The sequence below is a fragment of the Zootoca vivipara genome, chromosome 8, assembly GCF_965207765.1.
Source record: "Zootoca vivipara chromosome 8, rZooViv2.hap1.1, whole genome shotgun sequence".
In the NCBI taxonomy this organism is placed as follows: domain Eukaryota; kingdom Metazoa; phylum Chordata; class Lepidosauria; order Squamata; family Lacertidae; genus Zootoca; species Zootoca vivipara.
The window spans coordinates 77,994,430-78,234,926 of NC_142591.1; the positions used below are offsets into that span (position 1 = coordinate 77,994,430).

A 240,497-nucleotide genomic window follows, 5' to 3' on the forward strand; every position below is an offset into this window, starting at 1 on the left:
ACTGGGTTGCCCCAGCCACTCTGGACGGCTTCCTACATATATAAAAACATAATAAAACATTAAACATTTTTTTAAAAAAACCCTTCCCTACAGGATTGCCTTCAGATGGCTTGAGGGTCAGATAACTCCATACCCTCCAACATTTCTCCAATGAAAATAGGAACATCCTAAGGAAAAGTGGGACTTTCTGGGATCAAATTAGTAACCGGGACAGCTTCTCAAGATAAGGGACATCCCTGGAAAAAAGGGAGACTTGGAGGGTCTGGGAGAGTTGGGATTTTGAGCAAGGAGGTTTGGAGGGAGTGATTGTGGTGTCTGCAGGCTTTTTCAATGGTGTCCCAAATATGTGGGATTTCACTCGAAACGTAAATGGGGAGTTGCCTGTATACTTGAGCTTTTGCACAGTGCAAAAGCCACCTCCGAAACTGTAGTGGAACATAATGGGATTATAGTGAAGCATAGCACAATTTAGCACTCATTTCCATATTATATACTATCTGGGAGCAAATAATATGGAAATGAGCACTAACCTTGCACTATCAATTCGTTACAGTTCCAGAAGTAGCTTTCACATTGCGTGAAAGCTCAAATACAATGCGGAGCTTAACAGTTAGGGAAAAGTTCTGAAAATGGAATAAAGTAATTTATATGTGACAACAGCAGCCAGAATGTTATATGCACAAAAATGGAAAGGAGAGACATTTCCAGTGAAGGAGGAATGGCTTTTAAAAGTAATGGACTATTTGAGGTAATGGCAAAGCTGACGGCAATATTAAGGGTTCAAAACGATGAATTTTTTTGTAGAAAAATTGAGGTCTTTTGGGGGATCATTTGGAAAAAACACTGCAGTCAAATGAAATCTTAGGCAGGATTTGAGATTGGAGCAGTGGAATAAAAATGATGAAGCAATTGTATTAGAGGGATTTCTGTAGTAGATAAGGGTTTGATATATAATGCAGCGGGAAAAGGTTTGGATAAATACATTTTGGAGGTGTGGGTGGGAAGTCCATACATGAACAATCTGAAGTCAATTAGCAAAAAGTTGGAAATTTAATTAATATATATATATTAATTTTTAAAAAAGAAAATGGAAAAGAAATTTTTTTAAAAAGAATAAAGTGCCATGTGAATGCTCACCTAAAAATCCTGTTTACATTAATGGACTTTAAGGAGTCAGAAACCCACCAAGTTTAGTGAGATGGATGCTCTCAAGGTGACAGGAAGGCTGCCACAACCCACAGAGTGCTAGGGCACATGTAATTCTCATTGAAAAGTGTGTCTACTCTCCATGATTTCATATATATATGTATAACTTCCATTACCAGAAGGGACATGAAGAATGTTTATCAAAAGGGGCAGTAATAGCTGTTCCACAGCAGAATGGACTTCCTCAGAAGTTGGTGCGATCTCCTTCATTTGAGGTTTTTAAACAAAGGTTGGGAACACATCCATCAGGTATTCTTTAGCTGTGATTCCTGTATGGCACAGGGTTGGACTAAAAGACCCTCAGGGTTCCTTTTATAAAAAAAAGGATATAGCAAAGGAAATTTGGATGAACAGAATGAATTACAGTGATGCCGGCAAACTGGAAAACTGACATTCAGAAAGACAGGATGGGAGGGTGGAATATTCCACAGACATATACACACATATATATATTGAAAAGGGCATTGCTCTGTAACCTAGTGTTTGGTTTTGCTCAGCTTACAAAAATGTAGCATGTGCCACTGTTAGGATATCTTTTTGTGCCCAGAGTTGACCCGACCCTCGGTATACCGAAGAACATCCATTTTTGCTATGGTTTTTTTGTTTTGTTTTGTTTTTTCAAAATCACAGAAATTATCTGTACCATTTATAGTGTAAAGTCATGCACAACCATTGCTCAAAACTAAACCGCTTAGTTTTGGCAGCATGAAGAAAACCTCATTAAGCCAACCGTATGAAATGGTGCAGAATGACTACCACTAATACCAGCATGCAGTGCAGCCATTGGTGAATTTGTGTGTGTGTGTGTTTATGAGCTAGGAAGCTTTGGGTGTGTATAGTGAGATATACAAAGTTGATGTTTACATTACGAGAAGAAGCCAGCCAGTGACTCCAACCCCACCCCCACCCCCACTGGATAATTTTTAAACTGGCTTGCTCGGAGTCCATACTGAATCAGAGAAGCCCTCCCCTGTGGAAGAAAGGGGCATGGAACCACTTGGGGTAAAAGGGTCAGTATCCGTGTCCGTTTCGCCCTCTGCCAAGTAGCGCTTCTCTTTCATCCAGCTTGAGCCCCCGTTCGACCCGAAAAGGAAGTCGTCCTTGTCTTGGGAGATGCTGAATCCACTTGGCGATCGTTCCAGTTCCTCGTGGTTGACAGAGAGGAGGGATAAGGGAGTGTCGCTGTCTCTCGTCAGGCTATGTTTCTGCCTGGAAGAGATTCTGTCTGAGTGGGGGCTCTGGAGGTCTCCTGGTGGGGAACGGTAGGAAACGTGGGGGTCAATGAATGTGAGTATAGGCAAAACCGTCGGCCTTTCAGCGTACGAAGTGGAGAACGGCATAGCCTGCCACCTACCGGAGTTCTGACCACCCAACGGTAATGAGAGAGGGCCAACGTCGCAGCCCTGAGTTGAGAAGCCAAAAGGGGGGACTTTGTTCACCGGTACATGGTGGAAACTCGGAGGCATTTCATGAATAGAAGGCTCGGAATATTTGTAAATGATGGACTTCAGTTCAGAATATCTGTTATCCTCTGCTGGGGACACAGTTTCTTTTGAAGGGCACACTTGGACTTGGAGGTGCTCCATATGCTGCATGTGCATGTCGACCAAAAAATCCAATTTCTTCCCCATGTCATGGACCTGAAAGAGAAGAGCCCATCAGACTGGAGGACAATGAGCAATTGGCCGTCCAATACACGGTGGGGAACCATGGTTCTTTCTAGCTCATCGTGGTCTCCACCAAGGACAGCGGGCAAGGAAACCTGTGACCCTAGAGATTTTGCTGGAACTCCAATTCTCATCAGCCTCAGTCAGCATGGCCAACAGTCAAGGATGTTGGGAGTTTTAGTACAGCAACTTCTAGACCAGGGGTAGGGAACCACTGGCCCCCCAAATCCTGCTCAACTACAACTCCCATCAGCACCAGAAAGCATGGCCACGGATGATGGGAGTTGTAATTCAGCAACATCTGGAGTGCCAAAAGTTCCCCACTGTGATCTACAGGGCCAGACTAGCCATAGTCTACACTGACTTGAAGCTGCTCTCTCTGATTTTGAACAGGACGATTTCACAGCATCAGCTAAAACATTTAGTCCACCACAGAAGATAAGCCCTTCGCCCAGGGCTTTCATATTAGGCTGTGATGGAGGGAGGAGCTTTCACCTATAGTTTCTACATCTTCTCTTGGAGCACGTTTGTACCAAGAGCTGGTGTACATGTCCCCTTATCAATAGCCCACTTTAGCCATTTGGAATCTGTAATCATGTTCAATCATGAGGATGGTATTTCATGTATGGCAGAGGGAAGCAATTTTTGCTTTCGAGTCCTGGACCAACAGTGCAAAGCAGCGCATCACTGAGGCCAGATGCAAACTCAACACAAACTTCAATGAAGTCTAGAGTCTCCACCTAAGCCTTTCCACATCTTCTGCAGCCAACTGTAGCAAAAAAAGATCACCAGTACAAAATATATATACAAAATCTCATCATTATAGGCATGAAATACATATATAATGTTATACGTGTGTTATATGTTATAAATGCATGTTATAGGGAAAACTTGGGAAGAGCTGAGAATTCCTTACCTGTCTTTCAACTCTGACGAATTTGCCCATCATGCTTTGGTCTTCAGGATCTACTGTCGATGCTTTGACTACATACGGATCATTCCTAAAGGCAAAGAAGGCTCTAGTTTAGGCAAAACCTTTGCTGTTGTTTTCACTCATATTTCCACTTCTTCTGGGCCCAAGGAATTAAGTGCCTCCCATACAACCTCACCAGTCTTATGTGGCATGGTGGAAGGCCATTGGATGAAGAAGTGGCCTTCTCCAGGCCAGGGGATTGGCCCTTTAAGCACCTGCAACTCTCCAACAAAGGAGGCAGAACATAGGAGAGAAGGGAGTCAGAGGCTCCAAGACCCCATCAGAGCATGCTGCTCAGCAGGAGCTGTCCGTGGTGTTATGACAACTGTTCTGCTTGACAGTGCATTCTGTAGGTGCCTCCTTGGCACCAGAGCAAGAGCAGCACAGAAACTTGAATGAGTTGCATGTGGTTTTTGGACTGAGTGGTGCTGAGGCTGCTGAGATGTTGTGTGCATCCCTCATGCCCAACTAATGCTTACCATGTCCTCCTTTGAAGAAGCACAGGATGGCCAGCTCAGTGATTCCCAAATTGTGTGGCAGGAGGCACCATGATAGAATTATGAAGGTGCTACAAGATCTTACATAATGAAGTGCTCCTGTGAACCAAAAGGCCCATCCGCAAATGAGGCTAATCCATGCACCTCTGTACGACTTACTGTTCTAGCCTTGCCTGCCCCCTTTCAATCAGCCTCTGTTAATAGTTCGTAAGTCTGTTGTGTCTTTCTAAGGATGTGCAAACATTCTTTGGCTTGCCTCGGAAATGGTCAGGTTTTGCAAGGGTTCACTTAAGAGTTTTGGTGGTTGTGGTTTTTGTAAAATCTAGAGCAGGGATGGGCAACACTGGCTCTTTAGGTGTTGTTGGAGAGTTGTCTATTCTCAACAAGCTGTGCACAGAGGAATTTCACCTTGGAGACTGCTGCGAAGGGTAAGGGAAGGCTCCTCCCTTCTGGGATTTCTTATGCTTGGGAGTGGACGGAGGTCCAGGTGCAAAAATCATATCTATTCTGAAAGAAGACAATAAGAGGACATAATGAAACTGATGTGATTCGTTTATTGTTGGCCCGTGGCCCCAGTTACATTCTAGGATCAAAAGGTGTGCTATAAATCTTCCAGATACATCAAAAGCTTCAGCTCCCATTTGTTGTTGTTTTTGTTTGTTTGTTTTGTTTTGTTTTTAACCTTTATTGAAGTTCATTGGTATCACACACGTGTGAATTTAACACAATGTTAAATTCACACGTACAAGTGCAAAGAAAGAAAAATAATCTTAAATAAATTTAATGTTAAAGATTAATTTAGACTTACATGTTCTCTTTCCACATACATTCTAACTAAACTAAAATAGAATATGATAACATGGAATAACATAACATAAAGTAAAGTAAATTTCCCGATGTAATTGACATTTATAATAGTGAATGTACTTATGATTATTACTTTACTCTCAATATATTTTCTAATACTTTCTTACAACCTATCATACCTATTTTCCTTATTTCTCAATGTTTTATATTCACAAGGGTCATTCAAATAGTGCCATAGATAGTATATCACTGTGGTGGTTTTTTTTGTAGATATCTCTTGAACATATCCCATTTTTGAATAAATGATTGTTTTGTGTTACCTCTTAGCCTATTTGTTAATTGAGCCATTTCCACAAATTCTAGTAGCTCCCATTTGACCCGGATAAAAATCCCTTGTCGCTCTTGTTCCCCATCAGCATCTATCACTGTTCATTTCTCCACAATAATGAAAACTTGTGTACTGCAGCAGGAAAGTAACATAATGTTGCAGGGGGGATAAACCCTGATTCCAATCACATTTCCCCATTGATCTCATTTGGTGGCCTTGTAGGGTGCAGATAGGTGTGATGTTTTAAGTGAGATGGAAAAGGCTTACACATGTGCTCACCACATTCTGGGGCATTTGCACATGTGTGCGCGAAACATTTCCACATGTGGAATGCCTATGGGGTTCTCATAAACACTGTTTGAGATCATGCATGCTGATGTGTCAATTAAGTCTCCTGAAAGCATAATCTGGCCTCAGGTAAGTTCTGAATGTTGATTGTGGGCAGGTGGGTCTTTTGGTTGCACAATCAGAAGCTTTTTCAGGCTTTTAAACCAGGAGCAGGGAACCATTCTCTGCCCAAGGGCCACATTCCCTCCTCAGCCATCTTCTGGGGGCCACATGCCGGGGGTGTGTGGGACCAGAGGCATGAGTGTATGAATCAACCCCCAAGCTTTGAAAAATCAGCTACATTCCAGCCATACAAAAGTCTGAGGCATCTACACCCACCCACAAGTCTCTCCACCTTCCATTCAAGGGAGCGAGGGGCATTACCACAGACCAAAGACATATTCCAGCCAGGCTAAACCACTCATGGAGATTGCAGAGCAGGGCCAGTAAAGGTGTTCACTGGAGCGGCCTGGATCAAGGAGTCTAGAGGGATGTGTGTGGCTCTCGGATCCCTTGTTCCTTGCTCTTGCTTTAAACACTTGCATTTACCATCACGTAAAGGGTTGCCCACCCATTAGCTCCACCCTGCTCTGTCATGTCCCCAACAGCTCAGCTTTGCAATCTTCCATATGTTGGAGGTGAATCTCTGCAGCAGGCTCTCACAGACACACCTCTAGAATAATGGGCAGCCAGCGTAGCTCCTCGGTTAGTTTTAATCCTAAATACTATAATGCACCTTTAGAGGTCAGTGCCAAATTATTTAGGCGGCTGCACCATCGGGGCGTTAAATCGCACACTGGGGGACTAGTAGTAAGTTTCCTGCTGCAGAAAAACGCCCTGCAATGCAAGGTGACATGATGTATGTGGGAATTGATGTGCGTAGACCTCTGCCTTCCTCCCTTGCCAGCCAGAGGATGTGGGAGTTTAAGCACCTTCCAAAATGTGGGCAGGGTTTTCTGTACAAAGTGGTAACTTCTGAATATCTCCTACAGCCGTCACTGGTGCATGGGTTGGCAACCCCAAAGAGTCATCTAATCCATGAAATTCTGGGTCAGTCCCTGCCAGCTGAACATCTTTACACCTTTAGCGCACTGCTGGCAGCCGAGCCGCTTACCTCGCTTGAAGGTACTTGATCCTGGTAAGCATGTCAAGGTGTCCTGCTGAATATTGCTCTATCACATCCTTTACATCATAAGGCCTCAAGGTCTCCTTGAATCGCTTCTTATACAGGCGGAACTGTAGTATTCTGGTACAAGGAGAGAATGTTTATCGCTCGGGTTTCCCTTGGCTAGTTCCCTCCATTCTCATAGAGGGAGGGATCGCATATGTATCTGTGTTTACATATCAGCCTTGCTGAAATAGTTCAGCCTTTGCCACCCTGGCTCACCTCCAACGCCCATTAGCCCCAGTCAATGGGACCAATTGGCATACATAACAGGAGGTAGAGCCAATAACATCTGGAAGGTACTGGGCTGCTCTAACTAGCTATAATTGGAAATAAAACTGCCAATATCATAATGCCATTATTAAAAATAATGCTGTCATTCTTTAAAAAAAAAAAACCTAAGGTGCAGCAGCACTTCCTGAAACAACTTGCAAACCAAAACACAGCCACTCTCTGAATTTTGCAATGCTTTTCGCCAGCTCTAAATGCATCTTTAGACTGGGAAAACATTTCCCTATCCACCCTGGCTTATGCAAATAACTAACAAGATCAAACAAATTGGCCTAAATCCTGAAGATCTTTTAATGGAACTCTGAACAAGGCAAAAATAATTATTACTCAGAGACTTTACAATGTCGAATTACAACAAGAAGATGCCTTACTCCCGGAAAATTATAGATGTCTAAAATCGTGGCCTAATTTTACAGCTGCCCCTTACTTTTCTAACATCACTAACGAAGCTTATAGATGGGCCTTCTCTAGAGCCCGCTTTGAGGCAATGCCCTCAGCGGTGCTGTACGGCAAACTTATGCGGGTACCAATTCATGAGCGCCTTTATCCCTTGCATGTCTAACAAGGTAGAATCTGTCACTCACATTCTTTTATTTTGTGAATTTTATAGTGAAGAACGAGCTCGACTTATTTTACCCCTCTGATCAAAATTTACACCCTTACAATAGTATTTGGAATTTCCCCCCGAACTCTTACGAAAATTCCTTCTGGAAGATTCCTCAAGCCAAGTGTCATATGACGTGGCCAAATTCTGCACTTTAGCTATTAAGAAACGTAAATCCCTTCTATTGATTGACAGATTGCAAATTCCTTTTGTGCAATTGTTCTATTCCTGGTGATGTTATTGCTGATTTTCTTTCGTTTGGAATTATGATATTCTGTATTGCTGGCTTTTGCTGTAATAAATTGAACTGGGAAAATGAAAAACCAAGTCCCCCCCTAGTTGCAGTCATCGCAAAGGTTGGGTTTACAGGGGCCGATATTTTTAACTGCTTGAAACAAAATGAGGCAAAAAGTGGACAACAAGCACAGACTTTACCTGACAGCTCGGATAACCACTTTCAGGGTGGGGATCATGTCTTCAATGAGGATTTCATTGCTGTACCCTCTGTCGTCTGCCAGAGGATCCCCTGTTCCAGCATCTAAAAGGTGAGTGAAGAATCCACATGAAGGAAGGGCAGATGCAGAAGAGTTCAGAGCAAAGTGGAGTTGCTCCGACAGTACCAGCTAAATTCTCGTATTATTGGGTTGTATCCATTGAAAAGGTCCCAGTAGCACAAGACTTCTGCACGCACAATGGAACTTCCATTATTCTCTACCCGTGGTTCCCCCCCTCCAAAAAATATGCTTCAGAGGACTGGTGGAACCCCCAGACCAGACCAGATCTGGGGTGCCCACAGGAGGGGAGGAAGATGACATTCCTTTGCACAAGTGGAAGTATTTGCCCAAACCTATGGTTAAGTAAAAGGTAAAGGGACCCCTGACCAATTAGGTCCAGTCGTGACCGACTCTGGGGTTGCACGCTCATCTCGCATGATTGGCCGAGGGAGCCGGCGTATAGCTTCCAGGTCATGTGGCCTGCATGACAAAGCCGCTTCTGGCAAACCAGAGCAGCACATGGAAATGCTGTTTACCTTCCCGCTGTAGCGGTTCCTATCTATCTACTTGCACTTTGACATGCTTTCGAACTGCTAGGTTGGCAGGAGCTGGGACCAAGCAACGGGAGCTCACCCCGTCACAGGGATTCGAACCGCCGACCTTCTGATCAGCAAGCCCTAGGCTCAGTGGTTTAACCACAGCACCACCTGGGTCCCTACCACTCATCAAAACCATGGCTCCCAAATGTTATCCAGGTCAACAATGTAGAAGTCAGGAACTAGTTCTCTTGAATTCAACAGTTCATCATGCATTCTTCTTTAGTTAAAACAAAACAAAACAAAACGCTACTCTTTCGACACTTGTTAATTAGCTGTGTTGCCTGAATAAAATCATGCTTAAAGTATTAGTCCCTATTAAGTTGTTGTTGTTGTTGTTGTTGTTGTTGTTGTTGTTGTTGTTGTTGTTGTTTATTGGATTTCTATACCACCCTGTATAGACCCAGGTGGTGCTGTGGGTTAAACCACAGAGTCTAGGGCTTGCTGATCAGAAGGTCGGCGGTTCGAATCCCTGCAATGGGGTGAGCTCCCGTTGCTCGGTCCCAGCTCCTGCCAACCTAGCAGTTTAAAAGCACATCAAAGTGCAAGTAGATAAATAGGGACCACTCCGGCGGGAAGGTAAACGGCGTTTCCGTGCGCTGCTCTGGTTCACCAGAAGCAGCTTTGTCATGCTGGCCACATGACCCGGAAGCTGTCTGTGGACAAACGCTGGCTCCCTTGGCCTATAGAGCGAGATGAGCGCCGCAACCCCAGAGTCGGACACGACTGGACCTGATGGTCAGGGGCCCCTTTACCTTTTATGAGAACCTAAAAGTTTAAAATTTGAGATAACATACCATACTACTCCAAAATACAGGGGGCGGGTTGACCTGAATGTGCACATTACTTCTCGTTTCTTTTTCTCTGTCTTCAGGGCAAAATATAGAAGAAGAAGAAGAAGAAGAAGAAGAAGAAGAAGAAGAAGAAGAAGAAGAAGAAGAAGAAGAAGAAGAAGAAGAAGAAGAAGAAGAAGAAGAAGAAGAAGAAGAAGAAAGGGGGGAGGAGGAGGAGGAGGAGGAGGAGGAGGAGGAGGAGGAGGAGGAGTTTGGATTTGATATCCTGCTTTATCACTACCCGAAGGAGTCTCAAAGCGACTAACATTCTCCTTTCCCTTCCTCCCCCACAACAAACACTCTGTGAGGTGAGTGGGGCTGAGAGACTTCAGAGAAGTGTGACTAGCCCAAGGTCACCCAGCAGCTGCATGTGGAGGAGCGGAGACGCGAACCCAATTCCCCAGATTAGGAGTCTACCGCTCTTAACCACTACACCACACTGGCTCTCTGGAACAGTGTCGTGTATGCCTTTCCTGACACTCTTGGAAATGTGTGTGTGAATTGAGCTATGGGTTGCCTGGAAAATGCATAAGTTCATCAATGAACACACCACCTTTCACTGCAATATCTTAAGAGTCAAGGAAGGTACTGTTTTGTGAGGTGCTTTTTCTCATAGTTCACCCCCCCTTTTTTAAATGGTTATGTGGGTCGAACTAGTTTTTAAAACTTGAAATGCAGAATTGTGTCCCGAATATGTGCACCAAATTTCATTCTGAGATCTAAATATTCAACAAAGTGATAATAAGCAAACAAATAGGGCTCATGGTTGAACTTTGTTCGGACAACAAGAAGTAAGATTTTGCTATTTTGAAAATGTCCTCCTAATTGAAAATTCAATTAGGTGGGTGGGAGAGGGAGGGGAGAGGGGGGGGACTCAACCGAAAATTCAGAGCTTTGCCAGATTATACATTTGTGCAACATTCAATTTCAACCCCAGCCAAAGAAAATGGAGAGGGTGATCGGTGAAATAGCCCAGGAAAATTAAAACAGAAATCAATGTGAACCTTTTACCTTCGGAGCTTTGCCAGAATGCATAAGCTTTCATTCGGAATGCAGTGCGAAAACGCTCCCTATTATTCAAGGCAACAGTCTTAGGTTCTTTAGAAGGACTTTCTTCAATTGCATCTACATTCAGAGGGGTAAATAGCTTTCCTTTAGTATTGGTACCACGAACCCGATCCAAGAGACCCAGCTTTTGGCTAAAAAAATAAGGAAAAGGGATCATTTTCCCCCTCACTCTCACACAGGCCTACATTTCAAGGTGTTCCTAATGCATTATATCCCAAGCAAACATATGCATGAAGGATGCTACTAAGGACCACATGGCAGCCGACTGTATAAACCCACAGGTCAATGTTTTTATAGGTCTTCAAATAAAATGCCACCAATGGACCACGCAACATCACACTCACCCTACTGAAGAATGAATCACACATATTTATTGGCCGAACGTGCACCGCTAGTATTTTCTTTGAACAAAGGAATCATGGTGTGTTTCAGCAAGGATTCCTGCAAACAATGATACTTGATTTGCTAAGCAATCCCACTAGGTTAGCCTACCAGGGTTAAATGAATCAACCGGTTGGAGGTTTTGATGCATAATGTGATTCCAGTCCACCAACATTAACAAATTCAGTCACTCAGCACCCCTGTGTGGCAGTGGGAAGACACTTCCAGAAGAATGCTGTGGGAAGGACAAAATCCCAGATTGTCAATCGAAACACGAGAGCAGTGGGGATGCTGTCGAATGCTGAGCCAACTGTAATTTGCAGTGGAATGTGTAACTTCTGGACAAAGCAGCAATTGTTCTCAAAACTCAGGGATTCTGGGATGGAACTGAAAACTGCATGAGCTGAAACTGACTTAGCTGACTAGTCCAAAAGTCTGGGAGCCTCCTTTGGATGCAGAAGAGAGAGAAGAGGGGTGTTTCCCTGTGATGGGTTGGCAGCTTGAAGCTTCTGGATTGGCTAGGAGGCCTGGTATAAATACTAGGAGCCTGGCCAACAGAGCAGAATATTCTGTCCATTCTGGAAGGTACTTGAGACATCCCCGGTAATGGACAACAGACAACCTAGGCTGGAAAATGGCTGCCTCAGTTATAGATAGGGCCAGCCCTGCCATTAGGCCAAGTGAGGAGACAGCCTGAGGTGGCAGGTGTTGAGAAGCTGCAGTAGCCCCCTGGCTGTCTCTCCTAAGCCCCATTCCCCTCTGTGGGAGGACTGAGTTGTGTCCTACAAGCAGCGGCGGAGGAAGCCACTTGGGTGCCTGGGGCGGCACACCCAGGGGCAGGGTGAGCCACCCATGGGGTAGGGCCCACTGTGGGACCTCCGGAGTCTGCCTGCCTCCTCCTACTCAGCCGCCCTACAGCTTGGGGGCAGGAGAGGCAGTGGGTGGACTGTTTGGGCGGCGTAGAGCCTGTACGCGCCCAAGCCACCACGTCTCTCCCAGGAGAGACGCATGGCTTGGGCACGCTGCAGGCTCTGTGGTGAGTGCCGCCCGGCATTTTGTCACCCCCCTCAGTGGTGACACACGGAGTGGACCGCACCCACCACACACCCCTTCGTCTGCCCCTGTTTACAAGGCCCCTAAACCGGCCTGCTGCCTCTGTAGATGACATTGCTCCATCACCAGTATTCAATGGAGCAGGTCACACCCACATTTAAAGCATTCCTGAGGTCCAGTGCCGAGGGCCTTCTGGCAGGTCCCTCACTACGAGAAGCCAAGCTACAGGGAACCAGGCAAAGGGCCTTCTCGGTAGTGGCACCCGCCCTGTGGAACGCCCTTCCACCAGATGTCAAAGAGAAAAACAACTACCAGACTTTTAGGAGACATCTGAAGGCAGCCCTGTTTAGGGAAGCTTTTAATGTTTAATAGATTATTGCATTTTAATGTTCTGTTCTGTTGGAAGCCGCCCAGAGTGGCTGGGGAAACCCAGCTGGATGAGCGGGGTATAAATAATAAATTATTATTATTATTATTATTATTATTATTATTATTATTATTCCTATACCACTTTGTCATGGCTTCCCCCAAAGAATCCTGGGAACTGTAGCTTACCCCTCAATGGAGCTGCAATTCCCAGCACCCAGCAAGCTAGTTCCCAGGGTTCCTTGGGGTGAAGCATGACTAAGTGGTATACAGCTGCTTCAGGTGCATGGCAAGAATTTGACCCCAGTCCAGTCATTTTGGGGCAGCAAAAGGTCTTGGGCTGGTCCTGGGTCTAGATTTGTGTATGTGCTTGGCTCCGTGGGGCTTCAATAAGTCCAATAAGTCCAAATGTGCCATATTAGGTCTCTGCACACATGCAGCCAATGCTTCCAGTGTGTGGCATTCTCCACAATTGTTTGCAGTGGGGTGCATTGCAAACGTGTATGGAGCATTTGAGTGGCCTAAGGGACATTTCCAGTCGGTACTTGCCCATTGCAAGGTCTGGTAATAATCTGCATGGGATTCTAGAAGGCAACTTGGAAGGTCTACTGAAATTGGTTCAGTGGGATGGCTCAGCTTCCGCAGACCCTGTGGTTCCACCATAACACACAAGCTATGATTCAGAGCATTCATCCTGTTTTAGGCTCATACAAGCACTGGGGTTTGGGGTTGTTAATTAGGGCGTCAAGCCAATAATTTTGGCTCTTGAGGATTGTGTGGTCCTCTCTTGTGATCACTGTGCAAATGGATGCTGTACATGGAGTCCTGCGGCATGGAGAATTCCAAATTGGCCCGTCACATTACGGACTCTAATTCCACCATGTTTTTCTGCAAACAAGTTTTTCCGGGCAAATGTGTGATGACACTGGAGTCAATCATGTGTCTTAGACATGTTCAAAGCAACTCAGTTCACCACAGACCAGGTAGTAATTGGAAAAAAAGTAATATGTGCAACAGTCTGCCCCCAAAAGGTAGAAAACATAATGTACGAACAAAATAGGGTTTTGAACAATATGCCATCATGTCAGAAAGCCAATGGAAGAAAATCAGCAATATATGAATGGTGCAGAGCAAATGCAGAGAAGAGACATCGATTCACACAACTCCATTCAAATAAACAGTGGGGGTGTGCCAGTTCTGAGATGTTTCAGTCCTAGATGCCCCAAATCCTAAATAGGCAGATAATCAATTGTAGGCACGCATTAAGCATGGTCTGCATTAACAATTTCAGATATTTCAATAATAATGGCAACAATACTTGGCAATGATATTGCATTTGGAATATCCCCAGTGCTGGTGACCAGGTTATTTTGTGGCCCAGGCAAAGCTATTTTGCACCCGAGGTAAGGTTAAATACTTGCACCTCCCCCCAATATATATATATGCTAAATTCAATTTTCAAAAACAGATGTCTTGTGTGTGTGTATGTGTGTGTATATATATATGTGTGTATATATATGTATATGTGTATATGTGTGCTCCTCAAAGGTCAGGACTGCACCCCTTTGAGGTCTGTGCCCTAGATGGCTGCCTAGTTGCCATCAAAACCCAACACAAAGGTCATTTCTGTATTTTCATGGATTTCTGTATTTTAATGTTTGATGGATTTCTGTATTTTAGAATTTCTGTTTTGTTGGAAGCCGCCCAGAGTGGCTGGGGGAACCCAGCCAGATGGGCGGGGTATAAATAATAAATTATTATTATTATTATTATTATTATTATTATTATTATTATTATTATTATTATTATTTCCAGTGGTCTGTAGAGCAATGCTGTAAGGCAGGAAAACATCATTATTCCTAATAATGCTAGTAGTATCCCTGGAGAGCAGAGGCTAAGGTGAGAGAAAAGTGGGTTCACCAGTTAGTGTGCACAAAAATGATGCAGGGCAGGGGACAGCGAAATGAAGAGCACAGTGTCACCAGGCCATGGGCATGTTTTGCCACGCAGTACTAAAGATGAGCTCAATTTTTTAGCATTGACCCTGTGCTCACCGCAATGTCTGTGCTGCTCTTAGCTATTATATGAGATTAGGAGTAGCCATCATGGTGCCCTGCAGAGGTTGTTGGACTCCATCTCCCATCAGCCCTAGCCAACATGGCCGATGGTCAGGGCTGATGGGAGTTGTAGTCCTGCGGCATCGAGAGGGCAACACATTGACTACCCCTCCACTCAATCATCTCTTATACAGCAGCCAGAATCAGATGTAAAGACAAACACTCATTTGTGATTACATGAATGGCCATGTCATGTAACACCCTTGTCCTTAGTGCACAGGAGGAAACTGGGTTTCCACTTTCAGTTTTGAACTTACCACAGTTCCCTGTTACACATGTACACATGGAACTGTGGTTTGTTTTAACTGTGGTTACTTAACTATGTTCTGACCTCAACCCACATTGGGCTGGGTGTTCCTCCAGCCAGATAAGCTTATATCCATGCCACACTTTTGTGTAAACCACCCTTGAACTTGAACACAACTTGAACAGCAAATGCAAATGCAGGTGATAAAAATACTTAGCTGTAGAATTATTGGTTGATGGTTAAATCTGAATGAGATAGAGACTCTATGGATAAGATGAAAAGACAATACTAGACTAGGACCTCCAGGCCAACTCAAAGAGGAAGACAATAGAGCCAGAGTTGGGGGGGTTTATTCTGAGAAGAACTGGCCTAAACAGGATTAGTTATCCTATATAGGTAGGAACAACCAGTCAATGCTGTTGGGAGATTCATTCATCCAGGAAATAGGGAACATGCCAGTCGGGCATGTGTCTCCACCAGAGGTCTCCTTGTGAGTAGGCCCTTTTCCTGACAAATGCATGCTAACAGATATTCAGGCTTGATAAATTGTGAACAGATTAACCCAGTGAAAATTAAAACAGTTGTAAATACAGGGACCAGGGGGAAATAGAACAAATAGCACAAGGTCCAAATGGGGCAGAACAAGTTATCAAACTATAATTTGATATGTGGGATGTAAAGGTGCAGTCAAGTGCAACATTCTGACAGAGGACTAACAGCCTCCATGTTCTAACCAGTTGCTGTGACAACCAGTTTGTCGGATGCTGGTAGTTTTTGAAAGATAACTGCTCAGTTGCAGTCACCTCAGGGCCAACATCCCTCTGGTATAGTTTATTTGCTTGTTACCGTATGTAACCTAAGCCTGCCTTCAGGTACAGTTCTGTAAACCTGAAGGAATCTGAGAGTAAAATAGTTTTATATTAACATGAATCAGATTTGTGTGTGTATTCTTTAAGAGGGATTCAAAGGGATTTTTACCCAGGAAGGCGTCTTTATTAGTAGAACTCAGACAAGTCAGCAACAAGCTGATCGCTGCATAAACCTATAAAGGGGATTGTTTAACTCTGCTAAAGTAAACCTTCCCACATGATATCCTCGTTTGTTTAAACTAATCACAATTAAAACATACCACAGTTTCCCGAGTTTGGACATGAAATATACTCGGAGTTGAGAGTGAATTTCATGCTCTTTATTCAGCTCATAGTCATCAAGGAGAAGAAGAGAAGAATGGCTCTTTCCCCAAAACCATCTGCTTATATACATTATTTATTACACAATGGGCCTTGCGTGATTGGCTACTTCAGGGCTACACCTGTGGGCCAATCAGGTTGTGGATTGACTTCTGCCTGCAGCCTGATTGGCTGCTCCTACAGGCCAACCAGGTTGCAGATTCACTTCTGCCAGCCGCCTGATTGGCTGCTCCTGCAGGCCAATCAGGTTGCGGATTCACTTCCACCTGGAGTTGGATTGGATAGCTCCTGCTGATTCTGAATCCTATTGTTCTAGGATTCAGCTCAGTACATAACAGGACACAACAAGGAACTGTGGCAGATTCAAACTGAAAGCAGAATCTTGTGTGCACAAAGGAGGGCGAACATTTTAGCCGAAGGGTTGTGCAGACTTCCTCTCATAATGACAAGCCATGATCCAGCCTTTACTTAATACAGTTCTTTAGAATAAACATTGCAAGGTCTTCAATGGAAGCTTCTCCATAAAGCATTTGAATATTATTGAATATCTGAAAGTTAATGGGAAGGATAGTGGAGGTCAAACATTTGCCTCCAATCTGTAAGCAGAACGGAACTTGAATAAGCCTTTGGAACCACTCATGCAACAGCTGAATGCAAATCCTTCTCAGCATGCAAACCAGACACTCCCCTATTCATTGTCTGATTCTGCAGTTCATAACGAAATAATTAAATAACAAATGGCAGAGCAAAGCATGCCTCTTCCTCCATTTATCAGCCTTTTTTTGCAGGAGGAGGGGGGAAAAGACCAATAAAAACTGAACAAAAATATAGCAGTTATATTCTTAGATTTTGCAGCCTTAACACTGGAAACACAAGACAACCATGCTCGCTCTGATTTTTACTACATTAGAAAGATGTATGTATCAACATGGCTGAACACAGCTCCACCAAGCTGCATATTATTTGGTAGTGATATCAAAAACACGCAAGACAGACTTACACAATGCTCTGGAAGCCCAGGACAACCTCTAAGGCAAGTGTGGGGAACTTGTGGCCCCCTGATGCTTTTTAACCCCGGGTCCCACCAACCTCAGATGGCATGGCCAATGGTTGAAGCATGATGGGAGTTGTAGTCCAACAGCATCTGCATCCCTGACTCCAAAGAAACCATGCCTCAAAGTAACACAACTCAACATCTGAAGGTCTGTTTGCCTGCTCTTTCTGAACTGCTTTGCTGGAAAGGGTGGAAAAGGTGACAATGGAAAACGGAGAGGCAGAAGACAATGGACTGAATTTGGCAGATCTGTAACACTACCCAGGAAAGAAATCAAGGAGAAGCCGAGGCCACTTAAAATTTGCAAATTGGGATTTGCACCCACGAAGCTTTCTCATGGTGTAGAATGAAATGCCTATGTTACATCAGCTTCTAGAGGACTCCAAAAATTACCTCCAGTGTATTAAGACTTGTATCTAAAGGGAGAAAGGGGAATCCAGGGAGGCTATGAAAGGGAAAACCAGCTAGAGGCTAAGAAAAGAGATGGAGGCAGCAGAGGAAAGGGTAAATAAAGGAACCTGAGAAGCAGAGGCAGACCATTGGTCCCTCTACATCTGTATTATCTGCAGCAAGGATGGAGAACCTATGGCCCTCACAATGCCGTGGAAAGACAACTCAAGACCATTAGGACATTCTGGTTGGGGCTGATGTGTGTGAAGTCCAACAACATCTGGAGGGCTGCAGGTTCCCATCCCTGTTCTATGACGACCACCAGCAGCTGGTCCAGAATTCCAGACATTGGCTGCTCTCAGCCCTACCTGGGGATGTCAAAGACAGAACCTGGGGCCTTCTGCATGCAAGGCAAGTGCTCTGCCATTGAGCCACAGCCCTTTCTGCTAAGGTGGGTCAAAGTCAGCAGGAGACAGGGAGAAGAGGATACATCGAAACTTGTACATTTCAATATCTGCTAAACTAGACTCTAATCTTCCTCAAGTGAGCAAGAGGAAGGATAATTAATAAATAATATATCCTATCCTTCCTTCCAAACCCACCCCATCATGGGCTAGACTGCTGGCCTTCAAAATTTCCCAGTTCCTCAATGGCAGTTAATGTTCTACAGCAGAATCCAGTTTTCTTCCAGGGTTGCTCACCTCAAGTCGCACCATGATTTTGAACGTAAGGAGAGGGAGCATTGTCCTGCAGTTTATAATACAATCTGGGTTGGGCAAGAGAGAGAGAGAGAGAGATGAAACCGGCCACTTCATCACCTCCTTCTCTGTGCGAGGAGTTGCAGGCTGGAGGAGAAGGAAACTCAGGGGATTCCTTCTCTCCCAGAGAATCCTGTGCCTTCACGTGCAACACAGCAAGGGAAATCTCTTACTTGTGAGCTGTCCTAGCAGTAGGGAGTGGAGCTAGATTCCCTGTGTGTGTTGCGCTACACCTTGCTTCTCCTGTGGGTGCAATAATCTGGGGGTGGGAACACCTTCTGGGCTTCACATCACCCCTCCCCATTTTATGAATTAATTAATTGATATCCCACCTCTCCTCCAAGGAGCTCAAGGTGGTGTAGATATAGTTCTCCTTTTCCCCATTTATCCTCACAACAACCCTGTAAGGTAGGTTAGCCTAAGAGTGAATGACTGGCTTCATGGATGAGTGGGGATTTGAACCCTGGTCTCCCCATGGTTCGAATGCATGGCTCATAGCTACCAGGAACTGTGTGTCTGGTATTGTTGGCCCAATTTTATGGAACTCCCTTCCACCTGAGATCGGACAGTTCCCCTCCCTGTTGATCTTCCGGCATCTGCTGAATTTATTATTATTATTATTATTATTATTATTATTATTATTATTATTCCAGAAAATATTTTTAATTGAAGTCTGGTTTTTCCAGTTCTAACTTTTCCTCTTCTGTATTCCATTTCTTGCACACTGGTTAGAGACGGCTGTAGTTCAGCGGTGTGCACAAATTGTTTTAAAAAATGAAGCAAAGAAAGGTACTGTGGCAAAGGTAACACTCCATTGCTCCACCCACTTTCTACCCATGGCTCTGCCCACCACAGCATGTGGCCCTCAGGCATTTGTCCAAAATGAAATGTGGCCCCCAAGCGGTAAAAAAAGCTTCCTCATCCCTGCTTTATAGTATATATTAATGCTGAAAATGGAATTTGTATGTTCCATGCTAGACAACTCCCTCCCACTTCCATCCCTTCTCCACTTTTTGGTTTGATAAACTACTGTAGTAAAAATGGTTATTGAAAAATTAAAATAAAGGAGGAGGTAGATATCGCAGGCAAGAACAGCATGCAGTATATAAAAAAGATTTGGTTGTTACTCGGATGCATGTACCTAAGTTTTCTGGTGACGCTTGATCCAAAGAAAGCCTCCCTACTAAACATGACATTACTGCAAAGTGAAAAAGATGTCATTGTGAGTGGTTAATGTTCACTTATGAGAATCTACGTGGAATTAATTAAATGAGTATGGAAACAGGATTACTGGAGTGTCTGGTCCTTCAGCCCTGACCCAGTTTCTCTTCTCAGCAAGGAAGGTTAAAAATAATATCATTTTTACACTTACACCGTTGCTTGCTATGTTGCTATCCTCCTTTTGCAACCCACACCTCATTGAACAAAGGAACACAGATGGCATACACAAAACATTGGGAAGAGATGCAACGTTAAGAATAAGAGGCGTTGTGACATTGAGTTGTGTTCAGCAGAGGCCTCCCATTACCTCAAAGACTTCTGTTTGCATGAGGAACCTCCCCTACTTCTCCTTTCCCCATGTGCCCCAGCACTGCCCTGGGGGTCAACACAACCCTTTGGAGCAATTTTGGGGAGCAAGAGAAGAGCAGGCTGAAGGGAGGGTTCACTGCCCAAGCAGAAGTCCATTGCACACAGACCTTAATCATACATTTAAAAAGGTTTTGTCATGGTGTGCTTTTGGAGCAACTAGCTACCTCCTGAGATATTTAAAATAGCAATGGTTCCATAGCAATGGTTCCGAACCATGATCTCTCTCTTTCATCATTAGCACAGAAACCTCGTAACACAGCACAGAAAGACAAGGTGAGCCTGCAGAATAGCCCTGAGCTGGATCATACGATCTTTCTAGAATATGATCTCATTGAATCATAGAATTGTAGAGTTGGAAGGAACCATGACATTCATCCAGTCCAACTCCCTGCAATGCAGGAATATGCAGCTGTCCCATTATGGCGATGGCAGCTTCGTTGGTTAGAGCATGGTGCTGATAATTCCAGTGTTTGATTCCCCATACTGACTCCCTTCGAACTCTACAATTCTATGATTTGAGATACCTTCCCAGCTGAGAACTGGCTATGTGACTCCGCCAAGAGGTATCCCAGTCACAGATCATCATGTTCTCATTCAAAACACTTTCTCATGCCATGACATAGCTAGTTGCTGCTTGGAGACTTGGGTTGGGCCCAAAGAATTTCTTGCTCCTGTGGAAAGAATCTTTCTACAACCGATGGACTCTTTCTATTGCTGCAAGGACACCTTTGGATTTAACCAGATGCTGTTGATGCAGTAAATGGCTTGTTCGGCTTGTTTTCCAAGTATAAAGAGTCTATTATTTAACATTCTGCCAATACATCTTACATGAACTAAAGCAGATCATTGCAAATTGTCTCAGGTCCCATTTAAAAACAGGTTCATGTCAGACACCAAAAAAACATGAATGGAAAACAGCACACTAGGGGCTTGCTTTTGTACCCAATGTGGGAATGGATGGAAATGCAGTCATGGTGCCATAAAATTTAGGGCTGCTTACCATATAGGTCACCCTCACCTTGACCAGAAATGTGCACAGGTGACATGAAAATTCCACATCCCATACGGGCTAGTCCATTTGGTAAGCGCTTTCATGCATTACAGCTGCTATGCTGTATCATGATCTAAGAATCAGTCCTTGATGCTGCTTACAAAAGTGGCCATAGAGTTAAATACATCTGGAAAGAAATTCAGCAGGTCTAGCCCTGAGGTGCTAGTTTTCTATGTCTGGGGAGAATTTAAACGAGCGATTCCACCTAGAATCTGAAATAGTATTGCCCAGGGAGGTTGGGAGACAAATGTGATACTATTGATATTGATACAAAGAAATGGGAGCTGTAACAGAATATTGCTTCTGTTCAGGGTTCACCATTCTGTCCCCCGCTCTGTGGTGGTTTGCTATTACTCCACCCCAACAATACATCTGGCCACTAAGCTTGCTCCATCCTGAGTGGGCAGATTTTCGGAGGGTCCTCACCTCACTATCCTGCTGAGGCTTCTCACCACCCCCCTCAATATTCATATTTACTTTACTCAAGGTTCTCCAAGCATGTTGATGCATCGTTCTCATGCACGAATGGTGCCGTTTTGCCAGCACTCGGAGAACTGAGATTGCAATTGGCGGCTTTGATTTGTTCTCTTTTGCTTATTAATTTTTCTCACTATGAACACAACAAACAACGATAAATCAATTACGCTGTTGCTCTTTTTGAGAATTATTAGTACGAGCCAATTCGTTAAAGCCTGCGCATGTAGCAAATTAAGACCATTCTGATATCAGATCAAAGGTACTGATGTCCCTTTTGCTTAAAATAATTACTGCAACAACAGGTCAAATGCTAATCCGTGATTATGCTACCCAGACAGTCCGTTTTCTGTCATCTGGACAAACAAACAGACTTAGACTACTCAAAACTACTTAGCCCATTACAAACCAGTTAAAAGTCACAATAGCAGGATTTGCGTTCCTCCATTTGAACATACAACAAATGAATGCATGGCCATAGGAAGCTGAAGATATTGATTACATACCTGGTCCCATCCACTGGCTCTTTCCTTTTGGAGAATTGAAAGCAATGGGAGAAAAGCAAGGAGAAAGGGGGTAGGTGTTAAATTTAGCAGGAAATGCCAAGCATTAGCTTCAAGCCATGCAAAGGCATTTCTAAGTGTTTTCCGACCTGTCACCTTACCCATAAGAAGCCTACATTTGCTTCTCAGGGGACATATTGGTAAGCGATACGTTTCTTTATCACGGGGATGTGGAACCTCGTTCCTCTCCAGGTGATGTTGGACTCCAGCTCCCATCAGCCCGAGCCAACATGGCCGATTATGGGAGTTGTAGTTCAACCAAAGTCAGAGGTTTCCACACATGTGCCCACACACCACATATTTCTCCACCCTCCTTCCTGGCGAACACAGTCATTTCCAGTCATGGTCGCAGATCACAGGTCAAGGAGGCATTGCAGTCAGGCAAAAGCAGTCTGTGAGGGTGTGGCCTGGGAAGGGACATAGCCTGGGAAGATTCCCAAGGGCCAGATAGGCCTGGAGGGGCCAGGAAGTTCCCTGCCCCTGGTATGCATACATTACAGGGTACACAATCTTCTCTGCCTGCTCTCAGCAAAACTGCCCCTTTCATAACGCTCTCGTCTCCTGTCCATAACCATGAAACAGGCCATGCTGATTGAACTGGGAGGATGTCTCAAAGCAGAAGACTTGCCTGAAATATGGGAATGACACAATTGATTCATAAAACCTCCAAGTGGCAACGAGGTCCATCCTATTGGGATTAGTAGCATAGTACCTCCAGGCAGCCTAAAGGGACACAAGAGGAGCAACACGGTCAGGAGGAGAAGGGAAATGACAGGGACGCATGTTGTGCCTACAAGCAAATGCAACAGGTGAACGAATGCTTTTGCGCCTAGGAGCTGGGCGACGAGGCAAGATGTAAGAGGTGATTTGGGTGCAGGAAAAGGATAGGGAAGATGTGAACGGTTCCTCGCCCTGCATCCTAAGGCTTGTCAGAACGGCCCTGACCCCGACCCAGCCAAGCAGTCCAAGGTCTTAGGGCTGTTTGGGGTCACGTAGGACAGAGGCTCAGGGATCTGTCCAACTCTGTAGATCACAACGTATTATCCTTCCATGACATTCTGGTAAGAACATGGGGATATAGGGAGCTCTCCCTTGACCCATTTAGCTCACACTGATTGGCAGAGACTCTCTAGGGTTTCAGGCAAGGAACATGCAAGACCCCAAACAGCCTTAAGACCTTGGACTGCTTGGCTGGGTTGGGGTCAGGGCTGTTCTGACAAGCCTTAGGATGCAGGGCAAGAAACCCGAGAACTTGTGCATGCTAAGAAGATGTTCAACCACTGCAATGCTGCCCTTCCCACACAAAAAAACCCAACCCATGACCACTAGGTTCCAAGGGGGCACTGGTGAGTTTTGTCCCTTCCCCCACCACCCCAAAAAATGCAAAATAAAGAAGGCAACTCCTACCCCGCTTTTGCCCTGCAAATACCCCCTTCCCCAAATTTGCCCAAAAGTTCCCATTGGAGAACTTTCAGTCCAGCCAGCAATCTTTTCTTCTTGTTAAAGCTGGAAGGGTTTCGTAAAGAAATACGTGAAAGGCCAACCCCTCCTCTGTGGCTTCTCTGCCACGGGACCTAGAAGCGGGCAGCTTTCAAAGAGCTGCAAACTGTGTGTGTTTCAAAGCGGGCACGGTGAATCCAAACCTGTATGAGTTCTGCTGCAGGCTTTCTTCTTTTCTCAAAATGTTTCTGGCGGTGTTGCTCCTGCACTTTCAGAGCGAGTCCTGAACCCAAAATGCCCTGAAAGCAAAGTTGGGCAAATCATCATCATCATCGTCATCATCCTGTTGAAAATGGAAATGTCAGACCGAGGGCAAAATGGGGGGCAGCTTCTCCCTGGGGTTCAAAAATGGTGGGAAAGTTGGAACCAATTGCTGGAGGTGTAAAGAGTCTGAAGGGACTTTTCATCATATGTGGTGGGGTTGTAAAAGTGCCAAGGCACACTGGGAAATGAATTATAATGAATTTTAAAAAAAATGTTTAAAATAACATTTGTCATACAACCAGAAGCCTTCCTGTTGGGTATTTTAGGGCAAGGCCTGCCAAAAGAGAAAAGGACACTATTTATGTATGTGGCAGCGACGGCAAGAATACTACTAGCACAGAATTGGAAGCTGGGAGAAATTTCAACCAAGGAACAATGGCAAGAAAAACCGATGAGCTATGCGGAGTTGGCGAAGCTGACACCCAGACTTCAGGGAAAGGAAAACAGGGATTTTGAAAAAAAGAGTGGGAACCTTTTATATTATATTTGCAGAAACAAAGAAATTGATCTGATGGTGGGATTTGCGTTAAATAAGCATTCACAACTTTATGAATAGGGAATAGGTAATGTAATAAAAGGGAAAATATGATATTTGTAGAAAATAGCAGAATATCTAATGAGGTTAATAAATCAGAAATGGAAGCCGAGGGAAGTGCAAAAGGGGGGGAGGAAGAGATGTTTATGTAAGCTGTATGTTATAAGTATATAATGAGAGAAAAGAAAATTAATAAAAAAGGAAAGTTGGAACCAAGATTGTCCTGGGCAGTGAGAGGTGCCAGAGTTAAGGGCGGTGTCTCAAAGCTTTAGCCTCTGTTGAGGTGCTCCTCCCCATGGTGTGTGGGGCGGAAGGCAGAGGAGCCCCCATTGGTGGAACTAGAGCCTATTCTGAGGAAGGGATGAGGTGGATATCTGCACTGGGTGGGTTTTTTCTGTGGGATGGGGGCTTTGATTGGAACACTTAAAATACCTAGCGCCCTTTAAGGGTCACCAGGAGCGACGTCACCCGCCCCATTTCCAACCTCCTCCAACCCCACGCCTTCTCTCACGAGGCCATCGGCAGAACTTACAGCTGGAAGAGCAAAGAACGAAACTCCGACGAGAGAGAACGTTGCTGCTATGAGGCGCCCCTCCCATGTTTTGGGCGTCTTGTCGCCATAGCCGATGGTTGCTAGCGTAATCTGTGGGGAGAAGGTTTGGGACAGTCTGTAAGAAAGACAAATGGGCAAGGAGAATGATTTCTTGCACTTTCCACTTCCACTCCTCAACCCTGCACACACCCTGTGTTTAAGGCAGTATCATGCCATTTAAACAGGCATGGCTCTCTTTCCCCGCCCCCCTGGCAAAGAATCCTGGGAACTGTAGTTTGTTAAGGTGCCGAGAGTTGTTCCGAGACCCCTGTTTCCCCTCAGAGAGCTACAGCTCTCAGAGTTCCCTGCGAAGAAAGATTGAATGTTAAACCACTCTAGGAATTGTAACTCTGGAAGGGGTCTCCTAACAAACCTCAGAACCCTTAACTACAGTTCCCAGAATCCTTTGGGAGAATCTGCAAGTATTTAAAGCAGTATGATGCTGCTTTAAATGTCGTGCGGATGGGGACCCCATTGCTGCATCTTTTCAAGTTGGACTTCGCTTTACTGGACGGCCTCCACCATTTCCCCCATGCATGTGCAATAACATTTTCAATTAACTTGGAAGGTGTTGCAGGAAACACTTTTTGGTTCTTTTAAGGTACAAGTGGGCAACCTGTGGCCACAAGTAGCCCCTAGCTCAGGCATCCCCAAACTGCGGCCCTCCAGGTGTTTTGGCCTACAACTCCCATGATCCCTAGCTAACAGGACCAGTGGTCAAGGATGATGGGGATTGTAGTCCAAAACATCTGGAGGGCCAAAGTTTGGGGATGCCTGCCCTAGCTAGCCTCCAGCCTCATTTTATGTATCTCCCCATCTCAGGTTTTTATTCCTCCCAATGCCAGCATGCGGCCCCCGACAGGTTACTCCGAGGGGATCTGGCCCTCAGCAGGTTAAAGAATTCCCAGTCCTGTTGGAAGAGACTGGAATTGGATGCAGCAAGCTTCCATCCTCCTCCCTTCCTTTTCCTTCCCTTTTCATAATGCAACCCAAGCTGAATAACAGCTAGCATTAAAATGCTAAAGGAACCCAGAACACCCCAAAGCAACCTCAGTCAGCACAACCCCTGTGGATACTGACCAGGCCCCACCAAAGAGCATCGGCATAGGTTTCAAACTCCCTTTTTTCCTTCCCTTCCTCGTTTTTTTCAGGCACATCTTTCTCCACCAGGTAAACCAGGAATGAGGAGAGGATAAGGGTCAGGAACCCGATGTACCAGGCAGTGATGAGTTCCTAAGAGGGAAAGGCACTGCTGTGAGACAGAAAGCAAAGTTCCTGACTGGGCCAGGACTCAGACCATGACGTTCCTAGTTCAGGAGACCCAATAGTTATTGCTCAACAGGGCAAGATGCTTTGAGCATATAATAGGGTTGCCATACGGCCGGAATTTCCCAGACATATCCACATAGCTGCCAAGTCTCCTGTTTTTCGTGGGAAACCCCCGTATTTTAAACCGTTTCCCGCTGGCAGCCCGTATTGGGAAAAAATCCCATAAATCCCCTGGATTTCCTACCTGCCAGGGAGGCTCCATTTTGGGTCCTGGCGCCGCCTGATTTCCGGTGCCCAGACATGGGTAGCGCGGCACCGGAAGTCACTTCTACGCATGTCCAGACATGCGTAGAAGCGACTTCTGGTGCTATGCCGCTGCTGATCCTGCATTTTTCAGCGGGAGACTTGGCAGCTATGCATATCCAGAATACTGCAGCCACAAGCAGTGTCCAGGCGGAAATCGGCAAAATTTCAGGAAAAATATGGACGAATGGCAGCCCATGTAGGGAGTGTTGTTTTTTGCCAATTTTCCTCAGAAATAGCTCCAAAAAATGTCAATATTTGCAGGGAAAAAACAATTTTTCTGTCCAGATTTTCACTTTTGGAAATATGGCAGCCCTAGCTTATAACATCAATTCTGGCCCAGCTGCCAATTAGTTTCAAAGCTCTGGTTTTCACCAAAACAGCCTTCAATGCCTCAGGACAGCAATACTTCAAAGACCACCTTCGCCCATATAAACTGGCCCAGACCTTGCATTCAGAATCTGAGGCCCTTCTTGCTCCAGCCCCACAGTCCTTTCTTACTTTGCTGTGTGCACAAATGGCAGAGCCCAGGAGCTTCCAGGTGCCTCCTCTCCTGTCCATCCGCAACATTCGCAGGATCTGAAGAAAGCGGAGGCTTCTCAGAGACGTGGCCAGGACATTGCCCTGGTTGCCAACAGCCACTACCGGCACAGAGGCGATCAGTACAAAGATATCTGTGGAGCAAAAAAAAGTAAAATTAAACTAAGATCTTGCTCAGATAAGGAAGAAAACCTGACTCTTGTCTCCTAAAAAACAGAGATGGCAAGGCTTGAGCTCAGCACGATCTTCTTAGCATTTTACAAGAACCTCAAGAACAAAGTAGAGACAGGTACAAGAATTAGTAGATATTGAAAGCCTTGGGAGTGAGGAATTGTCTTTTGTGGTTTGCTTGACCCAGTCCCCAAGCCTGATGGACCCTTCAAAGCAATAGGAAACCACAAAGGAAAGGGAACATGCAATGGAAAGGCTTGTGGTAAAAGAAGGTAAAGGACCCTTGGATGGTGAAGTCTAGTCAAAGGCGACTATGGGGTTGTGGCGCTCATCTTGCTTTCAAGCAGAGGGAGCTTGTGTTGTCCACAGACAGCTTTCCAGGTCATGTGGCCAGCATGACTAAACCACTACCGGCACAACAGAATAACATGATGGAAACCAGAGCACACAGAAATGCCATTTACCTTCCCACCGCAGCAATACCTATTTATCTACTTGCACTAGTGTGCTTTCGAAGTGCTAGGTTGGCAGGAGCTGCGACAGAACAACAGGAGCTCACCCCTTTGTGGGGATTCGAACAGCCGACCTTCTGATCGGCATGCCCAAGAGGCTCAGTGGTTTAGATCACACTGCCACCAGCGTCCCCTGGAAAGGCTTGTACTTACCCAACATACACAAAGGTTTCCGGGCGAACTTCAACCTCCCTCGCCATCCTTTGTACCGACAGCAGCAGCCGGCAGCCCAGATCCTTAAGGCAAACTCTGCTCCAAAGATGAAAATGGCAAAGGTTTCCTATGCAGAATGGGAAACAATTAACAAAACAATGTATATTACCAAATACACACATCGCAGGGTTGCAAAAAGTCATAGCTTCTGAAAGAAATCATTGGAAGGAGAAATTTGCTGAGAGCAAGAAAGGTCAGGTAGGTATGGGGGAACCTTGGGCTGGGGGGGGCGGCAAAGGTGTCCCTCTATCCGGCCCGTAGGACTTTCTCCAGGCCATACAACATCCCAAGTCACAACACTCATGACCCCTGCTTTGCACCCTCTAGAATGATGGTTCTTAAACTTTTATTCTCTGGCCCACACTTTCAGAATAAAAATATGTTCGCGCCACACTGATGTGTGGTTCGCGGTGCTTGATTTATAACATAGAACATGGCTACTTTATAATATGGTTGTGGGACATCCAGAAAGTATAAAACAATGCAGCTACATAAGAACATTAATCATTCCCAAAATATAATTATAAATGAGCCTCTTACATCTCTTACATGTGTACCTTAAGTATGTATACAGACTCCTTGAGAGGTGTGAGTTCACTTTTTCCATGTAATCTCATTTTTATTAGGTCAATTTTGGGAGAAACTCTCAGCTCCTCATCAACACAAAGAAACCTTTATCTTTTCTGATCTTTCATGATTGTCGGAGTTGAAAATCCCTGTTCCCAACAATATGTCATGGAGAACTGCAGAGGAATGGCCAATGCTCTTGAAGAGAGGTGTGAACAGTGCTTTTGGTTGAAGATTGATTGATTGATTGATTGATATGCATACATAGATACTAGGCTACACTACACTGAAATGATTAAATGTTTCTATTATTGCCCTTGAATCTTCCTGCCACTCTTGCCATCCTCTCCTTCCTTGGTGGTTTTTAAGCAGTGGTTGGATGGCCATCTGTCATGGAAGCTTTAGCTGAGTTTCCTGCATTGCAGGGGGTTGGACTAGATGACCCTTGAGGTCCCTTCCAACTTTACAATTCTATGATTTTCCTGCCTCACCTGTGTGGTGAGCTACACCTTTGAGAACCCATGAAACCTGTTTATTTTGGCTATGTCATTTTATTCATTCATTCATTCATTCCCCACCTATTTCGCTGATGGGACTCAAGGTGGCTGACTTGTTAACCTATAAGGTGCCACCCAAGAGAGGCTTGCAGAGCCAGGAGACGTTGTCCTCTTAGCTTTCCAACAGGGATGTTGCTGCCTGTAACTGAGAGGAGGAAAGGCACACAGCAGAAAGGTTGGCATGATGTGGGCGCAGTGTTGGAACCATCAGATTGGCTTCAATACTGGAATGACACTGTGCTTCCCACTGCCTTGTGCCTCCTGCTCTATCTCTCTGTTCCTGACAGCCACACCAACATTGGGAAGCCAGGTGAGCAACGATGGCCCACCCTCCAGTGGCTGCTGTAGAATAAGCCAGTATCCTCTTCCTTTCCACCACCTCAGGTAAGCACCTGAACTTACCAACAGCAGAAGCCAGTTTCCTGAAACGGTTTCGTATTCCTTGAATGTTGTCAGAACAGCTAAAATCAAGCAACCCAGGACTATCAGAAACCTAGAACAAGAGATATATATATATAAGGAAAATGTTAGGAGATGTTAATTCAGTGTGTAGTCCTCTAGAAGGCTCTATGTAGGGTGCCTTTGATTTGGGATGAGGAGGCAATTAAAGGGATTGGTCTGCAGAATAAGTGGGCATTTGCTGCCCAAGAGATTCCCACAAGCCAGGCACTCAATTCTTTCCTCAAGGAAATGGAACACTTCACAGAGGGCAGTAGCCACTAGGAAAAGTCTTGCCTGTTGATCTTAACACCCAGGCAGATCAATGTGAAAGTTCGCACTCCTTCGGCTATAGATCTGAAAATTTGATCTGGCACCAAAAAATTGTGCCAATAAAGAACACCAAGGGCATTTCAAAACATCCCTCATTGTGCCATACTTTCTTCATTTATGGGCTCTAGTGGTCAGTAATAGCAGTTTGAGTTTTCACTCATAGATTTGTATATCTATGGGGGAAAAGAAAGATGCTTGTAGGGTAAGAGAGAGATGGGGGGGAGGGAGAGAGAGATTAGTGAATCCTTAGATTTCCTCCTTCTCCGGTCCACACAAGTTAAAGAGGGAGTGCTGTGCTTTGCCCACAGGGAGGCAGCAAATGTCTGTGCAGATAAGGAACAAAGTGATTTTCCAGCTCTGTCTGCCTTGGCCAAGAAAAGAAATATAAGACAAGTTGGGGGGGGGAGTATCAAATCCAAGGAATTACAAATAATGTTTTTAAAAAGTAACTTTCAGCTAAGCCTGCTGATCTCCCATTTCTGCTGGTCAACATTTTAAATCAAGAACCATAATTGCTTTGACCTCCTGCTATGACTGTTCATTGTGGAACCAAGATCACCCCACCTTAATGTGGCTGATGCATGGGGGGGTTGTTGGAAATTTGGGGGGGGCGGCACATGAGCACATTGCCCACTCTGAAGCTCCTTGTGGTTGCTGTTGGATGAGCACAATTTTCCCATCAGGAACTACTTCCAAAATGGCATTACATCATCATTACTTCTCAGGGCTGTTGTTGTTTTGCTCGTATGGCACCCTTCTTCTTCAGCAGAGGGAGTTCTGACCTCAAGAAGGAACTTCAGAGGCAATTAATCTCCCCCACCCCAATCCCTGTATTTTGCTGTGGGTATTGGCCAGGCATAGGCAACCTCGGCCCTCCAGATGTTTTGTAACTACAACTCCCATGATCCCTGACCACTGGCCCTGTTACATAGCTGCCAAGTTTTCCCTTTTCTCGTGAGGAAGCCTATTCAGCATAATGGAAAATCCCTGAAAAAAAGGGATAACTTGGCAGCTATGCTGTTAGCTAGGGATCATGGAAGTTGTAGTTCCAAAACATCTGGAGAGCCAAGGTTGCCTATGCCTGGTACTGGCCCTCCCATCAAAAATTCAAGCCAAAATCTTTTGTCTCAGGATGAAAGAACCTCTGTACATCAGTCGTAACATATATAGTCGGCCATTATATGGATTGCCACTATTGCCTGGTGAGTTTCCAAAAGTGCTGCTAACTGATCAGGCCAAACAATAGAATCCAACTCTGGCCCTGCTTTTCCTTGTAGTCACCTGTGGGCCAATTTCCCATTTTTTTCTGTCTGGGTAAAACCCAGGAATTTGACCATGTGGGCAGACATTGAGGATGCAAAAAGTCAGTAGCACCATATTGCACTTTATGGGTGTCATGGCCCCAACTGCCAGCAGCTCATACACAGAGGGTGAGGGATCAGTGGAGAAGGCTGAGGAGACATTCCCTGAGTCTTCAATAACCCATGGTTGCAGTAGTCCTCACACTGGAGGACTGACATTTTCACTCAACAGACCCACACCTCACAGATCCCATTTGCCGAACCAGGAAAATATGGTGGATGAGAAAATACTGTATGAAGAAGCCGCTGAATGCTGGGCTGCCCCTTTAAGGGTTTGCAGTCCTCAACAAGTGGGTGGAGCTAGAATCAGGTCCAGGAAGTATGAAAGGGTTCAGTTGGGACTGAGATTTCATTAGAACAATGTCTTTACCGGTACTTGCTGAGCCCTGTCCATGGTTCTGAAAAGCCTGCCTCAAACTGCTTCTGTTTAAGGTAAGGTCTGAACTCGGATGCAGGTGGCGCTGTGGTCTAAATCACTGAGCCTCTTGGGCTTGCCAATCAGAAGGTCGGCGGTTCAAATCCCCACAACGGAGTAAGCTCCCGTTGCTTGGTCCCGGCTCCTGCCAACCCAGCAGTTTGAAAGCACGCCAAAAGTGCAAGTAGATAAATGGGTACCGCTTCGGCGGGAAGGTAAACAGCGTCTCTGTGCGCTGCTCTGGTTTCGGTGTTCCGTAGCACCAGAAGCAGCTTAGTCATGCTGACCACATGACCCAGAAAAACTGTCTGCAACAAACTCTGGCTCCATCGGCCTGTAAAGCAAGATGAGCGCCACAACCCCAGAGTGGTTTGCAACTGGACTTAACTCTCAGGGGTCCTTTACCTTTACCTTTTTAAGGTCTGAACTCAAACAGCACCTGTTGCCTTTAGCTGTGATTCCTGCACTGGATGCCTTCCAACCCTACAATTCTATGTGTCAAAGACAGCAGCTGCACTTGGGTTGTGATCTCTTTCCTGCAATCTCAACACAGGGAACTCAGTGCTCAGCCCAATCACCATTTCTCATCTGGCTTCCAGCTGATGACTTCCAACATCCTTGTCTCTATTTGCTACACTTTTCAAATGAGCCCAGGCACACTGTTTCAGATTTCACAGCAAGATTACAAGGTCCATTTGTCTGATATCTTCAATATTAAATGGCAAAAAAGCAGCACAAATGCATTTTTCATGGTCCTTTTCTTCTTTTTATCCATACCTCGCAAATATGATAGCAATGCAATCAACACAGGCTATTGCACAGAAACAAATCTCTCTCTCTCTCTCTCTCTCTCTCTCTCTCTCTCTCTCTTAAAAAAGCAACAGGATTTGTGCATTTGGCATGTGCACCTAGACCCATTTGACAATGTCACTCGGGGTGTAAAACCAGTTGCTCAAAAAGAGGGAGCTATCCCTCTTTCCCACCACCTTAAATAAGTGGCCTTCCAGGTGGTGTTGAACCTTCAGTGCCTGCCAGCATGAGTTTTCTATACTGTACCTTCTGTGTAAGTTCTGGACCCGCCAGCCCTCTTCAAGTATTCATCAAGGAACAAAGACTGTCAATGCCCATTCTCCACACTTAGGATTCCCCCAGCAACCATCATTCAGAAGTTTACTGCCTCCAACGTAGGAGGTAGCACTGAAAAAGTTTCACTTTGTTTGTTTTGTTATAAGAATTTCTAAGGTCTCAAATATGAAGTAAATGTTCATAAATGTACAAGGCAAACACATACATAAGTACATAAACCATGTGTCTGAAATAGTACAGGAGAGCAATCCTGAAGCCATTTTGACTCTCCCAATGACCTCAAATATACCTCAAAGCTGCATTTGTGTATGACTAGGGTGAGCCTGTGACCTGAATTCAGGTACTAAAGTATTAACCATCACAAAAGAATGCCCAGGCTGCCCAGGTAATGCAATCAGTGACCATTCCTGGCAAACAGGATTTCTGCTGTAGACTGCCTCCTTCTGTGATGTATGTATGATGTTTCCGGGGGGCCTTGGGCTACAGGGTGGGCAATTTCATAAGGGCTTGCGCACCATTGTTCCCCTCCCTCCTGTGTGTGGTGAGCGGGGACCCTGTTGCAACAGTTTAATAAAGATCAGGCTTACTAGCTGTTTTGCTTCTCAATATACTCTGGTTCCCCCTTCATGGATCAATGCCTTGTCGTGGCGAAGGGGCTTGAATAACTCAGAGAAGCTATGAGCTATGCCATGCAGGGCCACCCAAGATGGACAGGTCATAGTGGAGAGTTTTGACTAAACGTGATCCACCTGGAGAAGGAACTGGCAAGCCACTCCAGTATCCCTGCCAAGAAAACTCCATGGAGAAAGACAACAGGCATATAAAAGTTATGACGCTGGAAGATGAGCCCCTCAGGTCGGAAGGCGTCCAACATGCTACTGAGGAAGAGCGGAGGACAAGTACAAGTAGATTCAGAGCTGATGAAGTGGCTGGGCCAAAGCCGAAAGGACGCTCAGTTGCGGATATGCCTGGAAGCGAAAGGAAAGTCCGATGCTGTAAAGAAAAATATTGCATAGGAACCTGGAATGTAAGAACCATGAATAGAGGTAAGCTGGATGTGGTCAAAAATGAGATGACAAGAATAAATATCGACATGCTGGGCATCAGTGAACTAAAATGGAAGGGAATGGGTGAATTCAGTTCGGGTGACTATCATATCTACTACTGTGGGCAAGAATCCTGTGGAAGAAATGGAGTGGCCCTCATAGTCAACAAAAGAGTGGCAAAAGCTGTGATGGGATGCAATCTCAAAAATGACAGAATGATCTCGATACGAATCCAAGGCAGACCTTTTAACATCACAGTAATCCAAGTTTATGCACCAACTACCGGTGCTGAAGAAAGTGAAATTGACCAATTCTATGAAGACCTACAACACCTTCTAGAAATGACACCAAAGAAGGATGTTCTTCTCATTACAGGGGATTGGAATGCTAAAGTAGGGAATCAAGAGATAAAAGGAACAACTGGCAAGTTTGGCCTTGGAGTTCAAAATGAAGCAGGGCAAAGGCTAATAGAGTTCTGTCAAGAGAACAAGCTGGTCATCACAAACACTCTCTTCCAACAACACAAGAGACGACTCTACACATGGATATCACCAAATGGGCAGCATCGAAATCAGATTGATTATATTCTCTGCAGCCAAAGATGGAGAAGCTCTATACAGTCAGCAAAAACAAGACCTGGAGCTGACTGTAACTCAGATCATCAGCTTCTTATAGCAAAATTCCAGCTTAAACTGAAGAAAGTAGGAAAAACCACTGGGCCAGTAAGATACAATCTGAATCAAATCCCTTATGAATACACAGTGGAAGTGAGGAACAGGTTTAAGGATTTAGATTTGGTGGACAGAGTGCCTGAAGAACTATGGATGGAGGCTCGTAACATTATACAGGAGGCAGCAACGAAAACCATCCCAAGGAAAAGGAAATGCAAGAAAGCAAAATGGCTGTCCAACGAGGCCTTACAAATAGCGGAGGAGAGGAGGCAAGCAAAATGCAAGGGAGATAGGGAAAGATACAGGAAACTGAATGCAGATTTCCAAAAAACAGCAAGGAGAGACAAGAGGGTCTTCTTAAATGAGCAATGCAAAGAAATAGAGGAAAACAATAGAATGGGGAAAACCAGAGATCTGTTCAAGAAAATTGGAGATATGAAAGGAACATTTCGTACAAAGATTACCATAATCAAGGACAAAAGTGGTAAGGACCTAACAGAAGCAGAAGACATCAAGAAGAGGTGGCAAGAATACACAGAGGAATTATACCAGAAAGATATGGAGGTCTCGTACACCCCAGGTAGTGTGGTTGCTGACCTTGAGCCAGACATCTTGGAGAGTGAAGTCAAATGGGCCTTAGAAAGCACTGCTAATAACAAGGCCAGTGGAAGTGATGATATTCCAGCTGAACTATTTAAAATTTTAAAAGATGATGCTGTTAAGGTGCTACACCCAATATGCCAGCAAGTTTGGAAAACTCAGCAATGGCCAGAGGATTGGAGAAGATCAGTCTACATCCCAATTCCAAAGAAGGGCAGTGCCAAAGAATGCTCCAACTACCGCACAATTGCCCTCATTTCACACGCTAGCAAGGTTATGCTTAAAATTCTACAAGGCAGGCTTAGGCAGTATGTGGACCGAGAACTCCCAGAAGTGCAAGCTGGATTTCAAAAGGGCAGAGGAACCAGAGACCAAATAGCAAACATGCGCTGGATTATGGAGAAAGCTAGAGAGTTCCAGAAAAACGTCTACTTCTGCTTCATTGACTATGCAAAAGCCTTTGACTGTGTCGACCACAGCAAACTATGGCAAGTTCTTAAAGAAATGGGAGTGCCTGATCACCTCATCTGTCTCCTGAGAAATCTCTATGTGGGACAAGAAGCTACAGTTAGAACTGGATATGGAACAACGGATTGGTTCAAAATTGGGAAAGGAGTACGACAAGGTTGTATATTGTCTCCCTGCTTATTTAACTTATATGCAGAATTCATCATGCGAAAGGCTGGACTAGATGAATCCCAAGCAGGAATTAAGATTGCCGGAAGAAATATCAACAACCTCAGATATGCAGATGACACAACCTTGATGGCAGAAAGTGAGGAGGAATTAAAGAACCTTTTAATGAGGGTGAAAGAGGAGAGCGCAAAATATGGTCTGAAGCTCAACATCAAAAAAACCAAGATCATGGCCACTGGTCCCATCACCTCCTGGCAAATAGAAGGGGAAGAAATGGAGGCAGTGAGAGATTTTACTTTCTTGGGCTCCTTGATCACTGCAGATGGTGACAGCAGTCACGAAATTAAAAGACGCCTGCTTCTTGGGAGAAAAGCAATGACAAACCTAGACAGCATCTTAAAAAGCAGAGACATCACCTTGCCGACAAAGGTCCGTATAGTTAAAGCTATGGTTTTCCCAGTAGTGATGTATGGAAGTGAGAGCTGGACCATAAAGAAGGCTGATCGCCGAAGAATTGATGCTTTTGAATTATGGTGCTGGAGGAGACTCTTGAGAGTCCCATGGACTGCTAGAAGATCAAACCTATCCATTCTTAAGGAAATCAGCCCTGAGTGCTCCCTGGAAGGACAGATCGTGAAGCTGAGGCTCCAATACTTTGGCCACCTCATGAGAAGAGAAGAATCCTTGGAAAAGACCCTGATGTTGGGAAAGATTGAGGGCACTAGGAGAAGGGGACGACAGAGGACAAGATGGTTGGACAGTGTTCTCGAAGCTACGAACATGAGTTTGACCAAACTACGGGAGGCAGTGGAAGACAGGAGTGCCTGGCGTGCTCTGGTCCATGGGGTCACGAAGAGTCGGACACGACTAAACGACTAAACAACAACAACAATACTCTGGTTGGCCTCTGTTATTTTCTCCTACCGATAGGGGGCCCACTTAAGGACTCTATATGGGCTCTTGGGTACCCCATAAGGGAAATGGAGCAGTGGTTTGTTTGTTTTTTCTTATAACAGTCTTTCCAGCAGTGGTGGATCAGTTTTATCCTCCCTCTGCTGCATTGTGGGCATGAGCAGAGCTTGCAGAAGGCCAACTGGGGAACGATGGAGGTGAGATTTGCACCAAGGACTTGCATCTGATTTGTAGCTCTGCGCCACACATTCGGCAATTATTCATTTTTCTGAATGTGAATTGCGAGCGATGGATGTGCAGCTGATGATTCATGCCCTTCCTGAAGGTGAACATTGGATTAGCCACGCACCGCTTTTCACGTCATCGGGACTCTGATTTACAATTCGGCAACATAAACCCGTGTATTGCACCTGTGTAAAAATGTCTCCCATCCTATATTTCCGTAAGTAATTAATCAGCATCAGAGAAGCTGGAACAAGCATCTGTAAACAAGCAATATTTCAGAAGAAGTCTGAAGCTGAAATCTTTGGAAGAGGCTATCAGCATCCTCCAGAGCTGCTTTGATTATATTCCTGAAACATTTTGCTGGGGTGGGCAACAATGATTCCCAGCAGAATATACAACACTTCTATTCACTCTGCTGACATGTTAATATTTCAAAAGGCATTCTTCCTCTTTAATGTGACATTTGCAAATGCGGACAGTTTTTATCAAACTTCCAACAGAGAGTATTATTGCCAGGCTGCTTTATTAATTTTGTAGTCTAAATTCCCACTAAATCTTGTCTGTCGCCCTCAACGGGGGACATGGGATTTGGAATGTTAAAAGCTAAGGCAAAGAATGAATGTGGATGGCCACTTACCAGGTGGATGTAATCATTTGGTAAGTGAATCATCCTCCACATCCAGCTATGAATGAAATGAAGTTTTCTCTAAGGATAGGAAAAAGAACCTCTTGGTTTCACTACAGAAAGTTTGGACAGATTGAGGAACGGATCCATTCCTCTCCAGCCAAACTCTTCTGGGTTCCACAATCAGTTCCAAGCATGCACAGAGAGGAGCAGCGTGACTCTTCTACAAACCTTTTAATTTTCAATAAAGCAAGAACAGGCAACGAGATAATTAAGCGTATGTTGGGGGAAGAGAAATTTGATTCAGTTTGCATTTACAGGTGAGCCTTCCTAATTTACACTTTCCTAAACAGTGTGTGAAGCAGAACACAGCCAAGCTTAGAATTTCGCACTTCCCTGAATTTTGCTCTGCAGTTTTCCAACCAAGTAATATATATAGATATTGAGAATACTATGCCCCCTGAGGTTTGGACTTTACTAGGGACCGAGCCTTTAGCACGGCAGGCCCTGACCTGTAGATCTCCCTGCCAGTAGAGGTTTGGCAGGAATCCTCCCTGCCTTCTTTTAGCTGTCTTCGAAAATCAGTGTTCTTCAGGCAGTGTAGACTTTTAACGGACCAGTATTTATTGATTCTTTTCTGGATGTTTTTGTTGGAGTTTTCATTCCTCTTATTGTAAGATATTGCTTGTTTTTCTTCATAGCTTTTGGAGAAGGAGGATTATCACCGAAACTGAGCAAATTAAACACTTTATAGTCATACCTCCGTTTAGACCACTATTGGTTCCAGGGCATAGCTGCCAAGTTATCCCTTTTTTAAAGGGATTTTCCCTTATGCTGAATAGGCTTCCTCGTGAGAAAAGGGAAAACTTGGCAGCTATGTTCCAGGGAGCCGGTCGCTCCCCGAGTTCATCGCTCCCCAAGGCATGCTTCTGCGCATGCACGAAGCGCCAATAGAACGCTTCTGCGCATGCACACGCTGCGCAGATCACATCTGTGCATCTGAGCGCCGCGGAACCAGGATATAAACACTTCCGGGTCCGCGGCATAGCTGCCAAGTACCCCGTATTCCCCGGGAAACCCCCGTTTTTCCTTAGCATTTCTCGGCGGCCTCCCGTTTGAGCTCCTCTCTCATAAATCTCCCTTAAATCTGCTCCTGCTGGCAGCCATTTTTCTGGTGCCGGTTTGCCCATCTATGGGCACCAGAAAATGGCCGCCGCTGGCGCCGGAAATAGCTTCTATGCATGCCCGGCAGCCATCTTAGGGGTGGCCACATGGCCATGCGGCCACCCCCAAGATGGCCACCGGACAACTTCCGGTGCAACTTCCGGTGCCGCTGCTGCTGCTAATCCCGTATTTTTCTGCGGGAGACTTGGCAGGTATGGTCCGCGGTGGTCGGAAACCGAAGCAATCGCAAATGGAGGCGGTCGCAAACCGAGGTTTGACTGTATTAGAAGAAGTATCAGAGGTTGTCTCTTTTCTGGTATAGATATTAGCCTTGCACCAACTCAGACCATTAACCCATTTTGTCCACCCTCACAACTCTGGCTGGCAGCAGTTCTTCAGGGTGCAAAAATACCAGCCCTGTTGCCTATGAGCCTTTTAACTGTCATGGATCCTTTGGCTGTGATCCCCACATTGCAGAGGTTTGGACTTTGATGACTATTCCAACTCTACAATTCCGTGATTCCATTATTCCAACCAGCAACATCAAGGATTGAATCTGAGTACGTATGCATGCAAAGTGTGTGATCTGCGACTGAGTTATAAAGATCACAAGTAATTAAGTGATGCCATACACCAGAGCATGAGTTATCGCTGCAGCTAGGGAATAAATATTAAGACTCTCCCCTTGCCGCAGCCATGTTCTCTGCCCTTGGTTTTTAAAACATCATGTCGGAGGGCTACCAAAGCACACAGAGCTCTTCCATGCTGAAACATACAGTCGTGCTATGCATTCTGAATCGCTGCATCAGAAGGTAATGGCTTCTACTCTGCCTACCTGTCGTTGTGTGTAAAGGGGTGAGAGGGGCTCTGTTTTGGCCAGAAGGCAATGGCTTTGCCCCATCCTCCAGCCCTAGGAAACTTCAGAAGGGAGTTGTTTTGAGAGAAAGAACTGAGAGGGGAGAGACACTCACCATTCCTGAACATTGGCCTTCCTGAATGAGGTTGATTGCCACTGGAAGCCAACATCTGCTCCCGTAGTTTAAGGCCAAAATCCCCTCAGCTTCCCAAATGTCTGCATTCATAGGGGATATTTGGCCCAGCCCATCTCTTGTGTCCTTCTGTGGTGTGCTGAGTTTCCTTGGCAGGCAAATTTGCATGCATAGGATTCCCTGGAGGCAAAAAGTCTGAAAACTGGATGTGATACAAAAACAGGGGCTTGATTTATAGAGTGTGAAAACCAGTTGTTAAGTAAAATATAAACCAGTGATTTTTTTGAACACTTTAGATGTATTTTCCTAGCTCGAAATAAATACCGCCTTGGAAAAATCATTATGTGTGAAGTAGCCCTTAAGTGCATCCCAGGAATTCCAGCTCCGACACCCAGAAGGAGTTGATGGGTTGGTAGCTTCTGCCCTGTGAATATCAGCTAGAGGTGATCTGTTTGGAAGAAGCTGACAGCAGATCTTAAAGGAGCACATAGTGTGCTGAATCGGAGACATGACAGTGGGTGTTTTTCTGCTGCTCAGTTAAGCCCAATCTGTCAGGATTTTCCCCTCCCTTTCCCTTTTTTTGCTCAAGTGGGATATGTCACACATTCCACAAAGCACTCTCGCCTCTAAAGGAGGAAAGACGAAGTTCTCCTTTTTTTAGTCACTCACCTAGAAGAATATTTGAATACATACACGAGCACGCACAGAGAGAGAGAGCTGAAAGGGACATGCAAATATAGAGAAAAGGGAATGGGCAGTGTCAGGATGAGACTCCTGATAATTTGGCCCCAACATCCTCACAGATCCTCCCAACACTTATCTGGTCCCCACAGTTGTGGATATTCACTACCCTGAAGTTCCAGAGAATGTATACAGGACCAGCCCTTCAGAAGAGCAAAAATGAATTTATTTACTTTATTTAAATTATGTCTATATTGCTTTATATTTTCCTGATAATAAAAGTCTTAAACCAGCTCCATCTGGAATGCAGGCTGAGACCCTACCTGGCTCACCAGAGTGGTGCATGCTCTAGTTATCTCTTGCTTGGACTACTGCAATGCTTTCTACATTTGGGTCTACCTTTGAAGGTGACCCGGAAACTACAACTAATCCAGAATGCGGCAGCTAGACTGGTGACTGGGAGTGGCCGCCAAGACCATATAACACTGATCCTGAAAGATCTACATTGGCTCCCAGTACATTTCCGAGCTTAATTCAAAGTGTTGGTACTGATCTTTAAAGCCCTAAACGACCTCGGTCCTGTATACCTGAAGGAGCGTCTCCACCCCCATCGTTCAGCCCGGACGCTGAGGTCCAGCTCCAAGGACCTTCTGGCGGTTCCCTCATTGCGAGGAGTGAGGTTACAGGGAACCAGGCAGAGGGCCTTCTCGGTAGTGGCCCCTGCCCTGTGGAATGCCCTCCCATCAGATGTCAAAGAGATAAACTACCTGTCATTTAGAAAACATCTGAAGGCAGCCCTGTTTAGGGAAGTTTTTTATGTGTGACATTTTAATGTATTTTAATCTTTGTTGGAAGCCGCCCAGAGTGGCTGGGGAAACCCAGCTGGATGGGCGGCATACAAATAATAAATTATTATTATTATTATTATTATTATTATTATTATTAAACCATCAAACAGAACATTCCAAAAGGAGGTCAAGTATACACATTGCCTGCTCCTCTCTAGACTTGTAAGAACATTTCAATTAGTGGGGGAAATTCTACTCATAGCACCACACCCTGCAGAATATTGTAGGGCAGTGACTCAGAAATTGGGCATTTCCCATTATTGCCACTCTACTATGGAATGCCCTTCCCATGTCATACGTTAAAGCAGATACATCCATTGCTCCATTCACTTTCACCTTTCATCTCATGCTGGTATATGGCCCCCAGAAGGCTGTTCGTGTGACCCTTATTTTTTTAAAAAAAAAAAAAACAGCTGCCAACCATTGCCTGAAAGTTCTTCTCCGCTTGTACTAGAAAAGGAACTCCCGCGCATGAGCACAGCATATTTCTAAAGGGAAATCTATTCCACCTCCAAGCCCATGTCCAACCAGTCTGCCATTGGCCAGCCCTCAACAGCCTGCCTCCACATTTACACCCAAGTCCAGGTAGTGTACCTGGCCGTCAGGTTCCTCCTCCTCAGCCTCAGTGGGGACTGAGAACTCGGCAAGGAGGAGAACAAAGAGAAAGCTAGAATGAGTTGGCTTGGCTCACCATCAACATTGTGGCTCCACCTATTCTAGGCCACCAGCCCTACCAGTTCCAATGGACGCCATCCACCACTGCTTTGGGCGTAAAGAAGCTGTGAAACTCTGGTTAAAGATTGTATCCAGGCCCTTCAAAACTCAACTAGCCCATAGCACATGCCTTGGCTTTTATTACAGGCTTTGACAGCTCTCCTGTGATTTCATGACCTCTTCAACTTAAGACGAGACAAAACAATGTCTTCCCAACATATGCTTTGGTGTTTAGTGCAAATGCTATTACTTGCCCAAATCAAGGGGGGGATTCAATTTTGCATGGCACTGCAGTGTCCCTGAGTTCTGCACTTTGTAGGCAGAGGGTGACCTTGCCAACTCAGAGTTCACCCTTCTGCTTGTCCACCCTTCCATTTAGACTAGTGGTTCACAAGGGGGGCAGTATCTCCCATGGGGCACTAAGAGGCAGGGGGTAGCAGGGGGCACTGGAGGTCCAAATGACTGTCAGACTTTGAGAAATATTATTGATCAGATTAAGAGACCTATCTACAATTAGAGGTATTAAGGTAGGTGCAAAGCAATTTAAAGTGAAAGCCTTCGCAGACGATTTAGTTTTAACATTGGAAAATCCAAAGGAAAGTGTTGCAGAAGCTATAGAAGTAATGGAGAAATTTGGCCAATTGGCAGGATTCAAATTAAATAGACAAAAAACCAAGGTTATGGCAATGAATATGACGAAAGAAGAAAAACAGGAATTACAGTTAAAACATGGACTCGACGTGGCTAAAAAGGTAAAATATCTGGGAATATGGATGACAGCAAAGAATATTAATCTTTATAGTGACAACTACGAACAAGTATGGAAGGAAATAAAGAAAGACCTGGAAAGATGGACTAATATGAAAATGTCATTCTTAGGAAGAATCGCAACAATAAAGATGAATGTATTACCTAAGATGTTATTCCTATTTCAAACTATACCTGTGGTTAAAGGTACGAGGCAATTCCAAGAGTGGCAAAAGATTTTATCAAGATTTGTCTGGCAGGGGAAAAAACCTAGAATAAAACATAAAATTTTGGTAGATAAGAAAGAAAGAGGTGGATTCGCCCTGCCAGACTTGAGACTTTATTATGAAGCGTCTTGTATCTGTTGGATAAAAGAATGGATAACTCTAGAGAATACGGACTTGTTAGATTTGGAAGGTTTTAACAATAGATTTGGATGGCATGCATATTTATGTTATGACAAAAAGAAATCACATACCGGGTTTACGAATCATGTGATAAGAAGATCTCTATACGAGGTGTGGGAAAGAAATAAAAGGCTGTTAGAGACTAAAACACCCTGGTGGGTCTCACCAGCAGAGGTATTAACAGTTAAGAAAGTAAATATGGAGAAGAGGCGGGCCACGTATGAGGAAATCTTGACGAAAACTGAAAAAGGATGGAGCTTAAAACCTTTTGAGGACATTAAAGGAGTGTTAACAGGATGGATAGAATACCATCAAATAAATGATGTGCTTAAAGAAGATAGAAAAATAGGTTTTGAGGATAAAAGATCCAAATTTCAAATAGAAGTGCTAGAAGGCAAAACAAAGCTTTTGGCAAAGATGTATGATTTGTTGTTGGAGTGGTATACAAAAGATGAGTTGACAAAAGAAGTGATGATTAAATGGGCAAAAGATTTGGGGCATAATATTGAATATGATGCGTGGTTGAAATTATGGAATCAAACTTTAAGATTTACAGCATGTACTGCCTTGAAAGAAAATGTATATAAGATGATGTACAGATGGTATTTAACTCCAGTTAAATTAGCTAAAATGTATAGAATGAGTGACAAAAGTTGCTGGAAATGTAAAGAGAAAGATGGTGAATTTTATCATATGTGGTGGACATGCGAAAAAGTTAAAAGATTTTGGGAAAGTTTATATAACGAATTGAAAAAGATGTTTAGATATACTTTTCCAAAAAAAACCAGAAGCATTTTTGTTAGGAATAATGGGAGGAGAGATTAGAAAAGAAGATCAAACACTGATTTTTCATGAGTGTGCAATGAATTGTTATTGTTCTGAATTTGATTGTGTTACTATCCATTTAATGTTTGGTTTTTATTATGCTTTTATATTCATTGGAGCAACCCTGTCAGATGGGTGGGGTATAAATAATAAAACTGTTGTTATTGTTATCCTCCTTAGTGGGTTATGCAAACAACTATTCTGAATAATGCTTTTTATAGGATAGGGTAGAAGGCACTGGGGATGACTTTATAGAACCAAAGGAGGGGGGGTGGCGTGGAAAAATTTGAGAAGGCAAATGAAGAGCTTTCCTGGTGGATCGCAAGGAGTCAGCCCTCTAAAAGCGTCACTTTAAGCACATCCAGAAATGTTCGTAGGACAAATAAACAACGCCATCCATCTTTTTGGCGACGGCTTCAGCCATCATTCCTAAAACAGCTACACTTTCTTTTCCCAGAGGCCCGGCAAGAAACGAAATCCAAGCCTGTGATTCATGCCAATTACTCATCCAGGTTTCTCTAGGCGGTGGGCCATGTTGTGATGTCGCCCCCTTGGAGGGCAGGCAAATGAAATCAGCTTTTTCTTTGGGCTGGCATGACATGATGGATGGTAATCTTGTAAGCACCCACCGAGACGCGGCAATCTGATTTGCACTTCATGGGCTCCTGCCCAGTTTGCAGAGTTATGGTTCTGCGCAAATTAGGTCCGTTAAGCAAGTTAGCAAGCTATAACGCTTCTCCAGCTCTTTTCCTACAGTTCAACCACTTGAGAAAAGAGATATTGTCAGGCTAAGAAATGGATGCTGATACCGTTTAACTTAATCATTGCAGCAATGTGTTTTTTGTTTGTTTGTTTTAAATGCATTTCCTAAAGGAGGAGGGGGAATTAAGAGTCCGTGTCTCTCTGTCTAAAATCTCCCCTCCAGTCTAAACATCATTATGAGATTCCCTGTTTGAGCACTCAGTGAACATCTTGCCTCTATCAGCAGACAGAGCAACTAGAGATTAGCAAGGCCCTGTGAACACATTATTCTCAGCCCAGCACAGGAGATGTGACTCTGCAAACACAGATATTTTTTTATTCATATCCCTTACAACCCCTGTTTTAAACAGTTGTGCTGGTTGCCAGTTCATTTCTGGGCCCAGTTCATGGTGCTCATGGTGCTTTTATTTCAAGCCTTTAATGACTCAGGGCCCCCAAACCTGCAAAACTGCTTCCTACAGAGCTTATTAGGTTATTCAGATCAGCAGAGGGGGCTCAGAAGCTTGGGGGGGTGACAGCCTCTATTGCAGATATTAATATTGTGAAGTGACTGGATGCATGAAAACTGACTCCTTTTTTGAAATAAAAACCTTTTCAAGGCCCATAAGTTTAAATAAAACTTTACTTGCAGAACTTTCTTCAAAACAAAACCCAAACGTCAAAGATACATCCAGATAGTTCCACAAGACATATGCAAGTCTAAGGCATAGGTTCAGCATCTTACAAAATATGATATAATTCCTACAGACCTAGAAACAGAGGTCTGCCCACCCCCCACCCCCCGCCTGCATTCCTGCCTGAGCTGAGCCAGCTCAGCCCACAGCAGCCTTGCTCCTGAACAGGGATTGGATCGGGCATAACTTTATGCCTGCTTAACTTAACGCAGTATAAATTACACTGGCCTCCCACAAGCTTGGACTGCTTCCCCAAACCATGATAAACAGTGGTAAAAGGTTGCACTTGGCCCCTTGACTCAGATTTTACAAGTGCATATGCAGCATCTGTTCCTTGGAGCAACGCCTACGTTGGACTGTCATTTGGCATTTCCATCTTCCGCCAGGCCTCCAGCCGCCATTTATGGGTCAGTCTTTTCAGATTTTGTAGCTGTGGGCTTTGCCAGGGAATGAACGTGCAGAAAACAAGACGCGTATTCATTGGACTCACAACTTATCTGACAGTTCCAAATGCCCCCCACTGCAATAAACATGCAACTGGTGCCCAGGATTCATTTTGTGTTTTCTTTTAAGAAATAGGTCCAGCAAGGAAAGTTCCCGATTCGCAAAAGGGCACTCATCCGGCGTCTCTCCTGAGGAAGGATCTCCAAATTCACCATCAGCATTTGGCTTTCGGAGAAATGTTCTCCCTCTCCTGGTCCTTTGGTAGCAATTTCTTTCCCTTTTCTGCGAATCAATCCTACTCAAGTCATCTCAGCCAATCTGAGTGACAGATGATATTATATCAAAACACTATAAAGAAAATCAAATTTAGCTATGCATTGCTGTTACCGAGGGTAACTGAAACCCACTAGAATGAGAGGAAATTTAATTATTTAACAGAATTTTCAAATCACTTGATTGCAAAAAAAAAAAACCCACCTCTAAGCTGTTTGCAACATAGACAAAACATTAAAATTATTGATAAAAACAGTTAAGAACAGGTCTTAGAAATTATGTTTGCTCAAGGACTCACATGGGAAATCCTAGACAATCCAATGTAGCTATGCACCAAAGTCACCAAGGACAGCTCAGTCAGTAGAGCATTAGGCTCTTATTTTCAGGGTCGTGGGTTCAAGCCTCACTTTGGACAAAATAATTCTGCATTACAGAGGGTTGGACTAGATGACCCTTTGGGTCCCTTCCAACTCTACAATCCTATGATTCTAAAATGAAGCCTATTTGAATGAAGGTTATTGTTTCCTCATGTGAGCAATCTAGTGAATCAAGGATCCCTCTAATAGTTTCCTGGAACATTTGAAATGCTCCATGCCAGGGGGTCTCTCCCAAATGGGATAGTGTTCACCTTTCAGTTCTCATGAATTGAAACTGCCCTTCCTTCCTCTAGTTTGGGCTCAGCACCAATATCATATGATCCACCGCCAGAAAGAAAGAAAAAAATATTGTGTTGTGAAGCAATATGAAACATCTATCTGACCTTTCATGGCTTTTATATAGCACTTGCAAGTCTGTTTGAAATTAAATTCCTTTCTTCCACGAGCAGACTGAATGCTAAACAGCTTCCCAAGCACACAAAAAGTGTGTGTGTGGGTGTGCACGCACGAACACGCGCGCACTATTTTAAATCGGCACCTATACAAAGTAAAACCAATAACATGTAGGGCAAAGTTCTTGCTCACCAAAAGTTTCCAAGTGGGTCAGTTTCATTTTGATCCCAACAGAGTGATGCATATTTCAGAACATTGGGCGAGATTGTGAAATTGAAGCCATGAAAACTGCTGTCACTTCTTTTTCTGATCTGTCCTGGACATTATTATTTTTAATGCACCGCTCTGTCTGAATATTCAATTTCCAGTTAAGGCCAACAGTGTAGAATTAATCAAGACCCAATGCATGAATTAATAATTGCTATCCACTGCAATACAGGAATCGTGATCTTTTCTGCAAGTGCTTTCTAAGTTACCACTCTCCCTATCCGAAGTTTCATCTTACATTATTTACATCTTCTCAGAAAGACAATTGCAGCCAGAGAAAGTGTAAAATAATTCCCAGTGTTAAAAAATAAAACTTGTTTCCTCGGAAACTAAAGCAAGAAGGATCTTAAGCAAGGGAGGGGTGTGTGTTGTGGAACCACCTTGAAACCATGAAAATAATCTCACCAGAAGTGTTATATTAGGGCTAGGCAAAAATGCCTCCCTTGATTGCCGCTCTTTTCACAGACTATGAAATAAAGGAGGGTGGTCTTGTCTACTTTGGGAGTGGGAAGATCTGGTGAAGGGCAAAAATTTAGCAGAGCTCCCTCACACTTCCGATTGGCTGGTAAACTCAATTGCTGCTGATAATGCCAAGGCTGCAGGTTCAATTCCAATATGGGGCAGCTGCACATTCCTGCATTGCAGAGAGTTTGGACTAGATCAGGCTTCCTTAACCTCGGCCCTCCAGATGTTTTGAGACTACAATTCCCATCATCCCTGACCACTGGTCCTGGTAGCTAGGGATGATGGGAATTGTAGGCCAAAAACATCTGGAGGGCCAAGGTTGAGGAAGCCTGGACTAGATGATCCTCAGGTTCCCTTCCAGCACTATGATTCTATGATTTTATTTATCATTAAACAATTCATTTGAATAATTTGTTATTATTTAAATTGGATTTTTCCATATATTTCTATACAGTGGTACCTCGGTTTAAGAACAGCCCTGTTTACGAACTATTCAGTTTACGAACTCCGCAAAACCGGAAGTAGTGTCCCGGTTTGCGAACTTTACCTCTGTCTAAGAATGGAATCTGAACGGTGGAAGGGCACCGGTGCTGGGAGGCCTCATTAGGGCAAGTGCCCATCAGTTTAAGAATGGTTTTGGTTTAAGAACGGACTTCCAGAATGGATTAAGTTTGTAAACCGAGATACCACTGTACTGTTGAATATTTAAAGACGGTCTTTTAAGCAGTTTACAAAATAACAAATGCTACAGAGGCAGATAGACAGATTTATACAGTATTGATGAAACTGATGAACATCCTGAACAAGTTTGCAGACGACACCAAATTGGGAGGGGTGGCTAATACCTCAGAGGACAGGATCACACTTCAAAATGGCCTTAACAGATTAGACAACTGGGCCAAAGCAAACAAGATGAATTTTAACAAGGAGAAATGTAAAGTACTACACTTGGGCAAAAAAAAATGAAAGGCACAAATACAGGATGGGAGACACCTGGCTTGAAAGCAGTACATGTGAAAAGGATCTAGGAGTCTTGGTAGACCACAAACTTGACATGAGTCAGCAGTGTGATGCAGCAGCTAAAAAGGCCAATGCCATTCTGGGCTGCATCAATAGGAGTATAGCATCTAGATCAAGGGAAGTAATAGTACCACTGTATTCTGCTCTGGTCAGACCTCACCTGGAGTACTGTGTCCAGTTCTGGGCACCACAGTTCAAGAAGGATACTGACAAGCTGGAACGTGTCCAGAAGAGGGCAACCAAAATGGTCAAAGGTCTGGAAATGATGCCTTATGAGGAACGGCTTAGGGAGCTGGGTATGTTTAGCCTGGAGAAGAGAAGGTTAAGGGGTGATATGATAGCCATGTTCAAATATATTAAAAAGGATGTCATATAGAGGAGGGAGAAAGGTCGTTTTCTGCTGCTCCAGAGAAGCGGACACGGAGCAATGGATTCAAACTACAAGAAAGAAGATTCCACCTAAACATTAGGAAGAACTTCCTGACAATAAGAGCTGATTGGCAGTGGAATTTGCTACCAAGGAGTGTGGTGGAGTCTCCTTCTTTGGAGGTCTTTAAGCAGAGGCTTGACAGGCATATGTCAAATAAAAAAATTCCTTCAGTAGCACCTTAAAGACCAACTAAGTTTTTATTTTGGTATGAGCTTTCGTGTGCATGCACACTTCTTCAGATAACAGGTATCTGAAGAAGTGTGCATGCACACGAAAGCTCATACCAAAATAAAAACTTAGTTGGTCTTTAAGGTGCTACTGAAGGAATTTTTTTATTTTACTTCGATCCAGACCAACACGGCTACCTACCTGTAACCAGGCATATGTCAAGAATGCTTTGGCGGTGTTTCCTGCTTGGCAGGGCCCTTGTGGTCTCTTCCAACTGAGTCTATGATTCTATGATAATGCAGTGTAATGGAATACTGAGCAAAACTACAACACAATGCAAAAAAGCAATAGAATCCACCCCAAACAAGCAACAGGGCAGAACATTTTTCAGCATCTTTGGTGCCAAAGCTTCCCTCCCTCTTCTGCCCTCCTCTTGCCAAGGCATGCATTGACTCATAAAAAACAACACTCATCCCACGAGCACATACGCATCATGTCCAAATCTGTCTTAGATCTACACGATTCATTCCGTACCTACTCCTCATTCAATATCATTCAGCCCATTCAGCCCTCACATCCAACACACAGCAGACAAACACACCATCCACCGAATCAGTCCAATATCGCCCACTCAACCACTCCTTCCGCTCAGTAGAAAAATAGGTACCACAAAAGCACCGAGGAGACAATGAAACTATCCACTGATAACACAACAGTACAAATTGCTACCAATCCGTCACAGAGATGTACTCTTCCCCATAGCGATCTGGCCTCTCACCCAGGTTGCTATCTCCCACCCAAGATTCTCACCCGAGGATGGTAGGACCTGAACCCTCCATCCCTGGTACTAGGGGGTTGGACTGGATGGCACTTGTGGTCTCTTCCAACTCTACGATTCTATGATTCTATGATTCTTCCTCTCACCAAGGAATGTCCTCAGACCATTCAACCCACACAAGAAGCACCACCCCCCCCAAAAAAAATGAAGGAGGGCACCCCCCTCATAATCCTAGAGTTGGAAGGGAACCCGAGGGTCATCTAGCCCAACCCCCTGCGATGCAAGAATGTTTTGCCCAACGTGGGGCTCAAACCCACAACCATGAGATTACAAGTCTCATGCTTTACTGGCAGAGCTGTGAAGTGTGATGTTATGCATTATTATTTTTTGCATTTCTTTTATATTGTAAACTGCCCTGGCATCCTTGGATGAAGGGCAGTAGAGAAATGTAATTGATTGGTTGGTTGGTTGGTTGGTTGGTTGATTAATAGTGATGCTGAGCAACATGGACCAATGGTCTGTGCCCCTTTTGCTTCATTAATGCTGGTTTTGTAGTTCCCTGAATGACTTTCTCTGTAGTTTTGGCAGTGCTACCAGTGAGCAAGTGGGGTCTGGTGTCCTTATCTCTCTCCTCCATCCTTTAATGCACGTGTAATGGATCAGTTTTAAAACCCCAGGCTTCTAGCCCATATGATTGTGAGGCCATGTAGAGCTACTGCCAGTCAAGAGTACTTCCAGGGTAGGGAACCAGTTGCCCTCCAGATTTTGCTAGACTACAAAACCTATGATCCATAAAGGTTGGCCATGTTGGCTGGGGCTGATGGGAGTTGGAGTCCACCAACATCAGTAGGACCACAGGATCTCACCCCTAGGATAGACAAAACTATGGCTAGACCTGAGCTGACCCAGCACCATCAGTCTGTTCTGGCTCCAGACATTCTGATTTGCCTCTCCTAATTGCTTCCAATTTGGCGTTTCACTGCCAACTGGCTTATTAGTTCCCAACACTTGATAAAGCACTCGCGAGATGCTTCTCCAAAATAGGGGGACCATGACATATGGCTTACATTTCCTGCGTGGTGCTCTATGTGCTTCGGGGTCCCAGGTTGCATTTAAGCCTCACTCTTTCCTGCCCCCCTGCTAAAGACGAAACATTTAGTGAGCTCGCCTGGGTACGGAGGGGCTTTCTTAATTAACGGGTGGCAACTGCTCAGAGAGACCTAAGCCAAGAGGTGCTGTTAGTGAATTATTACTGTGCAAGACAAAGGCCTCAGACACCTCCCATGCGGCACACACACAGCCACATGCCTGAGTTAATTGTCTCTGTTAATTACAGGCAGAGTGTTTATGATGACGCTCATTCATTCTTCTTTTTAGGAACCCTCCTTGTTGCCAAACGGTCCCACCTCTCAGCGCCAATCACCTCACAGACATTGGGCCTTGTCAAGAATCTTCCCCTCGGTGCTCATCAATTCACGACTGCTGGATCCTTCAGAGGTACTGCAAATTATCCCGTTAACTCAAACCCAGCCGTATAAACAATCCCTGGCAGTCTGTCACTGTTGCAGATATTAAATTTGCTCAGTTTGGAGTGACTGGAAGCATAGGAACTGACGCCTTTTGGAAATAAAGCATTGCAGAAGCCCCTAGGAAGACTGTTCAGATTTTACTGGAAATATACTTCAAAACAGAATTAAAGTATCAAATGGACCCATGCAAATACCCACACAATATCTGGAGCTGTCCAAGCACAGGTTCAGCATCTTAGAAAATATGAAAAAAATTCAAAGCAAAGGTATCTCTCTCTCTTCACAGCCTTCATTGTCCTTTGGCTGTTTACTTTTCTGTTGGAAGCTGCCCAGAGTGGCTGCGGAAACCCAGCCAGATGGGTGGGGTACAAATAATATATTATTATTATTATTATTATTATTATTATTATTATTATTATCCCTTCATTTCACATCCTCATTCCATTGAGTTTGGGAGACAACGACTCAAAGGCAACTCCCTTCAAAATGGAGATTTTGCAACCCAACACCTTCATCACATGATCTAAGGTTACAACAAGTTAGAGCTCTAACAGAGTACAGTTCGCTACATTGCAGCTGCAGAAAAAACACTGCACATCTGTCTCCATCTTCCATCCAAGCAGATAGCTACAAACGCACCCCAGAATGAAGAATGACACTGGAAAGGAGAATGGAGAATAGGCACCAGTCCAGGAATATGGACATAGAACTTCCAAAGTCCATTGCATTTTTATTTACTCTGCCCAATCTCTGTGTAACAGAGCCTGTGTTGAACACGGGGCGTCATTTTGTTTTACAGTGAGGAAGGTCTGAGTCAGATTCCAAACCACCAAATGTTTGTCAGTGAAACCAGATGACCATTCAGCTGGCTATGGTTGCAAGCTGTGGCAAGGGGGAAGGAGATGTCAGCAACAATAAGGTTTTCCTCTTTTTTCCTAGTGAGGCTGAAAGAAAACCCAGATGAATGCTTCTGAACATAACACATTAGAACATTAGAACCCTTCCGAGTTCTAACCTGAGGCCGCAACTGCCAAGTCTTTGTCCCACTTTTCATTTCAAAGCCACTTCTTTGTACCAGAAATCTGTGCTATTTATCTTCACACTCCCCCCCCCCGCGCTTATCTAGGCAGCCGTCCTTTAATAACAAGGGGTGGCAAATGAGAGGCAAAGCATGAGAGAGGGTGGAGTGGGGTCTAATGGACTGCAGAAAGGAGGAAAAACAACTCTGCAGATGACACATGGCTCCCATTACAATTTGGACAGCCTAATTACATTTACTAATTGCCCTATTGGGCTGCATGTAATTAGCTAGGTAAGAAAGGAGGGATTCATAAAAAGATACACTTTTTAAAATAAAAAAAATCCCACAAACCACGACTATAATGAATGTTGGATACATCATGTTCTGGTAGGTCTGTTCCCCCCAACTGCATGCTTTTACAAAAGGATGAACACATGGAAACAAATAATGGATTCAAGAACTATCAATGAATAACAAATTCAGTTCTCGCTCTGTAGGAAAGGATGATGGTCTCGAATCCACTTTGGCATTGTCCAGGAAAACCTATGAAATGGCAATCAATAGTGCTCGTCTATAAAAAATTCAAAATCGAAACAGATGGTGCTAAATCTGAATCACAAGGCTGCAGAGCAGAACTACAGGAAAATGGGCTCCTTGTTGCTTTGAGCTATGTAGTTTCTCTTTTTAATCTTTGTGTACCAGATTCCTCCGGGAAACCCACAACCAGGGCACAAGAGGGACAGGCCAATCCTGTGCATGCTTTCCTTCAAAGTAAGACCTTCCAAAGTTCAACTGCAGCCATGAATGCAACTATACATTGACCTAGGGACACAGGTGGCGCTGTGGTGTAAACCACTGAGCCTCTTGGGCTTGCCAAGCAGAAGGTTGGTGCTTTGAATCCCCGTGACAGGATGAGCTCCCATTGCTCTGCCCCAGCTTCTGCCAACCTAGCAATTCGAAAGCATGCCAGTGCAAGTAAATAAATAGGTACCACTATGGCGGGAAGGAAAATAGCGTTTCCATGCACTCTGGTTTCCATCATAGTGCTCCATTGCGCCAGAAGGGGTTTAGTCATGCTGGCCACATGATGACCTGGAAAGCTGTCCGTGGACAAATGCTGGCTCCATTGGCCTGAAAGCAAGATGACTGGACTTAACCATCCAGGGGTCCTTTTCCTTTACCTTTTTATAAAAAGGTAAAGGTAAAGAGGCCCCTGACCATCAGGTCCAGTCGTGTCCGACTCTGAGGTTGTGGCGCTCATCTCGCTCTATAGGCCGAGGGAGCCAGCATTTGTCCGCAGCTTCCGGGTCATGTGGCCAGCATGACAAAGCTGCTTCTGGCGAACCTTTTCCTTTACCTTTTTATACCTTGACCTAAAAAAACAACAACCTCACAATTGCTTACACAACAGTCCAAAGGCCATTATCTACTGATTTGCACTTGATCCACTGAAGTTTATTGTTAAATCACTCCTGGAGGATGCAGTTGGAAAACGCTACATGGGGAGTGTAAGACGTAAAAACCAGGGCAAGAGGAATAGGTTAGGATCTGCTAAGTGATATCTGAATGGGGTGAGGAATGTTTTAGAGAAGAACATGAGAAGAACCCTATTGGACCCAGCCAAAGGCTCATCTACTTCTAGCTGTCTGTTCTCACCTTGGAATAGATCGCTTTAATTTTGATTATTACTCTTCTGTAATAATTCTTTGATTATGAACTTTCTTGGCTACTAAATCACCTAGCTACTAAATCTCCCTGGTATAACTTTACATCTCACCCCATCATATGCCATTATATCACATGCCTATTATATCTCCAGCAATATGCTGTCTTAGAAAGTCCTTTTCTATATAAACATAATGGAATCCAGTTAATTCTAAATATTATTTTCTGTTTGTAGAGGTCATAATTTAAGATCCATAGATGCCTTTGTTACAGAAGCTTTCCCACTGTCTACTTAACAAAGGAACCTCCAATTCTTTGTTCCACTTATTTCTTAAAATCTGTGTATTGAATTGATTCGTTGATACCAAATACGCACCCCAGAATGAAGAATGACACTGGAAAGGAGAATGGAGAATAGGCACCAGTCCAGGAATATGGACATAGAACTTCCAAAGTCCATTGCATTTTTATTTACTCTGCCCAATCTCTGTGTAACAGAGCCTGTGTTGAACACGGGGCGTCATTTTGTTTTACAGTGAGGAAGGTCTGAGTCAGATTCCAAACCACCAAATGTTTGTCAGTGAAACCAGATGACCATTCAGCTGGCTATGGTTGCAAGCTGTGGCAAGGGGGAAGGAGATGTCAGCAACAATAAGGTTTTCCTCTTTTTTCCTAGTGAGGCTGAAAGAAAACCCAGATGAATGCTTCTGAACATAACACATTAGAACATTAGAACCCTTCCGAGTTCTAACCTGAGGCCGCAACTGCCAAGTCTTTGTCCCACTTTTCATTTCAAAGCCACTTCTTTGTACCAGAAATCTGTGCTATTTATCTTCACACTCCCCCCCCCCGCGCTTATCTAGGCAGCCGTCCTTTAATAACAAGGGGTGGCAAATGAGAGGCAAAGCATGAGAGAGGGTGGAGTGGGGTCTAATGGACTGCAGAAAGGAGGAAAAACAACTCTGCAGATGACACATGGCTCCCATTACAATTTGGACAGCCTAATTACATTTACTAATTGCCCTATTGGGCTGCATGTAATTAGCTAGGTAAGAAAGGAGGGATTCATAAAAAGATACACTTTTTAAAATAAAAAAAATCCCACAAACCACGACTATAATGAATGTTGGATACATCATGTTCTGGTAGGTCTGTTCCCCCCAACTGCATGCTTTTACAAAAGGATGAACACATGGAAACAAATAATGGATTCAAGAACTATCAATGAATAACAAATTCAGTTCTCGCTCTGTAGGAAAGGATGATGGTCTCGAATCCACTTTGGCATTGTCCAGGAAAACCTATGAAATGGCAATCAATAGTGCTCGTCTATAAAAAATTCAAAATCGAAACAGATGGTGCTAAATCTGAATCACAAGGCTGCAGAGCAGAACTACAGGAAAATGGGCTCCTTGTTGCTTTGAGCTATGTAGTTTCTCTTTTTAATCTTTGTGTACCAGATTCCTCCGGGAAACCCACAACCAGGGCACAAGAGGGACAGGCCAATCCTGTGCATGCTTTCCTTCAAAGTAAGACCTTCCAAAGTTCAACTGCAGCCATGAATGCAACTATACATTGACCTAGGGACACAGGTGGCGCTGTGGTGTAAACCACTGAGCCTCTTGGGCTTGCCAAGCAGAAGGTTGGTGCTTTGAATCCCCGTGACAGGATGAGCTCCCATTGCTCTGCCCCAGCTTCTGCCAACCTAGCAATTCGAAAGCATGCCAGTGCAAGTAAATAAATAGGTACCACTATGGCGGGAAGGAAAATAGCGTTTCCATGCACTCTGGTTTCCATCATAGTGCTCCATTGCGCCAGAAGGGGTTTAGTCATGCTGGCCACATGATGACCTGGAAAGCTGTCCGTGGACAAATGCTGGCTCCATTGGCCTGAAAGCAAGATGACTGGACTTAACCATCCAGGGGTCCTTTTCCTTTACCTTTTTATAAAAAGGTAAAGGTAAAGAGGCCCCTGACCATCAGGTCCAGTCGTGTCCGACTCTGAGGTTGTGGCGCTCATCTCGCTCTATAGGCCGAGGGAGCCAGCATTTGTCCGCAGCTTCCGGGTCATGTGGCCAGCATGACAAAGCTGCTTCTGGCGAACCTTTTCCTTTACCTTTTTATACCTTGACCTAAAAAAACAACAACCTCACAATTGCTTACACAACAGTCCAAAGGCCATTATCTACTGATTTGCACTTGATCCACTGAAGTTTATTGTTAAATCACTCCTGGAGGATGCAGTTGGAAAACGCTACATGGGGAGTGTAAGACGTAAAAACCAGGGCAAGAGGAATAGGTTAGGATCTGCTAAGTGATATCTGAATGGGGTGAGGAATGTTTTAGAGAAGAACATGAGAAGAACCCTATTGGACCCAGCCAAAGGCTCATCTACTTCTAGCTGTCTGTTCTCACCTTGGAATAGATCGCTTTAATTTTGATTATTACTCTTCTGTAATAATTCTTTGATTATGAACTTTCTTGGCTACTAAATCACCTAGCTACTAAATCTCCCTGGTATAACTTTACATCTCACCCCATCATATGCCATTATATCACATGCCTATTATATCTCCAGCAATATGCTGTCTTAGAAAGTCCTTTTCTATATAAACATAATGGAATCCAGTTAATTCTAAATATTATTTTCTGTTTGTAGAGGTCATAATTTAAGATCCATAGATGCCTTTGTTACAGAAGCTTTCCCACTGTCTACTTAACAAAGGAACCTCCAATTCTTTGTTCCACTTATTTCTTAAAATCTGTGTATTGAATTGATTCGTTGATACCAAATATCTATAGCAAGTAACCACGGGTTTTTTTTAGTTTCAAAAGATTTGACCAATTGTTCCAATATCTCTGATATCTCAGAAGCTGTAAAAGCTTCGAGTCCAAAAAAGGAAATGTTGCAACTGCAAATTGGGCTGCATTCGATAGATGATATTTATCTCTTAAGGCAATGTACAATCGTACCTTGGAAGTTGGATAGAATCCATTCCAGAAGTCCGTTCTACTTCCAAAACATTCAGAAACCAAGGCGTGGCTTCGGCTTGGCTGCAGGAAGCTCCTGCAACCAATCAGAAGCCTCGGAAGCAGTGATGGACGTTTGGGTTCCAAAGAACGTTCGCAAACCAGAACACTCACTTCTGGGTTTGCGGTGTTTGGGAGCCAAAATGCAAAGCGTTCGGGATCCAAGGTACGACTGTACATGTAAAATTCATCTACCTCACCTATCAGTTGGTTCAAAGTCAGTATACCTGCTTCCATCCAGTTTTTCCATAGTACCATCTTCTTTTGTAAAAATAAAATAAAATTGAGTTTCTCCACAAAGTGAATTTAGCAACTAAGTGAACTTGACTTTTATGAAGATGCATTCCCACTGTCCTGTATTTGTCCATCCTTTCTCTCATCTCCTTCCACCATTGGATTGTTCCTGAGGCTGCTTTCCAAGTTGGAAGGCAGTCAAAGTAGCAATTAACATGTCATAGGGTTTCATTTTTTCCTGAGGAGAATTCCTTTCTCACATATTGTTCTTGGCTGGAGACGTTCAGAACATTTTTCTCTTTTGCACATTACTGCCCTTTTCTTTTCTCCTGTACATTTCTCCAGTAAATTGCACACATATGGCCCAAATCATAGCTGCCAAGTCTCCCGTATTCCCCGGGAAATCCCCATTTTTCCAGCTATTCTTAGCTGAAAAAATGGAATTTTTTTTGTTTCCCCCCGGTTTATTCTGGCGCGGCGGCCATTTTGGAACTGGGCAAAGCAGCATCAAAAGTCACTTCTGAGCATGCTCTGCCCAGTTCCAAAATGGCGGCAGCGCTACTTCCGGCCTGCTACTTCCGCCCGGTCCCTTATTTCTCCGACAGCAACTTGGCAGGTATGGCCCAAATACATGTCCCATACATTAGTAACTCCCACTGATGTCACTGGGTCTAATTTCTGAGCAGGCATGTATAAGATTGTACTGTGGTTCATGAATCAGAAATTAAAATAAGGCAGCCATGCTAAGCAGGCTTACTACAGGCAAGTTATTCTCGGGATGGCTCTCTACAATCCCAATAAGGCTTCTCTAGAGTAAGTACACTAACAGTTCCAATTAGCCAAGCTGGTGGCATGACTTGAGCTGGTGGCATGCCAGCCTTTAATCTCATGTGGTGTTTTTTTTTGCACGAGGAAAAGCAGATGTTCTTTGACAAAAATGATAAAATAATGGTTTCTGTGGGACTTGACAGTACAAATCTCCCTTAAGTCATGCAGAAAGCTACAGCTGATCCATTCATATCTGCCGAAAACACTGGGTCTCCAAGGCCCCCAGAATGAAAAGGCAGTTTATAAATACAGCCTTACTATCGCTTAGCCAAATTCTCGTACAAATGTCAGAGCTAGCTTGAACCTGATACATTGCAAAACATCTTCCTGGTGTGCCAAGCATTGCAGGAAAAGTCAGTTGTCAGTGAATTCGGTATAGTTCAGCTTCAAAGCTAGTCCTTTGGGGCAACATTCTGGACATGCATGTCTACTCTGGAGGAAGTACTATTGAGTTTGAAAGGACTTACTCCCAGGTATTTGGGAGGCTGATCAGAACCTTCCTTTTAAAGAAATTTCTTGATGGGTAGTTCTGTTAGCCTTTTGCAACAAAGAAAAACAACAGCAGAACCTTGTGGTGTTTTAAAGATGACCACATTTATTGTGCCAGTCCAGTTTATCAGTGTTAGTGTTATGCTGAGTTACAGGTGCACATGTTTTTTTGCTTTTTTTGTGGCGGTAAAAGGGGGGTTGTAAACTGCGAGGTCAGAGGGAAATGGAATGCAGAGAAATGCAGGCAAAGATAATTACCGTATTTTCCCCTGTATAAGACGAAGCTTTTTGCTTTTTTAAGGCAAAAAAATGGGCACTGTGGGTTAAACCACAGAGCCTAGGGCTTGCTGATCAGAAGGTCGGCAGTTCGAATCCCTGCGACGGGGTGAGCTGGCCACATGACCCGGAAGCTGTATGCCGGCTCCCTCGGCCAATAACGCGAGATGAGCGCCGCAACCCCAGAGTTGGTCACGACTGGACCTAATGGCCAGGGGTCCCTTTACCTTTAAGACGATGCTTTTTGCTTTATAAATGCAAAAAATGGGTGTTGTCTTATACACGGATAGTGAATGCGGGGGGGGGGGAGGTGCAATTAATGGCAGCAGCAGGCAGGAGATTGGCAGTGGCGAATGGGCAGGTGATTGGTGGCTGTGGCCAGCCAGGCAGGTGATTGGTGGCTGCAGCAAGTGGGCGGGTGGGCTCTTGGTGGCGGTGAGCAGGCAGACAACTGGCAGCTGCGGCGAGGTGTGTGATCGGCAGTGGCTGTGGCAAGTGATCGGCATTGGTGGGCAGGCAACTGAGCAATTGGTCAAAGTGACCTCCCCCACCCCCACCCCAAAGCTAAACAACTTAATTTCTTAATTTAGGGTTTAAAAGAATAGGGGTCGTCTTATACATGGGGGCGTCTTATGCATGAAAAAAAACGGTACATAATTAACAGTTGACGTTAATAAAACAGCTGATGGTAACACTGATGCCCTGGCAGGGGTAAACTGATTGACATATGTAATGTGATAAAAAAACCATTGCCTCAGTGCAGCCCACAATTTATAACATTGGAACCCTTGCTGTATAGTAACATTTGGGCTGTCTCACATTCGCAGGCTCCCTTTGAGGTTCCTCAGCTCCAGAAAGGCAACTCTGAGGTCATTTACTGAGTGTCCTAGGGGGCTGTAATGCCCTCTCCCTGGCTTTGAAATAGTGCCGTTTCTTCCTAAGGAAAAAAATTTTATGACCACTTTTACTACAACTGACTGTTTTCATGCTTTGTGCTGTTGTTTTATCTCGTTGTTCGCCTCTGGTTTTATTATTCTGCTTTATTATTTTGCATTTTATCTTGTTTTGTTGCCAGCACTTCATAGGCGCCACCCCCTCAATTGTTTTAACGTCCGCACAATGATAATTGCATTAATACATTTTTTCTCCCACACTGGTGTACTTTTAGTGTGTGTCCTTGTCCAAAAATACCAGGCAAATGCACACATATAAACAGAGCGCAAAATATGGTCTGAAGGTCAGCATCAAAAAAAAACTAAGATCATGGCCACTGGTCCCATCACCTCCTGGCAAATAGAAGGGGAAGAAATGGAGGCAGTGAGAGATTTTACTTTCTTGGGCTCCTTGATCACTGCAGATGGTGACAGCAGTCACGAAATTTAAAGACGGCTGCTTCTTGGGAGAAAAGCAATGACAAACCTAGACAGCATCTTAAAAAGCAGAGACATCACCTTGCCTACAAAGGTCCGTATAGTTAAAGCTATGGTTTTTCCAGTTGTGATGTATGGAAGTGAGAGCTGGACCATAAAGAAGGCTGATCGCCGAAGAATTGATGCTTTTGAATTATGGTGCTGGAGGAGACTCTTGAGAGTCCCATGGACTGCAAGAAGATCAAACCTATCCATTCTGAAGGAAATCAGCCCTGAGTGCTCACTGGAAGGACAGATCCTGAAGCTGAGGCTCCAATACTTTGGCCACCTCATGAGAAGAGAAGACTCCCTGGAAAAGACCCTGATGTTGGGAAAGATGGAGGGCACAAGGAGAAGGGGATGACAGAGGATGAGATGGTTGGACAGTGTTCTCGAAGCTACGAACATGAGTTTGACCAAACTGCGGGAGGCAGTGGAAGACAGGAGTGCCTGGCGTGCTCTGGTCCATGGGGTCACGAAGAGTCGGACACGACTAAACGACTAAACAACAACAACAACATAATAGGGATAATGCTTCTTTGAAAGTTCTTTGAAATACATGTTTTTGCAATGTCCTTCACTCACTAAGTTTTGGGAGAAAGTATTGGATTCTGCAAACACAACTGTGCAGAAAAAGTTAAACATTTCAAAGGAAAATATTCTTTTGAATTACATACATACTAAATGGAATCTGACAACGGGTTAACGTAAATGGAACTTTCATGCCTTTACTATGGTCAAAAGACTGATATTGATGCACTAGAAAGATAAATTGGTGGTCCTCTTCAGTCAATGGACTGAGGTTATGACATACTGTACTTGCAACTTATGAATGGATTGCTTATAGTTGTAGACTTTGTACAGACAAGTAAAGCGATACTTGGAATGCGTTTATAAAAAATATAGTAGGTTATAAATAATCATATATCTATTTTGATAACAATAACATTTTATATACCTATATTCTAGACAAGCACATATGGAATTTTGCATATATAGTGATATAATATATTTTTTTACTTCATTATATTTTATTGTTTATTCACTTTTTATTTCCATTTTATTTTGATCAATTGAAATGTTCTCTCTCTCTCTTTCTTTCTCTCTCTCTCTCTCTATATATATATACAGCGGTACCTCTGGTTACGAACTTAATTCGTTCCGGAGGTCCGTTCTTAACCTGAAACCGTTCTTAACCTGAGGTACCACTTTAACTAATGGGGCCTCCTGATGCCGCTACGCCTCTGCCACACGATTTCTCTTCTCATCCTGAGGTAAAGTTCTTAACCCGAGGTACTGCTTCTGGGTTAGCGGAGTCTTTAACCCAAAGTGTTTGTAACCCGAGGTGTTTGTAACCCGAGGTACCACTGTACATAATTCACTTAGATATTGAGGACTGAGGGATCAATATCCCTAGACCAGGGCTGGGAAATCTGTGGTCCTCTCTGGCCATGCTGTCTGCAATATGGCATTTAGCAGGAGTGTCATCTTGGCCTCACGACCATGAGCGACCGAGGCCATGGGTACCATGCAAAATTTGTGGGTGCCCGGCCCCTTCATGGGGAATTTTTTGGTTGCTCGGGGCCCCAGGGCCCCAGGTAGTTGGCACCTATGGCATCTAGCCACAATGACGGTCTTCTACCCACGCTTATTCTCAAGCAGTGTGTACCTCTGAATGCCAGTTGCTGGAAATCACAAATGGGTGTAAGCAGGACTAGGACTGAACAGCACCTAATTATTATCCCCCTCCCCAATGCATTGTGGGTGGGCAAGGAGGCACAATGTCACCTTCCTTGCATGCGCTAGAACTCCAACCGAACCGCTAAATGAGCAAAAAGAACTGTGATGTTGCAGCCCTCAAGATGCAAGTATGAATCAGCCTAGAGAACCTCCCCTCCCCTCGTTCTGACAAAAGAAAAACAGTCTCCCTAAAGTATTGTCTGGATGCAAATACAGCATCAGATCATTTTCTTGGATCTGATTGCTGGAGATAACAGCAGGAGCTAGAAAATAATAAGTACAGTCACACAGGCAAGGAAAAGACAACCAGTTCGTCTTTGGGGCTGTTGTTGTTGTTTTAATTAAGGAAGCCCAACTCTGTAGAATAATCACATTAACCCCCTGCTGATATCCTCAGAAGAGACGGAAGACAAACAAAAATTCAGAGCATAAGAAATGAAAGTCGGAAGATGCAACAGAGGCGAGACAATAGGCTTTTAAGGGCTTGGAGCGTGCAATATCTGTATGGAATATCGTGGAGCTCATTCGTCCACTGAAGACTTCTGCCAAACTCAAAGCTTGTGCATGCTGTAAAAGAGTCAACTATGGAACTCACTTCTGCAGGAAGACACCAACTTGGAAGACTTAAAAAGAGGGTTGGAAAAATTAATGTAGGATAAAGATAACAATGGCTACTAGTGAGCATGGCTCTGCACAGTCGGAGACAGCAATGCTTCTGAATACCAGTTGCTGGAAACCACGCAGAAGGGGAGAGTGTTTCTGTGTTCAAGTCCTGCTTGTGGGTTTTCCACAGACATATGGCCACTGTGAGGAAAGGAGGCTGGAGTAGATGGGCCATGGGCCTGATCCTGAAGGCTCCCCATACACATCCCCTGTAAGAGATGCCCTATTACTAACTTTGTATTTTAAGTGAGGTTTTTCCTTGATACTATGGTTAATGGGATGTGGGTGGCGCTGTGGTCTAAACCACAGAGCCTAGGGCTTGCCGATCAGAAGGTTGGTGGTTTGAATCCCCGCAACTGGGTGAGCTTCCGTTGCTCGGTCCCTGCTCCTGCCAACCTAGCAGTTCAAAAGCATGTCAAAGTCCAAGTAGATAAATAGGTACCACTCCGGCAGGAAGGTAAACGGTGTTTCCGTGTGCTGCTCTGGTTTGCCAGAAGTGGCTTTGTCATGCTGGCCACATGAACTAGAAGCTGTCTGCAGACAAACACTGGCTCCCTCGGCCAGTAAAGCGAGATGAGCACCACAACCCCAGAGTTGTCCGCGACTGGACCTAACAGTCAGGGGTCCCTTTACCTTTTTACTGTGGCTAATCTTAACTGATTTCACGATGTATGTTGTATCCCTATTGTACACAGCTTAGAAACTACATCATTAAGCAATATATAAACTCAAAGAAATGAAAACACACCCAATCAGGTTGAGAAGAGAAAGTGGATTGCTCCACTTCTGATACGGGCGTCAGATACCATTTTTGAATTCTCCCTGGGTTGTTGTTTTTTAAAATAAACCCCCCAAACTCCCTACAGGCATAAAGGTAGCACATCAGTGGGGAAACAGAGCTGAACTTGCTCCCTCCTCGTCTACTTGCCAGGAGCTACTGTTCATCTGTTTTTTTGGGGGGGGAAGTTTTCAAATCAGAGGAGCATTCAAAAACATGATTCCCCCACCTGCAGCCTGAAGTGGAACTGCCCGTTCTACTGTTTGTTTATTTACCACCGTTTTCACCCCAATTTAGAGGGGAAATTGGGGGACAGAGTGAAGAGTTCTATGTTGGCAAATGCCGTAGGCTACTAAGACTCCAGCACTGAAGTTGGTTGAATAATAAAGTATTTGTTAAATTTGAAAGGGCAGTTCAGGGATCTCTGGGGAGACTGATATGGGCCCTGGGCAATATTACTTGACAGCTCTGGCTTATAACTTTCCTTGTGAAAGCAGCCCAGGAAACTGAAGTGCTCACTGCACTGGAAAACCTCTTATTGCTTTTTTCCAGCTGTGTGAAGTTCCCTAATTGAAGGCCCTCTTTGCCAGGCCAATGCCCGGAAATCCATTTTCAATGCTAGATGCAGCATTCTATAGAGCAAGGCTTCTGACAATGGCAGGATACTGGAGTGTGAAAAGGCTGTGGCTCTTATAACAATGCAAGATGGCTGCTGATCTGTTGTAACTCAGAACTGCTTTTGAAATATGTGATGCAATTTTTATTTTATTTTTAAGGACCCCTGGACGGTTAATTCCAGTCAAAGGCAACTATGAGGTTGCTGTGCTTATCTCGCTTTTCAGGCCGAGGAAGCCGGCGTTTGTCCACAGATAGCTTTCCGGGTCATGTGGCCAGCATGACTAAACCGCTTCTGGCACAACGGGACACCGTGATGAGTACCAGAGCGCACAAAAACACCATTTACCTTCCCGCTGCAGTGGTACCTATTTATCTACTTGCACTGGTGTGCTATTGAAGTGCTGGGTTGGCAGGAGCTGGAATGGAGCCACAGGAGCTTACTCCATCGTGTATCAATAAATAATAATAATTGTGTGTGTTGTTTAGTTATTTAGTTGTGTCCGACTCTTCGTGACCCCATGGACCAGAGCACGCCAGGCACTCCTGTTTTCCACTGCCTCCCGCAGTTTGGTCGAACTCATGTTGGTAGCTTTGAGAACACGGTCCATATATATATGGATATATCTATCTTCCAATCTTCCAATCAGCAGGCCCAAGAGGCTCACTGACTTAGACCACAGCGCCCATTGATGTGAGGCAATATAACCCATTTCAGACAACCATTTAGGACAAATTATTATTATTAACAAAATATAAACTTTTTTGTTTTACTCAAAGGCCTCCAGAGCAAGGAACAGGATTATTAAAACAAAACATGCAACAGAGTAAACGGAAATGCCAGCAGTCAATCATAAAGCAAAGCAATATAAAACAGGAAACTCGTTTGTTTATTTTGTTGCATTTATATCCCACCTCACGGATTACATCCACAACCTGAGGTTCCACTGTATATGATTCTCCCCTTCTTCATTTAATCCCCACAACACCCCTGTGAGGTAGGTTAAGCAGAGAGGCAGTGACTGGCCCAAAGTTACCTGATGAGCTTTGTGGCCAAGGGGGGGATTTGAACCTTGGTCTTCCAGGTCCTAGTTCGACACTCTAACCACTACACCACACTGGCTCTCATAGGAGGAAGAGGCCATTGGGAATACAAGGGCTGAGCCCCATCCCCTTAATGCTGTGGTGTGTGTCAGCCAATGTGTAATTGGTGTTGATCTGGAGGGTCTGCCTTACTCGTACACAGCTTCCAACATGGGGACGGGGAATACTAGTTAATCAGGTTTCCTGTCCGTCTCTTGAGAATCATACACAGTTCACGCATCAGCTGGGGAATGTGTTTGGCAGGCACAGCACCACTGAGGCAGTGGGGCTCACCCCTGAGATTTTCACTTGCCCGCTTTGTGCATTCAGATGGGAGATTTGAAGAAGAACATGGGAAGCTGCCTACTGACTCAAACCATTTGGTTATTCTAGCTTCACCATCCGCACCAGGGCTTCCCAAACATGGGTCTCTAGGTGTTGTTGGACTGCAACTCCCATCATCCCTAGCTAGCAGGACCAGTGGTCAGGGATGCTGGGACTTGTAGTCCCAAAACAGCTGGATACCCAAGTTTGGGTAACCCTGGTCTACACTGACTGGTAGTGGTTATCTAGGGGGCTGCCAGAGATTGAACTTGATATCTTCTGCATGCAAAGCAGATGTTCTAACACTGAGCTACAACCCTTCTCCAGGCTTACGATCCCCAGGCAGATGTGCAGGCTGAAAAACCTGGAACTGTAAATGCATGCCCACAGCTGAACCGGGCGTAGCTATTGTAAAGCTAACCATTTTGTTAAAGCGCATAATGCTGGATGTTTCCATTTATCGAGAAATGCCCAGCAACATTGCAAAACTCTTGCTGCAGCACAGAAAAGTTTGGAACAAAAAAATAAAAAATAATCCTGCTCTGGTCAGACCTCACTTGGAGTACTGTGTCCAGTTCTGGGCACCACAGTTCAAGAAGGATACTGACAAGCTGGAACGTGTCCAGAGGAGGGCAACCAAAACGGTCAAAGGCCTGGAAACGATGCCTTATGAGGAACGGCTTAGGGAGCTGGGTATGTTTAGCCTGGAGAAGAGAAGGTTAAGGGGTGATATGATAGCCATGTTCAAATATATTAAAAAGGATGCTATATAGAGGAGGGTGAAAGGTTGTTTTCTGCTGCTCCAGAGAAGCGGACACGGAGCAATGGATTCAAACTGCAAGAAAGAAGATTCCACCTAAACATTAGGAAGAACTTCCTGACAGTAAGAGCTGTTCGGCAGTGGAATTTGCTGCCAAGGAGTGTGGTGGAGTCTCCTTCTTTGGAGGTATTTAAGCAGAGGCTTGACAGCCATATGTCAAGAATGCTTTGATGGTGTTTCCTGCTTGGCAGGGGGTTGGACTGGATGGCCCTTGTGGTCTCTTCCAACTCTATGATTCTATTATTCTAATCCAGAGGTCTAAGCAAGTGGGAAATTATTTGACTGGCTGGGGCACTGGAGCTTGCTGAGTCCTTGACTGAAAGATCAGTAAATCCAAGCTAGCTCAGCTTTGGTGGCAGTAATGCTGCTGCGACAGATCAGGCACATCAGGGAATCTCTCCAACAGCGTGCCGTGCCACAAAGGGCTTCCTCAAACCAACAGTAGCAGAGGGACGGGGCAAGCCAGCTGATTGGCCAGCAGCACAGCCAGCAGGCAGGAGCTCAAACAATGTGTCAATGCCAATAATAATTTGGCTTTCCAGATACTTTGATGCTCTTAGATTTCAGCCAATGGATCATCTTCTAAGAACATAAGATAAGAAGAGCTTAGCTGGGCCACCCCCAAAGGTCCTCCTGGTATATACTGTTTCCAAGAGTGGCTAGGTGAGATGTCACTGAGGAACCCACTTTTTGATTAGCCATGGAAGCTGCATTTGCTGGAGGAGACTCAAAACAAACCTGAAATGGCTATGCAATTATTGCAGGGCCGGCTCTACGGCCAGGCTGGGTGGCGCAGTGCGCCATGGCACCGGCCCGCCGGGGGGGCGCCACACAGCCACGCCTGCCCGCCCACCCACCGCTCCGCGCTGAGCCCGACCCACCATAGGGCGCCATGCAGCCGCACCTGCCCGCCCGCCGGCCACTCCATCGCGCAGCAAGCCCGACCGCCCGCCTGTCGCGCAGCAGCGCCCTCGGCGACCGCACTGCACGCTGAACCCGGCCGGCCGCCCGCCCGCCTGTCACACTGGAAAATGGGGGGGGCGGAGGGATCCGTCGCACCACGGCGCCAGGGCGCCAAAGGTGCTTAAGACAGCCCTGATTTATTGCAATAGATAACCCCAGGTGCCCACCATTTATTTATTGCAATAGATAACCCCAGGTGCCCACCATTCCAGGATCAAATCAGAAACTGTGACAGCTTCTGTAACTATGGGACTGTCCCTGGAAAACAGGGACACTCTGAGAGAGTCCTCCGGGTAGGTCTGGAGCACCACATTTTAAGAAGGATATTGACAAGCTGGAATGTGTTCAGAGGAGGGCGACCAAGATGATCAAGGGTCTGGAAACCAAGCCTTATGAGGAAAAGTTGAGGGAGTTGGGTATGTTTAGCCTGGAGAAGAGGAGGCTGAGAGGTGATATGATAGCCATCTTCAAATGTCTAAAGAGCTGCCACATGGAAGAGGGAGCAAGCTTGTTTTCTGCTGCTGCAGAGGGTAGAACCTGAACCAATGGATGCAAATGACATAAAAAGGAGATTCTGACAACATTAGGAGGAACGTTCTGACGGTAGGAGCTGTTCAATGGTGGATCCGACTCCCTCAAAAGGTTGTGGCCTCTCTTTCATTGGAGCTTTTTAAGCAGAGGTTGGATGGCCACCTGCCATGGATGCTCTAGCTGAGATTACTCCGTTGCAGGGGGTTGGACTAGATGACCCTTGGACTCCCTTCCAACTCTATGATTCCATAGTACTGCTAATTATAAATGATATAAATAAATGATATAAATAGAATATCATGATTAAAAGGGTTAAGAGTATTACAACTCTACAATTCTATTATTCTGTGAATTTGTTGGACACAAGAAACCACCCATGCGCATTGCCTCCAACTTGCCAGGATTCAAGCTCAGATCATGTCGTCCCCCCCATCCAGAGCCCACATGGCCCCTCCTGATTCAGCTGTTATGGAGAAATGGAACTGAGTTTCACCAGCATATTGGAGTCTGACTTTCACACAACAATGGCACACGGTCCTGGAAAGATGGCTGAAGGGGGGGGCAGGTTGCAAAGAATGTGTTTCCTGGTCAAGAAGGAGGGGGGAAAGAACCCGTTAAATATAATTGTGTCGCTGGTTATAGCAACTGGCCTCCACAGAAGCAAGGAGAAGAAAATTAAAACCAGGAAATTACAGGCTGCGCATCACGAACCAGATAGGTCATGGATGGTCTCTATCATTAGAAAGTTTTTTTTAAAAAAAAAAAAAGTTAGACTAAGACTTTCAGAGGGAAGAACAGGAAGGAACCATCAAGCCTAGATAACAAGATGTAATTAAGAGTGCATTGCTGTCTTTCTCCCCAGTTCCTGCAGTGACGTCATCCCTCTCCTTGAATCACCCTTCTCCAACCTGGTGCCCTCAAGATGTTTTGAACCACAACGCCCATTTACTGCTAGCCGATACAGCTGTGCAGCCACCAGAACATCTGGAAGGCATCAGGTTCATAAACTCATAAAAGAGTCAGTTCCTGTATTGCCTGCACATTGTGGATGCTGCTGATAATTGGCCCTATGTCCCTCTAGTAATGTTCACAATAGGAAACATGGACAGCCTGCAACTGAGAAGGGTCCAACATGCAGACAGGGACACAGGCATGCACATTGGGACCTGTGTGGGAATCCTGGGCAATCAGGGATCCTGACTGGGCAGAGCAGTGGTTCACAGGGTCCCTTTCTTCTCAATGTTGAACATGCACCACTGAGAGGTGTGATCAGTGAGCATATCGTAAGAGCATAAGAAGAGCTGGCTGATCAAGCCAGTGACCCGTCCAGCCCAGTACCTTGTTCCCACAGTGGTCAACCAGATGGGAAGCCTGAAAGCACAAGGGCACTATCCTCTCCTGTGGCTTCTAGAAGCTGGTCTTCAGAAGCATTACTGGATCTCTCACTGTGCAGGCAGAGCTGTCCATACCTGCCAAGTTGCTGTCGGAGAAATAAGGGACTGAACTACAGGGCTCCAGGCAGCTGCAACAAAATGTTGCAAGTTTTTATACCCCGAAAACTCCAGTGACAGCACAGCACTTGGCTATCGTATGCCTGCCTGCCAAGTCCCCAGGAGCAGATTAGGTAATCGCCCTCCTCAATATTTCATTAGCTGTAAATTTCTACTATTCCCTCTTGGTGTATTGAAATGTGCTGGGAATTGCAGTTTCGATATTATACCAGGGAAGAAAAAAAGGTTGACCCGTTAAGTAAGCCATTTAGAGTATTTTATTACAAATCCCATAAAATGGGCTGGCGGAGGGGGGGGGGGAGGGAGAGAGAGAGAGAGAGAGAGAGAGAGAGAGAGAGAGAGAGAGAGAGAGAGAGAGAGAGAGAAATGTCCACACAGGAAAGACTCTCAGGGATCTTAAATCTATGACATGGAGCCATCTTTTAAATGCACCCCTTTAGGAGACAAAGAGATAAAACAAGAGTTTTAATCAGATGCTAATATGTATCTGCAGGTTCAAAATGCAGCAATGTAGTGGCCACAAGGAATCATTGGAGAACATTATTCTGTTATGAGGCAATAAGCAATTATTTTACTTTTAGAAGACAACTTCCTTTTTAATGTTTGATGCTGTACTGTTTTTAATATTCAGTTGGAAGCCGCCCAGAGTAGCTGGGGAAACCCAGCCAGATGGGCAGGGTATAAATATATTATTATTATTATTATTATGAAAGAAAAAAAAATTACACAAAAAGAAAATAGAAAAGAAAAAAGTAGAAAAGAAAAGAAAAATAGGAAAAATATAAAATTAAACAAAAAATCTTATCAAAGACAGTTTTTTTAAGAAATACGAACCATTATCAACATTATTATAAACATATATTTACAGTAAGAAGTCCTTTTACCTTCACCTTATTGATTTCTCCTCACTACTCTTAATTTCTTAATTATGCCTAATCTCTGGTTCTATTCCCTGATTTATTTAATGACTTCCTTCTACCTCTTTGTGGTTCCTAATTTCTCATATCTTAAAATTTCTGCATCCAGAATGCAGACATTTGGATTGCATTCCAAGTTACCAGCACATGTGTGCAGAACTAAAACTCACTCTTCAAAGTTCAAGCATCACGGCAAGGCTGAGTGTGCCTGTCCTTATCTGGAGTTGCCAGCTGGCAACTATGACTAGAACTGGATCCAGGCCATCATTTTTTTTCCTGTGCTTGACATTGTGCCAAGAGTCTGATATCCAAAGGTCAGCAAGAAGCATCTGTTCCTACAGAGCTACCAATCTCTTCTTCGCCCCCCAAAAGTGTACGTTGCAGAAGCCACTAGAAATATATTCCCCAGACAGGAACATTCCTCCTCCTTCTCTTCTTCTTTGCTTGTTCCTGAGCCAAGGCATTCTGTCTGTGTGACGTCGTGTCTAGCACCTGGGACAGCCAGAGAGTGCTTGCCTGTGTTGCTGAATTAATTTGCCACCTGAACGGCAAAGTACCCTTGCGAGCACAAAGGAAGCTTGCCAAAAAACCTCCCATCTGCCAGGGCACCGGTTAGAAATAAAATGTTCTGCTTGTTCCAGCTTCACCTGGACCAATAGGATTGTGTTGGCATCACTTATACATCTTTGGGTTTTCCCCAGGGCTGTTTATATCTCATGCAGCTTTTGGGGTCACATTGTGTAAGTATAATGGAAAATATCAGCTTTGTTGTTTAGTCGTTTAGTCGTGTCCGACTCTTCGTGACCCCATGGACCATAGCAGGCCAGGCACTCCTGTCTTGCACTGCCTCCCGCAGTTTGGTCAAACTCATGTTGGTAGCTTCGAGAACACTGTCCAACCATCTCGTCCTCTGTCGTCCCCTTCTCCTAGTGCCCTCCATCTTTCCCAACATCAGGGTCTTTTCCAGGGAGTCTTCTCTTCTCATGAGGTGGCCAAAGTATTGGAGCCTCAGCTTCACGACCTATCCTTCCAGTGAGCACTCAGGGCTGATTTCCTTAAGAATGGATAGGTTTGATCTTCTTGCAGTCCATGGGACTCTCAAGAGTCTCCTCCAGCACCATAATTCAAAAGCATCAATTCTTCGGCGATCAGCCTTCTTTATGGTCCATACATCACTACTGGGAAAACCATAGCTTTAACTATACAGACCTTTGTCAGCAAGGTGATGTCTTTGCTTTTTAAGATGCTGTCTAGGTTTGTCATTGCTTTTCTCCCAAGAAGCAGGCGTCTTTTAATTTCATGACTGCTGTCACCATCTGCAGTGATCAAGGAGCCCAAGAAAGTAAAATCTCTCACTGCCTCCATTTCCAGCTTTAATTTAGAGCAAAAACAAAACCCAGAAAACAAGGGTGGAATGTAACCAAAGCAAGGGGTTGCCATATTTCAAAAAGTGAAAATCTGGACACAAAAGTTGCTGGGCTTTTTCTGTGTGCAAAATCTCAAAGAGAATATTAGTTTTTGAGCCATTTTTTTATGAAGTCTGCCAAAATCTACATTCCCCCTGGACATTCCAGCAATTTTCCCCTGGTCACTGCTTAAGAGGGCCAAATACTGGCTATGCCCGGGAAGTTCCGGACGTATATCAACCCTAATTAAGTCTCTTGCTCCATCACTGTCTGCAAGCATTTCCCCTTCTGCATCCTGGATGCAGATCCTTTCACTGATGGGACATGGTAGTTGAATACCACCTTCACCTTCCAAACCCTTATCGGCAGCATGCCTCTGTAAATTAAGCTGGCATAAAGCCACACCAGATCCAAAACCTATTGAGTAGTGGGGTGGCTGCTCTGCCTAAGCCCCACTGCTGGGTTGTTTGGGTCTTGCAGCAGCCTCAGTTCAGCCAGCTGAGCCCCAGCTGTACAAACTACCTGGGCATATATTCAACTATGCCAGGGTTGGAGAGCCACAGCATCCTAAACTGCCAACAACTGTTGCCATAGGATTGCCCATTTAGGCAGCTGTTCTCATGTATGATGAATACGGCTAGATCCTTTTGCTGTTTGCCTCCAGAACGATGCACTGGGCTTCTACAGACGAGTTTGTTTTCCCAGATCAAACTTGCAGTTTACCCGAGAAAAACAGAAACTGGGCTTCTGGTTGTATATTTGCACACATACACCTTTGCTGATCCTTCCATTTTTTTTAAAAAAGAGTTTCCTTTCAAGCCAGCCAAAGCTTCATAAGGCTCCATCAGGTCACTGTGTGAGCCAGTCTGGGCAGAAGCATCCAAGAACATCTGCTCCCCAAGAGAGAGAGAGAGATGATTCACTGCTCTATAATGACTTGGCGCTTTGTGCCTCTCAGATTTATGTGGTCGATAGATCTAAAAAGTGTTAGCCGCGTTCCCATAAAATCCTTGACTTATTTCTTACAAGGCTCCCCACCGCCACCCCAACGCCATTCCACAGGTCAGCATATTGCTTTGGTGCCCTGGTTCTGGCCCTAAAAACTGATTTGTAGGTGGCAAACTTGGGGTTTATCTCTTTTATAGAGTGGGTGGATGTTTCTCAAAGTTAGACAAAGGCAGGCACTTATCAGTTGGCAAACACAACTTTTTAAGTTGAAAAATGAATCCTCTTCTCCCCTCTCATTTTTTGTGCCCACTGTGATTGTACGAGAGCACAGAATATGGGACATTGTGCTCAACTTTGCTTCCTCCCTGACAATCTAAACCTTCTTTTTTTAAAAGTAGGAGAGAGAGCAGGTTTCTAGTCCTTATGGATACAAAGCTATGATTAAAGTTTCCAAAGTAAGAATCAGTATAGCTCGGTTTGCAAAATTCAGAATTTGGTTGTTTTTGGCAGAGAATTTCAATTTTGAGAGGGGGGCGAGCACATTCTATTCAATTACACTCTCCACTAAAATGAAGATGGATTATCCCAAGAACTCAGATAAGGCAGTGGCTGAGTGAGACAGGCAGGACCCCACCCCACCCCCGACTGTCACTATTTTGCAGGAAAGATCCAAGCATGTACTGGGAATTTCGGCAGATGACAGTTTTCTGCCTCCCTAGAGCAACAAATCCATTTTTTTTAAAAAAATAAAAATGAACTTTTTGCAGTTAGAAAACTGATGGGAAAATGCACAGAAAAGTGTGTGATTAATGGATAATAGAATTATAGGGTTGGAAGGGACCCTGAGGGTCATCTAGTCCAACCCCCTGCGATGCAGGAATCTCAACTAAAGCATCCCTGCCAGAAACCCATCGAACCTCTGCTGAAAAGCCTCCAAGAAAGGAGAGTCCACAACCTTTTGGAGGAGCCCACTGTCAAACAGCTCATACTGTCAGAAATTTCTTCCTGGAGTTTAGCTGGAATCTCCATTGGTTCAAGTCCTACTGCCCCAACCTGAAGAACAGGGGGGGGGGGACAACCTTGATCCATCTTCCATGTGACAGCCCTTGAGATATTTGATGACTGCTTCCATAGCTCCTCTCAGTCTCTTCTCTTCTAGGCTAAACATTCTCAGCTCCCTCCATCATTCCTCGTAAGGCTTGGTTTCCAGACCCTTGATCACCTTGGTCCTGAATCATTAACAGGAAGACATGTACACACCCCTCAAGCAAATCAGGATGAATGCTCATTGTCATATATAACAAATCAGAATAGATGCTTAGTAAAGAGCAAGCAAATCAGGACAAATGCTCAACAAAAGGTCATCTGGAGGGAGCGATGTCGAAAGGAAGCAATTTCCATTCTGACCTCCATTAATCACAATCAGCATTGTTTCTGCTCTGCTGCAGTGTGGTTTCCACCTTATACTAAGTCCACTAATTAAAATAAGTTACACCATTTACATAACTTGTGCTCATTTCAATATAAAACAAATGTCAAAACAGTACAAAACAGCCTGTCATTAATTACATATCATTTGCAGAACAGCAATGAGGCAAATGAATATTCATCGTGTTCATTTGACCAATTTCCATTTCCGACCACACAAACTGCAGCAATTCCTGGAGATGTTTGTTTATAGTGGCCTTAGGAAAATTACTAATCTCTTGTCCTCGGATTTCCATCACATACCCTTCTGAAATATGGGCATAATAAATACCAGCATACCTTTCAGGGCTGGTGTGGATGTGGATGTGTTTTAACATTTGAAGTCCTATTAATGTTTGTTATTATTACAGGGAGGAGAGTCTTCCCAGATTATATCCATTAGCTTCTGATGGGGTACCCTAGATGCTAAATATTGGATTCAAACTGTGATTCTTTGTGAATTTACACAAAAGTAAGCATGTATTGGCTCACATCTTTGCTGTGCAATTTACTGGAACCAAAGAAATGCAAAAGGTAGGCCATAAACAATAAACTGAAAAAAGGATACCCTGTTAACAGCCTGTTAATCAACTTTGCCTGATAAAAATCAGCGAGGAAAGATTTTCAGCCTACGCCGGACAGGAATTGACTTTGAATGCCTTTCGGAAAAACCGTTTACCAGGTTAGTATGTAGGTTAACAGTCACACGAGAGGTTCCGTTTTCACAAGCGCAGCAAAAGGCATAATTACGGACAGATCTGACCTATTTCAGTCAATAATCCATTAATGTACAAGCGAAACCGCAATGAATGTATGGCTCTTTATCAGATTTTGTGTTTCCCCCTCTCCCCGTTCGGTGCTATGGGATTATTAAATTTCCTGAGAAGTCAAACGAAACCCGCTGAAGAAAGTAGTTACCACCAGCCAGGACACCCGAAAGGTCATGAGCGTCTCAGCGAAATACAACTTAGGTGCCAGGAAAGAACTTGGTTAAGCTCCACAGGGGGGAGAAAACAAGGCCAGCTGCTCTGGTGATGGCTTGGAACCCAGGCCATTTCCCAGCAAAACATTTCACTCCCTTCTGCAGTGGCTGAACTCGGGGATGGCCAGAGGTTTTTAGACATGCACGGTCAAGAACACTATACACATGCACACCTCTCCACTATCCATGCAAGCAAGGAAGAGACATTATCACAGTCCAAAGAGGCCTGAAAACCATGTGAGGAGGGCATGGAGCAAGGCTAAGCTGCAAGAATTCTAAGGTGTCCTAAATAAAAAGCACATTACACAAGTGCACGAGGCAAACACCTATACCTAAGTGCATAAACCACGTGTCTGAAATAGTACAGAGAGCGGTACAGTAGCCATTGTTTAGCCCCTAGTCAACCTCCGAGGCACCCTCAAATCATGTAGCAGGAAAATCCTGATAGGTCCCTCACACTCTGCAAACCAGATCTGTTGAATGCCCATGGTGAGCTGTGAAAAGAGCAGGTATCTGTGTATGAATGAAACAAGTTATTGACAATGGATTCTAGAGTCAAGGCATTCACCATTTCAGAAGGATGCTTCCGACAAGCCAGGAAGGACAATTAGCAAGTATTATCAGGCATCTTGATTGACAGATTTGTAAATATCAGGTGGGTTCGGGCATCTCTCAGGTGGGTACCACTGCCATTCTAAGAGAAAGAGGGAGGTAAGTTTCAGAACCTCTTTTTCTAGAAAAAAATAGCACTGATTAACACCTAGTCCCTTCCTGGCTCTTTCTGGCCTTCTGGCGGTTCCCTCACTGCGAGAAGTGAGGTTAAGGGAACCAGGCAGAGGGCCTTCTTGGTTGTGGCACCCGCCCTGTGAAATGCCCTCCCATCAGATGTCAAGGAAATAAACAACTATCTGACTTTTAGAAGACATCTGAAGGTGACCCTGTTTAGGGAAGTTTTTAATGTTTGATGTTTTATCGTGTTTTTAATATTCTGTTGGTAGCCACCCAGAGTGGCTGGGGAAACCCAGCCAAATGGGCAGGGTATAAATAATAATAAATTGTTGTTGTTGTTGTTGTTGTTGTTGTTGTTGTTTTGTTTTGTTTTGTTTTGTTTTGTTTTGTTTTGTTTTGTTGTTGTCCTCTGGCCTTCCTGTAAAGAGTAGATGCTTTCACTCCCCTTTTACAATTAACCATGGTTTGTCGTGCTTTTAAAATACATCAAACTGTGGTTAGCCTTAACTATGACTTAACAAACCATAGTCAAGATTGCCAGAGTTTAAGGGATAGAAGCAATGCTAAACTGAAATTGGAAGTGAAGCTTTCAGACTCCGTACAACCACACTGGAGGCAGGGAGGGGAGGAGGAAGTTTGTGAGTCTGGGTACAGGCTAGGTTCATCTCCTTATAATAAACCACAGCTTATCATGGCACCCAAATGCAACCCGTAACATGATCTGAAAAAGCCAACATTCCCCACTCGTTTCTTTGTCCCTCTTGCCTTTCCAATCAAAAGGTTCTCATGTGTTTCTGAAGTTCCATGGGGAGAAAACTCAACAAATGTTGTCAGCAGAAATGATGGTGAGATAAGCATTCACAACACACTGTATGCCAGCAATGCTTCCCCCCCACACTGCCTTCAATTTTGAGAAAATACACAGCCTATTGTCCACCCCCAGGCTTTGAACCGCAGCCAAGCACAGCAAAGGTCCTTTCCTTCCAATATAACTTTGAAATGCATGCCTACCTCTGGTATTTTGCAGCAAAGAGACAGAACACTTTAGAGTGGAAGGATGCATTTCACGAAAGTGAAGGGCAATGCTTACCATCAAACAATGCTTAATTTATTGCATGGATCTATCTTGAACTATAATGTAGCGGGGGGGTGGGGTAGGAAAAAAAGAAATGCCTGAAGTTTCACCATTTATCTCTCATTCTGTAAATGTCGACTACTAAATTGGCAAATGACACGTCCTCTTTTTAAAAATGCTGTCCTCCTTTTTGCTCTTCAAAATATGGCAACCCTACCCATACCCAGGTGGCACTGTGGGTTAAACCACTGAGCCTAGGGATTGCTGATCAGAAGGTCGGCGGTTTGAATCCCTGTGATGGGGTGAGCTCCCGTTGCTCGGTCCCAGCTCCTGCCAACCTAGCAGTTTGAAAGCACATCAAAATGCAAGTAGGTAAATAGGAACCGCTACAGCGGGAAGGTAAACGGCGTTTCCGTGTGCTACTCTGGTTCGCCAGAAGTGGCTTTGTCATGCTGGCCACATGAGCTGGAAGCTATACGCCGGCTCCCTCGGCCAATAATGCGAGATGAGCGTGCAACCCCAGAGTCGGTCACGACTGGACCTAATGGTCAGGGGTCCCTTTACCTTTACCTTTACCCATACCTTGCTACTGCAGGCTGAATAAATCCTCTCTTTTCCCACCCTGGTGTGATTATTGACTTGTCACCCCAGCACTGGACTTTTGCCCTCTCAATGTGCCAGTGCCTGCCTTTTGGACCTCCTTCTCATTATATATCAGACAAGCACCTATCTTAAAGACCTTCCTTTTCCAACAAGGCTTTTAAGTGGAGACATTTGTCTCAGTCAACAATAGTCCCCATTTTGGATTTCAACAGAATTGTGGTGTTGCTGTTTTTTGTTGAATCGCTTCAGGATGTTTCGTGGAGAGCCATTCATACATAAATGAAATGAAATGTGTAAAATCATTTGCTTGGGTTTGCAAAACCTGGATTGATTAATAAAAAATAATAACAATAGTGATAATAATAGTAATAGCAGGAATCGAATAATGGGACTTCATTCAATAAAGGTACAGCGCATGGTCATCCAATCGCGGAGCAAGCCGGAGTGTTGAAATCTTCAGATAATTACTTTAAAGTGTTAGTCTAATCTGCTTAATAGAGACCAGTCAAATAACTATTCTCCAGGCATCCAGATGACAAGGGAGAGAAAGCAGGGAAGGCAATTGGCTGGCTGTCCTTCTTGTGCTGCTATTTCCACCATTGCACAGACTGGCATTACAAGAATAGGAGACTTTCCCTGAAAAAGCAGATATGTAATTTTTTGCCAAAGAGAGCCAGACCAAAGTGGCAAATGCATGCAAGTTTATCTGCAATCACATATAATGTGTCCTCATCCAGAAGCAGTATAGATATGGATCCCTGCTGAACATCACACAGGCACCATTGGCTTCACCGCGCATCATGCGCCCCATTGAAAAAGAGCGACCTAAATCCGAATCACTTTTGAGCATTCTACTCATGTAAAAACACCAGGCAGGCCCCACAAATAACCCAGAGATGCATTTTAAATAAAAGGACATATTCTACTCATGTAAAAACAAGCTGATTCCTGGACTGTCTGTGGGCTGGATTTAGAAGGCGATTGGGCCGGATCCGCCCCCCGGGCCTTAGTTTGCCTACCCATGGTTTAAAGGGAGAGAATTCCAAAGGAAACGGGTTGAATTATACAGGAAGCTGCCTTATGCTGGTCTTGCTCACACATAACACCAAGTGCAGGCAAAAAACACCTCTGCACCACTACCAGTGTTCGTGGGAACGACTGTGCTCTTGTTGATTTGCACAGTTCTTCTGCTGTGTACACAGATTTTACACTTGTTAAATGTGGCGTGTGAACACCCCTATTGAGTGGTCCATTTTCTTTCTCTCTCTCTCTCTCTCTCTCTCTCACACACACACACACATACACACTCCCACAAATATAATTTTTTATTTATTTCCCATTTAATAATATACATTCCCATCCTTACACTCCACTTTACATCCCTGGCTCTTTAGAGCTTGCCCACTTCCTTCCCTCCCGCCTCGTGGCTTTCAGAATTAACCTTTATATCATTGCATCTTGTACATTTTCCGATTCTAATTACACACATTGCAAAATAACTGAAAATTTAAATAAATATAGAAAGGTCGAAAGTTTCTCATTACAAGTCTTCGAACAACCCTGCTGCTGCTGCTGCTGCTGTTGTTGTTTAGTCGTTTAGTCGTGTCCGACTCTTTGTGACCCCCATGGACCATAGCACGCCAGGCACTCCTGTCTTGCACTGCCTCCCGCAGTTTGGTCAAACTCATGTTCGTAGCTTCGAGAACACTGTCCACCACATTTGGTAAACGATACCTTCCTTTTCTTTACATTTCCAGCACTCATTAGTTCTTGTCCTTATACAAGAACTCATTAGTTCTTGTCCTATTGAGTGGTCAATTGAGCTTTGTCCTGTCTCCACTGACTAACAACAGTGGAGTTTTCGGCCGTGACCCTGGCCTGGTGGAACGCTCTCTCACAAGAGACCAGGGCCCTGCAGGATTTGACATCTTTCCACAGGGCCTGCAAGACGGAGCTGTTCCACCAGGCCTTTGGCCGGGGTTCAGTCTGATTCTTTTCTTTCTGTATAAGAACAAGCGTTACAGAGGCTCCTAGCCCGCTCACAGGTCCTTTATAAGACCAGTGGTAAGAATATTAACCACTCTCAATTTTACCCACGGACTGCCATCTGTCCATATTTTAATTTGCTCGGAACTAATTTTAAGATGTATTTTGATTAATTGATTGCCTGTTTTTTATGTTTTTATGTTCTTTGTATACTGTGTTAGTTTTATGATGTTAGCCGCCCTGGGCCCGGCTCCGACCGGGGAGGGCGGGGTACAAATAAAATTTTATTATTTTATTTATTTACTAATTTATTTCCAGAGACGAATTTCCCCAGCTCTACCTGGAGATGCCAGGAATCGAACTTCATGTTCTGTACCACAAAGCAACTTCCCCCTACCCAGAAATGCCATCAGGGGTATTTTCCTTCTCCCTGATGGGGCTCAAAACCCCACTGGAGGCTGCAGCAATAGCAGAGTCGGAACAGAATTCAAAGCAGGTCTTATTAATAGCATGTTAGGGATGTTGCTCATAGGATTGGCTCGCCATCTATGCAGCTTCATTTCTTAGTGTCAGTTTGCGTTCGGATGCTTTTCAGAGGCAGAACCCCCAAACACAGGAGACCTTCATTTGCATGATGCAAAACCCTATGTGTGTCTGTGCGTCTATAGGTATTCACAACCGAGCCGCGTGGCGTGTCTTCGCACTGAATAGTTCTCGCATTTCTAATCAAAATATGCAAATGTTTCTGACGAAGCAGTCTGTGGCTTATAAATCTGTTAGTCCCGAAGGTGCAATGGGACACTTCGCACATTTGCTGTTTCTCATTTAGCAGATTAGCAACACAGAAACATCACGCTGAAGGTATCTCATAGGCTGGCACTGATAGTCATTTCCGGGGCGGGGCGGGGGGGTGCATCTGGAAGACTTTGCATGTCACGTCCCTCCCTGTTGCGTCCATTTTTCTTCTAAAAGGTCCTATGGAAATTCATTCACACTTTATCTAGTACTAGCTAGCCATGCCACGCGTTGCTGTGGCTAATCCCTGTGACTACCACCACCCTGTGTCAATCCATGATGTATCCCGCTCCCTCCTCCCCCACACCTGGCTTTTCCCTGTGATTCCCCCCAACCTGTCCCGTCCCATGATGTATCATGCCCCCTCTTCCCCCCACCCCCTGGGTCATCCCTGTGCCTGGTCCCATCATGTCCTGACCTATCCCGTCCCCTCCTCCTGTAACCCCCACCCAGGTGAGTCAGTACCTCCATTCGGCCTAGTCTGTAAAGGCTTTGGTCTAGTTCTAGTATGTAAACAGCAGCCGAGGTGCTGTTGAGAGGGAAGGTTCTATAGGTGCAGTACCATTGTAGCCGCCACTAGAGGGCACTGGTTTACAACCTGGTTCTTTTCCCAGCATGCACTTTTGGCTGAGTGGTGCATTCTGGAACAGGATTTGGGGGGGGGGGTTTCACCTGGCGGAGGTGTGGCATCTGTCTTCGAAAACTTTATAAGATCCTTCGGACATTCGCTTTGAACGTTGTGTTCAAATTTGAATGGAATCGGTGAAGCAGTTTCGGAGAAAAGTGGATAGTAACCCACATGCCCAGTTTACATTTTTATATATATAGATATGCATTCTGAACGCATTACTTGTCTGGACAACTACTTTGCAAAATTCAGAGAAGTGCAAATTGAGGAGAATGGCTGCATTTTTGTTTGTGCATTGCGGGGGGGAGGGGAACCTGTGGGTTGTGAGGCTGTTTTGAGGAAGAATCACCCTACGCCTGACATCAGGTGTGCAGCAAATATGGGCTTCCTAGTCCTCTTCTGGTGGAGCAAAATGTTCTCCCAACAGCAAATCAGCTGGTGGGCTGCAGGAATGTGCCTTGCTCAAAGAGGGGGAAGCAGTTTTCATTCAGTTGAAACGACTTCTCTCTCCCAGCACTGCTCTGTGAAGCAGTCCCAATGCAAACTGCTTTCTGCTGCTCCCTGTAACCTCCGGAATGGAAGGTTGAAGGGAGAAGATCGGGATGGCTTGCAAAGGGGTTTGTGCTGTTTCTTTGAAACTGGAGGTTGAAAGGAGCAGCATGAACTAGCTTGCAAAGAATAGGCCTGGCAATGCCCCTTGCACTGTGTTTCACAATTTCGGAAAACCCATGAGAAAGGATTTTGACAGGTAGGCGGGAAACACCACCTGACAATCCTGTGATGCCATAATGACATCATGAGGGCAACGGGTGGGTTCCCCCACCTAACTATCAGAGTTGGCCTGTGGAGTGGGACAAATAAAGATCTGAGCGGAAAAGGCTCATCGTCCTTGCTGTGTTGTTTCAGGAAGTGCAAATTAGGTAATTTGCCTTACAATGCAAACAGAATCGGATTTCTCCCCCATCTCGAGTTCCCTGGAAACAAAGGCACATGAATACAGGTGATGATGGAATGAGAGCCTTCAGCTGCATACACACCAGATGTTTAAAGAACACACACACACACACACACACACACACACACACACACACACACACACACACACACCAAGAATCCAGGTAGCAGTAATTTCTTAATTGGAAATTACAGCTCTGTGATAGGTATACTACAGTTCGCAGGATTCTTGCAGGGTGTGTACTTTAAATACATGGTGTTTACCCAGCCTTCATCAAGGGACAGGATTTTCCCCCTCTGCCAAGAGAGCTCATAAACATGGCTAAAAGAACCCTTGAAAAGTTACATAGAAGAAATCCCACCAATTCAAATTAACTTGGGACAGATGTGGAACTAGATGCAAAATCAGTGATCTCAGTGCTGCCAGAAATGTGTGGTTTTTAAGCTGAGAATTGGGGAGGGAAGATGCTTGATCCTTCTCCACCCACCATTTCTCTCATCTGAATAGACTTCCTGGGTGTAGGGCGGGGTCAATTCAAACGCACGTATGGAACTCTGCAAAGGGGGAAAGCAGTTGGATGGGCTTGGATTGCAGAAGCAGAAGCAGGAAAGGTTATGCACCTCCCCTTAGCACTTTTCAGCTTTACATCACTGCATCCCCAAAGCTGCTTTTCCTCTTTTTAAAAAATAAAAATAGGGGAGGCTTCCAATGTTTGTTTGTAATGTCTCATTTGGCACCAAACTGAGGGAGGCGTGGTGCGGAGGGTGCCCTCCCAGGTGTGGGATAGCTGCTCAGATACCCGGAGTGGCGCGTGTGCCCTGCAGACAGGGGCGGAGCAACCTCCCATGGGGGCAGAACGAGCCGCCCATGGTGGACATTCGGCGCGGCACCTGCTCGTGACTCCCAAGCCTCCCCCAAGCTGTCAAAACGAAGGGGGAAGGGGGGAATGCTGCCGGCAAAGCGGTGCAGCTCCCCACTTACCCCAATGGCTCAGGGTAGGCTTGGCGCGCCGAATATCAACACCCCCCGGTGGTCCACCACACCGCCCCCCCTTCCTACGCCCCTGGTCCAACCCCCTGGAATGCAGGAGAAGGCAGCTGTCCTGTATGGAGACTGAACCTGCCACCTCGATGTTATCAGCACAGCAGTCTAACCAGCTGAGTTATCCAGTGGTAACTAAGCTCTCCTTCTGTAGTTCCACATTCATTTTTTTAATAATAATTTTTATTTATTTTATAAGAACAAACAAACAAAAAAGAAGAACAAAACAAAAATAACACAGAAATAATTCTTACAATTCCATAACTTTTTCTAAACATCGTTGAGTTACTTCCCCTGGTTCCCCCCCCCCAATCTGAATTCCAATTCTATCATCTTTGGCTGTTTCCAAGATTACAAATGCAACCAATTTATATCCTAAAACATTCTACATCTTCGCCTAAATCCTACATTAACAGCCATCTGTCAGGAATGCTTTGATGGTGTTTCCTGCTTGGCAGGGGGTTGGACTGGATGGCCCTTGTGGTCTCTTCCAACTCTATGATTCTATGAAAGGCTATATCAACTTCCCTAAGTAATATACTATATTATATATTACAATATTTTTTAAAATATAAATTAAATTTCTTCCAATCTTCTTCAGTGCCCTCCACATTCAGACTGGAATAAGCAATCAAAGGCTAAATCCATTTGGGAGTATGCTGAACCAAGTCAGCCTGCCTTCCAAGCAAAATCCCCTCTCTCACTGCAAGGAGACATGTCTCATGCAGATGCATAAGTGGCTGTTCACAAAGAGTAAGTAGCCCAATAACCCACTTGGGTCCATTGTCCTTCATCAAGGACCAGGCCATGCCAAAGTTGGGGCAACTGCATCTCTCCCCTTTGTCCAATGCAACGGCATGGCCCCCAATGCCATAAAGCAGAGTTTATGTCAAGGTGAATTATTGTACTTGTGTGCACACTACATTAAAGGCAATTTGCCCCTTCATCCATGGACGACAACTTGGGAAGGACTTGGAGGGAAGATCTGTCCCTCCGTGATTCATGGGCTTGAACGTCTCTCAATCCATCTCCCCAAGATGCTTATTCAATAGCTACACAGCTGCAATTCATCTTGTCAGATTTAACGACTAAAAATTGAATTAAAAACATTTTGCAACAGAACTTGGATTCTCCTGTGTTTTCTCAAACCTAATCATGTCCTGTTACAGCGGAAAGGCTGTGTGGGGGGTGTACAGTTGCAATCAAAATTATTCAACCCCTACTGCAATGGGGTTCTCCTAAAAGCTCTCAGTACCCATAACAAATGACAGCCCCCAGAATTCTTTGTGGGGAGCCATGACAGTTACTTTGTCACCATAGGGTTTTAACAGCATGGTGTGGGTGTTGTTCACCTTGGCCAGGGGACTCCAGGTCATCCCCTGAAGAGGATTCCAACAGTGGGGGCACGACAACTCTCAGACAATATAATAACAGTGGTTGCTTGTGCAATATGTTGCAGAAGCACAAGCTACCCACTGGATTTGGCTATTGCACAGCACTAAGAACCACGCTTCCACTAGCAGGATGGCTATTTCACAACCAGCCATAACTGCATATCAGCCCTAAACGGCTTTATACTTGACTTTGTTGTGGTTAGACCACTGAGCCTAGGGCTTGCTGATCAGAAGGTCGGCGGTTCGAATCCCTGTGACGGGGTGAGCTCCCGTTGCTTGGTCCCAGCTCCTGCCAACCTAGCCGTTCGAAAGCACATAGAAAAATGCAAGTAGATAAATAGGAACCGCTACAGCGGGAAGGTAAACGGCGTTTCCGTGTGCTGCTCTGGTTTGCCAGAAGCGGCTTTGTCATGCTGGCCACATGACCTGGAAGCTATACACCGGCTCCCTCAGCCAATAATGCGAGATGAGCGCGCAACCCCATAGTTGGTCACGACTGGACCTAATGGTCAGGGGTCCCTTTACCTTACACCATTTACATAACTTGCACTCATTTCAATGTAAAACAAATGTCAAAACAGTGCAAAACAGCCTGTCATTAATTACATATCATTTGCAGAACAGCAATGAAGCAAATGAATACTCATCGTGTTCATTTGACCAGTTTCCATTTCCGACCACACAAACTGCAGCAATTTCTGGAGATGTTTGTTTATAGTGGCCTTAGGAAAACTACTAATCTCTTGTCCTCGGATTTCCATCGCATACCCTTCTGAAATATGGGCATAATAAATATCAGCATACCTTTCAGGGCTGGTGTGGATGTGGATGTGTTTTAACCTTTGAAGTCCTATTAATGTTTGTTATTATTACAGGGAGGAGAGTTTTCCCAGATTATATCCATTAGCTTCTGATGGGGTACCCTAGATGCTAAAAAAATGGATTAAAACTGTGATTCTTTGTGAATTTACACAAAAGTAAACATGTATTGGCTCACATCTTTGCTGTGCAATTTACTGGAACCAAAGAAATGCAAAAGGTAGGCCATAAACAATAAACTGAAAAAAAGTGCCCATTCCTCAGGAACGCTGCTGGAAGCAGCTGTCTGGCTATGCATCTCATTTGCAGCAGGTCATAGCAGCAGAAGGCTGTTCTACTAAGTACGAAAGATGCTTGTCATAAGGGGTTGAATAATAGTGAAACTGGAGAAGCCAGTTGCATTTCCAGATGAATTTGGGGGAACCGCATGGAGCACCCGTTGTGTTGAGCTACTTGAATTGCTGAATGATTTCAAATGCAACAGTATACTCTTCTGATTTCTCATCAAAGTAGGTCTATGCCAGAAGTGGGGAGAAAGAAAAGCTTGGGGAAGAATGCTCCTCCCATTTTCCCAGTTCTGCTGTCTCCCCATGTGAAAGGTGACATATCACAATCTTATTCAGTAGGGTGTTTGGCTGGTTATGGAATGCAGAGATTGCTATAGCCATTTCCTTCGATTATGGTTTGCCTCTCCTCTTCATCCTGTTCCTTAATCCTTGGATTCTAGATTGTCCAGTAGCATCTTATAGACCAACTACAGTAAGTTTGTTCTGGTATAAGCTTTTGGGTATCTGAGGAAGTGTGCATGCACACGAAAGCTTATGCCAGAACAAACTTAGTTGGTCTATAAGGTGCTACTGGACAATTTTATTATTATTATTAATCCTTGGAGTATGATCCATAGCTGCCAAGTTTTCCCTTTTCTCGCGAGGAAGGCTATTCAGCATAAGGGAAAATCCCTTTTAAAAAGGGATAACTTGGCAGCTATGGTATGATCACATGGCTCTGCTTGGGGGGGATCTCAGGATTGTAGTGAAAAAACAAAGAGCATTCCCAATTCTAGTCCAGAGGAAAACTCTATTCTCCAGGCAGTGATTCAAGAACCTTAACCCTTGTTAACTACTGGTATGAAAAACCTTTAATAAAAACTGAAAAATTACAAGCAAATGTGTATTGTTTAGGAGAAAGTTACCCTAAGAACTTGGTGGGGAAATCTGAACTCATATTCATTGTGAACTTTATACAACCGTCAACCCATTTCCAGCTACGTCCCGCTAACTCAGCAATTACAGGATTTCCCCCCTTTAAACTCTGAATATTCACTCACAGCCGAGAAATAGTCTCTGACATTCTGTTAGATCAAAGCTAATGTTCAGGCTTCTGGGATCTGGTCCTTGCTTTTTCAGGCTTCACGATTAGAGCCACGTGATGTTTGTTGACACAACCTAATATTGACTTTGATGTTAATCATAATTTTAAAAAAAACACTGAACGATTCGCTGAGCTTCCTTGGGAAAGAGTAGAAATGACATAATTTGTGTGGACACTGCAAAGCATTAAACGGTGTAAGAATATCACCCATGGAGAGTCACATTTGTATGTGATAGCCATGACGATATTTCTAAATCTATTGCTTCAGATCAGAGGTTTACAAACTTTCTACTGTCAAGGAAGCTTTTCTACAATGATTCCACTTTAGTAGAACTCTGTATTGCAGGCAATTCTGGAGAGTGCATTCACATGAACAATGAGGAACTATCCAGGACTCTTGGATCACACCAGCACATACCATGTGAGCTGAGAGCCACTAGAGGTGATGAGGGCTGTCCGGTATAGTGGTTACAGTGCCCAACCAGGACCAGGGAGGTCCAGGTTCAAATCCCCACTCAGCTATGGAACCAGAGTTCCCTGTGAAGAGGTTATTAAACCATTTTGAGCGTTGTAGCTCTATGAAGTGGGGAAAGAAGGGCATACTCTCAAAGTGTCCCAATTTTCCCAGGACAGTCCTGGAATTACAGAAGTCATCCCAGCTTCTGATTTGATCCAGGAATATCCTGATTTCCCCTGCTAGCGGCGCCAGTGCCAAGCTCTGGGAGGAGGGTGAGCAGGCGTTTGTCCTGAGTAACAACAATGAAGGCACTTGCGAATGCAAGGGAGCTTCTTGTTGCCTCTCCATGGCCACTGCCAACCTCCTCTCTTGGGCAGCTGCAGGAGAGCAGGCCCTTCCTCTCCCTCTCTCTCCTCTTCAAGATGTTGTACATGATCTCTTCCCTCATACATTTTTTCCTTTACAACAATCCTGCGAGGTAGGTTGAGAGGCTGTAATTGGCTCAAGGTGACAGATCAGAATCTTCCTGCTGTAGAATCGAATGTCCCTATTTTCATCTGAGAAATGTTGTCAGGTGTCTTAACAACTCCAAGAACTCTAAACAAACTACAGCTCCCACAATTTGGTGGTGGGGTTCGGGAAATTCACCATGAACACTTGTTCTCTTATAATGGCAATGGCGCCCACCTAAGACATGCCGGAACTGTGTTCTGGTAAGCTCAAGAAAAGCCCTGGAAGCTTCCAACGTATATAAAAACATAGTTAAGCATTAAGCATTAAACAACTTCCCTGTACAGGGCTACCTTCAGATGTCTTCTAAAGGTTGTATCATCTCCTTGCCTCGGAGGCCACATAACTCCATACCCTCCAACATTTCTCCAGTGAAAATAAGTATGTCCTAAGGAAAAGCGGGACATTCTGGGATCAAAACAGAGACGGCTTCTGTAAATCTGGGACTGTCCCTGGAAAATAGGGACACTTGGAGGGTCTGGGCCTTTGTCTTCTGCACAGCTGGACTCTAGCTCAGTGATGGCGAACCTATGACACACGTGTCAGATGTGACACGCAGAGCCCTCACTGCTGGCACGCGCCCCATCGGCCCATTCGCGCTGTTGTCCCCCCCCCCTTTGTTCTTCTGCTCCTCCTCACGCTACAGCTTGTCTCCAATCCTTTTTTGTTTTTGTTGTTGTTGCTGGTAGCCAGAGATTGGTTTTTAACCCTTTCTGTGCTGCTTTCCTGGCTCTTTGGCAGACGATGATTGGGTGTAACAGCGTTCATTTTTTAACCCGTTCTGTGCTGGGGTTTTTTGGCGCTTTGGCAGACTATGTCAGTGTTGCATGTTAGTTCCAGCGAAGGTATTATTTGTCATTTATTTCTGTTCTCTTTCCCCCCCAAAAAGCGCAGCAGCTTTGGGCATGCCCCCCCCCAAAGCAAAGCAACTTTTGCACTCCCCCCAAAAACCTCCCAAACTTTGGTCCCCCAAAAAGCTCAAGAACTCTGGGCGCTTTGTGATAAATAAGGGGTTTTTGGTTTGGTTTGGTTAAATAATTAGTTTTTGGTTTATTAAATACAGTTCAATATTACAATTATACATTTTTGTTATTTAAACTATAAATATCACGAAAATATAGTTTTTCCCTCGAAGTGATACACCACCCGAGTTATGCTCAGTTTGTGAGCGAATTTTGACACACCAAGCTCAAAAGGTTGTACTGCTGTAGCTGGTACATCATAGAAAAATGCAAGTTAAAAAAGCATGAAGCCTTCCCTCTCCTGCCTTGTGAGAATCACACTATGAAAATGGAGGTATGATCAGCAGCGATACCTGTCATTTGCTCCAAGCCCTGTTTGTGAAATGTTGCACTTGTATATTAGGCTCCCTGAAGGTAAAAAATGGCTCCTTGTGAAACACACCCATGATAATAGCATCATGGGGTGCTTTGTTTTTTTACTGATCAAGGAGTAAAAAAAGTATTGCAATCTGGCATACTCTGGCCAACAGAGACACGAGGGTGTCTGTTCAGTTTCACCGCTCAGCACTGCTGCAATGAGGCCACATGCCCCAGAGGCCTGGCTGAGTATTTCGCTCCGGTACGAGAATTCCCCCTACCAAATCGTCAGCTCCATTTATGCGCAGAGCCAGGTGGGAATGATCCCTGTGGGCCTCTGTACCAAAAATTGCCTCGGCCTAGCCCCAGAGAGCTGTGATAATGTTACAGTGCAAGAAACGAATACCTCTTGGTTCTGCATGCCCTAATTCAGAAGTTCCAAGTTAGACATAAGCAGCAAGTCATTTACTTAGCTGACTTGGTAACTTTGGACTGAAGCACGCTGTACAGGAAAGCTGTAGGCAAATTACTATTACTAGCAATGCCTGGAGACAGTCAGGTTGTGCATCTACAGCACTGACCAGAAGAGGAATGAGCGCTGGGAGGAGCTCAGAGAGAAGAAAGGCCCTATGGTGCATCTGCAGCAGCACAACCGGGCGCCTTCATCTGCCCCAGTTGCAACAAAACATGTCTCTCCCACATCAGTATACCTGAAGGAGCGTCTCCACCCCCATCGTTCTGCCCGGACACTGAGGTGCAGTGCCGAGGGCCTTCTGGCGGTTCCCTCACTGCGAGAAGCAAAGCTACAGGGAACCAGGCAGAGGGCCTTCTCGGTAGTGGCACCCGCCCTGTGGAACGCCCTTCCATCAGAGGTCAGAGAGATAAACAACTACCTGCCATTTAGAAAATGTCAGCCCTGTTTAGGGAAATTATTAATCTGTGATATTTGATGTATTTTAATGTTTGTTGGGAGACGCCCAGAATGGCAGGGGAAGCCCAGCCAGATGGGCAGGGTATAAATAATTTATTATTATTATTATTATTATTATTATTATTATTATTATTATTATTCTCTGCACACAACCTCCCAACAGTTTGACTTCACACTCCCCTAAATCTGCCTCTGCCCAGATCCATGTCTCTGCTAGTTGCTGGAAGGAGCATCTAGAATGATACAATGGCATTCAACTAAGTTTTACTCAGAGTAGACTCACTGAAATGAATGGACCTAACTTAGGGCTTACTCACACTTACATTTTGCCTTGCTCTTTCCAGGCACAGTCCACACTTTAAACTTCTGTGTCCGAGCAACCTCCCCCCCCCCTTTTTTTGGTTCTGGATCTTCCCCCGCAAAAATTCGCTCTTTCAAGCTGAATCGGGGCAAACGGCCATTCGCCTTTCCCTTTGTGTTTACAAGCAAATAGGCTCTGTCGGATTTTAGTAATAGGCCAGATGTTATCTCTGCTACGTGCAGTCAGCTGGCTAGCAACTTGTCAGATAAGCTGCCTTACACAAGCAGCCAATCAGAAAATGAAATAGCAAGGGACGAGACTTTTTCAAGGGAACTCTAGCCAAGTGCAAAAATTCATTTTCAAAGAAGGACAGGCTTGCAAGAATCTAAAATACCATGCAGGTGGTGCGGGGAGCAGTGAAGCGAGAGTGGAATAACATTGCTAGGAATGGGGGGGGGGGACACAAGGACACAGGAAGGTGCCTTTTACTGAGCCAGACCCATGCATCCATTTAGGTCTGTACTCTCTACACCATGGGTCGGAAAACTAAGACCCACGGGCCGGATCAGGCCCAATAGCCTTCTGGATCCGGCCCGCGGACGGTCCGGGAATCGCCGTGTGGATCGCCAGCAGGTGCGTTCTTTCCCTCTCCCTCACACGGCGGCAATGCCTCCTCCCTCCCTCCTCCTGGCTTCTCCCTGCCCTGCCTAGAGGAGGAAGGGGGCTGGACTTTGTTGGTGCCAGCAGCAGCAGTGCTCGAGTGGCTGCCATTTTAAGCAGCCCCTCTCCGGAGCCCTTTCGCGCACCGCTCATCGTACCACCACCGCTGCAGCCACCAGTCCCTGCTGCTCACAAGACACAGGTAAGCAGCCACCAGGGCTCGTGGTACTCTTGCATCATTTCCACCCCCCAAAAATATAGTCCAGGTCTAAGGGACAGTGGGCCGGCCCCTTGCTGAAAAAGCTTGCTGACCCCTGCTCTACACTGACTGGCAGCAGATCTCCCAGGTTTTGCGTTAGGAGAAATGCGTGCTAAAATGCTGGTGAATTTTTGTGGAGGAATATCGCAATGTTGCATGGAATTGGGTGGAAGAGTGTCTTTAAGTCTTTTAACTGCTTTTAATGGTAATTGGTTTTTGGAACATTTCAACCTGTTTCAGAAGGTTTTTGCTTCGGTCTTAAATTGTCTATCTCTTTGCCACCCTGGGATCCTTGGGAGAAAGGGGCGAGATATGAATTCAAAAATCGATAGTAAGAATAGTTCAAGGATAAACAGATACCTGGCCCTTTGCATAAGGAAACTCAACGGGGTGAGAGTGTTTTGGGGTGGGAACACAAGCCCAGAGGGGCACAAATCCTGCTGCTTATTTACTCAAATGACTGCGCACATGATTAGCACAGCTAGAGTATAGTACGCACAGCATCATCAGAGTATTCCTCCACCAGTGGAGGAATAAATGCCAAGAATGTGTGATTTCTGCCAAATTAACTCATTGCATTCAAGCGGCAGACGGAAAGACAGAAAAAAACACCTTTCGTAGAAAATGGCAACCTTTCAGAAACTATTGGGAGAGGAGGCACCTGTCATTCAGAAGCAAGCTTCGTGCTTGACCTACTGCCGTTCTAAGTCATCTCACTTGTTTTCCTCCTTTTCTGCATCTACTTTTGCAACTTAAAAATAATAATTAACTACAGTCTTTATAAGATCTGCAGCTGGTACACATCACCTTAAAGAGGCACTACCCCCCCATTTAACTCTCACACAGGAATGTGGATTTTCTCAAATGCTTCCCGCTATGACACACGTCTGTGTGGGAGGGGTTGTTTTCCATCTGGTTTGCAACTTTGTGGAAATTTATTCAATTAATGTCTCAGTTCATTGACTAACACCCAGGTGATCCGCTGGCACTGAGCAGCGCACTCCTATATGGCGATACTCCAAAGCAAATGCTGATGAACCCAATGGGGCTTACTTCTGAGTAGGCATGTAAAGGACAAGCTAATTGAAACCAGGTGGCTGCCTCCTCTTCTCTCTTTTCCTTTTCCTTATGAGTGAAACCATAGACAACCTTGTTCCCACGCTGTGATTAAAATTTGGCAGATAAATGATTCCGTGAACACAGCCAGTCATCCCCAGATTAAGAAATAAGGGGATGGAGACACAGGCAGTTGTTAATGTCTTTATAGTTTTTTCTCGGCCACACGGTGACTTCTGGAAGGCCAGGGCTTGGTCTGTGGGTGTTCAGTAGCCGCATTCTTGCTATATTTTCTACCTCCTTGAAAACCACCTAGAGAAGAGGATCTGTTCTGCAAGTCAGCAGTTACTCCCCCGAGCCTTAATTGAGTTTCCCCGCCTTTCTCGATGCACTAAATATAGCCTTATTTACAGCCAGATGTCAAAGATTAATTGCCTTTTGCAGGAGAGCAGGGAACCTGCAAACAATTTCAAAGGCCAGATGGAAGAAAGGGAACTTCAGAGTTTCCCTCCTGTACATGTCATCGCTCAAGACAGTCATTTGCAATTCCCCAGAGCGGCACCAATTACAGGGAGATTTTTTAAAAGAAAGAAAGAAAGAAAGAAAAAGTAAACAAAGCGTGATAGGTTCAGCAGTATAGCTGAAGGAAATTCTCCCTCCGTGAGCTGGAACAAAGATGACGCAAGAGACTGCGACTGGATCTCCCCAGTATTATTATTACTCTTCACTTAAGCAGAGGTAAGAAAAGCAGGGGCCACATTCCCTGCTAGACATTCTCCTGGGGGCTGCATGCCAGCAGCAAACACAGCCTGAAGCAAAAAGGGAGTGGAACAATTGGTGCACACTAGGGTGATGACATTTTTACAACCTCATTTCCCTGTATCATAATTTGATGATCTTTCATTAAAGATTAGATAAAATCTTACTTTCAAAGGGATTTGATAAAAAAAAAACCTCACGCACAAAATGATTTAAAAAAATTTATTTATCAGTTTTTTCACCATTTTTGAAGTCACTGTAAGCAGATATAAAATTGAACCCAAGCTTTAGAGTCACAAATATACAACATTATATAGGGTCATCAAACACACAAGGAAGCTTTTTTTAGCTGCAGTAACAGTATAGACGCCGCTTAGAGGACAATGTTTTGCTACCTCCCCTGTAGGTTCTTTCCCCAGCATGCCCGGCAGGGTCTGCTGGCTGAGTTTTGAGGTCCCAAAAAGGGGCTTTTACCTTGCACAGGTGTGACATTTGTATACCCTATGTTGTTAAGAACACTCCCCATTGTGGAATGTGGTGTTGTGCCCAAATTTGATACGAAATACAGGTATATATAGAATTGTTAATACAATTTTATGAAATGGTAAAACGGCATACAAAAAAATTTAAAACAGTTTGTGCGTAACCTTTTTAAATATTTCAATGGAATATACCTCATTTTAGTCATTAATAGGCAAAAGTTCATCCATTTGTGCTACAGGAAATAATGTTTGAGAAAAAAAATGAAAAAGTCATCACCCTATTATGCACATATTGGCTTTGTACAGCAAGCTAGTTTCTCCACCTGATCCAGGCAAGCAAGAGTCATTGTCAGAGTCCAAGGGCATATTTCATCCAGGCAGAAACACACCAAGAGGGTACAAATGAGATCCGGTGATGGGGGTGGTCTGGGGAGAGGGGGGTGGCTGGGGAGAGTCCCAAGGGCCAGATAGAGAGGCCTTAAGGGCCACATTCAGCTCCCAGACCTCAGGTTCCCCACGCCTGATTTAAAGCATAGGAACATCCTTTGAAGCATCAGAAGCTGCCTTCTGCTGAGTATGATTGCTAGTCCATCTCTCTCAGCATTTCCAACACTGACCGGCAGCATTTCTCATGGGTTTCATACAATGGCCTCTTCCGGCCCTACTGTCATGGACTAGTTGAATGCAGAGGAACAGTGGGATGGACCAGCAGGGGAACCGCCAAGGGAAGAAGGCCCAGAGCCCTCATGCCTCCTTCCCAAAGATGGGCAAGTGCTAACTAGGCTTCAGGAAGGGGGAAGGGGGACTCTAGGACCCTGTCAGAGCCCTCATGCCTCCTTCCCAAAGGCCAGCACTTACTAGACTTTGGGAAGGAGGTAGAAAAGGTTGAGCCCTGTGCAGCCAAACCGGCCATGGTGCTCTAAAATCTGCCTCTAAAGTACATTTATATTCCACCAAGGATCTTTATTATTTATCATCATCACATTCTGTAGACCACTCAGAGACATACCTGCCAAGTTGCTGTCGGAGAAATAAGGGACCGGGCGGAAGTAGCAGACCGGAAGTAGCACTGCTGCCATTTTGGAACTGGGCGGAGCATGCTCAGAAGTGACTTTTGATGCTGCTTTGCCCAGTTCCAAAATGGCTGCCGCACCAGAAGTCGCACTGCAGCCATTTTGGAACTGGGTAGAGCAGCATCAAAAGTCGCTTCTGAGCATGCTCCGCCCAGTTCCAAAATGGCCACCGCGCCAGAATAAACCAGGAAAAAACAAAAAAATCCGTTTTTTCAGCTAGGAACAGCTGGAAAACGGGGATTTCCCGGGGAATATGGGAGACTTGGCAGCTATGCTCAGAGACTGAAGCAAGCTGAAATTGATCGTGGTATTTTTTTTGGGGGGGGGGGTATTTCTGTAGGCTTTGGAGAATTGTTTGATGTAGAGTCAGGATAAGGAGCTTGTGGCCCTCCTGAGTTGTGGGACTACAACTCCCATCTTCCCTGACCATTGACCATGATGGCTGCAGCTGATGGGAGCTGGAGTTCCCAATAACACCTGGACACCTCTTTTCCTGTTCCTGATTTAAAAAAACAGCAGAGGTTGAGAAATATTAGGATACATTGCAATTTGGCTTCACTTATTTTGTGCTTCAGTTGTTGATTATTTCATTAAGAATAATAATAAAAACCCCAGGCTAAAGATGTGAGAAAGTGCACTTCCTTAATTTGGGTTTTTGTTCCAGCAGTGACGTCAGAATGACAATTGAATTAAGAGCAGGCTGGTTTGGATGAAACACTGAATGGCTGTGATGCAAAATCTGTGCCTGCAGTAACATAAGAACGGCTACAGAGAGATCAAAAAGCTGGGTTGCCTGTTTCCGAGGCTGATTTATATCCTTGCCAGACATTTCCCTCCCCCCCACCCAAGTTCCTCCATTCTGAGGTTTTCTTCTGTTTACTCTTTGCACATTACTGCAGGCATGAGCTATATATAGCTCCGTACGGCGGGGATACCCTCGCCATCACTCCCAGATTTATGATCAGCCATGAAAAGTTAATTCATCTCCAACTCTGCTTATGGAGCTGGAAAGGCAACCTCTGAATAATTCATCTTTATACACTCCCTCTGAGCCTTTCTGGAGGCTGAGCAGACCGGGAACAACACCATGCCATTAGCAGCAGGAGGTCCTGCTCAATACGTAAGGCCACTTCAAGGTTAAAGGACGCATATGCTTCACGATGCCTTCTAGGGCTGCCAACCTGGCAGACTTTCATAATCGAAAGAAAAAGGAAGGCAGCTCTCAGAATGAATAGGAAAGAGGATTGTTGTTATTTATTAAACTTATATGGTGCACTTCATCCAATGATCACAGGGTGGTTCACGGTATAGGAACACAAAACTACATAACACAGAAATGCACAAAATAATAATAATAATAATAGTTTATTATTTATTCCCCAGCCACTCTGAGCGGCTTCCAACTGAATATTAAAAACAGTACAGCATCAAACATTAAAAACTTCCCTAAACAGGGCTGCCTTCAGTTGTCTTCTAAAAGTAAAATACCAGTAGTTGCTTATTGCCTTGACATCTGATGGGAGGATGTTCCACAGGGCGGGTGCCACTACCGAGAAGGCCCTCTGTCTGGTTCCCTGTAACCTCACTTCTCGCAATGAGGAAACCGCCAGAAGGCCCTCGGCACTGGATCTCAGTGTCCGGGCTGTACGGTGGGGGTGGAGACGCTCCTTCAGGTATACAGGACCGAGGCCGTTTAGGGCTTTAAAGGTCAGTACCAACACTTTGAATTGTGCTCGGAAACGTACTGGGAGCCAGTGTAGATCTCTCAGGACCAGTGTTATGAGGCCCCAGTGGCCACTCCCAGTCACAAGTCTAGCTGCCGCATTCTGGATTAATTGCAGTTTCCGGGTCACCTTCAAAGGTAGCCCCACGTAGAGCGCATTGCAGTAGTCCAAACAATAACACCCCCTCCCAACACAGTTTGAAAGGCCATAGATGGTTTAATTAGCCAAAGGCATGGGAGAAGAGGAACGTTTTTGCCTGGTGCCTAAAAATGTGTAATGTAGGCACCAGGTGAGTCTCCCTGGAGAGAGGATTTTCACACATGGGAAGCCACTGCGGAAAAGGCTTCTCCTGTTGCCATCCTCTGGACCTCTTGGGAGGGTACACACAATGAAGGACCTCAAATGATGATTGCAAGGACCAGGTTGGTTGGTATTGCAGGTATTGCAGTCCTGTGGCATTTGAGGGCCCAGAAACTAATTGGCAGCTGATTTATCAGTAGCACATGTGAAAAGGTTCTAGGGGTCTTAGTGGATCACAAGCTTAACATGAGTCAGCCGTGTGGTGCAGCAGCAAAGGAAAAAAAGCTAATGCTATTCTAGACTGCATCAATGGAAGTATAGTGTCCAAATCAAGGGAAGTAATAGTACCACTCTATTCTGCCTTGCTCAGACCACACCTGAAATATTGTGTACAGTTCTGGGCACCGCAATTTAAGAAGTAGATTGACAAGCTGGAACGTGTGCAGAGGTGGGTGACCAAGATGATCAAGGGTCTGGAAACCAAGACTTATGAGGAAAGGTTGAAGGAGCTGGGTGTGTTTAGCTTGGAAAAGAGGAGGCTGAGAGGAGATACGATAGCCATCTTCAGATATCCTAAGGGCTGTCATGTGGAAGAGAGAACAAGCTTGTTTTCTCCTGCTCTGCAGGGTAGGACCCAAAACAATGGCTTCGAGTTACAAGAAAGAAGAATCCGACAAAACATCAGGAATAACTTTCTGACAGTATGAGCTGTTTGCCAGTGGAGCCGACTCTCTCGGTGTTTTAAAAAACAAACCTCCTGAACTTGTGCGTTGCCAAGGAAAAAATGCACGGCATAGAAATGATCAGTCCCTTGCTTTATTTACTATGAATTTTGAAATGTTTCTGCATATGTGATTAATGGTTTTAATGAACTGGGCTGCAGTTCTTAGCATTAACTCTATTCTGCCTTCCTTGGCACGGGCAGCTGCCCACAAACAAGGCAAATTTGCCAAACTGCGCTGGGCACTTGTCACCTATAAAAATTCTCTATCTGGCGCCAGCTTTGAGGCTTGCCTTGTGAAAATCCACTATGTCGCAAAGACACTGTTAGAACCTGATGAGCTTTTGTCAGATTATCTCGCGTGTTTCCACGCCTCCAGCGTCTCGGCCCCCCTCCCATCCCTTGCCATTTCAAAAACACCTTGTTATTTGGAGAGAGCAAGAGTAGCCGAGAGGGAGAGCAAGGAAGAAGGGAATCCCAACTCGTTCGATACATTGGAATCAATATTCTGCTTGGCAGGCTGCTGTGCGGGGGTGGAACTGGAGCCAAAATCAAAGGGCAGGCGAGACAGCGCGAGACTGCACGCTTGTTAGCAGGCATCTGGACTGACACACAGCAAGCGCAGAGATAAGCAGGCAGGGAGAGGGAGCAACGATCACAATCCAGAGAAACTGGGGCACATTTTTTCCCCAAGCCTCAGCATCTGCTGAAGAAGCTAAAACGAGAGCTTAAAATGGCCAAATATGTATCCGGTGTTGTCTATTTATAAATGCATACTGGTATTTATTATTTATTCATTTGGTACATTTATATCTCCCCTTCCTCCAAGGAGCACAAAGTGGTTCATGTGGTTCTCTTCTTCCACCTTTACCACCAACCCTGTGAGGTAGGTTAGGCCAAGAGGCAGCAAGCGGACCAAGCAATGGCTGAGCAGGGATTCAAACCCTCGCCTCCCAGTCTCCTGCCCCTAGCTTTAACCTCTACACTACACTGAGGTTTATTTGTTTACTGCATCCCACCCTTTTCTGCAAGGAACTCAAGGTGGCTTACATGGTTTTCACCCCAACTCACCCCACAACGACCCTGCAAGGTAGGTTTGACTGAGAGTCAGTGACTGGGCCCAAGGGCACCCAGCGAGTTTCATGGTTAAGTGGGGATTCGAACTCCAGCCTCCCAGGTCCTCGTCCATCACTCTTAAGCACTACACCACACTGAGGTTTCTCTCCCTCCCTCACAAGGCTAGAAACATAATTTTCCACATAGAAAACCCATTGCTCTGTATTGTCTACTCTGTCTGGCAGCAGGATTTCCAGCAGGGCTGGTTTCACAGCCAAGCTCTGTGCGGGGAATGGGGTTCTCCTAACACAGGCACCCCCAAACTTCGGCCCTCCAGATGTTTTGGCCTACAAATCCCATGATCCCTAGCTAACAGGACCAGTGGTCGGGGAAGATGGGAATTGTAGTCCAAAACATCTGGAGGGCCGAAGTTTGGGGGTGCCTGTCCTAACAGCTCTCAGTACCCATAACAAATGACAGTTCCCAGAATTCTTTGTGGGGAGCCATGACAGTTACTTTGTCGCCATAGGGTTTTAACAGCATGGTGTGGGTGTTGTTCACCTTGGCTAGGGGATTCCAGGTCATCCTCTGAAGAGGATTCCAACAGTGGGGGCACGACAACTCTCAGACAATATAATAACAGTGGTTGCTTGTGCAATATGTTGCAGAAGCACAAGGTACCCACTGGATTTGGCTATTGCACAGCACTAAGAACCACGCTTCCACTAGCAGGATGGCTTTTTCACAACCAGGCAGCCACAACTGGATATCAGCCCTAAACGACTTTATACTTGACTTTGTTGTTCATTTTACTGTTCTATAAGGTTTACACTTGCTGACAATGTTTTACTCAGATATTTAAATATATATTAGATACACCACGCTGTGAACCTGCTTTAGAAGGCAATTGGATAAATACTGTAAATATGCCTCACAGGGCGAGGATTAAAATACGGTCTGTTAGCAACTAGAACCTTAATCGCGCCAGGAGGAGGAGGAGGAGGAGGAGGAGGAGGAGGAGGAGGAGGAGGAGGAGGAGGAGGAGGAGGAGGAGGAGGAGGAGGAGGAATAATCTACAGTTTGACAACAGGAAAAATAAATATAGGCAGCACACAGCAGCTTGAAATTGGTGTGTATTCAGGGCCGCCCCTAAGGCAAGGCTGGGTGGCGCAATACGCCAGGGCGCCAGGAGGCGTCGCGCTGGAGCGCCCGCAGCAGCCGCTTTGGCCGAGGAGGCGGACCACAGCTGGTGGCGCCCCCAGAGGCGTCTTAGCCATAGAGCCTAGTGGCGTGGGGAACCATGGGAGGAGGGGGGGAGAGAGAAAGAGAAGAGAGCCCAAGGAAATGGAGGTGATGATGGAGGAGGAGGAGGAGGAGGAGGAGGAGGAGGAGGAGGAGTGGGGCGGCGAGAAAAAGAAAAGAGGCACGAGGTTGTGCCGGAGTTATCTGTTTTCACTGGAGAGGAGCGGGGAGGCTGGTGGTGGGAGTGAAACGGAAATCACGGGGGAGGGGGAGATCGCGACTGTATTCCAACAACCCAAGAAGAAAGTGTGGTGTGTGTGTGTGCGCACGCTGTTTTTTGTGGTGATGGCGGGGGAAAGACATTCCCCAGGCAGCTTGGATTGGGGCCGGTGGCGGAGGCGATAGTAGTAGCAGCAACAACAACATAAAGGTAAAGGTAAAGGGACCCCTGACCATTAGGTCCAGTCGTGACCGACTCTGGGGTTGCGCGCTCATCTCGCATTATTGACCGAGGGAGCCGGCGTATAGCTTCCAGGTCATGTGGCCAGCATGACAAAGCCGCTTCTGGCAAACCAGAGCAGCACATGGAAATGCCGTTTACCTTCCCGCTGTAGCGGTTCCTATTTATCTACTTGCATTTTGATGTGCTTTCAAACTGCTAGGTTGACAGGAGCTGGGACCAAGCAACGGGAGCTCACCCCATCACAGGGATTCGAACCGCCGACCTTCTGATCAGCAAGCCCTAGGCTCAGTGGTTTAACCACAGTGCCACCTGGGTCCCCCAACAACATACAGTACCGTAATAGGAGACTTAACCCCGCAGACCAAGTCTGCTTCCCTCTCTCTCTCTCTCTCTCTCTCTCTCTCTCTCTCTCTCTCTCTCTCTCTCTCTGTGTGTGTGTGTGTGTGTGTGTGTGTGTGTGTCTTCTCCCCCGCCGGGCGATCTCTTCCTTTCGCCTGCGCGCTTCCCCATCTCTGTCTTTTCCCCTGTTCAGAGTGGGTCGCTGAGAAGGTCTCCCTGGTGGCTGTAGTTTCCATCCCTCCCTTCCCGAAACCAAGACGATTTTGAGGGTAAGCGGAAAAGGTGGTTTGAGGTGGATCCCAGCCAAGGCTCGCCGTTTTCTGGTTTCACCTCCCTTTTTGGGTGTGTGCGGGATTTTGTCCGCTGCGCCTTACGAGAAGGCTGTTTACCAACAGGAAAAGGGGGGAGCTGCACCTGATGAGCTGCTGCCTGCAATTACAGCAGATAAAGATGCAGGCGCTCGGTGCAGGGTCCAAGAGTGAAAATGGAAGTCCCAAGCTGGCAGGGGGGGGGCGCTGGAGGGATCCTTGAACCACGGCGCCAGATAGGCTTAAGACGGCCCTGTGTGTATTGTTCCATTACAGACAATGAGAAATCAAATGGATGGAAATAATGCAGGCAGTCAAAAATAACCCGCCATATTACTGGGAAAGAACAGTCAGTCAGAACCTGGTATTCCGAAGCAATACTGCCTCCAACTGTGGATGCAGAGCAGAACCGTTGTGGCTAGCAGCCATTAATGACCCTCTGGTTGCCGTCCAAAACATCTGGGAGGGAGGCACCTGGCTGGTGAAGGCTGCCTTCAAGCATCTTAGCTCCCTTCTCAGCCAGCTGCATTTCGTTCCAGCAAAGGCTGTTGTAACAGGAACCTCTCCTTTGCCCCGCGGCTCAGAATGTTGCCAGCTAAGCAGCTTACATAATTGTACTAGAAGACTGTGGATTTCATTTGGCCCAGCCAGAAACTAAGAGCCTCTTGTTGTTCTGAACTTTGCAGAGCCTGGTCGATAGATGGAACGCTGGCAGGTCACACACACACACACACACACACACACACACACACAACCCTGTCTAGTGCTGGAAAAGGTTCGAAAGGGGAGACAAAGAAAGTTCTCACAGTTCAGCAAGCTCAGCAACAAAGTACTTTCTAGGCCAAATCGTTTCCTTTTTTTTCTCTTTAGGCAGTTTGTGATGTTGAGGCAGAATGTGAACACTTTCCCAAAGTTTTCCGAGTTTTTATTCCTGATATAGTAACACACACACACACACACATATGGATTTTGGCAGAAGCAGGTGGGTCAGTGGAGGAGCCTCTGGGGAGCCAAACAAATAAAATGAAAACAGCTTTGTTGCACCAACTCTTACATTTACTGGAGACAACCATGAACTCAAGTACATTTGCAGCCAGATAAATCTCTTCCCAAACTCTTGTAGTCTTGTATCCAGACAATTAATAGCAGCCACACAGTGAGCTGTCCATGGTGCTGAACACCTATGATTGCCTGACTTCTTCCTTCGTATACAGCAGTGGGTCCCAATTTTTTGTTCCCCAGCGACCCCTCACCCTATAAAAAGCACTATTCAGAATAGTGGTTTGCACAGCCCACTGTGGAAGATAACAACACAACACAACTCAAAACAGTAGCAAATAATTGCACATTTGTTCAGAATCCAATTAAAACTCTTTGGTTTAATCAATTCAACAAAACTGATGAACTTGATCCAGTCAGACAAGATTTTTAGAGTCTGCTAGCCATCTACACAGGCCCCTTGCCTCTTAGCACACACACCCCAGTAACCCCCCAGGGGTCAGTACCACCCACTTTGGAACCACTGACACACAGCTATTGGGTTGTACGGAATTTTCACCAGTAGCCTAGTAGGGCAGAGCCATCCTCCCAGCCCCAGTGTTTCTGCATCTTACCAGGAAGGCAGTGGCAAGGTTGGGGCTGCCCTGGTGCCCTGGCAAGCGTCCCTGATGGTTATCCTTGCAGAGATCTTTGTATTCAGACAGGTCTTTGGAAACGGAGGCACAGGCAATACTGATCACTGGACCGCTGTCAGGGCAAACTGGGTTTTAATTGTTGGCTCTCAATGTAGTCTGATGTATTTTCGTTATTGCTTTCAACTATATCCTTTTGTATCTTATAATGATTTTAAATCTCATGCTGTTTTTAAAAATTGTAAGCTGCCTTGAATCCCAGTGTGGGAGAAAGGCAGGAAGTAAATATATTAAATAATAAATTATCATCATCATCATCATTTCTCCACCCCCCCCCAACATCCAGCCTTATTATCCAAGGTGATAGCTGGACTCATGTGTGCGGTGACTCAATGCAGAGTTCCACAACTGAAGGCTTAACTTTCTAACTGATCTCTGTTTCTATTTGCCCTAAGTCCTCAGACCTGCGCAGGGGAGCTCGGTAAGAGGCAGAGGCTTATTGCTATAGAAGGCAACTCCTAGGGGCCAAGGTCCTTTCAGCCCCCCCCCTAAAATATTTGAGGTGGCCAGGGCCCCCCAAAGTTCATGGGTATTGCCATTCAAATGGTGTGGGTGTGCCGTGTCATGTCATGTGATTATGTAGGGTGGAACTTACCTGGCCCTCTCCCCCCAATATTTTATTCAAGTTGGCTCCCCTGCTTCCTGCAGTTGCACTGGCCAATGGGGAAAGGACGTGTGTCTGCTCTTTCTTCTGTTCCCAAGCAGATTAGTGTGTCGGGGCAATGTTTTGCATGCTACCTGCTACTCTCCTTGCCTACCAGCCAAGACAATCGCACTTGAGGACAGGATCTCTGAACTCCAGGTTAGAGAAGTATACCAGGCCTCTCATCAAGTACAGTTGTCAGCAGACAGTGGTCTGTGCGCACCTGTATTGGCTGTGCTGAGAGACATCAAGACCAGGGCCATAGCTCAGTGGTAGACCACATGTTTTGTATGTTGACGGTCCTTGGATCAGTCCCCTGGACTCTCCAGGTAGTGCTGGGAGTGTTCTCTGTCTGAAACCCTGAGGAGCTACTGCCAGTCAATGCAAACAAATGCTGAGCAAGTTCAAGCAAAGGTCTGACTCAGCATAAGGCAGGTTCATAGGAGTTCTGTAATGATCTCCCACATAGGCGCTTCTCAATGGAGTATGTGTGCAAATGTTCCCAGATGTCAGCAATAAATCACACAGTCCCATTGAAGTTAACTTTTTATTCAAGGAAACAAGGTTGGCTCAGGAAGCCAGGCCTAGTGAGCACAGCAACACATCCCAGTAGATCTGGCCCCTATGAGGCAGACTTGGGGACTTAAGGTGCCCACCTTCCCACAGCTCCCTAAGTCTCCTCCTCCCCCTAGGTTCTTCCCAATAAATCTGAAACTATGTCACCATGCCTGTCTCTGCTCCTCTCTCTTCAAACCTCTTCTGGTTCTGGGAGACCAGGAGGGAGGAGTGCTGGTCCCAGCAGGAGAGGGAAACACCCTGGCTTCTTCACCAGCCTGCCTCATCTGTGTCTCCTGGCCTCCTTCCTCCCCTGCTTCAGCTTCTGCCTCTGATTCTGGACTGCTCTCTGACCCAGCCTCTTCCTGCTCACTAAACTCTGTTGCCTCTTCAGCTTCTAACATCTCCCCCCTCCCAATCTGCTCCTTCTTCTCCTTCTGACCATACATTGTCTTCCCACCACCAATTCCCAGCCTTTGAGCCTTCTTCCCTTGGGGGTTCCCCAGCTGCTGCCTCCCACTATGCCTCTGCATCCAGCCAATCCCTGACACCAGAGATGTGTGACTGGATTGTGCCCCTATATTGTACTGTACTCAAAGGAGTAGCCCACAAAGAAAGCAGCATGCCCATGGACTGTGTTTTGTTGTCAGCTCACATCTGATCTTGAAGGGCAGGCCTTTGGTTAGGCTGAAACAGAGAGAAGAGTATGCTGGCTAGAGTGATTATTGCTGTTAATGGGAAACTAAGGAAGCCACATCATTTACTCTCCTGGGTGTTATGTAAATAGTTATCTCACGATCAGCTAAATACAGGATGCAATCAAGAATATTTATAAGCACATGATCTCCTCAGCTGAATTCAGATCTAGGCATGGCTGCTATTTACCAAAGGCAGAAGCAATTCCATGCAGCCAGTATGTTCTTCGGAGCTGCAGATCTAATTAATCACAAGGCGAAATTAAGGAGTTGCGTTCACATTCCGCATACACAAATCCTCCAGCATCTGCTGTGCCAATCTCTTCCAAACACTTGTCATGCCCTTGGCAGATGCAAATTGTTTCAGCCAAACTTGAGAGATGGTTGGATGAGAGATGGTGGGGCGATGGGGTGTCAGAAGATGGTTGGCCAGAGGATGAAATAGTCAAGATGAGGTGTTTTTATTCCTATATAGTCTGTTCTTATGGATGTGCTTTCACAGGCTTCCTGGACTGAATAAAGTCTGAGCCTCAATATTGAGCCCCCAAAGGGAATTCCCCCCACACGAACAGACATTCCCTGATGGTTTGTTTCTCTTTCTGAGATCATTTGGGTGTCCCAGTCAACCTCCTTCTCTTACAAGACTTCCAAGCTCAGCATTTTGGCTTGGTGTCTGTGGAGAAAGCGTCATCGATTCCCCACCCCAGCCTTGATGGCCCACACACCAGACACAGAAAGGTGTCAGCTGACAAATCATTCTCTAAATCAATGTTTACCTGGACTGTTGTTAATCATGCACGGTGTAATTGACTCTCCCCGAAGCAGGCAGCAGGAACTGTCCCTGTTCTCCTTCTCAAGTACTTGCAGGTGGCTGCAATTTAGTGCTGTGTTTCCACTTGAGGGGGGGGGAGAAAACAAAGCACCCCCAACACTGAAACATATAATGAACTGCTCAGGTAATTGGAAGAGAAGTCCTGGGAGGCAGGAAATGCCACCGTAGGCAGGCTGAGAACTCAGGGATGCCAGCTGCTTGAAAAATTGCCTCGAATCCTTAGCACGAGCCACGCAGGGCCTGATTTTGGTGAGTGGCAGAACTGACAGCTAAATTAAGACCCTGCAGCTAGACAAGATAGATGGCGTCCTTTGTGCAAGGGATGGAGCGAAGGGCAGTGGTGATTCGGCTCCTGCAGAGTGGAATAAGGGAGTCGCTGTGCTTCCTTCCAGTTCAGCGAGTCAATCATGAGAGTATTAAGGCAGTAGGAGCAACTACGCTAAAAGTGAGGGATGGATAAAAGTTGTGGCTGGGTGCCAAAGCTCAGCCACACTGCGTGAGCTGTCCCACATTATAAGAAGAGACTAAGAGGTCACTGGATCAGGCCAGGGGCCCATCTAGTCCGTCAGCCCATACACACAGCAAGCCACCCAGATGCCTGCTGGAAACCTTCCGAAATGTGATACTATTAAAAAAAGAAAAGAAAATTGGCCACACTCACTGTTACACTTCAGTTGTGCCCACTTAGACATTCCAGTACAGATGTCCTAAGCATTCTTTACTCTCTCCACCCCTGAAAATCAGCTAACTTCTTAATGGTTTTGGAAATGGAGAGAGGCTCAAATTGTGCCATGGCTCCAACCGACTAAAAGATGTTCTCCGAAAATAAAGTTTAATGGAAGCATCTGAAAAAGTGAGTAGCTCAGGGTCCACTTCTACAGAGACGGGAGTCTGGCAGGCTCACTTGAAGAGCCGAGCTCCGCATAATCTTTCACGGCTGTTTGTATGCATATAGCCCTACAGAGGATATTGGATGGCCTCATTTTAATTGCCCATCTACCTTTTGGCCAGCTTCGTATATGCCAGCCGTCCAACTGCCACATCAGAGAACTGTGCAATCGCTCAACATGTGATTCTGTGCCTATTCGGCATGACGGCCCGAGATGTGATTCATGCTCTAGCCAGCTCACTCACTCGCTTGCACATTGTGTCGCGAAAGCCCCACAGACTGCAATGGTGATGATTCAACAGAACTCAAGGCGTCCAAGAAGGCTTGATGATGCCTGACCTGCGACTGGGAGCTGGGAGGGGAGCTGGGAACAGGAGGAGAGCAACAGCCCAAGCAAAAGAGTGGGCGGTGCATGAGGTCATAGCTCAGGGTGCTAATACCCTGTCACCTGTCATGCCCTCTCCCCATCACCCACACACAAATGTGGAGAAGGCACGAGGAAATAAATGCTCTTGAACTCCAGACTTCCATGAGGACTTAACAGATTTCATCCTCCCTCCTCACAATATTCTGGGAACAGAGAGTGTGAGAAAGAAGGGGGTTGGTGAAGCCCTTTGACACTCAGAAGCTGTTGATCCTGCAGGTCTTAAGAGAGTTTTGGTTTGATTGTGTCCTAGTTCAGGAGCCAGGAACCTTTTTCAGCTCGAAGGCTGCCCCATTCCCTTCTGGGCAACCCTTTGAGGCTCATAGAACTATAGAGTTGGAAGGGACCATGAGGGTCATCTGGTCCAGTGTTTCCCAACCTTGGGTTTCCAGCTGTTTTTGGACTGCAACTCCCATCATCCCTAGCTAGCTAGTGTTTAGGAATGATGGGAACTGTAGTCCAAAAAACAACAACTGGAGACCCAAGGTTGGGAATCACTGATCTAGTCCAACCCCCTGCAATATGCAAGGGGTGGGCAGAACCTGAGACAAAGTGGGTGAAGCAACAAATGTCAACTGCATCTTTGTACAGTAGGCCAGTAGCTACAGGGCTGTCTCCCTATCCTCCTGCCAAACAAACAAGAGGCAGGACCAGAGTTTAAGGACACAGCCAGGCAAAAACACTTGGGATATAAACAGGGAGAAGTGAGGGATTTAGGTCAGACAGAGAGGCTTGGGGAAAGCATTTAGCTCAGGCATCCCCAAACTGCGGCCCTCCAGATGTTTTGGCCTACAACTCCCATGATCCCCAGCTAACAGGACCAGTGGTAGGGGAAGATGGGAATTGTAGTCCAAAACATCTGGAGGGCCGAAGTTTGGGGATGCGTGATTTAGCTCCTGGGCCTGATATTCCCCACACCTGGCCAAATTAGTATTATTAATAATATTGATTAAATTTGTATACAACCCTTCATCCGAAGATCACAGGACAGTTCACAACATAAAAATACAAAACAAGAACACAAAATACATAATAAAGCATATACGGAAACCAATAACACCCCACCCACAAAGGCATTAAAAAGGCCAGAGAACAGGCATCCCTAAACTGCGGCCCTCCAGATGTTTTGGCCTACAACTCCCATGATCCCCAGCTAACAGGACCAGTGGTAGGGGAAGATGGGAATTGTAGTCCAAAACATCTGGAGGGCCGAAGTTTGGGGATGCCTGCCATAGAATGTTAATCCAACCATGAAAGCAAAGCACAGCTGACATGACTAGAAGCGATTCATGAATTTATCTTCTATGATTTGTCTAAACCTCTATGAATTTGTCTAATCCGCTTGTGGGAGTGAGTTTCATAGAACGATGATAGGTTAATGAGAAAGGACTTGTCCTTGCAGAAGCCATGCTGGCTGTGCTTCAGCAGCACTTGTTCTATATGTGTGGTTGCTTTATCTTTAACTAGACTTTCAACCAGCTTTCCCAGGATGGATGTTACACTCACTGTAATTTCCAGCATCTCCCCTGGATCCCCTTTTGAAAACTGGCATCACAACAGCTACTTTCTGGTCCTCAGGTACGGAGGCTGATCTGAGAGGCAAGTTACATGTTTTTGTTAGAAGATAAGCATTTTCACATGTGAGTTATGTGAGAACTCTCAGGTGGAGGCCATTAGGACCTGGTAATTTCTCCGTTTTTCTTGTGCCTATTAGGATTACTGTGATGTTAAAAGGCAGACCTTTTAACATCACAGTAATCCAAGTTTATGCACCAACTACCGGTGCTGAAGAAAGTGAAATTGACCAATTCTATGAAGACCTACAACACCTTCTAGAAATGACACCAAAGAAGGATGTTCTTCTCATTACAGGGGATTGGAATGCTAAAGTAGGGAATCAAGAGATAAAAGGAACAACTGGCAAGTTTGGCCTTGGAGTTCAAAATGAAGCAGGGCAAAGGCTAATAGAGTTCTGTCAAGAGAACAAGCTGGTCATCACAAACACTCTCTTCCAACAACACAAGAGACGACTCTACACATGGATATCACCAAATGGGCAGCATCGAAATCAGATTGATTATATTCTCTGCAGCCAAAGATGGAGAAGCTCTATACAGTCAGCAAAAACAAGACCTGGAGCTGACTGTAACTCAGATCATCAGCTTCTTATAGCAAAATTCCAGCTTAAACTGAAGAAAGTAGGAAAAACCACTGGGCCAGTAAGATACAATCTGAATCAAATCCCTTATGAATACACAGTGGAAGTGAGGAACAGGTTTAAGGATTTAGATTTGGTGGACAGAGTGCCTGAAGAACTATGGATGGAAGCTCGTAACATTATACAGGAGGCAGCAACGAAAACCATCCCAAGGAAAAGGAAATGCAAGAAAGCAAAATGGCTGTCCAATGAGGCCTTACAAATAGCGGAGGAGAGGAGGCAAGCAAAATGCAAGGGAGATAGGGAAAGATACAGGAAACTGAATGCAGATTTCCAAAAAACAGCAAGGAGAGACAAGAGGGTCTTCTTAAATGAGCAATGCAAAGAAATAGAGGAAAACAATAGAATGGGGAAAACCAGAGATCTGTTCAAGAAAATTGGAGATATGAAAGGAACATTTCGTACAAAGATTACCATAATCAAGGACAAAAGTGGTAAGGACCTAACAGAAGCAGAAGACATCAAGAAGAGGTGGCAAGAATACACAGAGGAATTATACCAGAAAGATATGGAGGTCTCGTACACCCCAGGTAGTGTGGTTGCTGACCTTGAGCCAGACATCTTGGAGAGTGAAGTCAAATGGGCCTTAGAAAGCACTGCTAATAACAAGGCCAGTGGAAGTGATGATATTCCAGCTGAACTATTTAAAATTTTAAAAGATGATGCTGTTAAGGTGCTACACCCAATATGCCAGCAAGTTTGGAAAACTCAGCAATGGCCAGAGGATTGGAGAAGATCAGTCTACATCCCAATTCCAAAGAAGGGCAGTGCCAAAGAATGCTCCAACTACCGCACAATTGCCCTCATTTCACACGCTAGCAAGGTTATGCTTAAAATTCTACAAGGCAGGCTTAGGCAGTATGTGGACCGAGAACTCCCAGAAGTGCAAGCTGGATTTCAAAAGGGCAGAGGAACCAGAGACCAAATAGCAAACATGCGCTGGATTATGGAGAAAGCTAGAGAGTTCCAGAAAAACGTCTACTTCTGCTTCATTGACTATGCAAAAGCCTTTGACTGTGTCGACCACAGCAAACTATGGCAAGTTCTTAAAGAAATGGGAGTGCCTGATCACCTCATCTGTCTCCTGAGAAATCTCTGTGTGGGACAAGAAGCTACAGTTAGAACTGGATATGGAACAACTGATTGGTTCAAAATTGGGAAAGGAGTACGACAAGGTTGTATATTGTCTCCCTGCTTATTTAACTTATATGCAGAATTCATCATGCGAAAGGCTGGACTAGATGAATCCCAAGCAGGAATTAAGATTGCCGGAAGAAATATCAACAACCTCAGATATGCAGATGACACAACCTTGATGGCAGAAAGTGAGGAGGAATTAAAGAACCTTTTAATGAGGGTGAAAGAGGAGAGCGCAAAATATGGTCTGAAGCTCAACATCAAAAAAACCAAGATCATGGCCACTGGTCCCATCACCTCCTGGCAAATAGAAGGGGAAGAAATGGAGGCAGTGAGAGATTTTACTTTCTTGGGCTCCTTGATCACTGCAGATGGTGACAGCAGTCACGAAATTAAAAGACGCCTGCTTCTTGGGAGAAAAGCAATGACAAACCTAGACAGCATCTTAAAAAGCAGAGATATCACCTTGCCGACAAAGGTCCGTATAGTTAAAGCTATGGTTTTCCCAGTAGTGATGTATGGAAGTGAGAGCTGGACCATAAAGAAGGCTGATCGCCGAAGAATTGATGCTTTTGAATTATGGTGCTGGAGGAGACTCTTGAGAGTCCCATGGACTGCTAGAAGATCAAACCTATCCATTCTTAAGGAAATCAGCCCTGAGTGCTCCCTGGAAGGACAGATCGTGAAGCTGAGGCTCCAATACTTTGGCCACCTCATGAGAAGAGAAGAATCCTTGGAAAAGACCCTGATGTTGGGAAAGATTGAGGGCACTAGGAGAAGGGGACGACAGAGGACAAGATGGTTGGACAGTGTTCTCGAAGCTACGAACATGAGTTTGACCAAACTACGGGAGGCAGTGGAAGACAGGAGTGCCTGGCGTGCTATGGTCCATGGGGTCACGAAGAGTCGGACACGACTAAACGACTAAACAACAACAACATTAGGCCTAGAACAGGCATAGGCAAATTCAGCCCTCCAGATATTTTGGGACTACAACTCCCATAATCCCTGACCGCTGTTGGCTAGGGATGATGGGAGTTGTAGTCCCAAAACATCTGGAGGGCCGAGGTGGCCTAGAACTTCATCTTTTGTCACTACTATCTGCCTCAGTTCCTAATGATGCCCTTTTGAAAATGGGATGCCCAGAATGGCAAGCAGTCACATTTCTGTCCCAGAGATTTCTACAGAAAGCCTTGCAAAAACAGCCTGTCTTATTTTCAATCAAGGTCAAGGGGAGGGGCTCCAGTGCCCTGCAGCACTTTGTTCTTCAGCCACGACCAACAAAGTAATCCTATTCACACTTACTGGTGGCATGGGCCATTGCACTTAATGAGACACAGCTCAAAGTAAACATGCATAGGGTTGGCCAGCATATTATGCCAAATAAGCACGCCTCTGCTGATCGGATTAATTTGCGGCAAATACAATTAGCTGCATCGTTTATACAGATTACATAAATCAGCTGCCCTTGGAACAGAAACTGGCTTTTCCTTTTGCTGGGTTTGGATCTCTCTCTCTCTCTCTCTCTCTCTCTCTCTCTCTCTCTCTGTGTGTGTGTGTGTGTGTGTGTGTGTGTGTGTGTGTGTGAGAGAGAGAGAGAGAGAGAGAGAGAGAGAGAGAGAGAGAGAGAGAGAGATACACGGTTCTAGCAGAAACAGGGCCAGCCCTACCATTCGGCGGAATGAGGCAACTGCCTCAGGTGGCAAATACTGATGAGCAGGAACGGCAGCCCCCAAAGTTGAAGGAAGATTAAACTGCCAGTCCTTCATTTCAGGTAGGAAATTGTCTTGGGCTGGCCCCGAGCAGCCATATTGTAAGACTCCCTGAAGAGGGCGCGAGAAAAAAAGTTACCAGTGAGTGGCAAGGTGAGATGCGCACACACACAAACCCTGCAAAGATGCACTTCAGAAGCAATGGGATGTTCGTAAAAGCATCGCAGGAGATCTTGGCATGATTGGATTAGTGAGGCATGCTGGTGGTGAGGAAATAACAGGGTGAGAGAATAGGATGCTGTCTGTTAGAGTGTTTTGCACTTGGAAAAGCACTACCAACTTGAACAACAACATTGCAGTCCCAGCTAAGGGTACCGCTTAGCAGCTCCATGTCAGTAGTACCTTGAAGAAGCTGTAGGAGGAAAATGCACACCGTCGTACCATAAGGAGCTTAAATAAAACATCACCAAAGACTCACAACATAGCAGTTTGTGTAGAGGGGTGCTGAAATGGCAAAGAGCATCACCAGATAGATAGAATGACTGAGCAGTCACCGGCTCAACTGAATATTCAGTTGGGTTGATCTATGCTTTGAGAGGGTAAACAAAAAACAAAAACATCCCCACATTCCCCCAAGCTTCCCTGTCTTCTCTGCTCTCTCCCTTTTCCAGAGATATCCTTTTCATGGAGAAAGGTTTGCCAGGTATTGGAGGGTCTGTAAAAGCTTTAGGAACTCCCGTTAGCAGGCAATGATCCACGGCACACATTATTTCCTGTAGAGCAGGAGGGGGAAACCCTTTTCAACCTGAGGGCCACGTTCCCTTCTGGGAAACCTTAGAAAGGCCGCATGCTCTCATAATAGGAGAAGCCCCATCAGTACTGGCATTCTGCCAGTTCTTGAAAATACACCTGTCTAGCCAAACGTTCGGCTGAATTGGACTTGTGGTTTTATTGTGTTAACTGGTTCTTAAACGTTTTAAGCATTATGTATTTGACCTGTTTGCTTCATTGTATCTTTTAATTGGGGGTATTTTAATGTCACTGCGTATTTTAATTGAGAACTGATTTTTGAGCTGGAAACCTGCACAGGGCCAGAGGCAAAAGTGAGTGGAACGATTAATGTAATTTTTGCATTTCTTTGAAAATCAGGCTAGTCTCTACAGCAGGCATCCCCAAACTTTGGCCCTCCATATGTTTTGGACTACAATTCCCATCATCCCTGACCACTGGTCCTGTTAGCTGGGGATCATGGGAGTTGTAGACCAAAACATCTGGAGGGCTGCAGTTTGGGGATGCCTGCTCTACAGTCTCTCACACACCAATAGCTCTACCCTCCTTCCGGGTAAGCAAGAGGCAGTGTCACAGTTCAAGCCATGCAATCAATGGGGATGCAAAGCAAGGGGAGTGGGGTGGTGGTGGTTGGGGAGGATCCCAAGGGCCAGATAGGGAGAATCAGAGGGCCGCATTTGGACTCTGGGTCCAAGGTTTTCCCCTCCTTCTTTGAAAGATTATTTGCTGGGTAAATACGTATCTACCTAACAACTATCCCTGCATGCTCATTCCTGTACTCCTGGCTGTCTTAAAACTGTTGAAATAATCTCTGTCTTGGTTTTAAAGGGGATGGGGAGATAAGGAGGAGGAAAGCTGTATCGCTATCGAGCCAAATTGCCTTTTATGTAACTGGATGTGCTCTGGAAATTTTAGGGGCATTTTCACACACGATGCTTAAATTGCCTCCAAGCCTCTCCGGTGCAACCCATGCAAATGCGAGTCACTGCTGTGAAAGCAAAACAGGAAGCGCAAGAGAGGCATTTGCAATCCAAATATATCTATAGGTTTTACAATCATATTATAAGCCAATTTGAAAGAGAGTGTGCTTAAAGCCCCATGTGTGAACAGGGCTTCAGGGAATATCAACTCTGCAGAGTTAAACTGGCTTAAAAATAATTGCATCTCCGCAGGGAACCCTGAGAGTTGTAGTTCTTGGAGCTACACAAAAGTGACTTTGGCAAAGAATTATCAGTTCCTTCAAAGAACTACAATTCCCTGGAGTCTCTGTGGAGAAACCATGCTAGTTCTGTCATAGAATTGTAGAGTTGGAAGGGACCCTGAGGATCATATAGTTCAACCCCCTGTGATGCAGGAATATGTGGCTGTCCCATATGGGGATCGAACCTGCAACCTTGGCATTATCACTACCCACGCTCAAACCAACTGAGCTATCCAGGCTGTAGGGATCACAAGTAGATAATGCTCGTGAAACCCTTTGAACCCTTAAAAGTGCTGTTTAATCGTTTAGTCGTGTCCAACTCTTCGTGACCCCATGGACCAGAGCACGCCAGGCACTCCTGTCTTCCACTGCCTCCTGCAGTTTGGTCAAACTCATGTTAGTAGCTTCGAGAACACTGTCCAACCATCTCCAACACTCTAACCACTGTGCCACACTGCCTCTCTAAGAACATGGAAAATATTGGATACCAATACACGGAGCCACACACAAGCACATGCTTACTGCATAAATACACACTGATTTATCCTGTCTGGGAAACTCCAGAAATTCCATGGGGCTAGTGGGAGGGATTTTTTTAAAAAAAAAGTTTTTATTAAATATTTTCTTGTGCAACGTACAAATAAACAGGGGTTGGTGAGAGTTGTAGTCCAAAACACCAGGAAGGGACCATATTGGGAAAGTCAACATAAAATGTCTTTGTACATTGCAGTGAGTTTCAAGGCTCTTTCATGAAGAGCAACACAAGTCCGCCTGTACAAAAGTACCGATAAACGTTTCCAGGCTCAATTGAAATGTAATTTATTTTGACCTAGTGCCAAAAAATTAAAAATAAAGTTGCATCTGAAAATGAATGGGCCAATAGAAGCACCATCAGTCGTCCAATTCAGTGGTTAACAAGGGTCCTGCCTCTGGGTTTCAGCACCCTGAAAGCCAAATCCATATTTACCGTTTAAAAGCAACAGCGAAGGGAGAAAAATAATTAATAAACTCTGCCTTACTTTTTTAAAAAGAAAGAAAAATGCCTAAATCTGTTCTCAGTTAAGAGCTCTTTAATTGCTGCAAACATTCCCTTGAAAATCCCCCACAGGCCAATTCTGACCAGCTCTTTCCCAGGGCTGCCCGACTATGAATTACTTGGTTTTAGCGAGGAAAATATTTATTCTTCGGACACAATGGCCCTGAAACTGAGACTCGTGAGAACTCCATGAGCATGCTGGGGTGGGGTGGGGAAAGAACTGCAGCCGCGGATTTCAAAGTGCTTTCCAAGGAATTCTTATCAGGCAATATTGGAGAGACGGATAATAGGGAGTGAGTTTCTGTAAAAGAGAGCTTGGTCTTTCGACATTCCCTGCCCTCGGAATGTAGATAAGGAGGACAGTCCCCTTTCATGGAAGAGAAGAGCACGAGTGGCTTCTACCCAAGATGGCTAAGCTGCACCTCCCCTGTTGGAGGCAGTATGCTGGGGAATCACAAGTGAGGAGTAGGTTGCTGGGCTCAGTTTTTGCTTAAGAGCTTCCCAAAGGCATTGGTTGGCCACGGTGAGAAGAGAATGCTGGACTGGGTGGGTCTTTGGCCTGATCCAGACAGGCTCTTCTTATGCGACATGTTGGGAGTGGTCCTGCCATGCATCCATGTTTGTACGGCATAATGGCAGAGCCCAGTAGCTCGCTGCAGGCAACTCCTCCCTTCTGTGGGGCTTACGTTCCACCACCCCCCCCCATGCGCACAAGTGAAATCGTATAAAGTGGGGAGTACGCTTTCAAAGCCCTCTCTTCTGCTCCCTCTTCAACCCATACCCAAAATACTGTATCTAAAAATATCCACAACTAGAATGGAAGCTCTGGGGCTGGCTGGAGGCTTTGCGGGAGAGCGGCTGCCACTGCTGCGCTACCTCGCACGCCAGCTGTTAGGCAGGGAGGCTGAGCAGCCTAAACAAAGCCACACTGTGCCTCCACTCTCTTTGAAGCTTCCCCTGCCCTCACTGATGTCCTATTGGGGCTCCGGGAAGGGCCCTCCCACGAGCCACAAGGACTCGCCAGCTCTCTCCCGCCATTTCTAGGTTTGAAATCAAGTATTTAATTATTTCCTGCGCCATGCCTATGCATAGGTCGGGCAAGAGAGAGCTGAGAGTTTCTTTGGACCCTGGGTGAGAACCCAGAGGCTGAGAGGGAGGGCGCGTCAGAAGGAAAATGAACTATTAATGAATTACGTATACAGTATATTTGTCATTGCGAGAAGTGAGGTTACAGGGAACCAGGCTGAGGGCCTTCTCGGTAGCAGCACCCACCCTGTGGAATGCCCTTCCATCAGATGTCAAGGAAATAAGCAGCTATCCTAATTTTAAAAGACATCTGAAGGCAGTTCATACATACATACATACATACATACATACATACATACATACATACAGTCGTACCTTGGAAGCCAAATGGAATTCGTTCCATAAGTCCGTTTGACTTCCAAAATGTTTGGTAACCAAGGTGCGGGTTCTGGTTGGCTGCAGGAAGCTCCTGCAGCCAATCAGAAGCCGAGGAAGCCACTCCGGACATTCGGTTTCCAAAGAACCTTCGCAAACTGGAACACTCACTTCTGGGTTTGTGGCATTCGGGAGCCCAAACCTACGAGTGCCAAGGCATTCAGCTCCCAAGGTATGACTGTATATATTATAGCCAGTATAAACAGAGGTGTAAACTCAGGGCCGGCCCTATCATTATGCAGAATAAGCTGATGGCCTCAGGAGGCACATAAGAAATGCCCTACTGGACCCAACTAAAGGCCTATCTAGTCCAGCACCCTGTTCTCACAGTGGCTACCCGGGTCATAGAATAGAAGAGTTGGAACAGACCACAAGAATCATCTAATCCAACTCCCTGCGATGCAGGAATCTTTTGCCCAGTGTGGGGCTTGAACTCATGATCCTGAGATTAAGAATCTCCTGCTATACCAGCTAAGCTATCGGGGAAAGGGGAATGCCTGTGGGAAGCGCACTAGCAGGACCTGAGCACAAGAGTAGGGGGACACTTGGAGGGTCTGCCATATGTGATATTTAGATATTTCTAAAACTCTGCATTTCATTAGAGCAGGGATGAGGAAAACTCTTGCCTGAGACCCTGGAGAGTCAACACCAGCCAAATTAGGGGCTCCCCTTTTTTCCACATGGGCTGGAGCTGTTCATCGCCATCTCATGGTTAACGGAATCTTGGCCTGATTTTCCCAGCTCTTGTTTTAGGTAGTCAGCTAGTTGCTTTCTGGGAGAGCCAGAGACCAAGAGAGCCAAAAAGGACTTGTGGGAAAATGCCAAGCATATCAATTATTTGGGGAGGGTGGGTGGGAATCATCTCCCTAGACCAGGGGTGTCAAACTCAAATTCATTGGGGGCCGCATCAGCAGTTTGGTCACCCTCAAAGGGCCGGTTGTATCTGTAGGACTATGTGTCCACTCTTTATTATCATAAATTATTGTCACTGCATTCAATTATTACTGTTTTTTGTAATAATGTAAGTAATAGCTAACATAGTCAGAATAATGGCAAGTAGATATTCAAATGTACAATTATTGTACAATTTATTGAAAAATGATTTTGGTAACTGGTGGTGGAGGCTCACTAGGGTTTCATGCAGGAGCTTTGCAGAGCTACTGGTACCTGGAGATGCTGGGGTCCTTCTGCATGCAGGACAGATGTTCTGCCAGTGAGCCACCACCCTTCACCAAAGGGACTGGCTGAGGTTGACTCACTGGAGCTGTTCTCCTGGTTCCAGGGTTTAAGAGCCAGAAGTATAAAGCAGCATCCTATGTTTCTGAGGAGAGGGAGAGGGAGGGGAGGGGGGGAGGGAGGAAGGAAGAAAAGAGGGAATGGGAGGGAGGGAGGAAGGAAAGAGGTGAGAGAAAGAAGAGTAGGAAATAAGGAAGGGAATAAAGAAGGAAAGAAAAAGAAAGAGGGAGAGAAGACAGAGATAAAGAAGGAAGGAAGGAGAGGGAAAGAAAGAATAAGAATGAGGGAGAGGAAGAAAGATGGGAAGGACGGAATGACGGAAGGAAGGAAGGAAGGAAGGAAGGAAGGAAGGAAGGAAGGAGGGAGCAGGAGGGAGAGAGGAAGGAAAGAGGGGAGAGAAAGAAGAGTATGAAAGAAGGAAGGGAATAAAGAAGGAAAGAAAAAGAAAGAGGGAGAGAAGACAGAGATAAAGAAGGAAGGAAGGAGAGGGAAAGAAAGAGTAAGAACGAGAGAGAGGAAGAAAGAAAGGGAAGGGGGGGTCGCCGCCTTGATTCAGCGCCAGAAAAGAGCGCGAAGGGACCCAGGGGCAAAAAGCATTTCCTGTGCAGCGTGAGGCAGCGGGTGTCCGTTTTAGGAGACGTGTGTAAAGCCTCAGAGTTGCACGTTCGTGAGGCTGAGCCACTGCTGAGCTCATGTTCATGAGGCTGAGCCACAGCAGGAGGAGGAGGAGGTGAGGCAAGAGGAGGAGAAGGCGGTGACTTGCCGGGTCGGTGCCCGGCAGCACCGTACGGAGAGTCCCGAGCCTCTGGGACGCAGCAGTGCTCTGTAGCACTTTGAATCCTCCTCCTCCTCCACACGGCGCTGTGGGTGCTTTGTCTGTGCTTCAGCAGCAGCAGCAGCCGTTTCCAGGCGCCGAGCCGTGGCAGGAGGAGGAGGATTCAAAGTGCTACAGAGCACTGCTGCGTCGCAGAGGCTCGGGACTCTCCGTGCGGCGCTGCTGGGCGCTGACCTGGCAAGCTGCCTCCTCCTTCTCCTGCTGTGGCTCGGGGTGCTCCACGCAGCGCTGCTCCAGCTGCCTTTCTACCCCCCCCCAGGCCCCAGCTGTTTGTCGGCGCTTTGTCGGTGCGGCGCTTCAGCAGCAAGGTCCCGCTGCTGGGTCCCGCTGGCTGGGGTGCTCGGCGGGCCACATGACGAGGTCTGGCGGGCCGGATTTGGCCCCCGGGCCTTGTGTTTGACACCCGTGCCCTAGACAGAGCTGACAGCTTTTACTCCGGCAACTACACTGTAATCACTTTTAAAGTAACCCAGAATTATAGGTTAGATGCTGGCAGAGGGAGGCGGATAGAAACTTAGCCAGAGAGTCTGCAAGAGTCTCAAAGCCAGGAGTGAGAAAGGCTCTTCACCTCTAACTCGGAAACTTTTCCAGGCCAAGGGCCGCATTTCCTTCTAAGCAATCTTCCCAGGGCCACATGCAAGTGGTGGATGGGGACAGAGGCAAAAGTGGGTGGAGCAATGGATGCAAATTTTTAGCAAGGTGGACAACAGTGTGTCTGTATGTTTGTTGACGTCCATATTGATTTCTAATTGTATTTTTACAACTCCTTTCATTTCTTACATTGCAGTTCGCTACATTGCCATTTGAATTCTATGGAATTATAACTGTAATATAATTAGAACATGTTCAGAAGTGGGCAACCAAGTTGATCAAGGGTCTGGAAAACAAGCTTTAAGATGAACGGTTGAAGGAGCTGGGTATGGTTAGCCTGGAAAAGAGGGACTGAGAGGAGCTATGATAGCTGTCTTCAAAGATCTCAAGGGCTGTCACATGGAAGAGGAAGCAAGCTTGTTTTCTCCTGCTCTGGAGGGTAGGACTCGAACCAAGGGCTTCAAGTTACAAGAAAGGAGATTTTGACTAAACATTAGGAAGAATTTTCTGACAGTAAGAGCTGTTCGACAGTGAAATAGTCTCCCTTGGAGGTTGTGGGCTCTCCCTGGAGGTTTTGAAGCATAGGCTGGATGGCCATCTGTCATGGATCCCTCGGCTGAGATTCCTGCATTGCAGGGGGTTGGACTAGATGACCCTCGGGGTCCCTTCCAACTCTACAATTCTATGAATAAAATTCAATCAGTCAGAAATAAAAGAATCCATAAAATACAATTAGCAAGCATGCAGCATATTAAATGGTGCGTTGCAATGGATACAACATGCAGAAAAACCATCCAGTGGTTTTCCAAGACCCTCCATAATTTGTAAGTGATCCATGGGGGTTGGGGTGGAATTTGGGAACCAGAGAGTTACCCTTTCTACTCACAAGCCTCTCGGGCCTCCATCCAGGCGAGCAATTGGCCTCATAGGAGTCCAAGGCCACTTTCCAGCCAAACACTCAAAGACGGTGTGAAATGAGGCTGGTGGCAGATCTGGCCTTGGAGAGTCCCATGGGCCAAACAGAGATGCTTGAAAAGACGTACTTGATCTTCAGGCTTGAGGTTGCCCACTCTTGCCCCCTGCTCTGCCCTTGTGCCAAAGAGCATGGCCCCACTCACTGGCCCCACCCCTTCTGCCATCCATGTCCCCATAACCTGCCCTTGTCAGGAGTGATAAACCAGCACTTCGGTTCATGAACTGGACCAGTGGCTCATGAGGGCACTGTTACTCCCTCCCCGATCCTCTCCCTCTGCAGCTCACCGAGAATTCAAGCCGTCTTGCCAACAGATGCAAAGAGGTAGCAATTGATCAGAACCATTCTGGTAGCCATTTAACGAAAGGTCCTCCTTATCTCCGAAGGAAAAGTTGCTCCTGCCAAATACAGATACCACTGAGGTGCAAATTAAGCTTGGAATCTCAAGCGGAAGGACAAAAAAAATGGCTTTCCTCACGTTTTAAACAAACTGGAACCATGCCAACGTGCCTGTCTGTAAACAGGATAGCATCTCAGGTGCCCGTCTTGCAAAGGAATTTGAATTTTCCAAAGGTGACGGGAGATCCTCCTACCCTTGTTCATTTGCCCTCACAACAGCATATCTGCCCCCCCCCCCGCGCTTTTAAATACATACACACATATGAGAATCAAAAGCAGACTTAAAGCGTAGCTTTCAGCCTTGCTTTGCGCTTCAGACGTCATCTCATTTTCACACCCACTCATGCAGCATCTTTTGGCGATGAACATCACAGCACAATGTGTCAGAGCGAGAGGCCGGATGTAAAAAAATAAGAGTTCTTCTGCCTAGTTTCCTTGGTTGAGAGTCTAAACTCAAAGCAACCGCGCTGGGCAGAGCTTGTGACTCCCAAGAGGAAGGAGTCTTGGTCTGGAAATCTTACCCAAACCTCTGGTATTGATCTCAACACCGACATGTTCAGAGAAGATCGCTGCAGTTGCCAGAGAACTCACTCCTGAGCCACGATAGGTAAACTCTGCATTCCCCCCCCCCCATTTTCTCTATCTCATATCAAACTGCTATGCTTTCTTTAGAGTCTAGGTGCTCTTATTTCGTTAGATTAGGCGTATTAACGTGTTATTATGTTAGCAGCGAGGAGATCAAGGAGTGAACCAGGAAAGATAAAAAAATAATCTGTGCAAACAAGTTCAACATCACAATTTTGAGGAGAGGAAAAATGCATCTTTGGGCCACAGTTTCAGCACTAAAAGCAGGCATCCCCAAACTTCAGCCCTCCAGATGTTTGGGACTACAATTCCCATCATCCCTGACCACTGGTCCTGTTAGCTAGGGATCATGGGAGTTGTAGGCCAAAACATCTGGAGGGCCGAAGTTTGGGGATGCCTGACTAAAAGGATCAAGAGGACTAGGGGAGTTTTGCTCCAAGACATCTATCTGCCTTCTGACATTACTTCACAAGCACAGGAGCCACTCCAAAAGAATTTCGATCGCACGGGGCCAATTTCTTAGGATCTTCTCCTATCCCATATGAACCAATTCAGACCCTGCAATCATCATAGACTGGAAGTGTCCGCCGAGACCACATAACACTGGTCCTGAAAGACCTACATTGGCTCCCAGTAAATTTCCGAGCACAATTCAAAGTGTTGGTGCTGACCTTTAAAGCCCTAAACGGCCTTGGCCCAGTATACCTGAAGGAGCATCTCCACCCCCGTTGTTCTGCCTGGACACTGAGGTCCAGCACCGAGGGCCTTCTGGCGGTTCCCTCGTTGTGAGAAGCGAGGTTACAGGGAACCAGGCAGAGGGCCTTCTTGGTAGTGGCGCCCGCCCTGTGGAATGCCCTCCCATCAGATGTCAAGGAAATAAACAACTATCTAACTTTTAGAAGACATCTGAAGGCAGCCCTGTTTAGGGAAGTTTTTCATATTTGATGTTTTATTGTGCTTTTGGCGTTCTGTTGGGAGCCGCCCAGAGTGGCTGGGGAAACGCAGTCAGGTGGGTGGGGTATAAATAAATAAATATTATTATTATAGACTCACAGAATCATAGAGCTGGAAGGGACCCTGAGGGTCATCTAGTCCAACCCCCTGCAATGCAGGAATCTCAGCTAAAGCATCCATGAGAGATGGCCATCCAACCTCTCTTAAAAACCTCCAAGGTACAAGAGTCCACAACCTCCCAAGGGAGTCCTTTCCACTGTCCAACAATTCTTACTGTCAGAAAGCTCTTACAGTAAAATATATATTGTAATATATATATTATATAGAGCCAGTGTGGTGTAGTGGTTAAGAGCGGTAGACTAGTAATCTGGGGAACCGGCTTCGCGTCTCCTCTCCTCCACATGCAGCTGCTGGGTGACCTTGGGCTAGTCACACTTCTCTGAAGTCTCTCAGCCTCACTCACCTCACAGAGTGTTTGTTGTGGAGGAGGAAGGGAAAGGAGATTGTTAGCCTCTTTGAGACTCCTTAGGGTAGTGATAAAGCGGGGTATCAAATCCAAACTCCTCTTCTTCTTCTAATAAATAATCTGAGGCCCTTCTTCGTGTGCCTCCTCCGTGAGAGGGTGGCAACACAACAGCAGGCCTTTTCTCTGGTGGCTCCCTGAATGTGAGGCTCGTCTGGCACCTTCATTATATGATGCCATGCCAAAAATAATTCCTTTGGCTGATTAAAAAAATCTACAGCCTTTTAAATGTGTTTTTGGAGGGGTGTTTCTGGGTGGGTTTTGTTGTTGTTATGCTACTATTTTGTTTTTCGTTTTGTATTTTTATGCTGGAAATTGCCCTGTCACAGGAAGGGCATTATTTAAATCTAATAAATAATAATGAATAGGCATTGCCTAATGAGGGGGAGAAATGAAAAGTTAATGGGACGGTCAAACACAATTGGCTTCCTTCCTCTTTGCCTCTGAAAGGATTCTAAGGGGAGGTGGGGACCAAACTCGGAGGTCACACTTCATCAAAGCCCCATTCTCCCTCCCTCTGCAAATTTTCAACCCCACTGAAACTGTGGGCCTTTTCAGCTGGGCAATGACTGGATGAGAGCAACCCAAATGAGGAGTCAGCGAGCAGGGACTGCTACATTTTGGGTTCCTGTTTACTAGCTCTGCTTCAGAGAAAGTGGTGATGTAACAACCAATATCTGTTTCCATGGGAATTGGGAATAAAGCCCAAAGTTGATACTGATCAAGTTTAGCAGTGCTTAATTCCACAAGTCTAATTAATGTCTCTGAGAAATGATGGTGCAATCCCTAACCTATCGCCAGTGGATCTACAGGTGAAACTCGGAAAATTAGAATATCTTTGCAAAGTGCATTTATTTCAGTAATGCAACTTGTTATTTTTTTATTTTAATTTTTACAAATGCTTTCTTTTGGAAATTCCACAGAAATAAAACAAATAGTTACAACAAAACAAAAATAAACATCGCTATTACATTTCATTAATGACATTCCATTTATAATTGACCCGCCTAACGACAAATAATTACAATTACAACAAATAAAGGCTTCACATATCATGCTTCTATCGCATATATTGGTTTCACCTTTTAAGTTGCATTACTTGAAATAAATGCACTTTTCAAAGATATTCTAATTTTCTGAGTTTCACCTGTATCTCTTATTTTGTTTTGATGGTAATAAAAATAGCAACTTTTAATGGCGTGTTGATTGATATGCAAGTTCCATCAGCATCCTATTCTGCGGCAATACGCCTCTGTGCATCGGAACACACCTGAAGACTCTGAGTGGATCAGAGTGATCAGTCGAAAGATCGCCAATCCCCTGTCACTCTCATTGCAACACAGAGCCTGAAAACCAGAAGACTTTGGACTGTCAACCTCACACACTGATTGCTAGATCTAGCCCTCACAGAGTTTCCACTGGGGGATGCAAAATGTCCCCATGCTGTACCGTTTGAGAAAGGATAACCTTGAAAACAGCAACACTAAGCAGGGGGAGACAGCGCCACAAAAAAAAGAGAGCAAATATCATTATTCAGCAAAAACTGCAGCAGTTCATAATGCAATATGACAGCAAAACAGGGAACTGGGGATTTAATAAGCAAAGGTGTTCTATTACATGCTGGAGTTCTGGAAGCATACAGCACTGTGTTTGTTCCGGATGCCTCTATCAGAAGATTGCTTGAAGAAGGAGTGACTCAAACATTACAGATTTGCCTGTGTGTTATGAGGAAAAGCCCTCCCAGTGGTGGTGCAGTGAACTGCAGGGGGAGCCTTCTCGGTGGTGGCTCCCGCACCTATGGAACTCCATCCCCGCTGAGCAAAATCTGACTTCGACAAGCTTTCAGCACCACCTGAAAAAAGCGCTCATTCTATTGTGAGTTCCTGCTTTACTGGTTGACGAGTGTGGGAAATGTATGTTTGCAATCTGTTTTTGGTGTTGTGTTTTATAATTGCCATGTATCCCACTAGGTGGAAGAGTGGGTAGCAAAAGAAATAAAATAAATTACTATTACTATTAATTAAGAGTCTTGTGCTCTACTGACTTGAGCTATTGTCCTAGGTTTTATTTATTCTCCTTCTTGCCAGTGTCATACATCTGTGTCCCTGGTGGGGTGAGGACAAAGATAGGATTGCTAACTCCTATCCACTAGTAAACAATAAGTCAAAAGGGGAAGGGGAGGAGAGAAATTTTAAAACACGCCAGCCCAGTCAGTCTGACTTCCAGACCAAGGTACTCAAATAGATTTTAAAGCAGGTAGGTAGCCGTGTTGGTCTGAGTCGAAACAAAATAAAAAAATTCCTTCAGTAGCACCTTAAAGACCAACTAAGTTTTTATTTTGGTATGAGCTTTCGTGTGCATGCACACTTCATCAGATACACTGAATGAAGATTTTAAAGCAGTCAGTCTGCAAACATATTGATAGCAAAACTGGGATAAAGTAGAAGTCAGCACAGATTCGGCAAGAATAAATCCTGCCAGACTACTCTTATCTCTTTCTTTGATCAAGTTACTCACTTTGTGGATTGTAAGAATGCTGCAGGGTGGAATTTATTTTGATTTCAGCAAAGCTTTTAACAAAATCCCCTGTGATATTTTAGCGAAGTTGCTAAAGGCAGGCTAGGTGATAAAACTGTAAGGTGGATTGCAGCTAGGGGGAAGTGTTGTAGGTTCAAGAGAGCACCTGCTCTGCATGCAAAAAAGTCCCCAGATTCAATCCTCAACATCTCCTGGTAGGGCCGGGAATGATGCTTTTCATCAGTACAGACAAAAATGGACTGAAGTTATACAGCAGATTCCTGTATTACTAATTCACAGCTGTTTGGAGCCCACACTCAGAGTGTTTTTCAATGGGCCTTTGTAATGTAAGGGTTAATGGTTTTAAAATATAACCGTGTGTGTGTGTGTGTGTGTGTGTGTGTGTGTCCAGGCAGAGCAGCGTGCACTCCACTGAGGTAGCACATCTCTGATTGGCTGTTCAGTTCTGAGGGAGTTTTCTTCTGTATATTTGGTTGAATGTCTCTGTGTAATGTACAAGGCCCACAAAGAAAAAACAAAATCTCCCTGTTTATTTCTCTTCAAAGTACACACTGCTTTATTTAGTTTCCTCAGTTAAGTGTTATCAAGATTTCTCTCTCTGGGATGCAGCTGCATTAGTTAAGTGACTTTGCTAACGCTTCTGAACTGAAGAGGATCATAATATAAGGATTGCAGCCTTGCCTGGGAGTAAGTCCTTGGGGCTAAATGGATCTTACTTTTGAGCATGCATGCACAGGAGTCTGCTGTAGGTAGCTAACTGTGCAATCTTATAATATTCATTTACACTCAAAAGTTAAGTCCCCCTGACTTAAATGAAGCTTAGCCCCAGGTATAAGTAGGAATAGGGTTGTAGCCATCAATGGTTTGGGGAACAGAAGAGGCTGAATTAAATTTAATATGTTGCTTTATAGGCAAAACTCTTCTTCTTTTAAGTGCAGCTGATCCCTGAAGTCAGTGCTGTGCAGTCTTATTCCAAAGTTCTTGGGCGTCTTTATCTTTTTTCCAGGCACGAGCAGATCAGTCTCGCACAGATAGCTCCAAAATGAAATTGGAGGTGACACATATTTAATGGTTCTCCGACCATTTTCTTTTCAAAGTTATTAATAGTTTAGGTTCTCCCTTTTAATTTTCTTCCACGCCAGAAGCAATTTTGAGGCAAGCAATGCCCGTGGCTCTGTTAAAAATGTGCAGTATCAAAGTACAATGGCAATAATAATAAAAATGTACGAATTGCCTTTCTGGGGTCACATCTAAAGGTCCCTATAAACCCAGCCCTCTGTTCCAAAGGGGGTGAAGTCAGATGCCTGCTAGGCATCACCTTCCTTTTACTCAGCACTGAATACTTCATTTCATCAATATCAAAGCAACACCACAATGAGAGACTTATTGCCCATGAATTTTCCTAATCCAACTTTCTAACAATGTCATCAGAAGTTGCTAGGACATAATTTGACGCCCTACCGCCACATGCCTATATTTCTAGTTATTAATTTATAAATTTAAAATATTTAGAGCCCAGCTTTTCCATTTAAAAAAAGAAAAGGGTCAGGTCAGGGCAGCTTTCAAATAAATAAATAAATCACACAGTCCCACCCTTAGAATGTCTCTTTTGGGGGTCTTATGCCAGCCTCAGCTCAGGCAGTTGGACCCTGGCTGAGCCAGGATAGGCAAGTTCTGCTGTCTTATTTTCAACTGAGCCAGGTTTGGAGAGTTAACCCTGGCTGAGTCATTCTTCAGGGTGCAGTTCCTTCCCAGGTTGTCCAGAAGATCAGACTCCGAGGAAGGGATGGGTGTGTGCAGGGCCGGTGTATCCATTTAGGTGAACTAGGCAGTTGTCTAGGGCGCCAAAATGGAGGGGGCGCTGGCCAGCCTGCCGGGGGGAGGAAACCTGCTCTTGCGAGAGGCGGCGGCAGGATGAGTGCCCCGAAAGGAGCGCTTTCGGGGCGCTGATCCTGTCGCCACCTCTTGCAGGGGCGGGCGGCCGCGTCTCCCTTCTCCCTGGCTCACTGTAGGGTGGGGGGAGGGAAAGCAGCCCAGACGGAGCCCTCCCTCGCGGCTTCCTCCCCCCTCTTTTTCTCTCCCCCTTCTTTCTCTTTCTCTTTCTCTCTCTCTTACCCCTCCCTCCCTCCCTCCCTTCCTTCTCTCTGTCTTCCCTCCCTCCCTCCCTCTCGCTATTTCCCTCTCACCCCCTCCTCCCTCCCTCCCTCCCGCCCTTACTCTCTCTCTCTCTCTTTCTCTCTCTCTCCTCCTCTCACCCCCTGGGGGGTGCCAGAAGGTGATCTCGCCTAGGGCGCAAAAAACCCTAGCACCGGCCCTGGGTGTGTGCATTTTACGTTCAAATTAAGGCGATGTGCAGTGCGCAGCTTGACATGTTGCACACTGCAGATGCAGAAGCTCGTTCCAAACTGCGATAGTGCACTAGTAAAAACTTTATGTTTTCCAAACGTATCTTTAAGAAAGAGGAAACAATGCCCCTCTTGGCTTTTAAATCGACCAGAAGACAGGCGGTTGCAGGGTAAATTAATGTGGCAGACAAGAGACACAGTAGCAGGAAAACAAAAACCTTCCATGCGCTCTGGACGTAGCCACACCTCCATTTGGTTTAGCACTGAATCAGGAGAAACAGCCATTGACTTTTCCACGGATCGCTGTTAGTTCCAACTGAGTGCCTAAGAGGGGGCTTTCCGGTGGCAAATGGCAGGACAAAGGCAGAACTGCTCAGACCCATGCCTAGAAACGTGGGACAAACAGAAAATCACTTGGATCCAAGTATCTAGGCCCAGGACAAGCAGAAATGTGGATGAGCTCAGAGTCAGGCCATGGACCCATTTAACTCCATATTGTCAACACTGACCAGCAGCAACTCTCTAAAGTTTCACACAGCGGACATTCCCAGTCCTTCTTGAAGATGCCAAGTATTGAACCTGGGACTTTCTCCTTCCAAAGCTCCACCACTGACCTACAGCCCTCGCCCAAATTACTTTAAAATAATAAGGTAGGGCAGCCTTTGATATGAGAACAGGAGTACTGCAAGGTTTCCCCCTATTTTCATTTGCAAAATGTTGGGCAGCATGTAAATATACCGTATTTTTCGTTCCATAAGACATACTTTTTTCCTCCTAAAAAGTAAGAGGGTATTCTGTGCGTCTTATGGAGCGAATGTGTGGTCCCTGGAGCCGAATTGCCCAGGGGCTAAAGGCAGATGTGCTTTTTTTTAAAAAAAAGAAAGAGCTAAAGGCTAACAAGAGGGAATGAGCCTGTTGAAAGGAACCCGCTGAGCAACTGATTGCAAGAGATCGGGGAGGGAGATAAGAGAGCTAGCTCACTTCCCAGCCCCTTGCCTAGGCCTCAATTGTTGTCTGCAGAGGGAGACATGTGACTGGCTGATTAGATGATCTGTCTGGAAACTGTAGAAATGGGTCCCTTTCCTAGAGAAGCTGCAGAACTGTGAGTTGATAAAAACAGGATTTTTTCCCCTTTGCAAGGAAACTCAGCAATTGAGCTGATCCTTAAAAATGGAGCTTTCCCCCTTTGCAAAAAAGATGCACAACTCTGAGCTGGACCCCCCCCCCCAAAAAAACCGGGGCTTTTCCCATTTGCAAAAAAAGCTGCACAACTTTGAGCTGATCCTTTAAAAAATTGAGCTTTCCCCCTTTGCAAAAGAAGCTTCTTCAAATATTTAATGGGGCAAAGGCACCTAGGCCTCTAGGAGTTGGCTGCTATGCCTAGGACAATTCAAGAAAGCATTTTTTTTCTTGTTTTCCTCCTCTAAAAACTAGGTGCATCCTATGGTCAGGTGCGTCCTATGGAGCGACTGTATTTCCAGCAGAAAACAGTAAGGCCTTGGCAACCCACACAGTTTCCATAGCTGCCAAGTTTTCCCTTTTCTCGCGAGGAAGCCTATTCAGCATAAGGGAAAATCCCTTTAAAAAAGGGATAACTTGGCAGCTATGGTTTATACACAAGCACACATTGGGGTCCTAGATTGTGTTATCCCTGCAGATGTCACATTAAGCTCTCTGAGTGCATGGTTTCTTTCTCTCTCACACACACACATAAACAACTACACACAGAGAGAGGGGGGCACTCTGGCAATTCCTCCAACTTGCAGCAAAGATTTAATAGCAGAAAGTGTGTGGTTGAGATCCCAAATTGCTGAGGCTTCATTACTTTTACACAGCACGCTGCCGAATATTTATTAGTGCAACATGAAGTATTAGCATCAATAATTAAAACCAAACTAAATCAACCAAGGAGAAAGGGCCTTTGCTAATGCAGCAACAATGCGCCGGGCAAAGCGACGACCAGGCTGGAAGCATGGGCAAAGTTCCACCAGGGTTGCAGCAAGGCACTCCTTCAAACCCCACCGGGGAAGCAGGTTAGCACAGAAGCCCACAGGGAATCGACCTCAGCAGAATCTCTCTTAGATTTCACCAGGCAGTCTCCATATGCTTTCAAACTCATCTTCAGAGACCTTGATGACTAGGAACTTGCCTTTTTGAAAACAACGACAACCTGGAAACAGATTTTTTTCAGGGTGGCAAATCTTGTGTCATGTTCTGCACTTGTGACGGGACTGCAGAAAAGATAGAGAAGAGCCTTCCCTTACATTTGCTTTTTCCAACGGCGTCAGGGCAGGCTGGGAAGATGAGAAATGGAGAAAAAACCACGTCTCTTAATTGTCTGTTGCACGGATGAGTCACCTTTGCCGTTCAAAACCGGCTCTCATTTTTATTCATTCCGCTCTGGCTTCTACACGCCGGTTCCTTTTCCTTCTCCCATCCGAGTGCCTGATCTTTTTGACCTCACGCAGCAGAGATCCTGCTTTCCTCCTTTTAGAGGCCAGATCAAGCGGAACAGCCAGTTGCAACACACCCCTGGTTAACCCACCGCTGGCTTGTTATGACAAGATGCCAAAGTGATGTGTTATCTCCGAGTGTAAAAGAGAAGAGCGAAAAGGAGGCAAGCCTCCAGAAGTCACTGTGGAATAGGAACATCATTTCAGATGGGGAGAGCTGGCAATAACCCTGTACCAATAAATATTGCGCCCTCCTGTGCACAGGAATGGCTTGTGGGCAGATGCAGCCCCCATCAGGACCAGTGTTAGAAATTAGCCAGGCGCCAGGCGCAATTTGCAGCTGGCTTGGGTCCACGTGGAGATCTCTGGATGCCAGGTTGCCAACTGAGGAATGTGAAACATCACTTAGAAATATTTCCCTTGATGTTTGGATTTGTTTTATACTGGATTGTTATATTTGGAGTTTTATGCAAACCGCTTTGAGATTTGTTCTATAAAGCGGCACAGAAATGAAATGAACAACAAAAAACTGCAATGCCTCAAGGACCGCCTCTTTCCATACGAACCTGCCCGGACCCTGAGATCATCTTCCGAGGCCCTCATTCATGTGCTTCCTCCTTGAGAGCTCCAGAGGGGTGGTAACATGAAAACGGGGCCTTCTCTGCAGTGACTCCCCATCTGTGGGATGCTCTCTCCAGGGAAGTTCGCCTGGCGCCTTCATTATACACCTTTAGGTGCCAGGCAAAAACGTTCCTTTTTAACCAGGTCTTGGTTGAGCTGATTTACATCCTATGGCCTTTTAAAATGTGGAGGGTTTTTTTGGGGGGGGGGCTATTAGGTTGTTTTTATTTTAATTAGGTATTTTCTGGTTTTATATCTTGATTTTATTCTGTGAACCACCCTGAGACCCCCGGGTATAGGGCGGTATATAAATTCAATAAATAAATAAATTTGGCGATTAGATTACCTACCTGAGTTTCTAACACTGCTCAGGGCTCTCCCTGCACTACACCATTTCCAAGCCACACACCCCTCACTAGTCCTGCATCGTAGAAGCCAACTCCTAGGGGCCGAGGTCCCTTTGTCCCTTGAATGAAATATTTGGGGGGGGAGGCAAAGTTGATGGGCACTGCCATTCACATGGTGTGTACGAGCCACATCATGTGATCAATTATGCAGGGTGGGGCTTACCTAGCCCCTCCCCTCCCAATATTTTCTTCAAGTTGGCTCCCCTGCCCTTCAGCATAGTCTCCTTGGGTGTTCCTGTTTCGCTGGTATGTATCCTTGAACTCTTACCTCTGGGGTGGAGAGCAGGGAGATGGGCGTGCAGAACTGGGCCGCCCTGTGCAAAGCTAATTGCTCCGCCCGCTTTCACCTCTGCGTTTTGTGCTGCGTTTGTGTGTGGGTGCCTTCTGCTGTACGACCTGCGGAACTCACTGCCACAAGAGCAGTGGTGACCTAGATGGCTTCAGAAGAGGATTAGACAAACTCATGGAGGAGAGGGCTGTCGGCAGCTGCTAACCATGCTCTGCCCCCACAATTGGAGGCGACAACACTTCTGAATACCAGTTGCTGGAAACCACAGGAGGGGGAAAGTATTCGAATCCTGCTTCGGGGGGTTTACCACAGGCATCTGGTTGGCCCTGGTGAGAACAGGATGCTGCACCAGACTGCCTGATTCAGCAATTCAGACTGCCAATCACACCTCCATATTTCTGTAGCCAGGAATGTCCCCATCTCTCCATCTTTTTAGGAAGCTCTTCCTCACGCTTCCAGGATCTGTTCCTCTCCATGTGGCTTCCTCTTTTTGTGCGTCACCAGAGCAGGGCAAGATGCAGGCATCTGTACACCTTTGCTACCTGAGTAACAGATAAGTCAGGCTTAAGCCAAGGCTGGTTGTCCCCATACATACGCTGTGCCATAATTAAACTTGCCTCTAGCCAGGAACATTATTAAGACGATGTCCCTATTAGTGATGCTGCTGTGTGGGAGAGTCCTGGCCTGCTTCCTTCCTCGCCCTCCGAGCAAAGCATTTCTTGATCAGCCATAATCTTCCATCTTCTCTCATGTTTCAGCAGGGTGCAAGGAAAACGCTTAACTCAACGATCACCCGAACGGCAGCAACAGAAGTGTGAAGCGGTCAAGGGAGCAAGCAGATAACAGAGAAAGGAAAAGATGCTTAAATAAAAAACAGAGTACTCAGTTATTGTCTGGTTGCAGACGGGCCATTTGAAATCTCTAACGTTTGCAGAAATGGAAGGAAGAAGAAGTTCCCACCAAAGAAGAAGGGATAAATAAGGTAATGGACGGTGCGAAACTGTCGAAAATTAACAGCAAAATTGAGAGAATCTAATGATGAGTGTTTTGTGGAAGAATAGATGCCCTTTTCAGACTATTTAAAGGAATATTACAGTATGATGAACTTGCGAGCAGGATTTCAGCTATGAGCAAAAGAAGCAATTGGGTTATAATATTGTGGTTGAGATTTGATAGATAGAAGATAGGCTGCAGCAGAAGGGGAAGAAACAACAATTCCATGGGAAAGAGGGTGTGAAGTCAACAAAAATAAGAGGGGAGGGGGATGAAGATGTGTTTTGACTGTACATATTTAAAATGTTGAAACTTAAGAAAATATAATTGGGGGAAAATTGAAATCTCTAACTATTTTGAGCAAGATGCTTTTTATGTTTCCCCACCGCCTTCCAGAAGAGGAAGAGGAAGAGGAAGAGGAAGAGGAAGAGGAAGAGGAAGAGGAAGAGGAAGAGGAAGAAGAAGAAGAAGAAGAAGAAGAAGAAGAAGAAGAAGAAGAAGAAGAAGAAGAAGAAGAAGAAGAAGAAGAAGAAGAAGAATTTTCCAGGAGAGCAACATCAGAACCCTTAATTCTACAGAGCTGCTACCATTAATAATACATTGACCCTGGCGTGTCATTAAAAGGTTTTCTGAGCAAGTCGGGGAATCTCAGCAGAATGGAAAGAGCTCGGTCACATGCTTGGGGCACAGCAAATTTTCCTGTGCGGAGACCACTGGCGTTCCATATAAGCTGCTCTGAGGTTTCCAGGAAAGCAAGAGATATTAAGGTAATGAAGAGCAGGTCCCAAATCTGCTGACTTTCCTAGAAACATAGGAAGCTGCCTTATAGCGAGTCAGATCCACTAGTCCAACTAGCTTGCCAGGGTTTCAGATAAGGGATGTTCCCAGCCCTACTTGAACCCGAGACCTTCTGCATGCAAATCAGATGCTCCCCCCCCCCTTTGGAGTGCAAGACAGAAACGTCTTCCTGCATGCACTGCAATGTTTGGAATTCATGGTCGCAAGATTTGGTGATGGTCACCCAGGGGCCACCCAGGCTTTTAAAGGGGATTAGACCAAATTCAAGGAAGATGCACCTGCTGATGGCAATTAATGATCTGCAATGTTTGCACAGTGCTTTTAAGCATTCAAAGGGTTTCACATACATTATCTACTCGTGATCCCTACAGCCTGGATAGCTCAGCTGGTTAGAGCGTGGTGCTGGTAATGCCAAGGTTGCAGGTTCAATCCCCGTATGGGACAGCTGCATATTCCTGCATTGTAGGGGGTTGGACTAGATGATCCTCGGTGTCCCTTCCAACTCAATGAATCTATGATATTAGAACAAACCTATAAGGCAAGTCAGTCTTACTGTTCCTTCACATAGTGCAGATGGGGAGACTGGGGCAGAAGGCGAGCACCTTGCCTAAAGCTACATAGTGAGTTCGTGGCAGAGGCAGGATTTGAACTGGGAGCTCCCTGACTCGCAGTTCAGTCTCTTAGTCAACAAGCTATACCTGCTCTCCACTGAGAGCTGCTAGTTAAACAGGACAACCCATGTTCAGAGGCAACGTAACTCTGAATAGGAGGATGCTGCTTTATTCAGAGTCAGGTCATTGTAGATGCCAGAAATTGAACCTCGGATCTTTCGAATGCAAATCGGGTGTTCTACCACTGAACCACGCAGTGTCTGATGTCTAACAGGTATGGGGGGGCTGTTGATTTCATGCCCTGCATCTGGCTCTTAGAAACACCAAGACTCTGTTGCACCAGAGGGCAAGGCTAGAGAAGCAATGGATGGAAACTGCAAGTAATGAGGTCTTGGCTAAACATTAGCAGAACCCTCCTGAGAACGGCTGGACAGAGGCACAGAAACAGCCTCAGAAAGTGGCAGGGCTCTACTGCTGGAGGTATTTAAGCAGAGCATCTTGCATTGCAGATTCTGCATTAAGCATGGGGTTGGTCTAGATGACTTCTTGGGGTCTCTTAGAACTCCATACATTATACAGTCCGATGGCTAGATGGACTGATCCAGCAACAACAACAACAACAACAACAACAATAATAATAATTTATTTGTACCCCACCCATCCGGCTGGGCCTCCCCAGCCACTCTGGGCAATGCAGTTCTTAACATTTTCTTCTACTCGTTTTAATATTTAAAATTACTCTTTTCCACCACCCGGCACTACTGTCCACAAGCGTGCAATATAAAACATAAAAGGAAAACTATCTATCTATCTATCTATCTATCTATCTAAAAGTAAGTCCTACTGAGAGCAGATCTGCTAAAATCAACAAAACTAAGTCATGCCCATTAATTCCAATGGGTCTACTCTGAGCAGGTCTAGTGTTGGCTACAGCCCACAGAACGTGTTAAAGATTAAAAAGCATTTACATAAAATGGGTTTTAAAAGATTCCATTAAACATAAAATTTGCGTATCCCCAGCCATGAAGTGTTGCCAAAATAAGAAAGTGCATCATTGTCCCCCAGTAATAAATATTCCAGCTGAGACATAGACAAATGGCAAGAGAATTTTAGCCGTGGTGAGTATGAAGCATGACACTTTAAGTGTTAGCGAAATATAACACACTAAGTATTCCCGGGGGGGAGCACAGTGGGTCCTACATGCAAGACAGAACTGCAAGGGATTTCTTTCTTCCAAGGCTACTAATCGGTTGCATGAATATTTTTTTAAACTTTCCATCAACTAACTAAAGATGCTGATTAATCAGGCAGCCAAACTTTCTGTAGACTGTAAGAAGTAAAAAACTGCAGGTGATAAGCACCACCCTATGAGTTTTTCAAAAGCACGTCAAAGTGCAAGTAGATAAATAGGTACCGCTCTGGCGGGAAGGTAAACGCTGTTTCCGTGCGCTGCTCTGGTTTCGCCAGAACTCACTGCAGACAAACACCGGCTCCCTCGGCCTATAGAGCGAGATGAGCATGCAATCCCAGAGTTGTTCGCGGCTGGACTTAAATGTCAGGGGTCCTTTACCTTTTTTATTAGTTTTTATAACTTTTTTTATCCCAAATGAATGGTGGCAAAGAACAAAACTACTGCAAAACAAAAACAAAAAACGAGACCATTTAACAACAGTCACATATCCTCACGGCTAATAATTTCAAGATTACCAGGAACAGCCTCTTTCAGCCACCAAAAGCCTGGGGGAAGAGAAATGGGTTGTTGTTTTTAGATCCCTCCCGAATGTTAATAATGAGGGAGACTGACACACCTCAACAGGGACGGTGTTTCACAAACAGGTAAACACCACTGAGGAGGCCCTGCTATGGGTCAATGCCCAACCAAGCAGCCCCAGAAACAGGACTGCCCTTCCGATCATATGACCCAAGATGGTTGATACTGGTGGAGTCACCTTTGTGGGTACTGGAGTCTTGGCACACTAGTACGACCACCTTGAATTGTAGACCACCTTTGAATCACAGAATTGAAGAGCTGGGAGGGACCCCAAGGGTCATCTGTTACAACCCCCTGGAAATCAAGGAATCACAGCTAAGGAATTCCTGACAGATGACCACCCAATCTCTGGCTAAAGACCTCCAACAATGGAGAGTCCACCATCTTCCACTGTTGAACAGCTCTTACCATCAGAAAGTTTCAGTGGGAATCTCCTTTCTTGTAATTTGAATCCATTGATTCAGGTCCTACACTCCAGAGCAGCAGCAGAAAACAAGCTCGCTCCATCTTCCATGGGACAGCCCTTGCTTTCAAGTCTTCTCTTCTCCAGAATAAACACACCCAACTCCCTCAACTGCTCCTCCTAAGGTTTGGTTTCCAGACTCTTGATCCTCTTAAAAGAGTCAATCTCCCTTCTCCCTCAAGCAGCAAGGAGGATCCCATAGGATCCCAGAATTCTAGAGTTGGAAGGTCAAGTCCAACCTCCTGCTCAAGACAGGACCTCTTCTTAGACATGCTGGCTACGACATTTGCAGCACCATCGAAAAACAAAATAGGCCTTTTGTTTCAAAACTATTTGTTTTGCTCACATACACAGGCAAGCAAATTCAGCCAGCCAGCCAACCAATATTTAAATAATTGACTGATTGATTTTAATTGCGTGCCAGCCCTAATTTATATATCCTGATCTTCCTTGGGGGGTCAGTTTTATGCAGTCTCTGCCACAAGAGCTTGGAGCAGAATCAGAGAACTGTAGAGTTGGAAGAGACCATGAAGATCATGGAGTCCAGGTCTTCCCAAACTTGGGTCTCCAGTTGTTTTTGCACTACAATTCCCATTCTCCCTGAGCACTGGTCCTGCTAGCTAGGGATGATGGGAGTTGTAGTCCAAAAACAGCTGGAGACCTAGGTTTGGGAAAGTCCTTCCCCCCTGCAATGCAGGAATCTTTAGCCCAAGGTGGAGCTCAAACCCACGGCGCTGAGATTAAGAGTCTCGTGCTCTACCGACCAAGCTGCCCCTCAGAGTGCTGTATGCACGATCCCCAGGCAATCTCACATCACCTCACAGCACCCTGGAGCCCTCTTAAGTTTAATTCATGGGATTGTTCTATGCCCCTCTGCAACATTTTCTAGGTCAGGCAAGAGAACCTGCAGCCCTGCAGACACTGGTGGATTCCCATCAGCTCCAACCTTCACAGTCAATGGTCAGGGATGATGGGAGTAGCATCTGCAGGGCCACACATTCCCCACCACTGCTCTAGACCAATTGGAAAGCCCACACTACAAACACTGCTATTTCTTGTTGTTGACGGTCTTAAGATACAACGGAGTGCACCTCTGGGGGTGAAGCCGAAAGCTGGAGAATCGCAGCGCCTGCTGTGGCTGCTGAGACCTCATAACTGCTGCCTCCCACATTATTTTTGCATGGAAGTGACCTCTCTGGGGCACAAGCCTGGGCAGGGTGTATGGAGGTCCTGGTCTGCCTAGACGACAAGACCTCCCCCGCTGATGGGGTCCAAAGGAAAGCAGAACAAGACATTGCAACACCAGCTTGGCTGCAGGAGTTGCCGGAAGGAGGTATGTATACAAGATGCCATCCAACTGTCTTAAGGACTTCACTTTGGATTTGTGTAGGGTTTTACTCTTTAGCCGTTTCTTCTCCCAGAGATGTTCCACATGACAGCTATAAACCGCTTTTATGGTGTGGCTGTTAATATCATCATCATCATTCCACCATGCCTCCAAGGACCCAAGGGTGGGTCTCCTTCCCTTTGTATCCTCACAACAACCCTGTGAGGCAGACTTGGCTGAGAGATATCAACTGGTCTAAGATCGACAAGGGTTCTTGGTTACCCACCTGGGATTCGAACCCACACCTTCTCAGCTTTAAGTCCAACACTGCAACCACTGCACTGGCCTGACATCTGTAAAAATATGTGTGGCTTCTCTGCACAGGCCCTGCACTGTTCCATAGCTACCATTCATTTTACTGGTTTTACACTGGAAAGCCATACTAAATGTACCCATACTAAAAATGAGACATAGTCATCAGCCTTCCATTTGCCCTTTTTGCATTTTTGGTTTGTTTATTTCATGATAGCCCATGGCACAATAAGCCACGCCATACATTTAAAGAACATCCTTCCCCAAGAATCCTGGGAGCTGTAGTTTGCCTCCTCCCAGAGCTATGATTTCCAGCACCCATACCAAACTACAGTTCCCAGGGTTCTTTGGGAAATCCATGGTGTGGGTGTGGCCCCAGTCACTAAAGATGCCATTCTGCTGCTAGGGTATATTCCAGCTTTTATATTGTGGAATACAGTTGGTGTGTGACCCTTCCATTTCACCCATGCCCTTGGTATAAGTCTGTTTCTTGCAAAGTTCTCCACACTGCAAAATGTGAGTTGTTAGTAATGCACAGAAACCTTAAATTCTTGATCACTGTCAATTAATTCGATATTTAAATATAACTATGGTGGGTTATCAATTTGCCACGATTCATAATAGAGAACCTCAATGTCCAGGGGAAGTATACCTGCAAACAGCAGGTACAGACAGTGCCACCTTCACACCCAATTTGTGGATGTGGTGCAGCTGACCAGCGCTGAAAAGAAAATCCAGTATTAAGTGGACTCTTTGTCCGATCCACTAAAGCACTGTTGTGTCCTTGTTGTTTTAATTTCTCACTGATCTTGCTTTTCCTTAAAAACGGGGGGGGAGGCTTATTCATCTCCATATTTAATTGCAGAGCTGCGTTTCAGTGGCATCTCATTTTTTAAAAACGAATAAGCCTTTTTCGGAACTCTTCTGGAGAAGCATCTTTGAAAGCAGTGTTTTCAATCTACGTGCCTTTTTACAAACTCCCCAGAGAACATCACCTCCCCCCCCCAAAAAAAATAAAGAGCACAAGTGTTGCTCCCGGAGAAACACACACAGAGACCCAAACAACCGTCTGCAATTCTTTTTGTTGACAACAAGTTTCCATGAGGCTGTTGCCTAGACTAGAATGATAAAGCACCACAGCCAGATCATCAAACATTCCTGTTTCTATGGCAAATTCCCCACAACACCTTGAGCGCTTTAGACTTTCAGGAAAACATGTTCTCTTCCATGTGACCAAGATAACATTACGTTATCACAGCCCTCACATCTTCAGGCGTTGCATCTCTCAAGGGCTCAGCCCCCCCCCTTTTCTTTTTTCTTTTTTACAGGAAGAAAATAAAGCCATGCTTTCTATCTTTGCAACGAGCTTCCATCCAACATCGCTTTACCTTGCAGGAAAAGAACCCAGCCGATCACCTAGTGCCACAATTTAACTCCGTTATCGAAACGCACCCTAGCTATTGATAGCGATCAGTCCACCCCAGAAAGCAAATTCTTATCACGCGTTTTCCCCAACAACCAATAATTCATATGCTTTCCTGTGCCTATAACCCACAACCCGCCATCACCAATCCAGATTTATTTACCAGGGTGTTTTTCTGCCCTTACAAACCACCACGGTTTCTTGCAAAGAGCCCTTTGGGTAAAAGAGGCACGTGAATGAGAAACATCTCTGAGCGTTACATGCTGCCTTCCCAAAGGCTGATTCACACATTACATTCAGCACAAAAAGCAAAACACCACCGAGGTGGATTTGCAGACACGTGCATCTTACAGGGAGCCCGGGATCAAGTGCAACTCCCGGCCGGGTTGGCTGCACATCCCTTTGCTGCAGCAAACCCGTGTGTGCAGCTCCATAACGTGAGAAACGGCCCTAAAGCTACGCTCTCCGTTCCAGGATCTGGGTCTGCAGCTTGCTAGAACCCAACCAGAAACATGTTGTGGTTGGCATCGTGGCATCGGCCCACCAAATGACACCCCCTCCTAATATCCATCCCATTGAGGAATGCCAACCCATATGGACATGATTCCGCACCCCTGGTCCCATCCAACCCACCCACCCCCCGAACATTTTGCCCATCGAGCAAGCAATCCATCAACCGCGCGCCCAGGTGTCATGGGGTGCCAGCAGCGACTCACACGAAGGCGTGATAGAGCAGCGCCCAGCCCCTCGGCCTCTCCAGGGCGTCGTAGATCAAAGTTTGCATCCGCCTGTATTTCACGTTGTTTCTCTTGACGGGTCGGCTCAGCGGAGTCTTGGCCAGCAGCCCAATCCCTTGCGCGGACCTCTTGCCACCGTCTTCCTTGCCCGCCCCTTCCAACAGGAGGGTCCCATCTTTGTCTGCCCCGGCGCCCAGAGCCAGCGCGCCCTGCTCCAAGTCCCCAGCGGCCAGCCCCACTTTCTTCTCCTCCCCGACGTGTCCGCCGCCGCCACCACCACCATCAGCCCCTGGAGGTGGTAGCGGCGGCGATGCTCCTGCTGCCGCCGCTGCCTTCCTGGATTTTAGTCCCATCTTCCTCTCCTCCTCCTTCTTCTTCTGCCCTGGTCCTCAGAGGTGAGCAAGGGGTGCGCAGGAACAGCAGCCGCGGGGAGCCAAAGGCCATGGTCTGCGCCCACCCTCCGATTTTTTGGGGGGGAGGGGAGGGTTCCCCCCTCCCCAGCAGCGCAGGGCAAGGGAGGAGAGAGGGTGGGGAGAGCTAGAGAAGGAAGGAAAGGCAGGGCAAGGGAATCACATCCTCCGTCAGGTCATCGCCGCCCCAGGGGAGATGGGCATCAGCTCCGCGGGCACCGAGGAGGCATCAGCGGCGAGGATGCTCCGGAGGAATAGGAGGAGGAGGAAGAGGAGGAGGAGAGAGGGAGCTGGCAGCGGCAACAACACCTGGTCCAGCCGGGAAGGGGCGAGCAGCTCATCGCAGGGTTTATTTCCCAGCCCGACGCAGGAGAGCCCCGGCGCAGCCCCCCGACCCTCCTCGCGCGCTCCAGCTTCCGATGCAAGCCAGGGAACGAGTTTTCTCTCCTTCTCTCCCTCTCTCTCCGCCCAGCCCTGCCCAGCCTCACCGTAGGGCGTGGTCCATTGTAGAGATGGGGAGCCAGCAAATCGCAGCAGCGCCTCGACCGGCTCCTCCTTCTCCTCCTCCTCTTCCTCCTGCCCAGTTTGGCGAGGCTTGGCGAGCGCCGGGCGCGTAATTGCGCACAGAGCGGCGGCGAGAAAGGAACCTGCTGCGCGCTCTTCACCCGCCCGTTTTATGATTGCGATTGCCGATGGGTGCAAAAATATAAAATAAAGGCGTGTGTGTGTGTGTGTGTAAATCCCCCAGAACCAGGCGCGAGGGATTGCCCCTCTCCGGTAGAGGCAGCAGCGGCAATCGTGCCGCCAAGCTGGCTGTTTTCGTGGCTCTCTCTTTCCGTTCCAGGCTTGGCTCTGGTAAGAGATGGGAGGAGGAGGAGGCCCGGGCTAGGGGTTGCCGGGACTCCCCGCGGCTTTCGGGCTGGGAGGAGGTGCGGGGAGGCTGTCGGGAGAAAAGGGAGGCTGCGAGGGGGAGGAGACCGGGGAGGGGTGCTGCGTGATGACACAGAGACACACACCTGCACGATCACCTTCCCCTGCCTCGGTCCCAAGGCTCCCCACAGCTGCAGCTTCTGGATCCAGAAAGGAGCTGCGTTCATCGGTACGATTTTCAGAATGGTCTGTGATGCCGCCTGTTTTTCCAGGGCTCGGTCATAGGAGGAGGATTTGCGAGAAAGTGTGCCTAAAACACATGTAGGGGTCCTCTTCTGAATTTGCAAAGAGTGCCCCAAAGCACATGCATAGCGCCCCCTTCTGAATTTGCAAAGGGTATCCCAAAGGACATGCAGAGTGCCCCCCCCGCCCCCATTTTTTTGAGATGCCAGGATGTGAACCTGTAATCAGAACTGTAGAGTTGGAAGGGACCCCGAGGATCATCTAGTCCAACCCCTGCAATGCAGGAATGTGCAGCTGTCAGTAGGAGAATCGAACCTGTGACCAAGGTGTTACCAGCACCACGCTCTAACCAGTTGAGCTAGAATGTAATCATACACAAAAGACCAAAAACATGTTCTTAGACTGAGGTGTGTAATCCATCGACTGCCCTTTGTGGTCTAATCACAGCATGATGCAACCCTATGCACATTTACCTGGGGGGAAATTCCAATTGAGCCCACTGGAAGAAAAAACCTGATTCAGACGAACGACCCTTCTGGGCCAGCATTATTATTATTTTCCTGGGGAAGCCAATGTGCCCTGCAGATGTTGCTGAACTACAAGTCCCATCAGCCCTGACCAGCATGCCCAATGGTCAGGGATAATGGACATTGTAATCCAGGCACATCTAGTGGGCACCACATTGGCAACCTCTGGGCTTTATATGGACTGGCAGTGATCTGACCCTTCTACTTGAGGTCCTTCAGCTGACTGGATAGCTCAGTTGCTTAGAGTGTGGTGCAGATAATGACAAGGTTGCAGGTTCGATCCAGGTATGAGGCAATTGCATATTCCTTCAGCAACAACTAGACCCCTGACAGCCTTCGAAAACCTCCTCCTAATGACAAAAGGACATGGCAAAGGAATGGCATCTGCAATATACAAAATACTACTCCAAAATCCCACAAACCCCTTAGATACAATAAAAAGGCAATGGGAGGACATAGGATATGAAATCAACCCTACCCAATGGACCAGAATGTGGTCTAAACCCGCCTTTAAATCCATATCAATGAAAAGAAAAGAACTCACCCTAAAACTCACCTACAGGTGGTACCTAACACCAAGAAAGCTAGCACTAATACGTCCAGGCACCTCACCAAAATGCTGGAGAGGGTGCACTTCCACAGGTACATACCTCCACATGTGGTGGGAATGCCTCAAAATACAATTATTCTGGGCAACAACCATACTTGAAATAGCTAAAGTAACCGAACAAGTAATAGAAATTACCCCAGAATTGGCCCTACTAAACATCTTCCAAGATAATAATGCCCATATAGACCACAAAGACCTCATAACCCACCTACTTTCAGCAACCAGAAACATCATAAGCAGACATTGGGGAGACCTGTCAGGAGTAAGCGTGGACCAATGGTACCAGGTAATATGGGAAACAGCCTTATTGGAAAAACTAACCAACAAGCTGAAACTGACACGGGGACAAATAGAAGAGGATGCCTTCACCCTGGTATGGTTCCCCTTTATCACACATACAGCCCAACAAGATAATGACAAAAAATTACTGTCAGCATACAAATCAATATGGCTAACCTGACCCAAAACACCCACCCACCCCACTCACACTTGAAAACAAAGACCATCATAGCCAATCACAAATGAACAACACACCCTTGGCCAACCCCAATCTCTCTCACCATCAAAAGAACACAAGCGAATAAAGGAGTACCAACACAAACAAAGCTGACATCAAGCCCTACATATATTAAGCAAAACAGAAACATCGTCACTTACTCCCACCCCCATCCACCCTCCCACCCCCTATCTACCTCGTTTTCCCTCGTTCTTCTTAGTGTCTTAACAAATGAAACTGATTTGCAAAAATGATGCATGTAAAAATATGAGAGACACTGCACACACCTTTGTAATTCAAGAAATCTTTAATAAAAATACTTTCAAACTAAAATTGCAGGGGGACTAGAAACTAGATGATCATCAGGGTCCCATCCAACTCTGCAGTTCTATAATTCTATGGAGGAGCTGGGATTTGGCCACAGAATCTTTTCCATGCAAGCGATGCCTATGCTCTTCCTCCTTGAGTTCTTGCTTCTGAGTAAACATGCATGGGAGCAAATCAGGCAATTGGGTAATAAACCAGAATTCCCGGGGCTCTCCTATTGCACTCATGTATATAACCAATATCAGTGTCAAATAAATGCATTTTATGGCCCAAAGAATGGATTGGAAATGGGAAAGGAAAGCTATCAAGAACCGTGTCTCCCAAACTAGATGGATGGCCCATACATTGCCAGCAACATCTCATGGCTGCCAGATGGCGGGCAGAGCATCAGAGCACAATGTAGGCTTTTCTGCATGTAGCCAGCCAATAATTAATTTTTCCTTATCTCTCCCCCCCCCCCCCAGCCGTATCCAAATAACAAATGGCAGCATCGATGCCAAAACGATGATCTTATTACCGTATCAGTTTGGGGGATAAAAGAACACAAGGTAACATTTCTTCAGCAAGATGCAAACATAATCCCGGCTGACTAATGCTCCACCAACCACACGCACCTCAGCCTTTCCTAATATTGAATCAGAAGCAGTATGGGAAGGTTTGAAGAGGCTGTCACACCCAAGCGCTGACCACAGAACAGGGCATCCCAGCAACCAGTTGTAGACTGCAGACAGATAAATCTACGCACATCCTTGTGGTTGTTTCCAATTTACTTTTATTGGAGAAAAATGGTAGTCTACAGCAGACTGCAAAGATATTTTTTCACTGTGCATAAAGAAACAAATTCTCAAAGCTAATCTGAAAATTATAGCCACTCAGGTTGCATGCTATTTTTAGTTAGCAATTGTATTTATTTATTTTATTATTGCTATCTACACAAGCAGACAGCAGAGGTGCTGCCTTTGGGAAAACCCAGCCAGATGGGTGGGGTATAAATAATACTAAATTATTATTATTATTATTATTATTATTATTATTATTATTATTATTATTATTAATACCCCACCCATCTGGCTGAGTCTCCCCAGCCACTCTGGGCGGCTTCCAACAGAACAGAACATTAAAATGCAATAATCTATTAAACATTAAAAGCTTCCCTAAACAGGGCTGCTTTCAGATGTCTTCTAAGTCTGGTAGTTTTTTTTATCTTTGACATCTGGTGGGAGGGCGTTCCACAGGGCGGGTGCCACTACCGAGAAGGCCCTCTGCCATGTTCCCTGTAACTTGGCTTCTCGTAGTGAGGGAACCGCCAGAAGGCCCTCAGCACTGGACCTCAGTGTCTGGGCAGAACAACGGGGGTGGAGACGCTCCTTCAGGTATACTGGACCGAGACCGTTTAGGGCTTTAAAGGTCAGCACCAACACTTTTGAATTGTGCTCGGAAACGTACTGGGTGCCAATGTAGGTCTTTCAAGACCGGTGTTATGTGGTCTCAGCGGCCGTTCACAGTCACCAGTCTAGCTGGTTATTATTATTATTTGGACCCACCCATCTATATCAATGCCTGTGATCTTAATTCCTTGAGTTCCACCACCTTCCACTGTCCAAACCTATCCTTCCTTTCTCCCTTGCTGCCTCGTATGCTTGGAACTGCATCCCAGGACACTGGTCTAAACATAATTCGGATCCCTCCTCAATTCCACCTTTTCCATGATGTCTTCTGTTGTGTGCTACCCCAGACTCTGAGCAGTTGGAGACTCCAGGGGTGCCTGCACTTTACCCATTCGTTGGAATGAATGTTAGCAGAGACTGTGGTGTCTTTCAAATATATGGCTTTATTTATACATGTGTATGTACAACCTGCGCAGGGGTTAAACCACAGAGCCTAGGGCTTGCCGATCAGAAGGGCGGCAGTTCGGATCTCTGCGACGGGGTGAGCTCCCATTGTTCAGTCCCAGCTCCTGCCCACCTAGCAGTTCGGAAGCACGTCAAAGTGCAAGTAGATAAATAGGTACCGCTCCAGCGGGAAGGTAAACGGCGTTTCCGTGTGCTGCTCTGGTTTGCCAGAAGTGGCTTAGTCATGCTGGCCACATGACCCGGAAGCTGTACACCGGCTCCCTCGGCCAATAAAGTGAGATGATTGCCGCAACCCCAGAGTTGTCCGCGACTGGACCTAACGGTCAGGGGTATCTTTACCTTTACCTTATGTACAACCTGAGCATAGGATGGAGCAGCATTAACACCCCAACAAATCTTGCTTCTCCGTTAGGTTTACAGAGAAGCCCCCAAGCCACAACTTGGGATCCAGCACAGAGCAGACATAACTCTGTGTCTAACTTCCAGCATCAGCCCAGCTACCCCCTCCAACTCTCTCCTTTAGCCGATTGCTTTTCATCCCAGGAAGAACCCCCCCCCCATTTCCCAGAGAGCATCATCACTTATTGTTGGCATCCATCTGTCTCGAGAGACAATGGAGTGCGCCTCCAGGGGTGAAGTCAAACTCCTTCATTAGTAGCACCAAAGTGACCTCTCCAGGTCGCAGGCCTGGGCAGTGTGTATGGAGGTCCTGGGCTGCCCAGGTGACAAAACTCTCCCTTGGCCTCGCTGATGTGGTCCAAAGGAAAGGAGAGTAATACGTTCCACAGCAGCTCAGCTGCACTTTGACGTGCTTCCGAACTGCTAGGTGGGCAGGAGCATGGCACCATCTTAGGAACTCCAGATTGGTTTGGGGTTTTACTCCTTAGACATTTCTACTAAAGATGTCCTGCTAAGCTGCTATACACTGCTTTCATGGTGTGAATATGAATATCATCATCATCCCACCAGGGATGAAGAAAAACAGGCCAGGAAGGGACCCAATGATATCATCCCGGCTGGTTCTCTCAAGTTCATAACAATTTTCATGCCCTACCTCAGACTCTAACTATACCTAAGCACGTGCGACTGACCCATCACTTCTCTGTTTACGCCATCCTTCCCTTTCTTGCTTCCCGTGTCAAATATTAGATGGTAAACTACTCAAGGGCAGGGACCTGCCCCTTGTACCCAGTTAGCACTATATAAATTATAATTAACTAGAGCTGCATCAAATTCTTAAATTAGGGGGACGTTTCCATATCCACCCCACTCCCTGTTTCTATTTTGGATAAGCCCCAAGCCATCTGGGAACTCATGTTCCCTGGAGTCCTTCGCTTGTGACTCACGCGTCAATTTTGTCCAGCTTCGCAGAGGGAAAGAGGACGTCACACAGCACAGACTTCTGCCCTGGAATTTGCTACAGCAAGATGTTGTGATGCCCACCCAACTGGGTGGCTTTAAAGAGGGATTAGACAAACTATTGAAATACGTGGCTGTCGGCTGCTACTCTGTCTCCATGATGGCTCTGGCCCACCTCCAAAACCAGAGGTAATATGCCTAGGAATGCCAGTTGCTGGGAAGCAGGAGGAGGGAGAGTGTGTTGCTCTCATGTTTTGCTCCTTCTGGGCTTCTGGTTGGCCAGTTTAGGAACAGGATGCTGAACTAAATGGGTCTTTAATCCAACAGGGCTCTTAAGGTGAAGGTGGGAGGTGCCAAGGAGGACTATACCAGTGTTGCAACTAGGGTTGCCAGACTCAAAAGAGGACAGGACTTCTGTGCCTTTAATTGCCCTAAGTAAAATAAAAAAAATTCCTTCAGTAGCACCTTAAAGACCAGCTAAGTTTTTATTTTGGTATGAGCTTTCGTGTGCATGCACACTTCTTCAGATACGAGGTTGATGGACTTCCATTTCATGCAGTTCAATGTGGTACCTTCCATAGTTCTGGTTACAGGTAGGTAGCCGTGTGGGTCTGGGTCGAAGTAAAATAAAAAAATTCCTTCAGTAGCACCTTAAAGACCAACTAAGTTTTTATTTTGGTATGAGCTTTCGTGTGCATGCACACTTCTTCAGATACCTTGCCCTGCTCTCTTTTGAGTCTGGAAACCTTAAAGAGAAACAAGCAGACCCTTTGTTTAATTTCCAAGGAAAGGGTCTGCTGGTTTCTCTTTAAGGTTTCCAGACTCAAAAGAGAGCAGGGCAATTAAAGGCACAGAAGTCCTGTCCTCTATTGAGTCTGGCAACCCTAGTTGCAACTGAGTCCCTTGGATTCTGACATATGTCATATCTTTTGGAACCAGTCAAAAGTATCCCTCTTCTCCCAGGCCTCTGGCTAATTAAACAATCTCTAGGATTATCTGAGAAAATATTATAGTCAAATGAAACCGCAGGCAGGGCTGGAAATATAAGCAAAGGATTGAGAACGATAAAGGAATGTAATGTAGGACATATGTTATAGAAACAAGTATTACATTTAAGGCAGCAGATAAAAGGATTTGAACGGAAGCGTCCTGGAAGTAAGGATGAGGATGCTAAGGGAATATTGTATGGAAACTGAGTTGAATTTGTTAAATTGTATGAAAATCTAAAATAAAGTAAAATGTGACAACAACAAACCCCCCCCCCCAGTCTCTGACCTTTTAAACTGTATGTGTGGGAGGGAGTTTGTTACCATGTTATGTGTTTTAGTGTTTTAATATTGTATAGGTAAAGGTAAAGGGACCCCTGACCATTAGGTCCAGTCGTGACCGACTCTGGGGTTGCGCGCTCATCTCGCATTATTGGCTGAGGGAGCCGGTGTATGGCTTCCAGGTCATGTGGCCAGCATGACAAAGCCACTTCTGGCAAACCAGAGCAGCACATGGAAACGCTGTTTACCTTCCCGCTGTAGCGGTTCCTATTTATCTACTTGCATTTTGACGTGCTTTCGAACTGCTAGGTTGGCAGGAGCTGGGACCAAGCAACGGGAGCTCACCCCGTCACAGGGATTCGAACCGCCGACCTTCTGATCAGCAAGCCCTAGGCTCAGTGGTTTAACCCACAGCGCCAACTGGGTTATATATTGTATTATATTATAATATTACAATATTATAATATTGTATACCGCCCTATAATCCTCAGATGAAGAGTGGTATAGAAATGTAATTAACAACAATAACAACAGGCCTCTCCTGCTTCATGCCCAGTTCAGAGACTGGATCACTGGATTAATACTGGAGGAGATCTGAGTGGGTCTGCCTATCACTTTTTCAAAGAACTGGTCTAGCACTGACGTTGTCTGGGCTGTGCTTCCGTCATCTTCGGTTATGTGGTGTAGGATTTAACTTCTGCACCTTCTCGCCAGCTTTTGTATGTAAACACGATGATTTCATTGGACGATAATCTCACAAAGGCAACCAACATCAATGGAGGCTCTGCTCAGAAGATCAGATGAACGTGTGGCGCTCAGGGGTGAGGTCAGCCAGCACAACTCCCTCCTCCCTTCATGTATTGATTGTGCCTGGATGTTGGTCATCTGCTGGTACCAATGAGAAGGGATGTAGTTCAATGGTAGGACATGTGCTTGGAGTGCATAAGGTCCCGGGTTCAATTCCCCAATATCTCCAGGTAGGACTGGGAGATAACTCTGTCCCAAACCCTGGAGATCTGCTGCCAGTCAGTGCAGACTATATTGAGCTAAGTGGATCAGCTAGGTGGATCAATACAAGCCAGCTTCCTATGGATCAGAACACACTGTGATAACCTGTTCAGAGCACACTTCTTGCTTTCCGTGTTTTACCAAGGTCCCAGGTAAGTCTTTCTTAATATTCCTACCTGGAGTCCTTGAGGTTAGAGATGCTGCGGATTGAATTTTTGGACCTCCTGCATACAAAGCATGAGGCTGTATCTTTAATATCAGAGTCTGCTCCCTGAACTTTATGGAGGGGGAGGGAAAATGTGTTGCAGCTATCAGAGTTAAGGTTGTTATCATCCATCAAGTTGGAGAGGCAATCAAATTACTGGAAGCCAGATGCAATGGTATTCAGTGGGGTAAAAAGTATTAGGCATTGAAGAAGAATGGGAGAACTGGAATCTAGCAAAAGAAGGGGGTGCACATCTGCCTGTTTCTTCCTCACCAGATGGCTCCGTTGTAGTGGCTGGAATTTGTTTCTTTCGCTGCTGATCAAGCCATCTTCAGCAGCTGCTTTTAAAGACATAGGCAAGCAGCTGCCCGGAAAGATTGTTGCTGTGTGCTTGCTGACGTGACTAAAAACAAGCCTGGATAAATACACAGAGCTGGATAGCTCAGTCGGTAGAGCACAAGACTCTTAATCACAGGGCCGTGGGTTTGAGCCCTATGTTGGGCTAAAAAGATTCCAGCATTGCAGGGGGTTGGACTAGATGACCCTTGTGGTCCCAACCAACTCTACAATTCTGTGATTGAGAGCCAGGGTGGCGTAATGGTTAGTGTGTTAGACTAGGACCTGGGAGAGCAGGGTTTGAATCCCCACCCAGCCGTGAAGCTCACTGGGTGACCTTGGGCCAGACATCATCTCTTAGCCTAACTGATTTCACGGGGTTGTTTTGAGGATGGAATGGGGAGGAGGAGTACCATGTAAGTCACCTTGAGATTTTCAGAAGATAAAGGTGGTATACAAATGTAATTAATAATAATAAATGAAGAAAACTATTTGAACACTGTTCTGGATATGTCTGTGCTCAGGAGTCTTGCGGGGAGGGGGGAGAGAGACGCCCTAAATCAATGGGAAGAGCACACCAGGTTTGCATGCAGAACGTCCCAGGTTCAATCCTAAAAGCACATCTCCCTCCTGGTAAACAGCGGTGACGCCACTGCCAGGAGGCTATTTCTGTGCTCTGCCCCCAACAGGTGAACTTCTCCTGCATTGCAGCAGGTTGGGTGGGAGTGAATCCTCAGCAGATGTTCAACTATGCAGATTCTTGCCATGGGCCCTGCATGGATGGGATCCTTCGTAAACCCATCCATAAATATGCCAGACAGTACAGTTTTACGTGATGAGTTATAAATTATGGTCAAGGACCGTGCTGAGGGGGGCTGCACTGAGGAGGAATGGTGGGAGCCTCCCCCTTCCCCCTGTTCCTGCTCAGAATCCTGAGTCTTCCCACAGTACAGTTTTCGAACAATGGTTTGCAGAGGGGCATAGTTCAGAAGGCAGAAGCTGGGAAATACTGGATGGGCAACAGCTAGGAGAAGAAACACTGGAAGAGAGAGGATTAACAGATTCACAGTCTCTGGGCAGCATTCACCCCCCCTTCTCCAAAGTCACAGAGAGCTCAGAAAGTGGCAGAACAGAAAGCACAGAGGGTACAAACTCAGATTACGAAACGTAGGAGTGACGTAGATTAATAGGGGCGGAGGGGGGAGTAAGCCTTAATTGGAAACACCGCCATTTCTAGGAGAGGTATTCTTTGTTCTCTTGGTATATGCAGAGATGGCAAAATTGATGCCGCTGATAGAAGATGTAAATTTAGAATTCTTTAAAGAGAACTGGAAACCTTTTCTAGTCTTTTTAAAAAGTTATTTCCCATATGCAAAGACCACAGCGGGGTTTGAAGTGTAAGGAAACAGCAGAATATATTAAGAAATGTTAGAGTGGATGGAATTAGGTAAGACGGAACCTTAAAATGCAATTGTATGTAATTTGAGTTATAAACATCAATGGTGGGTGAGCAGGAAGACACTAGCTTTGCTGAATTGGAATATAATTGTTGAATAACAACTGTAACTTTCTATATGAAAAAAAATTGTCACTACACACACACACACACATTTCTGGAAATTTCACATTTTCACCTACATCAACCTTAAAGCCAAGATGCAAATTAATTTCTGAGTAAGATTTGCAATGCAATTACATATCCCAGTCTGAGGAGGGTTAACTATGCAGAGCCAAATGCAAGAAGTTCTTATCACTGCCCCTCGGGACACGAGATTGTTTAAGACTTTTGCCCTGTGGGTCTGCTCTTAGCAATTTCCAGTTTCAGCAAGTATTGATCCTTCATGGCTATTTTATATATCAAGGCATTTATTGGTTTCATTCCTTTGCAATATCTCAGCACCTGGAACTCATATTCCTCTCACAATTGATTCATTATTATTTTTGGCCTCGTGATTGCTGCTAGGAAAATAAAACAGCAATTTTAGATGACATAAAGGGGAAATTATCTTTAAATTCAATTAAGAGAATGGATGGATGGCTTTCCGCTCTGGCACCCTACTCTGGAAAGCTGGTGACTTCTTCTTTTCTTACCTCATGAATACAACTGAGGCCTTCACAAGGGCAGCCATCTTGGTTTGTTGTTGTTGTTTAGTCGTTTAGTCATGTCCGACTCTTCGTGACCCCATGGACCAGAGCACGCCAGGCACTCCTGCCTTCCACTGCCTCCCACAGTTTGGTCAGACTCATGTTTGTAGCTTCGAGAACACTGTCCAACCATCCCGTCCTCTGTCGTCCCCTTCTCCTTGTGCCCCAACATCAGGGTATTTTCCAGGGAGTCTTCTCTTCTTATGATGTGCCCAAAGTATTGGAGCCTCAGCTTCAGGATCTGTCCTTCCAGGGCTGATTTCCTTAAGAATGGATAGGTTTGATCTTCTTGCAGTCCATGGGACTCTCAAGAGTCTCCTCAAGCACCATTCTCCTCCAGCATTCCCCTTCTATTTGCCAGGAGGTGATGGGACCAGTGGCCATTATCTTGGTTTGTGGCTCTTTTTTATATATATAAAAAAAACTAACCAGCAGCTCTGCAAAGTCTTTGCTGGCACAAAATTGCCCAGTACTAGCTGCCCTCTGGTTTTAGGACTTCAAGAATAATATATTATGGTTCGGGGCGTAGCGTGGGTTGCTGGTGCTCGGGGCGGGACAAATGTCATGCCCCCCTGGTGAACTGGACAATGGTTAATCCCTTTGCCAGCCAGCGTCTAAGCAAGGTAATCTCTCCTTGCAAACTACCCCCAACCTGGGAGCAGAGATAAGGCAGAGAAACATGGAGGCAGAGAAAATTCTCGCCTGACAGTGCTGTGACAGGTGGGAGGCAGAACAGGCATGGCCCTAAGGAGTCTTCTGAGGGGATGCATTGAGAGGCCTGAGACTCTGACCCCTGCCATATCATTGCCTCCTTTCATATTGATGCTTGCCACTTGCTCCTGTATGTGGCATCATCCAAGACCTCTGTAGAACCAGGAGAAAAAGGAATAAATAAATCTCAGTTCAGGTGGTTGGACAAGTCAGGCAGTTGCCAGGGTACCTTATGAGGCCCACAAACCAAAAGCCAGCCAGGCCTAGCCCTATCATCAAACAGAGTGAGGCGGCTGCCTCGGACGGCAGATCCCAAGGGACTGGTGGAGGACAGGGTTGTATGTTTCTTGCACCCCCTAAGCTAACCCATTGCCATTGCCGAAATTAAGAAATTACGCTTCATCTGTCAATCCGGCTGGCTTTTGTACATGAACGGGCACATTTGGTTCTTTGCCTCAGGCAGCAAAATGCCTCGGGTTGGCCCCGAACAATCAGAGAAGTCTCCAACCTGCCCTGAGAACAGAACTACAAAAGAACTACAAATCATAGGGGGAGGAAGGGGGAAATGTTGTATTAGGCCCAAAGCATTTTGAAGAGAGTTCTTCCTCGGGGTAACTCTTCCGTTACAATTTTCAGCTTGTGATCAAACCCATGCAACAAGGGGTTCACCAGGTTGAAACTTGCCATTCCAGAAGGTCCCCGAGGAAGAACCTGGTTCAAAATGCATCAAGAGGAATAAAAAAAGATTTTTTCCCCTCATACACCTGGAGGTTTCTTCCCTTTCTTTCTCAGAGACCAGAGCTTTATCATTATCATTAGCAGCAGTATTATTCTGCCCTTCCCCTGTAGCTCTCAGGGCGGTTCACAACATAAAATGCATGATAAAAACAAGAAGATAAAAACACAAACCAATAAACATGCAAAACTGGAGGATGCTAGGGGAAATTCCATGCAAAAAATGTGTGTTAGGGGGAATGTGTGCTAAAATGCTCCTGAATTTTCAGGAGGACTTTCTTCAACATATATATATATATATATATATATATATATATATATATATATATATATCTCACACACTAACTGATGTGGAAAACTGAGCTTAAGATGGAAACCAAAATGGACTGGTTTCTCCACCCCAATGGATTCAAGTTCCTAGAAAGGAGATTCTGACTAAACATCAGGAAGAACTCTTTGACAGTAAGAGCTGCTCGACCGTGGAACGGACTCCCTCAGGAAGTGGCGGACTCTCCTTCCTCTAAGGTTTATAAGCAGAGGTTGGCTGGCCACCTGTCATGGATGCTTTAGTTGAGATTCCTGCATTGCAGGGGGTTGAACTAGATGAACCTCGAAGTCCCTTCCAGCTCTACAAAGCCTATGATCCTAACTCCTGCAATGACTTTCTACATGGATCTACTATGCATCACTTTTCACAAGTCACCTTGTTGTCTCTGATACTGAAGTTCTTGCAACTGGTACAGATTGCATCTTTGCAGCCACGCAGAACAGCACAAGCTCCTGGCACAAAGGTTTCAATATCTGGAGCACGGTAAGATGCATTTTGGCCTTTTGGACAGGCACGAGTCTATTGATTTCCGCCGTCACTAGAGAAACTCAAGCAATATAAGTACATTAGTAAAAGAACACTTTCCCGTTCAAAAGGAATCAACAAACAAGGGATGAAGGGCACACAGCGTAACTCTAGCATCAAAAGCTAGAAGTCGCAGAGCAGAAACCCGACTCTTGACATGCTCCTTGCACATCTTCCAGAGCTGTTGTCTGTAGGTTTTGCCTACCTGCTGCCTTTTCGTTTTTGTGGTTTTATGACAGATTCCCAAAAGCCACCTCTTCTGGTGTAGTGGTCAGAGTCCTGGGATAGAACCTGCAAGCCCAGGGTTCAAATCCCCATAAAGCTCAGTGGGTGAACCTGAGTCAGTGCAACCTGTCTCTCAGTGCAACCTACCTCACAGGGTTGTTGTGGGGATTCAGTGGGGAGAGGAGAACCATGTATGCCATCTTGAACTCCTTGGAGAGAAGGCGGGACGTGAATGTAATAGTAAATGAATAATACTTTGCTTTTTATTGGAATTCATGAATCACATATCTCCTTGAGGTCTGATTGGATGAAGGGCGGTTCACAATTAACATGGTGGAGACATAGGGATATAATCGGAGAAGGGCTTGCAGAGGCCTTATGGATATTATGTGGGATGTGTAAAATGCAGTCAAAACCAAACAATTCATTTCCCCCCCTAGATAGGCACATGACAGGAGCTGGAGCTCACAGAGTTTTCCTGTAAGTTTGCTAGAGAGAACTCTGTTAGAGACATTCCCACTGTGCCCTGATGGGGGAGGGCGTAGCCATTTTTATTCCCTTATCTACCTGGAAACATCCTCTTTTGTCATCACTTCCCATCAATCCAGAAATGTGAAGAACGTCTGCTGTGTCCGAGCTCCAATGCTCAGATACCATTTTGAATTTGACTGAAGGATGTCTTTGTAACTGAGTTGCCATTTTAAGTCTGTCTGAACAAAGCTTCTGTATCTGTTACTCTTTAACAAGTATTCTGAGTGAGTAAACGTTGTTTCTTGTGTGTGGTTGTTGTTTTAAGGGGGAGAAGAGGGTGGCATACTAGGAGAACCCAGTATGCCTTAAAGCATCCTGGATTACTTAAACCAAACGGCTAAAATTAGCCTATCTAAGCTTCCCTTTAAAGCTGCAAAGGGGCGCACTCTGCAGAACTCACAAATGTGAAGAAGGAAGTATGGACAGAGGCCCAGGTGGGTGCAAAAATCATGCCTGTTCACTCTGGCCTGGATTGGCTAGGGACCTGTCTGCATGCTCCCTGGGCAACTCCTTTACTGTTCTGGATCAGGGGTTGGCAACCTAAGGTCCATGGGCCACAAGCAGCCCATGGGGGTTGTTAAACTGGCCCATGAGCCGGCCCTGAACTGAGCCGCTCGCTCAGCGAGTCCCTGCGCGCTGCACTAAACCGGCATGGTGTGGTGTGGGGACTCGCTTCCACGGCACCGGAAATTGCGTCTGTGCATGCTCAGATGCCAAAGACCACATCTGTGCAGACACAGATGCAGGAAATTGTGTCTGTGCAGATGCCGGAAATCACGGGCATGCAATCTGGCCCAAGGAGGGATCTCCACTGGAGTGAACCGGCCCAGGCGAGGAAAGCTTTGGTGACCCCTGCTCTGGACAGCTGGATGGGGCACACAGGTTCCTCCGGGTGCCTCAATGGAAGAAGGAAGGAAGGAAGGAAGGAAGGAAGGAAGGAAGGAAGGAAGGAAGGAAGGAAGGAAGGAAGGAAGGAAGGAAGGAAGGAGAGAGAGGGTGGACGAGGGTTGCAGGAGGAGCAGAAAGGGAGGAACAAGGCAGAAGGGAAAGAGGAGGGGGACGAGAGAGAGCAGAGCAGACCCCAATAGCTGTGGAGGAAGCCACTGGCGGAGCGTGAAAGGGGACAAAAACTTTGGTCCATGATCTCTCCTGGTTTTGGAGGCACCAATACATCTCCTTGACAAGGGTGCAAGGGATGGGGGCACCAATATAGGGCCATGCCAAGGGAGCAAAGGATGCATGTTGATACAGCTTCTTGCCATGGGCACAAGGGAACCTAGGTATGACTCTGCTTGGTGGCACAGCTGGGGAGAAGCCTGGGCTTCAAAGCATCCCACTGATTGGGTTCTGGCTGCACCGATCCAGAACCAGAGAGGCTGCAGAAGCCTTGGCAAGCTGGAACTGGAGGGTAAAGATGGACCCTTTTGCACCATGCGATCCTTCCCTCTTGGCAGACAGAGAAGGGATTAATTGAACACAATGTGCCCACTGCCTTCCAGGGATGTACCAAACGAGTGACTGGATGCTTAAAACTGGAGGCGCGTGTAGCGCTATGTGACAGGCTGGCAAGGAGGGTGCGTTCTGGAGGGCGTTCTCCACGGATCCAGTCACCTTCTGCTGCACAGCGCTGAGAATGGCAAGAGGGAAAACAGAGTGGGAGGCCAACTCTGGTGCTTCAGGCAGGAAGAAACTTCCCAGATCTCCCAGAAAGGCTTCGAAAGAACCCTTCTGCATTTCCTTCCTAACGGAGTGCCAAAAAAAATTCCTCTGAAAAATTCCTCTCAAAACAGAGGAAGGAAGTCAATATGTGTATATGTACATAAAGATTATTATGATGGCATGGTTTTCTTTGTAGGTGTGGGTGTTTATTTGTTTTTTGTTTTGCTTTTTTGCTTTTTGGATTTCATGTTTGCAATTTTTGTTGTAATTTTGCATTGAAAAGAATTTTTTTTAAAAAAAATCCAGCAATTACTGGTCCAAACAGCATTATTTGGTAACTAGGGATCTAGCTATATGAGGTTCTGCATGAGCGTGGAACAGCGCAAGGCATGCCATCCTTTGGCCATCCGGAAATTGTAGGACTCCCAACTCCCATCAACACAAGCCAGCATAGTCAGTGGTCAGAGATGATGGGGTTTGTAGTCCCACAGCTTCTGGAGGGTTACAGCTAGAAGCAGACAGCAGAGTCGCAGTGGTGTGCAGTGGAATGGTTTGTTGGGGAAGTTAGGTCCAGAGGCGTTCGCTTGTGAGGGTGGTTGCGATGTCCTGACATCACGAGTGTAAGCACTGTGCCTCCCTCCCTAAGCCAAGGAGAAGCTTCCCAGGCTTTGGGAGGGAGACAATGACACAATGCTGGTGACCTGCTGCTTCCTTCAAAAAGCTGGGCAGGCTTTGGGAAGGTGACAGGAGAGCATCATGCCTCCCTCCCTAAGCCAGGCAGAAGCTTCCTAGGCTTTGGAGAGGCGCCAGTTTTTAAGACTTTAATAGTCTAATTTACCAGGAACATTTAGGGGACTAGCCTAGTCTCCCTAGTCCACTGACCCCACACCACTGTTGGGCAGGGCAGCATTGCTCAGTTGATGTTCTTCCTGCTGAGTTGCTGCTGCATACCTAGATGGAGAAGGGGAGGGATGATGCCGCGATGGCAAAGTTTCCATGGTGCAAACACTCTAGTAGGAGTGACGGATGGGCTCCGCCGTTGCACTTGCTCTGCACTGACCTCACCATTGCCTCACTCTTTGCCGTCTCATTCCAGTACGCTGCAGTGATTCGTCCCAATGAGCACCACGTGACCCATCATGCCCCCCACTGCTTTGGCTCCCACTCCCAGACACAGCACTCAGACTCTGGGCTTGGTTATTCCCCAAAGGTTTCGTTCGGCAAGTCAGCGCACGGCTTAAACGTAGATCAGGATCCAGGCTATCCAGTTCAGTCGCTCAGAAGCAGAGCTCCCCTGTACATAACTAGGCACGAACTAAGACATCATCTCAACAACTCCTCTCCTTCAACTGGCCTGTTGGGGCAGCCATTCCATCTGGGAGAGATGGGGTGCTGGAATCACCCTATTGGCTTTGTCAAAAAACTAGCTGCACTGGGAACCTCTTCCACTGAACTTTGCCAGCAAGTCATTATAAGAACAGCTGTTTAAAAACTGGTGCCTGAGTTTGATTCCCCCCCCGTCTCCTTTCCCTTGTTCACTGTAGGTTTCTTAGATTACAGGTAGGTAGCCGTGTTGGTCTGGGTCAAAGTAAAATAAAAAAATTCCTTCAGTAGCACCTTAAAGACCAACTAAGTTTTTATTTTGGTATGAGCTTTCGTTTGCATCCACACGAAAGCTCATACCAAAATAAAAACTTAGTTGGTCTTTAAGGTGCTACTGAAGGAATTTTATTTTACGGTTTCTTAGATTGTAAGCCTGCAAGTAGGGACTGTCTTGTTTTATCTGGTCAGGGATAGCCTAACTACGGCTGTCTATCCTCTTGTAACCTCTAGGTTAGATTGCTGCAACATGTTATATGTAAGGCTGCCTCTGAAGACAGTTCGGAAACTTCAGCTGGTGCAGAATTTGGTGGCCAGGTTGCTCACGGCTCACATAATTAAACATTAAACGTTTTTTTTAGAAAAACTTCCCAACACAGGTGAAAGCTTTCTGGGAGATGATATTTAAAGAGTTGGGACAGGGGGGGGGGAGAGAGATTGAAAATAACCAGAAGCTTTTCTTTTAGGAATTTTAGGTGTGGAGATTCCGAAGGACCAGAAGAAACTGTTTATGTATGTGACCACAGCTGCCCGGACTTTGCTAGCCCAGACATGGAAAGAAGATATAGTCCCGACAAAGGAAGAGTGGCAGATAAAATCAATGAACTATGCTGAAATGGCAAAACTCAGAGGAAAAACCAGGAACCAGGAAAAATCAAACTTTAATAAAGAATGGGGAAAGTATATAATGTGTTTGAAAAATTATTGTAAACAACTACAATCATTAGTAGGATTGACAGAAAACTTGCATTAAATTTTGAATTATGGATTGATTAAGGATTTATAATAATTGGAGTTATTGAGGAGATGCAGATGAAAAATAATAACATAAGGATCCACAAAGGGGGGGTGTCATAGGGAATATTTTGTTTGTAATATGTTTGATTTTTTTGTTATTGTTTGTAAAATCGAAAATGCAAAAATAAATAAAAATAAAAAAACCTTCCCTACAAAGGGCTGCCTTCAGATGTCTTCTAAAGATAGTATAGGAGATATCCTTGGTTCAAGGGGTCACAAAACTCCATAACCACCAACATTTCTCTGATGAAAATAGGGACGTCCAAAGGAAAAATGGGACATTCTGGGATCAAATCAGAAACTGGGGTGGCTTCTGTAAATCTGGGATTGTCCCTAGAAAACAGGGACACTTGGAGGGTCTGTACTTTTCACTGGATTTGTTTCCCAGCCTGTTTCTCGCAGTGGCCAACCAGATGCCGTCAGGAAGCCAGAAAAGCAGGACGTAAGGGCAGTAGCCTCCTGCTGCTGCCCCCCCCAAGTTTCTCAATAGCATACACCCCGAGAACCTTTATAGTCATCACAAAACCACTTCCGCGCCTGCGTTGGAGGTGGAGTTGTGGGCATCATGACCCGACCAAGCACACAGGGGCTGAGATCTCAGCCCCTGAGTGATTGGGGGTTCCTGCCCACATCATTCGCGGGCCGACCAATCCTGTTGACCGGGGGGGCGTGTCCTGCTTCCTTTAAGCAGGTGAAGGGCGGGAACCTGCCCTCTTTCACCCCACTCACCAGCTGCATCGGTTCACCCACCCACCCACCCACCCTTTAAGCTAGCTTTGACCTTGCTATGGACTTCGGTTGGTCGCCTTGGTTGGCCAAGGGGCCTGGTAGGACTTTTTCCACTTGGGCTAGCCAAGGGGGATTTTTCGCCTACCTTGTAGCAATTCGTCACAACTTTTGGTTTTGGCGGTTAGGCATTGGAAATTGCATTAGAGCTGAGGAGGGCAGGTAGCGCCATCACCGGCCCTGCAAATGGAGGAGTATTCCGTTAAAGGATTCCAGGGGCGTGGTCTGGTCTGAAGCCTAGGGAGGTTAGGGCCATAAGGCATGCCCCTAACGGTGATCACAGGAGGAGTTCCGGTTGATGTACATCATTGGGGCTCCTTACTGGTGGTTAACTCTTCCCGGACGTCCAACACACAGGTTGGCATAGTTCTAGTTACAGGTAGGTAGCCGTGTTGGTCTGAGTTGAAGCAAAATAAAAAAATTCCTTCAGTAGCACCTTAAAGACCAACTAAGTTTATATTTTGGTATGAGCTTTCGTGTGCATGCACACTTCTTCAGATACACACAGGTTGGCATAGGATATAGACGGTTAGGGTCCGATGCCTAAGCCAATACCGCTCAACATCCGTAAACAATAAAGTTGTGGCCTTTTTGCCCATTTAAATCTATCTGATGTGTTGTGTGTCTTTATTCTCACAGGGAGGGAGGGACATTGCCACACAACTAGTAGCCAGTGACAGACTGATCCCCTGCAATGTTAAATCGCACCAGCAAAGCCTTTCCAAGGAACCCGTAGAAGCTTTTTCACAGGACAAAGCAGGAACAGTGATTTAGGAAATGGAGATTGCCCCAGATAAGCAAGGACCGTTAAAGCATCTGCACCCTCGCAGATCCTTGGAGCCAACGTGTTTCTTTTCAGTTGTTTCTCATCTTTCATTTCCTCACCATTAGCAGTTGTGCCAAGGCTGCCGTATGCTGAGCTATATGCCTATTAATTTTTAGAGATGGCATTTAGACGCTTGGCAAAGAACACGGGCACAATTTCACAGAACGGCTTCTCTGCTGCTTTCTTTAGACATCATGGATTAAACCGTCTCTTTCTCTGACCCTGCCCAGGCCAGATTCATTCCGAGCCCCCTTCCAGATTAAAAAGATTCATGAAAGGCTACAGTTCAGCGTTGTGGCTCTTGCTTTGCTGGGAATAGGTCCCAGGATCAATCCTCAACATCTCCTGGCAGAGCTGGGGAAAATGTTGTTGGCATCAGTCTGTCTCGGGAGACAATGGAGGAGTGAAGTCAAACTGTTGGAAGGTTGCAGCTCCTGCTGTGGCTGTTGAGACCGACACAGGAGAGGCATGTTTTGTTACAGCTGGGGCAGATGAAGGTGCCTGGCTATGATTATTATTTGTTAGAGTTATATACCAACCTTCATCAAAAGATCTCAGGGCGGCTCACAAGATGAAAATACAAGATAAAAGCACAAATAGTTAAAACAGAAACAACAAAACAATAATGCCACCCCCCACCTTGCTCGCTCACCGGAGCAAGATGGTTTGAGAATATTACACAGATCCTGGCCCAACTGCACTGGCTACCAATTAGTTTCCGGGACCAATTCAAAGTGCTGGTTTTGACCTATAAAATCTTAAACAGCCCAGGACCACAATACCTCAAGGAACACCTCTTTCCATATAAACCTACCCGGACCCTGAGATCATCTTCTGAGGCCCTTCTTCATGTGCTTCCTCCTTGAGAGGTCCGGAGGGTGGCAATACAAGAACGGGCCTTCTCTGCAGAGGAAGTTCGCCCGGTGCCTTCATTATACACCTTTAGGCGCCAGGCAAAAGCATTTCTTTTTAACCAGGCCTTTGGCTGACCTGATTGACATCCTATACCCTTTTAAAATGTGGGTCTTTTTTGGGGGGGGGGTGGATGGGATGGGGTTTTTTTTGTTTATTTTAATTTTATATATTGTGAAGTTTTCTGTGAACCGCCCTGAGACCTCCGGGTATAGGGTGATATATAAATTCAATAAATAAATATTTAAAAGGCTGTAGAATATTAACCAGCCAAAGGCCCAGTTGAAGAGGAATGCTTTCGCCTGGCGCCTAAAGATATATATAATGGAGGTGCTGGACAAAACTCCTTAGGGAGAGCATTCCACAAATGGGGAGCCACTGCAGAAAAGGCCCGTTCTCATGTTGCCACCCTCTGGACCTCTCAAATAGGAGGTTCCAGGTCATTTCGTCTCTCCTCGCTCCTCCCAATGGTCATTCCTCCTCTAGTCACTGCTGTGGAGACTCAACATCACTGTATATCTCCAGGCACTGTGGTTATCTGGAAGGGATTCCCACATGGAGGGAGTGGTGTTGCCAGCCTTTAGGTCCCGTTTGCAGAAATCTTTGTAATGCAGAGATGGTCTGCCAACTCTGGGGCCTGGGGCCTGGGGCCAGCTCCCCATGGAGCACGTCTTAACACATTGGCAAGGCAGCTAGGGCTGGGAAGAGACCCTTATCTATAATGCTGGACAACTGCTGCCAATCAGTGTGCTAGATGGACTCAGCCGATCTTCCTTCTTTCTATTAAACAGGGCTACTCTTCATCCCAGAATTGCATGGGCTACATAGCAGTATATCAGTCGAGAAATTATATGGCTGGCTGGACTGAGCAGGTGTCCTAAGAATTCTGCATGCAAGCCTGACTGAAGAATAAAGGAGAGGGGGCACACATCATGAGGGTTTTCAAATATTTAAAAGGATAAAAAAAATACTTGCAGAATCAGAGGTGGGTGTTGAACGATGTCCCAACCCCAGGGAGCTCTGGCATCTGAAGGTATAGGGCAGGGGTAAGCAACCTAAGGCTCGGGGGCTGGATGCAGCCCAATCGCCTTCTCAATCTGGCCTGTGGACGGTCCGGGAATCAGCGTGTTTTTACGTCAGTAGAATGTGTCCTTTTATTTAAAATGCATCTCTGGGTTATTTGTGGGGCATAGGAATTCATTCATCCCTCCCCCCCCCCCGCCCAATATAGTCCGGTCCACCACATGGTCTGAGGGATGGTGGACCAGCCCATGGCGGATAAAGGTTGATGACCCCTGGTATAGGGACACATAGTGCTTTTTTCTGGGGGGGGGACGGAGGGGTATGCATACCCCTAGACATTTTGTGAATCTAATGGGAGAAGAAACGAGATAATTTTAATTTTTTAGTTTCTTCTCCAGCACGGTGAATCATCATTCCATTGCTACCACCAATGAAGGCCTCATTTCCTGTCACAGTGTTTCCTAAGTCTCAGACGGAAGTGAGCATTTAATGTGTGAAGTAGGAATTGGAATCTAGCATGGTGATGGGTCAGTTCCGTTGTTACCACTTCCGATGGCAGCTTCATTTCCTTTCCCAGTGATTGTCTTGAGTCAAAGTGAGAGTATACCTAAACAAATTTTTTAGATAAAAAAGCACTGGGGACACCCGTCTCCAGCATTTTAGCTGGAGGCCCAGAAGAACCAGGAAACTTGGAAGTGGGGACCCCCTAGGAAGCAATAATCTTTGGACTAACCAGTTCCAGTTGGGTTTGAGGAAACACCTGCATTTAAAGCACAGTCAATTCAGATTTAAAGCACACGTTCTTCTTCCACTGAATCCTGGGAACTTAGTGTTGAAGTCCTTTCTTTTATCCCCCCTGAATCTTCCAACAACCAGCTTCATTGGCCGCCCATGAGTTCTAGTGAGAGGGAGAGAAACTCCATCCACTCTCTCCATGCGCCATGCACAACTTCTATGTCACCAAAGCACAGAGATCCATCTATAGTTCCACATCCTGTATCCCACAGTGCAGGGTTGGCTCGAGACATTTTGTTGCCAGGGATGAAGAACAAGATGGTGCCCACACGCCATTCTGTGTCACTCGCAGAAGGCAGCTGGGCGGGCAGTTGAGTCTTGCTTCCACTTTCGTGGTGGAGCAATGCCGTCCGCTGCGCTTGAGGAAAACTGACTAGCCGTACGGTCCCAACACCTTGACATCGCTTCCAGCGTCTGCCACCTGCAGAGGTCCCTACTCACTTTGCCTCAAGATAGGGCTGGCATTGCCACTGTGGTCAACCACATATTTCTGGGAAGCTTCTGAACAGGGCATGAAGGCAGTAGGTCTCCAGAAACTGTTACTCACTGCAGCAGCCTCTGAACCTCTTGCCTGTTCCTCCTTAGGGTTGCTCCTTAGCAGTGTGAAATATACTCGGAGTCAAGAGTGAATTTCATGCTCTTTATTCAGCTCATAGTCATCAAGGAGGAGAAGAGAAGACGAATGGCTCTTTTCCCAAAACCATCTGCTTATATACATTATTTACACAATGGGCCTTGCGTGATTGGCTACTTCAGGGCTACACCTGTGGGCCAATTATATTGTGGATTGACTTTTGCCTGCAGCCTGATTGGCTGCTCCTACAGGCCAATCAGGTAGCAGATTCACTTCTGCCAGCCGCCTGATTGGCTGCTCCAGCAGGCCAATCAGGTTGCGGATTCACTTCCACCTGGAGTTGGATTGGGTAGCTCCCGCTGAATCTGAATCCTATTGTTCTAGGATTCAGCTCAGTACATAACACCCCTCCCCTCTAAGTTCCAGTCCTGCCCGGGAAGTTGCATTCGTAGTCCCCAAGGTCTGCTGGCCGCCTCCGTGTGCGTTGTGGCCTGGGGTGTTCCTTGGTCAGGGGTTCTGGTTCTGGCTCGTGTTCCGAGGCTGCTGGCTGTGCCGGGGCTGTCTGGTCTGGCGCCACTGAACCACTAGGTTGTAGCTCTGGTTCCGGTGTCCTTCCAGCCTCGGGGCGCCCCTCTGTGCCTACTGCTTCTGCTTCCTCTGCCCACCCCTCTCGCTCTACAGGCCTCACTGCCCTGCTGTCCCCTTGGGACCCCTCTGTCCCGCTCTCCTCCCGGGTTCCTCCTGGGAATCGTCGCCGTAGCTGGTCGCAGTGGCGGCGCCAACATTGCCCCCCTTCCGTTAGTACCTCGTACGACACGGGACCGGTCACCTTGGTGACTGTGGCGGGTACCCATGCTGGGCCTGCCCCAAAATTCTTTGCATACACTGGGTCCTGGGCCACAAATGTCCGGGGGTTCCTGCCTTTCCCCACCACTACCTCATCCTGAGCTCTGTCGGGGTGAAGTCGGTCCAGTCTAGTTGCAAGGCGCCGGCCCATTAGTAATTCAGCTGGGCTCCGGCCCGTCGTTGTGCTTGGGGTGCTGTGCTGTGCTAGAAGAAATGCGGCAAGGCGGTATTCCCAGTCCCCTTGTGTCATGCGGCGGAGGCTGTCCTTGGTGGTCCGCACCATGCGCTCCGCTTGGCCATTGGTGGCAGGGTGGAATGGTGCTGAGCGGATGTGGCGGATGGCGTTCTGCGCTGTGAAGGTCTGGAACTCCTCTGACGTGAATGCGGTTCCATTGTCCGAGACGAGGGTGTCAGGGAGCCCGTGGGTCGCAAACAGCTTACGTAGTACCCGGATGGCTGCCGCCGTAGAAGTGGATGGTACCAGTGCGACCTCCAGCCATTTGGTGTAGGAATCCACCACTATGAAGAATGTTTTTCCCTGGAAGGGGCCAGCGAAGTCCACGTGCAAGCGTGACCATGGATGTCGGGCGGACTCCCAGGGCTGGACTGGGGCCCTTGGGGGATCCGGGCGGGATTCTTGGCAGGTCTGGCAGTGTTGGACCCAGGCCTCTATCTCTCTGTCAATCCCCGGCCACCACACATAACTCCTGGCAAGGGCCTTCATCCTCACTACCCCTGGGTGTGTCTCGTGTAGGGCTGTGAGGACCCTTTTGCGGAGGGGCTGGGGAACAACAACCCTGCTTCCCCATAACAGGCACCCCTTGTGGGCCGACAGTTCATGTTTGCGGTTTGTGTAGCCAGCGAATTCTGGCCCGGGGCTGCTGCTGGGCCATCCTCGCCACACCCAGTCCAGGACCCGGGAGATGACCCTATCTTTTGTGGAATGGTGCGCAACTTCTTGTGCCTGAATGGGTCGGTCGGGAAGCAGCTCCAGGGTCATAACCTCTTGCGCAGGCGCTGGGTCGGGGCCTGTTTCTGGTAGTGGTAGCCTGCTGAGGGCGTCTGCGTGGCCCATCGCCTTCCCAGGGCGGTGGATTAGTGCATACTGGTAGCCGGCAAGGAAAATTGACCACCTGAGGACACGTGGAGACAACACTTGGGGGGTCTGCTTCTCAGGGGCAAACAGGCCAAGCAACGGCTTGTGGTCAGTCACTATGGTAAAGGGCCGCCCGTACAAGAAATCATGGAATTTTTTTTCGCCCTTCACGATTGCCAGACCCTCCTTGTCAATCTGTGAGTAGTTTCGTTCGGCTGCAGCAAGCGTCTGGGAGAAGTATGCCACCGGCACCTCTCTTCCATCCGGGAGTTGGTGTCCCAGGACAGCGCCGATGCCATAGGGAGAGGCGTCGCATGCCAGCACCACTGGCAGCCTCTCGTCGAAGTGTGCCAAGACCGAGTTCGAGACGAGCAAGTCCTTGACTGCCTGGAATGCGGCCCTTTGTCGCTGGCCCCACACCCAAGGGGCCCTTTTATCTAGGAGTCTGTGTAGGGGCTCCGCTACCGCTGCCTTATGGGGAAGGAAGGCATGGTAAAAGTTCAATAGTCCCAAGAATGACTGAAGTTCGGGCTTGCTCTTGGGCGCTGGGGCCTCACAAATGGCCCGTACCTTGTCACCGGTTGGATGGACCCCTTCTGCGTCCACCTTAAATCCCAGAAAGTCCACCTGCGGCACTCCCAGTAAACACTTTTCCCGCTTCACCTTGAGGCCCGCCGTCTGGAAACGGTGCAGGACGGAGCGGAGGCGGTCCTCAAATTCCTCTGGTGTGGGCCCGGCGATCAGTACATCATCGAAGAAGGGGGTGACACCAGGAATCCCTTTAAGGAGAGAGTCCATTAGATTCTGGAATATGCCTGGTGCCACGCTAACGCCAAATTGCAGCCGCTTTACTCTGAATGCCCCTCTGTGCGTCACAATCGTCTGAGCCTCTGCTGTGGCTTCGTCCACAGGCAACTGTTGATACGCTTGGGCCAAGTCCAGTTTGCCAAAGATTTTTGACCCAGCCAGGGTGGCGAGGACATGGCTGACCACTGGCACTGGGTATGCATGGGCCGTGAGAGCCTTGTTTATGGTGCATTTGTAGTCTGCACAGATGCGGACCGAACCGTTAGGCTTGACGGGTGTGACAATTGGAGTTTCCCAGGGGGCGTTGGGCACCGGCTCCAGCACTCCTTGCTCCACGAGCCGGTCCAATTCCTCGTCTATGCGGGGTTTCAGGGCAAACGGGACCCGGCGGGCCTTGTGCCTGATGGGTCGTACAGCGGGGTCTAGCTGTAGGGCAATGGGGGGTCCTGTATATTGTCCCAATGCCCCATCGAAAACCCCTGGAAACTCTTTGCATATGGCGTCCACGTCCACTTGTAAGCTAGTGCGGTTCACCCCGGTAACGGCTAGCCCCAGAGGTCCAAACCATGCCAGTCCCAGTAAGCTAACGTAGGGGCCCTTAACTACCAGCAAGTCCAATTGTTGCTTTCGCCCTCGATATTGCACCCTGAAGGTCCCCACCCCCATAGTAGGGACCTTACGTTTCTGGAAGTCCCGGAGGGTGAATGGGGCCGGCCTTAGTTTGGGACCCCCATTAGGGCACAGTTCCCTTAATGTTCGGGCCGAGATTATGGATAGAGTTGAACCCGTGTCCAGCTCCATGCGGCATGGGGCTCCCTCTATCTGTACCTCTATATAAATTTTCTCTGTGCTGGGATGGGGCAACTGGAATACCTGGTAGTCCGTGATCTCCGTCGAGTTGCCTTGGTGCATGGTGCCGTGTGACCTGGGGCTCCTGGGTCGGTCATCTGATGCTTGTCGACGGGTGAGTCGAGCCCGACACACCCGGGCGATGTGTCCCAATTTTCTGCACTGCCTGCACTCTGCGTTGCGGAAACGACAGGTCCTCCTCTCGTGGTTCTCCCCGCAGCTTGCACAGTTCCCTCCTTCTCGTCGAGGCTGCTGTGGTGTGTGTGCTGCTTGAGTGCGCCGCTGTACTCGGTGTACTTCCTCCCTGTCAGATTCGGATTCGTCGGTGAGGTCTTCGTGGTAGACCCTCGGTTGGGATGGCGGGGCCGGTCGTGCCTCTTGCGTTGACCTCTCGGCGGCTTCGGTTGCCAGGGCTTCCTCCAGAGCAATCTGGAACGTGAGGTCTTTTTTGGTGTAGAGGCGTCGTTGCAACATCTCGTCCCTCAGGCCACCGACGAGGCGGTCACGAAGCATGTTCTCCAATTCTGAGAAGTTGCATAACCGGGCGGCTTGGCGGAGGGAGGTCACAAACCCAGTTATGGTTTCCCCCGGGGCTTGCCGCTTTGCGTAGAAGGCATTTCGGCAAGCTACCACCGAGGGCTGTGGTGAGAAGTGCTCCTTCAGCCGTTCCATTATTGTTTTGTAAGAGACGGTAGCGACATCTCTAGGTGCAAGGAGAGCCCGGGCGATTTCAAACGTCTCCTCTCCACAGACGCTGAAGAATGTCGCCCTCTTCATGGCATCGTTGGTGACTTCTTTCGCTTGCAGGAGGAAGTTGAAACGGGCGGCGTACCCTTCCCAGTCTCCTGATGCTGGTTTGAATGGCGAGAAGCTGCTGTCGGTTGCCATTCTGGGTTCCTTGGGTCCTGGAGCTGAAGCCTGGATGCACGGTGCGATGCAGCGGTGCAGCAGGTGGCGGTGCTGCGGTGCAGTGCGTGGTGGCGGTCAGCTCAGCAGGATCCCACCTTCATCGCCAGTGAAATATACTCGGAGTCAAGAGTGAATTTCATGCTCTTTATTCAGCTCATAGTCATCAAGGAGGAGAAGAGAAGACGAATGGCTCTTTTCCCAAAACCATCTGCTTATATACATTATTTACACAATGGGCCTTGCGTGATTGGCTACTTCAGGGCTACACCTGTGGGCCAATTATATTGTGGATTGACTTTTGCCTGCAGCCTGATTGGCTGCTCCTACAGGCCAATCAGGTAGCAGATTCACTTCTGCCAGCCGCCTGATTGGCTGCTCCAGCAGGCCAATCAGGTTGCGGATTCACTTCCACCTGGAGTTGGATTGGGTAGCTCCCGCTGAATCTGAATCCTATTGTTCTAGGATTCAGCTCAGTACATAACACAGTGAGACCCTATCTTATACCATTCCAAGGGTGTCACCACCAGAAAAGGACCAGGAGGCATCAAGGGAGGCTCATCGTGTCGTGCCTGTAGACCAGGCAGATCTGCACTTGAGAATGTAGGTCTTTTTAATTAACTACAAAGCAACAGCACCCACTTCTCCCTCACAGACAGGAGTCAGAAATAGCACCAGGGACCCGAGCTGAATACATTGGAGGTGTTAGCGAGACTGAACTGCTGTCACCAGGCAGTGAGATACATTTGGAGCAAGAGCTGTCGAATTAGTATTTGAGAGCAGCACAAGAGCTCCCTTTTATCCAGCTCCAACTCTGCATGCAGAGCTATTAAAAATATATCTCTTGCACGTCACAGCCGAGAGAACCAGACACATAGCTAAACCCACTGCGATGTTTTAAGAGACGCATCTCATGTTCTTCGTAATCCAGCAGGATCCATTTCAAAGATTTCATATATATATTTCATATCGCAGAAACTGAAGGCATCCGATAAGGAGATTAATGGGTGACAAGGTTTCTACTGGAAGTTTAAACAAAGCCATTTTGCTCACCAAAATTGAGCAAAAAAATGGGCCTTTCAGAGAATTAGGCCAGTTTTAACATTCTCTGCTCTCTCTTTGCAAATGCTTTCTTTTTTCTTCCCCCTCAAAGCTTCAGCAACTACCCATGCAGCCCAAGCCTTAGCAGACTTACTCATGAGTAGGGATAGATGAAACCATCTGTTTTGGTTGTCTGCATTTCTGATTTTCCAGGTACAAAAACTCTCTTTTCCACATTTCTGCAACGATTTGGATTTTTTTTAAAAAAAAATACTCAGGAATATCCATTATTAATGGAAATTTCTCCTAATAAACATGTTTATATATTGTTATAACTACAATACACATTTTTTGCAAGCAATTTCCCCTAATATCTTTCATGTTGGTGCTACCGTATATTCCATAATATGTGCACTTTACACACATTTCTTTCCAGTATAGTGCTATCTCTGTACATACTCTGGTTGGAGAACTGCACTGCAAAATTCAGTGAAATACAAATTTCAAAGGACCAATCTCTTGAAATATTACAGTGGTACCTCCGGTTGCGAATGGGATCCATTCCAGAGCACATTCACATCCTGAGGAATTCACAACCGGAGGTGCCACTTCTGCGCATGGTGCCGTTTAGTGCTCCCGCGCATGTGCGTGGTGCACAGAGCACTTCTGCGCATGCACGCGGCGCGTAAAGAGCTTCTGCACATGTGGGGCGAAACCTGAAAAAATACTTCCGGGTTTGCCGTGTATGTATCCCGAAGGATACGTAACCAGAGGTGAACGCAAGTAGAGGTACCACTGTATTAGGCGGTCAGCTTTGTCCTACATACGGACCATGGGATTCCTTATGCTCCCCCTCAATCACTAAGATCTTCTGATGGGACCCTTTGGGTAGTCCCCAGTGCCCCTGTAGTTCAGTCGGTCTTCACCAAGGACTGAGCCTGTAATGTGTCAGGTCCTGCCCTGTGGTACTTCTGGCCAGTAAAAGGTGGCAAGAGTCTTACCCGTTTTCTTTTAGATGTCTTTTAAAAACTGCATTGTTCAGACAGATTAATGCAATTATAGTTTTATGTCTCGTCCTACTCTGCTGTCCTTCTTTACTGAAGTGTGGTTTACAAACCATGAACAACTATGCTCCAAGGGACAAAATCTCTAGCAAGAGCCTGACAGCCATGCCCTGCAGCAGTCGTAATCCCCAAATATCCTTGAAAGGATCGTTCTAGGCAGTTCTGATTTTCTAATTGTAAAGACGACCCAGTTCACGCTCAAGACCACCCCCACCTCCAGCGCTTGCCTTCAGAGGGTATCTACTGCTCATTTGTCGTCCTCATCTTCATTAATCAAACCTTGCAGCTCCAACACAGGAGCTATTTTTAGAAAGTGAAGTCATCTTGGGATTACAATATCCTTTCACATAGAAATCACGCAAGTTTCCTTGAGTAAAAGAGCGCTTTTTAAAAATGACATGCCATCTTTTTGCATTACCCTTTCAAGGGCAAGCTGAAGAGGCTTGAGTCACCTCACAGACTGGCGGCAATAAATCTGGTGGGAGACCAGGGACCATTGAAAAAACACAATCAATCATTCCTCATTGACCTTTATTCATGCTCGCTAGAGAAGACACATCACAGAAAGATATATGCCGCTATCTGAATTTTGTTCAGATTTATAGGATGCTTTATTTGTTTACATTTATTTTTATCGCTTTTCTGCAAGATGCAGAGCCTCAATGCTGATGTAATTTATTTTAATGTAAAAGTCTTCCCTTTGTGGGATATGGCAGAACCAATGCTCTGTCTTGTTCTGTTTATGTACTGGAGACCAACCACTTGTAGCAACTTATGTTTTCATGTCGGGGTTTAACCAAGGCGATGCAAACCCTCAAAGCAATAGCCCTCACACATTATTGTGGCAACCTGGGAGGTGATTCGCTGTAATTTCATCCCTTAGTACCATGGTAACATTTGGAAACTGGAACTACACAGCTTGACCCAAATGCATGGGTCCTTCCGCTTGATAATGACCCAGCCAGGAGGGAGGGCAACTGCATTCTGGGAAAGTACAATTGGCCCAGGACATATATTTCCTGTTTCCACATGTTACATGACCTTGAGAAAAAGGTATGGAGAAGCAACTTCTGCAGTAATGTATGAAATGGACTGACTGAGTAGTAGCAATCTCTGTATTTCTTGGGGCCAAAGAGGTGAGCCCCAGGCTATTGTGTTTTTCCAGGGGAAAGGGAAGGTGCCCTCTGGGAAGAATAACATCAAATGTCTCCTGTGACTCAGCAAAGCCCAAAGGCTTTAGGTAAAGGGTAAAGGGACCCCTGACCATTAGGTCCAGTTGTGACCAACTCTGAGGTTGCGGCGCTCATCTCGCGTTATTGGCCGAGGGAGCCGGCGTACAGCTTCCAGGTCATGTGGCCAGCATGACAAAGCTGCTTCTGGCAAACCAGAGCAGCACACAGAAATGCCATTTACCTTCCCGCTGTAGCAGTACCTATTTATCTACTTGCACTTTGACGTGCTTTCAAACTGCTAGGTTGGCAGGAGCTGGGACAGAGCAACAGGAGCTCACTCCATCGCGGGGATTCAAACCGCTGACCTTCTGATCGGCAAGCCCTAGGTTCTGTGGTTTACACAGTGCCACCCGTGTCCCAAAGACTTTAGAGACCCCTAAAAACACAAGCTTCATGGATCAGACTGAACCCAGTCACTGTCTTGCACTAAGCCAGACCACCAGCTTAGTTCTGCTGATGCTAGCTGGCAACAGCTCTCCAGGGTTTCAGACAGGAATTTTCCCCCCAGCCCAACCTGGAGATGATGGGGATTGAACCACAGACCTTCTGCACACAATGCACATGCTCAGGGAAAACTAAGGTCTAAGTTAGCCTCCTTCTTCTCACAGTGGCTAAGCCAATGCCTCCAGGAAGCCAACAAGTAGAGCCTGAAGGAAATACCTTTCTCCTGTGTTTCTTCCCAGCGGCTGGGGTTCACTGGCATAAACATGGAGATTCCATATAGCCATCATGACTAACACCCACTGATAGACCTACTGACAGTATGGGGCAGAGCATTTTGGCATCACTCTACACTGCTCAAGCAGATCATGCCTGCTTCTGAGTTGTTCCCAACTGCAATGAACATGCAGTCCAAGATCCCTTGAACCAGCAGGGTCTCGGCAATTACCTGACCTTGCTAACTATTTGAGAATGAAGGGCAAGCGGGCTTCCGGTTGACCGCGCCATCTTGCTCAGACGGGGGTCCGCTCAGCGGAGCGGACCTCGGCGCTTCAGAGGTGGAGGGAATCGCTCCAGCGAAGCGAAACCTCCTTAAAAGCCCCAAATCGAGCTTTTTGGGGACGGATTTTGCCTGGCGGCGCCAAAAGCGGGCTCTCTCCTCCCCGGATCGGCTTTGTTTAAGCCCCCGAGAGCGAGGAGGTGAACCGCGGCGGACAGGCTGACACTGCTGCTCTGAGAGCGCGAAGCTGCGTGTCTGGGAAGTGGAGGCGGCCAATTCTTCCAAGAATATTCAGCAAATGAATAGACTGTGAGTAATTTGGATTGTTTGGAATTTAAATTAAGGCAATAATTTGGACCTGGGAGAGAGGGGGAAAAGAGGAAGCCACCCCCCCCCCACGGTAACATAAGAGACAGTAAACAGAAACCCGAAGCCGTAAACAGAAGATCTTAACTTAAAAGGATCCCTCAAAGGCATCAAAGAGAATCTCCCCTAAATGCAGCGTAAAAGGGGAGAGAGACTGTGGTTGTGAATGCCCTGCAGAAAGAGGTTAAGACTAAGAAAGACCTTTCTTTTCCTCGGGAGCCGGCAGCCCAGACAACCCAGTGAGCTGATCAGGATTTATAGTCAAATTCTATTTCTATCTTTATTTCTGGACTTTTTGGAAACTCCTTTTTGGTTTATATGCTTTTGAAATGTGAGTTCGAACTTTATTTTTAAAAAGACTTGAAGAATGCAGCCAGCTTGTTAAAATGGAGTCAAGAAAATAAACTGCGATCATATTCCACCCCATGTGACAAGTTTTGACCTTGACAGGATTGAACTATGTCAACAAAAAGGTACTCGCCTGAGTTTCAGCGGACTGTTTTGACCTTAATGTGGGAAGTAAGAATAGAACTATGTCAAGAGGAGACACAACAGCGAGAGTTACAGCAACAATTCCGGATGGTGATGGCAGAATATGATTTCATAGAGGATGAAGCTATTGAAACTGAAGAAGATGAGAGAGAGAATGACAATGATGGAGACTGTGATTTGGAAGGAAAAGAGGAGGATGAGGACTGTGATAATATAACACAAAATGAAGCCCACCAGGAAAAAAATGATGTTTTTATTCTACAAAAAGTCGGATGGAGTGCCTCCCCTTCGAGGGGGGCACGATTGGATTTACTGGAACTCCAGAATGACCACAGGGAAGAAGGAAAAATTAAGCAGAGAAGAGAAGAAGCTCAGGGGTCTGATATGGAGGCCTGGATGGCAAAAGACTGTAAACAGGGGGTGGGGTGAAGGGAAAGTGAAGTTGTGATTGTAAGGATGGGTTAATAGGATTATAACTGGACTGCTGACCATGGAACTTGCTGGATTGGTGGGGTGGAGCCGGTACTCGGGGGTGTAAGGTTAGATTGGGAATAGTTATAGGTTTAAAAAGTGAATTGATTCTGGAAAAAGGTGAAAATATGGAGACCTATAGAGGGGGTAAAAATTAGGCACGGGAAGAAAAAATGGGAGTTTGATTTTTCAGTGATTGGACATCAGGTGAAAATGATAATAGTTAGTTTAAAAGTGGTATAAGCTATAAAGGTGTATGTTATAAAATATAAAACTATGAAACTGTTGAAGATGATAAATAAGGGAGGAAAACCGGGGAAGGGGGGAGGGTGGGGAAGCCCACAAAGTATGGTTTAACAATTATGAATTTAACAATTATGATGAATTTTTTTTGTCTTTTTTCTTTTTTGTCATTTTGTTCTTCTCTTTTTTCTCTTTTTCTCTTTTTGTATTCTCTTTTTTTTGGTATGACAATAGATGGTTGGATGGATGACCTCCTGCGTACTGCCCTGGTTCACTGGAGCTTCCTGGTGGCAGGGGGGGGGGCTTCGGGGGCAGGGGAGGGGGAGGAGGACAGAAATCCAATCATAAAATGGACCACTTCTGACTGTTCACCTGCGTGGGATACTTCTGTGGCAGGGGAGGACCCATGGGGGGGGGGGAAGAAGGTGGAAAAGGTGTTCATGTATGTACCATTCTTTGTAATTTGTAAAAACAATAAAAATTATGTTTAAAAAATAAAAAAAAGAGAATGAAGGGCAAGCAGGTCCCTTGCACGTGCACTGAAAGGCTCCAGGGGGGTGTCTGCTCCCAGTCTTCCAGGGTCCTTCCCAATGTAGAACATCTTGTGCCAAATACTATTCTCTGAAGTGATAAAAAGAAGTTCAAAGTAGACCTGAGTACAGAAGTGAAATCTCAGTTCTGGTTCTTGCCTTGCTTTGACATCTAACAGCTGGCCTTCAGCAGGTGTTCTGACAGAAAGCGATGCCTTCAGGCAAAACCTTAAAATTCATTAACCAATAAGGAGCTGATGAGTTCCTCCTGGGAGTGTGCACCCTCATCCAGTACAAACAGCAGGAACCATTCCTCCTAACATCACAGGTGGCTTTAATGAAAATGCAAAACATTTTGAGTAGGAAATTGATTGGACATCAACAAAAAGTTAAAGATGTTTCAAAGTAGATGACTTCCTAAATCCCAGAAGACTAAGAAGCTTTAAATAAATGATAGCACTGCAATACTTTATTTATTGTGGCATGAGCAGGCAACAGTCCACTGCAGTGGGTGCATGGATTTCCATGTGTTATTACATTTATATCCCACCTTTCTTCTGTGGATGTGTTGCACAAACTGATCACTTACATCTCCTAGTTGCACAAAACAATAAAAAGTGGAGTGTCAGGAAGAAGGATAGGCTAGAATACTTCTCCCAGACAAGGAAGAGTGATGTTTGCCCTCTTCAGATGCTGCAGTGCTGACACAGGTAGACCACTTCAGAGAGAATCAGGCCAAGTCTTGCAGGAAATTATAACTGCCGCAAACTGAGTTAGCATATTGGCCTATTTATTCCAATACCTCAGTTCAGATTGATAATGGTAAAGGTAAAGGGGCCCCTGACCATTAGGTCCAGTTGTGACTGACTCTGGGGTTGCAGCGCTCATCTCACTCTATTGGCCGAGGGAGCCGGCGTACAGCTTCCAGGTCACGTGACCAGCATGACAAAGCCACTTCTGGCGAACCAGGGCAGCGCACGGAAACGCCGTTTACCTTTCTGCTGTAGATAAAAACCTACTGTATTTATCTACTTGCACTTTGACGTGCTTTCGAACTGCTAGGTTGGCAGGAGCTGGGACTGAGCAACGGGAGCTCACCCCGTCGTGGGGATTCGAACCGCCAACCTTCTGATTGGCAAGCCCTAGGCTCTGTGGTTTAACCCACAGCGCCACCCATGTCCCCATTGATAATGGTAGTATGTCCAAAACCGTGAGTGGAACGAGGACACAAGGCAAAGTGGCAATGCTTTCCCCCTACCTTTAGGAGACATTGTGAGATCTGCAGAAGTTAATCCAATGCTCCCCATCATCTTAATCCTATTAGCATGCCTAGCAACCAACTAAGGCAGGGGACTGGCAATGGGTTCCCCCATGAGCAGAACCTTAGCCACAGGGTGATATTGAGCAAAAAAGGGGTAAGGTTATGGTTTGTATCCAATGCAACATTAAGTAAGCCTCCCACCAGTGCAAAGATTTCTACTTGTGCAACTAGAGACTTTCCTCCATTTCCTCTCCACACACATCCTAAACTCTTCTGGGGTTTTCCCCAACCCTCTGGAGCAGATTTGGGGCGGGTGTGGGGTAAGTGCAGCAGGGGAAGGAGAGGGGAGAAAGCCCCATTGCATAAGCAACCATTATTGTGCCAACAGGATGGGCAAGTTTGATGCTGTCCACTGCCCCTATCCCCTCCCACCTCCAGGGATGCTGCCATCGTCGTTTGAAGGCCAGCAGCAGCAGCAGGAGCTGCACAACTTTACAGTTCCACTCATTTCAACTGGTCTAGTAAAGGTAATCTAGAAAGGTATGAGAAAGTGAAATGGGGGTGGAAATCACAAGTGTGGTTGCTAGGCAACCACACAAGTGTTCATTTTGGTATCTAGGTTAGCAGGAAGCATAGAAGATGTTTGTGTGGTTGCTAAGCAGCCATACAGATGATTTCACCCCCCTGGGCTTAATCTTTACTCATCCCATTGATATGAAAACATTGGGCATGTGGTAAGATTCCCAGTGAATCTGAAGTGGTAGAGGGCAATGGAAAGGAAGGGAAAGGAAGGGAAGGGAAGGGAAGGATTATGACCAACCACTTCCTTTTGTCTGTGAGTTGTCTGATGAGCTGCCTAGGATTGGGGATGCATGAAGAAGGGAGAAAAGATTAGGAATGTATGCTGTGGCCAGGCTGCCCCCCCCCCCCCACTAGGTGTTTTGCACTGGGTTAGTTCACTGGCCTATCTAGTTGCTAACTGCTGCAGCATGCAAAGCGACAAGACTTCCTTCAGCTCACTTAACAGTTCAGGAATTGGTGTACTTTTGTAGAAGTAAATAACAATCTTCATAGTGATTTTCCAGTGGAGTGGCAAAGCTAACTAAGCAGGCTAATTCACCCATCCCAAGCTAACTCACCCATCCCAACCATTTACAACCCATATTTGCAGCCATCTTTCCATACCCATTTCCAGTATTTGGTCAGAATCCCACTAGCTCAAAAAAAATTATCGACCTGGGTGCTTTGGCTAGGACTCTGATGAGTGCTCCACATCTAGAAACTGTTCACCACTGTCCCCTTGACTCTGAACTTTGGAACTACAATCAAATTTTTCTTTCCCTTCTAAACCATTGCAGGAAAAGATAGAACATGGATTTGCTCTGCCTCCTGTCCCCCTCCCCACCTCAGCTGCTTAGAACAAGTCTGGCCTTGAGTCTTGAAGCAATTTCAGTACATGCAAGAGAGGGAGATTTGCCTCAGACCCCGAAAACAATTCACACCATCTCCAAGGTTGATGTAAGAAGGCTGGCAAAGCACGATATGTGAAAAAGGCCTGTGCAATTTGGAAGTGATGTGCTGTTTAGTAAAGCAGGACTCCATTCTGAAAGGGATTTCAATTACCACCAGAGACAGCTGAAGTAGATGGGTTTATAGAGAAGCACATCCATTTGTTTGTACAACAGAATAAGGGAATCAGCTAAAAGGCAAGGCACTTATCTTTAGACAGGTCTATGCTGTTCTAAAGTCAAAAGAAACTCCATATCAATCTTTCAAATTAAAGGAGGAACATCTGGGTCATCATCAAAGCTCATGTTATTACCGGTAGCATCTACAGTTTTCTGCCGCTGAAGCCTTATAGGCCCTTGTCCAATCCGATCCTTTTCCTGGACAATGTTTGATACATCAGGGAATGAATACTTGCTAGGGTCCACTTCCAGCTTCTCTGTATACTCATTTCTGTAATAATAATAATAATAATAATAATAATAATAATAATCAGTTATATGCATTATTTCATCTTAATATAAAATTGCCTGGAAGACATTTCACTTGAAAAATACTTCGAAGATTTATCCACATTAGCAGAATTTGGACAATTTTATCCAAGACAGACAGATGCTCATCCTGTAGCTTCTTCAAATCTCCAGAGACAACAATTTCACAATCAAGAATGTTAAATCAAGAATGGTTCTAAAACCAGGACAAATCAAAGTGTGTGTGTGTGTGTGTGTGTGTGTGTGTGTGTGTTTTCATAGGTTTACTCACAAAAGTAAACTACATACGTACGATTTAATACATAGAAGGTCTACAAACAATGGTTATTATATTTTTCAAACTCATTTTAATCCAGATACTTACTTTGCACCAAGAATATGCATCAAGGTATAATTTGCCAGCTTCTGAAAAAGCACCTATTTTAAATGCATTATTTTCATTGCAGATGTATCTCACTTGCTTCATTCCAGCAATTTATCCTTCTCAACATCCCAATTACACAAAAATGCTGGAAAGCGGTGATAAAAACCAAACCTTTTGTTGACAACAAACAAAATATTAGTTGCTATTTAAATTGAATGGTATGTTTATATCAGTTTGTGCTTATTTTAGTTGGCTGCTTTTCTATGTCCTTTTGTTAAGTAATGAGATTCAAAACCATACAGTAAAAAATAGTAGTACATAAACTCGTCTCCTGCTAAGAGTTCCACTTTCACCCCTGAACAAAATTAAAACAGCATTCAACAGATTAGCACTCACTGTTCTCATCTGTCAGGGCCAATGCAGCAAGCAAAGTATGTACATGGAGTGCTCGGTGCATAGAATATGAACTCAAAGTTGCTGTGAAACAGACTAGACATATACGGAAGCATGTCCCAGTCCAGTCCACTCCAGTACAGTTCCATTGCTGTGCAACTGGGAAGAATGGAGCTGGCCCAGTTAACTGGCCCTTCTTCCACCTGCCCTATCAAGACACTCTTGCTGTTATAACCATACGCTACCTACTGCTGAAAGAACACTAAAAAGGGGGTGATCAGAAATGGTGCTCACACAAACTACGTCACACATTTCAGGATGGTCTTCCTGCATAAGGTAAAAGTAAAGGACCCCTGGACGGTTACGTCCAGTCAGAGGCAACAATGGGGTTGCGGCATTCATCTCACTTTTAGGCCGAAGGAGCCGGCATTTGTCCACATGGCCAGCATGACTAAACCGCTTCTGGAGCACAGGATACTGTGCCGAGTACCAGAGCACACGGAAACGTTGTTTACCTTCCCACTGCAGCAGTACCTATTCCTCTACTTGCACTGACATGCTTTTGAACTGCTAGGGAGCAGTGGGAGCAATGGGAGCTCACCCCGTCACGGGATTCGAACCGCTGACCTTCTGATCAGCAAACCCAAGAGGCTCAGTGGTTTAGACCACAGAGCCATCATGCAGCATCCTGAGCCAGATAGGGGAGCTGTCCAGCAGTGTCAGCAACAGCAACCAATGAGAAAAGACCAAATGGCAATGCAAAGCAGTCAAGAAAATTCATAAATGCACAAATTCAAAGGCCAACAAGACATGTAAATAGTTACATGCTTACTAGGTGCATAAAAAATTAGTTATATAGATGCCAGGAACAAGCAAACAGAACTTAATTTTACGGTATTCAAAAAGCAACTATGCATTCTTTTTCCTTGGATGACACTGATACTTCACTTTTATCTAGCAGTGCCGACTGTTCATCTGTGGCATCTCCCCAGCCAAAGAGCCCACAGTGAAATGCAACAACAAATGAAGTCTTCCACTGGATGCAGTATGTATTTATTCTCAGAGTCACTGTTCAGGGGAGCTTCACAACTGCTTGTTCTCTCTATCTAGAAAGAACAAACAATCATGAAGTTCCACTGAAGGATTGTGAAAGGTCATTCACTAGCCGAAATGACAACACAAAAGACATTGAAAGGAGAAAGCTAGGTGCTTTTCAAACATTGTTATGATCTAAACATGAATACTTTAAAAAGTATTTGCATTTCAAGGGAAACTCCCACTGATTCTCCTAGGCAAGCAAATAAGAGCTATGGAGAAGTTATTTTTGTTGGTACCCACAGCAAGGAGAGAAAAAGCTAAATTTCCTTCGGTACGCTCTACCCTCTTGCCCAGTCTGGAGGCTACTCAGCAGCGACTTGCAGAATGCATAACAAAAAAATAAAACATAACAGAAACTTGCAAGTTAATTGCATTCATGTAATTAACATCACGTTTAGTTTCACCCTTAGTGAGAAACACAGAAGCTCAATCATTCCCCTCTTTTGCTGAACACACTTTAGCCATACAGATCTTTCATGCTGTTCAAGTTTAATAAAGTGGATTTAATATTACGGTAGGCACACTACAAATGGACATTTCTGAGAGGTAATTAACTGCTGTCTTCCCGGCTCATTTGCAAGAATGTGTTATGATTCTTATTCAGATTATTAGTCACTTTGAGGCAGGCTCTAAAGACACTTACTCTACAACCACACCTCTGCATCTATCATGTAATTTAATATTCTAGACTAACCATCCAACCTCATACTTCTCCAAGCAAAGCCAAAACAATAGAGAGAAGCAAATTGGCTTTAACCAACTCTGGTTCCAATTTTTGGAACCAGAAACTGAAATACTTGTTTAGCAAAGTTTGGAAAGCAATTGTGTGGGGGTGGGAAGAGAACCACAATGGCTGTTTGGTAATCCCTGACAAATTTATGCCATGTCTGGGCATAACTTCCCCAAACTATCTGAAATCATTATCTAGTCCTATTTGGATATCACAATTAAACCAGAGTCCAAGATGAGGATGTCCTTAGCATCCTATCACAATTACAGTCATACCTCGGTTTAAGTATGCCTCGGTTTGAATATTTTAAGTTTAAGTACTCCACGGACCTGTCTGGAACGGATTAATCCACATTCCATTACTTTCAATAGGAAAGTTCGCTTCAGGTTAAGTACGCTTCAGGTTAAGTATTGTGTTTGTAATTGTGTTTGTAAACCGAGGTACCACTGTACTTGGATCAGTGTTTCTTTAACCTGAGGACAACACAGACAATGTGCTTGGTGAAGCATTGGCAACTGCATGCACCCTGGGCTGTTGCCCATCCTGGCATCCTAAATTTTACCAGGAGAGATTGGCTCCATTTGTAGGAGTCATTGAAAATGCTTCTACTGTACTCCTAAGGAGATGCTAACATTAAGGGATTGACAACTGTTAAGCATTCCATGTAGGGCTATGTAGTCTGTTCAGAAGCTGCAGTTAGTGCGGTCTACGTCTGCCAGAATCTGACCCCATCTGCAGGCTGTCCTTGAGCTTGGACAAGGCCTGGCACCTCCCTTGTGAAGCCACAGGATTAAAAGGTGGGACTGGAATAGGAATGCCTAATTTTAAAACAAATATGAAAGGAAAGTATTCATGAGTAAAAGGTTAAAGGTAAAGGTAAGGTAAAGGACCCTTGGATGGTTAAGTACAGTCAAAGGTGACTATGGGGTTGCGGCACTCATCTCACTTTCAGGCTGAGGGAGCCGGCGTTTGTCCACAGACAGCTTTCCAGGTCATGTGGCCAGCATGACTAATCCGTTTTTAGTGCAACAGGACACCGTGACGGAAGCCAGAGCACACAGAAACACTGTTTACCTTCCCGCTGTAGCTGTACCTATTTATCTACTTGCACTGGCGTATTTTCAAACTGCTAGGTTGGCAGGAGCTGGGACAGAGCAACGGGAGCTCACCCCATAGCGCGGACTCGAACCGTCAACCTTCCGATCAGCAAGCCAAAGAGGCTCAGTGGTTTAGACCACAGCATCACCTGCTCCCTTTCATGAGTAAAAGCAGCCCAGACATATCTACAAGCGCCTTGCAAGTTCATCTTTCTCTTTGGCATTCCAGTACAGATTATTTGAATTTACATACATACATATAAACATATACATAAAACCAAATAGACATGGGGTTTGCTGCCCCCAATAGTTTACCTCCTACTTTCTTTTTTTGTAAATGTGAACATGTTCTAAGTTATGAAAAACAGAGGTGAGAGAGGATTCCAAGGGCAGGAGCATTTATTATCTGCAATAGCAGCAGCAAAATGAAAGACACCAGCCCAACGCTCTCCTCACCTGACTCACAGTGGAGCTTCTGTCCATCATCTAGAAATGGTGCCAGAAGACCACAGTGACAGGGGCCACAATGCTTTATAGCCACTTGAAACGTCGCTCACGGAAACTGAAATGGGTTCCACTTTGTTCAACAAACTTTATGTTTACTTGCAATATACATACTTATCTCTGCTATTACATTATATCATTGAATACGCAAAAGCATTTGATTGTGTCGACCACAGCAAACTATGGCAAGTTCTTAAACAAATGGGAGTGCCTGATCACCTCATCTGTCTCCTGAGAAATCTATATCTGGGACAAGAAGCTACAGTTAGAACTGGATATGGAACAACTGATTGGTTCAAAATTGGGAAAGGAGTACAAGGCTGTATATTGTTTCCCTGCTTATTTAACTTATATGCAGAATTCATCATGCGAAAGGCTGGACTGGATGAATCCCAAACTGGAGTTAAGATTGCCGGAAGAAATATCAACAACCTCAGATATGCTGATGACCCAACCTTGATGGCAGAAAGTGAGGCGGAATTAAAGAACCTTTTAATGAGGATGAAATAGGAGAGCGCAAAATATGGTCTGAAGCTCAACATCAAAAAAACCAAGATCATGGCCACTGGTCCCATCACCTCCTGGCAAATAGAAGGGGAAGAAATGGAGGCAGTGAGAGATTTTATTTTCTTGGGTTCCATGATCACTGCAGATGGTCAGTCACTACAGTGGTCACGAAGTTAAAAGACGCCTGCTTCTTAGGAGAAAAGCAATGACAAACCTAGACAGCATCTTAAAAAGCAAAGACATCACCTTGCTGACAAAGGTCCGCATAGTTAAAGCTACGGTTTTCCCAGTAGTGATGTATGGGAGTGAGAGTGGACCATAAAGAAGGCTAGTCGCTGAAGAATTGATGCTTTTGAATTATGGTGCTGGAGGAGACTCTTGAGAGTCCCATGGACTGCAAGAAGATCAAACCTATCCATTCTGAAGGAAATCAGCCCTGAGTGCTCACTGGAAGGACAGATCCTGAAGCTGAGGCTACCTCATGAGAAGAGAATACTTTGGCTACTTCATGAGAAGAGAAGACTCCCTGGAAAAGACCCTGATGTTGGGAAAGATGGAGGGCACAAGGAGAAGGGGATGACAGAAGACAAGATGGTTGGACAGTGTTCTCGAAGCTACCAACATGAGTCTGACCAAACTGCAGGAGGCAGTAGAAGACAGGAGTGCCTGGCGTGCTCTGGTCCAAGGGGTCACGAAGAGTCGGACATGACTAAATGACTAAACAACAAAATTACATTATATATACACACACCATCTAATTCTGGCGATGTGGAAAGCACACAAAATCAAAAGCAGCAATGTTCATTGCCGGTCATAATTCAGACCTCAAGGCTCAGGTGCTTTCCTTCGGAAAGATTACAGGAAGCTTTACAATGCTCAGAAGATCAAGCCCTTTTACAACATGGGAAGATGATGCTGGGTACTACAAAGTCTTGTGGAAGGAACTGCAATCGTCTCCCACCCCGTCCCCCATTGCCCAAGGAAATTCTGGACGTATCAAAGTACTGGAATGTAATTGTCTGGAATGGGCCTGTTGTGGCATGTCTACGAACTGCCCACCACACAAAATGGTCAGGCTAATGTATTGTGATTACAAAATCAGGCCATATTGCCTGCCGCTAAATTGCAATGACACCTGGGTTTACTACCTACCTCTCAAACCAGCCTGAATTTTTTGCCTCATTGCAGACATGAGCAGCCTGCTGGAACATCTAGTCTTTAAACATCAGCACTTCTGAGGTGTTATATATCAAGCACCTGGAAGCTCAGAGCCAAGCCTTTTCTCTTAGCATGCCAGGTATCGGGGGCAGCATTCAAAGGCACATCTTTCCAAAGAACAAACAATGTTATCCCACAGCTGGGAACAACCTGATTTTCCTCTCCTACTTGAAGAAGGTCGGAACTCTCGTTTGGCTTCTGTTCTCATGCCTTTAACAACGTTGAAATATATTTCCTTTACCTGCAAACCTCCTGTGGAGAAAAGAGTGTCTTTTCTTGAAAAAGAAGTTCTTCTCTAGCCTCAAGAAATTCAAACATCTTCTTGCAGGTTCTGTCCTTTCCCCACAGAACCTTGTGGGAAACCTAGTGAAAATCCATTGACGAATAATGATGTTCTGAGCAGGGCATCCCCACTCTCTCCACATTAAAAAGAAAGTGAGGTCCACGATTCATTACCTTGTGAAAATGAATGTGCTAGGTTCTGTCCTCCTGGACTGCCCAGAAGATCATGAAAATTTAGATGGATCACCAAAAGAATGTTCTTGGCCACTCTTTAATATTGTGAAAGAATATTAATTTATATGGAAATTTACCATGTAATACTAAAACTGGCCTTGGAGGAAACAGAAATCAGGGTAGAAATGAGGGTGGAGGAACCTGCTTTGCAATTCTCTGTCCTGCTTCCTGTTTTGTCTTTCATTAATGGGGAGGAAATAAACAGTCGTGAGCTACACCAGCTCCAGGGATGGAGTAATTCAATCTCCAGTTTGGGGGCATGTTAGGGGACTGAAAAAGCACTGGATATTTCATATCTAAGCCTTTCCCATGTCCTCCCCTGGCATGCCCACAATGTGTCCCTAGTGCACCCAGTTTTCTGCTCTATGGAATGCAAGCTGCTAGGAAAGTGGGGAGGGGGAAGCTAACATCAGATCTCCCTGTCTGAGGTTGGAACTCTTTTTTTCCTTTCTCAGAGAGGGAGGTTTAATGCCTTGGAGAAGAAGAGGCCTCCTAGAGGTCATAAATTTGCAAGGACAATGTGTGGTTTTTTCCTCTATGCAAGTCCTTCTCCCTTGGGACTTTCCCCCTTAATTTGTTTATCTGCCTGTAAGCAGATGATAATGATTATGGTTGTGATATCATGGGGAAGAGAGAAGTTTCATGGATATGCAGATCATTTATATTTCAAAATTATGACTATGTGAAGCTGCTACCTTATACTGAGTGAGACCATCAGTGCAGCTTCCCCAGTATTCAGTATTATAGCGCCTCTGAAGACCTGAGACACAGATAATTTAACTGGAGATGAACCCAGAATTGAGCTATGGCTTCCCTTCAATGGATAATTTGAATTGTTTCCCAAATGCAACAGGTTGCAATTGCAGTCCCTGGAGCTGAAGTCTATGAAATGCTGGATTTTGTATAAGCCACAGCCTCTCATTAAATCTACACTATTATTTAAATGATATCATTTATGAAATGTTAGTGCTCTGTGGTTCTTGCCATTTATGGAGCAATCTTAATACCTCTAAGTGCTTTACAGCCATTCTCGTTCGTCTTTACACCCAGTGAGGTTATTGCAATTAACTGAGAGTAATCATGAGACCATAAAAAGATTACAAGCCACCAGCACAAGCAGACAGGCAGTTCAGGCCCAGAATTTGTGCTCTCTCCCCCCCCCCCCCCCGCCCCATTTGATTTTATAGGGTGACTTGCCTGACTTGGTACAGCTATTTGTACATATAGCACAGTAGTTTGATTGGCAGTGTTTACTAGCAGATGAAGACAAGACTAGGCTCCCATCTAGGTCTTTGAACAGGTCTTAGTATAGTTGTTAAAGGTAAAGGTAAAGGGGCCCCTGACCATCAGGTCCAGTTGTGTCCGACTCTGGGGTTGACTCTATAGGCCGAGGGAGCCAGCGTTTGTCCGCAGACAGCTTCCGGGTCATGTGGCCAGCATGACAAAGCTGCTTCTGGTGAACCAGAGCAGCACATGGAAACGCCATTTACCTTCCCGTCGGAGCGATCCCTATTTATCTACTTGCACTTTGACGTGCTTTAGAACTGCTAGGTGGGCAGGAGCTGGGACCGAGCAACGGAGCTCACACCACTGCAGGGATTCAAACCGCCGAGCTTCTGATCAGCAAGCCCTAGACTCTGTTGTTTAACCCACAGCGCCACCTGGGTCCTAGTATAGTTGTTACACAAGCAAAATATATACTTAAGACAGAGATATATGATATGAGTTTCCAAGAGCCTGTCTGACTCTTGCAATCAAGCAGCAGTCTAAAGAACATCCATTGAAGAACATCAATTGAACTGGAAGTGGAAGGACACCTATGACTTTCAAAATCAGGGTCTGATCGGGAAGAACACGCCTTTACAAGTATTATTTAGAGGAAGACATCAATCATGGGAAACAAGGTCTTAGTCACAACTCATGTTGTCTAGGTCACCTTGTTCCCTAAGCTCAGTACATGTCATAAATATGATTAATTAAAGTTTTTAAAAACCTGCCCGTGTTCCTACTGGAGGCTCTCAGGTTACTGGGGGGGGGTGAGATTCAAGCCAACTCCTTGACATGTTTAGGAACTGTCCTTGCTAAAATGGAGCAACGATAAAAATGGATTATTATTTATTTAGATATCTACTGCACTTTCATAAAAATATAACAAGGTGGTATGCAACATAAAAACATAATGTGAACATCAATGAAACATCAGTAAATACTGGTTGTTTGTTTTGTTTTTTAAACAATAACATTCCAAAGGCATGTCTGAACAAAATGCTTTTAAAAAAAGAAAAAGAAAAAGAAAAAAAGGCAGGGATGAATTCTACTGGGACTTCTACTGGCAAGGAGTTCCACAGGACAGAGCTAATCACACAATTGAATCGGTCCTTGGAAAAGGCCAAAATGAATCGCAGGGGTATGACTAACCACCAAAAGTGTCCCATCAGAAGATGGAGCATGAGACTCTTAATCTCAAAGTCATGGGTTCAAGCCGCACATTGGGCAAAAGATTCTTGCATTGCAGGGGGTGGACTGGAAGCTCCTAGTGATCCCTTGCAACTCTACAATTCGAAGATTCCATTTGTTCCAGCATCCACCTCTGGATTGGGGAGAGATCTATGCAATCTGTTAAGTAGCCAAGCTCCCACTACCAGATCTTCCAATCCATGTTAAGCTGTCCATGCAGCATCATGCAGAACATTTGCTCCTATAAATTTTATTCGTCAAAGCTCTTGTAATTGACCCCTATGAGGAGAGGCTTGACTTTGCAAAGAAGCAATTGGGTCAGCACCACCCTGAAGGTGGCGACTTAAGACTGACTCCCACAGCAACCACCCAGTCTGCTTTACAAGAATCTTCTCTCGGTGTGAGACAGAGAGAGATGACGCTCCTGGCACAGTCCCCACAACAATATTCCCCACTAGCTCATCAATTGTGCTTTGCTTTTTTGGATGAGAAACCTGAAGAACTAAAGTGGCTAGCAGAGGGTTTTGTTTTTTTGTTTTTGTTTTTACAAGAAATGCTAAGCTAAACAGTTATCAAATCACTTCCCCATGAGACATTTGCCTAAGCAGTGGTTCTCAACCTGGGTTCCAAGGATCCTGGATTTCCTCATTTATTTATTTCAGTTCCTCAATGAGAAGATCCATAATGATGGTCAATCTCCTTCAGAGACAGGTAATCAAAAGCTACTGATTTTTCTCTGTGAGGTGCAGGTTCGACGAGGGAGACATTACTGGCTGTGCAGTCGGTTCATGTGAGGCAACGGGAGTTGGGCCAGTACCCTACAGAAACTGAGTTGCCCTACAGAACTTTCAGCAACACATAGGAGAGTCTAATATCAAACACAGAAATGATGGTGGTGACAATCTACAATTCTCTGTTTCTGGTAGATTTTGATTTTAAAGTATTTTTATCCCACCCTTCACCAAAAGGATGGTCCACTATGCACTGTCCCTCCAGCCCCAGTGTTAACACTCATCTTTCTCCAGCTAGTGATGCAGAAAGTAAACTGCCAGCACATTTGCAAAGCTAAGCAGGGTCAGGTATAGTTTCAAATTGGATGTGTGTTAAGATTCTCGAGGGTTGGAATAGATGATTTTCCTGATCCCTCCAACTCTACAATCCTATAATTCTACCGGTATGACACATGATCTAGTGCAGAGATTTCCTAGTCCACTAGCAGAATGTTACCTTTGTTCAGAACACAAAAGACAAACATGAGATCATATGCTGCCTTGTGTTCATGATCAATAATTTGGAAAATTTCAGTATGATCAGCCCTTAAAAGAAAACCTAGGCTAAATGAAATGGAATTCAAACAGATGAATTGTTTCTTCCTAAGTTGCTCTGGCACTCAGGAAATATCACTTAGCAGAGTGAAGAACCTTTGTTCAGAACACAAGAGACAAATATCATCCTTTCCTCCTTGCCAATGAGAGCCTATGCTACCTTGTGTTATGGATCAATAACTTTGAAAATTTCAGCCCTTAAAAGCCCTAAACTAAATGAGATGGAATTCAAATAGATGACTTGTTTCTTCCTAAGTTGTTCAGGCACCCAGGAAATATCACTTAGAAGAACATGAAAATTCCTTTCTTGATCAAGAATTTGAGCTTTAATTCATAACACTGTAGAAGAGGCCAAGTGACAGTCAATGGAATAAATCTGACTTGCGGTTGTAAGAACTTTCTCAGGTTGGCCACCAAAGCAGACATTTATAAAGGCATTGGACAAGGCTCCATATAAAGCTTTATTTCATACAAATCAATATTTATTTTTGTTATTCCATACAATTGTGCATTCCATGGGAAGAAATATCCTTGCAACTGAAAAACCCATTTCCAGCGCATATAAAAACTGAGGTGCTAGATAGATAAATCATAACTATTACCTTCTTTGATTTTTTTGAAGCTTGGTGGTGTCAGAGGGTTTCTTAGAAGTGGATACTTCTTGCTTAGCCACAATTATTTCTTTAGCCTGAAAAAAAAATATATTGGTTTCATCATTAGGTTGCATTTTTCTGTAAGACAGAAAACTTTATAAACACAAATACTTCAGGTAAAATGTGTTTATTTAACATTTCAGTCCACCTTATCTGAACATCAAGGCTAGGAAGCACAAGTTATCTCAGTTCAGCTCCAGGCACTGAAAATAAATAAAATCTTCTGAGTCACACACACACACACACACACACACACACTTACATTTGATGCCTAAAGCAGACAATGATTCAAAAAGAATGAGGTCCAAACCTTCTGTATTATTTAAAAATCATGGAGCACAATGCAGCCAAAATTCAGCACATCTAAAACCCAATGATTTCAATGGCAGAATTATGCCTATGCTTCACCCTCTCTCTCTTACTTAAATCAGTGAGACCTAGAGGTGCTCCGCTTTGCCTAGATTGTGTGTATTTATGTTCTGAGTCTAATGCAAAAACTGTTCTGGACTTCCAAGTTGAGTAACATTTTATGCAAATCCTGAAGATATCTGCACAAAATGTTCACAGAATTATAGAGCACCAGCATGTCAATGATCATTCAACTTGATGGTGGAAAACATATATTTTTGTTATAAATTATAGCTTTGGATTTTCAGAGTTCAACTGCCATTAATTTTTAGATATTTAGTTTATTAATGTCATCTGAAGCCCAATAAATTTTCCTATTAGTTTGCCTAGTATTGCAGAACTGTGAGAAAGCATACTCTGGTCCCATCCATCAAAGGTCAAAGATCTACTGGGGGATCACATCTTCTACCTCCAAGGAAGAACAGCATGGCAAGAGGAAGTCTAGCCCAACCTTCAGCCAGCAGGGAAGCTAACATAGGAAGCTTGTTTCCCCTCTCTGCTAGAAGGAACACTAGGCTCCAAGTTGTCCTAGAGCTGCTAAGCAGAACAAAGCTACACACTGGGCAGCCACGGACCACAAACCATTGGGAAGTCAAACCCCATGCCTCTCAGGAAGAATATAATGGCAAGGTCAAGACCAACCTGAGCAAGTTTGCAGACGACACCAAATTGGGAGGGGTGGCTAATACCCCAGAGGACAGGATCACACTTCAAAATGACCTTAACAGATTAAACAACTGGGCCAAAGCAAACAAGATGAATTTTAAGAAGGAGAAATGTGAGGTACTACACTTGGGCAAAAAAAAATGAAAGGCACAAATACAGGATGGGTGACACCTGGCTTGAGAGCAGTACATGTGAAAAGGATCTAGGAGTCTTGGTAGACCACAAACTTGACATGAGTCAGCAGTGTGACACAGCAGCTAAAAAAAGCCAATGCAATTCTGGGCTGCATCAATAGGAGTATAGCATCTAGATCTAGGGAAGTAATAGTACCACTGTATTCTGCTCTGGTCAGACCTCACCTGGAGTACTGTGTCCAGTTCTGGGCACCACAGTTCAAGAAGGATACTGACAAGCTGGAACGTGTCCAGAAGAGGGCAACCAAAATGGTCAAAGGCCTGGAAACGATGCCTTATGAGGAACGGCTTAGGGAGCTGGGTATGTTTAGCCTGGAGAAGAGAAGGTTAAGGGGTGATATGATAGCCATGTTCAAATATATAAAAGGATGTCATATAGAGGAGGGTGAAAGATTGTTTTCTGCTGCTCCAGAGAAGCGGACACAGAGCTATGGATTCAAACTACAAGAAAGAAGATTCCACCTAAACATTAGGAAGAACTTCCTGACAGTAAGAGCTGTTCGGCAGTGGAATGTGCTACCAAGGAGTGTGGTGGAGTCTCCTTCTTTGGAGGTCTTTAAGCAGAGGCTTGACAGGCATATGTCAAGAATGCTTTGATGGTGTTTCCTGCTTGGCAGGGGGTTGGACTGGATGGCCCTTGTGGTCTCTTCCAACTCTATGATTCTATGATTCTAACCTAATCCTCTTCATCAGACAGAGAAGGAGAAGCTGCTGAGAGCTGATTCCCCCCCATCCCAGCCATGAATAACTCTGCACTACAACTGGTTTCCCAGTGGGAACTGCACACTCTGGTCCCATCCATCAGCCAGAAAACTAAGGGCTGCTGGGTTATCTGTGTATGTGCTGGTTCTTGTTTTATTTAAATCACTGCAATCTGTTGTAAGCCTCCTTAAGAGTTTGATCAAAATATGGGTATGACAACTTTCCTTACCAATGCATCTGCTGAACTTTGCTTTTTTGGATGATAAACCTGGACAGCTGTGAAAACTGATGTTGCTAGGAGACATTTATGTTCATTTTTTATGTTTTCCTTTGTCATCAACTGGGCATCTGGTGTCAGAAACAAAGAAGGCTGCAACTCTGCAATGCTGCTCATGCATTTCCCCCAAAGTGATTCTGTACAGATTCACTAGAGATTCATCAGCTCCTTTGTTTGGGGTAATTCTTACAAATCTTCTTTGGCGATCACTCGTAGCCGAGTAAGAATGTCTTCCATCAACAAAGTTTTAACAATGAGTCTGTAACTGTGGAGGCCAATTCTGGATCCACACATCCTTCCACAGTGGGGACATACATTTCCAGGTGGGAGTTGATCATGGTGAGGGTTTGCCAAACGTGTCTTCCCCTTAGCACATTTCTCCCTTGCATCCTTAGCTTGAGCATCTTCAAAGCCCATGACATCTTTGGTAAAGGCTGTTCTCCAATTGGAGCACTCACAGGCCAGTGTTTCCCAATTGTTGGTGTTTATACAACATTTTTTTAGATTTGCCTTGAGAGAGTCTTTAAACCTCTTTTAATGACCATCAGCATTACACTTTCCATTTTTAAGTTCAGAATAGAGTAGTTGCTTTAGAAGATGGTAACCAGGTATCCAAACAACATGACTAGTCCAACAAAGCTGATGTTGAAGAATCATTGCTTCGACACTGGTGATCTTTGCTTCTTCCAGCACACTGCATTAGTTCGCCTGTCTTTCCAACAATTTTTTCAGAGACCCCCATTGATGGAATCTTTTGAGGAGTTGGAGATGTTGTTTATAAGTGGTCCATGTTTCACAAGCATCTATTAAGATTGGTAGTACAATAGCTTTGTATATAAGCATTTGGGTTTCCTTGTGAGTGTCCTGGTCCTCAAACACTTTGCACTTCAATCGGAAGAAAGCTGCACTTGCCGATTTCAGGCAATGCTGGATTTTCGTATCAATGTCAGCCCATGTGGAAAGATAGCTCCCCAGGTAGGAGATGTGATCAACATCTTCCAATGTTACACCTTTTACGACACCAATTGGGAGCGGTGGCTAATACCCCAGAGGACAGGATCACACTTAAAAATGACCTTAACTGATTAGACAACTGGGCCAAAGCAAACAAGATGAATTTTAACAAGGAGAAATGTAAAGTACTACACTTGGGCAAAAAAAAATGAAAGGCACAAATACAGGATGGGTGACACCTGGCTTGAGAGCAGTACATGTGAAAAGGATCTAGGAGTCTTGGTAGACCACAAACTTGACATGAGTCAGCAGTGTGATGCAGCAGCTAAAAAAGCCAATGCAATTCTGGGCTGCATCAATAGGAGTATAGCATCTAGATATAGGGAAGTAATAGTACCACTGTATTCTGCTCTGGTCAGACCTCACCTGGAGTACTGTGTCCAGTTCTGGGCACCACAGTTCAAGAAGGATACTGACAAGCTGGAACGTGTCCAGAAGAGGGCAACCAAAATGGCCAAAGGCCTGGAAACGATGCCTTATGAGGACCGGCTTAGGGAGCTGGGTATGTTTAGCCTGGAGAAGAGAAGGTTAAGGGGTGATATGATAGCCATGTTCAAATATATAAAAGGATGTCATATAGAAGAGGGTGAAAGGTTGTTTTCTGCTGCTCCAGAGAAGCGGACACGGAGCAATGGATTCAAACTACAAGAAAGAAGATTCCACCTAAACATTAGGAAGAACTTCCTGACAGTAAGAGCTGTTCGGCAGTGGAATTTGCTACCAAGGAGTGTGGTGGAGTCTCCTTCTTTGGAGGTCTTTAAGCAGAGGCTTGACAGCCATCTGTCAGGAATGCTTTGATGGTGTTTCCTGCTTGGCAGGGGGTTGGACTGGATGGCCCTTGTGGTCTCTTCCTACTCTATGATTCTATAAAGCTCTATGATGGAAGTTATGGTAACCTCAGTCTTTGCTTTCAGCCTACTCAAGTTAAAGACCTTTCCATCTGTTCAATATATGATTTCTACTCCAGTGGCGAGTTTCCCTTTGACAATGTGTAGAATCATGGCAATTAAAATAATAAATAGAGTAGGCGATAACACAACCCTGTTTAACACCTGATTCAACTGTGAATGGTTCACTTTGAGAGCCACTGTAATCTGCGATTGTTGCTATCATATTATCATGGAGGAGCTGAAGGATGGTCACAAATTTATCTGCACACTCAATTAGAGATGAGATTAGAGATGAGCATGCAGTAACTCCAAATCTGAGAGAGTTGTGTATAGCTATTAACCAAATGAAAAACAACAAAGCTAGCAGACCTGATTGGACACCTGCTGAAATCTTGATTTTTTTATTCTTCCGGTAAGTTTTGCCATTTCTGCATAATTCATAAGTTTTTGTATCCGTTCATCTCTTTTCAGGACTTCTTCTTTCCATTTTTGGGCAAGTAACATTCTTGCATCTGTAGTTGCATACATAAATAAACTTCTATACTGTCTGGGTAGTTCTACATCTATAATTCCCAAGAGAAAAGCTTCTGTTTTTTTAAAAAACAAATGTTATCTTAAACATATTTTTCAATTCATTATACATCATTTCCCAGGAAGCTTTAACCTTACTACAAGACTACCACATATGATAAAAGTATCTTCTTTTTCTTTGCATTTCCAACACTTACTCGATTTTGATTTATAAATTTTTGCCAATCTACTAGGTGTTAGATACCATCTATATATAATTTTCATGATTTTCTCTTAAACCATAAAAAGGTAAAGGTAAAGGGACCCCTGACCATTAGGTCCAGTCGTGACCGACTCTGGGGTTGCGCGCTCATCTCGCATTATTGGCCAAGGGAGCCGGCGTATAGCTTCCAGGTCATGTGGCCAGCATGACAAAGCCGCTTCTGGCAAACCAGAGCAGCACATGGAAACGCCGTTTACCTTCCCGCTGTAGCGGTTCCTATTTATCTACTTGCATTTTGACATGCTTTCGAACTGCTAGGTTGGCAGGAGCTGGGACCAAGCAACGGGAGCTCACCCCGTCACAGGGATTCGAACCGCCGACCTTGTGGTCAGCAAGCCCTAGGCTCAGTGGTTTAACCACAGCGCCATAACATGCTATAAATTTTATATCCATGTTCCACAATTGTTCCCATGCTTCCATGTCTATATTACAACTATTGTCGAATGTATTATTGAAGATATTACTTGCTCATCCTTTGTCTCCCATTCCAATATCTTATATATTTTAGACAGCACTTTAACATTACATTCCAACAGGTCTCTCTCCAATTGTGATATTTGTTCACCAAACCCTTGTTTCCTATCTTTCTTAAATATTTTGTTCAAGTGATGATATTGCATCCATGTTGTTAACATTTCTGATAATTCCTTAAATTCTTTAAATTTAAACTCTCTTCCTTCCTCTCTTAATAAATTTCTATAAGTTGCCCAACCTTCCATCATATTCTTTTTCTTTACCGCTATGTCTTCCAATGGTGAAAGCCAAAATGGTGCTTCTGTCTCCAACAAATTTTTATATTGATCCCATACGCTATACAATTTTTCTTAATTATATGGTTCGTGAATCCTTTATGTTCTTTCACCTTTTTATACCACAAGTAAGTGTGCCAACGGACCAATGCATTTTTCAATCTCAACCCAGCACACTTATAAAATGCTTTGAAAAGTGGGTTGAAGTAGACCAGCAGAGTACATACATAACTCAGGAAGCCAACTTGCATTGACTTTGTGAAACACAAAATGTCTATGGAAACCCACCCTATGCAAAAACTTGAAAGTCTCCCTTTTGGTTAGCTTCGTGACGAAAAATGTCCTGTTCTATTTGTCTAAAACCTTTTGCTGCCCTTATTACTTGCTTTGGAAGAAGGAAGGACATTAATTTTCAGACTTAATAAAAGTGTGTCCGGGAACATGAAATGCTTTCATTTACTTGACGCAGAAATTTATTCTCTCCAGGATCTTTGCTACCACAAGGTCACTAGAAAGGCAATATTTTATTTTTTTTAAGGACTGCAAGTTCTGAAAAGCTGGAGGAGTTTTGCAAAATTAACAAGCCATCCAATGTAGGCCTTGCACTGAGATGTAAGAACTCTCAAATAGGATGCTTATGAATCAATACAATTGAGGAATTACTATTCTTGCGCTGCATGTGCACTTTGGATGACCATAGATCCAGAGTCCTCAGATCTGCATAGTGAATACATATGAGACCCTACACTTTTGCATAGGCTTGCCAAGACCAGCTCTGAATATAGCGAAGGTTCCTTTCCAGACACTGGTTTATTTGACAAATATTTATATGGCACAATTGAGAGTTCAATACACTTCACATACTTGTAAGACATGCACAATTCTGTAAGGTAGATTGGCATTATTCTTTGCAAATGACACAAGCAACAAAATGTTGCAGTGCATATTCCTCCTAAAAGGAGTGTTCCAGTTCATGGTTCCAGGCAGCCATTCCCTCCATATAAGTTTATTCCACAGTCTCTCCTCCTCTCCACTCATTCTAATGTTTTCCAACTGTCAATCTACATTCATGGCTATTTAGCATGCTCAGTTCTCATTTGGCTGTATTTTGGGACTCTTTTTTTGGTCTCTTTGGGCTTGTTTTTTTGTGAGGGGTTGGTTGGAATTTGTTTGTACTTCTACAAACCTCGAAAGCATGCTGATACTTCACTCCTGCTTCTTAATGGCCCTGTTCTGGTAACAATCCTGGCAACATTCACCGACTGAGTTCCATATTGGGGGAAAAGTGGTACTTTACTGGGTGGTGGGGGATATCTAAGCCCCTAGCAGAACTTGTTAAGTTTGCAGCAGTTGACATTTGGACCAAGGGTGTCTTTCATTCCTACGCTACACCAGCTCTCTGTACTGCATGGCAAGGCAGTGGTACATCACTGCACTGCAAATGTTGAGATTCACCTGTCACTCCTCAGGCCTCCAAAGTATCAAGCTATTCTTCTGGATGAGCCTGTTCATTTGCAGAGATCACTATGAATCTCTGCTGTGGGTGCCCTTTCTTGGGCAGTGAAGTCAGTGGCAGTTGCGGACAAGGCCTTTTCCGTGAAGGCTCCCTCATTGTAGAATTTCCTTCCCAGGCACCTTTGCCAATTGTCCTGTCCTGTGGGCTGCTGTCCTATGCAGGATTACTTGGGGGTAAATCTCTCAGTGAAGTTTACTTATGAACACACTTGCAGTGGCATGTGGCTGCTATCCATAGTATCTCTGCACTTAGGCAAGAAGAACCAGCTGCACAAATATAAGATGGGGGACACCTGGATTGCCAGTAGTACATGTGAAAAAGATCTAGGGGTCTTAGTAGACCATAAGCTGGACATGAGGCAACAGTTCTGGTTACAGGTAGGTAGCCGTGTTGGTCTGGATCGAAGTAAAATAAAAAAAAATCCTTCAGTAGCACCTTAAAGACCAACTAAGTTTTTATTTTGGTATGAGCTTTCGTGTGCATGCACACTTCTTCAGATACAGTGAAATGGAAGTTTCCAGGCACTTATGTAGAGAAGGGGTGGGGAGGGGTGGGGATGGGGAGGGGGGATCACTCAGAAGGGTGGTGGAAATGGGTGATTGACTGACTGATAGCTGTTGATGACCTTGCATTGCGTACAGACAGCCACCCAATCTTAAACAACTCCTCACCCACAATAATACAACCACCAGACTTAATATGGACACTGGTACCAGAGCCTGCAATAAACCCAGATGCCAACTTTGCTGCCACATACACCCAGACAACACCATTACTGGCCCCAACAACATCCAACATACCATCTCAGGACTATTTAATTGCTCATCCTCTAACATTGTGTATGCCATCAAATGCCAACAGTGCCCTTCAGCTCTCTATATTGGACAAACAGGCCAAACCCTACGCCAAAGGATAAATGGACATAAATCTGACATCAGGAACCAGAAGACAGAAAAACCAGTAGGAGAACACTTCAATCTCCCAGGACATTCTATACAAGATCTCAAAGTAGCTGTCTTACTACAAAAGAATTTCAGAAATAGACTGGAAAGAGAAGTTGCTGAATTGCAACTTATCACCAAGCTCAAAACCATGGAGGGACCTGGTTTGAACAGAGATATCGGATTCTTATCTCATTATACATGATAAGTGATCTTCAGCCATCTCAACCCTTGCTTTTTCATGCAAAACCATTTGCAGTCGTTTCCGGTCATCAACAGCTATCAGTCAGTCAATCACCCATTTCCACCACCCTTCTGAGTGATCCCCCCTCCCCATCCCCACCCCTCCCCACCCCTTCTCTACATAAGTGCCTGGAAACTTCCATTTCACTGTATCTGAAGAAGTGTGCATGCACACGAAAGCTCATACCAAAATAAAAACTTAGTTGGTCTTTAAGGTGCTACTGAAGGAATTTTTTTTATGAGGCAACAGTGTGATGCAGCAGCAAGAAATGGACTGCATCAACAGTAATAGTCCTGCTCTATTCAGCCTTGGTCAGACTGCACCTGGAATACTGTGTCCAGTTCTGGGTGCCACAATTTAAGATTGAGATTGAGAAGCTGGGACATGTGCAGAGAGGACAACCAAGATGATCAAGGGTCTGGAAACCAAGCCTTATGAAGAGTACTTGAAGGAGCTGGGTATGTTTAGTCTGGAAAAGAGGAGACTGAGAGGAAATATGATAGGCATCTTCAAATATTTGAAGGCCTGCCACATGGAAGAAGGAATAAACTTGCTTTCTCCTGCTCCAGAGGATAGGACCTGAACCAATGCCTTCAAGTTACAAGAAAGTAGATTCTGATTAAACTTCAGGAAGAACTGTCCAACAGTAAGAGCTGTTCAACAGTGGAGCAGGCACCCACAAGAGGTTTTTAAGCAGAGGTTGGACGGTCATCTGCTATGTATGATCTAGTTGAGATTATTGCATTCCAGGGAGTTGGACTATATGAACCCTGAGATCCCTTCCACCTCTACAATTCTATGATTCTGTGATTTAGAAGTCTGATAAATATTCATTTTAAGTGTATTCTGAATGTTTTGGAGAAGTGGATTTTGGTCAAATGAATAACATTTCAGGCACAATTCCAGCTACTGATGAGGCTGCAAACCTGTCATTACAGATGCACCATTGGGATTAATGAGAGGCCTAGCAAGACAAGACAGATGGTATGAACTTGAAGGAGACTGGCTACATACATCTCAGCTGAGGAGTCATATTTTTAAAAAAGATTTAAGAACAAATGTTTTTTTAAAAAAAAAAGTAGAGAAGGAACACACTATCTAGCTAATGCCTTCTGTTAATAACTTTGGGGTGTGGGAGAAAAGACCAGCATTTTGATGCATTAGCTTTGCAAGGAATCATGGCTCAAGGGGAAGAAAACATGCCCTGAAGGCAGCTTGAGAGCAGTTTTCGACATAGAAACAGTTAAAACGCTACACAGCCATCTCTATCTTTGTCTCTGTGTGTATTCCAGACCAAGAATACAAATTGCAGCTGTGCAACCTGCTACTGGAGCAAAATTTTGCTTTCCATAACTTTAGCATTTATTTAATTTTCATTACAGTCAGTTCAAAACCCCCACAAAAGAAAATAAAATTTTAAAAAAACCATTTGTTGTTGAAGCAGGGGAGGCCAATGTGGTGCCCTCCAAATGAGGTTGGACTCAAACTCCCATCAGTCCCAGCTGTTATAGCCATTGTTCAGAGGTGATGGGAGTTGTAGTCCAACGCTATCAGTAGGACAGCCACATTGGCGACCACTGATTTCAGGTGTCTATTGAACACTTTCCTATGAATGTCTGAACCTCATGTATAGAAAAGGTGCAAAAAAATAAAATAAAATCGGCAATGAAGATACTGGAGAACTGAGGCAATAAAAACAAGAGCAAGCAGCAGAACAAGCATTAAGCAGCCATTAAAACCCACAAACCAGAAAAACGGTAAAAGAGCAACACAATTAAAAGAGTTATTAAATAAAAAGCTTTTAACCCGACACCTAAATGTCACCAACGAAGGTGCCTCCTGCTATCTGCTGGGGGGAGAGCGTCCCAAAGATGAGGCACAACCACTTAATTGCATGTTTCAAGTATGATACGCAATAAAATAATTAAATAAAAAACAGACCAAAGTTCCACTGTGGTCCGCACCCATCTGGAGAATGACACTCCTGGTGAGCTCTCTGCTCAGCGGCTGAGAACATGCTTTGTTTGGATGCAGAACACCCCATGTTCAATCCCTGTCATTTCCAGGTAAAAGGATGCTGGGTAGTAGACAAAACTAGGCCAGGACAAATAGTCTGAACTTGCTCTAAGGCAGCATCCTATATCCTTAGTCTCCTAAAAGGTATCACTGCTTCTGCCAATGCTTCTTTAAGAGAGCAAGATCTCGAGTCCCTAAAGCAGAGCTTTCCAAACTTTTCATGTTGGTGACACAATTTTTAGACATGCACCGTTTCACGACACAGTAATACAGTTTTACTAGCAAACCGGAGGTTAAACTAATCCCTTTCCAGCCCCAGGGAGAAGTGCAGTTTGCATTCGCGTGACACACCTACACACTGCAGCAGGCACGCTAATGTAGCTCTGCTCTAAAGACTATGGTGTGAAAAGGCCTTGAAATGCTCGCAGAGACAGGCAAGGCATCAGATCAGCAACGTGACAGCATGGGCTTAGCTCTGAAGGTGCCACTGAAGAGGCAGTCCACTCAGAACTGAGGCTCAAGTTTGCCATGTTTCTTCTTTTTTGAGGTTATGTGTTTATCCAGTCTTTCGTGTTTGATGTTTGGCGGTAACACTGTGCTCCGGGGTGACATTTGCTCTGAGTTTTGCAATGCCTCAAGGGCAGAATGTATGGGGAGAGGAAGAAGAATGTGCAGGCAAGCAGATCCAAGGTAAAACTGAATTCTGAGCATCGTTGGAACATCTTGCCCTACCTTTGGTAGGCTGAGAACCAAATGCCCGGTTGTTTGAGATCTTTTAGCAGTGCTGTTATCTGGCTTCACTTCAGCAGGAAGCACAAGTTGAAATGCCTGAAAAACCCAAAACACACAGACAAGGAACTACGCCATTTGTGATACAGGCAATACAAAAATCGTACGTTTACCAGACTTGGTATTGTAGGTTTACAGGGATGTGAAGTATGAATCAGGAAGAATAAAACATTTGTGACCCAGATAGAAAAACGTGCAGTTATATGAATAACATGTCTTTGATCCAAGAGGAATTTTTTTGACGTAAATCCCTCTTGTGGTATATATTAATACCAATCCTAACAGGTGATTTGCATCTTAAACAGTCCTCATTTACGTTGTAAGTATGGTGTGTGTGTGTGTGTGTGTGTGTGTGTGCGCGCCTTCAAACATATACGTATGCCTTCAGTGTTGTCAGTGAAATGTATGACATTTTAAAGAAGGTTATGGCATGGTACTTAGGTTATATTGGCAACTAAATGAGAATAATTATGCTAGTCTATTTTAGACTGAAAGTAATTTTTAATCTGCATTTAGTAGTATGATTACGAATAGAGCTTCTAATATTTAGCTTAGCAGCAGTGGCATTTTTAAAATAAAAAAAATGAAGAAAATGCAAGATCTACAGGGATTTTAAAAAAACGTTCCCTCTCTCTATTCACGGTATATTCCAGCTCTTAGGATAACTTACCTTCCAGTTATCCCAAATAAAAGTTTTAGCAGGAACAAAAATGGTGCGGAAGGGGGCCTTTCTACATCATCAGTTAAATATATCTTCCAATTTTGCTTTTCCATAATACTCCCGAAATGGCTAATTTCAAATGTTAAGATATCCCACCTGAATGTAACTGATGCAGTGTGGTGAAGCTGCTTCCCAAAAGTTAGCTAAGAAGTATAATCCAGCCAAGAAAGTGAGTGCAAATGCAACTTTGCATGGCAAATAACAAACAGATTAAGCCTTTTCTTGCCACAATGTCTTGGTGCCTGTCACCTTATTTCATTTTCACTGATGTCATGAGATGCAAAAACTATCAGGGTTCATTAGACTTGGGTCTCAGAGTGGAAACCCACAAGGAACTGAAGGGAGAAGAAAGAGGGCAGGCTTTCTTTGCCTTCTTTGAGTCCCCCAGATTGAAGTGACAAGACTGGAAGGGTGAGGTGACAGTAGGTTTCCTCCTTTACTCCTAGAACTCTTCCCACCAGGCCAATAACATCCATAGAACAAGTACAGAATTGATGTGTTGAAGGAGCCAATATTAGGAAGTGGAAATGAGTCAAAATTAAACTTCTGAAAAACATAAAATAAAAGTAATAACAACAAAGCGTACTAACCTTTCCCTTGATCATTACTCGGATGTAAGTAGGCTGTACATCAATATCAAGTAGGGAGGTGTCTAGATGTCTTTGAAATGGGGAGGAAAAGGAGTCCATTTAGTTTAGCAGTTCCTTAATTTATGAGCCTTCCTTAGGAGGATTAAACTCCTCTCTGTTCCCTCCTAGTGTGGCACATGTTATACCAAGAGTCGCATGGTTGCATTCGACACTTTTACTCAGACCAGACCCAGAGGGGAAGGGGAAAGAGAGAACAGTGAAATCACTCTAGTGACTGAAACAAGATTCAAACCCAAGAAGCAAATCACCCATAGAAGAACACAAGCACACCCAACAGTCAACATAGACTGGGTCTCAATTTGCATGAAACCACAGGTGAGAATGTTTACCATTGTAGTGAGATCACAAACCTGTCTGGATTAAGGGTTGATGAAATTGTACCAAACCTGCCAATGAAATCCAGTTCAGTACCTTTGCACTAAGGGCCAAAGTAGATGAGATGCCTTCAGATCGCCCATCTCTTTATTTCATTTTTTTAAAGCAACCTTGGGGGAGCGTTACTCGGGTTGAGGCTTGTGTGCGTGTGCTAATGCTCTGCCCTGAAGCATTTCCCCTGATGTCAAAACTCTCCCTTCTCCCACAACACTGGCATTTGGCCCAGCTACGGAAAACAAATGGGCAAACATGTGCAATATAATATTTGCTGCTTCACATAGCCAATTTAATATCATCCACTGTGCATATGAAAGTATGAATGGAAAGCCAACAGTTGAGTAACTAATAACATTCAGCAGTGTCCAAAAGCAGGCACAGCAGCAGTGCAAATATAATGGATTTTTTTTCTGACCTGTAAACAGCAAGATCCAGGATGAATTGGTTGTTTGCTTCATCATCTTTTAAAGAGAAAGGAAGCCTAGCAATAGCAAAAAGATTTGCACAACATTACTAGAATTGAAAGAAAGTGTGCAGACTTCTGCTGCTAGTTGCTTTAAATTTAGCATTAACAAGGCATACACCCGTCTTTTAACATATCTGCAGCATCATACAAAAGATCACACAAACTGTGCTCTGGTTTATTGCTTGTGAGTGACACAAGGTCAGTTTAATTCAAAGCTATATATATATCAGTGCTGGAAGAGAGACACCTGCTGGCCAAAAGCTAACAAGGAGGAGTGATGGTTGAACATGCATCTTCTATCAGGAACAGAATTTGTTTTGCAAAGTGCTTTCCAGCTCCCATTATTTCAACAAGCTTTGCTGAGCTATGTATCATTCTACAAACTGAAATCCTTGAGCAAACCATTGAGAAAATCAGTATATAAAATGATACAAGTATTTGGGACAGGAACATACGAATCTGCCAGCTGACCCATTTTGGTGTACTCTGACCAGTGCAGCACTCCAGTCTTTCACACAGAAACTACTGGAGACCCAGGGACTGAACCTGGGACTTCCTCCATGCAAAACATGGTCCTTCTCTATAAGCTCTAATAGATCTGTTTTGAACTCATTTTGGTTCATCCAGTACAGGTCAGGTTCACATGGGATGCTATAACACCAGAGTGAGAAGGGCGAGAGTTTAATATAGTAGCTAAGAGTCTGGTAATTTTTTTTATTAAAAAAATCTGTTTTGCATCTTGCCTCTTGGTAGCCTTAGGGAAGCCATTATTTTCTCAGTCTCAACCCCCGCTCTGCATTGTAAGCTAATATAATGGACAGTATCCGATGAAAGTCAAGGACTTTTGGCTGTGCAATGGAACTTCCCCTCCTTCTCCTCAAGCAATCGCCACATGCCCCCTAAATCAGTTCTGGAAAGGTTCCCCTAATGCTCCAGAGCATATTTGGGAAGGGCACACGGGGATAGAAGAGGGAGGGGAAGTTACATGGCACAAAGAGAAATCTCTGCACAAATGGAGCTACATTGTTGGCTGTTGCCCACTTTGGAATGCTCCAAAGTACTATTTAAAAGCTAAGAATTATAATAACATTGGTATAGTTCGATCTCACCAATCCAACATTTTTTTTTTATATGCATTCAAACAGGGATGGGGAATCATCTTATTGGACTCTAACTCAAATCAGCCTCAGCCCTCATGGCCACTGGCTAGGAACAATTGTAGTCCAGCAAATAGGAGGGCCACAGATTCCCCATTTCTGCATTAAAATGACGTTGTGAAACTGAGTTGCACCAGGTGGGGGGATATTACTGCTTCTCACAAACCTGCTTTATAAAAATCTGGCCCTCAACATGAATCCATTGAAAGAAGGCAATAGTACATATCATTCAGTAACTATTGACAACACGAGTCTCTGGGGCTCCAGAGCTTTCTTCAATATGTCTGTAGCTCCCAGGACCATAATTCCAATCTGTCACCACAACATTTTAAGATATTACACACTTGACGTCTTCACACAAGCAAGCTACTCCTATTTTTGTACAGCTGTCAACACATTTTTACAGCAAAGCAGAGACATCGATAAAAGGGTGTGTTTCTTGTGAGACACCATAGGTAAACATCAATATTTCCTTCCTGCCACTATTCTTCTTTCTCCTTATGGCACTCAGGTACGCAGCAGAGATTTATTCATTCTCTTTGATCTGAATAAAGAAAAGCAGCAAATGCCAGATCATCTTTAATGTGGAAATCTTACCTAAGGGATTGGAGGAACCTAAGTGTGGGTGTCTATTCAAAAACTCTCCATTCCTTGAAATGAGTGTATGCAGCATATGGATTTGGGGAAATATGGAAAATTCAGATGCGCATATACATTTATATCATGAGATTTTAGAATCTGACACAACAATTTCTGGTAAATTTTCAAAACTGCATATAACTTAACAAGTTGCATCACTAAAAGGCCACACAACCCAAGTGATCATTCCTCCTTACATACTTAGGTTCATTTATATTCAGAATTCTTCCTTCTGGAGCGATTAAAGTCCTTGGTGGTTTCTCTTTCTTGGTTTGTTCTCTACCAAAGAAAAGTGAGAAAAGGATTTTCAGTATTTTATTGGGTTTTTTCTTTCTTTCTTTCTCATCCTTTCTGCGAGGTAACCAAGACAGAAATGGGAAGACAAGAGGAAGCTTTTTGGGTGTGAACTAGCTTTTGATTAAAACACAAAAACATTTGCTTAATGCAACGAGAAAACCTGGCATGTTGCTCTACTTCAGAAATGCAAATAAAAGTTAAAACTGCAGTCAGTTATATTGTCATCCCCCAATTGGCTCAGTTCTTGGATAACAAATGCCAGTCCAAACAGCCGTCTCCAAATAACTGCTCTGTCAATGCTAGTCTTAAGCACCTAATTTTAATGAAACTTACTTCCAAAGGAGTATACTTATAACCAAGGTGCTTATGTCCTGCTGTTTGAACATGGTGCACGGATAATATTGTAAAGAAGGAGTGCTTGGGCGATTTCACTGCATGCAATGGATCCTTAAAAAGATGAGCTCTCCATGGTACTTTGAAAGCTCTAGTGTAGAGATGGTGGCTGTTTCTACATGAGCACTGGAGGTAGCAAATATTCCGCAAACAGAACGGCAAGAGTCTAATCCCGAATCTCCTCCGCAAAATCTTCCCCTCCTGCCCTTAGCAAGATATAAGCATGTTAGAATATACTCCACATGCTTAAGTCAGTGTTTTTTTTAAAACTGACAAGGCTTATGCCCTCCTATGGGGAGAGTGTGTCACAAACATATATTTTGTGCAATGGGTCTGCAAAAGTGCAGTGAAAATGCCTGCCTGATGTCCAAGAGTCAAGGATAGGTTCCAAAGCAGGCTTCCTCAACCTTGGCCTCCAGATGTTTTTGGCCTACAACTCCCATGATCCCTAGCTAGCAGGACCAGTGGTCAGGGATGATGAGAATTCTAGTCTCAAAACATCTGGAGGGCCGAGGTTGAGGAAGCCTGTTCCAAAGCATAGGTTCTGTCACACTTAAAGGCTGATTTCTTACAGGTGCAGAATGAGAAGTAAGTGGCACCTATAACAGAGCCAGTTCTGCAGATCAAAGTGGTCGAGTGGCCATATATGGGATGAGGCAATCCCGCAAGTAAACTGGTCCCAATATATTAAGGCGGTGGTTTTCAACCTGTGTGCCATGGCACCCTGGGGTGCCTTTAGTGATGGTCAGGGGTGCTGCAGGCAACACTGGCCTCTGTCCCTCTTTCCTCCCCTCCCTCCTCTGATGCCCTCTCACATCTCTGCCTCCCAAAGGCTTGCACAGCTGTTTATTGCAGCAGCCCTGGCTCTAAGCTCTGCAGACGAACGGTGCCTCTGGGAGGCACCTCTCTTTGGGGCAGTGGGGGGCAGGCAGCTCACAGACCAGGGGCAGCAGCAGCATCTGCCCAAAGGACTCCCAAGGAGAGGGGAGAGGAGGAAGGAACACTCCACAAGAGAATGTATTCGGAAAAGGGAGATATGAGAAGCTGTCATCTCTGCAGGCAACGGGTGACATAACTGGGCTCCTGAGCCCCACAAGGGTGCTGCAGAAAGAATGTAGGTGGTTAAGGGATCCATGGACTCAACAAAGTTGAAAACCTCTGTATTAAGGGCTTAATATACTGATAGTAAGACCTTGAACTTGGTCCGGCAGCAAATAGGCAACCAGTGCAGATCTAGAGCATAGAGTATTTGAAGTGCTTCATATTCATTATCTCAGGAACCTCCACAAAGACACTGCAAAGTAGGCCACTATTATTTCCCACCCACCAAACACACTGCGGATGGTGCTGAAGGAGAACATCTTGCCTATTCTCCCAGCTACATGGGAGTAGCTTATCTAAAAGTAGCCCCTGCAACACTGGGATAAATTTTAAATTACTCAACCATCTGGGCAGAACCAGAGAGTGCAATTCTGGCACAGATACAAGATTTGAACCTGAGATTTCATGGTTCAGTCACCACTCAGCCAGTCGCATGATAGAATTTGACTGGTCCTGCCTAGTGGAGCGAGTGGGAGGAACAATCACCTTAACTTTTATCTGTAACCATGCACCTTGCTTTTCCCGTTGCTTTCACCACTGCTTTAAACTACTGCAGGGTACCACAGGACATTTATACAGGTACATTCTATAGCAGACACTCAACATTAGCAATATATTTGTGGTATCTTGGTTGGCATAATAGTTATTGCCCTACTATGGATTCTGGATTTTGTTTCTTAACAGGCCCACACAGCTATCTCTACTTTTTTTATTTCTGCAATAAAGATGTGCAGATTATATATAGTCATTAGATCTAAGTGATGCTGAATGCCACTGAGATAGAGGGGACATAAACAAACAATATTTGGTATTGTGGATAAGTGAAAATCAGTGCAAACATGGCAAAAGTGCATTAGAATTATACCTTTTTTCCTTTGCTTTATTTTTCTCTTCAATATATCTGTGAGCTTCTAACCTAGCCTCTGGAGTATGAGGCGTGGGTTCCTCCCAAAAGGCTCTCTCTTCTTCGTCATCCTCCTTTATCACTAAATCACGGTATTCATTTCCTTCTTCAGCCTTCTGCTGGTTCTCTCTCTCTGTTGCAGAGTATGGGCTGAAAAAGGCAACATGCACACAAAGTATCTTTGAAGCTTTATTAATTTTAAATCACACCCCGCTTTTCAATCATATTTCTGGCATGCTTTACATTATAATAAAATATGATTGAAAGTGGCCGCTAAAAATTTAAAAGTCTGGGAATAAAAATGTTTTCACCGGGCGTTAAAAGTTTAGCAATGTGGATGCCAGGCAAGCCTCATAGAGGACGTACTAATTATGGTGCCACCACAGAGAAGGCCATTTCTCCAGTTTACACCTATTTTGCTTCAGATGGCAGGGCAGATACTGATGGAGATACTCAGCACATGAGAGCCCCATGTGACCTAGAGACATATGATAGCCTACCCTTATGTTACACATACGTCTTTCCAGGGCAGAAAATAAATCAGTATCAAGAGAAAGATATAAAATGGGCTGATAAAAAACACTTACATGGTGTTATTGATGTCTGTGTACCACCGTCCATCGTATCCTGGATTATATTTCTTTTGATTCTCGTTTTTCTTCTTCTTCTCCTGCTTTTCTTGTATCCTTCTCTGTGCCTCTTCTTTTTCTTGTCTTCTTTTAATGAGGTAGGCCTTCTCCTGCTCTTGGATATGTTTTGCTACCTCAGGGTAGCTCTGTAAAGCCTGAATCCTCTCTGAACGTCCTATCTCTTTAGAATCCAAAAACTTAAAGGGAGGGAACAAAATAAAAGTTCAATACAAACACCAAAGAAATCCATCCCCATTCAATCATTTTTATTTACTCCATTTTAGTATACAACTGAAATAAAAACTACCCACTGCTTCTCCATGATGCTTGACTTCAGCAAACTATAGCTTGTTTAAAGCCCAGGAGACTAACCTTCTTCAGTCCAAGGATCACACTGGCTCACTGCAAAATCAGCTTATTGTGGCTTTTCCACATTATGGCAAAGTATGATTTCCAGTTATACCAGAACCGGGCCATTGTCGCTTTGCCAAAATTTATAGCTATGGAGATTACTTCATGCCACACTGTGTATGTTTCTTAAAGCTACTTTACGCAAATCATTTTTAAATTCGTGAAGGAAATAGAAATTTTAGACAAGAGTCTAAAACATAATTACATGTGGACTAGTTTTTACAACCCATTAACGAGACTGGTGTACATACAGCTATGTTTTGCTCAGGAAAAATCAAAAGCAAGTCAGTCAGTGGCCATAAACCTGACTTTCACCAATTCCTTCTTTTCATCTTGCCTAGTAAATATCAGGTGAAAAGATTAAAATATGCCAAATTTGCCTCTGGTTAAAAACCATAGTTAAGAAGCATACTTCCTTTATTTTTAGATCATGCATCCGTGTGTTGGAAGAGGTATCATCTTAGAGAAGGAAATCCATCCTATGTTCCCCTTTTAGGATGGTACTGGCAATATGCTTATTTATAAGGACATGTGTTAAAAATAATTAAGAAATTATATCCTGTCCAATTAATCAAATGCATGTTTTTAGTTGATTAACAGTTCAGACCTATGCAACGCAAACATATACAACAACTTTCCACATTAGCTATTTATAGACAACAGGTCAAAACATAGTTATTTGTCCCAGCCACTGGAACCTGATGGTGCCAATACTGGTTAGAGTTGAGGCATAGTGCTGCTGTTTTTACAGTGGATATGTGGTTTTTTCTTTGTTTTATATTGCTGTTTATACTGCATGTTGTATTATCAGCCACACTGTGCTCTGATCTGGAGGAAGGGCAGAGTATTAAAACTTTGAATTAATTAATTCATGTCTAAGCCCTACTGAGAGTTCAACTGGTAAAACAAATGAACCAAATTAATGCGACATCTCTAATCTATATTTTGCTTTAGTGTGTTGGGTTAACCTGGCCCTTGACACAAAGAAAGGGTGCTTGCAGTTCATATTTTACATGAGACGTACTTTGAGTTGATGAAGGGTAGCAACGACAAACTGCCTATAACCTTCAAAATCAGTGCAGGGGTTTCCGGTAAGGAAGAGCTCTTTAAGGTGTATGTTGTTTTTCAGGGTCTTAACACTGGACAATTCTCCAACGAAATTAGCTGTCAAATCCAGCTTCTGCAAATCTTCACAGCCTGTTTGGCAAATATGAGAGGTTTTTATTATTATTTAAAAAATCATTATTAACTCTGCATTTAATAAGCACACCCTCTCACCTCTGGGTCATCATGGGACAAAGCTCTTGCTTGTCTTTCATTTCACAAACACAAATGTCAGATTCTAAGAAGATAAAAATTATGACAGTGTGCTTGTTTTTAATTCAGACTTCTTATAAAACAGAAGAGTCAATTAAATACAATGTTCATTTGAAATGTGTAAAAATGGAGAGCTACCTGCAGAGTTTGCTTCTGGCCTATCTAGTCCAGCATCCTGTTCTCACAGTGGCCAACCAGATGCCTGTGGGAAATGAGCAGGATTCGAGCACAACAGCACCCTCTCTTCCTGTGCTTTCCAGCAGCTGGTATTCAGAAAGCACTGCTGCCTCCAACTGTGGAGGCAGAGCACAGGCATCATGACTAGCAGCCGTCGATTGCCCTCGCCTACATGAATTTGTCTAATCCTCTTTTAAAGCCATTCTAAGTTGGTGGCCATCACTGCCTCATGTGGGAGGGAGTTCCACAGTTTAACTATGTACTGTGTGAAGAAGTACTTTATTTTATCTTCATTTATTTATCTACCTTAATGGCTTTAACGAGAACACATCTGTAGACCTAAATAAATGGAACAATTAATGTCTCTCTACTGACTTGCCATTTGGTAACCACATTTATAGCTGATACCTTTCCGGATCCTATACAAGAGGATTATTTAAATTATTTTGGCAACCTTGCCCTGAAACATTGCCCCTTTGCTGGACTGCTGCTTTGCCCAACCAGCATACAAGAAATCTTAGCCTTAACACTCCTGTAGCAGAGGGAACAGTATGGAACTGTTAACTGCTATCATTTCTGTCCTGCACATGCTTCCTGTATTTAGACCATTTGCTCCCTCCTATTCTCTACATGTGGTCACTAGGAACTTTTGCTTTCCTTTGATCGTAGACATGTTATAGGTTGGATATAATCCATTAGAGGTGCTTAGCCTGGGGCAGACCCCATCTCAAAAAAGGGACAAATTCGATCAGATTATATATAATATGTCTAAGATTTATGGTTTTATGTGACCCATATGATTAGAGGGTTAATTTTGCAACTCTGAGCTTCCAAAGTGGAATTTTTTTAGTCGATACAGTTGTCTCACATAAGAGCAGGATGAAATCAGAAGGGAGAAACAGTAGTGCTCCAGAGATATGCGCAATAATATACTGGGAACTTCATTTATATTCTGATTAATCTTAGCATTCATTTGGGCTATTATCAGTTTCCATTTTTAAGGAGACTCTAGCTACAGCAATATGCTTCTGCCTTGCACACTGAACGCTTCTCCTGCAATTGGTTGCTAAATTGGTCTGTGATTTTTCCACATTCTTTCATAACTGGCTTGCACTGTGAAAAATGTAACTAACATTCAGAAGTGACTCCCCCTAATCTCAGTCAGACTTAATTTTGGGTAAATGGGTCTAGAACACAGCCCCACACTGCAATCTTACACAGGTCTACTGAAAAGTAAACTCCACAGTTTTCAGCAGAACTTACTCCCAAAAAAGTCTGTGCAGGATTGCAACCTAACTACATTATCTGATTTACTCTGCTGAAAGATGGGATAACAAGATGAAAAGGTGGACCGGGCTCCTGAACCTTTAATAGATGTATAGAAAAGTGGATTTCAGCCCTGAAGCACATCATGCAAGCTGCACCTGCTGAAGTCCCCTCTTCTACAGTTTTCAAATGGCTGCCCTCCTACACCAGGCATCCCCAAACTTCGGCCCTCCAGATGTTTTGGACTACAGTTCCCATCATCCCTAACCACTGGTCCTCTTAGCTAGGGATCATGGGAGTTGTAGGCCAAAACATCTGGAGGGCCGCAGTTTGGGGGTGCCTGTCCTACACAATCAGATTAACAAATGAAGCAGATATTGAGCCAGACCATTGGTCCATCTTTCATGGCCACAGCCTCCAGCTTACGAGTCAGAGGTAGAAGAGCTGCCCAAATCTAGGGCTGCTGCATGACCAGCTAGGGAATTGGACCTGGTTCTCAAGGCTGATGATTCGGAGCCCATGGAACCTTAGGCTGGTGGTCAAGAACTTGTAGAGCCTGAGTCAGGAAACTCACAGATGCCGTTCTCTGAGCCTGACTCGCTGGAGGACTCTAGTCCCTCCTGCACTGCTGTGTCTACACACCAGGTGGGAGTTCACAGAAAGAATGAGAGGCACTTGTCTTCAAGCCAAAGAGACAACCCTCTAAGATCCATAGTCTTCAGGCCAAAGGACTAGAGCCTGGAAAGGGCAGAATGGAGGAAAGTACTCATAAAAGCCAGTTTACCTCCAGCCTTTGTTGAAGCAAGCTGAACACTTGGAACTATCCATGGCTGGCTGGCCTTGACTCTATTGCCACCTGGCATGGCAGAGTCAGGACATCACTGAGCCAGCAGCATCTACTCTAGCTGGCAGTAGCTCTCTGAGATTTCAGACATAAAGCAGAGATTCCAAGGGTGAAACTAAGCTATGTTCCTTTCTGCTTGTGTGCACACCTGCTTTCCATCTGCCCAACCTGCACATTATATAAACAAACAAAACAGGTCTCCAGCATTTTCTCCTCGCAATAAAAGTCTCCCCCTAGAGCCTCCTGCTTTTTGTAGGAGAGAAACAGTGACATGCTTGAACTATTAGAAGCTCACATTTTGTTCTCAAAATCAAGTCCGTCCCCCCCAAGAATTCTAGAAACAGCATAGCCAAGGATCCATTTCTAGAGATGAGGATGAGGCAGGCATACTGGAATATACTGGCTCTAAATTAATCTTACCACCATTTAAATGCACAGTCTTACAGAAGATATTTGGGTCCGATTGCACAGCTACCTTTTGGCTAGCTTGCATAGTTCAGCAGTCCAACTGCTGCACTGGAGACTTGGGCAATCACTCGAAATATATTGCCATGGCTATTTAAGCACAATACTCCAAGCTTCAATCTAGTGTCATGCCAACTCACTCAAACAATGTTATCAACAAAATTCTGTGGGCTGGAGGACCTATTGTGTAAAGAGCACGTACAATGTTTTGAGGTCACAGGGTGTTGGGAAAGGATCCCCTGCAGACAAAAATTAAGTGAGAACAGGTCTCTTCCTCTCCCAGACTAATGAATAAGCCTGGCATGGAAGTACTTATCTTGAGCCTCACCTATCAATTCAAGGAGGTGTCTCAAGCTGGATAAAGTTTGTTCCACTTGCTGAATGCAAACATCTCTGCTTGATATTCCTTCTGTTGACAGGTTCAATAACTTGAACCAAGACAAGTTAATAAATATCTGCTTCTGAGAAACAGAAAATCCATGTATGCCCAGAATCCAGCAGGGTTTCCGCAGTACTAGTCTCTATCAAAAACAGATGAATCCCTTTCCATATTAACAAGTATGACTTACATTTTTCTTGTAAGGCAAAGAGCTTACCTTCCAAATTCTCAATTTTTTCAATGTTGTTTAAAGCCAAATTTAAATATTCAAGCTTCTTCAGTTTGCTAACATTTTCTGAAACAGAATTTATTACTGATCACGTCAATCTGCAAGGTTAGGCTTAATAAAGAAGATAATACGTAGTTTTAAAATTACCAACCAAACAGAAATTAAAACAGACAAAAAAAAGTCTTCAAGAAACCAAAAGACCAGAGTGTTATTATTCCTATTATTATTCATTTTATTTCTGTACCTCTCACTATATTTTAAGGGGAGGAATCAAAGCATTACCATTCCACTCAGATAAATTATAGCTTTGGGATTAAACATACAAAACTTCAACGTTGGAAAAGGCAAAACACAATGAATTGAGAATATTCTGATCCAGAAGAGGCGGAGTTGCCTGACCACTGCAAGGATTCAGTGGGTTAAGTCAAAATATCATTCTACATTCTTAGAAGACTAGTGAATGAATTCAGTTCAAAGGGAAGGGGAATTGAGATGACTGTGGCTCTGCTAATAATGAGATTGGATCTCTGTCCCCAAAAAGCAGCATTCTGGGAGTAGGAACAGGCAGCAATGATTTAAGCAGGATGCTCACATGACCTGACAAGCTATTTTAAAGGCGTGTTCTCACTTTGACAGGCTTGGACCAGCTCAGCAGGCAGAAGCCTTGCTCCTGAAGGAGTTTTGGATCTGGCATCACTCTACGCTGGCTTAAAATGGCAGCTTGCTTTACACCAGCTCCTTGAGATTAAGGGAGTGATCCTATACTGTACACCAGGCATCCCCAAACTTCGGCCCTCCAGATGTTTTGGACTACAATTCCCATCATCTCTGACCACTGGTCCTGTTAGCTAGGGATCATGGGAGTTGTAGGCCAAAACATCTGGAGGGCCGCAGTTTGGGGATGCCTGCTGTACACAATTTACTCAACACATCTGTAAGTTTCAGAGGAAGCAGAAAGGTAAATTAATGAACAACTTCCTGGTTATAGCTTGTGAACAATTCGTATAGGACAAAACAGAAAGGAGTTTTTGAAAGCTGCTTTCTTTTCTTAAAACGTTATGGGCCTTGAACACCTTGTCCCTTTTAAAACTTTTCCCTCCCAATATCATCTTAGACCATTTTCAGCTGTCAGGCAGATTAATACATCGCTGAGTTTACTCACCAATTTTGGGGATCAGGTTATATTGAAGGTACAGAATTTTCAAATCCCGGCACCATTTGTCAAGATGTTCTATTTTCTCTATATTCTGCTGGTGTAAGGAAATTTCTTCCAAGGAAAAGATTTCACAGTTGTTATGTTCTGCCCTTTGTCTAACTAGCTCTTCCGTGACTGAAAGAAACAACATAGTAAATATAGAAGCAATTCTTTCCATAAAGTAAGGCCACATTCATTGCCTTAGAAAGGTATCAAATCCAGAAGTGAGTTTTATATACTCACTTCTGTATTTGATAACTTTCTAAGGCAATACTTCTTGCAATAGCATATAAAAATAGAAGCTGCCCATTGGTCCATCTAGTTCACTAATGTTGACAATGACTGGCAGCAGTTCTCCAGAGTCTCGGACAGGACTCTTTCCTAGTCCTACCTGAAGATGCTGGGGATTGAACCTGAGACGTTCTATGGTATATAAAATATGTGTTTTGTGGGGAAATTAATCTCATGACAGGAGAAAACAACATCAGCTTGATTAAATGATGGGCAGAACTGATTTGTGGGGAAATTAATCTCATGACAGGAGAAAACAACAACATCAGCTTGATTAAATGATGGGCAGAATGCATTCCAAAGCTGTTTTTGTGGGAGATTTTGCAATTATACCTAACAATGCATGCCTATGATAGTTAGTAAATGAAGAGATTAAAGACCACAGAGCTGTAAATCTCTAGAAAAGGCTCAGCTAAGTCATGCTCCCTCATCTTGGGGGAGGGAGGAAGTAGGGCTTGTTTCCTGTTCTGTTTCCTTTCTTTTTGAACCAGGTAAACGACCAGGTGCATGAGACTGGGGCTACTGAATACCAGAATCCATGTTTGAAACTAACTGTTGCAATTTGTACTGCAAAAGTTTTTACTTGTGTTGTTTTTGCTGTAGCACTGAATGATGCATGAATGAGACTTCTGATTACTGTAAGTAAAATGTTTAAACTTACTTAAGTTTGTAGTCTATTCACTATGAGAGAGGGGTAGAGGTGGGGGGGGGCACATTGTGAGCGCTTAGTAGTTTTAAATTACTTTCTTTTGTCCTGAAGTGCTCAGAAAAAAATATGTCCAAACCTTTCTACAATGTCTACTTTTAGTTAAGTATTTTTATTTATTTACTTGATTGGGGGGGAGAGCTATCCCCACCACCACCACCACCACCACCCCCCTTGCCTCTGCACATGCTCTTGACTTGGAAATCCCTTCTGCACATGCTCTTGGGCTGACAGAACCAGGAACGCCCTCTGCATATGTGCAGAGATGCGCTCTTCCCTGTACCGGAAGATGTCCTCTGCAAGTGCTCAGGCCCACCGGCTTCAAAGTCATTTCCCCTTTGCTTGAGAAGCGCTCTCTGCACATGCTCTTGGCTTGGGGGGAAATGCCTCCTCAATAATAATGTGCTGGATTTACGTATAAGCTAAACAAGCTATAGCTTAGGGCCCCACTCTCTTGGGTGCCCCCCCCAATAATTAAAGGAAAAACAACAACTGGATGTACATTTGCAAAATATAAGCTAAAAAACAAATAAAATCGTTTTAAGTCAGAGCTTAATAATTATTTCACTATTAATATACTTCTTAATTGTATTTCAGTATTAATATACTTCTTCTTAATTGTATTTCAGTTCAACAATTACTTTGATAAAATACATATTTTGTTATGCGCAAATGGCTTTAGATACCTATTAGGTCCATAAATTACCATATACAGTAGCATATATTCAACACAAAAAACAGTGACAATTTGTTGTGACAAAGGACTTATAAAGAGACCCATTACCTTCAGTAGCTTAGGGCCTCATCAAACCTAAATCCGGCCCTGAATAATAATAATGCCCCGTCCATCTGACTGGGTGGCCCCAGTCACTCTGGGTAATAATAATAATAATAATAATAATTGGGCCCCGCCCAGGTAACATGACACATTAAAAGAAACTTCCCTATGAGGGCTGCCTTCAGGTGCCTTCTAAAAGTTATGCAGCTGTTTAGCTACGGTGTGGGGAGAAAGGACGCTCCCTGACTTCTGCACATGCTCCAGAGACAGGCGGGAGGTGGAAGAAAACACCTGGAGCAAAGAGGCGCAGGGGGGTGTCCGGAAAGGACGTGGGAACTGCATTTCCCAGGAGGCATTGCGGGCGGGGCGGGGCCCTGGACCGGGTCGCGTGCTTTGAGCGACAGTTACCGGTACAAACGACGGTTGGCCGCGCGGCCCTGCTCTGAAGACGCTTTGCTGCTGTTCTCTCAGGGGGAACCGGTTCCAGGGCTCCCCCCTCCCCCCCCCACAAAAAACACCCTCCGCCCCATTTTTCCCTCAGGCTCGGCGCCAAGGGGTTCGCACCCCTTCCCCACCCCGCCGGTGAAGACGCGAGGAAAGCGGGACTCACTGCGCCCCATGGCTGCTCGCGAGGCCTACGCTTTGCTTCGGCGGCTGCCTCCTCCTAACAGCCAACGCCGTCGCCATGGCAACCGAGCGCAGGAGGCGGGGCCCAGCCGGCGGTTTATTTTACAGTATGTTCCTCTTTCCTCGCGGCGGCTAAAGAGGTAAGAGCTTAGGGGGAGGCGAAATGGAACTCTCTCCGTACAGGTAGGTAGCCGTGTTGGTCTGAGTCGAAGCAAAATAAAAAAATTCCTTCAGTAGCACCTTAAAGACCAACTAAGTTTATATTTTGGTATGAGCTTTCGTGTGCATGCACACTTCTTCAGATACACTAGAAACAGAAGTGTCAGACCCTATATATATATACAGAGGGTGGTGGGGGTGGGTGGGAATGGGAGATGGGCTGATGGGAGTGGTAAACCTGTAGATGGATGTTAATGGCTGCTGATGGCTGCAATTAGTCCTGGGCTGAGGTGCTAAAGAAAGCTTGATCATGCATAATGAGATAAGAATCCGATGTCTCTATTCATCCCAGGTGCTTCCATGGTTTTAAGCTTGGTAATGATTTCCAATTCAGCAACTTCCCTTTCCAGTCTGTTCCTGAAATTTCTCTGTAATAAAACAGCTGCTTTGAGATCTTGTATAGAATGTCCTGGGAGATTGAAGTGTTCTCCTACTGGTTTTTCAGTCTTATGGTTCCTGATGTCAGATTTATGTCCATTTATCCATTTATCTCTCCGTACAATTCAGGCACCGAACCGGACGACGCCGAGTGGCTTCTCTCGCGGGGTTTTATGCCCACGCTTGTGTTTCCAGAGCTGGTTCCCAGCAACACGAACGTAGAGACATGCCGGCAGGGGCGAGGGGGTGCATTGTAGGGCCAACGAAATGCCTAGTCATCCCCGGGCTCGCTATCTGGACTTGGGGAAGGAGTTAGAAAGCAGGGAGGCAGTTCGGTTTTGTGCCAGAAGTGTCAGACAACACTACGTTGGTTCAGGTAGGTAGCCGTGTTGGTCTGACGCAGTCGAAATAAAAAAGTGTCCAGTAGCATCTTAGAGACCAACTAAGTTTTTTCTGGGTATAAGCTTTCGTGTGCATGCACACTTCTTCAGATACGTTGGGTTCTCACCCCTTTGGTGGGAAGGATCTTTTGTCTTTTGCGTCCCCCAGTTCGCCGCCCCCACGGCGGGGACAGCCCTCCCACGTTGCCAGTATTTTTGTGCCGCTTTTCATTCGGATGACTATCAAAGCGGCTTGAAAAACAATGGATAACACCAACATAATAGAGGAACACGAATGCGGCACGGATCAAGCCACGAGCTCACCTGCGCTTTGCGAAATAAACGTTTTAATCTCGAAAGTGGCTTCGCTTGTGTTGGGAGACATGCTAAACAACGCCCCACTGCGGCTTGAAAAGGGGAAGTATTGTTGTTTGTAAAATTTGTATGCCACCCCTTCACCCAAAGATTTCAAGGAGGAATTTCACAGCATAAAAATGAAAAACAAAATGCATGATTAAAAACAGGACAGTAACACAAACACACACGCACACACTTAAAAGGACATAGGATGTTGATCAACAGAAGGCCTGGTTGAATAGGAACATTTTCGCAGGGGCCTGAAGCTGTGCAATTTTATTTTTTTATTCAATTTCTAGGTTGTTCTTCATCCATACAGGGAACTCCCTGGACTTAATTAAACTTAAGGAACTCACTGCCCATAGTCACAGCTTTAAAATCTTCCTGAGAAGATTGGACTGATTCAGGCCCTTGGGACTTTTATGGCTTATTGGCCATGGCAGCTAAATAGAACCTCCAGGTCCAGAAGCAGCATACCTCTATTAAGGGGAAGTTGTGGCAGAGAGGGAAGGGGTTAGCACCTTTGGGTTCGCATGGAGGATACCTGCTGGTAAGACAACAAACTCAGCTGTAAAATTGCACCATCTGGTGGCTCAAAGAGAGAATCAAAGAGAATTTTTATAAAGAGAATCGGTCAAACTTCTACAATGCTTTCTGCCTCTGTGTGTGTATGTTAACAAAACAAAAAGTGCAAGCATAAAACAAAGAACCAAAAACGTAAACCATAAAGCGCCACAGCCTGGAAGCACTGGAAGTACAAAAATAGAGTGCACTACATGTGGTATTTGACACCTTCCAAATTAGCCAAGATGCTGGAAATGTAATAATGCAGAGAGATCATTGATTCATGTATGGTGGGGTTGTGAGAAAATCAAGAAATTTTGGGGGTGTATTCATGAAGAGCTTTAAAAGATGTTCAAAATCTCTAGAAAAAAAGCCAGAGGCATATTTATTGGGCATTTTAGGAAAAAAGATCCACAGGACAAGAAAAGGTTATTTTTATATGCCACAGCCACAGCCAGATTATTAATTGCTAAAAACTGGAAAGGGGTTATTATCCCCACAAAAGAAGTTTGGATAAGTAAACTCTGAATTCATAGAATTGGCCAAATTAACGGTAGCTATAAGACATCAGTTAAACCAGAAATTAAGGAAGGAATGGCAATGTTTTGAAGATTATATGAAAAAATTGTTGATATGTATGGATTAAATATGTAAAGTAGAATCAGAATATGACAAAAATTAATAATGGATAAATGATTATTAGCATAAAAACAATGTTGACGAGCATATTTAAAGGATGTCAGGCTGAGGTGGAGGGAAGTCACTGGTGGAATCCCCCCCCCCCATTTTTGTTTTCTATAAAGAATGATGTATGAATGGTATATATACTTTTTTAAAATAAATTTTCTTGAACACACACACACACACAACAACAGTGCACAAGTCACTAGCATCTGTCTGGCAGGGAGTGCTTCTTCATGGTCTTTTGCAGGGATACCTTCCTAGCGCTTACTCCCTGGGACTGCTTTTGGACTGGTGTTTGCCAAAGATCAAACCTGAGGGCGTCTGCGTTCAAAGGATGTGTTCTGCCTCTGAACTATGGTCCCACTGCTGACGAGTAATAGGATAATAGAAGATGGGGGAGAGCAGATGGACAGATAGATAGTTGCAGATGCAACCTTTTTGCCTGCCACAATTTTGCACACCAAATTACATGTGTGTCAGGCGGCTGCCAGCAACTCCCACAACCAGTTGCCCAGGAACGTAGAAAGACAAGAAATGTTCTTACCATCCGCTTTTTATTCAGTATTTACAGAGAGGCTTTAGAACCCAGCCTCTTGGATAATGGCATTGTCCCGAGTGAATCTCTACCCCCTCCTCTCGCACTTCCTCATTCGTCATCCTCATCACCTCTACAGGTGCTGACAAGTGCCCTCTGCCTTTGATCTCTTTGCTCTCCTGCTTTCAAGGCTCGCCAGGTTCTGGGAGGGGGGCTGGAATGCTTTCTAAAAAAAACTCAGCTCTTGCCCTCGTGGTGCTTCTTCCTCCTCCCATTATTTCCCAGCTTTCCTCCTCATCTGCCTCTGAGCTGTGCCCTCCCTCAAACCCCTGTTTCAATTCTAAACTGCCTTCCTCTTCTCTGGAAGGGTCAGGGTGGGGAGACTGTCTCCACCATTCCCCCTCTGCCCAGTCCCTGACAATGTGTAGCGCTCTGCATTGCACCACAAACTTGGAACCAAGCAATTTCTATCTTCCCAAACAAATACTTCAGAATTCAAAATCTGAAGGCAGCCCTGTTTAGGGAAGTTTTTAATATTTAATGTTGTATTGTTTTTAACACTTGATTGGGAGCTGCCCAGAGTGGCTGGGGAAACTTAGCCAGATTGGCGGGGTATAAATTATTATTATTATTAAATAACAAGTGTATCTGCAACATAAAAATAATGATAATTGCACTACTGTGCATCAAAAACTTTATTGTAAAATATGTATTCAAATACAAGTATAGGTTTCAGGATTAGGCGCCTTGATAAGTATCACTGAAATGTGGCGATTTGCTCTTATTATAGCTTATACAGTATTACAAGTAAGAAAGGTGCACAAATGATACAAAAATTCTGAACTTTTCCTGACCAAGAAATTTATAGCACAGGGAATCAGAGTGGTGCAGCTGGACTGAATGCATGACATCATTTATTCTAATTTACTTAGTTATTTGCAGCCTGCCTTTCCTCCAATAACTCAGAGTGGTGCTTTATCCTCACAACAGCCCTGTAAGGTAGGCTTATTCTGAGAGAGACAATGGTACGTCTAGACCTTTCAAACCTGCGTGGGAAGTCTGAACTTGAGTTTCCCCATATCTACTCCCAACCCAGTTTGGAAAATTGGATGCAGGTCATCAAACATGAACCTTTCATAAAATCAGTTTGGACGTATCCTGTCTACTGATAAGATGGCAAACAAAATGAACAGTCCTGCACTGGATTAAGGGAGAGCAGCAGTTTTCAAACTGTTGTGTGGGGAAGCCTCTCTGGGTTCCCCAATAAGAACATCAGAAATAGTGGGCAAGCATTTCTTAAAGGTCACTTGCCTACCACTGACGGTCTTTCCTATGCAATGCACACATAGCTATAGGATGAGGCTAGTTTGCTAGCACCCCATCCTTTCTGGGATTAGCAGTTTGATCATGTGTTATAACTGCCAAGGTAAGTGAGATGAGCACTGCACCCCCATATTTGCCTTTGACTGGACTTAACTGTCCAGGGATCCTTTATCCTTTACCTTAATTGCCAACCCAATGTCCTGGCCCAGCTTGGGTTTTTACCAGTTCCTAAATCCTGAAAATTGTGAGATGCTTTCAGAATCCTCATTCCTCCAAATGCTTTTTCATCTGTGTCCTTGGTGCAGCTTGAAGGCATGTGGTTTTTTTTAAAAAAAAAAACATTGCAGATGTTCCTACAGGTAGCTTAGGCAAGGAAACACATAAGATTCTGAAGGGAAAGGATGATTATTCTCTGCAGATCACATGAACTGACAGGTGGTCCCACGAAGGGACTAGTACAAAAGTGCCAGTGAACCTGATGGAAGAAGGGGGGGAAATGACAAGTATTACACAGCTGAAGATCATCTAACATTCTCACATTTGTCAATATAACTTAAGGCACAATCATTTAGGCACGTTGACTCCTAGTCATGCAGCAGTCTGTAAGTTGTTGGAAATAAGCATCTTGGTAAATTTGATTAGATAAGTTTTATGTCTTGGTTAGGAAATTATTATGCAGTCCAAATTAGCAGTGAAATAGGTATGAAATAGCACTGCAAAATAGGTTCAAAAACCTATTCTAACTTTTGGTGTTTTATCAAATAAAATATAGATGATTATGATTGCTTAATGGGCACAGCACACACTTGTTTTCAGAAGATTTAGGTACAGTACCTCAAGCCAGGACTCATGCAGACTTGTACCACGCTTTCCAGGTGTGGGCCTGTGCTTTAAAGCTCCATACCCAAGCGGTTTGTTTGTTTGTTGTCCCAGCGCTTTCCCTGGGAAAACCCACATTTTACCACTGAATGGCAAATGGCAATCCATTGGGGAAGCCCTTTGTTATTTGCTCCAATTCAGCGGTAAAATGGGGGCTTTCCTGGGGAAAGCATCGGGACAAAAAGAAAACCACTCAGCACAGAGCTTTAAAGCCTGGCCCTGTGCCTAGAAATGTGGCCAAAAAGAAGTCTGGGTGAACCCTCAATCCCACAAATTATTGAATTGTAGAGTTGGAAGGGACCCCAAGGGTCATCTAGTCCAACCCCTCCAATGCAAGAATCATCTGACATGTAGCAAGGATAAACATTTATTTTTTTGCTTACAAATTAAAACGATGATCAACAGCAAGAAGCTCAGCAGAGTTGTAAACAGTCCTCCCAGAAAGAATCTGAAATGACAAGAATCAACATAAATCACATCTTGGGCATAATTTATTTGCTTATATTCCAGTTAAATGCCCTGGTGGCTTCTAAGCAGTTTGCAAATCATTTAAAAAATGCACAACATTGCTAAAATTCAAATTTAAGCTACAGTGTAATTGAATTAGAATGGACTATAAATTAAAGTAAGATTGTATGGGGACTATTTTTTTGTGGGGTAAGGAACTGTGCCCAAATTGAAATGAATTCTCCATAGGCTTTTCTTGACATTCAAAACAGTTTTGACCTCAAACCCTATTTGGATTTGAGCATGGGACCCTGCAAGCCCACCTTATTCACACCTCCATTTACTTTGGTATTACACTAAGCCCACAACTTATGTGCATTTAACTTGTGCGTATTCAGCTTTAATCACTTGGCGAAAAATATAGAAAAATTAAAAAGGGGGAATGGGGGCAGGCGTCCAACGAAAAAAGACTTTCTCAGTCCTACCTGCTAGGCACACAATGTGTTTTGACTATACACAATTTTGCCCTTAAGTGTGATCCCCCAGAATGCAATCTTTGTGTAAGTTGTGGGCTTACTGTATATGACAAAAATCCAATTTGAGATGCCCCCCCCCAAAGGCTTGCACATTGTCAGAAACAGAGATGTCCTACCCAACAGATAGCAATTCCCTAGTGTGTTGTCCTTACATTAATAATTTTCAGAATCCAAGATGTCCCTATACATAAGGTAAAGTTTATGAAGTACTTACAAAATGAGGAGTCTCTGTTAAAGGAAGCCACAGCTTCTCTACGGCTGAGTCCTCTCCCTACCCAGAGGCCTCTTCCAGTTTCATCTAATTCACTTAAGTGCAAACCCACTCAAAAAGATAGTGTCCTCCCACTATATTCCCACCACAGACCTCCCCTTATTTTAGTCTTTTATTATAAACATATTTATTGAATATTAATTAAACAGGATGGATCAAAAGGCTCAAAGCAGGAAAGGATCAAATGGTCAATAATCAATGCAAATATAATTAATTCATTTCCCTTGTATGTCAAAGTCACATCATCTCAATATTAAATCAGGCAGGGAGATCTGCAGAGCAATGACAGCTATGTGTTTCATTCATCCTCCAGCCATGAACTCAAACACCTGTCAACAAGGTCAGGCTAAGCTGGTGGCTTTTCACATCAGGAGCCAAGCAACAACCAGCTTGGCATTCTCCAAATCCCAGAAATTCACCCTAGTCACTAGTTCGTAAGTGGGCATCAAAATAGCTTTCATTTGGCTCTCCTTGGAGATCAGTTTTCTGTTAAATGGCTAAATAGGAAGTGGGTGTTCATCTGGGATACGCCACTCATTAGTACAGTATTCGATTTTATTTATTTATTTTTTAAAAAGCTCAACCTAAACTAGAGCAACACACTATAGTATCATTTCACAAACTGATTTTGAAGCCTGTCTGAATTTTCCGTGCAACAGATCCAAGAGGCTGCTGTTAGTCCAAAGGACCCTTGAGCTCCCATATCTGGTCACATGATTTGCCGAAGGTTTATATAGCTGCTTTGAAAAATTCTTTGAATGCATTATAGATGAAAGTGCTGCTATATATAAAAAGACATTCAGATTTACCTTACGCAGAGAGAAATGATCAAACACATGGAGAGCACTATAACTGGGCAGAGGTCGTGCTTCACTGTAAAAGGCTCTATTTAGAACACACACAGAGAAACAGTTATTGCAAGAATGTTGTCACCTTCCCAATAACAGGAAGCCACAGGTCAGGTTATTTGTCTACCCAATGCTGTCTACTCTGACTGGCAGCAGCCTTCCAGGGTCTTGGGCAAGAAGTGTTTCCTATCTCATGATGCCTGTCCCTTTTGCCTGGAGATGCCGGGGACTGAACCTAGGAGCTTCTGCATCCAAAACTCTGCTTCCTGCATTGCATGGGGTTGGACTAAGGTAACTGTCTGGATCCCTTTCAATGTTACAGTCCTAGGATTGTATGAAAATGTGCTCTGCCATTAAGCCATGGTCCCTTCCACCCCTTAATACCACTTCTCCTCAAGGAGTTTTCATTATATCTTCCACTGGGCTTTAACTGTAGCATGGAGCCGTGAAAAAGCTGCAGAGCACAGACGGTTGGTGAGATGATTTGTAGAATGAAAGAAGAAACTTTTGGCCACCTCAAAAGCATTTCCCCAAAATGTTATCTCCCCTTTGGTGATTTTTAAATGCAGCTTTTTTCTCAATCAATGAAGGAGGATTGGAAAGAATGAAGGATAAATTTCCAGTGCCTTGCTAGCTTTAAACCTGTTCCCACTAGATCACACCTTGACCAGCACAAAACACCTAGTACAGGCAAGGCCTCGGTAAAGAATGGCTGATAGGGAATGAACAATGCACCAAAACGTTTGTATAAATGAGGTTACATATTGCAGAGCTCTGAGGCATTCCTGGAGCCGTAATAACATAAGTGGAGAATCAGGCCATAATTAAGCTGATTTAATCTTCCTGATTTTGTTTTAAGCCCACCAAATACAAGATGACAGATGTTACAGAATGTATTCAAAGTATTCATCTTAGCTACTGTTACTATGTTCTTGGGCGTTTTTTAATGAAAGAGCATCTTCCTGGCAACTTCCGCTTGTTTTCTTTCTTTCTAATGATCACCAGTGGGACTGTGGATTTATTTCCCTTCTATCCTGCTCTTCCTCACAACAGAACATAGTGTGGCTGACAACCTTCATAAAAACCACAAATAAAAAATGGTTAAAATACCAGCACAAACACAAAATACGCCATAATGGTCAGCAATAAGAGGTAGATAACAAGATGTCAAGTATGTACCAAATGTCTGCAAGAATGAGCCCAACATATGGGACAACCAGATCTCTACTGGGAGAGAGTTCCATAGCTGAGGTGCCACCACTGACAAGGTTCTGTTTCATGTGGCAGCCCCATGAGCTGCAGTCATCAAAGGCATGAAAGGCAGAACCTCCCATGCCAATCTTAAAATCCAGGATAGTTCGTACAAGGAAAGGCATATCATAAACAGCTCTGTAACACAGAGAAGGGTTTAACTCACTTGAACAGTCCAAAGATTTTTCATAGAAGTACTCTTCTTCTGCTGGGGGAAAGATATAAGTAGGTGAATAATGGTGCTCTTTTCTTGGTTCTGTCCAAGTTGCATCTTTCAAAGAAGAGGGTTTCTTTTGTACCAGACTGTGTCTCTCTGCCCTTCGGGCTTTGCGGTTGAAAGCAGCATCAACGGTACCTGTAAAAAAAAAAAACCATTGAAAAACATATAAGCACAGAAGTACTGCGCCTTGTCACAGGTCTTTAAGTACAATACCTATTAGAGTAGCTTCTAGCTTTCATGAGCAAAGTCAATGCTCACCAGTGTCATAATATTCATTGGTGTCCCCTTTCACGTCTCCATCAAACCAAGCATCCTCTACATAAGGTAAGTCAATAGTGGTACTGTTCAACCATGATTTAGAGGCTCCAATACTGAACAAACTAGCAAGGGATCGGCGGATTCTCTTTCTTCTCCGAAATATTCTGGCACAAAAAAATAAACCAGAACATTAGTACAAAACTGATCTTCTACAAATGCCTATGAAGCACTTAACCCATTAAGTTCTCATCTGTAACGGAAACTAAGTACTTAACTTACATGTAACTAAGTTTTACGCATATTCTTCTGCTACTCTCACCTTTCCTTCCTTCCTTCCTTCCTTCCTTCCTTCCTTCCTTCCTTCCTTCCTTCCTTCCTTCCTTCCTGTTTTCAATTCTGTATCCAGGGCAGCTGTATACCAGATCCATCTGGTACACAGGCTGAGACCCTACCTGCCCGCGGACTGTCTCACCAGAGTGGTGCATGCTCTAGTTATCTCTCGCTTGGACTACTGCAATGCGCTCTACGTGGGGCTACCTTTGAAGGTGACCCGGAAACTACAACTAATCCAGAATGTGGCAGCTAGACTGGTGACTGGGAGTGGCTGCCAAGACCATATAACACCGGTCCTGAAAGTCCTACATTGTCTCCCAGTATGTTTCCGAGCACAATTCAAAGTGTTGGTGCTTTATTGAACACTGAGGGCCTTCAGGCGGTTCCCTCACTGCGAGAAGCAAAGCTACAGGGAACCAGGCAGAGGGCCTTCTTGGTAGTGGCGCCCGCCCTGTGGAATGCCCTCCCATCAGATGTCAGAGAGATAAACAAGTACCTGACATTTAGAAGACATCTGAAGGCAGCCCTGTTTAGGGACGTTTTTAATGTGTGACATTTTAATGTATTTTTAATCTTTGTTGGAAGCCACTCAGAGTGGCTGGGGAAACCCAGCCAGATGGGCGGGGTACAAATAATAAATTATTATTATTCCCTGCCAGAAGGGAGAGGTCTCTATTTTTAATGGCTTTTGGAAAGCACTGTCTTACTGATGGTGAGTTATCATTGTTATCAACAGCAACATGATTCAGAGCAGAGAACCAAAATTTATCTCTTGGTAATCTGTACCATGGATGGAGAACCTCAGATGTGGTGGCCAAATGCAGCCCTCCAGTGCTCTTTTTGTGCTCCTTGGCACAATCCCCACACCAAGCCCACTTCTCTTCAGCCCAAACCCCTGTCCTGGGTCTTCTTCAAGTGTTACCGGTATTGAATTGTCACTGAGCTGTGATTGTATCTCTTTTTTGCCTGGATCTAAGAGATGTGCATGTCTGTATGTTGAAACCTCTGACTTTTGTATGCCTGGAATGTAGCTTGTTGTACAATGAAATCACACACACTTTTGCCCTGGGCACCACTCAACTTTTTCCTCTGGCCTCTTCTGCCACTGGCATGTGACCCCTAGACGGCTAATTATGAGCGAAAGTTGCTCAGGTTGAAAAGGTTATCCACTCCTAATCTGCACCTTTGCAAAGAATATAGATTCTCAACAAGCTACCAGAGGCAGCAAACCAAAACAGTAAACTCAATAGTCTGGTTTGTATAGTAGTTAGTTCCTTTGATAAGGCCTTCTATAGGGAGGGAGATGGTGCATGAAAATATCTGAACAGGACTCAGTAACAATAGTCTTGCAGAATGTGTGGAAGGCACTTGCTTCTCCAATAGAACTTATACAGGAGGTCACATTTACCTAACTAATTTCTCTTTATAGGTAACACTTGTTTGGGATAGACTCAGCGTGACGTTGCCGTCTTCATCAGACAGAAAACTGTCCTCTGTGAGTAAATAGTAGCCGTTAGTAAGAAGCCGAGGGCTCCTGCGGCAAGCCAGGACACAGCCTGTGCAGGGGTTGGTGGAACAACACTCGTAGGAGGTCTCGTGGTCCAGAAAAGCACCTGTGCATCTACGACAATAATAACAAAAATCCTGTTACTCAGACATCTGGCAGAAGACAGCAAGTTCCCAAGCGGGTAGTTCTGTTGGTCTGTTGCAGTTAGTGCAAGAACATTTATGGTGAACAGATTTATAGTTAGTTATTTATACAGAAAATATATAAACATTTAGCAACATCTGGAGGGCCACAGGTTCCCTACCTCTGATGTGGAGAGTTCTGAGCTGAATGAATCCGTGAATCATAGAATCATAGAGTTGGAAGAGACCACAAGGGTCATCCAGTCCAACCCCCTGCCAAGCAGGAAACAGTGACCTTGCTTTTATCTGGTATCTATGCTAAGGCATGTGTAATTACATTCTAACATACACATGATATTTCCAAGGGGTTATAATGCCTAGGGCAAACGAAATTATCCTACATGCTTTCCCAAAATTTAGCAAAATAGTTATGGGTTCAAAATGTACTAGAATGCATGAAAATGGGCATTTTTAAAAAATAAAATATATCAAAAAATGAAACAGCCATGTTAAAAATATGAATATGGATTTTCATGTAGGTTTTTAAAAATTGTGTATTAATGTAGAAATGGGATAGAAGGAATAAACGCATGTAAAATTGACACAGACTAGACATGGAGCTACCCATTCATCCCTGCTTCCTCGAGCAATCAAGTGGCTCTAACTTGTTCTATGGGGCGCGGGTAGCACTGTGGTTTAAACCACAGAGCCTAGGGCTTGCCAATCAGAAGGTCGGCAATTCGAATCCCTGTGATGGGGTGAGCTCCTGTTGCTCTGTGCCTGCTTCTGCCAACCTAGCAGTTCGAAAGTACGAAGTGCAAGTTGATAAAATAGGTACAGCTCCAGCGGGAAGGTAAAAGGCATTTCCGTGTGCTGCTCTGGTTCGCCAGAAGTGGCTTAGTCATGCTGGCCACATGACCCGGAAGCTGTACACCGGCTCCCTCGGCCAGTAAAGCGAGATGAGCACCGCAACCCCAGAGTCGTCCGCGACTGGACCTAATGGTCAGGGGTCCCTTTACCTTTAACTTGTTCTACATTGTCCAACCCACCTAGAAATACCCCAGCCCCATAGCATCTATTATTTATTTTAAATGTTTCTGACCTGCTCTTTCATTTCAACCGACAATTCAAAAGTAGGCATCAATAAGACACACACAACATAAAAGATAACAGCATAAAACTAGGCAAGTAATCACAGCCACAAAAAAGCATTCTACCTGGCATCCTACCATATCCAAGACTCGGGTGAATTCCCAGATCTTTACGTGGTACTAGGTGGATCTCTATGGGAGGAAGTTGCAAAGCTCAGGCTCCACTACTGCAAAAGACAGGTTTTTTTGCCATGCAGTATATGTTATCTATGCACAGCGCTGGCATATGCATGTGTGAAACATTACATTTCCCAATGCATACATTTAAACATTACATCCCACCCCCCACAACATGTTAGTGACCAGCAAAGGAAATGGCTTTTTGGTAGCAGCCATGAGCAGGAGAATGCGACATTTGATCTGGCCCAGGGAAAATAAGGAAGGGCAACATGTGAATTTAGCATACCATCTCTAATACTGTTGTAGACAGGTGATAAAAATGTATACGTAACCTGGGTGTGACGAGTTCTGATGCCACCTTCTTTTTGGGCTCCTTTTCAAGCAATGGAGAACCTGCTAAAGCAGAGAGCAGATAAGCAAAATGGTCAGTTGTGATTTGTTCCTCAGGGACAAGATGCATAGCTGAAGCCATATATCCTTTCACACATATTATGCACATGAAATATATGCGTCATCTCTCTCCCATTCATAAGACAAGGTCAATTCAATGAAGGTCACTTCTGATTGAGTAGGCATGTTTAGGATTGTACTCCAGCAGCCATCCGGAGCAGGGTAGGGATGGCTTGTGCCTAAAATATGGCAAAGGAGGTGTTAGGTAGATACAGGTAGGGCCATGGTTCATCTGCAGGAAGTCCCAGGTTCAATCCTTGGCATCTCCAGGTGGAGCTGGAAAGGGAGACCTATAGGAAAATCTGGAGAGTCACTGTCTTCAACAGAGTCTTCAACATTTTCATATCTGGCCCCCACCTTTAGCCAAAACAACATTATTATTATTATTATTATTATTATTATTATTATTATTATTATTATTATTATTACCGTATGTTTGCAAGGTAGCAGTATTACTGCTGTGCTTCACCTTAGATCAAGTAGCAATCTAGTAGTGGATCCTGGTGACCCACCAATTGAACCAATGGAGGATACTGAGCTACATGGACCAATGGTCTGACATGGTATAAGGCAGCTTCCTGTGGGTAAAGTTTGTGGGTAACTAGTTTCTGGTCCAAGCTGACCCACAAAATTATTTGCAAATTAATGGATATCATGTTATAGTTCAGCCTCTCTTTTCTACTCTGTAAAACCCCATTTGCATGAGTTGCGTTACATAATCCATAAATAGGCATAATGCACACAACACACACACATATATACATCTCCAGCTTCCATTTGCAATAAATTGTGATTTTTCTCAGCTACTTCTTTCCTGTGCCAGTGGGGCTTGCTTTCTGCAAAACCCAAACAGTTTAATTAGCAATGCCAAATGTAGATTAACAGTCATATTATGGGCGAATCATCTGATGGGTTGCATTGTTGATCCACACTACGGTGCTAAATGATTACTTTGCAAACATTTACACAGTGTTTACTGATTAATGGTTGTAGCCCTGCTAGCCAGAGGGAAATCAGTTATTCATTTGCAAGCCTGAGGGAAATCAGGTACCCTTAATTTGACATGCAGTGTTTCATTCAAATCCTTTATTTGTTTACTTGATGTTTATAATGGATGCAAACGTGTGTGTGTGTGTGTGTGTGTGTGTGTAAGAGAGAGAGAGAGAGAGAGAGAGAGAGAGAGAGAGAGAGAGAGAGAGAGAGAGAAGTTCTTGGTATGCCTCATAGGTCCAGCTTAAAGATTGACAGAGGACAAAGACAGTTGCAACCATTGTGACTCAACAACAGGCCCATGAATGTTTAGTTCAACTTGTGTATGGGCTATACCATTTCAGTCTGCAGGTGGAGGCTCACATCGTGTGAATGGTCCTCCTTCAAAAAACCATTCCCCCTTTGCTTAGCAGCAACCTGAGCCCAGTAACTGCGAAACAGTGCATTGAGAGAACAACATAGCTCCCAATAAAACAGATGTTTACAGACTCACAGAAATGCCACCAAGACAATTCCCCTGCAAGTTCATAGAAAGGCTGGCCCTACACCAGAGGCAATGCAGGATGGGACAGTCAACAAGCCCCTGGGCCACATCCAGGACTGCTAATGAAGACACCCCAGCGTCCTCAAGGGGCTTCTGGAGCTCCCCCAGGTCAAAGAAATGAACATACTATAACTTGGATGCCAGCTCCACCTCCACTTCCCAACTGTCCCCCAGGATTGGAATATTTAAGCCAGATTGATCAAATGATAATTCAGCAACAGATTGAGCTTCTGGAAATCTTAATTGGCTTTGAAACCAGCAACAAGTATAAAGTAAAAAATGCTTGGGGGCAAATGGTTTACTCAGCGATTGAGGATACCGACTGCTGCACACGAAACTGCTGTGGAACATTGCGGCCATTTACAATTAAAATCATGGACAACGTGGGCCAGGAAGTGATTGAGCTCCAGAGACCTCTGCGGTGCTCCAGCTGCTTTTATCCCTGCTGTTTGCAAGAGCTTGAAGTCCATGCCCCTCCAGGCACACCCGTTGGGTATATAAAGCAGACGTGGCACCCCTTTCTGCCTAAATTCATTATCCAAAATGAACTCCACCAGGATGTCCTTAAAATCACTGGGCCCTGTATAGTGTGCAGCTTGTGCCAAGATATTAATTTTGAGGTGCTGTCACTGGATGAGCAGACAGCGGTTGGAAGGATTTCTAAGCACTGGACTGGCTTCCTGAAAGAGGCCTTCACCGATGCTGACAACTTTGGAGTCCAGTTCCCATTGGACCTTGATGTTAGAATGAAAGCTGTCCTGTTGGGGGCCTGCTTCCTCCTGGATTTCATGTTTTTTGAATCCGCGGGAGGAGGCCAGCAGCAAATGGGGGTCTGGGCTTAGGTTAGACTACTGCCTTATAAATGCCTTCGAAAAAGTCCACTGGTTTCTTCTGTTTTTGCTTTGCTAAGATGGAGTCTTAAGCCTGCTCACAAGAGGGTTTTTTTTTTGTTGGAACTAGGTATCTTGTATTGTTGCTGCAGCTCTTGCATCTATAGAGTCAGAATATTCTTACTTGTGGGTACTACTCTAGAATGAATGTCACATTGAAATGCAGACTGCTTTTATTGCATTGTCATTTTTTTTAATGCAAGACATGTGTGTGTGAATATGGGGGGGAGGAGAGAGAGAGGAGTCATGCCTGGTATTGTTATGCCTCTGAGCCCAATGCCCCATGTTATGGATTAGTGGAAGACCTGTTAGTATTGCTGTGTGGGTTTTACGGAGCACCTGGTTGTGTGTGGAGTGCCTTTGAGTGTCTGGGCAGTGTCAGGCTTGGTGAGAATGTGGGTGCCTGTTCTATTTCAGTAACCATTGGGGAAGGTACGGTAGAGGGGGAAAGAGGATTTCTTTGAAATACAGGATGCCAGGGGTTTCTGCATGGTTCCCCATTTTGCTTTCCCCTGGAGTCTCAAGTTTCTGGTTGCTCTACTACCAAGCCACTTTCCAAGCCTAAGTGCATAATAAGAACTCGCTCATCCATGATTTGATAATGCAAGGGGAAGCTGATCTGACATTTATCACTGAAACCCAGGTGGGTGAGCTGGGAGCAGAGGCTGTGGTCCAGCTTTGTCCAACCAGGTACTCCGTGCAATATCAACACAGAAGGGAAAGCCAATAATGTGGTGGTGGTGCAATGCTCCATAAATCTTCTGCCTTGGCATTAGACTGCCGTATGTTGTTGTTCCCTACCCCATTACACTGAAATGCTCTGGCTCTGCCCACACACCCCTGGGCCACTTTCCCACTTTATTAAAGATGTACAGCTTTGATCTGGGACTTTACTGGGTGTTGTACTAAATGCCTCTTTTTATTCCTGCTGCCACCATAGATCACTCTGAACTGAATGCTTCACCCCTCACGTAGCCAAGAAGGAGCCATGTGTAGTAGCACAACTGTTTTACTAAACGAACACTAAATTAGGGGCCACGGTGACACATGGCTAAGTTACACCTCATTTGGATTATTGTAATGAGCTCTACTGAGAAGAGAAGACTCCCTGGAAAAGACCCTGATGTTGGGAAAGATTGAGGGCACAAGGAGAAGGGGACGACAGAGGATGCGATGGCTGGACAGTGTTCTCGAAGCTACCAACATGAGTCTGACCAAACTGCGGGATGCAGTGGAAGACAGGAGTGCCTGGCGTGCTCTGGTCTATGGGGTCACGAAGAGTTGGACACGACTAAACAACTAAACAACAGCAAATGAGCTCTACATGGAACTGTCTTTGAAAAGTGGTCAGAAACTTCAGTTGGCTCAAAGAGCTGCAGCCCAGATTGTTGACCAGGGCTAGATAAAGGGAGTAGATGACTCTTGCTATAACTGCTTCACTAGCTACCAGTCTGTTTCTGGGCACAATTGAAATGCTGGTTATGACATAGGCAACCCTACACGTCTTATGTCCAAGCTATCTGAAAGACCGTATTCCCACATATGAACCTCCCCATGTTTTGAATTATTTTTGTGGGGAGGGTGCCCTTCTCTCAGTACCACCACACTCACAGGCATGCTTGGCAGGGATGCGGGAGAGGGCCTTCTTGGTGGTGGCTCCTCCCAGACAAATTTGGAACCCCTCCCTAGAGGAGCTAAATTGCCTCCCTCCTTGTTGTCCTTCTGCCGACAGGTGAAGACAATTCTTGTGCCAACTCTGGCTTTTAGGAACTGACTGCTGTTAATGAAAGGACTGTACGTTTTGAGATAGCTAGATAGATGGACGGATAGTTTTAATGCTATCATTTAAAACAATTTTTAATGTTCTATGTTTTTAGTGGTTTATTCTTTTCTAAAAGCACCCCTGTCAGGTGGGGTATAAATACATATATAAGATGATGATGGTGACTTTGTGTACATAAGCATTATGGTATCTAACACCCCTGTTATCTGTTGCTTTATTTCCAGTGTAGCAGTTGCTGTATTACTGCTGCTCCTATACTCATCTATTCTAGCCAACCCTGCTTCATATCCCAACTGGCTAAACTTCCAACAGACTCTCAACTGCCTCCTCCCTTGCATTCAGATTCTTAGCCAATCATCCTTCACCATTCCAGCTCACTCTCTCCCCTTCCCTATCTAACATCACCTTAATCATATTCTTATACTTACCTCTATTACAGTATCGTCTTATTTGCTTTCAATGTACAGTACATACATTATTATATGCAAACACTGGAACGTCACAGAGACTCCTCCATCTGAAGTAGACCCCAAGGCAAAGATTTAGGAAGGGGGTGGTGGTGTGCTGTACGCTCTGCTTCCCAGTGATTTCTGGTGTGGTTCTGGAGAACCCTAAGACTTCTGGGGGAGTTCAATGTCCACACAACCTCTGTGACTCAACAATAGGTCCAGGGATGTTTAGAACTTAGTTCAACTTGCATATGCGCAGAATCAGCCTCCTGGTTGGAGACTCGCATCCTTTGAATGCTCCTCTGTTGCTAAATAAATAAATCCCACCTCCTTGGGCAGCAACCTGAGCCCAGTAACAGCGAAGAGGCAGACTGAGAGCATGGCATGGCTCCCAAAGAACCAGATAAACACAGACTCACAAAAATGCTACGAAAACATTCTCCCTCAGCAAATAGGAAAGCTGGCCCCATACCAGTGAGACCGCATGGACACGGTGAACAGAACAGCGCTGAGCTGCTTTGTCCAGGAGAGTTGATGAACATGAAGCAAGGTTATCCCGGAGTTTATGGATCTTCCCCATCTTGTTGTAGGCTAAAAATGGCTGGCATTTATGTCCCCCAGGCTGTAACCTGGATGCGGGCAACCCTTCCAGCTCCCAACTGTCCTCCCGGATTGGAATATTTAAGTCACTTGGATCAAATAGTCATTCACCAGCAGATTGATCTTCTGGAAATAATAATGGGCTTTGAGAATTGCAACAAATACGAAATAAAAAATGGCTGGGGGCAAAGGATATACTTGGCAGCTGAGGAAACGGGCTGCTGTGTGCGAAACTGCTGTGGAGTGGCATGCCCATTTACAGTAAAAATCATGGACCATGCGGGCCTGGAAGTAATTGAGCTCCAGCAACCTCTCCGGTGCTCCCACTGTTGGTATCCTTGCTGCTTGCAAGAGCTTGAAGTCCAGGTTCCTCCAGGCACCCCTGTGGGGTATATTAGGCAGACGTGGCACCCCTTTCTGCCTACATTTGCAATCCAAAATGCAGCGCAACAGGATGTCCTTAAAATCGTCGGGCCCTGTGTACTGTGCAGCTTGTGTCAAGATATGAACTTTGAAGTGATGTCGTTGGACGAGGAGACCACGGTTGGAAGGATTTCTAAGCACTGGACTGGCTTTCTGGAAGAGGCCTTCCCTGATACTGACAACTTTGGAGTCCAGTTCTCATTGGACCTTGATGTTAGAATGAAAGCTGTCCTGCTGGGGGCCTGCTTCTTGGTGGATTTCATGTTTTTTGAATGTGCAGGAAGAGGGCAGCAGAAAATTATGGTCTGAGAATAGATCTGGAAGCTGCTTCGAAGAAATGCCCTCATGTTGCTACTTCAACTTTTCCTTTGCTAAGATGGAGCGTTAAGCTGGTTAATAAGAGGGCTTCTTGTTAAAACTACTTATTTTTGAATTGCGGCTGCACCTATAGTGGTGGACATTCCAATTTATGGGTGCTGCTCTAGAATTCATAATGCATTGAAATGGAAACACTTTTTTAAAAAAATACAATTAAATGTATGTATTTTTCTGTGTATGAGTCACACCTGGCATATTTATGCAGAAGGTACCTCCTAGTCTGATGTCACTTGGCATCAATTGTCAGATCTATTAGTATTTCTGTATGCTTATTATTGACTAGCCAGCTGTGTGTGGAGTGCCACTTTATGTTCAATATGTGTCCAGGAAGTGTTGGGCTTGGTGAGAGTGTGGGTGCCTCTACTATTTCAGTGGCCATTGGGGAAGTTCAGGAGGGTAGAATCTGAACCAATGGATTCAAGTTACAAGAAAGGAGTTTATTCTGACTGAACATCAGGAAGAACTGTCTTGATAGTTCAGACAGTTTAAGCACAGGTTGGATTCATCTGAGGGACACAGACATACATATGCCACATCACAACAGGAGATGACTTTGAGCTCGCAACAACCGGGATTCTTGAATCTTATTACTGGGCCGGCCTGGTTGGGGCTGCCCCAGCCCACAAGTGTTGTTGTTGTTGTTGTTTTCTTCTTGTGGAGCTCAATGACCCTTTAAAAAGAAGGAAAGATTCCTCACCGCTGCCGCATGGGTACAGCTTCGGAACTGATAGTTGCAGTTGCCATTGTCCTATCGTGACTCAACAATAGGCCCACTGATGTGTAGTATGTGGTTAAAATTCCTTATGAGCTGCATTATTTCAGCCTCCAGGTGGTGGCTCAGACCACCTGGAAGATAATCCTTTATGAAACAATCTCCTCCTCCTTGGGCAGCCCACTAACTGCAAAGAGGCACACTCAGAGCATGGCCTAGCTCCTCAAGAAACAACAGGTGCACGCGAACCCACGGAAATGCCACCAAAACAACCCCCCCAGCATGGTCCTACACCACAGGTAGCATACGGATATGTCCCACATGCCCCAGGAGCTCAGCCCGTTCACGGTCAGGACCTTCAGGGCGTCGTGTGGATGCCAGCTCCAATTCCGCCTCCCAACTGTCCACCGGGATTGGAATATTTAAGCCAGATTGATCAGATCGTAATTCAGCAAAAGGTTGAGCTTGTGGAAATCATAGTTGGCTTTGAAACCAGCAACAGGTATGAAGTAAAAAATGCTTGGGGGCAAAGGATATACTTTGCAGCCGAGGAGACCGACTGCTGCGCGCGACTCTGCTGTGGAATGGATCGGCCATTTACAATAAAAATCATGGACAACATGGGCCAGGAAGTGATTGAGCTCCAGAGACCTCTGCGGTGCTCCAGCTGCTTTTTCCCGTGCTGCTTGCAAGAGCTTGAAGTCCAGGCCCCTCCAGGCATGCCTATTGGGTATATTAAGCAGACATGGGATCCCTGTCTGCCTAAGTTCACTATCCAAAATGAACTCCAAGAGGATGTCATTAAAATCATCGGGCCCTGTATAACATGCAGCTGTTGTGAAGATGTTCATTTTGATGTGCTGTCACTGGATGAGCAGACGGCTGTTGGAAGGATTTCTAAGCACTGGACTGGCCTTGTGAAAGAGCTCTTCACTGATACTGACAACTTTGGGATCCAGTTCCCGTTGGACCTTGATGTTAAAATCAAAGCTGTCATGCTTGCCGCTTGCTTCCTTATCGATTTCATGTTCTTTGAAGCTGGAGGAGGAGGAAACCAGCGAATGGGGGTCTGGGGCTAGGTCTAGCTGCTGCCTTATAAATACTTTGGAGAAAGCCCTCATGTTCTTTCTCCTTTTGCTTTGCCAAAGTGGGGCATTAAGCCCGTCTGTAAGAGAGAATTTTGATCAAAGCAGTGTTAGAAATTCGCCAGCCACCAGGTGCATTTTGCACCTGCGACCAAGTGACCTGACGTCTCCGAAATCTGGCAGCTCATGGCTGGGGATTCTTGGATCTTGACTGTTTTCACACACTAGCAACACATCCTGTAGAATTCTACCCACTGCACAATCAGAATGAATTCCAAGAACCAAAAAGTCACCTTGAAAAAATACGACCTTTGAGGTGTCTGGCTCCAAAATGGCAACTAGTCATTCCATTTTGGTGACTGTAACCCTGGTTTAAAGAGTCATTTGGCACCTAGCTGACATATCTTGAGTTTCTAACACTGGCACATATATATCTGCTTATGAGGGCTCTCTAGAATTAATAACACACTGACATGTATTCTGATTTAATTTTTGATACAGTTTGATACAAGGGGAAGCCCTCCCCTGTGCAGGCGGAGTGTTTACGAAAGGGTAATAGAATCATAGAATGGTAGAGTTGGAAGGTTGACAGGACCCCCCCCCCAAAAAAATCTGGTGTTGAAGTGACTTCAAAGCAATCCATTACAATCTATTGCAGCCTAACAGGATGGCTCCTCTGGAATTTGCCCCTCACACCACATGTGCGCGCACACACATAAACATGAATTTGTAAATCTCTCTGTGCTTGGCTACCCGGAGTTTAAATGCATGACCTTTCAAACACGCTTTCAAGCACATGCATTTGGAGAGGACCCCTAACTTGGTGGAGGGAGGGAGAGAAGATCCGAAATTCAGGACGAAACTGCATCAATACAGGACATAGCATTTTACATTGAAATACAGGATGGTCCTGCATTATACAGGACAGGTGGCCACCCTACCTCTATCAAGCTCCCCACTAAGATTACCAGGTTATAGAGAAGATAGCGGAGGCTGGTGTTTAGTCCCCTGGTGCAACACCTTTTTCAGCACTGTTTCCTTGAAAAGCCAGAAGTGGTGGAGGAAGATAACTAAAGCTGGTCTGCCTGAAATTCCACTCAAAGTGGCATTTCACATGCTCACACCTTTCAAGGACCTGGTGCCGAAAGGAGAGCCACTGAGGCAGATAGCCCTGCATTATGGCATAACCTTTTATAAACCACAATCCAACAGATACAGGATGAATGAAGGGGATGGTAGTTCGCAAACACTAATGCCATCACAAATCTGCCAGTCTTTAAGGTGCCCTAAAGGGACCCAGGTGGCGCTGTGGTTAAACCACTGAGCCTAGGGCTTGCTGATCAGAAGGTCAGCGGTTCGAATCCCTGTGACGGGGGTGAGCTCCCGTTGCTTGGTCCCAGCTCCTGCCAACCTAGCAGTTCGAAAGCACGTCAAAATGCAAGTAGATAAATAGGAACCGCTACAGCGGGAAGGTAAACGGCGTTTCCATGTGCTGCTCTGGTTTGCCAGAAGTGGCTTTGTCATGCTGGCCACATGACCTGGAAGCTATACGCCGGCTCCCTCGGCCAATAATGCGAGATGATCGCGCAACCCCAGAGTCGGTCACGACTGGACCTAATGGTCAGGGGTCCCTTTACCTTTACCTTAAGGTGCCCTAAGATTCCCTCTTGTTTTTAATTATACATCAGACACGGGGAACCTGCAGCCCTCCAGAAATTGCTAGACAAAGCCCAGTAACCCTTTGCTTTTCACATTTACACCAAACATGCAGAGAATGAGGGGAATCCTTCCCGCCCTGCCCCCCGTTTCCAATTTTCATATTAAGATCCATGCCAGCATTTTGTATACAGATTTAAATGGTAAATGGTACTGGTTGAAGTGGGTTGTGATTATTCTAAAAAATAATAAAATCAGATAGATATATAAGCTTGAAGCCACAAACTATTAAGGTTGTTTACCCCTAGGCACACAGAGCAGGAAGTAAGTCTCATAAACTGCAGTGGGCCTTACTTCTGAGGAGACACCTATAGTATTGAGCTGCAAACAGCCAAATTGGAGGGCACGATTTCTGAAAAGGTGGGCAGAAGCAAAAGAGACCTGTCCTGCATCTTGAAAAGCAGTGCAGAAATGGGAATATCAGCAATAATAATAATAATAATAATAATAATAATAATAATAATAATAATTTATTATTTATACCCTGCCCATCTGGCTGGGTTTCCCCAGCCACTCTGGGCGGCTTCCAACAGACATTAAAATACAATAATCTCTTAAACATTAAAAGCTTCCCTAAACAGGGCTGTCTTCAGCAGTTCACTCTTCTGCACAGTTGTTAAGTGTGCAGGAGCTGCTTCCCTTTCGCCTATTCTGATCACCTTTCTTACTGATTTAGCAAACTGATTTCTAAACCAACAATACCCCTCAACTGGCAGCCAGGCTACTTTCTTTACATGGCACACTCTGCACCGCAAGCATTTACAATGGGAACTAGGTCATATGATTGGGGGTGGGGAGAAAAACTAACTTGGCATGTCAAAATCTTTAGTTTACCGTGACAGATAAAAAGTCTGATCTTGGAAAGCTGAGGGTTTTTTTCTTTAAAAAAAACACACAAAAACCAAAGAAGAAAACACCGCTAACCATATAAAACTGCTTTGGGGTGCACTTTCCTGGCGGTAAATCTCACTGAAAACAATTGGACTTATTTCCCAAGAAACATGCACATTATTCAAATACTGATCACATCTGCCACATCTTTGCACATATTTTCGTACAGCATTGCAATTGATGCGACTTGTGTATCCCGCTTAATCTTTTCTCTCTACAGATGAAAAGTTCCCATCTTAATGGCTTCTGAAGCAACCCTTTCTTACAATATTGCTATTAAGAAAGCATCTGACAAAAAGTAAGAATCTTGCAGACCTGGAAGAGCCATGTTGCCAGTTGGTAAGACTCCACCAGCAGCTTATCCACCCAACAGGCGAGACTGTGGACTGTACAGTAACTGTTGAGTGCCTGCTAGCGCTTGCTTCCTGCAGCTGAAAGAGCACTGGGGTCTTTCGAAAGTGCAGGAGCAGCACTGAAGAGCTTGCTTGTTTCTATTTGAAAACAGACTGTGCAATAGGAAGCACAGAAGCAGAATGAGGTCATGTTTCCTGCTAAGTCTAGCATCACAAGCATTCTTTCTGAAGAGTCCGTTGCAGATTAGAGATTAGCCCACTGAAGAATTTAGATGTTAAGGTATCTTCAGCTATAAATAGAAGGGTCTTGTTTGTTGCATTGTTCTTGGAAAGAACAAATTTCAGAGACAATGGGAGGTGGCAGATGAGGAGCTCACCAGGTCCAGGAGAAAGGTATGGTTTGGATGAGTTACTATCAAAACAGGTGTCAGTGAGAGTGGTGTGAGGGGAGAGATTATCTGAGAAATAAAGTGATATTCTACATGCATGCATTTGTTGTCTGGTGCCCTGATCCATATACCACTCCCTCATGCCCACCTCCACCTGTCAAGAAAAATAATCATTGCTGCCCAGAGATGGGTGAATAATGACAATTTCAGTTTTTCAATCTTGATTTGGGTTTTTCACAATTTGCAAATTCTTTAAAAAAAATCCACTGGCATTTTAATGTCAGTTTCTCCTAAAATTATTGATTTACATATTTTTGCAAGCATATTTCCCCTACTATAATGTGTGTGTGTTTTTTGCATTCTACTCCAATATGTACATTTCTATGCTATTTTGCCTAGCCTGTGCATTTTCTGTTACATGGTTGGAAAATGCATTGCAGAATCCAGAGATGTGCACATTTTGAAGGATGTTTCAGTTGGTGCATTCCTTCAAGAAGTGTGATTTAGGTGGATTCACCCTCGGACTGAATCAAATTTCTCCTCAAGCCCTATTGAGACCCCAGAAACGCCAGCTCTCAACATAAGCATATGGCAATTAGAAAACGTGCATATGAACAAAAAGCAAACAGTGTCCTGAGGAAAGGAACAATATCATTCTCTTTGGGTGCTTCCACATCAACCTGCTTCTCTGCTATTGACACAATTTGCTCAGTGTTATTCAGCCAAAATTCTCCCTAACTGCTACGTTTTCAATGTTTCCATGTTGTCATCCACCCCCCACTTCAGATTAAATGCAATATAAAAATAAGCACAATTGCAGCGCAGACTGTCTGTTGTCCGATTGCCTTAGGGTGGACCCTGCTTCGCCAACCCCGTGGCATTTTCACCTGTCCACTGTTGCTACCACATTAAACAGAAAGTGAAACTGTTAAAAGCTATTGCTCTTCTTAGCAGTGAAATGAGAATACAATTCGTTCTGGAGGTCCGTTCTTAACCTGAAACTGTTATTAACCTGAGGTACCACTTTAGCTAATGGGGCCTCCTGCTGCCGCTGCTGCGCAATTTCTGTTCTCATCCTGAAGCAAAGTTCTTAACCCGAGGTACTATTTCTGGGTTAGTGGAGTCTGTAACCTGAAGCGTCTGTAACCTTAAGAGTGTAACCTGAAGTGTCTGTAACCCAAGGTACCACTGTAGTCTGGTGGAACTGTTAAGGCTGTAGCCAGTGTGACTCCTACTTAAGAGTAGACACATTGAAATTTAATGGGCATGACTAGCTTGGGTTCATTAATATTGGCACATCTACTTTGAGTAAAACTTAGTTGGCTACAACCAATAGCTTTATCAGCTCCAACATCAAGGTTGGACCAAATTGACACAGAGTATCTCTCACCTGTTTTACCCACCTCAAAATCAGCTGTTGACTATATTTTTGTGGGGGCCAGACTGGCTCCTTGCTTGCTGGCTTTCTGCTGGCTTCTGGAACTGACTGCTGCTAATTATTATTATTAAAGTTTGTACGGTATGTGGGTGGTTCCTAAACCACTGACCCTTCTGGGCTTGCTGATCAGGTCAAGTGGTTCGAATCCCCGCGACGGGGTGAGCTCGTTGCTCTGTCCTAGCTCC

General features: G+C 45.1%; 4 protein-coding genes and 2 pseudogenes across 8 annotated transcripts; 3 read left to right on the forward strand and 3 right to left on the reverse strand.

Annotated features, from left to right (window-relative positions):
- Positions 1-1,492: 1,492 nt before the first annotated feature.
- On the reverse strand, positions 1,493-139,846 carry KCNQ3 (potassium voltage-gated channel subfamily Q member 3). The gene is made up of 16 exons (XM_088675901.1): positions 138,918-139,846; positions 29,516-29,606; positions 27,930-28,056; positions 27,055-27,227; positions 26,062-26,214; positions 24,922-25,032; positions 23,734-23,829; positions 22,719-22,813; positions 22,034-22,057; positions 19,554-19,610; positions 10,800-10,987; positions 8,301-8,403; positions 6,920-7,051; positions 4,752-4,850; positions 3,790-3,874; positions 1,493-2,846 (listed from the first exon to the last, which is right to left on the reverse strand). Exons 1-16 carry the CDS (start codon positions 139,289-139,291, stop codon positions 2,130-2,132), a joined length of 2,625 nt encoding a protein of 874 aa, XP_088532027.1. The 5' UTR covers positions 139,292-139,846; the 3' UTR covers positions 1,493-2,129.
- A 36,556-nt stretch (positions 139,847-176,402) lies between these two features.
- DNAAF11 (dynein axonemal assembly factor 11) lies at positions 176,403-214,877 on the reverse strand. Of its 4 annotated transcripts, none has more exons than XM_035126075.3 (12): positions 214,822-214,877; positions 212,404-212,571; positions 211,230-211,307; positions 207,589-207,761; positions 206,112-206,350; positions 205,486-205,674; positions 203,031-203,108; positions 200,983-201,048; positions 200,136-200,205; positions 198,768-198,863; positions 187,575-187,660; positions 176,403-176,725 (listed from the first exon to the last, which is right to left on the reverse strand). In XM_035126075.3, exons 1-12 carry the CDS (start codon positions 214,829-214,831, stop codon positions 176,539-176,541), a joined length of 1,440 nt encoding a protein of 479 aa, XP_034981966.2. In that variant the 5' UTR covers positions 214,832-214,877; the 3' UTR covers positions 176,403-176,538. The 4 variants fall into 4 exon arrangements, with proteins under 4 accessions (XP_034981966.2, XP_088532028.1, XP_088532029.1 ...); XM_088675902.1 differs by having other exon boundaries at positions 203,031-203,180; XM_088675904.1 differs by lacking the exon at positions 176,403-176,725 and adding an exon at positions 178,563-178,626 and having other exon boundaries at positions 203,031-203,180.
- A 3,740-nt stretch (positions 214,878-218,617) lies between these two features.
- TMEM71 (transmembrane protein 71) lies at positions 218,618-238,606 on the reverse strand. Of its 2 annotated transcripts, none has more exons than XM_088675905.1 (8): positions 238,448-238,606; positions 227,554-227,614; positions 225,730-225,942; positions 223,989-224,152; positions 223,677-223,865; positions 222,221-222,296; positions 220,541-220,605; positions 218,618-219,753 (listed from the first exon to the last, which is right to left on the reverse strand). In XM_088675905.1, exons 1-8 carry the CDS (start codon positions 238,458-238,460, stop codon positions 219,731-219,733), a joined length of 804 nt encoding a protein of 267 aa, XP_088532031.1. In that variant the 5' UTR covers positions 238,461-238,606; the 3' UTR covers positions 218,618-219,730. The 2 variants fall into 2 exon arrangements, with proteins under 2 accessions (XP_088532031.1, XP_034981935.1); XM_035126044.2 differs by having other exon boundaries at positions 227,554-227,617.
- On the forward strand, positions 229,192-232,026 carry LOC118089826 (phospholipid scramblase 1-like). Its single transcript, XM_088675907.1, has one exon. It carries the CDS (start codon positions 229,268-229,270, stop codon positions 230,045-230,047), a length of 780 nt encoding a protein of 259 aa, XP_088532033.1. The 5' UTR covers positions 229,192-229,267; the 3' UTR covers positions 230,048-232,026.
- LOC118090107 (phospholipid scramblase 2 pseudogene) lies at positions 232,573-233,783 on the forward strand (annotated as a pseudogene).
- On the forward strand, positions 234,552-235,553 carry LOC118090109 (phospholipid scramblase 1 pseudogene; annotated as a pseudogene).
- Positions 238,607-240,497: the final 1,891 nt, after the last annotated feature.

Excerpts from the sequence above, each read along its gene's own strand:
- KCNQ3 (XM_088675901.1), bottom strand. The coding sequence starts at position 139,291 with ATGGGACTAAAATCCAGGAAGGCAGCGGCGGCAGCAGGAGCATCGCCG. Across the intron at positions 8,404-10,799 it reads ATTCTGGCAAAGCTCCGAAG|ATGCTGGAACAGGGGATCCT; the intron begins GTAAAAGGTTCA and ends CTCACCTTTTAG. Across the intron at positions 2,847-3,789 it reads TCGTCAGAGTTGAAAGACAG|GTCCATGACATGGGGAAGAA; the intron begins GTAAGGAATTCT and ends CTTCTCTTTCAG.
- DNAAF11 (XM_088675902.1), bottom strand. Across the intron at positions 203,181-205,485 it reads AATAAAGCAAAGGAAAAAAG|AAAGGATGAGAAAGAAAGAA; the intron begins GTATAATTCTAA and ends GTTACCTCGCAG. Across the intron at positions 176,726-187,574 it reads CTTCAAAAAAATCAAAGAAG|AAATGAGTATACAGAGAAGC; the intron begins GTAATAGTTATG and ends TTATTATTACAG.
- LOC118089826 (XM_088675907.1), top strand. The coding sequence starts at position 229,268 with ATGAAGACACCCCAGCGTCCTCAAGGGGCTTCTGGAGCTCCCCCAGGT.
- TMEM71 (XM_035126044.2), bottom strand. Across the intron at positions 223,866-223,988 it reads CAATGAATATTATGACACTG|GTACCGTTGATGCTGCTTTC; the intron begins GTGAGCATTGAC and ends TTTTTTTTACAG. Across the intron at positions 220,606-222,220 it reads ATCATTTCTCTCTGCGTAAG|ATTCTTTCTGGGAGGACTGT; the intron begins GTAAATCTGAAT and ends TTGTCATTTCAG.